The 284,541-nt window shown below is 48.2% G+C and overlaps 5 protein-coding genes and 3 long non-coding RNA genes across 10 annotated transcripts; 2 read left to right on the top strand and 6 right to left on the bottom strand.

Moving 5' to 3' along the window:
• Positions 1 to 34,896: 34,896 nt before the first annotated feature.
• On the bottom strand, positions 34,897 to 36,264 carry PURB (purine rich element binding protein B). The gene is given in 2 exon segments (XM_078379677.1): positions 34,897 to 35,367; positions 35,369 to 36,264. Coding segments are annotated over 2 exon segments (1,092 nt in total). The 5' UTR covers positions 36,122 to 36,264; the 3' UTR covers positions 34,897 to 35,028.
• Positions 36,265 to 52,996: 16,732 nt separating this feature from the next.
• Positions 52,997 to 58,993, bottom strand: LOC110072141 (neuropeptide Y receptor type 1). The gene is made up of 2 exons (XM_020780226.3): positions 58,858 to 58,993; positions 52,997 to 56,672 (listed from the first exon to the last, which is right to left on the bottom strand). The coding sequence occupies exon 2, from the start codon at positions 56,575 to 56,577 to the stop codon at positions 55,471 to 55,473; it is 1,107 nt and encodes a 368-aa protein (XP_020635885.3). The 5' UTR covers positions 56,578 to 56,672; positions 58,858 to 58,993; the 3' UTR covers positions 52,997 to 55,470.
• A 16,704-nt stretch (positions 58,994 to 75,697) lies between these two features.
• Positions 75,698 to 85,954, bottom strand: LOC110072140 (E3 ubiquitin-protein ligase MARCHF5). Its single transcript, XM_020780224.3, has 6 exons — positions 85,386 to 85,954; positions 81,308 to 81,510; positions 80,552 to 80,682; positions 78,655 to 78,838; positions 77,572 to 77,741; positions 75,698 to 76,623 (listed from the first exon to the last, which is right to left on the bottom strand). Exons 1-6 carry the CDS (start codon positions 85,937 to 85,939, stop codon positions 76,453 to 76,455), a joined length of 1,413 nt encoding a protein of 470 aa, XP_020635883.2. The 5' UTR covers positions 85,940 to 85,954; the 3' UTR covers positions 75,698 to 76,452.
• Positions 85,955 to 87,237: 1,283 nt separating this feature from the next.
• ACTR1B (actin related protein 1B) lies at positions 87,238 to 110,174 on the top strand. Its single transcript, XM_072978878.2, has 11 exons — positions 87,238 to 87,469; positions 94,495 to 94,559; positions 94,736 to 94,811; positions 95,607 to 95,732; positions 97,154 to 97,278; positions 97,932 to 98,148; positions 99,414 to 99,506; positions 99,952 to 100,126; positions 100,661 to 100,722; positions 101,625 to 101,665; positions 107,596 to 110,174. Exons 1-11 carry the CDS (start codon positions 87,422 to 87,424, stop codon positions 107,696 to 107,698), a joined length of 1,131 nt encoding a protein of 376 aa, XP_072834979.1. The 5' UTR covers positions 87,238 to 87,421; the 3' UTR covers positions 107,699 to 110,174.
• Positions 110,175 to 112,926: 2,752 nt separating this feature from the next.
• FAM178B (family with sequence similarity 178 member B) lies at positions 112,927 to 266,508 on the top strand. 3 transcript variants are annotated; one of them, XM_072979194.2, is made up of 18 exons: positions 112,927 to 115,071; positions 120,739 to 121,348; positions 122,095 to 122,164; positions 123,485 to 124,539; positions 125,967 to 126,028; positions 126,609 to 126,731; positions 130,607 to 130,765; positions 140,110 to 140,215; positions 147,394 to 147,475; positions 162,167 to 162,299; positions 171,337 to 171,442; positions 175,292 to 175,468; positions 177,112 to 177,209; positions 202,071 to 202,161; positions 213,486 to 213,620; positions 258,008 to 258,085; positions 260,805 to 260,972; positions 263,974 to 266,508. In XM_072979194.2, the coding sequence occupies exons 2-17, from the start codon at positions 120,959 to 120,961 to the stop codon at positions 260,949 to 260,951; spliced, it is 3,012 nt and encodes a 1,003-aa protein (XP_072835295.2). In that variant the 5' UTR covers positions 112,927 to 115,071; positions 120,739 to 120,958; the 3' UTR covers positions 260,952 to 260,972; positions 263,974 to 266,508. The 3 variants fall into 3 exon arrangements, with proteins under 3 accessions (XP_072835295.2, XP_072835296.2, XP_072835293.2); XM_072979192.2 differs by having other exon boundaries at positions 114,478 to 115,071; positions 260,805 to 260,968; XM_072979195.2 differs by lacking the exon at positions 258,008 to 258,085 and having other exon boundaries at positions 260,805 to 260,968.
• LOC144584161 (uncharacterized) lies at positions 149,432 to 154,910 on the bottom strand. The gene is made up of 3 exons (XR_013538255.1): positions 152,476 to 154,910; positions 152,233 to 152,280; positions 149,432 to 150,030 (listed from the first exon to the last, which is right to left on the bottom strand). It is a non-coding gene; the product is annotated as an uncharacterized LOC144584161 (long non-coding RNA).
• On the bottom strand, positions 230,343 to 236,798 carry LOC110072139 (uncharacterized). Its single transcript, XR_012080827.2, has 4 exons — positions 235,722 to 236,798; positions 234,691 to 234,805; positions 232,747 to 232,832; positions 230,343 to 231,843 (listed from the first exon to the last, which is right to left on the bottom strand). It is a non-coding gene; the product is annotated as an uncharacterized LOC110072139 (long non-coding RNA).
• LOC144584162 (uncharacterized) lies at positions 248,344 to 251,940 on the bottom strand. The gene is made up of 2 exons (XR_013538256.1): positions 251,760 to 251,940; positions 248,344 to 248,447 (listed from the first exon to the last, which is right to left on the bottom strand). It is a non-coding gene; the product is annotated as an uncharacterized LOC144584162 (long non-coding RNA).
• Positions 266,509 to 284,541: the final 18,033 nt, after the last annotated feature.

Here is a 284,541-nt window from a genome sequence, read left to right as displayed (position 1 = left end):
CAAATCATTTTTTATCATTGTTCCTCTCCCATAAGAGTGTGGACACTATGACTTTGGATGCAACAACTCTGAATGGTGATGGAGAGCTGCTTCCAAGACAGTCGCAATGCATCTTTGGGCCACAAATTCTTCCCCTTCCTACAATTCTCCTATTTATTTTACCTTGTACTTTTTTCATTATATCAGGCAAAATCCAATGAATGCTTTACAAAATATTAATTCTACAATTGAGGATTTGGTACAGAGTTAGTGACGCGGAGGCAGAGCTACCTATAGAATGGCCAAAATCTTGTTGCTTAGTATAGTAAATCACACTGAAGTAGGCTAATTTGAATTAATAGAATTTATGGAGGAGTTGGCCCACTATATCCCCATTGATTCAGTGGGCCTCCTATAGTGCAATTTATTATGTTAAGTAACAGGGTTTTGGCCAATGGCTTAAATTTATTTGATTTGATGAATTCTTTGATAATGGGATATATTCACATAATGAGACAAGTGCCTTTCACAGTTGTAGTTTTGGAAGAGGTAGCCATGCCAGTCTGTGCAAGCATATCTGGCAAAATCCAAAGAAACAAAACAAAAACAAAAACATGTGACACCTTAAAGACTAACTATTATATTTTAATGTGAGCTTTTGTAACCATATCCATTTCAACAGACATGTGGAAACAGAATGAAATGCTGAATGGAATTGCCTCTTGGATGTGTGTTACATTTACATGCAGTCATTTATGGCTTATGTTGTTTTCGGGCTCTGTTATAAAAATTCCTCAAGAGACAGAAAACAGACACTAGGCCTGGACAAAGATGGGTGGGGGGAGAGAAGGAAGGAAGGGAAGCCAACTGATATACCCACCTGCAGTCTTCCAGTTTTCATCCTGAACACACAACAAAACCATCATATACAGCCAAGCCCTAAGATATGATCCCATCTGCTCCGACCCACAAGATAGAGACTCCAAACTCGCAGATCTACAAAATGCATTCCTCAGACTACAGTACTCACCTCATATGATTAAGGAATAAACCAACAAAGCAAGAGGCATACCCAGAAGTAAGACAGACCCAGAGGACAAAATGACAGAACGCTGCTGTTTGTCACTTACAGTCCACAACTGAGACCACTCACATGCACCTTAAGCAGTCTCCAGCCCATCCTTGACAAGAACACCTCACTCTCTGAAGCCTTTGGTAGGAGACCCATAGTTGCCTACAGACAACCCTCCCCCCCCAACCTCAAGCAAATACTTGCACACAATGGACCACAAGACAGCAACACGGACAAGGGAAACTAAACCCTGCCACAGACCCAGAGGCCAACTCTGCCCACACATCTACTCTGGCAACACAATTATGGGATCTAACAATGCCACACACAACATCAAAGACAGCTTCACTTGCTCCTTGGCTAATGTGTTCTATGCCATCTTTTGCCATAGTACTCCTCTGCACAGGACAAACAGGACTATCTCTATGAAAATGGGTCAAGGGTAACAAATCTGAGATCAGAAACCACAATACACAGAAGCCTGTCTCCAACCATCTCAGTCTACCAGGACACTCCATGGAAGATTTGAAAGTCACTGTTTTAGAACATAATCATTACAAATCAAGAATACAGAGAGAAACAGCTGAGATAAAATGTACTGTATACACATGATGGACATCCATATACGTGGATTAAATATAAGCCTAAGTTTCTTAAGTCAGTAGCAAATGTAATACTTCTGCTGTTATTTACTGCCCTTTATTTTCATCACAACTACCAAGCCCATCTCTCACCACAAAGCTCAAAGGTAAAAACTGTCAATATTTCCTACATTAACACGTGTGATTCCTGTGCCATCTTCTTTCACCTTTATATTCAATATTCTCTTTTTCCCCTCCCTCTTGAGTTTTAAGTGAATCCCCAATCTTCAACCGCTACTCCACCCCTCTTCCCTCTTCCCCCTCATCTTTGCTCAGGCCTGGCGTCTGTTTTCTAGAGTAGGCCCACTGAATCAATGAAATGTACCGAGGAACCAAGCCAATGTGGGGAATTTATTGGCATAGTGTTACCCAAAAAGCAGGAAGATCTGGTTTCATGTTCTCAGCTAGGAAGCTCTGCGAATGGGCCCTCAGTCTCAAGTTATCTCAAAGAGTTCCTTATGATGATAAAAAGAGCAGAGAGAATTTCATAAACTGTGGCCCCTGCTATTTGCAGAATATTATTTTTGGACCATGAATTCTAGGATCTCTCAGCCAGAAGGAGTGACTATGTTGTCTGGGGGATTCTCCTCCACTAGAATTCTTCTCCAGATTTCATCTTCTGCCTGTGAGTTCCTTGGTAAGCAGGGTACACATCTCATAAAGTCAAAGATGGGCAATGTTCTAAAACCTCTGGAAATTGTTGCCAAGTTCTGGCAAAAGCAAAATTGCCAGGTTCTGGTTAAAATGCACGGCAGTGGCGGCAGCAGGCAACCACAACATTGGCAGCCTCCACAGGTGCCCTCAAGCTGGTTCCAACCTAGAATGACCTTCGACAGGGTTTCCTATGCATGAAGTACAGTACTCAGAAGTGGTTTACCTTTTTTTTTTTTCAAAGAGGAGGGAAGAGGCTGCATGCTAACCACAAGAGGGAGCAGGTTTCACACTGTTTCAACCAAAGTTGCTCCATTGGCATTCGAGATAACGGTCAAATGCCAAGGCCGGGGGGCGGGGGGGGGAGGAAGATAGTAGCTTTCCAGGATGTTGATAGCACTGGATCCAAGCGTGGTAGGGTGTTTTTTCCCCCCAGAAGTACTGCTGGTTCCCACCCTGAAGGAATACACTTCTGTACATAATGGATTATTTTATATTTTAGATTAAGTTAGGTTTTGGTTGAAACATGTCCTTTTAAAAATTACTATGCTCCAAAAAGATGTGGAAAATCCTCAGCTTTGTCACTACTGTCTTGTTTGTCCTCCTGCTGTTGAAGATTTAATTAAAATTCTCCAAGTAAGTCAGTGAAAAACAATTTCTTTCTTTCTTTCTTTCTTTCTTTCTTTCTTTCTTTCTTTCTTTCTTTCTTTCTTTCTTATGTGCTTTTCAGGTTAACTAGTCACTAACCTGGCTGAGGGTGGGAATGTGAGTTTTTGTTTGCTCAGCCAGACTGGAGCATTTTAAGCTTAGCCTCAAGGCTCAGAAATTGGTTTGTTTTCTCCTTATATATATATTTAACCAACATATGCATGCAAATAACCAGTTAATGCATGCAAATAAGTTATATATATAACTGGACTACTGTAACACACTCTATGTGGGGTTGCCGATGGAAAGTGTCAAGAAACTTAAGTGGGTCCAAAACGCAGAAGCCTGATTGCTGGCGGGGGCTGGATACAGGGAGCACATGACCCTCCTGTAACGGCAGTTTCTGGGCACAATTCAAAGGGCTGGTTTTAACCTATAAAGCCCTAAATGGCCTGGGTCCCAGCTGTCTCAAAGATCGCATCTCCTATTATGAGCCGGCTCAGATGTTAAGATATGCAGGAGAGGCCTTTCTCATGGTCCCACCACCTTCACAGACATGTTTGGTGGGGATACAGGAGAGGGCCTTCTCTGTTGCTGCTCCCAGGCACTGGAACTCCTTCCCACTGGAGGCCATCTACTGTCCTTCTGCAAGCAGGACAAATCTTTCTTTTCAGGCAAGCCTTCCCACAGTAACTACCTGTGTGAAATGTTTAGACTGATTGTTATGCATTACTTTGACTGGATTTTAGTACTACTCGTGTTTTCCATTTTTATGTTTTCCATTTCTCAGACTGGAATTTGTTTTTTCTTTTTAATATGTGTATACTTTTGTTCTTAGCCTGTCAGGACTGAACTCGGGTCCTGAGCGGAGTCTTGACTACAGTACTGCAGTTTAACCCCTGTGCCATGAAGCTAGTTTTTAACATTAAATTTCCAGGGGTAAAACTTGGCATCCACACATAGACATACTCATAAATATGCACAGAGGCAGGCAGGAGGGACATGGCATTCACATATATACAAATATACGGAGGTTTCCTGCCTCTGGGAAGGAGGCAGGCAGGCAGGAAATGGCAATGGGATGGCACAGTATTTCTATTGCCCCCATCAATGAGCCACCGTTGGGTGAACTCCACCTAGTATTGGGTTGACATTGCCAGCTTTCCTCTGCATTTCAAAAGAGATGTGGCAGCTTTCTGCTCCCTCTGAGACTCTATGAGCTCCTGTCACCCAACCCAGACATCCAGTTTTTGCTGTTCCAGCAGAGCCTAAGGCAATCACTTAGGACTCCATAGATTGAGTTGTCACGTCGGAACTCCCTCTGGGTCAAAGCTCTCCTTCCTGCAGCTGACACAGGCCTGTTCTGCAGAGCCCGCCTGCAGGATGGGTGGCTCATTCCCTTGGCGCATACCGTCAGGCCTTGCTTTCATGCCAAACTCCCCACTCACAATAGATGGCATTCAGGGGGTTGCGTTGCACCTGCCCCTCTGGGAGAGTGGCCAGCTTGTGTGGCAAACCCAGGAAGATATCAAAGCTCAGGGTGGGGATTAGAACAACTGAAGATGCCCCCCTCCCACCGACCCCCAGAGGATTCTGTGGAATGAGATGGATGGGGAAGAGAACACCACTTGTTCCACAGCCTCCCGCCCCCCACAACACACACACACACCTGTTAAATTGACTCAGTTATTTTTTGCTGTGGTATCTAGAGGCTGTAAAATAGCCAGTGGGGCATTGAGAGAAGAAAACAGGGAAAGATAACTTCAAGAGTGGGGCAGGCAGGAGAAAGCAGTTGCTGTTGGGCTCCTTGTGAGTCGCCTCACTCCATTTTGATCTGAACTCTTAAGAGCTCTCCATGGGCACTCAGAATTTGATTGCAACTCTGACTCAGTGAGATGTGGCTCAGAAACTCTTTCCCAGGCTGGCACGAAGCCTTGAAATAGCTGAATAACAAGGTCTCCCTTTGAGCATGTCCAGAGAAACTGTCACTTGTTTTGACTGAGCATCCTAACTGACTCTAGTCTCTTTGCCAAAGTTTTTTTAAAAAGATGCAATAAACGGATGTCCATCTTTGGCATCATGGCTGATTTCCTGATGGGACAACATCCCACAATACCTCAAACCTGTCACCAAGATGTCAGCACAAGGAATGCCCTCACCCACGATGACATGGCTGTTCATTTACAATCAAAAACAGGTCAAAGCTCAGTGCGCTCTAGAATTATTTGAAAAATAAATAATTCCTTAAAGAGAAGTGTGTTTCCCCAGCACTTATAATAACACCATGGAGCTAGGAAATATTGAATCAATTTGCAGCACTCAAGAGTACCTGGAGGAGTAATACTGCAGTGTAGTCACACTCTTAGTTTCCTTGGACAGTTGAGTCTTCTCTACTTGTCACCAGTTTCTCATGGCTCAGTGAGAAAGGAATGCAACAGAGATGGGCTGGTTTTCCATTCTTTAATCTTAGGGAGTTTGTTGCTGCAAGGGTGCAGTTTAAAGGCCTGGAAAAATCCTTTGCTCATTCTTCATCGTCGTTGTTTAGTCGTTTAGTTGTGTCTGACTCTTCGTGACCCCATGGACCAGAGCACGCCAGGCCTTCCTATCTTCCACTGCCTCCCGGAGTTGGGTCAAATTCATGCTGGTCACTTCAATGACACTGTCCATCCATCTCATCCTCTGTCATCCCCTTCTCCTTTTGCCTTCACACTTTCCCAACATCAGGGGCTTTTCCAAGGAGTCTTCTCTTCTCATGAGATGGCCAAAGTATCGGAGCCTCAGCTTCAGAATCTGTCCTTCCAGTGAGCACTCAGGGTTGATTTCCTTCTGAATTGATAGGTTTGTTCTCCTTGCAGACCAAGGGACTCTCAAGAGTCTCTTCCAGCACCACAATTCAAAGGCATCAATTCTTCGGCAGTCAGCTTTCTTTATGGTCCGGCTCTCACTTCCATACATCACTACAGGAAAAACCATAGCTTTGACTATGCGGACTTTTGTTGGCAAGGTGATGTCTCTGCTTTTTAAGATGCTGTCTAGGTTTCTCATTGCTTTCCTCCCAAGAAGCAGGGATCTTTTAATTTCATGGCTGCTGTCACCATCTGCTGTGATCATGAAGCCCAAGAAGGTAAAATCTGTCACTGCCTCCATACAGTATCTTCCCCTTCTATTTCCTAGGAGGTGATGGGGTCAGTGGCCATGATCTTAGTTTTTTTTTTTTTTTTGATGTTGAGTTTCAGACCGTCTTTTGCACTCTCCTCTTTCATCCTCATTATGAGGTTCTTTAATTCCCCCTCACTCCTCATTCTTCACCCCAATGCAAATGGAAGCGGGGAAGCAGTAGAAATAAATCCCAAGTGGAGGATAGAAAATGGGATTGATTATTATTAAGAAGCAAGAGAAAGGAAAATATAGATAAGGCTGTTAAGGCCACATTTGATCCTGTTCCCCTTCATGGGAAGCTTTATAGGATTAAGTGGGTGATACACAATATATATCCTTCGCTGGAGACAATTTGATGTTGTTTCAGAATCAAGGGAGATGTAGCATTTTTGGAACAGTGAAGCCAGTTCGATAACTTCTTCCCATGGTCAGAACAGAGGTACCCCTTTTGTGTTTGTTCCAGGGGAGAAAAATGTTGCAGACGATTTGAAACAAGGGAAAGCCCGTTGAGGAGGGTATGGGTTGGAAAGCCGCTGTGGCCATAGATTCTCCAGTGTCCTCTGCAGCTGTCTTTTCCCTGTCTCAGATGTCATAGACGATTTCCCACCCACTGCCTCTGTAAAATCACCAGAACAGTTGTGAAGCTGCCTTCAGTTTTCACTCCAATAGCAGAAGAAGTATGAGAGAAGGGGTGCTTTTGCACTCTGATTCTCCTTTGGAGAGACAGCTGGTTGGTTGACCATTGTGGGGGGGGGGGAGGGATACTGGATTAGACAGAACTCTGCCCGGATCCCACAGCTCCTCTTGTGTTTGTCTGTTTGATGTTTGCAATCTGGGCTGAAAGACCGCCTCCCCCCTGCATGCGCTTTCTGTGGAATCTGAAGATCTTCAACAGAAGGTCCCCCCCCCCCCAAAAGGCTAGGTTGACAAATGTGGAAGTCCAGGTCTTCTCTGTAGCAACTCTGAAATGGCCGGGGGGGGGGGGGGAGAGAAAGCTTGCTCCCACCTTGTTCAGTTTCCAGTCCCTGCTATTATTTCTTCTAGCTTTGGGTTTTGATTTTAAAAAAACACACATTTTAAAAGTTGTTTTCAAGAATCTTTTTTAATATCTTTTTCTGGATTTCTTAATAGTTATTTTAAATAATTTATTTATATATCTTCTTGCATATTACTTTAAGGGGCCTAGTGGACAGAAAACAGTTAATGAATCATTTTAATAAATAATAATAAAAGAAGCAATATACTTTTAATGCATCCATACACATTCCATTTGGGGTAAAGCTATGCATTCTAGACAATAATAGAGGCACATTATATGGTTTCAAAACTAGAAATTGGAAAGGACATGTTTTGAGTGACCGCTCCCAGAATCCATGGCACCTAGGGGATTATGAGTGTTGTAGTCCTCCAAAAGTGACTTTCTAAACTCTATTTGAAAGAAAGCAAATGGATGAATCAGCACACAAGGAAAGGAACAAGCCCGACATATGATCCCAAGAGTTTACTTTTTTGTATCTTAGGAAAATTTGTAATGCAAGATGTGACCTTAGAGTAGACTGATCTAGGGAGCAAAACCTTCACTGCATCAACTCTTTTAAATTCTTTAACCTCTTCATTCTCCACTCAGTCAAACATTTCCAAATATCACTTTGGAACACAGCTTTGGGAATATAACTTAAAAAAAAAAAAGACGATTCCCAGAATCTTCAACTGTCTACGTTCAGTTATGCTTTATTTTATGCTTCCTCCCTGGTAATGAGGGAAGGGGGCTAGAATTTGCCTAACTGGGTTCTTATTAGCTATTTGGATTGGCCACCATGTGGCAGGCTTTCTCAAGTTATGAGAACTTGGGGAGTGGGAGACGAAAATTGATCCCGGATCCAAGCATAGCAACAAAGGTCCTGGAGTGACCGAGCTCATTTAAACAGGATTCCATAACATTTCTAACACTTTTTTTAAAAGGGTTTTTTTTCTTCCTAAGTTGGAACATGCTGTTAGGAGACTAATGACAAGCACACAAACAATTTTATCGACAGGCAGAGTAGAATTCAAGGAAGCCTCTAACATAGCAGGGAAAGAAGAGGCAAAGGAAAATGCCAGGTAGGGCTTTCCTTGCAAAAGCCCTACCTTGCATTACCTGGAAATGGAAGATTTCTCAATGTTTGGGTCCCGATGGTCTCATAGTATCTTAACAATGGTTCCTCTCTTCCCTAATACATTCTCACAGTTCTGCGGGGTAGGCTTTATTATTGAAAGAGAGTGGGGGGGAGTGCTCAAGTGTCATTAACCAGTCTTTCCTTCATCCTCATCCAACAGGGGAGAGTCTATGTAACACTGACTTCCTGCCAGGTTTTAATTCAGAATCGTTATCCCAGATTCTTAGCACTCTGGGGTTTTGTTTAGAATTCCTGTCCAGGGTTTCCCAAGATGGAGTTGCATGTTCCCTCTGCAGCAGGACTGTACTCCCCTTTGCAGCTGTTGGGTTCGCCACCAGTTAGAAAGTCTAGATTCAAGGGATGAATGCTTCTCCTTCTTTAACTTCCTTCAGTCTCCATCTCTCCCCAGACTGCTCTCTTCCAAGAAAAATCTTGTCCTTCTCAGCCAGCTTTAGAAGGGGGTCTATGATCTAACAAGACCAGGTGTGGAGGACATTTCTTCTGTTCAGGACAGGATTCTTGATTGCTCAGGGCCGTATGCTAGCTCTTGCATGGAGTGGCATGGAGCGGCATCCGAGACAGCTGGGCCACTTTCTCTCTCTTCCTGCCCCATGGGCTTGCCAGCTTAGTACTTACCAACTGCTTTTGCCAAGGGATCGGATTGGTTCAGATTAAAGTTCAGAATGAATCTGAAGGCACATTACTCTTTTAGTTCATTTGTGTTTTAATATTATCATTTGCTTTTGCATTAAAAATAAAATCTTCTCTTTTTATCTTTGAACCTTTTTTATTAGTACAAGAAAGTTACTTTTCCCTAGTTCTCTCTGGGTGCACTCCACAGACCACTCACCCAGATTTTTCCCCAGACCTCTCAGATCCATTACAAAACTAGGGTTTCAGATAATCCCTTCTATTTACTGAGGCTTCCCTTTGACAAGACAGGAAGACATATTTTGCAGTAATCAGGTGGAAGCTCTTGTATATGTATTGTTCTATCCCTTGTGTGAAAACCCAGGGATATTCTCTCATATGTTCTTACACAGATTTTTGCGCAGAAAAATTTTCCACAGGATACAGTGATACAACATTCGGAAGGTAATCAACCTTACATCATTAGCTGTCTATGCCAGGAAATTACACACTTATTTTACTGGCAGTTTTAAAGTTACTTATTAGTACATTTTAAAAGACTGTCACTTTATCTGCTGTTATGAACAGTTTGTTTCAGCTCCAAAGTGTTTTAAGAGTAGATAGTACTTCATTTTATTATAGCTTTTTAAAAATAGATTATTTTCCTTACACCATCTGTCAAATCATACTAGCCTTTCACTACGTGCAGTAAAGACTGGCTTGCTAGGTTTTCCCCATGAATCAAAATCTCTGAACACAGAACACATAGGGTGTCAGGGAAAGGGCTCTGCTGCATTCTTCTCTGTGAATGGCTAGGTTTCTACAAGCAGGGATTTTTGTGAGAGGGCCATCAAACTTGCAGCATAACCTGCCCAGTAGAGGGTGACCCCACCATTGTCAGGAGGGCAGTGCTCTAGGTCTTAGGTTGTGAACCCTGTGTCCAACATAGGTTTAGGACCTTGAGTTTCTGTTTCAAAGTTCGGAGTAAAACCCTGATAGGATTCAGCCTCCCTTGGACCTAGCTGTAGCTGAATGCTACAGTCCTAAAACAGCTTGCTATCCTGTCTGTATAGACATTTGTCAGTGTCTTCTAGTATAGAAAAAGAATCTCTTTTGTTCAGCCAATTCAGAGAGATTCTGAGACAAAGGTTTGGCAGAGCTTGTCATAGCTCAGAGATTTCTAGCGCCAGGGATGTTCTGTGAGATATAGCAGTGTCCTCCTGAACCACAGGATTGCATGTAGGGTAATGCATGACATGGGGCACAAGCTTTTAGCGGCACTCAAGCTCTTATAAAGTGCCTTTTATCTGTGGTCTAATTTGATTTGGGTTTTCCCCATGCTGGTTCTGCTGTTTTATCAAGCCATTCCATATTCTTTCTCTGTTATTATTGTATGTGATTACCTTTTAGTGTACTACATCATAATCAGCCTTGAGGCTTGTTCTACCAAAAGGTAAGGTTTGACTGCTGCAAATAAAGAAATAAAATCAGTGCCTACCTGAAGCTGACATATATATTTGAACTTTGGCTAGTGAGAAATCCACAAATATAAATAAGCCAGCTGCAGGTAGGCACTGATTTTATTTCTTTATTTGCATCAGTCAGACCTTACCTTTTGGTAGAACAAGCCTCAAGGCTGATTATGATGTAGTCCATATATATACACACATATAAAATGTTTTAAAGCATGCACAGTACAAAAGAACAATGAAACAGCAGACTGCCTCTGCCATTGGTAGGAAGCAGCATCTTACAAAGGGGATAAAAGCAGCAGTATCTCACAATAAAGGGATATAATTAGAACACCCACCAGCAGTGAAGCAGTGCAAAGATCTGGAGGCATTAAAATTATTGCTAATTTTCCTGGGAAAATAATACAATCTCCTAGTGCTAGGTTAAAAAAAATGATAATTGTAAGTTCTGGTGAACTTTTCTTCAGACAGTACTCTACAGATGCCACCACTGAGAAGTCACTGTCTTGTGTCACCTCCTGAAAGAGCTTAGAAATGTTGCTTTCTGGGTTGGGGAAAAAATGCCCTCGAATCCGTCAGCTGGCCTGATCTGCCACCCCATACAGGATTGTGTGCAAACTGGCCATGCCACCGAGGAGATGTTTTTCAAAAATTTAACCCCCCCCCCAAAAAAAATCAGATGAATGCAGGCATTTTCAGTAGTCAGAGGCAATGGCAGAAATTAGGGCAACTTCTGCAGTCAGACTTTATGCTTTTCTGCCTGGATTTGGATGGCCAGTTTTTGACTGCAGAGAACTGGGGGAGAAAAGTTGAGAACTGTGATGATGGAGCTAAACTGCTTTGCAAGGGGGGGGGCTTGGATGTTGATGGAAAAACTTACACACCAAGGCTTCAGACATTAAAAAACCCATTAAGCCAGATTCTGCTTCTTTTCACATTTCCTGTCTAGTCTCTTCTTTAAACAATAATAACCCCCCAGTCCCCAATGCCTCATTTTGAAAAAGTCAGTGGGGAGGGCAAAGTTCCTTCAGGTGAGGAGAACATTTGCTCATGACCATGGCTTGAGCAACAATAATAATTTGAAAATAAATTAAACAGCTGGAAAAATAAACCACTACAGGGACAGCACCTGAGAAATATGGATGGAAAGCATGATCTTAATTTAACATGGGCATGGCTAAAACTGGGGACCCTTAAGAAAGAAACCGAAGGCTTGATCTTTGCTGCACAAGAACAAGCACTCCAAACCAACAAGATAAAAGCTCAGATCCAAGGAATTAGTGCTACCAGCAAATGTTGACTCTGCCAAGAAAAAGATGAAACTGTGTCACACCTGATCTGCGAATGTCCGAAGATTGCACAAACAGATTACAAAGTTAGACATGACAGAGTGGCAAAGTTAGTGCATTGGTCATTATGCAAAAAGTATAATTTGCTGGCCTCCAAAAACCTGTGGGAACATCAGGTAGAGAAGGTGTCAGAAAATGAGGAAGTCAAGATCTTGTGGGATTTCCTGATCCAAACCGATAGACACCTTGAACATAACAAAACAGACATAGTACTAGAACAAAGAAATGCCTGGATCATTGACATTGCAATTCCAGGGGATGCCAGAGTTGAAGATAAAGAATTGGAAATACCAACAAAATACTGTACAGAGACCTGGCAACTGGAAGGAACACATTTAAGTGGTTCCCACTCTCGTTAGGGCTTTGCGAACAATATCAAGAAATTTCACACAATATTATATAAACAGTAGCAGATCTAAGAAATTGGGAATATACTGCTCCAATATTTAACAGATACTTAGGACTTATGTTGAAACTTGTGTCAGTTATATAATACCAGTCAATGTTTTTATAATTTTGATGGGCTGTATTTGATATTTTTTAATAATAATAACAATAACCTTAGAAGTGAGCTGGAAGGGAAGAAGTAACAGTGGGGAATCGAACTCCCAGCCATGCTGAGCTCTCCAGCATAGGGGCTTCTCTACCGACTGCTGTCAAGTTGTTACGATTGTATCTGAGGGTCTCCAGTTCACATGAATGATGCGATGCTCCTGAGAATCTCTGTATTTTGTAAAAGAGGAAAATCGAAGGAAGGAAGGAAGGAAGGAAGGAAGGAAGGAAGGAAGGAAGGAAGGAAGGAAGGAAGGAAGGAAGGAAGGAAGGAAGGAAGGAAGGAAGGAAAATTTTAAAAAGGGGAGATGCCTACTAAGGCAATGCCATGGAATTTGTTTTTTGTTTGTTTGTTTGTTTGTTTGTTTGTTTTCTGGTCACGCAAGGCTACCAGAGGCAGCCTCTCCCTCGCCTTTGCTGATTCCATTTGCCACCTGGCTACCGTTCCTGGAGGCTTTGCAAGGCCTCGGAAACCGCGGGGGCGATCCAGCCTCCCAGGCTCGTATCGATCAAGCCCATTAATCTTTTTCCTTCGGCCGCGCTCATTCATGGGAAAAGCTCGGAACAGATGGAAGCGCATCGGCGGCGAGGGCAACTGAGGACACGGCGGGCTGCGAAGGAGGCAGGCTGCCTCTGCCGTCGGTAAGCAGCAGCGCATCGCACGGAGGAGGAGGAGGACGCGCGCTGAGCGGGTGCTGGGCATGCTCCGTGCGCTCGTTGCTGCTGCCGTTGAAGGACACCGTGTGTGTGTGTGTGTGTGTTGGGGGGGGAGCAATGGGGAGGGCTTCTTCCCAGTAAGTCCCACCTGGACTTCAAACTGCAGCAACCATGGGGGGGGGGGGAAGCAGAGTTTATTTTTAGGGAAAGGGGTGGCAAGGAATCTGGAGGCACATGGATCTTGGGCATAGGAGTCCATGATCATCCTGCACGAGCCCCGAAGGGCCCTATCCACCAGTCCCCCTTCTGTGCACTGAACCGCTCCGTCGTTCGTGGGGTGTAAATAAAATCAAACGATTCATTTTAAAAAATGGATGGCAGGATCCATGCTGGCAGAGTTTTTCTGGGAGTTGTAGATACCCCCCCCCCCGAAAAAGGAACCTTGCCAAAACTCTGCCCTGTTCTGCTCAAAGGAAGGCAAATCATCATTTACATTTTCTGCTTTGCCTTCAAATCTCGCTGGAGCCAACGCTTTCTTGTGTTGGAAGGCATTAAAGCCTCTGGACAAACGTGATTCCAGCTTGCAATTCTTGCTTTTTTAGCAGTGAGAACCAGCCTTGGTGCGCAGCGACCTTGAACGGGGCTGGCGGCGGCTGCTGATGGGTGCACAGTCTCCTTCTTCCAGGGATCTCTGGGAAGGCGGGGTGGGGAAAGAGAACACGGCCTCCATCTCCAGCAGGTGAGCTCCCTGGGGAACTGGTGCGGATCACCTGCAGGGATCTATTTCTTTCTCAGATAACTGCCAAAAATTTAAGGTGACCGGGAAGGTCAAGAAAAGGGCAGGACAAGACTAAAAGGCAGACACTGGAGTAATGAGGTGTTTTTAAAGGACTCTGAGAAAGATGGTTGTCAAACAATTTTTCCAAGCTGTGCTAGAAAATAATATGTTATGCTGAAAATAATGCTAAGCGAGTATACACTTCCTTGTCCGAAGAAGTGGATTTGTCCACGAAAGCTCACATTAAAACAGAGCAGTTACTTTTTAAGGTGCCACCATTTTTTTTGTCTTCTTTGATTTTTCTTTTGTTTTTGCCTCATGCATACAAAAATGCACACACAGAGTTTGCAGTAAAACAGAAGATGCAAGGTTTCCGCGGATGCTAATCTGACCTTTCTGTGCTGTGACTTCGTGTCAACCGCCTGGGAAGCTGTTCTGCACGTCTCCAGGGTGAGCTCACAGAAACGGAAGGAGAAGGATCTTTTTAAACCCCAGGGCTCCAAAAACAAGGGCTCTGAGGACACTCTGCTGGAGTTCACGACATATTCATTGTGCCAGTGTTTTGTTCTCACCCCTCCCCAGAAACAAACGAAGGCCTGCCCTTTAGCGGCCGCGCAGATGCTTTGCCCGACAGCTGTGCAGACTCGAGGACTTTTTTGGACTACAGCTCCCACAATCCCCCAGGCATAAAGATACTTGAAAGCAGGGGGAACTAAGTGAGGAATTCCAGGGGAGCCTTAACCCAAAGGGCGGCCAGTCTGAATAGCTCTGTTTTGCAGGCCTTCACTCTGGAAAAATACAGCTGTTAAGGAGACGTTGTGTTGCTTGGTGTTTTAGGGCCCTCTTTGCGAAGCTTCATTCACAGGAAGACGGTGGAAGAAGGGGAGAGAACATCTGGATTTGAGGTTGCAGTGGCCCTATGCTTTATTATCACTTTAGAAGTGCAGAGCTGGAAGGGACCCGATGGAGCATAGGGTCCAGCTCCTGCCAAAGAGGCCGGGGGGGGGGGAATCGAACCCGATCCAGCTGTTCTCTGGGGTCTGCGCTGTCTGCTTTGTGCTTCTTTCTGCCCATAGTGGAGTGACTGAAGGGGGTAGCAGTGCTCAGAACATGTGGGTCCATTCCCCTCCACCTGTCCCGTTCCCCCAGATTCTGACACCCTGGTCAAACACACACACACACACACACCGACCTCCCTGCCCTAGGTAGGCCCCTGCTGGGAGAGAAGTCCCTCTGAGAGCCTGAAAGGCGGCTGCCAATCCACCCTGGAGAATGGTGGTGTGTAGACTGATGGGGGGGGGGGACAGACACCGTTTCCCAGAGGGGTTGGATTCCTGCTCCCAGCAAGAGGCTGGGTGACGGCTGTACTTACTGGTTCAACACGTTTGGAATGCACCAGGTTTGGTGAATCGCCGGATAAAGGCTATTGTCTTGAGAGGTGTTGACTTTCTATGGCCTAAAGAACAAGAGTGCCACAGGCACTCTTGGCTAGCTTTGCTGCATCAGAGATAGACTGCCCCTGAAGAGGAAGTTCCATTTTGCTCTCTCAGCTCACGGACCACCACAGCGCCCTGTCCTCTTTGAGGCAGTTCATTCTTCTTTCCTTCCTGGTTCGGGCCATGGTCAGATTCTGAGGGGTGGACACAGGTAGACCTAAGCCCATGCAAACTGGCCATATTGCCTGGAGGGGGACTATGGGAGGTGTAGTCCCAAGTTTGCTTCCCCTCCCTCGCCGTCATCGGAAGCAGACGCGGTCATCCCAGGGCAGGAGAGACTGCTGATAGAAAACTCCAGGGTAGAGCCGGCCCTACCGGGAGGCGAAAGAAAACGGCTCCCTCCTGCTACAGGATCGATTCCCTTCCTCCCACGTGTATGTGTGAACTGCGCCTATGCCGCCTTCTGCGCCTGCACAGGCCAGTCTGCGAGTGGAGGGGCATTCGCGTTTGCCCTCCCTCCGGCTTTCTCTCCCTCTTAGCTCGCCCCTGCCCCTCCGCGGGCCTTTTATCCCGCCCCCAACCTCTAAAGGGCCACGCGACGCCCCCGCCTGCGCGCCTTGATTTGAGTTGGGACGCGCTGGGGGGGGGGAGGGGACGCCGTTTGTTGCTCAGCCTCGGGCGGCCAAATCTCTTGGGCTGGGCCGGGCCGGGCCGGCTACAGCGCCTCTCCCACGGCAGCCGCCGCAGCGCCGGCCGACCCCTCCAGGCCCCGCGCCGTCCTCAGCGCGCAGGAAGAGCGGCGACGCTGCAGCCTCTGCTCAGCCGGGCGGGTCTTACGTGCGTGCCGAGTGTACTGGCGAGCTGGCATTGTTCATTTGGCTCCCTCGGCGGGGGAGGGAACGAGGGAGGGGGGGATCGGGGGAGGGGAGGGAGGGGGCGCGGGAGGAGCAGCTTGCCTGGCTGGCAGGCGGTCGCCGTCCTTTGTCATCGCCGCGCGATCGCGCGAGAAGGAAACCCACGTCCGCAAGGCGAGCCGAGGCCGCGGGCCAGAAGCTGCTGCAGGAGAGGAAGCGGGGCCGGGAGGGGGGGGGGGAAGAGGAAGAGAAGCAGGGAGGGGCTCCTGGGCCAAGCGAGTCCTCCCCTCGGCCGAGGAACGTGCTCGAGCGACAGAAGAGACGGGGACGCCTCTCTGGGGCGGAGATCGCCCCCCACCTACACCGCATCGCTTGGCCCCCTCCCTCTCGCCAATTCTCCCCCCCCCGCTCCCCGATCGCAAAGGCGAGAGTTGCCAAGGCTGGAGGGACACCCGGTGAGGCGGTGGGGTGGGTGGGTGGGGGCGGCAGAGCCTCGCCCGATCGGATCCCAAGCGGTGCCTGCCGGGCTGAAGGAATTGCTGCTGGCGGGCCCGTGGGGGTCTCGTCCTCCCGGCGTTTAGGATCGAAAGGGGCGCCCCTACTTCTAGCGGGTTCTTAGACACCATTTATGTCCCGAGATCAAAGCGACGCAGAAGCCACCTTTCTGAGGCTGAGCCGGAGCCCTTGAGCCAAAGTCACCCCGGGGAGTTTTCTGGCTCCTGAAGAATTTAGGGCCAGGAATTTCCAAAGTCCCAGGCCCACGCGCTAACCAGCCCACCGCGGTGCCTCTCCAGGCCACCTGATGACCCTCACGCCACTTTATTCCCACTGGTCACCCTGCTTCAGTTGCTCTGGTCTCCAAAGAGCTGAACTCGTAAACAGGTCTCCCTCTCTCGACCCTACCTGATACTGTGCCTCAGTCCTTTCGGTTTCAGTGGCTTTTAAGTGGATTCTGTGCAATAGGCGGGCGCTGCTTAAAAACCACAGACAGCTCTATTGAGAAAACCACGGTTATCTAGTACAAGATTTTACTACTCGGCCCATGGTGAGGAGGGCCACGCGCAGGGGAGCAATGGATACCCAAGGCTGAGACGAGAACAAGCAGGGAAGGTTAATGAGCGAACACCCCTTCTGGCTTCACGACTTCGGGTTCGCTCATCCTTCCTTCACCTGAAAATCTCTAGCTGCGTTGATGGACTACAGTTCTCACATTCCCCCGATGGCCCGCAACACCGTGTCCCTGGCTGTGTTGCTGGGGTGTGCCCCCGAGTCACTTCCAGCTGATGGTGGCCTGGCTTATGCATCCGTGCCCTTGGAAAACATTCACAACCCTGGTTCGGTCTTGCCCGCTGAAGGGCGCGCGGCGTATTTTTACTGAGTCAATCCATCCCCTATTGGGCCTTCCTCTCTTCCTGCTGTCTTCTACATTATGGCTTTTTTCTAGCCACTCTTGGCTTCTCCTGATGTGCCGAGATAACCTCCCTTTAATCATTTAGCCGTTCTAGAGAGAGTTCAGGCTGGGTTTGACCTTGCACCCCCTTATTTGTCTTTCTGGCAGTCCCACCATTAAACCTCTGCTCCAGCACTACATTTCACACCAGCCGATCCCACCCCCACCCAGCCTTGTTCACTGCCCATCTTTTGCACCCCGACCCAGTAATCAGGACCACCGTCCTTAGGGACGACCTTGGTCTTGGTCTCCGGCAACCCATCTTCTTCCTTAAGGCTCTTTCCGAGCTCCTTCGTGGCTGTCCTGCCAGATCTCAGTCCCCTTCTCATTTCTGGGCTGCCGGCTCCCTTCGGACTGAGGACGGAGCCAAAGGAGAGGACGGAGCGTGGGCGTTGGGGGGGGGACGACACTCTGCCGGAGATCGCCGGGTTTGGCTTCCTCGTGGCTGGGGACACTGGCCTGCGATCCTCCATGGAGCTACTTGGCTGGCGGAGGGGACACCCCGAAGGCACACCCGCCCGCCCCCGATGATTCTCCCCGGCGCAGGGGGGGGGAATAGCCTTCCAGGAGAGGGCGAGCCCGAGCCTGACCGTGTCAAGGCCGTTCCTCCTCGCCCACCGGCCCATCCATCTCACGCCGGCTGCGTCCTCTCCATCCACCCGTGGCCGAGGCCCCGCAGCCAACCGCCGGCGCCGTTGGAGTCGCGCTGGCTTGGAAAGAGAGCGAGCCAGCCAGCCAGCCAGCCAGCGAGCGAGCAGGCCGGCCGGGTGGGTTCATCTAAGGTAAAGCGAGGAGTGGGAGGGGGGGAGAGCGGGGAGGGATGCGCGCAAAGCTCGCTCCCGGGAGGGATGTGCCCGTGCCGGCGTGTGTACTTTTGCAAGGGGGAAAGGAGGGAGGGCTCTGCGTAGCCCTGGCACGGCAGCTCCCCGCGGATGCGCGCCGCCGCTGGGCTGGGAAGCTGAATGGAGCTCGCTTCCTCCCTCCCTCCCCCTCCCTTCCCTTCCCTTCCCTTCCCTGCGCTGAGAACCTCGCCTAGGAACAGCAGCGCGGAGTCCCGGGTGGCGCAGCCCCCCTCACCCTCCCTCCCTCTCTGGTGTGACACCGCATCACAGCCTTGCGCGAAGGAAAACGGGGCCACACTCTTGTAACACCCGGTTCTCACGTCCAGCAGGAGACGTGACTCAGATTCCCTCCGCCCTCCCTTCCTCCTCTTCCTCTGCCTGCGATACGTTGTGTTCGCCAGCCTTAGCCACCGACCTGGCCGGCCTTTTTCCTCGGCTTCCAAGCTGGAGGGACGGCCGCAGGCCTCCAACCCGGCCGCCCTACCAGGAGGTGGAGGGAGCAGGCGGCCTTGGGCGGGCGGATAGGGGCCTCGATCCGACGGAGGCAGTCCTGGCTGGAGGAACCCCGCTGAATCTGCTGCTCTCTCCTGTTGATTCATCAGGTGTGGAAGAATAAGATCATCATCATCGGCATCATGTGCCTCTCAAGTCTATCTTGACTTCGGGTGATAAGGCTGTTTAAAAAAGCCTCTTTCATGGATTAAATCCATGCCTCACCGGCAGAGAACTGATATTCCTTGCAAGCAACACACAGAGGCTGGCCCAGTGCCTTTTGCTGCCCGACACAGAGCTATTTAATGTGATACAAGAGTTCAGTATGCTGTACCTATACACATGTCAAATGCACAGGTGTGGTGCCCTGGTTAAACTGCAATGCTGCAGTCAAGACTCTGCTCACGACCAGAGTTTGATCCCAACAGTTTTAGGTAGCCAGCTGGAGGCTGACTGAGCCTTCCATTTTTCTGAGGTCGATAAACTGAGTACCCAGCTCATGTGCTGGGTGTGTGTGTGTGTGTGGCACAATGTGTAGCCTGCATAATTACACTGTAAATCACCAGAGAGTGCTTTAAGTACTATAATATGGTATATAAGCCACACACTTGGCTTGGTTTTGCAATGGTGTGTGCGATGCAGACAGATTATACTCACCACCTACTATGTTGCTTCTCCCTGCCCTGAAAAAGACTCTTGCAGACTGTATTACCTAATGGGTAGGGCTGTTTTCACACTGGAGGATTCGCAACAGTAAGTTGTGGATAGACTCCTAGAACTGGCCCTACCATTAAGCACCCACTCAGGGAGCAAATGGTAAGTGAAAGTAGTATTGTTGTTGTGTTATTATTGGCAAGACATTGGGTTTAGGGCTGTCACAGATGCTAAATAATTTGGGTAGCCCTGGGAATAAAACATCCTTAAAAGTAAGAGTTGTGTCACAAGAGACCAAGGCCAAGTTCCTCCATATGATGGTATTTCTGTCCACCATGTGCCAATGTGAATGTGGGCAAGGAAGGGAGATGGCAGAGGACGAGGGAGGAGGGATTCATTCAAAATGTGGTGTTGGGAGGAGAGCTTTATAGGTACCCTGGACCATCAGGAAGACAAATGATCAGGTAGGAAAGCAAGCCTGAACTCTCCCTGGAAGGAGAGGGGGAAAATCATGAAATTGAGGCTAAGATTTCTTTAGCCACATAATAAGACAAAGCTCATTGGAAAAGACAATAATGTAGGGAAAGGTTGATGGCAGCAGGAAAAGAGGAAGACGGGGATGAGATGAGTTGATTCCATAATGGAAGCCATGGCCTTGAGTTAATGTTAATGACAGGATCTTTTGGAGGCCCCTATTGCACACAGGGTTGCCACCAGCTGGAAGCAACATAACAAGTTTGGGGTGCTAGTTTGGACATGGGGGGAGGTTGTCATTTGTTGTTCCACCTCTGGCAGGAAATCCTCCATGGCCTCCAATGCCTTCTCTACCTCTAACAGCCAGGGCTCGTCTTTAGAGCCCCTATCTTCCCCTTGCCCCCACCCCGCCTTGCATGATATTCCTTCTCACCCCTCCTTCAGCAAAAAAAAAGGGGGGGAGGAAAGGGCAGAAGCCCCTCGCGCGCCTTAGGCCCTGCTGGCCGGGGACGATGGGCGTTGTAGTCCGAAATAGAACCTTTCCAGGCTCCGACCCTTTTCGTTTCTCCTCCTCTTCCACCTCCGCCTCTCGGACCTTCCCCTTCCCCCCCCCCTCCCCGCCACCTCTCCCTACGTCAAAAGAGAGCAGCGATCAGATGCATCATTAAATCCTGAGTGGCGGAGGAGGCCCGGCAGGAAGCGTGAGACGCAGCCCCCCCCCCCCCAGCCCAGCAACGCCGGGGAAGATCAGCCGCTGACGCAGCCCGGGCTTGCGGCAGGCGAGCGGGGAGCGCGCAAGCAGGCAGCCCGGACGCCCTGCTATATATATGTATGCGCGCTTCCCTGGGTGGGAAGGGTGTGCGTGTTGGGGGGGGGGGGGAGAGAAAAAACCGGCTCAAATGAGGACAAGCGGCCGGGCGCGCCTCCTCCCGTGCAGGCTTTCCGCGGCCCCGATCGAGCTCGCCCTCCTCCCCCACCCCCACCCGGCCCTGGGCCTTTTTTGGCCCTCGGCAGCCAAGTTGCGCACCGCCAGCCGAGGAAGGCTGTGGTGTGGTTGTGTGGACGCGCCTCTGTGCGCGCGCGCCCCAGGCCCTCCCTGCCCGGGCAAAGTACGCACCACGAAACTGGGCGGCTTCAGCGGAGGGGGGCAGATGCCACACAACCAGCCTTGGCCCGCCGTCTGAGGTGCGCAGGGGCGACTTAACGGCTTGGGATGGTCCCTCGGATTCATCATCCTCAGGGGCCGGCGGGGGTGGGGGAAGAAAGGCCTGCGTCTCCCCAAAGAATGTGAAAACTGTGGACTCAGTTGGGTGCCTTGCTGGGTGGGTGGGTGGACCTCGGTCCTCGTCATCTATGATCGTCTTGTAGATTATGATCGTCATGTTTGTACCTTAAGAACAGAATCACCTTGTTGTTGTCATTTGATTATGACTGATCTTCTAGAGAGCCAGTCTCCTATAGGAGGGACAGCGCTGGACTCGAGTCATGAGACTTGGGTTCAAATCCCTGCTGGACCTGGGTACTTACTAGGGGATAGCACTTGTAAACCACACCCGGAACATCTTGCAGCCCCTCCAGCGGTCCAGGTTGCCAAAAGGCAGGAGTAGGAGGGACAACCCAGGACAGGCATCAGTTGATGTCCTCCTCCATGTCCGTGGTCTTGTCTACAGAGTCTCTCCTGCTGCATCTCCACTACATTGCAGGTATTAACAGCTCTCTGCTGAGCACAACGGGCCTTGAAGGTGCCTCACGGAACAGATGATGGCTTCTCCTCTTGAGCTCCCCCCCCCCCCTTGATGCCCAAGTACTGTAGTCACACAACCTGCTTTGAGCCACTTAAACCAGAGGGTGGCCTTGAGCGCTGGAGAAGGCGTGGCCCAACCTCAGTGTTCAAGGAAAGGATGACTGCCAGCCTGCTCAGATTCTCCATATGGACTAGCAGGATGTCATTTTCCTTCTTGTGGCCTCAGGCAGCAAAATGTTTGGGGTCAGCCCTGAGAAGGAGTATGAGATTACACTCCACCCACCTTGAAGGATTCGGCTGCTGTCCACCAAGCCTTATTATGTTCAATAATAAGTTAGCCTTAAAGGCGCACAAGACTCATTATTTTGTTAAATCTATACTCTAAACATCTATGATTTCCTCTGATTTTGGAAGCCGAGTTGGGCTTGGCAATCATTACCAGTGGTGGCTGAGCACAGATCTGAAGGAAAGCCACAGATCTCCAGGTCTGAAAGATTTCCCCCCCCCTGAAATCCTGAGGAAATTGATGGTGTTGTGCAAGATGGATCCATAGTCTGCCCCACAGAAGGCAACTCCTGGTATTGCTCAAAGCAAGTGTGCACCATTTTCTTCCTTGCTTGTTTATTTTCACAACAACCCGATAAGGTAGTCTAGGCAGTGTGTGTGTGGGGGGGGAGGTAATACAGCTGGCCCAAGTTTCCAATATTGAAGTATTTAATTTCATGGCTCAATGGCAACTTGAATGTCGTTCTGCCAAGTTTCAGTCCCAAATCTTAACATTACATTGTGTTCTCAGGACAAACCATTCCCACACTGGCATGCTGTGATAAATTAGTTAATTAAATCAGGACCGGCCAGCCTGGCCCCCTTCTTCCTTCTGGCAGGAGAAGGGAGACTTGACTCCTTTCAGAGCATATTGGGTTGTGGGGGAAATGGGATCATCGAGGCGGGGGGTGCAAGGACAGTCCCCCATCACCTTCTGCTTCAAATACCCCATCACATTTCAAAATAGTTTCCCCCCACCCACCCACTGTGGAACAGCTTTTGTCTTTAGGGAATTTCCCCCCTAACATTTAACTCAAATCTGCTTCCTGACAACTGACGCTTCTCCTATGACAGGGACCCAGTGAAACCGCCCCTCTTTGGGAGGCAAAGCAGCTCAGGACTGGCTTTTGCTTCTCTGGATCTCTTGTTTCTGGGCTGGCCTTGCCTTCTTCCAACAAGATGCAAGGAACTGTGACTTGACACCTGGCCTGGGTTCCTGGCACACAGGAATAATCTCACATTTCCTCCACCTGCAAATGTGAAGCATGCTTCCAGTTTCAGGCGAAGAGGAAGGAATCTCCCTTTTTAGGGTTGGACATGCAAATCGGGATAAAGTTCTTGTTATGCTTACCCCCCCCCCCCTTTCTCATTGAGCTTAGCTGCCATCCTCTCAGTAGTCAGGAGAGGAGTGGATTTTTCCAGAAACAGTATACTGTTTTGCTGTTGGAATGTAATGGATCTGAATGTGGTTGGGTTTTGAATGGACCATCAAGAGTTATTAACTTTACAAAAGACCTGTTGCCTATTTGGTGACATGAACTGATCTAGCTGCCTGCATTTTGGGACTCTCCTTATGGAAGGAAGGGCTGGCTATTGGAATGGTTGTGATAAGCAACTGCACGTCCAAATTTCCCATGCCCCACTGTTTCTGTGGAAGACAGCATTTCCCCAGGTACAGCTTGTGTGTCTAGTAATGCTTACTGAAGTGACCTCTTGCACTCCCCACTCAGTCATGAGGCTCATGGGTGTCCACAGGCTACTGTAATTATTCTTTTTTATTTATTTATCCTGAAGGAGAGCCCTGTATAGTGTCATAGGGTTACTGGAAGGGAGCTATAACTGTAACTAATCAGCAAATCCCCTTTCTCAACCGGTGTCTCATTCAGTTTGGGACGGAGAGGTATCTTTGCAGCATCATTTGGCACGTCGACAAAGGAACAGAAAATCCAATGATGTGCTATATTTATATTCCACCTTTTCTCCAGGTGGTATATGTGGCTCTTTTCTGCCACTTCGTACTCACAGCAGCCCTGTGAGGTAGGTCTGGCCAAGAGGTAGACGGTCCGGCTTGAGGTCAGCCCATGAATTTGACAGCTCAGCAGAGAGCTGTGGGAATCTTCCAGGTCTTCTTCCGTCACAGGGGAGAGAAAAGGCAATTAAGAAAACAAGGGAGGCAGGATTATGAGAGGCCAAGAGGCGACCTAGAAAAACTGAGAACAATACAGAGGCAATACGGGTTGCAGGTGCGAGAGCCAGCCATGGCACCGGACCAGCTGTGATTTGAGAGCAGGAAGCCCATCTGGGACCCCCAGGGCGGCGGCTCCTCCTCCCCCTGGCCTGCTAGGCCATCAGAAATGTCCAAAGTGGAATGTTAGGAACGCGGAACACAGATAAAGCTTTGGGAGCAGAGGGGTGGGGGTGGGGAGTGGGGTCAGAATGACAAAAGGCGGAGGGCAGAGGAGACAACCAAAGAGGAGGGCTAGGACCAGCGGATGCTGCGCGGTAACCCAGAGGGAGCTGCTCTGGCAAAACTCCACAGGGGGAGCCCATGCGGGAACTAGGTACGTGCAGCACACCCTGTTCGAGCCATCTCTTAATAGCCTTTTTACAAGTACAGTAGCAGAGATTTTGCTGAGATTCCCCCCCCCCCTTTTTTCCCCTTTTGAGCTGAGGATCAGTAGCACTGGAGCCGAACTGCCAGAAAAGGCTGGGCACTCCTGCAATGCACCTACCGGCACCGCTCCCGTCTAAGCAGGCAGGTGAACAGGAGGGCTGCCATGACATTGCTCGCTCTTCCTCTCTCCTACTGCAGGACAGACATCATCCTGTTTCAACCTACGACGCAGCCTCTCTCTTATTTTGCACTGCATCCAAATCAGTCGCTCAGGCCCTTCACGCAAGGCCTTCTCCCTTTTTCTGCCTTTCTTTTCCCATTCACACTACACCGAATGATCAGCTGCAACAGTCTATTGTTCTCATCACATAACCAACAGTTAAAGACAACGGATAAAGATCATTAAATCATGAATCTTGTAAAATGAAGGAAACAAGATACACAATTCCTTGATCTTTATTCATTCTCTCTAACTCATCTTTTTAAAGTCACGCTTTTGTCCCAAGAAATTCTTAGCAGTAGCAGCTGGTGGCAGGGCTGCAGAATTTCATTGACACAAATTCTGCACTGAAAAATCAAAGCCTGTCAAATTTGAGGTACTTGCATGCATTTATTATCCATGGCTTCCTGGGGCCATTTGTTTGTTGAGGGATGTGGGATTCTTGGCTGGAGAACTCTAGCTAGTGGTCCCTGCTGCCCATTTCAGTTGGGGGTGTTGGTGGTGGCAAGCCCTGTAGCCAAAGGCGGACAGGGAAGAGTGTCAGAGGCAAGCCCGGTGATTCATCCATGCCAGAGAATGCAAGTCTGGGAGTTCATCAGGATAAGCTTAGGCAGGACTCTGCCCCCTCGCCTTTGATAAGAGGGCAAGAAGGAATGAGTTGGCTGAGGGCAGCCTGAGGACCACCCCCTAATGACTCAAGTGCATCTCATGGCCTTACAGCAGAGTTCTGAGCAACTCACCGACAGATCCCAATATCTTGTTAGCTACACCATGACCGTTAAAGAGCACCAAACTGCTATAAGCATGCAGGATAAATACACTCATAAATCCAATAAATAGACTAAAATGATCTACTATTCCATCATCTTTAATGCCTCAAAATAATAACTTTTGCCACCCCAAGGGCCCCGGGCCACTTCATATTCCATCTGCCAACTTGGATGGCTCTCTACCCTCCAAGTTTAAACAGGCAATCACTGGAATCCTATTGCACTTGTTGCAGCGCAAGTTAAACCTGTGGAAGTTCACAAGAGGTTATGCCCAGACTGTGTCTGACTGTGCAGAATTACTGCCTAGATACAACTTCTGCCTTGGTGCAAGCTGCAACACCTTGTGCAACTTTTGAGTTACACAGGCATAGCTACGCAACAGGATTTCAACTAAGTTATAGCTGGTGGCCTATTAAACCTAGAGCAGACCCAATAAAAGATGGTAATGTTTAACCTTCAATGGCATCACACAAAACATCCCCTTCCCGCATAACAAAAACACTGAGGCTGCGGTACATGGTTCATTCACTTTTCCGCATACTTTTATTTGTTACAAACATACAATTTTTAAATATAGACTGTAAAACTCCATTTGCAAAAACCTGCTATTGTAAGGAGTGCTCAACTAGCATGAGGAGTTCTTTACGTCATTTGGACTTGTTGCTAGTTAGCTAGTGGTAAATCCAGGACCTGCCTATTTGAGAACAGCCTGCACTGTCTGGCTGTATCGACTTTGCTCTTTAAAAAGCAGGCCTGCAAGCCCCTCTCCCACCCCTGCCCCCAAAAGGGAAATCAGAATCTAAGCTTCAGCCAAAGGGCAGCAAGACAAACCGCAGCTCAGACCCTGGGATTTCAAATCATTTCCAACACTCTGCTTGACAGGTGAGAAAGAACGTATATATATATATATATATATTTTGAATGGGTGCTGCACTTTAAAAATTTCCTTATGTTTGAAACTGCACCATGCAGCGCTCTGTGTGTGTGTGTGTGTTGCCAGTTAAAGTGCATTTAATTTTTCATAAAAAAATAAACAAGAGGAATAAACTTTATTCTTTAATTAAGGTACTTAAAAGTGAACTTTTTGGTCTCTCAGCAGATATTCCTGAAATCCTATTTTACTACAAATTAACTTCTAGCATTTATATAATATATTCATAGTGGGGAGCTTTTTATATATGTATTTATATATAAAATTAGAGCTACTTTTGCATTTACTATCTAGCAGAGAAACAATTTTATAAATACATACACATGTACACAGACATCTTTCTATGTATACAATGTACAAACATGTGTATATTTACATATGGGTTGATTGGTTACATCCATATACGATCAAGTATATCACTTGCACATTTTTTCCCCAACTCTATACCAAATTAAATTATTTGCTCACTACTGAAATTATACATTCAGCCCAGCAAAACCTCCACTCCCTGAGGGCACTGTTCTCTCCACCAACTCACCCGTTCTTAGTAACTTTGCACTTCGCTTTTGATAAATCCGTAATCATAAGACTCGAGAGACGGTGAGTTCTGCAACAAGCAAAACCTGTAATGAAGAGCGGCAGCCAATTGTGCTACCCTCCTCTGGAAAAGGACTTTGGTGTCCACGCCAACAAAAGCACAGCTGAGGTGCACCCTCTAGCCACTCCAGTGGACGATCCATACTCACGAGGTCGACCCAGCCGCCATGTAAATGGAATTTCACTAAGCAGCAAGAGAAACAAGAGACCTCAAATCCTGCTCATGAGCAGATAGTCCATGGATCTTGGCAAAACATGGAAGACAGCCAGCAATTCAGCACTGGCAATATTAGCAAAAATAACCTGCCTCCCACAGAAAGGGCTACCACTCAACGTCTGCCTCTTTTTTAAACCCCCCAATATCTGAAAAGCTGTTTTACAACACTCTTTGCCTGCCTTGAGCTCTGGCTGCAGAAGGTATGCATTGCACAGAATTTTAAGGTGGATGCTAGGGAAAATTCTCGGTTCAAACAGGGCACCGATAAGCCTAGTCGCTATTTCTCAATACCCAAAACTCTCCTCTGTGGTTGCCGAGTGGACAAGCGGCCTTCTCACTGAGGATAAACTTCTGAGGAACTTCAGAATCCCTAGGAGCTGAGTCTGGAAACCACTATTCCACACTAATACAAAAAAAAACCCCACTCTTTCTATATAGATTTTATACCTGTAACTAAGTAAAGAGCAACGTGAATCCAGATTTAGCAACGCGTTTGGGAACAGATCAAAAGGGATGACTTGAAACACTGGGAGAAAATGCAAGCAGCAGCTCATGCAACCTGTGGCATGCAGAAAATACCTACTCTCTCTCTCTCTTCACCATCTATCTACCTTGTAAAAACAGTGGGAAGGCCAGAGTGTCCACCCAGGTGAAATAAGCCTGGAGACCCTTTGCGAACCCATATATCTGGGCACTTAAAAGTTGAAACAAGCCTTAGCCAACAGCTCCAATTCTGAAGACAGGGCACTGGAAAGAAACAAAGAGATTAAGCTATATTCTTCTTATAAATCCCACATGAACTCAAATATGGGATTTTCTAACCAGATGGGCCTTTCCGCATAGAAGAGCAGGGCAAGAAATTAAACATCTAGCCTTGAAAATTTGCCTGGCTTAAAATGCTGCACAGTGACTTAAATTAAGTTTTCGCTGAAAGTTCTGAACTGTCCACCTACCTGAACAGAGTGGCAGTAAAATGGGGGGGGGGGCAAAGGGGCACAGAGGGACAGCAGCAGCAAACCTTCCTTGCGTTTTCACAATAGCTTTATGGACGTTCTGCTTAATTATGGGCCGCTTACTTTGTATGTAAGTGTATATGTACACATACACATACACAAATACATTACGAAATTAAGGCTACATAGCAGCATATTACAAAACAGCTTTGACAAAGCACACTACACCTTCCCTACACGGAATTTAAGATAGAATTTTGTCAGAATTTCCAAGAGACCTTGAAACCTTGAGCATTATTCCTTTGTCAGATTAGAAATAAAAGGGCTGGAGAAAGGTGACAAGCCATCTATTAGCAAAATATAAAAATTGTCATGATAACTGATTGGAACTTCAATTAGCCAACATTCTAGACTCTGTCTTTGAAGAGACTAAGAGGCGACTGAAAATTGAGCAAGTATAGAATGGTAACCCTCCAGAGATCTTCAGGTATACTTCTCTCAACTCTAGTTCTCCTCTTCAAAACCAGATATGAATAAATTTATACCACTGGCCTTAACATTCCCCACTCCAGTAGTGGATTACTGGCCAGGAAAGAACAAGCTACTTTGGGTGTATGCAAAAGAATGGCATGCGTGCACCCAGGGAGATCCTGCAACTATTCCTCTTTCTCCACTACAAACTCCTTTTGAAACTTTTCTGTTTTCAAAGGGCCTTGCCATAATAAGGGCTGGGTTACTATATTAAAAAAACACAAGTCTAACCCCAGGTCAAGCGCACAAAACTAGTTGTTCAGTTTTTTTTTAAAGGTCTCAGACACTGTGCTGCTCCTCAAAACTATGCAAGGTAATTTTTGATTCTTTAAAAAACAGAACTCCAACCATGATAGCTTAGCTATAGGCCACCATATATTAAAACAGAGAAGCAATCCGATTAATTTTAAGATGACATTAGTCTAGCACCATTGCAGAGAACTGTCATTCTACAGGTACGAGAGGTAGTAGTTCGTGGCCACATTCTGATGTTTGATTTTTTTATATATATTAAACTTCTCTGGGCTGGAAGTCCTGTGAGAAAGCTGGTGGGTTTAAACCACTACATATTTTCTTCCCCAGCATCAAGATACCTTAAAAAAAAACAACCCTCAAACAATCTGTCCCAGTCCTTTTTCGTTTTTATTCTTTCTGGGATTTGCTGAAACCCACAAAAGTGCAAAATGTGAACCTCTTTAGAGCCTTCATGGGAGAGCGGAAGGATTCTCTTCTACTACGAGGAAGCTTCCCCTGGTCATCATTCGTAAACCTAACAAATCATCTTGAAGCAAGCACATTTTAATAAACCCCGTCTGACAACTGAGATGATTTGGCTCAAGAACATTTAACCAGTGCAATTCTGCTGACACTAAATTACTGTAAGTAGCAGGACTGGACAAGAGACAAAGGTTTCTAACATCCCAAATGTGTCTGGGGTGTATCGAGAAGTACACGACGGAAGGAAGCTACCATGAAGAAGATAACGTATTTACACCACAATTCTATCAGAGTGAAACAGGTAACCAAGAAAGAAACACAAGATCTGTTGCTATCAGTTTGGCATTCATGCCAGCTTTGAGAAGTCTGAGCATCCAGGTACAGAATAGTCTGAATGCACCGGTTTGGAACACATCAACACAACCGGTTTTATTTAACAGTCATTTTCTCTCTCTCTCTCCAGAAATACTCAATTTACTGAGGGAGGGCAATGGATCCCCTGGCAGTGGATCTCCATACCAAGCTATGACTCAAGATTCTTTAGAGAATGTTGTAACAGTTCTTCCGCCATAAAACCATTAGATCTGTAACACAGACATACCCTAAGGTTCTGCTCATAAAACTAAAATGGCTTGCACATGATGCTTTCAGAAATTATTTTAAAAATTTCTTAGAAAAGGAAAAAAAACACCAAAATATCAAGGTGCTTTAAGTTTTAAATGTTTAAATTGGCGGTCCTGTCCCTTTTACAAAACTAAATGCACTTCATAGCAAACATTTTTCAATACATTTTCCATTTTACTTGCTTTAAAAAGGAAGCATATCAATGACATGTTTACTAACTATGTAGAATTAGAATAATTCTGAAGCCAAAAAGTGCCACTTTCATATAGGGAAAAACTAGATCCTTCTCCCTTCCACTAAGAGTCAAGGCCACAAGTTTAAAAAAAAAAAAAGAATATCTGCTGAGAGATTAAATTGTGCATCAGATAAAGTACCATAATCTTTCTGTTAAAACTTTGAGAGGTCAATTCTTGTCTGTGCACTGAACAGTTTTCCACCAAAATCACAAGACTGCCACCCTCATAAGAGAAAAGCAAGCTGAGTAAAGTCACTTTCCCAATGTCCTGTGTAGTCAAATATATTACAACCCCCTCCCGCTTTTGATGATGGGAGCACATCACAAGCCATCCTCATCTGTTCCAATACCTGAAATCTGCAGTCAACAATGGGACCACTCAATATGAGAGGCCTATTGTAACCTGCATCTTGCGCCCATTATCCCAAAAACAAAGGTAGGAGAGGATAATAAAATGAATTTTGGCGGAGAGAAATTGGAGCAGAATTTTTAAAAAAGAGATCTGGGGTTTGTTGCAAAGAGGATTCTAGAGTAAACAGCAGTGGGTGCTCGCCTTTTGTTGTTGTTGAGAAAAAGCAAGAATCAAGCCTTCACTGTTACCTCTGTAACCGCTCTGCAACAAACCACCATGGAAAGTACATAAGCCTGTAACTAGATCGGATCTAGAGCTACAGGTGTTGATACCAGTATGCCTCAAATATTTACATTTTTTGATGCTATACAAGATTTACATTTCATTTTGTACAGCAGATGACAGGATGATAGAAATCTAGAAATGTCAGATATGCAGGAAAACTCTCCAGGGAGGTTACCTATTTTTTTTCTCTCTCTCTCCAGAATCTACATTTCAAGAAGCCAGTGTGATCCATAAGCAGTTGGAATCAACACCCCCTAACATGTGGCATCTTAAATCCAGTAACTGGATTTTTAAAGAAAGTTTAATGGGATTGAGCTAGCTTAATCATAGGTATGCTGTATGCAGCAGCTTGTAAACTGCACTGAGGTATTGTCAACATTGCTGCAGGGGGGAAAAATCAAGGATATGAGTTAACTGCAGCACCAAGAATGGGAAAACTCTTACCCAAATTGACATTTACAGACAAGAACATGAACAAGAATAAGAAGGTTCACTCCTCTGACATGTAATCTGAGTAATACGTTTTCCCAATGTGGCTGAATATACCCATCACATATACAGCAGCGATTCTAAACAGGCATAAGCGTGCCTACCTAGAATGTGCTGAGACCAATCACAGACAAATTACCAGGCTTAGAGAGCAGCGTGATTTTTTTGAAGATGTACTCTGTGCAAGGTGTGTCATTGGGATGGGGAAAATTTACAATCGCCCAATGCAGATGACAATTCCCATTGTGTTATGAGGCCAATTGAAATGACTTTGAAACAACACTTGCAGCTTCTGTTGTCTTAAGCACAAACGTTCCAAGCTCTTGTGGGGAAGGGGGTGGTCCAAAACTGTCCAGACTTCAAGCAACCCCCTCATGTCCATCGCCCTCCCCCCCATGTTCCAACAACTGCAAGCAACCATTTCCTCAGTGAATCCCTGCACCTAACAAGCTCTTGCGCCACCAGGACTAATTTTCCCACAGCAAAGAAATCTAGCTATTAGCCCACTATGGTAAGATAACATCAGTATTAGTTAAAAATTTGAAAGCCCACCATTTATACTTAGTGGGGCCCAAAAAAGCCTAATACTTTTAGAGCTTTTAGCTGACACACTGCATTGTCACCACCTCGAAGGTTCGTGTGTCCATCTGTATACTCAAAATATGTTGGTTTAACTGGTTTAATGACTCCAGGACACTCTATGTGGTTGCCAAAGCCAACACCATATATGGCAGCGTTCTTGGCATACAACTGATATATGCTTCTGTCCACTTCCACATACTTCTTAGGCAGCTAATTATAGTCACTGGCCCAGGGACAGTCAAAACCCTGTCACTACCACATAATACAAAGGTAAGGCTAGTTACTGCAATTCAGCCAAAAAAGAAAAAAGAAAAAAAATCTCCTGACAAGGAGGGGTACTGCATCTTTGCAAGAACTTAATCGGCTCACAGCAGCAGAGCAACAGAAGGGAAAAATCCAAAAAAACCCAAATACCACTGAAGCAACAAAACATTGTTGGTCTATACAAGTATTGTACACTGTTTTAAAACGAGTGAAGAGTTATAGCAATATACACCAAGCTTCTGCAGCCTCAATTTTCATTGCTGCCTAAATCTCTAATTAGTGAAGCAGAGTTTTCCCGCAGTCCTAGAGGGCTGCGGCTATCCCAGTTAATCTGCACGCTGAAACTTTTGTTGGTGAAAATTGTTCTCCGAAGCAAAGAACTACATACATTTGAACAAAAATACATAGGTAAATACAGCAGGACATTATTGAAAACAGCTGCCTTAGAGAGTACAAAAATACAGTACAAGTATACAGATGTAATTAAAACATCAAGAAATACTATTGCTCCCATTACAATTCAGGAAACAAGTTCTTTGCAACGGAGAAAAATGGAAATAAAGTTTCTTCAAGGATATCATAAAAAGATCTACCACGGTCACTGGGAGTAAAGAACGAGCTTTAAAATAGACAATCATGTGTGTGCTGAACATTTTGTGGTAAACTATTCTGATGTTATTTGCTGATCTTTATAACAGCTAAAGAGAAATCAATTTCATTTTTTAAAAAATTCTAGCCAATTTCTCCACCACAGTCACTACTGAGTGAGAAAATGGTTTTTACGTCTCCTTGCTTTCTAATAAATACAAAACAAAGACAGCATAGATAAGATTAATACCAAAATAAGGTAATATGGGTATGCAATAAATTAAAAAGGCAGCTCAAATAAAGGACAGGCATGCACAATTAAAAAGAAAGAAAGACTGTAGAGGAAGGTTTACTTGCCTCTAAAATGTTGCACAAATAATACCCGAAACTTTGTAATGAACAGCGTAATTCCCATTCAATTCAAAGTTGCTAGTATATAATGTATCTAAAAACTCCTTTCAGAGGGAATAGGACTGAATTCATTCAATTTAAAAAAATATCGTTTTAGGTAAGAAACCGTTTAAAATATAGATGAGGAAATTCTTTGGGCAGGGAGACCCAACTTTGTTTGGGCAAGACAGCTAGAGAAGTTGGCAGTAGCCAGTCTTTAATAAAATCTGCAGGTGGTCAACTGCTGCTAGGGTAATGTTCATTGTCACAGAACTTTGTCGGTTTGATTCTGCTCTGTATTAGCGATGACTATTAAGCTCCCACAGGGCATGCATTGCTCTGAGCGACCCATCCCATCAAACCATTCTTGCCAGCTTTGCCATTAACAGAATGTGAGGTACGAAGAAAATGGACTGGGTTCACTTTTCGTTTGGAAAAAAAAATTGTTAAAAGAATAACTGATGCTGGACTTCTGAACCTGAGCCATCTGTTTTCATAAAACATGTCCCGCTTATTTGCACGATGAAAGAAGTCTTCAGTTTCCTTCTTAACCTTTTCACAGATCCAGAGCCAGGTTTCCTTGGCCGAATTACCAATTTAAGTGTCTTTTTTTTCCAAAAAACCCAGCCTACAAGCCAGATTCCACTCATTTGACAAGATCATCTTTTGAAGCTTGCAGAAAAGCAGCTCCCATTTCCACCAACTACTAAAGCCATTTGCTCTTTCACCTTATTTGGAGAGAAGGGGAAGAACTTCAGTGAGTAGCCACCAATACACTCTGCATTCCTTGTGCTTTATGCCTGTTTCTCTTTAACCTGCCTGACTGCAACCCCCATTTCTTCTTCTTCTTCTTTTAAAAAAGGGATCTTCAGAACCTGCCAGCTAATTTGCTTATCAATTCCAGTCCAGGCAACTGGAGCTTAGCAATTTTCACCCCAAAATTAAGACAAACAATTCTGGAAAGGGGAAACTACAATGATGGACGTTGGTCCAGATAGTTTCCACCTTCCCTGCTTTCTTGTTGAAAACTCTGTGTTCACCCACCCTTTATGTCCCCCCTCCTTACCCCCAACCCCACTTCTGCTGGGCTATGTCTATGACGACTGATCTTTAGAAGTGGCCCCCTTGGGCTTTGCATTCCCCCCCCAACCCTCACCCACTGATGTGGAAAGTTGTGGCGGCTTCTCCCCTTCCTTCGAAATGTGCTCAGTGGCCATATAGTCTCCAGAATGCTGGTTTCAAGAGTGGAGAGATGCCAACTGGGGGGAAAAACATGCTGGAGTGAAGGGAAGAGGAAAGAGAGAAGGAGATGCGATCCAAGTACCTTCTCTTCTTCTTCCAAAAATATATAAATATATATATTTCAGTCCTTAGGCAGATGAGGAGCCTTGGAAGGCTTGGGTAGATTTAGATGGAAGGGATCCATATTCTCCACGGTGGGCAAGGGTGGAGGTCAACTGAGGTCATGAGCATTCCTCTATGTAGGGCAGGACCTGGTTGATGTCAGAAACAGGTCTTGAAGGATGGGCCAACTGGCCGGCAGATGCTGTATCCCGGGGGGAAAATAAGGATGTCAGGGGCGGTAGAAATTTGGAGGGCAAATCTGGATCTGTGTGAAGTGGTGCAGGTCGGTGGGTCTAACGAGGCAATCTTCTTGTAGCAGCTCGCTCTCCTCTTCTCCTCGATGCCAGGGAAAGAGGAAGAGGAGGGAAGAAAGCTGGAGGAGGAAGGGGGAGCCGGGTGCCGCTCCCGTTTCCATCCGGTTCCTCCTCTCTCCCTCCTGTGGGGTGGCAAGTCTCCTGGAAGGGCCGGGGGGCCGCTGGGGCGGGAATGGGGTGGGGTGGAGGGCGAAGGTGGTGGGACGAGGAGGAGGAAGAAGAAGAAGAAGCAGGAGAAGCAAAAGCCGCCGCCGCCGCCACCGCGGGGGCCGAGGCTCAGTCGTCGTCCACGTCGTCGCCGTCGGAGTCGTCCCCGGCGCCGCTGCCGCTGCCCGGCCCGGCGGGTCCGGCTCGTCGGTCGTAGAGCTTGTCCCGCTGGCGCTCCTGGATGTCTCGCATCTCGTCGGCGTAGCGGCAGAAAGCGCCGCCGAACTTGGCCCAGGCCTTGTAGGGCACCGTGATGGCGTTGCGGTACGAGGGCTTCACCTCGCTGACGCGCAGGAAGACGCCGTACTTGTTGCAGCCGACGTCGAAGAAGAAGCGCTTCGAGTCCACCGTGATGGAGGTGCCCTCGGGGAGCTCCCCGTAAGGGCCTCCGCCGCCGCCGCCGGGACCCCCCTCCGCCGCCTCCTCCGCCGCCCAGCTCGTCCTCGTCGGCGCCGTAGTCGTCGATCAGCTTGGCCAAGGCGTCGCGGAACTCGATGAGGCCCTGGGCGGGCAGCGCGATGGTCTGGCCGCTCTGCAGGCCCGGCGGGCCTCCCGGGAAGCCCGGCCCGCCGCCGCCGCCGCCTCCGCCGCCGCCCGGGCCGCGGTTGATGGTCTGCCGGATGCGGAGGAAGCGGCCGCGCTGGTTCTCCTTGAGGTCCAGGTAGTACTTGCGGTTCTCCCGCACCAGGAACTCGCTCTTCAGGGCCCGCCGGGGGCCCCCCACCCCGCCGCCGCCGCCTCCGCTGCCGTCCTCCCCTCCTCCGCCGGGCGAGGCCTGGGCCAGCTGCTCGGGGCTACTGGGCCCCAGCTGGGCGTAGTGCTCGATGAAGTCGCCCAGGTAGTCGCGGAACTCGGCGGCCACGGCCATGGAGAGGGTGAGGCGGCTCTTGGAGCCCCCCGCGCCCACCTCGGCGATCTTCAGGAAGCGGCCCTTGGCGTTCTGCTTCACGTCCAGGTAGAAGCGCTTGTTCTGGATGTCCAGGCGCTTCGAGGCCAGCTCCTGCGTCTCTTGCTCCGGGCCCGGGCCGCCGCTTCCCCCGCCGCCGCCGCCGCGGTGTCCCTGGAAGCCCCCGCCGCCGCCGCCGCCTCCGGGCCCGCCGCCACCGCCGCCGCCGCCGCTCCCGCTGCCCCCTCGCTCGCTCCCGCTGTCCCCGTCCGCCATCTTCTCCGTCTTCCTCCTCCTCCTCCGATGCCTTCAGCCACCGTCGTCAGGCCCAGCCTGCCCGCGCCCCCGTCCGTCCGTCCGCCCGCCCGTCCGCTCCGGCTCTCCTCCTCCTTCTCCTCACACGCTCGCTCTCTCTCGCTCTCTTTCCCTCTCTCCACACACACACACGCTCGCGCTCTCCCTTGCACGCACGCGCACGCAGAGAGAGCGGGGCGGGCGAGCGCGCACGCGCAGACACCCTCCCTCCCCTACGCGCCCCCGCGCGCCTGCCTCTTCCCTTTCCGTGCCGCCTGGCGCGTCCCCGTGTACGCACGCGCGCGCTTTCTCCGCTCCCCCCCCCCCCGCTCGCTGGCGCCCTCTCCCTCCTCCTCCTCCTCCTCTTCTCGCGGGCAGGACCCACTTCCGGTGGCCGGCTGAGGTGCCAGCCTTGCTGGCCAGTATGGCGACAGCCCCCCCCCGTTCCTTCTTCTCTCCTCCCCCCCCTGAACCGGAAGCGAGCGCCAGCTTCCAACTTAAAAGCCCCGCCTCTTCTACTTTGGCCTCACAAAAGGCGGGCGGGAGAAGGTTGGGAGTCAGGCGCGCGGGGGGGGGGAGGGGCGGTTTTGAGGGGGGGAAGGTGGGACGTGAGCGCGAGGCGCTTCCCTTCCGTGTTTTTGCCTCAGCGTGCGTGCGTGCGTGCGTACGGGCGCGCGCTCGCTCGCTCGCGTCCGCCCTCCTGCCGGCCGTTCCCTTCCCTCTTCGCCGCCTCTACGTCTTGATTCCCCGCTTCCTTCCCTTCCCTTCCTCCCTTCCCCTTCTGCGACAAGAGGGGAGTCCGTCCAGTCCGTCCGTCCCTTCGCCCTCGCTCTCCCTCGGGGGCGCGCTTTCGCCTCAGCTTGCGCGTCATCGTCGTCGTCGTCGTCGTCGTTCTTGCCTCAGGAGAATCCGCCGCCTCAGCGCCCGTGGCCTCTCGCGCTCTCACTCTCACTCTCTCTCTTCCCTCCCGCCTTGCGTTCGCCTCACAGGTTCTCTCACCCTCATCAACCCCCTTTCTCTGCCTTAGGAACACACAAAGGGGAATCCGGCCTCTCCTCACGACCCCAAAAGCCCCAGAGTTCTGTCAGAACTCTTGACGAAGCAGTCAAGACGGAATGTCGGAGTAGAGCGACACGCGAGAAGGGCCGGGTGGGTTTCTTCTTCAACTCCCCACCTCACTTAACTCTGCCCAAGAAACGGGCTGAGTTGGGGCCCCAAGGAGAGGCTGGACTACAGCTCCCATCAGCCCCAGACACTGGAGACCGTGATAAAGGGGATTATGGGACCTGGTATTGTTAACGTCTGAAGGAGCAAAAAGCCCCCAGTTCCCACTCCAGATGTAGGAAGGCCAAAAGAAATGAAGTCAAACTAATCCACTTAGCCTGTATTTAGAAGAGGTGCTCCTCCAAGTGGAGAAAGTCTTCCGTTTGTCGGGGCATGTGATTTCCTTCAGCTTCCTATCTTGCATGTAGCATGCTTTGTCTTCTGACTGGTCACTGAAAAATAAACATGGGCCTGATGTCCAAGTTTGGATTCTGCAGCATGTATCTTTGAAAGTGGCATTGTGGAAGGGAAAACGGAGGAAGGGGCATTCGCCTTAATGTGTGCTTTGGTCTTAAGTGAAGGAAGCAAGGGATTGGGAAAACAGCAGGTGGTGCAACCGTGGAAATTGCGGAAGGGGCCAACCGAGAAGAACATTTGAGAAGCGTACTGTATTGCATACTGTCATCCAGGAACAGGAAGAACTTTTGGCAAGAAGGGGAGCAGACAGTTAAGGGAACTCTGGAAGTGTAGATGATGTAGACATGCCAGCCACACCATCGTAATATGGTTCCAAACATGGCAGCACAGGAACCACAAAGACTCATAAGTTAAAATAAAAGTCTGCCAGGTGTAGCTTTTTCTGCCACTTCAGGACTAGACTAGGGGAAAATCACACGGGCTGAAATTTCCCATCCATAACCCATGAAGCTACATGCTCCTCAGGATTTGGAACTGGCAACTTGAAGGAGATAGACTTCACCAAACAAATGTGAACTGACTAGTCAAACTGATTACATATAGTACCAAACTTAAAATAAGTGCCTTTGCTTTGAGTCTCCTGGTGGAGAAGAGGAAGAAGAAAAAGCCTCAACTGGACCTTGTGTGCATGTGTGCGAACATATACTGTATATGTGTGTCAGCAAATTTACAGAATGGTTGGGTGTTCATACTTCCTGTATTAGTTCAGGAAGCCACTTCAGGCACTCAGATCTCCTTTTCAGAGATAACCATCTACACTTTTTAAAGATTTGCAGAACCAGTATCAAGCAAGGGCTTCTCCACTGCGGAAACAAAAACTTCCTGGCAAGAATGCCTTCTGCTGAAGCCTTATTTCATTTGTGTCCCATCCTGTGAGCAGGACTGAAGTGTGCTCTGTGACCATTTGTGCCCTCAAAGTCATTTTCACCAGCTGCAGAAGGCAAAGGAGGTCAGCGAGATCCAGAAGGTCTTTTTATTGGGGGGGGCATTGCTTTCCTGCCCCTTCCCACCTTTCAAGAGCTGCCTGGGTAGTACCTAATGCTGAAAAAGGAATACGGTCTGGAGTGGCTGCCAGGCGCCTTGTCTGGGAATCCTAACCATGCTCCTTCTCTCAGTTAGCTGACTTGTGTTTGAAGGGGAGCTAATCTATTACTGAGGCTTGCTTGTTTTTTTAAGGGATGGACTTGGGAGGCCTCTGGCGGTAGAACATCACCATGATCGGTTGGGTTTTAAGACCGCCTCCCCCCCGCCTCCCAAAACCCAAGTTTAAATGCCATGATTTCTCAATGGAAATATCAATAACGGAGAGCAATGTTTTCTGAGGGATAGGTTTTCTCTCCTGCACATCTTTTCTGCTGCATCACTCCGGGTAAGTTTCAGGTGTGCTCTGGAGCTCAGCTTTGCTCTTCCATGGTGCAGGAGCAGCCATGACTGCTTCCCCGGCTGGCACCTGAAGACAGGTTCTTACTTAATAAAAAAATAAACATGTATTGAATGAATAATTGATAATATTAATTATATTAATGGTAATATAATCACCAATAAGTAATAATAATATTAACTATATAATTAATAATGATAAATAAATAAAGTTAATAATGATAAATAAATAAAGTAAATACTTAGTAGTTAAACAAACCTCAGAGGCGGCATTACTGAGTAGTCAATAGTAAGAGAAACAACAGAAGATTACTGACTGCTTTAAGGCCTATATATCATACTCCCAGAACTGCTTCTTTATTGCTTTTGAATGCAGAAGACTGAACAAGAGAGACCCAGGAAGGAAGCTCTTATAAAAACTTTTCCCATCCCCACCTTCTGTGTTCGCTTTAGGGGTGCAACAAATAGGTCTGAAATTATGTGTTCTTAATGAGACAAGGCTGTCTCAACACACTGAGATAGCCAATCAAAACAAAAAACAACCCAGTCATCTATATGTTTTTGCCTTTTCCCCCCCTTTGAGGTGTCAGTAATTTGAGCACAATATCTCTGCGAAGCTAAAATCTTTTGCCCTAGTGGAACTAGGCAAGACAGAGGGAGCGCAGGAGGACTAGCTGATCAGGTAACAAAAGAGAAACAATACCTCTGTTGCTTCTAATGTTAAGTTTACACAGCAAACCATCAGTTACTGTAGTTTTGTGCAGTTTATGAAAACTGCAAAACCTGTTCCAGCGTCTTCCTCTGATTGATGCCGTCAGAAAATATATGTCCTGTTTCAGAGAGAAACATGGCAGTTTCTCATGCTCACACACAAGTGCTAGACAAGGGGAGATATGTTCTTCTAGTTTGACTCCAACTCCTACCATCCCCTTATTGTAGTTAGGATGGGAGTTGTAACCCAACCCATCTGAAGGCCTCAGGCTGAAGGAAAACCTGGCCATGCGTTCTTTGTACTTCCATATGCTTTAAAGTGGAACCAGATCTTAATGGGATCATGTTTTTGGACAACAACACCCAGAATCCTCCACTCAACTGGACATCCTGGCTGGGACATTCTTTCTATTCTAATCCTTTCCAGGCTCTGGCTTGGAGGCATAACAGTGGAACAAATAAATATCTTTTAATGAAGGGTGTGTGAGAGTGTGTTTGAAGGAGGGTTCTTGAGCTGCATGGTGAACTCTGCTCTCATCTCGTGGTGGCATCATCACATGGAATCAAAACTGCCATTTGGGATGATTCCAATGTCAGTACTGTAGAATGTTGACTTATTTCATGGTATTTCCCTGGACAGGTTTTACTCACTTTAGAGGCTTGTTTTTCTTTCTGGAACCTTTGCTTAGTTTTTCTTTTTTTAAAAAATTGGAAATTGAATATAAACTGGTGTGCTAACCAATGCATTTGTCTTACAGTGCTGCGGAAGTTTATGGTATTTCTGTTTAATGCTTTTTTTAAATCCACCCTGCCCCCTCCGCTTTGCTGCTTAACTTTTATTCTGTGCCTGCTATGGGCACATACCTCAAACGCCCCCAGCTGCTGCTGTCTGCATAGACCGGCCTATAAGTGGATCCTGGAGGTATTAGCCTTACAAGAGCTAACTGATCCTGGGGGCCAGAAGAAGGGTGCAGGGGGACAGATGTCGACAGCTCTCTAAAGATAGATTCTTCTTTTGGAGGTTCCAAGGAAAGTGATAGGAACAGGAGAAAATATCTTTCTTTGCTTGGCTGCCTGGAGATTTAGCCCAGATCATAGAAATGCTGCCTTTCTGGATGGTGATGGTTTCTGCGCTACATGGCGACACCCATCTGATACCACATTCCCTTACTTGTTCCCATTGAATCCTGGTTTGGTGTGGGACTTCTCTGCTAAAGACCTTGTTTGCGCCTTCTGGAACTACAGCAAAGAATCGAACTGAAACAATGGCTCTTGTCTCCTTTCCGGGGGACATGGAATGTGCCTTCCCAAAGAATGGGAGAACTGTGAACACATTCAGGTATTCCCTGGGCAACGACAGCCTCCTGCTGGCAGATCCTTTACTTCAGAAGCCGCTGTGGATTGCTTCAGACATGATTGAAGAAGACTGCCTTCCCAAAAAGAGCCAGCAGGGTATAATGGTTAGTGTATTGGACTGAGGCTTGGAAGACATGGGTTCTGCCCCTGGTGAACTGTAAAACTTACTAGAATGCCTTGACTCCAGCAGTGTAGTAATAAATTCGGAAGTGCAGGGGACCATGGCAGTTCTGATAGGCACCCTGCTCCATAAAAATGCCAGCAGGTGGTTTAGTACGACTGAGCCAGACTTCTCTAAGGCTAATGGCTCTTAATTGCCCATCAAAGGCCAACTTCTCTCAAATTCTGTGCTTTACAACAAGGATAGTAGTATAAAGGGGTAGCCTTCATCAAACTCATTACTACTAAGGATAGCTTGCACCAACATCACAGGAAAATCTATTTCCCTTCCAACTGCTGTGAAGATGGCAGGTGAGCTCAGAGGGAAATCTGAAAGACTGAGAGGGGTAGTCTATAATGTCTAGGGCGTTGGCCCTGTGAGCCCTCTTTCCACTACACCACTGCCTAAACCCCTCGCTCTCGCTCCGCTCCTGACTCACCTCACAGTGCTGTGGTGAGGAGGCGAACCTTGAGCTCACTGGAGAAAAGGGAGACTCTAAATGTAACCAGTAAATAAAGATGAATGATCAGAGACCAGTCTTGACTCTAAAGGGAGAACGATCCACCATTTCGAAGGAATACAGGATAAAGTCATTTCACACATGCTTAACAACCTCTGTTATACTGTACTAGTTTTAAGACTTTAAGCAGTGACAGATTTTTGCCACAAGATGGTGGCATTGGATCAATGGTGACGGTGGCACCCGACCCAACCTAAGAGGTGATACTGCCTAATAGGTACGTGAACTGCAACTGCAAGACGATCTTATTTGCATCTCAGCAATTCCACACTAATAAGGCATTAGGCCATGGCAAAAAAAAAAAAAGATTTATTTCAGGGACCACAGTACTTAAATCAGTTCTGGATTCCTCTGCCTCCCTCCAGTTAGCCTTGGTGCAACAGTGGAGAGAATTCTGCTGTTCTTAGCACCCAGCTCCAAAATCGGTTTGATTGCCAGGTTTGCAAGAGGTTTAGGTTTTACTCGTGAGCAGCTTCTTGGGATCGCGGATGTGTGCTGTTAGCTATGCAAGAAGTTAAGAAATGCTTCAGCGCAAGCATATACAGTACGTATGATGGAGGGAGCATCATAATCCTCAGATTTACAGGAAAACCTCACTAATCTGCTATTCCAGAATTAGAATAAGTCTCCCTGCCAAGCACAGAGCAGTACTTGATGTACTTGAGGGTGTTTTCACACACGAGGCTTGACACTGTCTACAGCCCATAGTTAGTGCAAAAATATGAACAGCCTGTTTTGACTCCAATTTGGTGCCATTGTGTTAACAGAACAGGGTGTGAAGAACTCAAGGGCCATTCGTAGAGTGATTGGAGGGGGTGGGGGAAGAAGTCTGCATCTTCAGAAGTTGGAAAAGTTACTTTTCTGGACAACAGCTTCTAGAATTCTGTGGCTGGCATGACTAGTGGCTATAACAGCAATACTGTAGTATAGGTATATTGAGACTTGATTGTCTTTGAAATAAGATGATGCTTAAAAACAGGACATTTCTTGTCCTGAAAGGGCCACATGATGACCAACAAACAGTCTTTGGAGGGGTCATCTGAGAAACAGGAGGTTTGTTTGGCAGGGCTCGATCCCTGGGACATGCTTATTCATTCTGTTGTAGCTTGCATATGAGAGCTTGCTAGAGAACTGGGTTTCCCGTTTAAATATCTCAAGAGTGTTGCTGTTTGAATTCTCAGGTTTTAGCACAAAGGTGTCTTGCACAAGTCTCAAATACACTTGCCTCTCTTACGGAGGAAGATCCGAGGGCTTTGCTGGCTGCTGAATCCCCAGTAGTTGCCCCAGGAAATTGCAGTGCTGAAGGCCCTTTCCTGGGGGCCCCTGCCACTGGCCATGAGACGGAGAGACCGATGGGATGGGGCATCCAGTGGCTTCAGAGGAGAACATCTTGGCATGGAAGAGGGCCAGGACAGAAAGCAGCAGGGCCTGGCCCTCTCCTTTGGCACATGGAAGCAGGTGCCTCAGGTGGCAAATGGTGGGAGGCAGCAGGAAGGTGCTGGAGGAGAAATCTCCGAGTCACAACTTTTGCCTTTTCACCCTCTCTCCTTCAGCTCGGCTACCTCCTCTGGCAACCAGGTTGGCTGCTGTATAAAGAACAGAAAGGGAGACCACCTTGTTCTTTGCCTCAGGCAGCAAAAGAACTTGGGCTACTGCTGGAGAGCAGCTGCAAGGGGTCGGCTTCCCCTTTTCTCTCTCCCTCTCTTAATGACAAAGGGCACTCAGATCCTGCAGCCAGATGCTATGGGGACAGCTTGGAAAACTTACTTTTTAAAATCACAAGTACCATAATTCCCAGCTGTGCTGGTTGGGGGACTTGAGGGGCTGTAATTCAAAAAAGTAACTTGCCCAATGTCTGCCCTAGGAAGCACTTGCTGCCTGTTGCTACTGACGCAGGGGTGTGGACAAATGGCTATTAGGGTTTGTATATACTGTGTCTTACTTTTGTAAGTTGCCTTGAGGGTTATTCAATGGAGAAGCACCTTCTGACAAATGTATGTATATACTGTACATCATTTAGTACTAGCTGAACGATAAACTCTCTTGTGTGCATCAGCTTCTTACAGACATGCCCTCTCCAGTAGACTGGAAAAGTTACTTTTTGGACTATGATTCTCATGCCGATAAAGACATTCTGGGAGTGTTTTTCGCTCAAATTAGCTGTACTGAAACTGCTGGCATCATCTCTGCCCTGTGGTGTAGGCCAGTGAAGTCCACCCAAGACCTACGCCATTCTCACCCCTTCGTGATTCTTCTATACACAGGCTTTCCACACAGATCGTTTGAACACAGTCCAGTTGGACGGGGCGATAAACGAAATACAGTTGCCATACAAACCATACAAGCCGTTTCTATGACAACCTCTTCTTTGGAAAAGAGACTTCTCAGGGCCCTATGGCAACCAGGCTGGGAGGGAGGGTCAAGCACCTCCAGGTAAGCTGATATTTATGCACCCATCCTTAACACAGGTAATGACCACATCTAGTGGGCTCAAAAGGTGTGTTACTATGGCTACCTGGCCACAAACCATGGTGACTCTTGTTGCTACTCTCACATAGGATGATAGAACTGGCCGCCAAGCCCCAGGGAGTGACTAAGAAGGCTTGGGTGAGATGAGCACATTTTTCCCATAGCTTTCCTCTGATGGCATGGTGGTGGTGGTGGGGAAGGTGCTTTTCATTCCCTTCTGCCATGACTGTGCTGCTGAGCCCTTGATTCATCACCTTCCATTTTGACAGAGCTTGCCAGTGCTGCTGTTTCTGGACTAGCACCCATCCCCAAGCTGTGCTGCCTTTGGATGGCTCTAACCAGTTCAGAGTCGCGCAAAGAAACCTACAAAACGGAATGACTCACCGTCGATGGAGCTTTCATAGCCGCCTGGGTCCCTGCGGCCCAACATTGTCCATTTTTAACACCCTGCACTTAAGTGGCTGCCTGCCTTCAGCTTAATAACAACCCAGAAACAAAACCAGGAGGATCAACGAATGATTTGCAGTAACGAGACCCCATGCGTCTGTGCTGCTAGAGTGGTGAGCTCATAGGCAGGTAGTTCGTAAGTACAGTTATTGCATCTGTTCAATAACGGCACCCTTGAGCTTGGGTAAAATTAATGCCTCGGAAGCAGAAAACGTTGATGCAAGGAACAACACACAGCCCAACGGCCGTTTATATTTGGCTATTCTGGATATATTAGCTCCGTGCACACTCTGATAACACCAAGGCAAAAGAACTATGCGCATTAAGCTGGAAAACAGCTTTCCTCCATGGCTCTCCATGGAGGGATGCTTATTTAGAGCCTGATCCTAAGCAGGTTTGGAGTGGTTTTAGAAAACAGCCCTTTTCTTGAGCCCCTGGCCGTCATCACTCAGCAAAAGGGCACTCTGGAATTTGCTGTTTTTCCTTCTCCCCGCACACCCAGCCCTGCAGCTGTTCTAAGGAATGTTGAGCTTCCCTGCTTCCTTCATCTGGGTCACGTTCCTGAGCCTGCCTTAAGAACCAGCTGCATCCCAGCAAAACAGGGAAGGAAGGAGGCCAGAGGTGTCCCGAGGATTTATCGGCTAAGGAGAAAGCGGAAGGAAGGAAATGAATTGCGCTTCTTCTTCGTCCCCAAGGACCCTCAAAGGGAAGGGTCGAAAGCCGTTGAGTTGCTACAGCTCGGCGGTTCCAGGACCATGTGGGGAAAATGTACCAACAGGCCTGTGTGTGATGGGACCTTTTGGGAATCACTAATTTCATAGAGTCACCATAAGTCAGAAGGGAGTTAACAGATGGCATGTAAGGTCAAAAAACCTCACATTTCCTAAACACCATCCCACCACCCCTCCCTAGTTTCTCGCCCCTATATGCCAGACAGCCTGCTTCAAAATTCAAGAAGCATCTGCAGAAAATTCTTGAGAGCCACATAAGTATTTTATATGAACATGCATTTGCCTCTCAGCAGCTCTGGTGTGCTTTTCCATTCTATAGCAAAGGTGGGCAAGCTCAGAGGATTGGAGGGCAAATTCTTTCCCCCTGTTCCCCCCCCCAAAAAAAACCCTCTGTGTCATTTTCTCAAAATACTATGATTTTGTGATTTTCAAAAACTAGATGTTTCTAAAAACTGGAAAACTCCTAGAGGAGAATTATTATCCATAGGGGCCTTCCAGGACAAATAATCATTCTCCCTTTTTTGGGGGGTGGGTGGGTGTCAAAACCTTTCCAGAAAGAGCACCCATTCTGTTTCCTTCCCTTTTTATTTGGATTTTTCACCCGGTCTGGAATTGTCTGGTGCAAAATTTAATGTCAGACTAGACAACACATATAATTCATGATTGCATTTGACGCATGTGGATATTTTTCTTGTTAAACAACAGCTGCAGAGTGGCTGACTGGTCTAGCAACCTGTGTAGGAATTGTTTTCTTTAAACGAATCCTTTTTCATGTCCACCGTTCAGCAAAAATCCTGAGCTGGTTTTGGTACAACCTTCCCCATCTCCCGACATAAGGAGCAGCCTTTTCTGGGGGCCAGAATGCCTTTGGATGGCAGCATAGACGATGGAACCCTCTTGGCCTACCCATCAATTTAAAGGTTTATAACCAGGATGGTTTATGGTAAAAAAAAAAACCATCATAATAAAAAAAACATAATAAAATGTAACAGAAAACAAGAAGTAAAACAGCAGAACAGAAGTAGCAATAAAGCCAAATAACAACATTCCTTTAAACAGTAAATGTTTTGGGAAAACAAACAGATCTTCTCCTGGCATTAGAAATATCCTGGTCTACTCCAGCAGCTGCCTTTTATACTGACTGCTATTTCTAGACTTTTTTCAAAGGCAGCTCCATGTTTATTGCCCTGCTGAAGTCTAGTCTCAAGGTTACAAGATAGGGGATCACTAGGTAAACAGAAGGTCTCTCTTTTTGTTTGTTTGTTTGGTTTGGTTTCTGTCTTTTCCACATGGAGCATTTCTATATGAAGTCCTTTCCCAGAAGACATTTCCAAGACATTCTGATTAACAGGCACGGTGCACTGTTCTGAAAATAGCTCGGTCTCAGAAAAATTCAGAATGCCATGAAAAATGATCCAACTTGGTCAGAATTTGGGAATTGGTGTATTGAGGTTTTCTCCCCCCCCCCATTCAAAAGACCTCCTTGGCTGATGTGTGGGCCATCCGTTCTTGAAGGAACCATTTCCCTCCCTCATGCCTCCCCCCCTTGCTCTCCTTCCTTCTTCCTTGTCAGCTGCAGACTTTGAAGAATAACAGATCTCTGTGAGGTGACACAGCTGAGCAGGCTCAAGCGCCCCTCTGACGTCAACCACCAGATCTTTTGCCTCATCAGCTCCGGGATCTGTGGCGGTGGTAGTCAAAAACAAAGCTGCCCCCCCCTTCACTAAGGCACCTGCACCCCCCTTCCTGTGAGCTTCAAGGCCATAGTAGCTTGGCTGGGGGGGGCACCTAAGTCAGTCCAGAGTCATGGACTGCACCACATGATTCGGTATGAGAGATGTGACTCATTAGCCACATATTGTCCCTCACACTAAACTAACTTCTGAGTATTCTCCACCTGGAAAACTCCGATGGAGCATCTCCGATGGTGCACTGGCTCTCCTGGGCCATCCAGACCCCAAATGCGGGCTTCCTCTGTTCTTTCCTCAAAGCCACCTGAAGAAAGTTTCTTCTGCCTGGCAGGGCCATTTTGCCCCATTTTTATCCACCCGATGTAGCCGCAGCTCACCGTGATGTTTGGGGAAGCAAGAATCCATTTCAAGCATTAACAGAAAACCGAGGCAAACTCTTGCAGTGTCTTTTCTTCGATGCAAAGTGTTGTGGACATGATCCACGTCTTCAATCCAACCTTTTACTGGCTTTCCCGGGGCCAAACATACAATAGTATGATTCATATAGGTTGCCTGAAGAGAGCCGTACTTGATCATAACCGAGAAGGAAAGAAGAGATAGATTTGCAAAATGTTTGCTTGTGATAATTTACACGTCTAGGCACACATTTAGAAATTAGACCGAAATGCCTCAGTCTAATTTAAATACAGTAGATGCATGGTATTTCCCGTTCAAATGTCCAGGGAACCTATGTGCTGGCCATTGAGTCGGCTGTACAGATGTTTAATAATAATATTTGCTCTTGCTAACAAGCTATTTTTGAGGATCCGTCTTTCTGTTCTTATGGTTCTCTGGCCACAAACCTATTAAAATATCCTGAAATACATGCAATAGTTAACTAAACAGACCGTATCCCTTCAATAATTGTGTATGATGGATTTCTGACCACCATGTGTGGTTGTGAAATCTGGACAGTTAAGAAAGCTAACAGGAAAAAAAAAGAGATCCATTTGAAACATGGTGCTGGAAGAGAGTTTTGACAATACCTTGGACTGTCAGAAAGACAAATGGGTTCTACGTAGATCAAGCCAAGCCTGAACTATCTCTGAAGGCAAAAATGTTGTATTTGAGGCTGCCCTTCTTTGAGCACATCATGAGAAGGCAGGGTTCTTTAGAAAAGACAATAATGCTGGGAAAAGTGAAAGGCAGCAGGACAAGAGGAAGTCCAAATGTGAGACGGACTGCCTGCCTAAAGGAAGCCATAGGCATGTTTGCAACTACTGAACACGGCTGTTCAGAACAGGAAATTTTGGATGTTGCTCATTCATGGGGTCACCATAACTCAAAGGCAACTTGACAGCTCCTAACAACAACAGCTTATGATGTCGGTGTTACTAGAGGATTCTGGCCTTTACTTCTAAATGGACCTCGGGCTGGGTTGGTACAAGAATCAGACTAAGGCATCTCTCAAGCAGAAGACCGTCTGCTGCCAGGCTTCTATAGAAAGACCAGTCTTCTCTAAAGCAAGACAGGGAGCCATCCTAGTTCTAAAACTGGGGAAAAGACAAAACACAGCACAAAAGCTTCAACATTGTAAAAGTGCAACAAAAGCACAGATTATTAGAATCCATAGGAGTCCTTTGAAAAGGAGCCCTCCCTCTGACTCTCCCTCCCCACCAAGACTGCAATGGGTTAAATATTCTTTGAATAAACAAAATGGTTATCTATTTATTTTTTGCAACAGTGACCCTCCCCTCTTTGGAAGGCCCTTTGAGGCTTTTTCTATGAAAATGGATTTCTAAAGACAAAATGGGGATAATGTCTTCTCTTTCACAAATAGCCTGGATTTTGACACAGAAATTGTATGTTCCTGCTGGTGCGATCAACTCAGCAAGGAGAAGGACAGCTGGCGTTCCCTTTGGAGCGCTCTAATTACGATCTTTGGAACTCAGTTTGAACAAATGCCAGACTGGAAGCAAGCGGCATTATGTCCCTCCGTTTCAGCTCTTGCAAGGTTGCCCCTTGGCTTCTCCTGCAGCGAGCAGCATTTGGGTGCCCACATCCGTTGCACCAAAAATGAGGATATTCATCCCAAAGGAGGGGATAATAGAACACAGTGATTTGCATACAATTGCACAAGCTAGTTGATATGGGAAGATGCAAAATGAGATGTGATGTTTGTCATTTAAGCATAACTGCTGTGCATGAATGACCACCTTTGAAAGAGACAGCGTTGCTTCCTGGCAGCCTTTCAAATGGAGGATTGCTCCTTTTAAAACAGGGCTTGTGGCCACCCTACACAAGCCCCTGTATAAGAAGGCCTTCCTGAAGGGTAATCTTTAGATCAGTGGCTCTTTATTATGTCTGTGAGCTCCAGGATCAAACCCCTAATCTTCCCCAGTCTGGAGCTGGCACGTACCTTCCTATCCCCTTGTTTTAATAGGAGGAGAAATAACAACAACAATAACAACAACAACAGTGTGCAACATCTAGTGGAGGGGAAGAAACATCCTTCTTCCATCTTAGGCCAAGGCTCATTGATAAAGTTTGGGAAGTTGCCTGTTTCACAAATATTGGCAAAAAAAAATTTGGACTACAAGATGTGGCATGGGGATTCTGGGAACTGTAGTCCAAAAAAGGAACTCCCCTCCCCCCCAAGCTCTGTAGAAGTGGCTGCCTTGGAAAGTTCAGACATTTCATTTGGGTCAAAAACAGGATAGCCATCATATTTGCAGGGTCTGAAGAGTGCAGGAAAGGATGAGTCAACTTTCCCCCAGTTGTCTAGATCGGTTGGATGTATCACCATGCTGGCTGGGGTTGATGGGAGTTGTAGTGCAACAGGTCGAGAGAGCACATGGTCTGATCCAGGGGAAGCTGGTGACTTCCATGTCACAGGGATAGTGAATCCACTCCAGGTTTTAATCCAAACTTGAAAGGTTTGGGGGGGATAGGTTCAGCATCTTGGGTTGCTCATGCAACCTTGCAAGCAATGACCCCAGCAGGTACCAGGCTTCATAGAAAGCCTCTGCTCTTGTGACCACTTGGGTTGTCCAAAGAACTGAGGATGGATGCAAGAAGCAGGGCCTTTTCGGTGAAAGCACCAAGCCAGGGAAACACCTTGCTAAAATGTAATTTTCTGTGTGTGTGTTGGAGTGGAGCTTTTGTTGACTTCAGTCCTTTGTACTACTTGCTGATTTTAAAATGCTGGTGTCTTACTCATATTTCAACTTAATAGCCACGTTCAGACAATCAGAGTATCTCAATAAGCAAGATACCAAGGTTGCGAACCACTGACCTAAAGAGAGGGCTTTTCTATATTAGACCAACAAGTTAGACCCCATCTCCTGAAATATCTCATTGGAATCCTTTTTGACAGGTCTCTGCCCCACGAGGTATGTACAGTAGTGTAGACCAAGGGTTAGCAACCTTGGGTCTCTGGATGCTCTTGGATTAAAACTCCCAGAAGCCCTTCACCACCAGCTGTGCTAGCCAGGATTTCTGGGAGTTGCAGTCCAAGAACATCCAGGGACCCAAGACTGGGAGCCACTGGTCTAGACAACAATGCAGGACAGACATGGAAGGGAGGAAAGGAAGATAGGAGCAGCCCAAGGAGAAAAAAAATATGCAGTTATTCCACATCAAAGAAGAGCCACACCAAAGCACAAAATTGCCACTTATTTTATTCTTTCTTAGCAGGATTTAGACAGAAACATATAATAAACCCTATTGAACAACAGAAACCCTTTCTCCCCAGAATATACTTTGATTATTACAATTCAAGAAATGATGATGGAGAAGTAAAGCCTGCTTTTTCTGTCTCTGCAGAGTTAACGGGTAAATGTCCAAAACACCGGAGAATAAAACGGCTTAAAAAACCATGACTTTGCCTCAGGGAAATCCTGAGAATTATAATTCTGTAGTGGGAGCTAGGAAATTCTCAGCTGCCTCACTGAACTACAAATAACTGGAGGATTATTAATAATATCAACAATATTTCCATGTAATAATACCATTTGCATGAGAGTTGCGTGACAGACATCGATGTAACATCCCCAAGTTACTCCCTGGGAACAATACAATTGTTTTCTTTTTCTTTTACAAAAGACGGCTAACGTTTTCAAGCCCTTCTGTTGCAATTTTTTTAAAAGCCCATATTGAAACAGCTAAATTTCATAGCGTTGACCAGTGCTATCCCAAGCTAACCAACATGGGGTCAGGCAGGCAAAGTGTAATGGAAAGCACTTATTAGGTACCTTCACCAAAATAATAATTCTCACGACGCCGTGACTGAATACAACCTTTTAGTGTAGCTACTTTATGCCTGAGGATTTCTGGGTGAGAACATTCAGAATTGAAGCTGAATTTGTGCTTAGAGATATACCTCTTCACCTCTCACCTAGGTAAAACTGGAGCTTGTGTTGGTCTACATGAATTCACTCTAGATCCAGAAGGGAGATAGTTTGGCTGTTCAGGTGTTTTGAACTTTAGAAGAACCAAAGGTTCTTGAAAAATATCACAGATACATTCTGTGCACGGGTAGTAAAGCAGATGACAATATTTCTTCTTTTGCTCACCACAAAACAGACCCATGCTTAGTCAGTTAAAGAGAGGACACATTTAAAAATGGATTCAAAGCACTATTTCCCAGAAATCTCCTATCTGCTCCTACCTAGATTTAGGTATCACTGGATTGAGGGTTTCGACATTAGATACATTCAGCTGATGTTCAAAAACTGGAAGCACATTCTTAACAGAGACCAATAACCCAGCATGCTTGCTTTGGGTTTATCAATATGACGACTTGCTTGTAAATGTTCGTGAACATAGTCATCATTGCTGGGATGCAAAAACTCTGATTTGCTTTTAGCGTCCCAAACATTGCAGCATTTTTTTTTGCCAGGGCGTGAGAACCAGTTAAGAAACAGATCAGAAATGGATCAGACATGGAAGTGAAATAGTGCTATGCAACTTCTGTCAAGGAAGGATAGGGAACCCTCCAAAAGCTGATGGCCAACAAATCCCATTTTCCCTTAACATTAGCCATGTTGGCCAGGGCTGATAGAAGTTGGTGTGGCATGTTCCTCACCCCCTCATCTTTGTAATGCATTTGCTTCTGAATTTTGCTAAGCTGCCTTCCTAAGCCTTAGGTTTTGAGCTCCACATTTAAACAAACAAAACAATAACACAATTTTGGTGGAATTACACTTCCTTTCTCATCATGGATTCTTTGCCCAGAGTGAAAAGTTGAGAAACTCAAACAGCCTACATGAAGTGTGTGTGTGTGTGCGCGTGTGTGTTTAAAGCCATAAACCAAATGGAAAGATGACATGATTAAAAATGCAACTGTTAAAGGAAACATAGCAGAAGGAACAACCTTGAGAACAACAAGAGAGTGATGATGGCAGTGTGGGCAGGAAAACTCAAGCTGAACGAACAAGTGGTTATTTCAAGGAAAGGAAAAATATCTTGAGGACAATTCATGAAGCACTAACTCCGACAACATCCTTTTGAGATCGATGGGCAGTGAGTCACCACCCATAGACTTCCAATGCTGGGGTCTCTGCCAGTGACGTGCATGCAGGTGAATGCATTCCGGCCCTTCTTCAGCCAAATCAGAGGGGTAATTCACAAAAGCGACTTCTCTGTAACATCAACTATTTGTTCATGTTGATCAGAGTTGATAAAATGTGCTTCTTCTTGCACTAAAACTTGCTGAATCCTCCAGCTAACTGGGCCACTAAATTATGAAGACTGCAGTCCAGAGGGAGAAGGAGAAAGAGGAGGAGGAAGAAGGGGAAGAGAGAGAGAGAGAGAGGTTTATGTATCTGGCTGCAGAGCCAGAGGTTGGGAGTTTGATTCCCTGGAACAACTCCATGATAGGGAATGGACTTGGTGATCCATAGAGTTCCTTTCCAGCTCTGCAGTTCTAAGGTTTATTCATTATTTATTTATTTATTAATAAAGAAAGAAAATGCCCAAGCGTTTCATGAAAAGTCTCCAGAAGAAAGTGAGTCATGCTGTTTTCGAGCGTTTGATCTCAGTGGTGCGTTTAGAAGGCATTCTTGCTGAAAACCGGTGATGTTTTTGTATGTGCCAAATTCATAAGCAAGTAAGACAGCTAATATGCCATCTATGCTATTTCTAGCCTTAAAAGATTTCCTGGGCTGACAGAAACCTTATTGTCACTTGTACGATCTGCTCTTTAAATGCACCAGCAGGGAGGAACTGTACTTACCCTCATGACTTATGCATCTAGCTGCTTTTTGCAATTTCAATTACTTGGCCGGTACAGACAACCAGAATTTCCATTCAGTTTTCCCAGTGTCTCCATTTGCTTCACCCAGCATTGCCTTCTTGCCGGGCCCTGCTCGCTTTCATATTCCTGATGTATTTGAAATGATCTGCAGAGACTGGTGGTTATGTCCCAGAGTCAGTAGGGGAGGTCGCTTTGCTCAAGCTTCACAGGAGCTACCCAAGAAGCTGAGTTCTACTCCTCGAAATAGGTTCAGCACCTTAGATAAAATTCAGACCAGAAGCTGGAGTGGATTCAACAACCCACCCCACCGACATCAGATCGCTGAACCTCCCCTAGTCTCCGGACCGGTGTGCAAACTACAGCATGCAGACGCTCGTGTAGTACTGGGCAAACCAATTCCCTCTTGATTAAGGAATATTCAGAGGTCTTAATCAAGCTTTGCAGAAACGACTGAACTCAACATATGTACTTGCATATTTACGTAATATGTACTCTTTGCCTACGGATAGAAGAGAGCAGCGTAATATTGGAGAGTGGATTTTCTCTTTTCAGGAGAGCCCAAGACATTTTGCTGCCTGAGGACTCTCCCTCTCCCCCAACAAAGGTCAACATGTAGCATCCTAGGCTAGTAAAATATTAGCACCTTTCTTAGAGGGGCATCTTTCAGTGAGACCCATTGTCCTCAAATGGATTACAATCATCAAATAATCCTTTTTGTGTAGCATCTGCTGGCTGGAAAGAGTTTTATTAATCTTTCCCAGCAAAAAGGGCAATGAAAATGAATTGCGATGCATATTGTTCCGACTGGGAAATTAAGGCAGGGGTCTTGCAGCCCAAACCTCAATGATGGGGCAAAGGCAGGGTGTTACCTGCTTTCTCGTCCCCGTAGAGAAGCTGACTTGATGGGCAAACTAATCTTCCTTCACCTCCAGCCATGAGATCATTGTCCTCTAATACTGCAGTTCTCTCTTTGTTCCTCCAGATGTGTTTCACATCTGCTTCCAGAATCCCCAGCCTGTATAGCCAACTAGTGGGGATTTGGGAGTGGACGCCCAAAAACATCTGGAGGACCGAGCCATGGCTCTATGTCACCTAAAGTAGCTGACTAATTTTTGAAATGAGGCAGGGCAGGTTGTGTGTCTGTCTGTTACAGAGGAGAACAGCCGGGGCGTTCAGGAGGAATAGCTAGAAAGCCACCATGGCTGCTGTCAGCATCTCCTGGCTAACCCCATTGACTCACTATGCCAAATGTTAGGGCTGGCTCTGGCCAAAAACCTCCTCCACGTCTATCATGGATCCCTGCTGCATTGCAAAAAGTTCTCTCTATGGAGGGCAGCAACCAAGACACTTAGACCCCACTAGAGTTGACTTCACTGAATGGAAACCATGTAAAAATCCCCTACTATGTCCTCCATCTGCATCTAGCAAGGAGAGATCAGGCACACTGGGCAAGCCACCTTTCGGAAAAAAATGTGCCTGCCGGTATTGATTTGAGCTCTCTTTCTAAGGAATCATTTGTGCAGATCGGCTTCTTAAGTAACCCCATGGGAATCTAAAAACCCATGGCTTAAACCGGTGAAGCATCTCAATGACTTTGGATCTGAGGCTAAGCTGCTTTCATGAATCTCATTTTCCACTTCCATTCATTTTAGTGCCTAAATTATCTCCGAAGCTCCAGAAGGGAAAGTTGGCCAAACACTTTCACTCATGGGCAAATTTAGGAACAGATAGCTAAATCAGCAGTGACCAAATTCCGGGAGGCCATGGAAGACAGGGGGGCCTGGCATGCTCTGGTCCATGGGGTCACGAAGAGTCAGACATGACTTAACAACAAAACAACAACAAAGCTAAATCAGGATTACAGCCTGCAACACACTCTGCTGTCTGGTCATCTGTGTGATTCTCTCTGCACTGCAACTCACGTAATTTGGATGCTGCGCACAGTTTCAGATGATCCCTGATACAAGTTTGGTTTGCAAAAGGAAGGCAGAGTTCCGAAGGATTCAGAAAGAGGCCAAGAAGGGAGATACTCCCAGTCTTCTCACACCATGATGCAGAGGAAGGAATGTCCTGGCAAGCTGTCGGGAGGCACTGCACGAGAGCCTGGCCATCACACGTGGAGGCTGGTGCCCCCTCCACTACGGAGCGAGGCTTTTGAGATCTCCGTGCTGACCGTAGAAAGGGGAAAGCTCTCGTACTTGTCCTTCTCGTTGCTGCAACTGCAGCGGTAGAGCAAAGCCTTGACTTCCTTCTGGAAGTTGCTGTTGAGGAAGCCGTAGATGATGGGGTTGATGCACGTCGAGGCCATGGCCGTCAGGTGGCAGAGGGAGAAGATGAAGTTGTGGTAGCACACGGAGATTTTTTCGTGGTCCCAGTCATAGAGGGCGTTGAAGACCGTGAGGGGGAACCAGCAGGCAGCAAAAGCCACCACGATACAAGCCAACATGATGTTGACCTTCCTGTGGCTGACGGCTCTGGAGCCATCTTTGGACCGCTCCAACATGTCCTTGCGGCGCTGGAGGCGCAGGAAGATGCGGAAGTAGCACGCCATGATGAAGAACAAGGGGAGGCAGTACTGGAACAGCAAGAGGAAGGTGGTGAAGGTGAGACGGTGGTGGTCCGACGGCCAGTGCTCGATGCAGGCCAGGTGGTTGACAAAAGGGTCGAAAGGGAGGCTTAAGTTCTGGAAAGGCTCGTTGGTCAGGATGGTGAAGGAGAGGAAAGGCAAGGAGATGAAGCCGGCCACCACCCAGGTGAGGGCAACAGCCAGGTAGGCGTGGTTGGCCGCCGGCTTCCATCCCGTCGGGTTGATGATGAGCTGATGCCTTTCCAGGGCGATCCAGACCAGAGAGAGGATGGAGACCGTGACAGATACACACTGAACGAAAGGGCTGGCCTTGCACAGAGCTTCTCCCAAAATCCAGCGGTCCATTAAGGTGTAAATGACGGTGACGGGCATGCAGACGAGGGACATGAGGATGTCGGAGCAGGAGAGGTTGGCGATGAAGATATTGGTAACGTTCCTCATCTCCTTTTGCTGAACGATGACGCACACCAGGCAGAGGTTGCCAATCAGCCCAACGGCAATGATGGCACTGTAAGCTACGATCAGGAAGGTGCCGTTGCCCACTGAATCGCTGCAGGACATATCGCTTTCCTCCAACAGGCTCAGCTGCTCCGAGAAATTCAGGTAGAGGAGATTCATCAGGTGGTCCATCACCCTTTCCTTCCTGCTGAGTTTCTTTGACTGGTGAACAGTGGTAGAAACTGGACCACCTCCCTACGAAACTCTGCCCTTGACTGGGAATTATCCTGCGCAAAGGAAGAAGACATATGTTGATCACATGCATATCCTGCTCGTCCTCCGGGAAACCTCAGGGATTACATACTGGGGATGCACATGTGATTCCTCCTGGACAGACTCCAGGTATTGATCAGTGTTGCCTATCTGCCTAGCTTCGGGCCGCATCAGCTGCTTCCAACCAGCAGATCGGAGGGTTTGCTCTTCCAGCTACTTTGAAGCCGCAGCCAACATTAAGCGGAAGCCCAGAACATCTGGAGCTGAAACCCAGAACATCTGGAGCCCCAAATGTAGGGGGCTATTGCTTCAGACCTTCTCCTGGCTCTCCCCCCCCCCCAGTCATAGATTTCAGTCCAATCCTCTCTGATCCCTTCTTATCCAAGAATATTAGAGTGGTGGGGGGGGGAGTATTTATTAGAAGCAGCAAAAATACCATTCCATGTTTTGAAGCAGCATTTCTTTGGGGGATGGTTGCTATTTCTGTTTAGCCAGAGTGGTCAAACAGACCAGATGGGCGGGATACAAATAAAATAAAATAAATAAAATAAATAAATATTTAGGCATCAGATCTTACAAGCTGCCCATGATTGCTGTAGGGCACTGGGGGGGGGGGAAGAGAATTTCTCAGCACTTTTTGGGTCTGTGAACTGGCATTCTCTGCCATTTTTGGTGTGTGTGTGTGTGTTACTGCTTCACTCCTGCTTGTGCACAATAAGTGCATATTACTTGTTTGTTGACGTGAACCCTGCAAAAATGGCTGCAGTCGCGTTTTATGGCACACCACCCTTTTCCAGCACTCAAACATTGCTTCTCCTTCTCCCTCTCTCTGTCCCGCCTTGCAAAGAGAGCCCACCAACGTTGCGCACCTATAGTCATGTTCACAAGCCCCTTGTCTCTCCCTCAGACCTGGTACCCCATCAAAAAGAAACACCAAGAGAAAGGGCATCGGTCCTTTTCTTGGCTGATCGCCTAAGGCAGTTATCGCTCACCACAGGTGAGTAGCTGTTTAGCAAACCTGTGATAGCCACTGCTTTGTACAGTGTGGTTGCCATTAACAAATACCTGTAGTGCATAGAGCCTGAAGCAACAAGCAAGAAGGCATCCTCATATTTATTTATCCTCTTTGGGCAGCATCTCTACTGCTTTCTTTCCAGGTTGAAATCTGACCCGAATCTGCACCAGTGCCTTTGTTAGTAGTATGGTGGAGCCTGTGCTCACGGGGTCAACATCCCTGAGGGCCTTCAGATTAGCAGGGAGTGCGGCATCCTCCGCCACCCCTTCAGAGTTTAGCTGTTTCTTCTGCACTTAGGTGCTACCCTCTCCGTAGGGGAGATAGAAATCCTCCCAGGAACAGTCTATTTCTTCCAGTCTATCACTCTTTTAAGCTAAGAATTGGAGGGCAGTTTTGTCTTAGACAGGCCGTTAAGAGCCATTAACGTTACAAAAGCCCTGCTCCGTTCTTTCTATAGGGACCAATCCAGCTGGCTGCATGTTTGGACTCTTCTCCTCTGTGGCTGTGTTACCATTACCACCACCACCACCCCCGCCTGGCCATGCTTGCCACTCCTTCCCTGGCCAGAAGGACTGGACGGACCTTCAGGCCAGGGGGAGCCCACCTCCCTCCTGCTGGTCCTGCCCAACCCACCCAAGGCTTGAAGGAAAACGCTGGGAAAAGGGTCGTTCTCGCATCCTTATTCTTAAGTGCCCTCAATCTGTCTAAAAACAGGGATGGGCAGAGGGGTTGAAGCCCGCAGGAGCCCCTTGGGAGGCTCCCACCCGGGAGGGCAGGTGCCCCCTTCCTCTCTCCCCCCTCCCACCTGCCCACACCTGCAACCCCGCCAGGCCACCTGCCTGGGTCTCTGTGGGAGAGGGATCCCCGGAGCTCCTTTTCCCAGCCACGGTGGAAAGGCAGCGAGAGCGGCCGAGGGCGAGGGGGGGGGGCTTCCCAGGGCCGGCCAGGAGGATTCCTCCCTGACCCACTTGGGGCGGCCGGGGACCCGGGATCACCAAAGCCGGCGGCCGGAGGGGGGGCGGTGACGTCACTTGGAGGGGAGACGCTGCGGGGGGGGAGTCCCAAGCGAGGGGCGGGATCGGGGCCGGTCATGGAACGGGACAGGTGGAGGGAAAGGTGAGGCGGACCCGGGCGCCCCCCCACCCGACCCCACCCCGCATGCTCGCAAGCCGCCGCGGACTCACCTGATGCTGAACTAGTGCATGGCCCGGAGCGCAGCCCCGCAGCTCCCTCTCGCTCGCTCTCCCTCCGTCTCCTCCACCGGCTCTGCGGGGAAGGATGCCGCGCGAGAGTCCGCACCCCCTCCTCTGCCACACGTGCCTGCGCCTTCCTCCTCCTCCTCCTCCTCCTTCTCCTTAAACACGAGATGCTCCAGATTTGGGGATGCGGAGAGAGGAAGCACCGGCGGCCGGCTTAAGAAGACGCCCCCATCCCAGCACATTCCCAGACCCCCCTCCCAACTCCACCCTTGGGGGAGGAAAGCGTTGGTGCCGCCTCTCCCTCCCTCCCCCTCTCCCCACCCCCACCCCACCATCCAGTCTGGCCCACGGAGCTGCCTCCCCCACGTGGGGGCCACTCCCCTGCCCCTCCCTCCTCTTCCGCGGCCTCCCCATCCTCTCTGGGCCCCGAAAGCGAATCCTGCCTCTCCCCCCCCCGGGGGGGGAAAGACACGTGAAAGGGAAGGAAGGAGGCAGGCGAGGGAGGGAGGTTGGTGCATGCGGGGGCGGTTGTTCCCCCCCCCCGGCGAGTTTCCCTGCTCCGGGCCAAAGATGCTGGTCCCTGGCACACGGCCAAGGAGGATGAGGCGCCGATGCTGGGGGGGGGACACGGACGGACGGACGGACGCGGGATCCAGCCAGATTCGCTCCCCTCGCCCCCTTTTTTGGACGTCCCAGGTCCTGACGGGGGAGTCGGGACGAGGCACAACTGCTAGAGCTAGGGGCAAGAGGCCGGGGCCAACAGGGGTATTTGGCATCCACAGGCACACAGGCAGTCCCCGGGGCTTCTGTCAGACCCCCCTCCCTCCATCCCATCATTTCGCTGCGAAGCTGAAGAAAATGTTAGTTAAGGAACAGAACATTCACCACCCCCTAAAATTGCAAAAATTTGTTCCTCCCTTGCTTCTTTCTCTGCCTGGTTTCAGAGCTAGGCAGGTGACTGGTTCTGAGTCATGAACTACCAGTTTTGGTCCCCAGGACTTTGCTACCTAGTGGTTAAACTTGGCCTGTGAGATTGGCATATGGGGAGGCGGAAAGGGCAGAGGACTGAAGGAAAATGCAACAGCCTCCTAGCGACTCCAGCTACAGTATTTGGTGTTGAGAGACAGTGGCTATTATGGTGGTGCTGGGAGGGAAGGAACTATAAAGGGAGACAAAAGGGGGAGACATCAGAAGCAGGCTACATACATAAATTCTGGTGTATTCTAAAGGCTTAAATAAGGACTAGAGCTTGTTGGTGCACTGTATAAACAATTTCTGTGTAACATGTGTATACAGAATAGTTGGTTATCTCTCTTGACAAACTTTGCCCTGTGTCCTGAAACAACTCTACATTTCTGTGACCCTGACTGGAAGACAACTTAATAAGCATGGCTATAGCCTGCAGTTTTAAGTAAATAACATTTCAGTAGTCCTAGTCCAACATTAAGAATATGTTTTCACCATGTCTTTTGTCTGTATTATCTTCAGCTGGTGGTGATCCCCATCTCTATGAAGGTATATGTATAAATGCAGAGGTTGTCATTTGAACATTCAGTGTGTCTGCGGAATTCGATTATGATCCATGAGATGTTGCATTGAAAGAAACCTGCTGGTTTTTAAGAGGTGACAATGTGCTGTTCCTATGCTTTCTCTCTCATTCTTTTTCACATTTCCCCCTTTAATTTGGACATTTATGGCCTGCAGACCAGTCTCAAAACAAAGCGAACTAATCTGGAAAGTACAGGAGTCCAGAAAAACTTCTGTTGTGGTAATCACACTGTCTCAGCCCTTAAGGAATGCCCTGTTCTAGTGATGGGTTGTCTATAATGTAAACCTTGATTGCTCAAAGAGAAAACTAAGAGAGTGGCTGGAGCCCTAATGGGCTTTTGTCCTCTAATTATGTCTTTTTCTTCTTCTTCTTTCAACAACATGTTAACATCCCAATGAACCATGGCACTCACTGGGTGGCCTTGAGCCAACTAGCCCTTCTCAGCCTGAGCTAATTTGGAGGGCTGTTTTGGGAATAAAGTACACAAAACAAGAGCCGTGACCACTGTCTTAAGCTCCTCGGAGGAGAGGTGGCCTATAGGTGCAATGAATAAAAGAACACAATAAACACCTCGGCCGTAAGGGTTGATGGAATTTTGGCAGTCGAAAACGGCGAATTTTCCAGACTCTGAGATTTCCAAGTGTGTGTCTGTTATATTCTCACTTTGTACATGCCCCGATGAAAAACAGCGCACGGCTCGAGCAGTAATGAGCGAAGCCGCTCAGTTATAACAGGCTTGATCTCCCTTGCAGAGCGTCCTTGGCAGTGGAAGCCTGTCCATGACGAAGCAGCATCCGGCCGACGGTTTCCCTGGGAGATAATGAGAAACGATGGTGCCCGGGATACAAATGTGGTCCCTGTTCATCCTGGGGGGTCAATCTATATGATGTTCACTGTAGCGGAAGACAGGATCTGGAGTTGATTTAATTTTCTAAAGCAGGAAACCCATAGACTCGGAGGGAAAAGGCAAGTCTTTCAAGAGCCCATTGGCTGGGCTTTCTCTTATTACCCACCCAGGCTCAGCCCATCTCTTGCTGCCGGGGGGGGGGGGGGTCATCAGGATGGGACCAGCTTATGACAGCCTAGTGAATTCAGGACCTCGGAAAGATCCCTTCCTTAACAGTTCTGCTCTGGTCTTGCAAACTCAAGCCCACAACTTCCCTTGTTGAGTATACCCATTTCCTGTTGTGCCTTGCCTTCTCTCTCCACCCCCACTTCAAATTTATTAGCCTTTCTAATCCGTCTTGTCTACTCATGATGTACCTAAAGTAGGACCACCTGTTGGGTCCTTTTGGCCTCTAGAGAGAGTGTTCAGTCTGGATTTGATCTAGGAACCACTTTCTGATGGTCTGTGGCATCCAGAAATCTCTCTTTCAACACCACCTTTTTGAATGAATTGATTTTTTCCCCCCTGTTAGTTTTCTTCATTGCCCCCTTTGGTACACAATCATCAGGAATAGCATAGTCTGGATTATCTTCGCTTCGGTCTCCAACAATACATTCTTGCCTTTCAGGATTTTTCTGAATTCCATTGTAGCCTTCAGGTTTTGACCTTCTTCTCAGTTTTGGGGTGCCACCTCAGTTTGGACTGAAGAGTGAATGAGGGCACAGAAAATCTTTACCAGGTTCAGTTTTATTGGTCGTCAGCATTAAAGTTATGCAATTTAAGGTAAAGGCAAAGGTTCCCCTTGACAATTTGTCCAGTCATGTCCGACTCTAGAGGGTGGTGCTCATCTCCGTTTCCAACTCATAGAGCGAGTGTTTTTTTGTCCAAAGACAATCCTCCATGGTCACATGGCCAGCACGACTAGACATGGAACACCATTGCCTTCCCACCATGGTGGTTCCTGTTTATCTATTTGCATTTTTGCATTTTGCATGCTTTTGAACCACTAGGTTGGCAGGAGCTGGGACAAGCGACAGGGGCTCAGTCTGTCATGTCGATTTGATCTTACAACTGCAGGTCTTCTGACCTTGCAGCCCAGAGGCTTCTGTGGTTTAACTGCAGAAAAACCACAAAACTTGTTTTAATGCAATTTATCTCTAGCCAATCTTGAAAAGAGGTTTGGCTGGCTGGGTTATAACATTTGCCCTGTTCTCTATAGTTGAGGAGATTCACCAAAAGCAGATATATGCATAAAAGATACAAGGCAGGCCTTTGCTTACAACCTAAAAAGTCCGATACGAAAGGGAAAAGCGCTGAGGAGGGAAAAGGAAAAACAACAAACAATGGAAAAGAACAGACCCCCTTTTGCATTACACCTGAGAACGGAGTGGCTTTCTGAAGACTGTTTGTGTGCATTTTTAGCAGAGGTGGTAAACTTTGAAGTGGGTCACAGTGTTTTCACAGAACTTGGCCCCCCCCATCCTTGAGAACGCCCCAAATTGGAGGACAGGCAGGCGGCTTGAGACGGAGTCAATGTGCCAGCCACCTGAAGGCCCAGTGATGTCAAATGAACTTCCGTCCATTCTCTGAATCGCAGGAGAACCCAGCAGGTGAAGGAAGCAGCTTGAGCAGGAAATGTCTCGCTATCTGAGGGCTCTTGGTGGCAGGAAGATTCTTGCGTGGGTGAGGGAAGGCTCCAGGCTTCCAGGAACTCTGATAGGATGCGAGAGGAAGCATAAACAGGATGCAGATCAAACATCACAACACTCCCTGTTGTGTTACCAGAGAGAAGAGCTCTCATGAGGTTTGAAAACTCTGGAGGCTGAAACGCAAGCAAGAATTTAACATTGCCCCAAGAGAGCCATTCTAAAAAATGTCGTTGGCTCCTATTGCAATATCTGCATAAGACGGACTGCATTTAATTGGCACATTTATCAAGCCTGGCTCTAGTTTATTAACCAGCAGGGAACAAGTGGGCTTGTTTTAATAATTGAGGCCAAACATTAAAGGCTCTATCATTCATTTTCAGAAGCTTTCTTTTGTTGTTGTTGTTTAGTCGTTAAGTCTAAATTCTTATATAATTCTTGTGTTTCAGGGGCCCACAGAGCCTGAAGTGCCTAAATCTAGCCACGATCCTTCCCCTTTGTGGTTGTTTGGTCGTTAAGTCGTGTCGGACTCTTCGTGACCCCACGGACCAGAGCACGCCAGGCCCTCCGGTCTTCATCCTTCCCCTACCTGGGAAAATAGGATGTTGTCGTGGATGTTTGCCCGGCTTCATTTTGAACTCCAAGGCCAAACTTACCTGTTGTTCCTTTTATGTCTTGACTCCCTACTTTAGCTAACTTCTACCACTAGCCTAAGTTATTTGGCTGCCTGAGGCAAATCCAAAAACAAACCCCCAACTATGCCCTGCACCCCCACCCCCAGAGGAGCTGATCTGGCTGGCTGTTCAATCTCCTAATTTCACGGCAGGTGATGGATCTGTATTCTGCACTACTCAGAAAGGAGCTGGCCCACCTTTGGGGTGCTTGGTATGTTCATTTTTCTCCTCCAACCCATAAAGATCTCTGGATGTGTCTCCTCATCCTCCAGCTGAGCCGCCCAGTTTCTGCTGCCTGAGGCAGAAACCTCACTCTGCCTCATGATAGGGCCGGCACTGCTAAATTATACAGGCGAGGAGCTGCAGGTCTGTGGCAGAGCAGACGTTCTCCCCACCAGCTTTTGTGAGCTTGGATACGGTGGGTCTCAACAATGCATCCAAACCTAACTGCAAGGTTGTTTGGCAAATATGTTCTCCTCCTGGTTGTGCTGCTTTTCCTATTTGTTTTATCTTGAATAATCAGCTGTAACCACCTGTATCTTTCGTTTCTCATGATGGAGAGTGGTGTATTCTTGTTATCGTTATGTACCGTCAAATTGCCTCCGACTTATGGCAGCCCCATGAGTGAGCCACCTCCAAAAGGCCCTGGCCTCAGCCGTCCTGCTCAGCTCTTGCAAACTCAAGGCTGTGGCTTCCTTTAGGGAGCCAGTCCATCTTGTGTTATTGGGTCTTCCTCTTTTCCTGCTGCCTTCCTTTTGCCCAGCATGATTATCTTTCCCAGAAGATTCTGCCGTCTCATGATGTGCCCAAAATAGGACAGTCTGTTCCAACATTTTTGCCTCTAGAGTATTCTAGTTTTCTTCATTTCACAAGTTTTCTGATCTCTTGGTCCTTAGTCATTCATTGGCTGTCTTCTCAGCCCAAGGGGTTTTTAGCCTTCTGCAATAAACCCACAGTTTAGATGCTTGTATCTTCGTTACAGCAGCCTGTGCAAGATCCATAATTCTGTCCTGTACATGAGAACTGAAAATACTCATCACCAGATGGTATGCCTTCTCATTGCCAGGTTTAAGTTTCTGTTGCCTGCTGCATTCTTTATCTTAAGTGAGTAGCTCCCGGCCACCTCTGCTTTGACTTTCACGATGGTCCCGTTGTTCATTCATTATGTAACTCACAACGCTCCCTGTCTCTATATAACTCATTGTCATTAATATTGCAAAAAAAAGCACGCTGGGTGTCTTGTTGCATTGCTGAATACTTCTTAATTACTTTTATTTCCATTTTAGAAGGGGAAATTGTCCAAACGAATAGAAGAGAAAGTAAGAAAATGACCTAACATTAGAAGGGGAATCCATTCACCTCAGAATTCTTTTAAATGTTATTTTTCGTTCCGCCAAAATAAAAGTTGAAGGAAAAAAAACCCTGGTGTTATTCACTAAATGAAAAAGCAAATATGTTACCAATGATTATTTTGTCTGAAAACTGACTGTGCTTACACCTTTGCTCCAGAAGTCAAACAAACAAGATAATATCCCCGATAGAGATACTTATTATCAATAATAGTTTGAAAAACTGCAGAAGAATATAAGTCACAACTGATCTTGAAAAGTGATGCTAACATAATATAATGACGACCGCCCATAATCATGGTGGTACATATTCTAAATGTTCTAAGACTGACTGTCTCCATTTATTGCTAAATCATATGTGCCTGGTTCCACCTTTATAAGCTTATATATATATACACCTTTTTACATGTTTTGATTAAGCATACATTTAACATTTTAATTTTAATTGTACATTATTGGTGGGTCATAATATTGGTTCACTGATTTTTAAGAAAGACCCTGGCCTTTTACTTTTGTAACCCTTCTTACCTTTGGAAGTAATGTTGTTATTTACCATCTCTTTGGGGGGAAAGAAAAAGGAAAAACAGACACTCATATTTTTGTAAGATCATTGTCATCTTAGAACTGCAGAGCTGGAAAGGGACCCTCTGGATCATCAAGTCCAGCCCCGTCAAGGAGACCAAGTGAGGAATTGAACTCCAGATACCTAAACCACTGAACTATCCAGTAGTGTATATGGATACCCAGTGTGGATAGAGTGATGGACTAGGACCCAGGAGGCCTGAGTTCGAATTCACTCATAGACATTTTCCAGAAACTGGAAAAGCCACTCCTTAAATATCTCAGTTCATTGAAAACTTAGGATCTCTGACTTGACAGCACATAACATAACACTGGATATGGAAGGAGTGTTTCTAAAAAAAGGAAATCACTGCCATGCTAGAAAGAAAGATGTTAATGCGTTTGGAGCAAGAAACGATGGACTTCTGCTCCCATATTCATGATGAGCAAACAACTGAAAGACACAGGCCGGATGAATTCGTTGCGGAGAAATGTCATTTCCAGATGCTGATGCAGAGAGATCCTTGGCTAATCTGGCGTGTAAAAGGTTCTTTTTTTTAATTATGCTTTCTAATTGAACAAAATTGATATGTTTTCTCCCCTTGATAGAATGAGTCACACTGGATTGATTTGATTTTCTTTCTTTTCTGTTGTTGATGCTGACCTCGTTACAGTGACAAATACTTGTTTGCAGAGAGACCGGACCAGATAGGATCTATGATTCAGACCAGACCAAATCAATAATCTGACAGCCTTTCTTCTCCGCTAGCCAGCTACGGGGAAGAAAATGAGGTGGTCTTCAGTTCCCAAATCTCAGCTACTAGAGTACAATTCCCAAAAAACCCTCACATACTGGAGCATTGTCCTTCAGGACACACGAGAGAGCTACCCCACGCCACTTCAGTGTCCAGCTACTCTTGGGCAGCCCATTCCTGCCTGCTTCCTTATTAGAGGTGGAGAATCAGGGCTCTGCCTGACTTTTCTTCCTGCTCGGTACTGTATATGTTTCAACACTGCTGGCTTGCCTGCCTAATCATGGGGTTATGAATAAGACCCATTTTTTGCCTAGTCCCCTTCTTCACACATACCTGAGCTTGTGTCTTCTGCCCCACCAGCCACAGCGGGCAACAGCCACCGGTGCTTTCTCTGCTGTAAATGCAACTGAGGTCTTGGCTAGTTTTCTCGGACAGAAGCTTCCGCTGAGTAGAGCAGAGGCGTTTCTGCTCTCCTGCATCCCACTCCCACCCAGGAAGGCACAGAAGTCTCAGAGCTACTCATGTGATGCTCCAGGCATCTGATGTCACAGACAGACACAAAAATATTTGCCCCCACCTCCAAAAAACAAAACAAAACAAAACAAACCCACAACCAGTGGTTTTTAAGGTGCAATATAAACCAACACAAAATGTGGAACCCAGAACAGGAAGAATCCTTCCTCTCCCGAAGAAGATTCCATGGGAATACACCGAGAAGACGATTTGGCCACACCAGAAATCATGAGACGTCCATGAGGCACCCTTTCCCATCTTTCAGGGTCAGGGTGGGTGGTTCTGGAGCTTCCAGATGGCTCTGGGGAGCCCCCAGGGAAAGACGGAGGTAGCGCCAAGGACAGCTCCTGATAAAGGTGTTGTTCCTTCGATGGCTGGTGCAGAACGGAGGCCTCTCCCCCTGCTAGCCCAGGTGGGCCCTCTCCAGCCTCCACCTCCCTCCTGCCCAAAGGGATGGCACCTTTGCTCCTTGGCCTACACAGCCTGGTGCTTTATTACCTTTCCAGCAGCTCTGGCTGCACGCACCGCTGGTGTTGGCGCACCAGTTCAAGAAATGATGAAGCTCCTGAGAGCGGTCGAAGTCTCCCAGGGCAGGGGCAGGCACTCGTGATGCCCTGGTTATTGCAGGCATGAAGCCTCGGGCTCAGGAATGCTGGGTTGGGATGTTTGTGGAGTCTCAGGCCTGGCGGGACATGGGGGGGGGGTACGTGCGTGCCTTCTCTTTTTTCGGCTGTTCATCTTCTTGAGTCCAGACAGGTGCAGGGCACCGGACGCACCTGCCTAATCTTGCGTCATTAGATGGGCATCAAACGATCATGGCATGGAGTTAGAAGGGGGTCTACGATACAATTGAATTTGACCCCTTGCTCACTGCAGGAATCCAAGTTAAAGTATATCTGGCAGGTGGCCGTCTAGCGATTCCTTGGAGTGCCTCCAGCTTTTCTGCCACCTCCGGAGGTAACTTGGTTCCACTGTCGTCCTGCTCTAACTGGGTTTTTTTCCCCCTGATATCCAGCTGAGATCTTGGGGCCTATAATTTGAATGTCCACCCTTGGTGGCAGCTTGGGCTGCTTACTTTCACACATGAGGTTTAGTGGTTAGAATGTCATAGTTAGTTCAATGAGTCCTGGATTCAAATCCCGACCTCCACAAATGTCATTTGCTGCCGCTCTTCAGCCATCCATCATCTCTCGGCCTGACCTATCCACAGGATTGCTTTGGGTCTTACAAGGGAAGGAGAACCACTTATTCTCCCTTTGTCGTGGCACAGCAGGAGACAAAGCAAGCAAGCCTGGAAATGTTCCTTTTTAGAGCAAAACTTCCAGAGTGTCCCAGCAAGCATGGGGATTCTGTGGGTGGCTATTTTTAAGAAGTAACTTTTCCAAGTTCTTTCTAAGGGCAAGACAGTTTGACCTCCGCCATTGGCCAAAGAAGGTTCATCTGAAGGGAGCTTGCTTATGCCTGTTGTTTATTGGATACTGTCAGCCAGTTAATACAGATGCGTTTCCTTTTAATATAACATCACCATTGCACCTTTTTTACTGTTTGAGGGAGCACTTCTTCTAGGCATGGATTTCTCTATGTTTTAATCCTAAAGGCTAGAGATCCATGAGCATTGTTGTTTACACTTAGCCAGAGTTTGGAACAGTTGGACTGTCATCCAGATCACTGAGTTGGCATGGCTATTAGCTAAATTGAGTGGGGATACTGGGAATCTTAGTCTGAAGGAGTTTACTTTTTAAATTCTATGCTTAGTAGCCTTGTGAAGAGCCACTTGCCTTCTTTTGCCTCTAGTAATTAAGAATGCTCAGGTTTCCAGAACAAATAGGTAAGGGAAGTTGTTGCAAATTGAATCAGGATGCGGCCTTTGCTGCTTCCCCCCCACCGCTCCTCCTTTGATGTGCTGCAAATAACTTTAAATGGCAGGCAGTGGCAGGTGCACTAATATTATGCATGCAAATCTGGTGACTAATTTTATACACGTTAAAGATCACAAAAGGCTGATGATGAGAAATGGGGACATCACTTTAAATTTGGATGCATGGCATGAGTCAACAGAACTATGGATCCTGAAATCATGAATAATTAGGGGGCCCCCCAAGGAACCTGAAACACTAGAACTGCGTCTATAACGTTCACTGAGCCAACACTACTGCGAGGCAGTGAAGCAGCAAACGTTTGATATCATGAAAATGGTTAATTAACATGATTACTTTTATTGCCAGATGGTGGATTGAGCGGGGGAGAGATGGTTTGGATTTTTTTTAAAAAAAAATTTATATGCCAACATTTCTTGGCTACTTTTGGAGACCATGCGCTTTAATTTGTCTGGGTGGGGAGCATCCTTTCCTGCCCTGCTTTAGGAAGCAATTCTTATCCTGAGCTTTACTATACAAGTCCAAAATCTGGAATTTGCACTGAAATGTTGCAGAATTATGAGTCATTCAGTTTTTTCCCCGATGCTTTGATTCTTTAGCTTTCATTTTCTTCTCTTTCGACACTGATGGGCCACATGTTTTTTCAAAGCGAGGGTACATGCCATTTATCTGACCTAGTAGTCTTCAGATTATGAAGGCTTCCATACAGTGGATGTGCTGCCCATTAACTGAGGTCTTAGCATGAAGCAGTGTTTGTATGTCTGTTTCAGAGCTCCTTTCAAAAACTAAATCCTTAGAAGCTGGACGTATATGAGGGATTCAGTCAAAACATTAATCTTTCCAAACAATGGTCTTTTTCTGTACCTCTCTGCTCATATCATCATCAATCATCATCAATCATCATCATCATCATCATAGAATCAAAGAGCTGGAAGGGACCCTTCTGTGTTTAATAAATCTGATTTTGGGTGTGTGTTCTGCCTTCAAAAATGATTGCAATGCCAGCTTATCAGCGTATGGACTGACAAAACATTACTGTAGCCTCTTAGGACTACTGTCCCTGTATTTAATAGCTTCCTCTCTGCCCCATTCTTTTACAGTGGCTCATACTCTGCCGTTAAACCCTTTCTGTTCAGTCTGCAGCATTCCAGACCTGTCCACAAATGAAAGGTCAATTCCCCTTCCTCCCAGGCAATAATTTAAAACACACACACTTACGTTATTATTACTTATTAAAAACATTTAAACTTGCACTTCAGTCTGGAGACCCCTGCAATTGCATAATTGCTCTCCTTCAAATTAAAATAAGTCAAATAAATGAGAAACCATGAGCAACATAGAGGAAACCAGTAATTAAAGTCTTACTCCCTTCTGGAGAAGAGAAATGGACTAATTAAGGAGCTGTTCAGGCATGGGATGTCTATGCAAATGAACAAGAAGAAACTAATTGGGGGGGGCAGAGGTTATTTTAAAGGAAGGGAATAAGTTTTTATTGAGACAACAGCCAGAATCAATGAGCCTATCGATGAATGGGACTTCCTTCTGAGTATGCATTGCAGCAGGATCATGGCCATGGTTATGTCAAATAAGCTACTCGTGGGCAGTGCAATCCTAACTCCAAAATCCTACCAGCCGGGCTGGGAGTTTAAAGAGAACACAGACTCTTTAACTGGGACAGCTTGTTTTGGTTCTTATTGGATTTGACTTGAGTATATCAGCTGTTTTGGGTTTCTTTTTTAAAAGAGAGGCACTGATAAGGAAGAAAGGACAAGGCCTTCTGGACGTCATTCATTCCCCAGGTTGGAATAAGTCAGAAATGGCAGCATGTTAACAATACCGCTGCCCCTCCAACGGAGTCACTGGTCCTCATGGTTCTGCTCTGTCTGCTCAGATCTGCATTTTGCTAAGGAACTAGTTCCTAGCAGGTGAAAAAGCAGAGATTCCCATATTCTGCAACACTTCACCCACCACTCCTTAGATCCTGCCATGGACTCCCCCCCCCCCCCGGCCAGCTTGACAGGCGCAGCCTTAGCTCTGCCCCATTGTACTTGCAAAGGCAGGTTTCATTGAGAGCTGGGATCGTTCCTTTTTTTAGACAACATTTCTCAGAATCCTTGGCCATGCTGGCTGGGGGAGTCTGGGAGTTGCAGCTAAAAACACACACACACACACACACACCAGTTTCCCCCGACCCTGGTTCTGTTACAATGCTTTTTGAATTCCCATTCCCAGGATTTGGGGCTTCACCACAGCAACTTCAAAAGGCGGAACTACTGCTGGGACAGAACTACTTATGGGTGAAAGTATTCTTACTCCAACAGCCAGAGGTCCATATATTCACCTACAGAGAGGCTTTGCTTCTCACAGTGTGCTTTTCTGTTCTGGGCCTCTTTCACACCCGAGGCATTCAGCATACACAGCATGTATGCAGAAGAAAGGCTCTCTTAGAAACCCAGTGGTTCTATTTTATGCTCTATAACTAAGCCTTTCCCCCTCTCCCTCTTCTGTGGGATGGATAAAAGGGTCTCTTCAGGAGGTCAAACAACCAAGAGGTTTCGAGAACACTGCCTTACAGGAGGAGGAAGAAATGTATCGGTCTCTGCCCTGAGGATCTTACAGTCTTACATGGATAAGTGAATGGTTGGGATGTGGCGGGGTGGGGGGGAAGGAGGGAAGCTCATTCTGTTGTGTTGGCTTTGTCTGCAGCAGTTTTGCTTTCTGTGTGTGTGTGAGAGCAAGAGAGAGAGAGAGAGAGTGAGAGAGAGAGAGAGACAGAGAGAGAGGTGTTTATGTAATATTTCCTTCTGCAGCCAGTGAGAACAAAACAGTATAATTGTGGTGTGAAGATTCCCCTCAGCTCTCTTTCAGCAGTGGAAAAAAAAAACACCCCACTTTGTCCCCTCGCAATTCCTCTGTTTGCTTTCTAAAGTCTTATTAAACAGAAAAGTCTCACTCCTTCTTTCCCCCATGTACTCTGCTTGCCAAATTTGCAACCCACCCACCAGCTTTTCAAGAATTAGGGGTGGGGGTAAAGCTGTGACATTTCGGGGCACCAGTCAGAAAATCCCGATGGCTGTTGTCACGTCTCACTCTTGAATGCCACACACACACACCACCCCATGAGGAGCGTTCTCCTGCCCAAACCTCGCTGACATTGCAGGAGCAGGAGAAGGATGGTATGGAGGAGAGAGTGTTGACATGATGATGGGTCTGAAACGGGGTGGGGGGGCAGCTGTGGAGAAAAACAGGGAATGTGTGTGTCCAGAATGATGGGGTGGGGTGAAGGGAGATGATTCACCCCTGAGCTGAATTGCAGAGACGTGTCACTTAGCAACCAGGCAGAAGTAGGGTGCCAAATGTGGGTTGCATTGCTGAAAGCATCTAAATTAAGCACAAATCAAAGCAAATTTGGGGGTTAGCTGGCACAGAACTCCAGGGACCTCCCTGACAAGCCATTAGGGTGGATCGTGGCCTCCTAAACCAGTTATTACGGGCACTGAGAAAAGCAATCATAGGCAGCATGAACCCCATCCTGCCTTAGACTCGGGTCTTGGGCAACAAGGACCTTCCGTATTTTGTCGGACGACAACTCCCACCTAGTGGTGTGGGTGGATGGAGGAATCTGGGAGATGTAGTCCAAAAATAAGTAATCTTTCCAAGATGAAGGACTGAGTGCCTGGATTTGGAAATGCAGACATTCATTCCCCATAACTTACTTCCTTTGGGAGGGCTCCAAAATGCTGGCTGCTAGATTGAGACATAGGAATAAATGAGGAGCAGGTCTTTTCTGGAGTTAATGGCTCTTGTTTTTCCATTCAGGACAAGACTACTCCCAAATGCTTTAGGTTACAGCTGGGAGAGTTTGCAACAGTACGCTGCTCCTGGGAAAATCCATTTTTTCCTCCTACCTACTGAGAGGGCGGCAGCCAAGCACAGAGGGAACAGGTAAGTCTGGAAAAGGTGGCGGATGATGCTGTTATCCCTGATGACCCAAAACGTGTCTGGGCTTCAACACTGCAAGCTGTGGATCCACCACACCATCGTCCCCATTCTCCCTCACCACCAGCTCCTCTGGCTATAGACCATCAGATCAGTTGGGCTGGCTGGCTAGTTTCGGAATGATGGCTCCCGCCTTCACAAGTTGTGATAAGGACTCAAGCTGAGCTTTATGAAAAGAAAATCAGAGAAGTGAAGAACTTTAGAAATGAGACATTGGATCTAAGCAAAGCTCTGTCTCATTCGGCATTCTGTGCCCTTTCAGCGGTCAAGCAGTGGGCTATGGACAGCCAACCAGTAGGATGTGAGGGTGATGGCATTGATCCCTTCCTGACAGCTCCCCTGGTCACCATTCTGCCTAGTAGGTGCTGATGACCCTAATCTCCAAAAGAGAGAGAATCAAACCCTTTCTTTAAACCATCCACATGGGGAGCCATCTTGTGGCAGTGAGTTCCACAGTTCAGCTCTGTACTGTGGAAAGGAGTACTTCAGCACAGAATGCCGAACTAGATGGAGCTCTGCTCTGATCTCATCCTGAATTTCCCACCATTCCGCTTCATTGGAAGACCACATCGGGTTCTTGTGTTCTGGGAAACGGGGCCAACCTCCAGTTTATCCCTTTCCTCCCCAATATTTTGCCTAATTTTGTTCACCTCTGTATTCTCCATTACTTTTCTTACTTCTAGGACGGACAACTCTAAATATTGTAGCCTTTCATTAGAGGCAGTCTGACTCCTGATCATCTTCATATTTTTGTTCAGTTTCCCTCATGTGCAGATATTTTAAATCTCAAATCCTCTCCACCCTTAAGACAAACAGATTGGTGAGTTTTAGGAAGTTCTTACAAAAAAAGTGTGCAGCAAAATGACATTTTCACTCACTCCTAAAAGACAAGCCATCTTTGCCATCTTGTGGCCGAATTACAAATGACACCAGAAAGCAAATAAAATAAAATAAAGATTCAAAATCATTTAGTTCAGTGGTTCCCAACCTCCGGTCCCCAGATGTTCTTGGACTAAAACTCCCAGAAGCCTTTGCCACTCTCTGTGCTGGCTAGGATTTCTGGGAGTTGCAGTCTAAGAACATCTGGGGAACCAAGACTGAGAACCACGGCTTTTGTAGCTCTCCGCTGTCAAGGTTGGGGCAGAATTGATCAGATCCGCAGTCGCTACAATCAGGAGCTTGGTACCTTTCAGTTGTTTGAGATGACACTTTCCAGAACTCCATACCATTGGTCATGCTGACTGATGCACGGAAACACAGTGGGCCAAAATGCCATGCATGGAACGCCATGGTGCCGGAGAGCATCTCTGCTGATTTGGGAAATACTGGAAATTGTAATCCTACAATGTAAAGTTTCCGGGTTCTGACATCTGGCTGGGAGCAGGAACCCCAGCAAACGACAGCATAGACTGCAGAACCAGCTGTGAGGCCTTCTCTCGGCTTTTTCCCATCAAGGAAAAAGGTCCAAAGGAGGAGTAGATGGGCATCACAAGGTCAGAGGAGAACACGCGTGTCTTGACCCACACACCCGGAGACTGAATGTGCTCTTTGCACATGGTTTAATTCCATTTGCTTCTGCTGTTTGTTTGCCGTGAGAGAGAAAAAGCATTCAATCTTGCAATTTCCTTTATTCTTTCTTATTCGCATCAGAGTGTTGCACAATTTAAAATTATGGACAGATAGGAAATATAGGTATAAATTAAAAACAAATTAACATGTTGAGAGGTTCGTTCACATGGTTCAAAGTGCTGGCTTTAACTTAAAATATTTTAAATATATATATATTTTAAAAAAGAATAATTAGACTATTTTTAATCAGAAGCAGGCGACCTCAATAGCGTTATCTCAGCCATTGGCTAGATCTCCTTTTGTACATATTTTGGGGCATAAATTGCCTGCACAGAAGTGCTGCATGGATTGAATTTCCCCACAGTCACAGAAAACGTGTCCTGTATCCAAGTAGCCCCATTTTACTGGGTTATTCTTTGATCTTCTTGCTTCAAAGACTTCCAGAGACAGAGGCTGTGTGTGTTTGGCAGCTGCTCAGCCAGGGCAAATATCATACATACGACCAGCCTTTGCACTGTAGAGAAATTGCCAGCCTGGTGTATGTTCCATGGGAGGGGCTGGCATACCTGGGGAAAATCAGTGCAATGAAGGGAGAGACTCAGATCGCTGGCAGAATCGATAGGTGTGGCATCTGCCGCCCAGAGTAGACCTTTGGTCTAGATGGGTGGGGTACAAATCTAATAAAATAAATAAATAAATAAATAATCCCCATCTCTGTTTTATTATATTTCTGCTCCACCTTTCTCCCAGAACCAGGACGTGGCATCTCCGGTGTGTTCTACGACAATTGCTTCGTTCTGTAGCAGCTTGGGGCATAATAACAAATATTATGCTTCATCCAAGCTTAAAAATGTTTTCTTTGGACTACATGTCCCAGAATCCCCCACTCACTACTTGGGAGGCTACTTTATGGTCTGTGAGGGGAAGGGAAGGAAACCTCTAAGAGCTCATATCCCTCTGTATCCTTCCTGGTTTCTTACAAAGAGTGGATAAGGAGCCCCGTGGCAGAGTGGTTAAACTGCAGTCCTGCAGCTAAAACTGTGCTCACAACCTGGGTTCAATCCTAAGCAGCTGGCTCGAGGTTCACTCAGCTTTCCATCCTTCCAAGGTCAGTAAATTGAGTACCCAGTTTGTTGGTGGAGGGAGGCAATGTGTAGCCTGCAAAATTAAAAAAATGTAAACTGCTTTATGGACTATGGGGTGGCATATACGCAGCACACTTTTCTTTTGCCCTGGGTTCAAATCCCTGGGCAGAGTTAAAGCTCAGTTTGGTAATTTTGGGGCCATCACCTTTAAGCCTTACTTCCTCTATGGGGTGAATATTAGGGTTAAGAAAGGAATTGCTTTCTCGTTGCAACATCCTGATTTCCATTGTGAGGGGGGGAGGCACATAGATTTGAAACCCACACGGTTTGTAAATAAGCAAGTAAAACAGAACCATTCGCACTCAGGTGGTGAAAAGGATGTTTATGATGGAATTCTTTCCTTTTTATTTCAACCACAACTGGTGACAAAATCAGCGAACAAGCTCCTGTGTAGGATTCAAAATGAAGATGGAAGAGAAATTAGTAAGACCGAGGAGGTGACATCAATGGGTCAAGCTGCAAAGAAGCGACCAGCTTTAACAATAATATTATGCTCTTCCAAGCAGTGGCGCAGTGGAGCCGAAACTCACAGGGTGCTCGGGGCATCGGAATACCAGGGACTATGACACCCTTTGGGCTGTCGTGCTCTGGCTCAATTTAGCTCCAATGACTAGAACAGGACTTTACTTCAGGTGGTCCCTGTTGTAATCCAGAATTGTTGAGGACTGTGTGGTTGTGAAAGGTCATTAAGAGCCGTTAACTTCGTAAAAGACCTGCTCCCCATGTGTTGGTACAGACCAATCCGGCTCCCTGCATTTGTGGCCTCTGCTTTTGGGAAGGGAGGTTGACTAAAGGGATTTTTCTGATGGGCACTTGCCCTCCCAAATGTAGGACTGTGCCACTGCTTAGAAGAGCTCGTAGTAATGCCCCTTGTGGAGTCTGACCCTTCCCAGTCCAGGCTCTTGCCCAAACACACAACAGAGAAGCCCCTCCTGGCCATCCATGTCTTCCTTTCAGAGTGGAAGCAGCCAGCCGAATATCCGTCTTGGAGAGAAAACGGTTTTCTCTGCTGAACCTGGAAGCATCCGGACCCCTTTCCCCCAGCACAGTCTACAGGCTAGCTCAGTCCGGCTTCGCTCCCGCTGTCCTCCTCAAGCTGTGCCGAATCCTTCTCCGTTTCCTCTTTCTCCACAAAGTTGAGGATGCGCCGATTCGCTTGGATCAAGTATTGCTGCTGGCGGAAGTAGACTTTCAGTGCTCCCTTGATGGCGACAAAGGCAATTCCACCCTGCCAGGAAAACAAAAATAAAGAAGGAAGTTATAAGATTAGAAACCTTTTTTGGAGGTGTGTGTGTGGGGGTCTGTATGTTTGTTTTGTTTGTTTGAATTCTGGGAGTCATCGTTCAAAAAAACTAAAACAAGCATATTAAAAAACATGTCGTCTTTTCAAAAACAAAATCTCTCATGGTTCCCTTTTCACTCCTGCCTCCTTCGATAATTTCTTATGATGTCTGGAACATAGCAACTAAAAACGATACAAGGCATTTGTAAACCCAGAAAGCAAGCATGGCAACAGATGCCACGGGAGGATGCAATAAGGTGCATACAAAACAAGCAAGAGGTCCAATTATTTTCCAAATGCAAACACTGCATTGTAATGGGGTGGGGGGACTGTTCTCCGTCATCCCAGAGTGCAGGACACATAATAATGGGCTCAAGCTGCAGGAAGCCAGATTTCAACTGAATATCACGAAAAAACTTCCTAACTGTTCGAGCAGGACGACAAAGGAACCCATGACCTTAGGAGGGGGGGAGCGCTCGAATGCTGGAGACCTTCAAGAGAAAATGGGACAACCAATTTGTTGGACACCTCTTGATTTGGATTCCTGTCTTGAGCAGGGGGTTGGACTCAATGGCCTTAGAGGCTTCTTCCAAATCCATCATCCTATGATTCTATAATATTGCACTTGCTTTTTCAAAGTAAACCCAGTTCCCTTGAAATCCTGATCTACTCTCTAGCGGGGAGGGCATGATCCACTGGTCCAGAATCGCCATCGTACGGCAAGCAGACAGATAGACATGCTCTGCCACGCAACTCAACTACCGTTCTCCCAGAGGCGCCGCTGGGAAGACTGTTGAGCCATGTCATGGCACGATGGCAGAGAAGCTGCCTCCACCCCCTATTGATCCCCCGGAGTTTGGCTGAGCTGCGTCCTCTCTCAAGCTTCTCACTCACCAGGACGGTGCGCTGCAGGCTGGAATTCACTCTGCGGAACATGACCCTGCCCACGAGGTTGGCGATGGAGGGGAAGACCAAGGCCCCGCAAAGGGTGCGCGAGATGGAGAGGTGGTCGCTCGGGTAGCGCGACTCCGGCAGCGGGACGTGCAGACCTGGGCGGCTGACCCCTGGGAGGAGGAGGAAGCAGAAGGAGAGGGGAAAACCCCAAGGGCAGGGATGAAGGGGAAGGGGGTACTGAATCCGGCCTCCTGGGAATCTCCGCTCTCATGGATAGACGGTGGCTAGTCCTTAGGGTTGCAAAGGTCCCTCTGAAGCTAAGGAACCGATGCCAGGGAAAAGCTCAGAGGCAGGATCAGAGAGAGGTTCAGGAGCCTGAACACAAAGTCCCTTTTATACTGAAACACTTTTATCCCTTTTGACAGATACCAGGTGGGCCACCAGCACTGCAAAACTGATGCTATACAGTAAGTGCAGAACTGTTGTTGGTCTTGTTTCGTGTCCACCGAGTCCCGCGACCCCAGGGATTGGGGTCTTGCAAACTCCACCCTGGGGTTTCCATCTCGCACAGAAGAGGCAAAATGAGCGACGTTGCGCGAATCTCCTGCTTTCCAGTCCCCAGCCAAGGACTCTGCAGGTCACCGCCTTCTGCTTCTCCTGCATAAAGGGCAAGGTGCCCTTCCGGGTGATGCTCGGCCATAATGCCCTTCGGCCCTAGGCAGCATCGGCAAGGGTGCGGCATCGTGGGAGGTGCAGTCTGGCAGCCTCTGGGGGCCCGCATGCTTCTCCCCCCAACCTCCCCCAAAAATGGTACGTGCCCACGTGCAGAGACAAACACCCAAGCATGGTGTCCCAAAGCTGGCTTCCTCTGCCAATGTCCAGACAGTGAGAGACAAGCTTCATGGCAGCCTCTTTGCTTCCATCAGAGGTCACAGAGGTTTCTTCCTTGGATTACAGCTCCCAGAATCCCCCACTCAGGACTGTTTCCAAGCTCTGGCTTCCACGCCCATCTGCCCAGCACAAATGCCCAGGCAAAGCAAAGCAGGCAGAAAGAGAGAGAGAGAGAAAGGGAGAGAGGCTCACCAGGGACCAAGGTCTGCAGCGCCTGCAGCTTGCTGGAGTATTTCCGCCAGACACGGAGCACGTAATCTTCCCACCGGATCATCTTGCCCAGGACCAGCATGACGGGGATGGTGGGAAGCCCCATGAGCAGGAAAAGCGGGTCTGCCCTCTCCATGATGTCCAAGCCTTTCTTATGGCCAACGACCTGCAAAAAAAGAAAAAAGGTTAAGGTCGTGGAATCCCATGATGCAGGGGAGAGAGCTGGGGAAGGGGTGCAAAAGGAAGGCTGGAGGTGTTAAGATCAATGGGGGAGGCCTTTCTCTTGGTCACACCCATTTGGTGGGGACACTAGAGAGGGTCTTCTCCGTGGCTGCTCCCAGACTGTGGAACTCCCTCCCACTGGAGGCCAACGCCATGCCCTGAGGAGCGATAAAGAGGAAGAGAAAACACACCACCTGCCTGGCTCAGTGGAAGGCCCTCTGCAGCGTTTCCTGCCCCTGAGCCCCTTCCACCTTCTTCAGGGGATGGCTCCCCCATGCATAAAAAAGGGAACTTTATCCTCCCTGCACTGTAAAAGCCAGCAGTTGCAGGAGGAGGTGGAGCCCCCCCCCAAGGCATCATGGCTTCCCCCAGGAAGTATGACCAACCGCAAGGTAGGTTGGCCAGAATATGCAAGCAAGCGTCTGTGGTAGAGCAGCTAGGGTGTTGCTTGGGAGGGGCAGAGGACTGGGGAAACCAGCTAGGGACGCGCCGCTAGAAGGTCCCAAGAGCCGGATAACACTGGTTGGTCTTGGAAGGTGCCGGAAGCCCCTCTTCATGGCCAGAAGCCCCTCCAAGGCTTAGCTCGCGGGCTGAAGACCCAGGGCGCTGTCCGAGGTCCTGACTCCTGTTTTGAGGGATCTTCCTGGATTGAAGGCTTGGCCTGATTTAATCTGACCTGGCTTTGCTTCTGACCACCTGCCAGCAAGACTCTCCTACTGCTTCCCCTGGAAGTCCAAGCCTTAGTAGAAAAAGATAGAATGGGAAAGGTAAGATTCCTCCAGCTTTGTGGCTGAGCGGCAATTTCTAACCCATCGTTCTCCTTGAAACCTTCCTCCAGATCTCTCTCACACAGTGGCCAGTTCTTGCTGTAAGCCTTCCCTCCTTCTCTGTGGTTAAAAACCAACCGACTCGGCCCTATTAGCATCAGCCCAGTGTTGGTCTGGAAGCCCCACGGCTTTGCAGAAACATTTCTGTGGAATGTAAGACTCGGAACCCTCCATCCAGGAGTGACTGCTGGCCTGAGGATTTTATTTCATTTCATTTCACTCCTACCTTTGTCTCATGTATTACAGGGACCCAAGACCATTTGCAAAAGGGTTTAAAAAAACCCCAGATATAACTAAAAAGACATTAAATTAGAATAATACAAAAGCTCAGCTAAACATACCATCCTATTAAAACAACCACTGAATGAAGTTACTCGAGGATTGTTTAAAGACACATCATGCAACTAAATGGAAGAGAGTACCACGTACGCCATTAAAGCCCCTGCCCAAGCTGCCCAATCAGAGTCCAAAATCTTTTTTGAAGACAAAGGCCCTCGTCTGCCAGCGGAAGGACAGTTGGCAGGGTGCCAAAAGAACATCTTGTGGAAAGGAGTTCCACAGTCCGGAAACAGCCACTGCAAATACCCGTCCAGAGTTGTAGCCCAGAAAAGGTAACTTTTCCAAGCTCTGGGAAACTTAACCCAATGAAAACGTTGCCATTCAACCCTTTTAACCCCCCCCCCCCAGATAAAACCAATGTTGTTACCAATTGCAAATAAGCTCTGCAACCCCCATGAAGCTTTAGGTCCTCTGATCTGAGTGCAGACCCTCTGGGTGGTCAAGGGCATCCTTTGCCCTGCTCCCCCCCCAATCTCCCACACAGCTGTTACCTGCATTACAGTCACAGCGCCATAGGTGACCGCAGACCAGTACAGGGTCCCCACCACAATCCCAGCCGCAGCAAAAGGGCTGACTTTGGACAGAACCCGGTCCACCTGCTGCAGGAAATACACCAAAGGTCCTAGAAAAAGGAAAGAAGGCCAATAAATAGGAGAAGAATCCACGGAAGGCTGCAGGAATTGCTGGCAGCTTGGCTCTTAACAATCCCCCAGCTCTGTGACCTGGCCAGGCTCTTGGATCGGGGGGGGGGGGGGAGAGAGAATGGGGAGATACCTGACCCTGAAATGCACCCCATCATCCTAGACCTCTATTATCACCCTCTGGAAACAGGAGGCAATGAGTCCAGGCTGAAGTCCAAACTAGAAGGCGAAACCAGTGTGTCACTGGCTGAGCAAATCCTCCCATCTCCAAACCCTATACTGAAGGAAGAAGCATGGAGCACTAGGTATTCTGGATCAGGCCCTCCTAAAGCTCCAAGAACTAAAGGGGCAGCTATAAAATGGCTCCAGTTGCTGGCTGGATGTTACTAGCCCAACGTCTCCTTGCACTTGGCTGCGTCAGACACCCCAGCTGCCCCCAAACATGGCATCAGACAGCTTCCCAGCTGCCCCCACATCCCCTGCCTTGGACCCAGGCCTTTGCTGGACCTCAGTGGACAGATCCAGTACCTCGCCAGTATGACTGGGAGTTTGCCCAACGTGACCTGATCAGAAGCTGGGAACATCTGGGCCGGCTGTGTTACTTACCCAGATTGGGGAAGATGATGTGATACTCCGTGCCACACTGAGGGCAGCTCACACTGCCTGTGCTGTTGCCTTTTTGCTTCTCGTCGAGCCAACGCTGGAGGCAGGCCTGGTGGATCCACTTGGTGGAGCCCTTGCAACGGCAGGGGCAGACCCACTCCGCCGACCGGTCATCGCTCTCGGTGGCGAAGCAGACCCAGCAGTGCCTGGGAGGGGTAAGGCGAAACAGGTGGAGGGAGAGGGGGGAAAAATAACCAACCGACCCAACTACCCAACCAACCAACCAACGACCCAACCAACCAACCAATGACCCAACCAACAACCCAATGACCCAGCCAGCCAACCAATGACCCAACCAACAACCCAACGACCCAACCAACCAACCAATGACCCAACCAACCAACCAATGACCCAACCAACCAACTGACCCAACCAACCAATGACCCAACCAATGACCCAACCAACCAATGACCCAACGGCCCAACCAACCAATGACCCAACGGCCCAACCAACCAACCAATGACCCAACCAACCAACGACCCAACCAACCAACCAACGACCCAACGGCCCAACCAGCCAATCAATGACCCAACCAACCAACTGACCCAACCAACCAATGACCCAACCAATGGCCCAACCAACCAATGACCCAACAGTCCAACCAACCAACCAATGACCCAACCAACCAACCAACGACCCAACCAACCAACCCTACAGGTTGTCATGATAAAGCATGGAAAAAGAGAAGTATGGGTACTGCCTTGAATTAGGCAAGAAAAGGCGGGCTAGGTATTTAAATAAAATAAGAGCAGAAAGAAAGATGCAGCTACTGTTTGCCCACAAATCACGAGGAGAGCGGACCAAGCTTCTATGACTATGCATGAATAACGGGAGAGCTATATGAAAGGCCATGAGAGCCTCGTCACAGTCCAAGAGGAAAGGCAGATGAATGGAAAACGGGGGAGTGACTAAGCCCAGGATCTGTCATTACTTTATTCATTTCAAAAGCCCTGAAAGGAAGAAAACAGGGCTGCAAATAACATGCTGCAAAACCTCTGTGAGTTTCACAGCTCCCACGAAAGGCAAGGAGCACATGTCGCTTTTTGCCTTGTTAATAACAACTGCCTGCCACCAAGTCAATTCTTACTTATAGTGACCCTTTCCAGGGTTTTCCAGGTGGAGAGTACTCAAAAGTGGTTTACCCTCCCCTTCTGCGGTCACTTTAGGACTGAGCAGCTTGCCCAAGGCTCCACAGGCTGGCTCCACTTGCAGGAGGCACCGAGGGGAATGAAACTCCCAACCAGACCCATAAACGGCTGAGCTACCTAGCCAGCTTACCTCGCTATGTTGTTAAAGATAAGCACCTCTCCTGGAAATTACCTGGATGGGACCCTGTAGCTTCTGATGGTTCTCTTGGACAGTTTGTTTGTTTGTTTGCTTGTTTGGAGATGTTTTGCATACTATCGGGAAAGATTACCTTCAGGATTAGCTGGCTGAGTCAGGCTGGGAAGCCCTGTTTTGCAGTCTGTTGGGTAACTTTGCACCCCAGTAAAGCAGGAGAGTGGAGTCACTGGCCTCCAGAGGTTTTGAAAATAAAATACATTGAAGCTCTAGCCAGCTTGGCCCAGTGGAAAGGGATTCTGGGATGCCAATCCTGCATTTAAGGAAAGCCTCCAGCTCTTAACAGCTACAAGGTCCTGGATTTAATGATGACGCAAAGATCCATCAGATTCCTGGGAGGAAGACCTACATCCAAGACCAGGGAATCTCTAAAGCTTCCTTTCAGGATAGGAGAAAAAGGGTGCCGCTCAACAACAGAGCAATCATCTTCCGTTGTTGCTGCAAATGAGCGTCAACCACATCGAACTAGGACCAACGGTCTAGCTCAGTAGAAGGCAATTTGCTGTGGGTGTGGACTAGCCATTCCAAGGTGGAGTGGGAGTCGGAAAGAATTAATCTTTCCCAAGTCCTGTTATTGTCAGTGTTGCCCGTTCTGGAAAATCCAGGTACCATGTGCTGAAATATGCCTGAAGCAAAGGTGTAATTCAGATATGGTGTGGGCACACCCAGAATGTTTCAGTTATACCACATGTAGCATGAGTGTTTGAAGTACTGTATTTCACATACAACATTTCCAGCACACCTAAAAAGGAGGCCAGTTTTATAGTCCTGTGTTGCACATGGGCTTCAGATGCTGAAAGAGAGGGAGGGAAAAAAGCCAACCTGCCATAATCATATGAGTTAACTTTTTAAACTGGAGAGTTTTCCCATTTAATATGCTCAAGAGAGTGTTCTCTCTCTCTCTCTCTCATTAACAGTGCAATCTTATTTTATTTATTAGTTGCTACACTTTCCTCTGTTTCTCCAGTGGCAGGCATGACTCTCCTTCCTTCCCTTTTACCTTCAAAACACCCCTGCAAGGTAGGTCACACTGAGAGAGAACAAGGTTCAGGGCTCACTGGAGACTTGAATCAGGGCCTCCCAAGTCCAACACGCCAGCCGCTATGTCTCACTGGATCTCAGTTGTACATATTAATACTCAGAAGAGTTCGTTCGAAGGGGCTTCCTTCTTGCCAAGCACCTTAACAACCAACAAATTTTGCTGGGTATAAACTTTAGTATAGCTGGACTGCACCCACTTCCTCGCCTGACAGCTTCTACCTAAGTGTGTAAAGCTGGCTTCCTTAATTTTGTGCCCTCTCCAGAGGCAGAGAACACAACCCCTGCCCTTCTTGTGTCTATACTAATGTTTTTTTTTCCAGCACTGAGAAAGGCCCATTTTGATTTTTAAAAAGCCCAGAGTTTTAACATCACTGAGATTTAATATTTGACTGTTTTTTTGCTGAATCCTAGGTTTTTTTTTAAACCACTCTTACTCATCATTTTATTCATTTGCTTGGCTTTGTTTATTTCATTGCAAACTGTTTACAAAGTCAGCTCCTGGGAAGTGACACCAAGAACCTTTCGGGGTGGCAAAATAACATCATTTTGATGCTTGTTGAAAGTGGGAGAGGGAGGGAAGCCGAGCTGTCTGGGGTGCCCAAGTCTTGATGATTATTCGTGACCACTGCAATTTAAAGGGTTTCTTCCCACAGGGCGGGGTTTCAGACCTACCAAACCGGTTTGATTAGAGGGGAAAGTATGTAAGGCAATACCTGGCCGCTGTAGACATACGGATCTCTCCTGCAAAGGACCTGCCTTTCCTTGAGAAATAAAGGATCTTTAAGGCACCCCATGAATGTACAAAAAAGGTTGTTTCTACACTCTGTTTGCAGCTTTCAACTCCTAATGTCTTTGAAACCACCCCAGCCTGTCCTTGCAACCATTCAATCATCCACCTCTACAAGGGAAAACCAAACAAGAAGGTCGAATAGGGAGATACCGATTTGTGTGTAAACACAGATGCACAAACAAATACAATGTTTTATAAGGTGTGTCTATACATACCATACCCACACAGGCAGACCTGTACCTATTTGCAAGGTATACATAATATACTGTAAATGGATACCCCTTGTGGGATAGAGTAACAGACTAGGACTTAGCGAGGCTTGGGTTCCAATCTCTTCTCGGGCATGGGAAGCTCAGTGGGGGAGAGGAACAGGTAAAACCACTCCGTAAAGTCCCCACTCTTGAAAGCCCTATTTGGGCACCTCCTAAGTTCCGGCTTGGCGGCACATGACAATACAGTATACACACAGATACACACATCTGTGCAGACCTATAGGCATATTTTAAACCCGCACACTTTTCCCAGGTCCCCTGGACGCGGAAGGGGGCTTCCCAGCTCTGTGGCTTAGTGGTTACAGCCTCGGGCTGGGGCTTGCGAGACCCACCTTCTCGCCTCGACTCAGCCCCGAAACTCTCGGGGGGGGGGTGACCCCTCTCCTGGCCCCGCCGGGGGTCTCCCCTCCACCTGACCTGCCTCTCAGAGGTGGGTTTCGGGGGGGGGGGAGAATCAGCTGTAGAGGAGGAAGCCCCCTCCGCCGCGGAAAAGGAAGACGGGCGGAAAGGCGCGAGGTCCGTCGCCCGAACCCACGTTCCCACGTGCGCAAAAGAGCCCCCCCCCCGACCCCCGTACCTCTCCGCGGCGTCTTCTCCGGCCGCCTCGGCCGCCGCCATCCCTGCCAGGGCCGCCACGACGCGGGATCCGCCACCCCGAGAGTCCCGCTCAGCGGCCGCGCTCCGGCATCCTGCGGGTTTTCCCCCCCAAACCCCAAGGAACGTGTGAACGCGCCGGGATTCCGGACCGGGCGCCACGAAAGCGAAGGCGACCTTCCTGCTCAGCGGCCGGGCGAAGCTACGCAGGAAGAAAGGCCCTCCCAAGGCAGGGCGGGCGGGATCCGGCACGGGGCTTGCTTCCGGGTGCCTGACCCGCGCCTCGTGGGAACCCCCGCGCTCACGGGCCGGGAGCGAGTCCCGGGTCCTGGTCCGCCCGCGGGTCACGCGCTCCACTTCCCCGCTCCTGAAGGGGGTGCAAAGAGGGGGGGGGGGTGGAAACACGCGGGTGGCTCGCGGGGGTTGGCCGGACTCGAACTCGCATCGTCGGCCCTCCCTGGGGAAAGGTGGCGAAGGCTGGCGGGGGGGGGGGGAAGTCGCAGTCCCGGGAACGTCCGGAGGGCCGCACCCGGACATCCCTTGGAACCCTCGGCCCACGGAGCCTTCCCCCCCCCCCGCACCCGCTCTCTGCTCTCCCGGAGAGAAAATCGGGACGGGTCCCTGCCCCGAAGAGCTTGCCCAACCAAGGGGGGGGAGGGAATCCCTGAAAGCCAGGAACATCTGGAGGGCCTGAATTCCAGATGTTCTCGAGATTCATTTTCGGGTCCAGGGCACATATTGCAAGCCAGGGCCCGTTTCCGTTCGGGGTCCCTGGTGCAGAGGGGCTGGGGGCACAGAAATCTTTAGGGATCCTGCCCACCAGGACCCCAGGGTTGGGATCCAGCATCCGTGTTGTAGCCCCGCTTTCCTTCAATAACCTTAAGTCCTCCTCCTCAGCCCGCTCTTCTGGGAGATTACTCGGGCGGAGCAAGGACTTACTGGCCAAAATCCTGTTGCTTAAGAGTAGCAAAGCACGCAAGAGGGCAGGAGGCGTTGACCCCCCCCCCCACCGGTTCAAGGCACGCACAGTACTCGAGTGACATTTCCTCTGCGGAGCAACAGGATTTGGGCACCCGCAAAGCCTTTGAATCCGCCCTAATGGGCTTCTTTCCTAATTTTTAGGCAGGGGTGGAGAGTCCCTGGACATGGCAGCAGCAGGGACTGACAGGAACCTCGAGTTAAAACTTCTAAGGGGCCAAAGTTTGCCCCCCCCCCGAAAGGCTACCCTCAAGTTTGTTGCAAATAATCATTTCCTCTCTGCTACTTCTACTTTATTTCATGGGAGGACCTGCGGAAGAGATTGTTCTCCGTTCTCAGCAGCATGACGAATTGCACTCCTCTGCTTTAACGCGCACCGCTTTCCCAACGCTGACACGTAACGTGTGAATGGAGAACCTTGAGCCACCAGTTTCTCATAGACAGTGCCATTCACAACCCTGACTCAGTCATACACCCGTAGCACCAAGCGTCGTTGTTCTGACCGAGACTTTTTTCCCAAAGCCCCTGCCGGAGAGCGAACACCCGAGAGACACGCGTCAAGCCCCCTTTCCCCCCCTCCCGTTTGTCCTTACAAGGGAGACCAAAACAAGGCCTCGGCGCCTTTAAGAGCCGAGCCATGACGTCACTCCTCTTCCCCCCTCCCTCCCCTAATTCCCCGAGTGTCCGCTCCACCAAGCTTGAGGCGGAAGACCCGCCCTTTGGCGCTTAACGGACCAATGGCCGGCCAGCTGTCCAACAAGGCGCCGCATCTTCGGCGGCGCTTCCGCGGTTGTCACTCCGGGGGCGGCCTCCGATTCGTCGGAGGCGGCGGCCAATCCGGGCTCGGGCCCGCCTTCCTGGCCGCGGGGAAGGAGGGCGGGTTGCGTTGCGCCGCGTCGGGGTGGTGGTGGTGAGGCTGGTGAGGGTGAGCGGGCCGGCCGGCGCCTCAGACCCGCCAACCAGCCTCAGCAGCAGCAGCAGCCGCGGGGAGCGGCGGCCTGCCTGCTCCGAGTCCTCGGCCCCACCGGGCCCGGCCCAGCTATGGAGTCCTACGACATTATCGCCAACCAGCCCGTGGTCATTGACAACGTAAGCGCGGCGCCGGCCTGAGGGAGGGAGGAAGGGATGGAGGGGAGGGAAGGGGAGGAAGGAAGGAAGGAGCCGCGCCCGACGGTGGCTGCTGCTGCTGCTGCAGCGCCCGGAGGAGGAGGAGGAGGAGGAGCGCGGTCAGGGTGGGGCCCTAAGCCGGCCTGGTCCCTCCGATGGCGGGAGGAGAAGCAACAGCAGGAAGGAGGCCCCCCCTTTCCCCCTCCCCCGCCTAGCCTCGTTAATTAACAATTAATAAGATATTTTCTCCCACCCACCAAAGCCAAAAAGCCCAGTTTTGCCCCTTGGCCAGGAGGGCCATTTGGGGGCCTTTTGTGTCTCTCCCCATCTCTCTATCTCTCCCCCCCCCCCGGCCAGGCTCTCTGCGGTGCCCAGGCGGATGGAAAGGCCTGCAAAGCCTGAAGGCGAGTCGGGCCTCCAGCCCCCCCAATCATCCTCCCCAGATTGGAGGGGGTCTCTCGCCGAACGGATGTGGCCCTATTTTCTTTCAGCCCAACGGGCACAAAAGTCTTGCGGGCGATTCTGCTTGGCTTTTTTCCCCCCGGGTGGCGGCTCTGGAAAGCAAGCCGGAGGGGTTCTCAAGGCGCTGCAAGAGTTTCTTTTTGGTAGAAGGAATGGTTAATAATTTAATTTTAATAGCATTTGGTTCTGAAGCAGCTGCTAGGGCGCCCAGGTTAGTACTGTCGTGCAGCTGATCGCTGTTTTATATATGAGACGGCATCGTTCTGAAAAAAAACAACTCAGAGAAGGCGATTGAGGCTCATCAAAAAAAGCTCCTCAATTGGTAATTAGCATGGAGTTATATGCTAGTGAAAAGGATCAGGAATGATGGGGGATGCCCTATCACGGGGGGGGGGGGAGCATCCCCTTTGCATCACGAGACGACAGCTGGGATCACAGGTTGCAAGGAAGGAGAAGGATCCTCTTTGTTTTGAAACCCTGGAAAGAGGATGCTGGGCGCCGTGAAGGATGATGGGCCAAGAGTAAAAACCCAGAGGGGTGGCAGCGAAGGCCTTCCTAGTCCAGCACCCTGTTCTCACAGGGGCCAAGGAGAGGCTTTTGGAAAAAATGAAATCAGGGCATGAGTGTTTTCACACACATACACACACCCCAAATATTCCAAGGCAATTGTTCATTTTGAGTCAGCATGTGGCCCTCGGGTTTATCATGTGGCGCTCTTTGATGGCTTTATTTTGCATGGGGTTGTCTCCTCCCCTTTAACACAGGTCTGGTAACTGGATGGACAAACCTCCAGATTAGTACAAAACAAACTATTACATTTACACTGAATTGCATTGTGAGATAATTGTTACCATAGTGCATTTTTTAAACGTGATTTTTTTATTTGCCTTGTTTCTTGAAAGTTGTATTTTAGACCTTCTGCTGCTACTGCTCAGGCAAGCCTCACAAACCTACTAAAGCAGTAGTAGGCTAGGTTTGTTGTGCTAAGGCAGGGGTTGCCCAATCTGGGGTCCCCAGGTGTACAAAAGATCTTGGAAGCCTCCACCACTCGCTGTGCTGGCCACGATTTTTGGGATTTGTAGTCCAGGAAACCACTGTTCTATTGCCAGAGATAGCGTACTTGCTTGTATGCAAAAGATCCTGTCTCCAGTGTTTGCTCTCTCAGGATCAAGTAGCAGATAATGGGAAAGGCTATTGTTTACCTGAGATTCTTGAAGTTAGGGTGGTAATAATAGTCCATGTTAGTTTAGTGCTCACCAGTATTCAGCACGTTCTGCAATGCCTGATCTAGTTATGATTTTCACAGCTGTCTTGTAGGCCTGCTGAAATCTCAACAGTGTTTATCCTTCTTGTTCCTATCACAGGGCATGTTGCATTATGAATTAACAGGAGCATTTAAGACTACACAGTATTTTTAAGTGGCGGAACGTCTTCTTAAAATTCAAATTGGCTTTTGGGATCAGGGCAGTCGGGGATGCCAATAGCTTGTGCTAGACAGTGTCCCTTGTTTACTGAGGATGCAGAGATATAATTGCCAAAATCCTATTGCCAGTGTAGCAGAAATGGCTTTATTTGTCTGTTTGTTTATTAAACTTTTATACTGTTCAATTAGTGCAGGGGACTACCCTGTTTTCCCGAAAATAAGACCTAACCTGAAAATAAGCCCTAGTATGATTTTTCAGGATGCTCTTAATCTAAGCCGTTCCCCAAATATAAGCCCTAGTTAAGTGAAACCCCACCCTCCATCCTTGTGCAGCAACCAGGAGATGACTGACTGTAAAATAAAACATCCCCTGAAAATAAGCCCTGATGTGTTTTTGGAGCAAAAATGAATATAAGACCCTGTCTTATTTTGGGGGAAACACGGTATTCTTGGCAGTGAACGGTCGTACGAAAGCAAACACAGGTGTTGTGTAACCTCCCTGTTACAGCAGTTCTACTGGCTGCTGATCCATTTCCAGGCGCAATTCAAAGTGCTGGTTTTAACCTAAAAAACCCTAAATGGCTTGGGTCCAAGCTGTCTAAAAGACCACCTTCTCCCTCTCCATAAGTCTGCCTGGGCTTTAAGATCACCAGGGGAGGACTTTCTCTCCGTCCTGCCACCCTCACAGCTGCGCTTGGTGGGGACACAGAAGAGAGTGTTTTCTGTGGCTACTCCCAGACTCTGGAACTCCCTGCCACAGGAAGCTAGGCTGGCCCCATCAAGCCAGCAAAGACCTTTCTCTTCAGGCAGGCTTTTCTTTAATGACTGGCTTCCTGAGTGGGATTTTTAAATAGATTGTTGTGTCTTGTTGCTTATGAATTTTCTGTATTGATTTTATTTACTGTTTCTAATAGGATAATTGTTCAGTTCTTTTTAAAATCTTTGTATACTTTTTTTTAGCTTTTAGATATTTTCTTTTTAATGGCGTATGCTGCCTTGGGTTCTTTTTAAGGAGAAAGGCGGGGTAACAGTATTTTAGATAAATAAATGTAACTATTGCAGTAAACAAGAAAGGATACAGTAATAAATCAAAGTGAATCAAAACATCAGAAAACAAACCAAGAGCATCAAACTGTTAACTGGATGGGCAGCACAAATTGGCTAATCTATGTGAGGATGCCATTAAAAACCATTGCCTTTAGAAGTCTCTTAAATGTTGGGCCAGCCGGCGGGAGGGGATCAGGAATAGCCCAGCCAGAAAGAAACCCCTTTCCAAGGGCTGGTGCCACAGCTGAAAAGGCTCAATTTCTGTCAGATGTTTTTCTGGCCTCCTTCAGGGTGGCATTTTTTGGTTCAGTTTTTCCTGCAAGTTATAAAATCAGAGTAGGTATTTTCTATTGCATATTGAGATGTGTAGGTCCGTGTGCCACAAATAATGCTCCCACTGACTTTGTAACTTGTGGCAGTTTGCTGTCCAAAATTATGCCATTTACATTATGCCAGCAATAAAATTTTGGCCAACATAAATGGCAACCCTTACTCTTACTTAGGGCAGCTCAGTTTTGTCCTCTCTGTTTTCTCTCCCTCTTCCTGCTGCTGCTGCTTTGAACATCCAGTCTGTGGATGTTCAAGGGGCCTTGCATTCATTGCCTCAGTAATGCTTATAGAAGTGCTTTAAGATAGATCAATATTATTAACCTGATTTTGCAGATGGGAAGCACGTAAGACTGTGATCCTAACCATGTTCGCTATGGGGAAAAAATCCCACTGGGACAGCAGCAACATTTACTCTGCGTAGCTCTGCTTAGGATTGTGATGTTAATACATTTGAGGCAGAGGTGAAATTAGAACTGGGTCCCCTCCGTAATTTATATTTCTATTGCTTGGGCCTAGAACATGGAGAAGTTCCTCTTTTTGGACTACATCTCCCAGAATCCCTTTGCCTACAAGACCTTTGTAGTCCAAAAAACTGCTGAATTCTCAGTGGTTTAAAGCAGTGGTCCCCAACCTTGAGCCTCCAGATGATCTTAGACTTCAGCTCCCAGAAATCCTAGCCAGCAGAGGTGGCGGTGAAAGCTTCTGGGAGTTGTAGTCCACGAACATCTGGAGGCCCAATGTAGGGGACCACTGGTAAGGCATCTGGCTGCAGAGCCAGTGGTTGGGACTTCAATCCCCCCCCCCGGCCTCCTTGACAAGGACTGGACTCAGGGACGCATAGGGTCCCTTCCAGCTCTGCAGTTCTAGGATTATTATTTAAAAAGCAAGGTTTGCAAAACCGAGACAATCCTGTTTGCCTGATTGTCTAGTGATTGTCACCACAGTGAAGGATGATTTGATTCCTGAAAGTGTCCTCATGCAGAGGTGCTCTGGGTTTTCCAAAGCACTGCCATCTGGAGCCCATTCTAAAGCTTGTAACAGCCGGTGTTAGCTCTCTGGTAAAAAGCAAAGGGGAGAGGAATTCACAGGGACTCTCTAGCTATCGTTGCTATATTTTTGGTAATCTTTGTCGAGGAATTCTAATGAGTTGCTTCAAATGAGGAAGCATCGTGCTTCATTTGAGGTTTTCTCCGCCCCCTGTGCTTCGGAACCAGAACTCGGATCCCTGTGTAACTCTTTTGTAGTTGGCCTCTCGTGCATTGAGGAGAGGTCTGGTACTTCTCTTCTGGAGTGCCGTTAATGAACTAAAGGAAAACATGTAAGAAAGGAGGGAGTTAATTTCTATTTATTTATTTATTTAAATGTTTTTACCCCATCGTTCTCCATGAAAAGGACCCAAGGTGCCTCACAGCAGTGAAAGACAATACAGTATTTAAAGTTGAAAACAATGAGCATGCCACTTTAAAGACAATATTTAAACTCTGAACAATGAATAAGGAGCCATCTTACATCAATTAACAGGCAATATTAAGAGAAAGATCAATAAGTATACAAAGAAAGGTCACTCTAAGAAAGGAAAAAGACAAAAATTGAAAACATAAGGAGTACTCAAGAGTTTGGAATCTTTATCTAGCTGATTCACGTCTCGCAGGTTGATCACTACATAACCGTAGTGATTGGCTGCCAAAAGCCATTGCAAGAGTGGAGCAGGGCTGCCTGAAATCCTGAAAGCCCTTACTTGTCCCCAAATATTTTGAATGCCGTTCAGGAGACATGTGCCCCTAGTTCCGTGATTTGCCTTTCGAAGAGTTGTCACCGACTGAAATAAATTCACTGTCTGTAAAACTGGAATGAATGTTCCACACATGCAGGAATGGAGACACAGAAGAAGTGTGTCTGGATTGTACCACTAGCCCTTGTATGTACTGAGATGTTTAGTGCTTGACTGCTCTAGGCCCAAAGGGATCTGACATGTTCCTATCTGTTGCTGGGGTGTGGCCGTGAAATAGATTTGCTTATTCATGCTGTAAAAGAGTTCGTGGCAAACGGGACAAAGAGAAACAGCCCAGCCTCTTAGTGAGGGATGGAGAATAGTCGTACTAGCTGCTCTGTGATCCTCCAGGAAAATATCCTAGAGTCAGGATATTTTTTGCTGGTTTCTAGCCGTTGATTGTCACTTGATCTCTCTTCTCTCTCTGCCTAGAGAGGGCGGGATGATTTTGGGATGTCCCTGAATGCTGAATCATGGCCCCTCTTGCCAGGTCAGGGAGGCGAGCTATTCCTCTTTCTCCTCAACAGTAGGGAATCTTTGTCCTTGGCCCGGGGAGCTAGGAGGAGCCGTGATCTTGTGACTGAGCGAGAATCAGTCAGGGATTCTATTCTCAGTGTAGCTTCTGGCGCTGTGTGTGGGGCCCCCTTTTGCCTCCACTGACTCTTGTCTCGGCTCCCATGTTTCTGAGAGGTAGTCATGGTTTCAGTTCTTAACCTTTGTTACTTGGATGTTTTTGAACTGCAACTCCCAGAAACCCCAGCCAGCACAGTTGGTGGTGAAGGCTTCTGGGAGTTGCAGTCCAAAACTCCTGAGTAACCCAAGGTTAAGAACCAGTGTTCTAGAGCATGGCACAAGGAGCTGGGCTAGAGTTCAAGTAAATCTAGAATTTGGAAAACTTTCTTTTTCGACTGCAGCTCCGAAAACCCTCTACCAGGGACGGCAGACTAGGAGATGCGAGGAGCTGCACCCAGAAACTTTTCCAAACTTTTTTCTAATTGGGTCCAAGCTTGCAGATAGTCTCCTAGAGCCAGTTTCCCCTTGTCTTTTAGAGAGAAATGGCTCATCCACAGTTCCTCAATGTAGCCCACATCCCTCCAGATTTCCCCTTCGTGCCTCTGATTAGTATCGTTTTTTTTTCCACTGCTGTGAATGCTCCAGAGTTTGGGTTGATTAGCAGGAGGCTGATAGAGTTACAGAGTTATGTCCGGATATTTGTATCCCACACTCCCTGGGGTGGCAGTCAGAACGTGCCTCAGTTTCACAGAGCAGATGTGGTGTTGCCACCAGGTTTGCAGTGGCGTTAATAAGCCACATAGGCTACTTCGACTTGCGCCAGACTAATGGAATTATCTAGTCTCATACCATTTGGGGGGGGGGGGTTTAACCAGGAGCACTTCTCTGGGGCCACAGGAGCAGACCCTGCCCAGCTCTGGTACCTAATGTCCCTACCTCTGGGAACAGCATGAGATGCAAGGCATGTATTCTGCCATTCAGTTCTGGGTTTTTCCACCACTAATGTGATGGCAGAACAAAAGTAAAGCTGCATCAGGCAGCAAAGGGAACTTGGTGGTGTATTTGTGCATCTAGCTTGCTTTTTGTGAGAGCGAGCATGGGGTAGTAGAAGCAGCATCGGATTAGGACTCAGGAGATCTGGCTTTGAACCCTGGCGGCGGCGGTGGTGGTGGTTGATACAAGTGACACCCACTCCTCAATCATCTCTCAGACCTTGGAAACCCTACCTTGGCAATTAACACACTCAGAACATGCTTTGCAGTGATGAGTGGGTCACTCTTCAAACTGCAAAGACTCATGATCAAACTAGAAGCAGGAGCACAACTTAATCTGAAAGGTGGCTTGCCAGAAAAGGAGAAGAAAAATCCAGAGCGCCAAAGTTAAAGCACCAGCTGAAATGAGAGATAGTATGTATTCGCCCTCTCTCTTAATAGCTTCTCTTTTTTTTTTTTTTTCGTTCAGGGCTCAGGTGTGGTCAAGGCTGGTTTTGCTGGAGATCAGATCCCAAAATACTGCTTCCCGAATTAGTAAGTATTGCTGGAAAATTGTTAATTTGCTTTGGGGTCAGTTAGGTGTGGAAAGTTTGGACATTTAAGTGTACTGAGTTAGATTTTAAACTAATTTAAAAGGGAGATTTTATCTATAGAATTCCCAAACGGCCCTGCCTTGTAGAGAGACGACTTTGCTCTCTTTGTCCTTCTAGTGTGGGCCGCCCAAAGCACGTGCGCGTCATGGCCGGGGCGCTTGAAGGCGACCTCTTCATTGGACCTAAAGCAGAGGTAAGTGGCTCTCTGCCTTTGTTGGTAGCTAACATCTGCTCCTTACCTGGGTTGCCTTGGAGAAGGGCACGGCCCTTCAGAGGCTGTTTGTCACTGAGCGGAGTCCGTTAAAGGGGGAGGATTTCCACCTGCACCCATGAGAACTAGAGCCAGTGCGAGGAGCCTCTGGCCCATCCTCTGGATGGGTTACTCTTCTGGCTGCAGTTTTGTCTGCTGTTCTCTCTCCTCTGCTTCTTTGAGCTCTGGTTTGTGGCTTGGAAAGCTGTTGCACTGGGACTCTTCCTCTTGGAAGAAAATGGAGCCGTGCTTTGTTTGTTTGTTTGTTGGGGGAATGCCTTTTTCTGAAAGGGTAACAGTAATATCTTGCTCCCTTGTGCTTTGCCTGAGCCCCATCCCATGGCTTTATCTTTACCCATTGCTAAAATGTAGCCCTGAGATCCTTCTGAAAATGTTTTCTGTCCCAGACCTAGAGGGACCTATTGTGCTTTCTGTCTGTCAAACCTGCCCCCCATTATTGGTTCACACTGAGTTAGTAGTTCTCCGTGTTGATTGTGCTGCAAGAATGATACAGCGGATAAGAACTAGAAGACAGCAAGTGTCTAAAAGGACTTGGGCATCTTTATTTTAATCCAAATGCTGTATTAAGAGTGCAGGAGAACACAGGGGTGATAGTAGGGTGCATCTTCCATTCCCTGCCATAAAGAGGACGGCCCTTTGTTGGACTTTTTTGGGGGGGGGCATGCATTGCTGGTTGCTGAGCCCCCTGCAACAGACTTCCTGCCCTGTCTCACGTAGGAGCACAGAGGATTGTTATCCATCCGGTACCCCATGGAACATGGCATTGTCCGCGACTGGAATGACATGGAGAGAATCTGGCAGTATGTCTATTCAAAAGATCAGCTGCAGACGTTCTCAGAAGAGGTAATTTTTTTTAAAATTGCAAGAGCAATGTTTATGATATACCTTTGAATATTCAAATATAAAAAGGGTGGAAGGAAAAGAGGGGGGCTGTCCTTTTCTGTTTTGTTACATCTCCTTTGCTGGGTAGCTTTTTGGGGGTACGATTTCACTGTAATTTTCCAGGTTGGGACTCAGAGGGAGGGTCTGGTGGATTCCATTCTGCTTTTCCACCATTTCCTCTTGATCACTTTGGTTTTTCATCTTATTTCTTGTTTGTTCCAAAACTCTGAGCCTGGCCAGACAGTCAATGGCAAGAGGCTGAGGAAACTGTGTTCTGGAAGGTAGTTCCTCATCCATGGGTTATTTGTTCCTCCATGACAGTGCGCTAGAAGAATGTCTCTTTGGCCATCATGAGCCTGAAAGAGATGACCTGCCTGGCTCTTGGAAGTCCGGTCCCCACGTGTGCCTTTGAGGGAACCTGTTCCTCTGACGAACATCTCAGAGTGTTCTTGAGGTCATTAGGAGAAGCCTCACTGAGGCCGTCTCGCCTATGGGACCTTCGTTTGCTGAGCACCCAGGGTCCAGCCTTCTGTTACTGTGGCCTCAGAACTGTACGATGTGTTCTCCTCCTTCATTGCGAAGCCTGGCAGGCACGGTCGTGTTGTGTTTTTAAGAAGCTGTCGGAGCATTCTTAGTCCATCGGGGCACTGGCATTACCACTTTCCAGGAAAAAGATTTGATGTACTTTTGTTTGTGGCGGCTGCATCCTAGGAGCAGGACTTGGGTGGCTTTTCTGAATGTCCGTTTCATACACTTCAGGGTTTGGTCCTCTAGAAATCTTGCTTTTAAGGGGTGTGCGGGAAAATTTGCGGATGCCTATCTGAAACAAACCTTCAGCAAAGCCCAAGAAGGCTGCCCTGGACTGACTGTGTGAAGGAGAATTCACAGGAGGAAACCTGAAATGACCTGCTTAAATACCCAGACAAAGGAGATGGTGTAGCATGGATGTGGAAGGAAAGCAGCCTGGGCACAACATGAGATGGATGAGAAGAATGCGGGGGCTTGAGGTGACTCTCGTTTGCAAAAGCAACGTGGATCTCCTCTGTCACTGAGGAGTCCTTGAGGAACACAACACTTCATCCTCTTTTCTCTGTGGTTAAACAGAGAATGGCAGGAAAGGTCAAGAGAAATTTCAGGGATCTGCTTCATTTAACTTTCCAGTATGTGTGGGTGGGTGGGTGTTGCCCTGTATGCTTATGCGAATTAGTAAAGCAAGTCACATTTTTATAGGTCATAAATGTTGACTCAGTGGCATGTTTTTGCAAAGTGGCTTCCACAGCAGGGATGTGGCAGAGTCTGGAATCGGAAAGGTTGCCTATGGCTTCTCAGGCACTCATCCTGCCAGCATGGAACATGATGTGGGTTTCTTTCTTTCTTCCCAGCACCCAGTTCTCCTGACGGAAGCCCCTTTAAACCCCAGCAAAAACCGGGAGAAGGCCGCTGAGGTTTTCTTCGAGACCTTCAACGTTCCTGCGCTCTTCATCTCCATGCAAGCTGTCCTCAGCCTGTGAGTTTCCAGCCGCCGGCAAATAGACAGATAGGGCAGCCAAGTTCATTCTCTTTCTCTTTGTTACCCAGTTATGGCTGCTTTTGACCAGCTGGCTTTGCGTGCTTGCGGAACAACATTTCAGAGGCGCTCTCAGGCACTTCCGAATGTGTCAGGGGCTCAGTAGCAAACATTCCCAATTGCTGAGAGTTGCCTCTCTCTGTTTGCAAAGGAGTGTGATTTGTGGGCAATCCCAGCCTGTTCCTTGTTCCTAGCTCTTTCTAGGGAAACATGGTTGGGCTTCCGTGTCTCTTCCCTTGTCCATCCTTATCGCTGCTGCAATCAGGAGGTCATGGCTTAGTTAGACACCAGGCTTTGCCTTCACCCCCATCTTCCTTCCGTTTTAAAAGCATGGAGGGTGCCAGGGAATGAATCCAGAACCTCCTGCCTGTGAAGCAGATGCTGCAGTACAGATTATAATGCCTTGTCCCATCAGATTAAGATCCCTTGATTAAAGGTGGCTCCGAAAGCAGTGAATGTGTAAAGTGTGTTTGGGAGGCATTTCTTTTGCCACTTTGCAGGGGCTTAAGTGATGGGGGTCTGCTAGGTGGGGAAAGCAGGGAGCTTGAGCTAACCAGTCACTTCCTTGTCTTCTGCTGCTCTCTCTCTTCTAGTTATGCCACGGGTCGCACGACAGGCGTGGTGCTGGATGCAGGGGATGGAGTGACACACGCCGTACCCATCTACGAGGGCTTTGCCATGCCACACTCAATCATGCGGGTAGACATTGCTGGACGGGACGTCTCCCGCTACCTCCGCCTGTTGCTACGAAAAGAGGGTTATGACTTCCACACTTCGGCTGAGTTTGAGGTGGTGAAGACAATAAAGGAGGTGAGGACGGGGCTGACGGAAGCCCCTCGGTGGGGAGGGAGAACGGGAATCCTTCCCTTGGCCCAGAACCACCTGGCTCTTCCTGGAGGAGGGTTTTATTGGCTCCTTTGGGCTAATGATAGTTTACTGGGTCAAGGTGTTGAACCACTAGAATCCTGATTCCCGATTCCCACTGTCCTGAAAAATTCCAGTGAGCCAGTTGTTTCTTCAGAGTTGCCTTAGGAGCTTAAAAAGCAAGCAGTTGCTGGATTTAGTCATTGAAGATGGCTTTGCTTCTTCAGCGACGGAACACCGGCAGTGGATATTTCATAAAATGCTGCCATGGAGTTCATTGTGTTTTCCCCCATGAGTATTATATGGGTGCTTGCATGTACATGAGGTGGGCAGTTGTGGAGGACCTGGGGACGGTATCCTCCACTGCACCTCACCCTTATTTACAAAACCAGAAGTAGAAGCGTGGTTTGAAGTCAACAAAAAGATGCCAGAATTGTAGCACAAAATAGGGGAATCACATCTCTGCAGATATAATGCTCCGTTTACTGCTAAAAGTTTTTCCGTGGCAATGGGGAGGGCTCTGGGAGCCCCTGGTGCCACATAAAAGGTATCGGAGGAGCACACAGGTCTCATCCGGGTGTAGACCATTGCAGTTGTGGGAGACAAAGATTAGGAGCAGAGTTTTAAGTTGAAAAGGTTAGAGCAGTTCGACAATGGAACCCCTGACCTCGGGAGGTGGTGAGCGCTCCAGCGCTGGAGGTGTTCAAGAGGAAATGGGACCACTCTCTGGCATAATCTGTTTTGATTTGGATCCCTGCCCTGAGCAGGCGGTCAGGCTCTAGGCCCCTTCCAACTCCCATGATTCTATGATGGAACAACATTGACACATTTATTTATTTATTTATTTTTAAAAAATTTCACCCAGCTTTGCTCCTTAATACTTTCCATGAAGCAAGAGGATGGTGGTAATCTCAGAGACCAAGCAGGTCTGGATTACAATTCTCAGTGTAGTGCAGTTCAAGAACATTCATGCCAAGCAAAGAGTCCTGGGTGGGCTTTTGGTACGGCCTGGTCCAACTATCTTGTACCGTTTCATGGCAGGATGCGTGAGGCGTGAGGATCCTAGACCAAGGGGAGGTTTAACGGTAGCTGATGGTTTCCTTCATTATTCTTGGGGGCCTGAGCAAGATGGATGGCTGGGGATCTCCAGCAGTGGCTGGTTTCCAGGACCCTGGACTACCTACCTCACCAGGCTGCTTTCCTTCCTGCAGAGAGCGTGCTATTTGTCTATCAACCCTCAGAAGGATGAGGCTCTGGAGACAGAGAAGGTGCAGTACACCCTGCCAGATGGAAGCAGTTTAGATGTAAGTTGCTCACTTTGACAGTGGGCCTTTTTCCTGGGGTTGGGAGTGGGTGGTAAGAGGTGCCGTTGCACTGCCGTTGCAAGAAAGATCGCTGCAGAGTCTAAGCAACCTCAGTTCATGGGCCACAATGCTCAGAATTCCCCCAGCCAGCACAGGTGGTGGTCATGCTTCACAGAGAGATGCTGCAAAGGTGTAGCCCATGCCTCGGCCAGATCTGTAACTGCTTCCAGAAGCATACTGGCTTTTTCTTGTTGTGTGCAAGAACATTATTCACTTTGACTTCTTGGAGCCATGAAGAGTTATTCGCAGCTCCCGAGCAGCAGAAAAGCCCCACTGGCTTGTTATCGCTATAGCTGTTAAGTGGTTTTGAAAGCCCCCTGGAACAAAATGGAAGTGAAGTATCCCCCCCAGACCCTCTTCATTGCTTCTGGGTCTTTCTTGGCAGGTTGGTCCATCACGATTCCGTGCCCCGGAACTGCTCTTCCAGCCGGACCTAATAGGGGACGAAAGTGAAGGGATCCATGAAGTGCTGGCCTTTGCCATTCAGAAATCAGACATGGACCTGAGGCGGACACTTTTTGCAAATATCGTCCTGTCTGGGGGATCTACACTGTTTAAAGGTACCGTGTTCCCTGGGGGAGGTAACTTCATGCCATGCCCTGGCCAGCGTCTGTCCAGCTTCCTTGGGGTTGCGGCTGGATTCTCACTGCTGACGGATGAACTCTGGTTGATTGTACTAAACTTTTGACTTTTGATCTTATCTACATTATAGCACTGAAGCTGTGCCTCCCTCTGGTAATCAGTCATTTCCATACTTCTGAGAAAAAGAAGTGGCATTACAGGCTGATTTTCTGAACCTCCTGTGTCCTTCCTTGCTTTGTGGGGTAACTTGGAAAAGCTGCAGCCTTTAATGTTCCTAATCAGGTTCCCCTTGAACTTGGGAAGAATCTCTTCCTGGAGACCTCATTTCCGCAGGATCCTCTGGGAAGCTGTCCTTGCTCTGAAAAGGCAGAGTTGTAAATTGCAGACTTCAGGCTGTGGTCTGCAACAGCAATGATGGGATACCTTTTAGGTCTTCTATCGGGGAAAAATAGCAGTCTCCTGACTGATGAGCAGTCTGATGGCTTGAACCGCCTTGTCTCTCCACTCTTAAGGTTTTGGGGACCGGTTGCTCAGTGAGGTGAAGAAACTTGCTCCAAAGGACGTCAAGATTAAGGTAAGGAAAGAATTGTAAAGCCCCAGCCCTAATTTAAAACTTGTCTGCCGTTCAAACTGTTTGGAGTAGCAACGCCCTGGGCAGCGTAGAATGCTGGGAGGTGTCGTTCAAAAACAGAACTCAGATGATGGCATGCAGAAGCCTGACATGTTTCGGACGGGACCTCTCTGATAAAGCCAAAGGACACATTACCTTCGTCTGAGCACTGCTCTGGGCACTAAGTACTGACAGGCAATCAAGGCACCATTTTTAAAAATATGCGGGCCACACTGATGCCTGCCAACATTTGTTGAGGATCTAGTTGCAGGCAAGAACCAAGGGAAGACATTGTGTGTCGCCCCTGTAGTCCGTAAAAGCAGAAACATCCCTTGGCTTGCTGTGTCCTTCTGTCTTTCTGTGTGTTCTCCTTGTGTATTGAAGGGTCAAGCATGGTCAAGACTTTGCTTCTCATAATTGTTTTGGATGCTGCTTTTTTTTAAATACCCAGAAATTGCAGATATGGTCTGAAGGGCAGGGCAGATTATATGTTGTGACCATTGAGACTGAGAGAGAGAGAGAAATTGTGTGAGAACCCATCTCATGACCACTGAAAGTCTGCAGTTGATCTGATGCTGTTTGTGATAATGAAGGTTAGAAATTTGCTAGTTAAAATGAAGCAGACCATTTGGGGATTCTCTCTAGAAGCTACCAAATCTGTCAGAAGATGCATTTCCTAACGTGGAGGCTTGGAACTCTGAGCATGAAGGAAGTAACAAAAGGCCCTCTTCCAGCCAGAGGCAGGGGAAATAGTTGCTTTGTCTAATGCTAAATGGTCCTCCAGGCTCGGTGTGTGAGTCTGTGTGCACATGCCCCCAGCTGCATGTGCACACCATGTGTCTTGACCTCTGTGTTTCTCTTTGCAGATCTCTGCTCCTCAGGAGAGGTTGTACTCCACGTGGATTGGGTAAGAACATTCTGCCAAAAAAAAAAAAAAATTTAAGTACACCCTGTGACAACCCCAGACCTACTGGGATATGCCACACTTTCACTAAGCTGCCACCAACCATTCCCTGTAAGGAGTCACACAGACCAGGAATGGATTTTTAACAAACAAAAGAATAAGGTTTATTTAAATAACACACAGGGAAAAATAAAATGATCAAGTGAATAAGATACAGTAACGTGGCTTAGTCTCAATCATACATACACCAGTTTGGTTCACACAGAACACCTTTAGATAAAGCCCAGACCCTGAACCTATCAGTTCTGGCTTCCCACACAGACACCTGAACCTATCAGGTTGGTACTGACTGACACACAGTAGTACCCTGTCTGACACACAGACTCCCACACCAGCTTCTTCTTCACACAGGCTTCACATATATATACAGTACAGCCCCTCCTCCTGATGTCCCGCCTTCCACTCCCCATAGGATGGAACTTTCCCTCCAAACCCATGACAGACAGGTAACATCAGTGCTGTATGTAACACCTCCCCTCTTTATAAGTTGTTTTGTAGGGGGAAAGCTAAAGTGCTTTTCTCCAAAAAAAACAACCTGGATCCAAAACATACAAAAACAGTTATACAATAACATACAATACCATACTTACTCTAGGATAAACATATCAATTAGGCATTTACACATTTACCATTTACAATACATCAAGTTACCTTTATTCATACAAACCAGGCATGTTTAATAAACAAGTACATTTAACCTTTGGTCACCAAAATATATACATAGTCCATGTTTCTTTCGCCGTCTTCATTCTTCGGGTCTTCTTGACAAGGCGTCAGCAACACAGTTCACTGACCCTCTGACTACCTTCACTTCAAAGTCATAGTCTTGCAGGTTTAAAGCCCACCTCATAAGTTTACTATTGTGGGTTTTCATTATCTTTAACCATTGCAATGGTGAGTGGTCAGTGCACAGAACAAAATGTCTTCCCCAGATGTAAGGCTTGGCCTTCTGGATCGCGTTGACTATGGCCAGGCACTCCTTTTCCACGGTTGCCAAATGTCTCTCACCTTTCTGGAGTTTCCTACTCAGGTAGGACACTGGATGCTGGTCACCATTCTCATCCTCCTGGCAAAGAACTGCTCCTACCCCGCTGTTAGACGCATCGGTGTAGATGATGAACTCCCGGTCGAAGTCTGGAGCATGCAGCACTGGATAGTTGATGAGGGCCTCCTTCAACCTCTGGAACGCCTCCTCACAGTCGCTGGACCACGGGATGCGGTCATCAGTCTTCTTCCGCGTCAGATCGGTCAGCGGAGCCGCAATCTCGCTACACCTCGGGATGAACTTTCTGTAGTAGCCCACCAACCCAAGAAATGATTTGACCTTTTTCTTGGTGTTGGGTCTAGGCCAATCACGAACTGCTTCTATCTTGGCCTCTAGGGGTTTGATCACTCCTCCCCCTACCATGTGACCCAAGTATTTTATTTCTGGGCTACCCAGCTGCAGTTTGTTCTCTTTGCAGAGCCTAGGCCAAAGCACTTCCTCCCCTGGGTCAAAGTGCCTCTCCCTGGCTTTCTGGTCATCCCAAGCTTTCTTTCTGACCTCTTGAGCTTGCAGGGTCTCTGCTGCTAGCTCTAGGTTTCTCTTTAGGTCGTTCATTAAAGAGTCTATATATGTCACAACGTCTTGTGGGTCATCCTGGGTGATCTGCTCCCAATTTTGTTTGATCAAATCAAGTGGCCCTTTCACCCTTCTCCCAAACAAAAGTTCAAACGGACTGAACCCGGTACTGGCTTGTGGCACTGATCGATAAGCAAACAAAAGGGATTGCAGCTTCTGGTCCCAATTGTTTGGATTCTCTGCCAAGTAAGCTCTAATCATGCGCATCAGAGTCCCATTGAACTTCTCCGTTAACCCATTACTTTCAGGGTGATAGGCAGTGGTTTCCTTGTGTTTAATTCCACAGATTTGCCATAACCGTTTCATGAGCTTCGATGTAAACGATGCGCCCAAATCTGTGATTATTTCTGAGGCAAATCCCATCCTGGACATATACCCCACCAAGGCATCTGCCACTGTGTTAGTTTCAATGTTAGTCAAGGGAATGGCTTCAGGGTACCTCGTGGCATGGTCCACAATGTTGAGAATGAACCGGTTCCCCCTCTTTGTGGCCTTGGGCAAAGGTCCCACAATATCCACCCCTATACATTTGAACGGAGTGTCAATCACAGGCAAAGGGCACAACTTTGCTTTGGTCCTGTCACGGTTATTCCCCTGCTTCTGACACACATCACATTGTTTACAGAACTCCTTGATCTGCTTCCCTATTTCAGGCCAGTAAAAATTCTGTGTGATTCTCTGCTGTGTTTTGTTCACCCCTAAGTGCGCAGCAAACATGTCAGAGTGCCCCCTTTGTAAGATCATGGGGCGATACTTTTCAGGTACCACTAGCTGACTTCTGATCCCATCTCCCCCTTTTGAGATATTCCTCAGGGTCTCCCTATATAAAATTCCTTTTTTCTCTCGAAATCTCACTGGGGTTTCAGGTGTTAGCTGGGCGTCTGTCACCTGTTCAAAACACTTTTGGAGAGTGGCGTCTGCCTTTTGCTCTTGGCCAAATCGGCTGTCTGTGGTTAAGGTTTCCACCACAGCTTCGGAACTCCCCTCTGCTTCCGTCTCGGGCTCATCAGTACCCCCCTGAACTGCCCCCCTGGTAGCTTGTGAACGTGTAATCACTAGCACCCGTTTCACATGTTCAGCCAGGTCATTTCCCACGAGCACGGCTGCTGGCAGAGTCGATGAAATTGCTAGCCGCCAAACTCCCCTCCAGCCTTGAAAGTTCACAGGTACCTCAGCTACTGGCAGCGAGATCGCTTGTCCCTCAATCCCTGCCACCTTTAGGCTCTCATTCGGGATTATATACTCCCTAGGAATAATATCTGGATGGCACAGGGTCACCTGGGAACAAGTATCCCTTAGCCCCCTATACTGATGGTCAAGTATTCCTACGTCCACCCCTGCGGTTTCAAACAACTGCGAATCTGTTCTCACTAGTAAGCAGCGCTTGACCTCCACAAGAGGACCATTTTCCTCAGCCTGATCAGCAGATGTAACTGTTCCAGATTGAGTAGCCATGGCAACAGGCTCCCTCAGTGACAAGGAGCTTTGCTCTTTCTGGACACAGAACACAGCTTTTGGCTTGGTTCCACTCAAATCATGAGGCACATTTCCTTTTATCTGCTTCCATTTCTCACACCCTGAGATTAGATGGCCCTTTCCCTGACAGAAATAACATTTTCTGCTGTACTTGGAGTCTTTCTCCTCTTGTTTTGGTTTTCCCTCCAAAATCTGAGGTCTTGGTTTCGTGTCTGAGGGCTTCCCTTCACCATGGGCCCCTCCCACTTGCTGGTTTTTTCCTGGTCCCTGAGAGTACTTGCTGTAGGTTTCTTTAGGTTTACCTACAGATTTCCCCTCACCTAAGGGCTTTCTTATTTGGGAAATAAAATCTGCGATCTCGGCCGCCTCTGCCACAGATTTCGGTTTCCTTTCCCTCACCTGGAACTTCAGTTCCCCATGCAGGACTGAATAAAACTGTTCCAGCGCTATCAGGTCTTTGAGCTGCTGAAAGGTCTCTGTTCCCTCCTGAGATAGCCATTTCTCTAGCAGCCTCACCAGTTGGGCCCCCACTTGGGTAAAAGTCTGCTCTGTTTTCTTGGTGAGTGACCTGAATCTCTGCCTCAGCTGTTCCGCATTTATCCCATGTCTGGCAAACACCAGTTTTTTAAACTCTGCAAAATCTTTTAACAGCTCCTCTGGCATCTCTGCATAGACTTCTGCCAGGCTGCCACTGATTAAAGATCGCATGATGGTCATCTTCTCAGTTTCCCTTACTGAGAAGTCCACAAACGCTCTTTCCACGAGGGAAAAGAACACCTCAGGGCAATCTCCCTTGTGGTACACAGGGAATTTCTTCAGGTCAGTTTTAGACAATTGGCCCCCCTCAGAATCTCTATTGTTATTATTGTTCTGGTTCATCATTTCCAATTTTCTTAACTCATACGCCATCCTTTCTTTTTCCAGAGCAATTTTCTCTCTCTCTAATCTTTCTTCTCTTTCCAATTGCCTCATCCTCAGTTCATGCTGTTGGGCTATGAGCATTTTTCTGAGTTCTGGGTTCTGTTCTCCCGTGCTGTCCTCCTGCACTGAGCCAAATTCATCCTCAGAACCTTGATCTACCTGGGGTTCCCTCGCTTCACCCATTTCTGCCATTTGGCTTCGAGTCAAGGGCATAATCCCCCCCCCAGAACAAGCTGCTTTCAAAAGTCAAGCCTCAAAATAAAGCGACCACTTTTTTTTTCTCTCTTTTGCCTCAGAACCAGCCTTCTATAGATTGCTGCTGTTCTTCAGCACTAACTTGCAACTGTTGCCAGCCAGAGTCCACCCCCCTCTGCTAGGCCTCTCAGCAGACAGGCTAGATCACTGCTACTTCCCTCAGCTTTGCCTCAGCCTTTTCCCGCCAAAACGGGTTGCCTCAGAGCTCCCTAATCTAGTCCCCAATCTGAGGTGGCACGTTCTTCCACTAGCATACCTCCCCGTGAGGTAAGCCTAGAAGATTACCTACGCGCTCTCAGATTGTCCCTGACTAGACCCCCCTTGCTCTGGGCACACTTGCCAAGGCTTGCTGGACCACTGGACAACTGGACCAGTCGTATCCCACACGCTGGACACCAATCAATGTGACAACCCCAGACCTACTGGGATATGCCACACTTTCACTAAGCTGCCACCAACCATTCCCTGTAAGGAGTCACACAGACCAGGAATGGATTTTTAACAAACAAAAGAATAAGGTTTATTTAAATAACACACAGGGAAAAATAAAAGGATCAAGTGAATAAGATACAGTAACGTGGCTTAGTCTCAATCATACATACACCAGTTTGGTTCACACAGAACACCTTTAGATAAAGCCCAGACCCTGAACCTATCAGTTCTGGCTTCCCACACAGACACCTGAACCTATCAGGTTGGTACTGACTGACACACAGTAGTACCCTGTCTGACACACAGACTCCCACACCAGCTTCTTCTTCACACAGGCTTCACATATATATACAGTACAGCCCCTCCTCCTGATGTCCCGCCTTCCACTCCCCATAGGATGGAACTTTCCCTCCAAACCCATGACAGACAGGTAACATCAGTGCTGTATGTAACACACCCCCACCCCCCAGGCTGGTAGGCATCCAGGCAAAAGCTCCAGCAGAGCAGAGCTGGGGCCTTCCCCCCTTCTCTGTGGAAACCTAGGGTTGATAGCAGTGTGGCTGTGGAATGGTGGCTTCTCTCATCAAGAGATGGCGCTCAGCATTCCATTAAAAACAATAACAAAAAGAATTCAGCTGGGTGGCTCTTTTCCGGTAGCAGAAAAGTCTCCCGTGCTAAAGTTGGCTCCAGACTGTTTCAATCTTTGCCCCTTACTGTTGGGATCATGTGCCCTGAAGTCCAGTGGTTGGAGGGGACTCTGTGGCAGACCCCTGGGCTCCCTGAGTTGTGCCCAGATGGCAGTTAGACAAAACCTGTAGTAGGAACAGCATCTGCGTTTGCCCAGGAGCTAGGTTGTAGCTCAGTGCCATAACACCCGCTGTGCATGCAGGACCTCCCAAGTTCAACTCCAGGCCTCTCCAAGCAGGACCAGGAGAGCAATCTACGAGAAAGCCTGGAGTTGCTGCCAGTTAGAGGGGGCAGCATGGAGCTAGTGGGGCCAAGGACGTGAGATCCAGCGTGAAACGGCTCCCTGTGTGTGTTGAGAACGAACAAGGACCACCCTCAGCCTTCTTTCTTTGTTTCCTAGGCTGGGTCTCCTCCGTTTGTTGTTTGGGCTGTGCTGCCCCTTCCGCCTTCCCTAACGGTTCTGTTTCTTTCCCCCCCACAGTGGCTCCATTTTGGCCTCGTTGGACACGTTCAAGAAGATGTGGGTGTCCAAGAAGGAGTACGAGGAAGATGGCTCCCGGGCCATTCATCGGAAGACATTCTAGGGCAGGGGAGGGGGGCGGCAGCAGCAGCAGTGGCAAAGCAACTGGTGTCTGTGGGCGACTCATCCAGGTTGTGTCTTTTCTCTCTTAACCCTTTCTTGTCCAGGGCTGCTCCTTCCCTGCCGGCTGGGGCTGCTTCCTGCCTTCCTCCGGGGCCTCACGCTTTCCTGTCTTAGTGCCCTGTCCCATGCATGTTGTTAGCACGCACCCACCCCAGGGGAGAGAGGGGCAGCCTATGTTTTTGAGGCCTTGGCCGCGGCGGAGGGCCATGGCCCCAGCCGGGAAGGGGACTGGAAGCTCCGTTTGGTACCTCCTGATCCGTTCCATAGCATCACTGTTGCTCTTTTGATCTGGTGCGTGCTGTGTGCCTACAGGGGAATCGGAAACCTGCCTGCCCTGGCGAAGGGTGCGGGTGCCTCCCGTCCCTCCTCCCCCGTGACGCAGGATGGAGGCCCTGCATGCTCTGTGGTTTGTGGAAGACATCTTGGATGTTGACAAGTCCCTTGCTGTGCCCCCCCCCCCCAATATCCCCAGGAAACAAACTCATCTATTAGCTGGGCTGCCTGGGTCAGCTGCAGTGCTTGCTTGAAGCAGAGGGAAGGCACTGGCCAGGGGCTGCCTTCATCCTCTTCCCCCTGGTCAGATCCTAAACAATCCCCTGCTTGGTGGTGGAGGCCAGAGGAGAACAGTGGGCCTTCTCCAGCTTGTATTTTGGGGGATGGGGGCGGTTTAAAGTCAGGGGGGGCTCTCTAGCCATCAGTGCCAAGGTAGTAGCTCATCCAATAGCCTGCCCACTGTCTGTCTTCTCTCACACACCTCTCCTTGTGAGTTGGATTTTAAAAATCGGGTTATAGTGAGGGGGTGGGTATCTTTGGGCAGAAAGAGGTGGGCTTTTGCTCCAGCTGGGAAACAGGGCAAGGCTGTTCCTTATCTTTACGCTGGGCTGTTCCATTTAAAGGGAGCAGGGTCTGTTAGATAGAAGCCTTGTAAGGCTTTACCGAGGGGAGGAGGGCTCTGGGGATGTGTGGTGTTTTTAAGCCAATGGCTCCTGCAGTCAGTGCTGGCCAGAGCTTGAACATATGAGCAAATTTTTTGTTGCTAAGAAATCATTTTTTTCCCTGAGCTCTAGGTCTGGCTAATTATAAAGACAGAAACGCCTGTTAGCTATAGAAGCTGTTGCTGCAGTGGAGTTAAGGGAGAGAGGTAGAATCACAGCCACTAAGCTCCCGTCCTTTTTGAGAGCTTCAGGCAATGCGGGGGGTGTTAGAGGGTCTGGAGAACTGGATATTAAACAGTTGGGGCTACAGAGAGAGAAAGGATCACCCTTAGGTGGCATTTTGGGGAGAGGAGCTGTCCCTTTGCCTTCCTGCAGTCTTTGCCCTGAGGTCCCGCTCCAGACCAGCTCTTCTTGTCTAGAGTGTGGTCAGCAAGAACCAAGGAAGTTCAGGATGACCATTTGTTGTGAGAGGAGGAGATTGTGGGTCCAACTCCCATTATCTCCCTACTCTTTTGATTGAGAAATGAGACATGCATACCACAAACTCTTACTTTTTTGAGAACAACAGGCAGGGCAGTCCGTAATGTCTACTTTGGCTTTTGGTTACTTGTTTGGAATGGCGTTTTCACGCATTGATTTATCTTTGGGAATGGCTACCCTTCCCATCAGGTTAGTTTTCTGTCTGTGTAGAATTTCACTTCCTTTATCTCACCATTTTCTCCACGTAGGGCAGGGCCGAACAAAATGCAGCCTTCCAGCTCTTGTTGAACCACAGCTCCCAGCATTCCTCACTGTTGGCTGTGCTGGCTAGAGCTGCGGTCTTGGCAACACCTGGAAGGGCCACCAGTTTCCCCTCCCTGACCTAAGTCCAAGGCTAGTTTGGGTGATCCCTTTTTTGCACCTGGTGAATGGCATCATGCCAGTATCCAGACTGTGCATCTCAAGAGACAAATATCCACAACGGTTCCACAGGTGTAAACACTTGTCATGCTTTTCAAGGCAGCTAGAATATCAAGCAGGATGGGACTGCAGGCCCCTGGCGTTCCCATGCCAGCCAAAGAAAATAGCAGCTGAGAGGTTGGGAAAGTATCTACCAGTCTTCTCGCTCCTGGTGCACTGCAGAGATGGTCTTTAGCCTTGGATCAGAAAGGGTTAAATCTTTTATTTTTTTATTTTTAAATAAATGGATTAATTTAAAAAAGAAAACCCCTGCTGTGGAGGGGTGAGGCTGTATCCCTCAAGGGCCAGTGGCTCTTGTCCCTCTAAGCCAAGCGTGTATGTGTGTTGGCTTCTCCATCTTCTCCACCTACAATGATCTATATCAAATGGAGGCACGGTCACCTTCCCCCCCCCCCCCCAAAAAAAAGAAACCACCTCTCTGGGCTGCAATGTACAATAATTTAACACAGTTGCCTGTATTTTTATTTTGTAAATTCATTATAGTAATAATTATAAATTAACAGCCAGTGGCGTTTGCATGTGTCTGAGACTGCTCTGTTGGTGTTCAAGGCCGGTGTTATGTCTTTACTGTGCCAAATTCTAGCCACAGATCCAGGGACGGTGCAGCCAAAGAGGCTTTGCGCTTCAGGTCACACTCTGTGCTCCACTAACCCCCTATGAAGCAAATTAATGACATGGCTGGAATTTTTACACAAAGCATCATTCTAAATTTTATTAGACACAGTATGGTTCTATCAAAATGTGTGTTTTTGTAACATGAAGTCTTTGGGGTAAGGTCTGAGATGATGAGAACGGGCAGGAAAAGGTGGGCAGTAGTAGCTGTTGTGAGGTAGTTTCCATTGTTTAAGTCCAGAATGTAATAAGAATCCTATAGGATCAAGACAATGAGCTATGGAGTTCAGCATATCCTGTTTCTCTTCATGGCAAATTAAACGCATGAACAGGGGTGACATTTATGTATGTGGCCACAGTCGTTCTAAGTGCGCTTGTCCCCTTGCATCCATTTAAGCAAAACAAGCACGGCCAGCGGTTCGGCTGCAACTCTTGGTTTTATGAAGCATAACCTATGGCGGGGACCACCCAGAGTTTCAGTGCCAGCAAAATCTGGATGGCTGAACTTTTCCCACTTGATTTGGACATACGCTCTGTCTCTCCTCTTGCAAATAACCCATCGCTATGATGAGCAGTCGCCAACTAAGGCAGATTCCCAGAGGAAGGGGCTAATTCCTCTTCAGGTGGTTGGTCATCCCGTCTTCAAGTAACCCCTTCTAGCCTTTAACACTGTCCTACATGAGAGGCTGTTGCTGTCCCTGCATCTCCCTCTGTTCAGCTCCATGAAATCATTTTGGGTTCAGACGTTAAGAGGGATGAAAACTGGAGTGTCCCCCAAGTTTTTAAGAACATGTGGAACCCACCCCTACGTCAGAGGAACAGCAGCTGCAGGGGAGTTTGCTTTCCTCTTTGGAGGCTGGAAGAACACTCAGCGGCCAGCTTGGAGGGAAGCACACTTTATCCCCAAACACAAAGGCGGGCTGAGGTGTGTGGCTACAACCGACTGCAAGCCACTTTGAAGGGTCACTCTGAACAAGGTTGGTGCAGCAACGCAGCCCTGGGGGCCCAGTCGCCACGAGAAGCTCGGCGTCCTTTGCCAGAACCATGGGAGGCACGGACGGTTGCCATCAAGGGGTCCACTGAACGAGGTGGTGGTTGAGGATCCACCCTCCGCCTACTGCTTGCTCTAGCAGCCTGTGCCAGTCGGGTGCCTTCCCATTCTGCAGTACTACCACTCCCATCCTCAGAGGAAGAACTGGGCTTTTTTGGGGGGGGGGGTGGCACTGGTGGGGAGTCCCACAGGGTCACTGGCTGGAGAACAAGAAGTTCCCAATTCAAGCATTAGATTTTGTAAATACTGTAGTATTTCCTTGCACCAGAACTCCCAGAATCCCCCAACAGATTTGTGCACTCTGGGAGTCATAGTCCAAGGAGGCATTTTTTTCCAAGTTCTGGTTTGAATGGACCCTCAACGGATTTTGGAAGTGCCCCCACCCCATGGAGAGAGAAAGAGACCCTTTCCCATCAAATTCAGCAGCCCCAAACCAAAGGAACGGTTACTCGGGCGGACTTCCCCAGCTGCCATGACAACACCTCGAGAGAGCAGCCGCTCTACAAGCCAATTTCCTGTCACCTGACCGCCTCTGTAGCTTAGACTTCCGGTGTTTACCATCGTAGCCTACCGCGGCGCGCGCCACCTTATGGGCGTGGCCATCGTAGGCCCCGCCCCTACGAGGTTCTGCCCTCGAAGAGGCTGGGGACGTTACATCGCGGAGTTGGGGGAGAACGGCCAGAAAGTAACGCTTCCATGCCTTCGTCCCCGGGGCAGCTTCGCTTCGCGGGAAGCGCCATTTTAAGAAAAGGGAAAAGAGAACCGCGTCCCCTTTTAACTCTTCCCCCCCTTTTACCCTTTTGGACTTGGATCGTCGGTTCTTAGGAAAATAAAATAAAATAAAAAGTCTCTGCAACGGAATTCCGCTCCAAATGCTTAACCAGGCTGCAACAGGCCGCTTTCTGTGCTGGAGTTGGCACCTCAAGTCCCATTTTCCATGCCTGTCCGCGTCCTCTGGATGGCCAACGATCTTGCTCCTCCGTCGTTTACTTCGTCCTGTGGGGGCCTTTCAGGAGGAAAAGCGCCCCCTTTGCAGTTCCCACCTCTTCGAGTGCAGAAAAGAGCCCTCTTTCGTGGTCTGCGGCAATAACAACACATCCTTTGTGGGGATCAAGCGTGCCTCCCTGCAACTCTTTATTCCCATTTAGGAGCGAGGCCGGTAAAATGAGTACCCAGCTTGCTGGGGGGGGGGGCAATATGTAGCCTGCATAATCAACTTGTAAACCGCCCAGAGAGTGCTTGAAGCGTTATGGGGCGGTATATAAGCAGCACGCTTTTGCTTTTTATCTCAAATGCAAAAAGGTTGGGTCTTCAAGGTGCCACGGATGGCTCTCCTCCTCCAGCAAGCTCCAAGTACTATCCAGGGCTTCCCCCCCCCGTCTGCTTCGTACTTCACAACACCCCTGCGAGGCAGGCCGAGCCTTCAGAGATTGTCCTTTGGTTGCGTTGCACCAACGTCCCCCTCACCAACCTTGCACCGCCCAACCCTCCAAACCAGTGAGTGGTTCTCAACCTTGGGGGGTCCCCACGAGGTTCTTGGGCTGCAACCCCCCAGAAAGAAGCCTTCCCCACTCGCTGTTCTCGGAGCTGCAGCCCAAGAACCTCTGGGACCCCAGGTGGGGAAACGACTACATAACCCCTGCTGTCCCCGAGGAGGAGGAGGAGGAGGAGGAGTCCACGGGGGGCGCCACGTGCAGGGCAGGCGTCGGCACGCGGCCCCCGCGCGTCTCCCAGGCGCGCCTTCTGAATCCAGGCCAGGGATTGGCCGAAGAGCCCAGCCTTTGCCCCGCCCCCCACTCGCCTCCGGTTTTTTTTTTCAACCCAGCGCGAGGAGGACGCGGCCGGATTGGTTCTCGTGTTGCCAGGCTCCCTCCTCGGCTGCTCATTGGCTCTCTCGGGAGCGGAACGTCTCTGCATCAGTAACTGATCGGGGTTATTTTTTGAAAGCGCCCCGAGAGCGAGCAGGAGGTGGGGGCTCTGGAGCGGCGGGGCTGGAGGCGCCCCCTGGTGGGGGAGAGAGAGGCTGAGGCCGAGGCCAGAGAGGGCAGGGGCTGCTCCCTGTGGCCTCCCCTTTCTCTTTTTTTCTTGGGTGGGGGTTGGCGCCCCCAATTCTTCTTCTCCGCCTCTTGGGTTCCAAATGGAAGCCCTTGAACCGGCCAGCGGCCACCCAAAAACCAGGCTGCAGGCCCTCTGGGTGAGAGACCCTGGGTTCCCCCCCCCCTGGCTCCCCTCCAGGGACCAACCAGTTAAACCAGTGGGACGCCCACAAGCCAGCCATGAGCGTAACAGCATCCCTACCCCTGCAAACTGGTGGCTCTCAGCTGCTCTGGGTGGTGGGGGAAGAGGATGATTCCGTGCCCGTTCGGACCACGAGGACTGGAAGGATTTCAGCCGGCTGGGGGGATACTGGGAATTGTAGTGCAAAGAGAGTATGGCTTGTGCAATTCTTTTTTTTTCTGTAAAAGAGGTAGCTATCTTAATCTGCTCCAGAAAAAAACAGCAAAGTATTTTTTTAAGGCTTATGCGTATTAAGCATAGGTTTTTGTGGACTTTCGGTGCATAGTGTGCAGGAGCAGTAGAGAGGCCTGTGCACCAGGGACAGAGGAGTGAAGAGGATGGGGTGGCCTGTGATGGAAATGCAAGAGGCCCAACCTTGTGGCGGCTACAGGGGTTTCCCCACCTCAGGTCCCCAGAGGACTGCAAGTCCCAAAAATCGTGGCCAGAGCAGCAAGTGGTGAAGTTTTAGTCCAAGAACTTCTGGGGATCCAAAGCAGGGAACCACTGAGTTAAGGGACATCGACAGACTTTTGGGGGTGACAGGTAGAAATCTCAGTGGCGGTGATTAAAAGAGTCATTTAAAGGTTGTCGAGTGCATTCAAGCATAGAAAAAAATTAGTCCCTGTGGAATAGTGAGAGGGGCAAGTATTTCAGCAATATTCTGTTTAAAAACACAGCATGCAAACGCTTGGCCCTTGGAGACCTCGGTGTTTGTTCTGGACATTTCCAGCTTGAAGTTGTGTAAGGAAGAGACCACTTCACGAGCAACCAGGTCTTTATGCTTGCTCAAGGGGTTAATGGATTCCCCCTTGCATGAGGAGGTTTAGAAGGGTTCCCCATATAACGGAAGGCTATGGCCCACAGTTTGATAGATTTATATGCAGAATGGTTAAAGGGTGTGGGGTGGAGTGAAATGAAATGCTGAAAATGATACAGTACGTGTATATGTATATAGTCAACACTATAACAACAAATCAATGAAACATCACTAAAATAACAACAATAAAGAAATGTATATTTAACACTAGTTATAAACTATCGAAAGGCAGGTTAAAATAAACATACTGGCACGGTCTGGTCAGTTACACAAGACGTAGCTTTAATATTGCCTTTTAGTGACCTAAGATTCCTCTCTACACTCATTGTTCTTGGCTGTAAACATTGCCTTTCAATGTTGTAAGCTGCCTTGGGTCCTTTTCAAGGAGAAAAGGCAGGGCAAAATATTTTAAATCAATACAGAACATAAATAAATAAATTTGGAGATGCTAAAGCAATGGTTTCTGCTCACCAGACTGTTTTAGTTGAAAGCAGAGTTTCACAGCCCTCTGTGAACCCTGATTTTGTGGGTAGCATTTTTAGTTTTTTTAATGGTGTTTCTTGCGTTGATACAGGGACCAAGTTGACATCTGGGTTTGCAACAGGATCTGGATTCGTTATCTCTGTTCCAAGGCCTGTGGTGCTGGAGAGTTTTCTTTTCAGGTGGGTCTCTGTAAGTATAAGCCCCCCCCCGAGGAAAGAGAACTGTGATGGTGCAAAACGGGCCACAGATTGCTAACAGCACTGCATTTATACGGTTATAGGTGGGAGCAATAAGTTCAAAGCTATAGGGTTTCTGTTGTCTATTTCTATTTCTGGGTTTCTCCTGTGGAAGTTTGCTTCTAGGTTCCAGTCTGTCCTTGCTGATCTGCTTTTTCACTTCGTTAGGAGCCGGGTGGAAGTGCTAGATTAATAGCTAGGTTTTGGAAAGACAAAAATGCTATTAAATTAGAAGATTGTTATGGCAAAGTATGGGACATTGCATTAAATGATAAATTGAGTATTGAACTCAAGATGAAAAGAGGGGAAATAAGTTCTAATTTTTTTAATGCTATTTGGGGTAGATTTGGTGAATTTGTATTAGTGAAAGGAAGGGGGAAAGCCTCTAAGCAACAATCTATTCAATTTTGGAAAGGAAGTTTGTAATAAAAATATTGTTCAATGGTGTTCCGTGGGTATGGGGTGCACGGCAGAATTTAGTGTGTAGCAAGCACGATCATTTGTATTTTTGTTTATTTTTTGTTGTTGTATCTGTTTATAAAAATAAATAAAAAAATAGGAGCAGGGTGGATTTGATTTTAATCAAATTGATTTAGTCATGGTTTAGATCAAATTGATATAGTCATGGTTTAAATCAAATGCATTTAATCAGGATTTAAATCAGGATGAAAATTTAAAAATCAGATTATTTGTTTGACCATTTCAATTTAAAATCAAGTTTTTGATTTAAGTCATAATTTAAATTAGTTTGCTTTTTTAACACCATTTATTTTTATCATCCCTGGTTAGTGGAGTACTGTAGTCTGAAAAACGTATTTCATTATTATTAGACCTTCTTTATCTGACAGGGCTGATAAATATGAATAGCTCTCTGTTAGTTTCCATATTGTGTGGTTTCACAGACGTTGGGTGCACTGGTCTAGAAAGAGACTGTTGGAGGAAGTTGTTTAAATCGTGGTGGAACCTCATTTTCCTGTAGCCACCCCAAAGGAGGTGGAATTTTGTGGAACCGGTTCCTGGTAGAGTGACACCTGTTCCCCTCCCAGAACTTTTAGAAGGCAGCGGAAAACTCTGCTTTTAAGGGAGGCCCTCCACATTTACCCTTCTGGACTTTATGCCTCTTCTCCTGCTGTTTTATTGTGAACCTACCATTAGTGCAATGTGTCTTACTGCTGTCTGTTTTTAACGTTCTACTTGCATATTTGGGAATTTGTAGTTTAACTGTATTTGTTTTATTGTTATAAACCACCCAGAATAGTGCATTGCACTAATGGAGTGGTATATAAATCTAAGAAATAAAATAAAATAAATTTAGGGCCTTGACGGGGTGATGGTTAAGACTGGGTATTCTGCAAATGCCCTGTAGAGGCCCGTTTCTGCCCAAAATTTGACATAGGGTCTCTGTATTGAATTCATGATACTAAATTAAACCAAGATTTCTTTTTTTTTCCTGCCTTAAGTGTGCTAATCTGCTTATCTATGATTCAGTGAGCCAGCATGGTGGAGTAGATAGTCACAGACTGGGACGCAGGACGCCTGGGTTCAAATCCCTCCTTGGCCACAGAAACTCACTGGGTTGTGGCATCCAAAAAACTACTCCTTGGAACATTTCACATACTTTGAAAGTCCTGTTACGGTCATCCCAAGTCAGGCGTGAGTTAATGGCATATAATAACAGCAAATGGTTCTGATTTTTTTTGCTAAATAACAGGTAAGAAAATTTCAGATAGGTGCTTCTTAGTCTTTAGTCCTGTGGTGGAGCGTTTTAACACCTCTCTGGTTGTGGGAGCAGGATTTGAGAGGATCCTGAGGAAACAATAAACAAGCTCCAGGTTTATTTCCGAGGAGATGAGTTTACTGGGTAGCTTTACACCTTTACTCAGGTGTACCCAATAAGGTGGAATAGATGACAGTGTGACTCACAAGTCGTGAGAAGAAGTCTCATTGTCCATTGGGTGAAAAAAAATATCTGTATATATTTTTGCAGTTTACAACAATAAGTTGCAGCTGGGTAATCTATTATTGGTTTACATTCTTTGAAGAGCGATGCATGCATGTGAACTGCTTCCATTTCAGTGTCCCACCACGATCAGGTATGCATAATTAAATTTGTTAGCAGCGTTTGATAAGCACATCTGCTATCTTCATCTCCCTTCATTTCCCAAAACACCCTGAATTCAGCTCGACTGACTTTGCTGCATCTCGAAACTATGGGAACACTGCTTGACCAGACAAAATGAAGGACAGCAGATCAAAATGGAAGACAGACTGCTCCTCTAAACCTCTGGCCTTACCTTTCTTCTTCCCTTCCCTTTTCTGGGCTCAGGAAAGCGAGCAGTTAAAGGAGAGTTCTGTTTGGCAGAGAGAGAGAGAGAGAGAGAGAGTGCACAAGTGGATTAGTGGACAAAAGAAAAAAAGCGCCAAAACAGAACTGCAGTTGAATGTTAAGAAGAGAAAAATCATGACTACAGAAGTACAGTACTGTACAAATTTAGCATTGACAATGAAGTCACTGAAATAGTTGGAGGCTTTGTATACTTCGGTTCAATCCTCAATGCAGTTAGCAACTTCAGCCAAGAAATCAGAAGAAGACTGAGACTCAGAAGGACAGCAATAAAGGAACTAGAAAAGATCATTATGTGTCAGTGGAGATCAAGAAAGACCCAGATCATTCACCCTCTTCTATTTCCAGTCACCATGTATGGGTATAAAGGCTGGACAGATAAGAAAGCTGGCATGTGTATGTGTGTAATGATTCATTTGAAAAGTGGTGCCGGAGGAGAGTTCTGAAGACCCCCTGGACTGCCGGAAAGATTAGCAACTGGATCCGAGATCAAATGAAGCCAGAACTCTCTCTGAAAGCAAAAATTAGGTGGTGGAGGCTGTCCTCCTTTGGGCCCATCATGAGAAAGCAGGATTTTTTGGAAAAGACAATCATGCTGAGCAAGGTGGAAGGTGGCAGGAAAAGAAGAAGACCAATAATGAGATGGGCTGACTCTCTAAAGGAAGCCACAGGCTTATTTATTTATTCCATTTATATCCCGCCTATCTGGTCAATTATAACCACTCTAGGCGGCTTTGCAAGAGCTGAGCAGGGCCGTTGACGAGAGGGCATTGTGGAGATCACTCGCTCGTGGCATCGCCATTGGTCAGTGGCAACTTGGTGGCATGCTACAGAAGCATCAATCAAAACAGCCCCTCTTCCTTCCTTACAAGCAGGGCCAAGCAACTTCAGAGGCAGGGAATTTTACTCCTGTGGATGGCAGCTCTGAGAATCCTGCCGCCCGCTGAAATAAATAAGGAACTTATGTGAAATTCAACAGTGTAAACGTTCCATGGAAGAGAAGGAGTCTGGCTTGGTGCCGTCTTGACGCAGATTATCTGAGAGACCTTGAAGTTGTTGGCCAGAAGCAAATCAAGCCGTGGTGTTTTATGTGCCCAGATAACCCTCCCTGCTAGAACTGGCTTCCCAGTTCAAAAATTTCCAAATGGTTTTTAAAAAACGTTTTCTGCTGTGCTGCTGTGACAGGTCCCTTTCAGGACTATGCCAGACAGTTTCCCCCTAAAATTCCAGTTGTTTGTTCTCTGTCCCATGAAAGCCCCATGATTGAGCCTGCGGAGGGCTTTGTGTCTTCTTGCCTGCTGTAGCTCTGCAAAACCTAATGAGCCGTATCCTGGAACATGAGATGGAGCGGCAGGCAATTCAGAAACCTGAATTCATTGATGGATGGTCTGTTTTGCTGCATGGAAGTGATGCCTTTCACGGGCAGGGTGGGAATAATAAATCCTGGCACATAATGGGGAAATGCCATTTGGGTAGCTTTATGCTGGTCTATCCCAGGTAAAGTGCCAGAAAAGTTGGATTTCAACTCATTGAAAGTTTCTTGTCCCACCCCTTCAGGTTCTCAGGCTCCCGAGAGATCCCCTTTGCCCTGGGGAAGTATCTGGGAGACTCAGGACACTGGTGGTGAGCCTTAATCATCATCATCATCATCACCATCATCATCACTGTCAAATCACTGCTGCTGGGTTTGGGGTTCTGTGGCTATTTTTTCCTATTAAAGTCTTGCCTCCTACCCCCATCTTGAGGCTCCAGAAAGCTACCCAAGGGGGAAACGGGAGCCGTGGGGAGCCTTCAAACAGGAAACTAGGTAGTGGTGGAATAGGAACCTTTCCATAGCTTGAAATGAAACATTTCCCATTTTCAGTCCGGTTTCCGTCGGTGTAAAGCTACACAATGGGGTTTTGCTCAATACTTTTTTTGCTTCACTTCTGTGCCTTCCAGTCTTGTGTGACTTTTATAGCAACCCTAATAGGGTTTTCAAAGTCTATGTGGTTTTGAAGGAGGGGTTTTACCATTGTCACACACATGCCTTTCAGTGAGTTTCCATGGCGGAGCGGAGATTCGAACCCAGGTCTCCTTAGTCCATCACTCTGCCCCCTAGACCACACTGGCACCCTCAGAATGTCTAAAATGATGCACAATGTAGGTATGGTGCCAATTGAGTTTCCAAGCATATTGCATACCATTGTATCCCCTTCTCCTGTGGCCCTTGAGGTGGCCTTCATGGGGATTGGATTTGTCCAGATTTTTGGTTCCGCACCTCTTTCGTTGAGGTGGTGCATGCTGAGCGAGGCAATACTTAACCCTAAACAACTAGAATCAGCCAGAAGCCAACTGCTTGTGATCTTTTGAGCTACTGTACTGCAGGGCCCATCCTCTATCACCACGGCTTGCCATTGGTAGGGTTGATGGGAGCTGTAATCCAGCAACCTTTGGGAGCCTGAAATTGCTCTTCTAAGACAGCAGTTCTTGGCCCTTTTGCATCTTACATCCAAGCAAGCAATCCATTAAAGAACCTGCTCCCTACAGCAATAGGAGAAAAGCATGCACATATATCTTCACAGGTGTTCTGTTCTTTTAAAAAATAGATCATTTTGATGCTAAGTTGATAGGTGAAGAGAGCAGATTAACAGTGATGGAAACTTGAGTCGTGGGACATCCTGTCAAATTGGATTTAAGTTGTCCTGGTGACGCTGGGTTTATTTTCTAGTGACTCTGACTTGACTCGTAACCCACCCACTGCTCCCTCTTTTTTGGGGGGTGGGGGTGGGGGAGGCTTCTTTTTAATAGGGATTCAAGACTTGGACTCAAAGACCTCCAAAATGTCCCGACATCCCAGGAGAGATTTGCTGAAACACTGCGTCCCTTATTGCATGCCAGCCTGCCACATGTTCAAAGGTGCATAACTCGTGGCAAGTAAAATCAGGAGGAGATGGCAGACTATGCTGGCAGGTAGAATATAGGGATCGAGCAACAATACTTGTGGGTTTTTTTTTTACCACTAATGGGAAAACATTTTATATGTCGTTGCCCTTTCAGGTGTCTCATGCCCCCAAGATCGTGTCTTCTTGCTTTTTCTGCCTGCCTCCCTTTTTATTTTCCTCCACCGCCAGGAGACATGCCCGCTCCTGAAGAGACAATGCAAAACCTGATGGTTGTTGCAAGCCCAAAAGAGATATACATCCAAATTAGGGAGTGTGTTCTCTGTATAAAGAAAGACTTTCCATTGATTTCTGTCTTTTTTTCCCCCCCCTCCTCCTTGCCAGGTGGCTGGAGGAGTCTTCCAGTGAGCTTCCTAAGGGTTCCTCCCTTAAGATAAAAGCTGCTGTTGCTCGGACCTCTGTCCCGTTGTCTTAGGCAGAGGGAGAGGGCCAGGGAGCGAGGAGAAGAGCAGGACTTCCCAGCTCCTTCAAGCCAACTTGAAGCAAAAGAGGCTAAGCTGTCCCTGCTCTCTGTAGCAAAGCGGAAGGACTCTTTGAGGCGCCTATGAAGAACACCGGGAAACCAGAGTCGGGGGGCTCCTCTCTGTCCGGCAATGAACGGGGGGCCTCGGAGGAGGTTGTGGAAGAGATGTGCCTGGACCTCCCCACCCGCGAAGCCAGCAGCATCCCTCCGGTGCGTCCACCGAAGAAGACATCCTACAGCCTGGAGCTCTTCCGCACCAGGAGGAATATCCGCTGGTTCCAGATCCCCTTGTCCTCTTTAAGGAAGCCCAAAGCCGGTCTGTTCAGCTTCACCTTTCAGTCCAGCCTGCAAGAGTACCAGCAGCTTCGGAAGGCCAAGAGGCTGAAGGTCGGCCAGCCGTTTTCCATCCTACCTCTCCCCAGATTGCCTGCATTGCTCATGGACAGCTCTCAGAGAGCATCCCACAAGCGGGTGAGCATTCAGCGTGAAGCACAAGCGCTCCCCAGATAGAGGTGGGCAAAAGGAGAAAGCAGGTTCTTTGCACTGGCTGGGGGGAGGGTGCTTTTCCAGAGCAGCAGCTGGCCAAGCAGCTCTTGGGCCTCTGACTGGTAAATAAATCAAGTTGCCAGTGTTGCAGTACGACCTTGTCATTCCTGCAGGCACGTGATGTTCAAAAGTAAATCAAGCATCTGGCCCTCTTGATTGCAGAGGGAAAGCTGTGCACATTCAGGCAGTTAAAGGCTTTCAAGCTGGAAGGGGGTGTTTTGTAGAGTGAAGGGTATGAAGAGAGTGTCTGCAATGAGGCAGTTGTGCCATGCAGGACGCAATGCAGAAGCAGCCTGAGGCTGGATGGGGTGGGATTCGTGCCTCCAGTGGCAGAGCTCTAAATTTATTTATTGATTTGATTTATATCCTGCCCATATAGTTCCTAGACCCCCCCCCCACAACCCCAGCAGGAAAATCATATTTCTGGGGTGCAATTCTCTTCTAAAACAATTTGTCAAAAAAGTGAGGGATGTCCTCTAAAGTAGAGCCAGGGTTCCCTTCCTCCAAATCATGTCCAGTTTCACTTGGAAGGGTTGATGCCCCCCCCCCCCCCGGAAGGTCCCGTGGCCAGAAAATTGGTCCCCTGCCCTCTGGAGCTTGGCTACCCCTCCGCCCAGTTAACAGCAATGACTAAATCCTTTTTTTTCCTTGATACCAAATCTGTCCCACAGCGTGACAATCGCAGACCCTCGGGAGCTGGAGAAGCAAAAGGCAGCAAAAGGCTTTCATCTCATAGAGAAGGTAAAGATCTAAACTATGTTGTGTGGCTTCAGCAATCCAAAATGGGAAGGAAATGCTTATAAAAGTTACAGCATTTGGGTCTGTTTTGTTGTTATTATTACATGCTGTCAAGTCACCTCCAATTTATGGCGACCCTATGAATGGAGCCATCTCCCAAAGGTCCATGTCCTCAACAGCCCTGCTCGGCTCTCGTAAACTCAACCCTGTGGCTTTCTTTAGGCAGTCAGTCCATCTTGTGTTGGGTCTCCCTCTTTTCCTGCTGCCTTCCCCCTTTCCCAGCATGATGGTCTTTTCCAGAGAATCCTGCCTTCTCAAAATGTGCCCCAAGTAAGACAGCCTCAATGTCATCATTTTTGCCTCCAGAGCAAGTTCAGGCTTGATTTGATCTAGGACTCACTTATTGGTCTTTCTGGCAGTCTAGGGCATCCACAAAGCTCTCCTCCAGCATTACATTTCAAACAAATCAATTGGTCCCGTTTAGTTTTGGGAAAAGAGAAAACACAAGTAAAAGAAGACACTGTGGCAGTGTATAAAATTATAGTATGCGTGATGTAGAAAAATCAGAGATGGGTTTTTCTCCCCCTCTCATAAGGCTAGATTCCCTTGAAGTGAATGGTGGGGGTTATCCAGGACAGGGTGTTACTAGCAAATATTGCAGTTTGTTCAGAATTGGAGTTTTGACTTCCCAAAGCAGAATGTCCTGGGAATGGATGAGGATCCAGCAGGGGGCGCTGTGCCCACTGAAATGTTACCTAACTACAGCTTTCACTTAAAAAAAAAATTCTGGTTTAAATTTCCTTCTCTAAATACCCTTCTGACTCTAGAAAGACAGCAATCCTGGAATTAAACCATATGAACTGTTCTATACAATTTTTAAACATTGATACTTAAACGGGATGGAGGGCCCTCTGGTCAGAGATGTTTTAGGTATGGATGGGAACATCAGAAAAGGCTCTATACGGACTCAATCCGTTTCTGTAAGTCTGTCTTGTCCAGAATGGTCAGCCCTGATTTATAGGGTCTTTTCAGGGTTTCAGGTAGGTCTTCTCCTCGTCCTCACTGGAGATCCCTTGTTTTCTGCAGCCTTAAAGATAGTATCCACCTCCCACACAACCACCAGTGGCCTCTAAGGTTGTACATATACTTTCAATCCCATCTTTCCAACCTTAAAGGCTAGAAACTTGCTGATTAAAAAAACAACGATCAGGATGAAAGCCATGATTCTTAGCACTGCGGCACTTTGTCCCCACAGTTTGCAACTTTTTTGAGGTCCTGTTGAATTGGAGTCTCAGCAGTAACTCCTCCCTGTCTCTTCTCCAGAACCTCAGACATTTTCTCAACGAATGCACAAGAGGCGTCGGACATGCAGTTCATCCGCTCGCTCTTCACAGAGGCATGTCTCCGATCCCAAAACCCTTGGTCAGCTGCATGGCGAGGAACCTGGTAGCAGCTGCAGCAAGAAGCAGGAGCAGGTAGACCCTGGACACTTTGAGCAGGACCTGCATTTCGATGCTCCTGGCCCCTCTCGTTCCTCGTCCTGCAGCAGCTGGCCCCTAGCAGAGGCCGCCGGAGGCAACAGTGGCTTCGGGAGGTGGGTCGGTGCCTCCTCTCCGCTGGAAGAAGAGGACTACGAATTTCCTCCAGACTGGAGCCCACCACGGATAGAATTCCTGTATGATAGGGGTCCACCTCCTCTGAGCCCTGCCCCAGGGCCTGACCCCGAGTCTCCAAGCTCCGGAGAGATGGCAGAGGCCTCCACCTGGCCAGCTGAACCTCCAGTGCTGGAGCTCACCGCCGAAGCTTCCTCACCATCAGGAGGAGGGCACGTGCATTCCTGGGGAGGACCCTTCATCCAGCCACGCAAGGAGTGTGAAAGTAGAGGGCGGGCAGGTCTGGAACATCCTGTGTCAGTCTTTTGTCAAGCGGTAAATGAGGAGCCAGAAGGAGCCACCCTGGGGAATGAAATCCAAATGGAGGACAGGAAGGCCTTTGGTGTTGGAGAACATCCACCGTTACTGTCTCCCATTCATCCACGGGCAGCGTCGTCCCCCGTCTGCCTTAGAAGAGGCCTCTCAACGGTCTCTGTTGAGTTTTCTAGAGATCTGGAGAGCCCAAACTCTGAGTCAGAGGAGGAAGGAGACCAGGGGCCAGAGTCTCCCGCTTCATCGACCCCCACCCATCTCCTGATAGCATCGTCCAGGACGTCCTCCAGATGCAGCCTCTCGGCATCCTCCAACGAGCTCTCTGAGGGCCCCGAGGGGCTGACCCAGGATGCGGCCATGGAAGAGGGTCCTGATGACAGCGGCCTCCTGCCCCTCAAACAGCTCCTGCAGATGAGCAGCACGGATCTCGGGGCTGTGGAACCCCACACCAGGGTAAGAAGGATGGGAACCACACGCCGCCTAAGGGAGAAGGGCGTGCAGTTTGGGGTGCAGTTGCATAGCTTTGGCTTTGAAGGGTATCTCCATGCACCGCACAGTTGGAACAGTTTGACTCCGCTTGAATCGTCCTAAGGAGTTCTGGGATTTGCGGATGGAATTTTAAGTTGTGGTTCGTCAGGTGGTATTGGAACCCTTGGAAAGAGAATGAGATGTTTCTCAACCAAGGACGCATCTCAGGATTCTGTCTAAAGAGCCAGGGGCAGTTCAAGTAGAATCAAACCACGGTAACGAGTTGGGATACGTCCTTAGTTAGTATGCCGGCGTTATTCCCGGTCTCGTAATACACCTCCCTTGTGCTCACTTGGCCCAGGGGGTCCTGTGAGGGCAGAGCTTAAAAATAACAAGTTACGTTTAGTGCAGGTAGTTATCTGCAATGACTAACAAGATTTTTTTATACAGAAATTATAGCAATCGTGTAAGGAAGTTGCATTTCAAGAGTAGTGCAATAAGGGGAAAAGTTACTCTTCTAAAGGTTAATTTAAAGAGCACTTTAAGGCATTTTAGGGTCTCGTGATGGCATTCCCCCCCTCCCCCCAATTTTATGCTCTTCTGTAATCAATCCTAAGTGGTTGGTTTTCTCAAAGAGAGAATGGAAAAAATAATGAGCCATCCTGCCATTCACCTTTTGACATTTGTAAAGGGCACCACCACCTAATTGCTTTGGGAATGCCATAGTAAGCAACAGGAGCAAATTATGTTTTAAAAAATGACCTTGCCCATTCTGGTTAGGAGCAGCAGGTTTGCAGGGCACCGGGGCATTCTCTCCTGAACAAGCCTCCGTAGAAAAGTTCAGGTCCTGCAAGAGCAGGTTTGCCAGGGGATGGGTGGAGAACGACCAGGAGGTGGATTGAACTGGCCGATGGGCTGCCGTTAGTGGCCGGCGGGTTGTGTTTGGCTCTGTGTTGGTTGTGCCGGGTCTGTCCTTAAGCCTGCTTCCTTGAGCTGAACTCTGGTCAACTCCCACTTAATGATCAGATCTTGGAAAAGTTATTCTTTGAGCTAAGCCTGGCTGGGAGATTCTGGGAGTTCTAGTCCATCAAATCACATTTGTTTTGATGAGAACCCCCCACCCCACCCTGCCTGTGCATTTCTGTGACAGTGGGCACCTTGCGCCGTTGGAAGCTACTCTCCCCTTTCTTTATTGCCTGCAGGGCCTCTTCGGTGGTGGCCTTTGGGGCATGGGGAGAAATTGAAAGGGTGCCCTCCCCTTCGGCACCTAACCCAGACCCTCCATTTGGTGGAATTTTTGGGGGGAGGTGGTGGGAGGTGATGGGCTGCCAGCCCTGCGTGGTGGTCAAGGGTCATGCAGGCCTGCCTTGGGTCAAGCTGCTGAAACGATCCTTTTCCTCTTTTGTCTCCAGTTCCTCCCTTCACGTTCCGATGGTTATCTCCGCAGCCTCGATCAGCTCCTGGAGGAGAGAAGGTAAGGTCTGTGGAGAGCTGGACAGCTCCGTTGGTATCTGTGATGTGAAAGGAAATGGCTGAGTGGGACGACCCCCCTCCTGCAGGCTGGTTGTCCGGGGGGTGGCAGAAGAGGGAGGGAAGACCACTGGATTGATGTCTTCCCCAACCTTTGACCCCTTTGGGACTCCAAAAGGCTCCCTCGGAAGGCTCATGGTCTCTACCAGCCTTTGCATTAGATTCCACATCAATTTCAAGGTTCTAATGGTAACATATAAAGCCCTAAACGGTTTAGAAACTTGATAACCTGTCAGAGCACATTTTTCCACCTAGTTCTACCCATGTCACCCATTCTAGTCAGGCTGGGCAGCTGAAGGGCTTAACTCCAAGAAAGGTCTGGAACGAAAAAACTAGAAACCAGGCCTTCTCGGCGGTGGCCCCTCGCCTTTGGAACATCTTGCCCCCTGAGAACCGCCTGGCTCCCTCGCTGGGAGCTTTTAAAAATAAACTTGCCTTCTCCCCTCCCCCCAAATGCCCGATCACCAGCATTCAGGCCCATGCCCTCCTTCTCCCATGGCTGTTGTGTCTTTTCCAACCCATAGGAAGCAAACCTGGGAGGACGAACAGCTGGAGAGAAACCTGGGGGAGAAGCTGTCGCTCCTCAGCCCACTCAGTTCAGGGGAAGTGCCTGGACAAGGGGAAGCGCCCCTTCCTGAAGCTCACAGGTAACCTGGTCTGGCGGAGGGGTGTGTGTGTATATTTACAGTATCTCCATCCGGGCAATCCTTTCCTTCTCCCTTCGGAACCACCCTGGACCAGCTAGAATTTTAAGGATCATGTGGGCTTTTGGGCTAAAGCAGGGTGGTTGGGTATTTAAGAGAAGAATCGCATAGCCCTTGGAGGCATCGGGAGGGGGATTTGCCCCAGGCAGGGCGGACTGGGGATTTGAACCCTTGATACGGGGGGGGGGCTTCTCTCCGGCGTAACTGGCTTCTCTTCGGCCACCTCCAGGAGTCTTTTGGTGCCGCTTTGTAGCTTCTCAAATAGTTGGCTTTTTCTTTAATTTTTCCCCCCTTCTTTCCAGCCTCATGCAGCTCCCCACCACCACATCTCCAGCCCCCTTTTGTCAGCAATGCCTCTTTGACAGAGCCTTGAGAGAGAGAGGGAGGGAGGGAGAACAATGGCTTAAAAGCCACTTCAGGGGCAGGTGTGGCGACTTCCTGCCCGGCTCTTGACATCGCCATGGTCCAATCTCCCTGTCGTTTGGAGCAAGCGGAAAGGCTCCGCATCAATTGTCACCCATTATCTCAGCACGGGAGTGAGCAATTATCTGCAGACCTGCGGGAAGAGTTATTACGATGTCAAGAAGGGGAGGAAAAAGTGCAGGGAAGGGAGCAGGAGGGGAGGGGGGACAGGAGGAGCTGGCGTTCTTGAGACCAGAAAGGTTTAACCCCTGGAAGGTGAGCCGTTTCCACTCCAGAAGAATGTGGAGTATGATGTTTAGCTTTCAGGGATTTTTAAAAATAAAACCTCTCTTTCATTGAATGAGATGCAAGTTTGGGGGTATTTTCTGACCCTGTGAGACTTTCAATTTATTGGAATGGGGATCTGTGGGTTTAAACTTTTCAGGATCTGTGGGCCATTCCAGGGTGCCCCCCCCACCAGGACCAACCTACCGACACCCAGCATTTGGCACTTCTGGTTCTCATCATCATGACTTGCAGGAAAATGACATACAAGGCATTTTTCTGTCTCAATGCATTACAGGAGCTGAGATAATTGCTAAGGCAAAATGTAGTAGATGCGATTTTTCCCCTGTTTGGGCGGTGGGGGGGGGGGAAGCTGGGATTTTGCCTGTAGAGAAAAAAAATACGTATATGGCAAGTGCTTTAAACCCAGGGATACTGTTTACAATGATTCAAATGACCGTGTCATAAAATATCCCCCTTGTGGGTCTAGTTGTGTGCAAATTTCGTTGCAAATGTTTTTGGACCTCGTCTTGACATTTTCCCCCCTTGCAGTTTGGGAAGGAGAGGCTGAGGAGGCCCCACAGGCTGCAAAATGGCCTTAGGGGGCAGCATGCTCTCCACAAGTTGCACCTTATCCACCCCTGAGCTAGGAGGAAAAAGAAGTAGAAAGTTACCTTGGAAGAGCATGAAAGAAGTTTGCCTTGAGTAAGGAATCTGAACCTAGATCTGGAAAAGACGAAGAGTGTCTGTCTCACATCTATAGATGCCCAGGCTGTCTGTCTCACATTGTCTCTCTCTTCCCCTCTGTGTTCATAGCACATGGGCTTCTAACAGGGCCCTTTTGCCATTAAAGCCATCAGAGGGGACCACTTTGCTTTGTATCCTCTTCCCTCCACCAGCCCCTCCTCAACCTGGTGAACAACCCCCTCCCTGTCCCTTCCTTTCTGGCCCTGTGAAGGACTGCATGCAGAGAGATGTTAGGAGCAGCACCTTCCGTCCATGGGTTTTCTTTCCACTCCGGTCTCCCTCTATTGAATGGTCCACTCGATCGATCAATCGACAGTATGTGAGCTCATAGGCTCAACACGTAGCCCGTGTCGCTTTCAGTGTAAGGCCCTTGCGCCGCTGCTTCTCCGGCAAGGGTTGTTTAAAAGCCCATCCGTCTGAGCGTTCGGGAGCCCCACTGGGAGCAGAGATTAAGGAAGAAATCGATCCAGCCATTTGCTCTTAATCTTCCCCTCTTGCTCCAGCCTCTGAAATGCCAGAGCAGCGCTTTTTTTGGAATTGTGCAAAGACCGACCTGCCAGACGTGTCGTTTTTCTCTGTGTGATTTTGTTCATCAGTTCATTTCGACCCTTTCTTTGCTCACCTGGAAATAAGTCCCGTTGTTTTCAGTGGGATTTCCTTCCAAGTAAATTGGTTCCATGGATTACCCCTGGTTTTAGAGAAATAGTTCTGGGTGTTGAAGGACTGCTGAAAGCCACTTAGAACAGGCAGCCAGTGTCATGATTGTTGTTATTATGGGGATGCTTTTATTTTTTAAAAATAATTATTTATGTAGTTTATGTGCCACCTTTCTCCCCATGGTTGGACCCAAGGTGGCTCACAACAACTGGACATCAATGACAAACGTTAAAAAAACAACACCCTATATTTAAAAATAGTTGAGCCTTTATCAATATTAAAACCACAGTTAAAAGCATTTAAAAGTTTCTAAACTCCATGCAGATAGGGTTTATGAAATGTTCACTGATCGTAGCCAAGCCTGCCTGGAAAAGAAGGTCTTTGCCTGGGGATGGAGGAGAAAGAGGGAGGAGGACCAACGTGGCTTGTTGGGGGCAGCTCATTCCAAAGCCTGGGAGCCACAAGGCAAGAAGGCCCTCTCTTGTGTCCTCACCAAACGAGCTTGGGAAAGCGGTGGGAACAAGAGAAGAACCTCTTTAAAACAAGCCCATGGAAGGTGGAGGCCCCCTGTTATGGTCATAGTAGTGGTGGCATACATTTCACCTTCTAGAGCAGTGGTTCCCAACCTTGGGTCCCCAGATGTTCGTGATCTGCAACTCCTGGAAATGTGCTTCCCAACCTTGGGTCCACAGATGTTTTTGGACTGCCACTCCCAGAAACCCTGACCAGCACAGCTGGTGTTGAAGACTTCTGGGAGTGGCAGTCCAAGAACCTCTGGGGACCCAAGGTGGAGAACCACTGCAAATCTAGATGGTTTCGCCTATAACTCCCATCAGCCTCACCTGGCGTGGACAGCAGTTGCCAATTGTGTGTGATGCTGACCAAAGTATCTGAACAGCCAGTGGATTTTCTAGCTTTAGGCTACAGGTTGCTGCTGCACCCTGAGATGCTTTGTCCCTTGTGGAGCTTGCAACGACAACTCCCATAACGCCTCAACTAGCACAGCGGTGTTTCCAGGCTGTCCTCCTGCGGCAGATGGAACTGAGCTAGTCTTTATCTTCATTTATCTTCCTTTGCACCCGCTCTGCAAACTCTGTCCCACAGGTCCACTGGAGGTAGATAGATCTAGCCCAGTTAAGGCTGGCCCAGAGGTCCACATGGGCCCCTTCCTTTTGCAGACGCCTCCTTGCAGCTTGGCCAGAGCGGGCCGAGGCGCCGAGAGCATGACAAAGGACAGCCCACAGTAACAGCTGAACACATTTCGGGGTGGGGTTTGGGGTTGGAGTTGGGGGTGTAACCAGTAGATGTGGTGCTTTTGAGTTTTGCTGCCCTGTGGGTTATCCATGGGGAGCCTGTGAGGTTGGCCTCTCGGGGAGAGGATGGAGGAAAGTGGAACAAGGGGTGGCTCTGAGCCCGCAGCAACCTGCCCGTTCCGTATGCCCCGCTGCGTGGGGAGAAGTGGCTGGAGGTGGCCTTTCTTGGTGGGGTCCACAGGGTGGTGCTCTTCCGGTAGTCGTTTTTGAAGCCATCTAAATTCAGGTGTTCTGTGTCAAAGCCCAGGTGGGTCCATCTTAGATATGGCTCTCCCTCCCCCCCCCCATAAAGAAGGAGTGCTCCAGGAACGATGATTTATTCTCTGTCCTCTGCCTCCCTTGGTTTGTCTGTCTGTCTCTCTCTTCTTCTCGGAAGAGCTGTTTTTAAAAGACTACTATTTTTTCCCCTCCCAGATTGATCCTTGAACAGTTTTCCATCCCTCGTGACACAATCCCAGCGGTGCACCCTGGTGAAAACATTTTTGGGCCGCCCGGCTACGACCCGAGGACTCCCGTGGCCCTGGACGCTTCTGGATTGAAGCCACGGAATCAGCTGGAGCACCTTTTCTTCAGGTGAGTTTCCTGTGTTAGCTGTTGGGTATAGTGTAACCTGAGCTGGCTGGATAGGTTTGGGTCTCCGGCTGCAGAGCCAGAAGTTGGGAGTTCAATTCCCTCACTGGGAAGGGCCAGCCTGGGTCCCCTTGGGCCAGCTGCACGGTCCCAGATGTGCCACCAGAAAAAGGGAATGGTAAACCCCTTCTGTGTACTGTCTCCCTTGGAAACCATGAAAAAAAATTGCCTTTAAGTCCGAATTGACTTGACAGCACATGATGATGGTGGCATAACCCACCTTGGGTCCTTTCACAGAGAAAGGCTGGGGTAAAATTATTTTATGTAAAGAAATAAAATAGCAATCCACGGGCCTGAAGCTACCTGTGGCTTCTCCCTATAGAGAGGCAGGGACCAAATGCTGCATTTGGTGGTTGCTGACTGAGCCATGCAATGTTTAGGTGGCGCATGGCGCCCCCTCCGTGCTCCTCTGTGTGGAAAAGATACCTTCACATGAAAACAACAACAACAACACTGTGTCAGAGCAAAGGGATCCTAATTCAGCTTCTTCCTGAGCTTTTCTCCAGGTAGGGTGTTGTTGCTGTTGTTGTTAATATGAAGGGAGGTCCATCTTGTGATATCCCCATGTGCAGTCGGAGGTCATACAGCCTAGGTAAGGGATTATTACCCAGGCAGTCTTTTTAGCGGATATAAATCTAACTACATTGAGAGGACGGAGTGTAGCATCTGCCTTACGTCCCATGAGAAAGAAGTAGATTCAAGAGCAAGAACAGAGGGGCTGGACTTGATGATCTGTCGCTCTGCAGTTCCAGGGTTATTCTTATTATTAACAGCTGCCTATATTTTGATCCTGATCTTAAGATCTCCTTGATCAAAAGCCTTTAGCCCCTGGACCACAGTCTCTCATTAACTGGGTCACTTAAAGGTCGGCAACAGGTAGCCCGCAGGCCTCATGCAGCCCTTCCTGGCCCTTTCAGGGCCCACTTGGGGGGGGGGTTCGCTCTTGATGCTGCTGTCGCTACTACTATCCGGTGCTTTTCCTGGGATGTATGATGCAGGACTCAGTTTTGTAGCAATGTGGGCAGACTTTCTGAAGCACTTTCTGAAACCGTGGGGAAAAGGGTGCAACCCCCTGCAGAGCTTCAGGGAGACGGCTCCCCCCAAGCCCCACCTGCCCCAACCTTCTCCTTGGTATAGCTGGATTTTTGGGCCCTCTAGGTTCTGCCGGGTCAAAATGTGCTCTCGGCTGCTCTGAGGCAGCCCTGCAGTGCCCTTGCGGCTACCCCCACCACCCCGTTCAAGCAGCCTTCCACTTGCCGAGCGTTTAGCTTCACTCCAGTCGGTGATCTGAATTCTGTGGACACAGCCAATCGTCTCGACTCTATATTGCTTTCTCCGTCGCTGGAAAACGGAGGGCCTGCGGGCATTGTGATAATTGGCTTAAAACCAGCTTAGGTTTGCTTCCACTCCTGCCGTCGCCCTGTCCCCTGCCGGCACATTATTTAATAATAAGAATTAATAATTAATGGCTCTTTGCTTTTGCTGGAACGGCGTTGGATCGTGGATCCCTGCGAACATGGTGAAGGCTGATTAATTAAGTCTCAGCAAAATAGGGAAGCGGCAGCGATGGGGATGAAAGTGCATGGGTATAAGTCTGAGAGCCGCCAGGGGAGTGGAATGCAGATTCACACTTCTAGTTTAAGAATAATACGGTGGAAGGTTTAATTTGGTTTTATTTTTTTGACGCTTCTTTTTCCTACGGAGAAGCTAAGCCACAATACCTTGATTATTAAACTAGGGGTGAAGGATAACCCGGAGTTCCTTGTCCACTTTCAGGTAACTTGACCAACCATGATAAAAAGAAGAGGGAGATGTTGAAGGACTAAAATGTAGGGGTTGATTTTTGAAGGGCGAGGGTTTCTTGCCCATGCGCTGAAGAGGCAACCCGCTTTTTGAGAACAGCTTGCCTCTTCAGCCCACGTGAAGGTAGTAGGGTCATTTGCAAATGTGCGTTCCTCCAGGGCCTCATTGAAGCTGTCGAAGTCAAAGAAATCTTCGACGCCGGATTCAACGTCAGTATCGAAAGCGCCTGTTAAGGATCCTAAGAAGAAGAGGGAAGTGGTTAAGCAGAAATCTTAGATGATCATCACCATCTTAGAACGGCAGAGCTGGAAGGGACCCTCTAGATCATCCAGTCCAGCTCCTGTCAAGGAGGCCCAAATGGGGAATCGAACCTCCAACCTCTGGCTCCACAGCCGGGTGCCTTAAACCCCTGAGCTATCTGGCAGTTCTTGAGACCAAGCGCTGGCCTGACCATAGCCAGAGCCCTGACAGTTGCATTTTCACCCCTGTGCTTGGCTGGGGTGCTCCTCATTTGCATGGGCGTTGGCAGCACACGGCAGAACCTTGTGAATATTCTTGCAGTGCCGGGGAAAGTAGGTTACCTGTCATGTGCCCCATCCCTGTGATAAATGGCAACCCGAGTGCCAAGCTTCGCAGGAGGGTGGTGGAGACCGCTTTGGAATAACAATGAACCCACAGCTTTGCTGGGCTCCAACCAATCAGGGCAGGGAGAAAGCGCTTAAGCCAGTGGGCTGCACCAGTTCCTGACAGTCACTAGCCCGCCTCATCTTCTTTCCTTGGAGGAGAGGATGCTGTTGCAGGAATGGATGTTACACAAGGGGAAGACGGTAGAGCCAGAGGATGGAGGAGGCTTTTGCAGCTTCAAGGGGACCCTGTTTATCAGATCGGGACCATCTACCGGGCGCTGACTTTGCTTCTGTCCGCAACAGCAAGGCGAGGAAACACTCGCCCCTTTGCCTGAATAATCCTTCTCGAAAGATGGAGAAACATCTGACAGTCCCCAAGGTGGGAGTCGCTAAAACTCTGAATTGACTCAATGGCTCGTAATTATAAACGAAGTTGTTCAGAGTTCTAACTCCTGTCCTCTGGAGATGCCGGCCGCAGACATGGGCAAAAAGTTAGGAAGAGAAACCTCCAGAACGCGGCCAAACAGCCCAAAAAACCTACAACGACCAAAGCTGTTCATCACCCTCTTAGAGCTGCAGAGCTGGCAAGGACCTTAAAGATCAAGTGAGTCCAGCCGCTTTCAGGGAGGCACAGTAGGGAACTGGATCCCAGCTGTACCTTAATCACCAAGCTCTCCAGCTGTTCTGTTCCTTTCTGGACTCTGATTTCCACTTTGCTGGGAGATTCCTGGAATTTTAGTCCAGAAAAGAACCACAAAACCTTTTCCCTGCTCTTCATAGAATTAAGCAAGACTTCCTTGCATAATCAAGTTGCAAACTGCCCAGACGGTGTTTAGCACTATGGGGAGGTATATAAGTCCACGTAGCAGCAGCAGCAACAACAATGCTGACTACAGTTCCTTGCACAGTAAGGTGGTGGTTCTGATTTCTAAGGTTATCTGGGCTGTTTTGTTGTTTGCATTAGAGAGCCCCAGGAGGGCTTTGCAAAGCAGAGAGAATGGATTCTTGCCCCACCAAGTTGTGGGAAACAGGGGAGGTGATGGGGGGGGGGGAGGACAGAAGGAAGCAGAGATAGAGGAAGAAGAAACAAGGAGTTCAGTGGCAAAAGTTTAGGCTTCATGACTGTAGCAGGATGGGTAGGAAGGGAGAGGTGGGCTGACGGTTGGATTTGAACTGGGGAGTCCCAAGTGGGAACCTCCACTTAATTGGGAAGTTCACCAGGTGACAACAGGCAGCTCACTCTCCTACAGGTAGCAGAACAAAAACAACAGCAACAATCCATCATAGCTTGGTTCCTTTTTGAGAAGAGGACTGCCGGATTCTCAGGTGATGCTGGCCGAGGGTTTTTGTGAGTTGCGATCTAAAGAAGCCACTTTTCCAAGTGGTGTGGGGGGGGAAACAGCCTGGTGGAGACAGCAGGGACTATAAATGTCTTGCATAAAAAAATAGGTCTTCCTTTCCTTTCCAATCCTTTCCTTGATTACAAGATTGTTTTGAGAACAAAATGGGAAGTTGGAAAAGCATCTGAGCCCATTGGAACTCGCTGGGGAGAAAGCTGGGGTAGAAACACAAGAAATAAAAAGATACTGTACGTTGATGTTGAGGTAAAAGAGATAGGTTGATGTTGTGGGCCTTAGGACGCACACGTTCCTGGAGGAACGTCAGAGGTTTTTCTGTTCCTAAGGTAGTGATCTACCTGTTGCCACAGTTGTTACGGACCTGCAGGACCTTCTGTTGTGAGTCTTGCCAACATGAGGATCTGGAGAAGAAGAAGAAGAAAAGGGGGGGGGAAGCAAGAAGTGGGGAGAAGGCACTGTTTGGAGGAGGACCTTATCTGGACATCCTAATAAGGGCCTGTGAGGAACGGAGGGCAACTGGAAGACAAAACCTTGAATCCAATGGACTATTGCTTATTCTCCTGAGCACCATGCTTTTCCCAGCATGCCCCACTTTGCCATCGCTTCCCTCAACCTCAAGTGGTTGTCCAGAGTTTTGCTTTCTGAAATTGCATTTCCTTCAAATAAAATTTCCACCTCTTTTGGTGCTGTTGGCCTTGAATAGATCGTTCCTTGGGGACTCAACCGCCGCATTTGTTTTCTGACCTGGCCTATATTTAAGTGACCCTCTTCATTATCGGACAAAGACTCCTTGGTTTCCAATGATACAAGGCCAGTCTGCACTTCATCAATCCCATATCTGTCTGGATCCAACCTCGTTTCCCCCTAAGGGCCTGGAACCAGGGGCCGGATGGGAGCCAGGCAGGCAGCGCGACAAGGCAGCCTGGCTCAGGCTGGATGGTGGCCCTTGAAGAAAGACAGCATGAATGAATCCCCTGCAGCAAGAATCCGGGATGAGCCACTCCGCCGACTGAGAAGCCGGCAGCCGGGCAGGAAGTGGAGCACAAGGAGACCCTGTTCAGGGGATCCGTTCATCTCCCTTTGGGCCATGAAATGCAAGGTTGCAGCTGGCTGACCCCATCCAAGGAGCGACTCTCTTTGGTTGAGAATAGATGCGATATTTTGAGAGTCTGGAATTGCTCTTCATCACTTCCAGTGCCATGGTGCTGTTTTCTTCTCAGAGCTAAGCTCTGAACAGCCCGTCGGGCACATTTCTGATTTCAGAGAGAGAGCATGGTTACACTAGAGGAAACAACATATTTGAATCGGGTATTTGAAGTAGGGTATTTTACTTTTCTGCCAGAGGGTTGTTTATTTTAACCTTGATGTCAAATTGCTTTATTCTGCATCGTTTGGCAATACATGAACACTTCTGTTGGTGTAAATTGTGTCTCTCTGGGTTGCTACTTCCGGGTGTGCCTTCCGTGCTCCTTCTCCTTCTCCACACTCTCTGTGTGTATGGGTGTGTGTGTCCTTCCTTTGCAAATCTAGAAGTACAGATCTAGTCAAAATGTTTGGTCAGTTTCAACCTCACCCAGGTATGTCACAAACCTAGTCAGTTTCAGCCCCATTTTCATTTTCCTCCCATCTGTCATTCTGTTGCAACACTATTTCAGATTGCAAGAAACAACCACAACCACAACCACAACCACAACCACAATAATAATAATAATAATAATAATAATAATAATAATAATAATAATAATAATAATAATAATAATAATAATAATAATAATAATAATAATAATAATAATAATAATAATAATAATAATAATAATAATAATTCCTTAGCAGCCGTGGCTAGTGGCCGTGAGAGGCAGCCAGCTGGATGCAGGAGAAAGCCTCAAATGCCATGATTCTCAAAGCCCACGTACCCCTTCAGCCCATATACAACACAGTTTAAAAACGGGGGTGCACACGCCGATGAGGATGCACATGCCGATGACCTCAAAACCACATGACTTTGAACCTAGTTCAAAAATCCCGACCCCTCACCAGATTTATTTCGATAGTGTGACTGCGCTCAAAGAGTCGTGGAATTATTGACCTGCACCATGTCCTAAAGGTGACCTTGCCGAACCCCTGCTCCCTGCGGGACACCTAATGCATCTCTGACAGATGCTCATCCCGCCCTGGCTTAAAAATCTCCAGCAAAGAGATGGGAGCTCTTTGAGAGTGTCGGTTCCATGGTCAAACACCTCTTATTGTCAGAACTTCCTTTTTGATGTCCAGACCGTTCCTCCAGCTTTTCTGAGCTTTGAATCCACCGGTTTGGGTCCTTGCCTCTGGAACAACCAAAGGCAATCTTCCATGGGGCGGCCCCTCGGATCTCTCACTGGGGTTTGTCCTTCCACCTCTTGAACGAAGAAGAACGTCTCTTTTCCCAGGCTAAACAGGCCTCCCTCCCTCCCCTGTTCCTTGTACGGCTGTTTCCCAGACCATTTGCTCTCTGGATTGGCCTCCTCTTGACATCTTTCCATTTTGTTGATATTCTCCTTAAACGGTGGCACCCAGAATTGGACTCAGGATTCCAGCTGAGATCTGATTGAAGCGGAATAGAGTAAACGATCCACTTGCTTTGATCTGGGCGCTCCAGTGGATGTTGACCTAAAGGCAGAACCCGGGAGCTCATTTCTCTTCCAAATCTGCAACCCGTCCCACTGAGGAGAAATTCGTCAGATTGCCCAAACTGCAGCCAAGGAGCAGAGTGACAGCCGCACAGCCCAGGGGGGGGAACTGTCGGATCATTATGTTCTGAGCAGCTTAAATATATTTTGCCCCAGAAAAAATATATATATATATATGGGGCATGAAGTGCTCAAGAAAGGTTTATTTGAAAAACAGTTGCTTTCAGCAGGGCTGCTGGGCGTCTTTCTAAATTGCGTTTTCTCTTTCATGCCCAGGACTTCTCCCTGCATCTTTTATTTTCACTTACACAGCTTGTGCAGAAATAATGAATGCTCTGAAGAAGTCCTGGGCTTACTATTTCTACGGCTCTGCTGCTTTTATATTTTGTTTACCTATAACCTAATTGAGGCAGATGCATCCTTCAGCATCAGGAGAGCTAAACAGAGAGCCTCATGGATCTGCTTTAGCAAAATCATAATAATCATAATAATCATAATAATTATAATCATAATAATAATAATACCACCCCCAAAGGAAAGGTTTTCACTGAAGTCCAAGGGGTTTCTTCCCCCCCCCCTTCCTGTTGCTCTGCACAGAACAACAGGGTCCTCTGACAAGTGAGCAAAACCTCTTGACATTTTCATCATCATCATCATCATCATCATCAGAGAACTGCAAAGCTGGAGGGTACCCTGTGGGTCATCCAGTCCAGCCCCTGTCAAGGAGGTCCAGTGGGGAATCGCATTCCCAACCTCTGGCTCTGCAGCCAGAGACCTACACGACGGGAGTTTTATTGGATGGCCACTCAGGCCTGGAGTTCTACTCACCAACAACCCAGAGAGGTAGCACTAGGGATGATGTGGCCTGGAACCGACAGATTGCTTCCAACGGTCCCTCCCACCCTCTGCTGCCAGACGGGGAGGCTTCTTGTAAAAGATGGGGAACTCCTTCCAGCCCAAGGGCCAAATTAAGACATGCTCTGGGGGGGGGGACTACAGTTCAATGGTAGGCGGTGGGGCCAGAGGCAAAGAGGCTGGTCTGTCATACATGTGTTTCCATCTTAGCGCAAAGCTGTCCTTGCAAGACACTCTCAGCCAAGGCAGTTCAAACTTTGAGAGGGGTGGAGGATGCCAAACGAAGGGGCCCTTTGAAGAACCCCAGCAGCCAAATTCTGTCGGAGAGAGAAAAAGGCCTATTGAAAAAGGCCCTTGATTAAGCGTTAAGATAGAAGAACGATGTGCTTCCTAGCCTTCATGGTGGAGGATATAAGAAAGCTGAATTGTCTGGCTGCAGCGAATAATGACTGTCTGGCAACCTAGGCCAGCCAGTTTTTAAATGATGTTTTTTTTAAGCAAGTTTCATGTGGGTTTGGGTGTGAGGATTGTACCGTGATGGGCCTGTTTTCAGCCCTGCCCTTTCCAAGTCTAAATCCAAGCTTGGTTCAATGCGTCGGGCTGTCAAAGCCCTCCACAGCTTGTGACTAGGAGGAGAAAGGGCCCTTTTGTTGATCGGGAGATGGTGTTTGAGCTCCAGCTCCCTTAAGTCCCGTCGCCAGTTGCCTTTTTATTTATTTATTCATTGCATTACCACTCCTAGAACTCTCCCATCTCCATGGCCATGATCATCAAAAAAGAAACTTTTCCAAGTTCCCGTTTCATTGTGTAATTTAGAAAGTGAAGAGGTGAAACCGCGGAAGAAGGCTGTTTCCAGACCTGCCCACCCTCTCAATGGGAAGGGCCTTTCGATGAAATGACTCACATCTTTCTACTTAGGGAGATAACTTTTCCCTTGCGGGATTGGGTCAAAGACACGTTTGATCTCATGGTTCTGCTCTCAACTGGGAACAGCTAAGGTTGCCCAAAAGCTACCTCCCAAGGAGTGCACAAAGAGGATGTTATTCTGCTTCACTGCTCCTTGTATCCTGGCCTGATCATGGAGATACGTCTAAGTAGGCAAGACCTGTATTTGCACTTCTGTCTTGAAGCCTCTGTGCTGCAAGGTCGAATCAACGCGACAGAGTGAGCTCCCATCGCTTTGTCCCAGCAGTTTGAAAGCATGCAAATGCAAGTAGATAAATAGGTACCACCTCGGTGGGAAGGTAACAGCGTTCAGTGTCTAGTCATGCTGGCCATGTGACCACAGAAACTGTCTTTGGACAAACGCTGGCTCTACAGCTCAGAGACGGGGATGAGCACCACCCCCTAGAGTCGGACACGACTGGACTAAATGTCAAGGGGAACCTTTACCTTTGAGAAAGAGGATGTTGATTCACAAAAGCTCACATCGAAATAAGATGGTGAGTCTTTAAAGTGCTGCAGTAGCTTGCCACCCTCTCCCCTCCTCCCCGCCTATTTCCCCATCTTCTGTCTCATCAGGGTCCAACTCTGACCTCGTTCACCTTGCTCTGCGGGTGTGCAGATCAGTTTTGTCCGTACTGTCTGGAGTTGGATGTACGTTCAGGGAACATTTGGCCCTCCAGTTGTTTGGGGCATACCTTCTGTAATCCCTCACCAAAGGGCACATCAGCTGGGGCTTCTGGAAACACACATCTGGAGGGCCAGATTTCCACACCCCTATTGTATTTAGAAGGTTTATGTAGCTTTGCCGGTCTCTGCTTCCATGCATCCTTTCTTTTTTTGTACTTCACAATCACCTCTATACACACGTCTTCTGCACAGTCATTGTCTGATGCAGCTGGACTGAGATCCAAACCCTGCTTTGCAGGTCGGAACCTACACGGTGTGCTCATTAGAGTCTTGGCCGGTTGCAGGGATGGTGTAACCATATCATACACACCCCAATACTTAAATCACCTTTGCGTTTGTGTCTGCAGCTCCCAGTTTGCCCGCCAGGTGAAGCTCCTCCAGGATGGCTTCCTTCGTACCCTCTATTGTGGCTCCTTCTGCTGCCCTCGCCCCGTCCTGTCTTGGCTCTTCCAGGTAAGCCGCGTTACTTGCTTGCAGGTCGCAGGACTCACCACTAGGTGGCAACCGTACACAGAGCATGAGCCGGGAAGTGGCATTGGTCAACCACCCCCTGGGCTCACAAGTGGGGGGGGGACTCTTTCCTCCTTTGCATGTCGGCACCCCTCGGCTCTGTGGGCACTAATCAGTTGGTGTGATTAATCCACTGAAAGGTTAATCACTGAGTTTTAAGAAGCCTGTTTGGTCACTTGCGCAAGCCCTTCGCTTTTGGAGAACAGCCTCTCCCTTGTTCTACGAAAGCAGATTTGCTGGCGCAAAGGATGGGGTGGGTTGTGCATGCCAGGGAAGGAGAAGATTCTGCTCCTGCCAAGCACTTCGACACGGAGTGAGGAAGAAGGCCTGTTGCTGCCAGTGGGGCCAACCCACTGACTGTCTCTCTCTCTTTCAGCTTGCCCCAACTGCACCTGTGCTTGGGGAAGTTCCTTCTTGGGCAGGAATTCCATATACCCCATAGCCAGCGTGGCCCGTGGGAGGCCGTCCTCCCTAGCTATTGTCCAAAGTGCAAACGGGTCGGTCTCGTGGTTGTCCCTTTCTGGCTTCTGGCGCTCCAGCCAGAAACGTGGCATAGCACGAGGAGAGCCATGCGGGCGTTTTTACTGCTGTCACGTAGAATGGCCGGTGTTCTCCCCCATCCGTGATTTCTTCAGCTGCGCAAGAAACAGAAATTTAGGGGGGGAATATTTTCCAGCTCTGTTCATGTAACATGAGCAGAAAGCTTCACCTGCACCGTTTCTGTTTGCTGTTTAATCATTAAGTGCTTAAAATCACCTAAGAACCCTTAAGGACCAGGCTGTTTGAAGGATCGTATCGCCCCTTGTGAGCCTTCTCGGCTTTTAAGGTCTTCTGAGGAGGCCCTCCTCTCGGTTTCTTCACCTTCCCAAGCGGGCTTGGTGAGGACGCGAGACGGGGCCTTCTCGGTGGTGGCTCCCAGGCTGGCAGTGCTCTGACCCAAGAAGCCAGGTGGCCCCGCCTCTCTTGTCCTTCTGTCGTCTGCCAAAGACCTTCCTCTTCAAGCAGGCCTTGCAGCAGTAAGTCATCTCACGAATGCTTCCTCTCTTAAACTCGAGAGATTTCAAAACACTTTTTAAAATAGGTTGAAATTGTTTTGCTACTTTTTAAATATATTTATACAGTATAGTATTTTTAAAGCATGTTGTCTGTTTTATAGCTTTAGTTGTGAGCCGCCTCGGATCTCCTATGGGGATGGAGAGGGTTGGTGGACAAACAAACAGACAGACAAACAAACAAACAAATGCACACACAGGTGACAAAACCTTTGAGATATGGAGAGCACGTCATGTACTGAGGCAGGCTGTCATCCTAAACCAGCTCTTACCACTTCCCTGCTGTTTTCTCTTTTGCAAATTTGATGAACAGTAACAGAGGCGGAGAAGGCTGGTGCATCTCTTAAGAGCTGGGAGGCTGTTTTGAAGCTCCCCGTGCTGTGTTCAAAGCCTACCCCCTTTCTCTCCAGGATGGAGGCCATGCAAAGAAATGCAAATATTTTTGGGGGGGTGGGGGAGAAGGCTGTTTTTTTATTATTATTTTATTTGCAGATTGACTAATATGGGTGACATCACTGAGAAGTCTCCCCCCCCCAGTCCTCCAGATGGTTCCCTCCCCTTTTTTTGAAACCTCTTTTAAACACTTCCTCCCTGTGCCAGAGTGTGTTCTTTCCGTGCTTCGCCTGCCTGCATTGCAAAACCGAAAGCAGATAAGCTTATCTGGGAGAGCTCTCTTAAAACAGTGACAGCCCTGGTTTTATATATCTGCCATCACCCAGAGTTCGATTTCCTTCCCATGCAAGGAGGAAGGATCCTGAGAGTGTTCCCTTGGAAATAAATAACTTTTCCAAGCTCTGGGGGAGATCCCACATCCAACAACAGGACCAGCAGGAGAGTTGTGTTGTGTCTAGCCACAGAATGGGTTTACACCAGCCTTCTCTTTCCAGCCATGGCTAGTAGCCAGATTTTCTACGAATGCCGCATGCAAGCCTTGAGGGCAAGAGCCCTTGGCTTGTTCTGTGTGCCCCACGGTGGCCAGTACTGAGAGGGTAGACTTCCTCTGAGCTTGGAGGCTCCATTTAGCATGGAGTGGTTAAGTGTGTTGGGAATGGGGGAGAGAGGAGATCAATCCATGTTTTCATCCCAAGGAGGCCATGAAATGAACATGGTGGACTGGACCTCTCGTGGCCTGACCTATTTCACTGGGTTAGACTAAAGTGAAGAGAACCTGAGTGATGTACTGGATGAAAGGCTGACTATTTTCAGTGTTAGAGGTGGTACCAGCCCCACCGGCTCCCTCCAGCTTCTGTCTCCAACTCAGAAGCAGAAAGCGAGATCAGCTTGCTATCCCTGTGGCCTTCTCGATTTGCCTCTTGGAAGGGAATATACAAGAGGATAAATACCTAACAAACAAGTAACACATCGGTCACCATTGAGGAAGGCTCTTCTCCCCCATAACTTTCTAATCCTCTTTGAAAGCTTCTCTAGGCAAGCAGGGAGCCATCATCTTGTCATCTTGTGTCAGTGAGTTCTGCAGGTTCCATGGAAGGGAAAAGACTCTTTTTTATCTGTCCTGAATCTGTTCATTTCACAGATACTTATGATAAAGAAACGTATCTTCTGTCGTTTTGAGAAAAGGAGACAAACCATCTCCACCCTCCCGGTAGAGGCCATTAATAAGGTCCTTCTAACTCTCTGTTTTTCCCCTCTTTGTTCTCTTTCTTCCCCCCCTAAACTAAAAATGAAATTGAAATACTCTTACTCTTCCTAGTTAGGAAGGGGTTCACCCTTCTTAAGAGTTTCCCTTTTCATCATCATCATCATCCTCTTAGAGCTGCAGAGCTGGATCATCGAATCCAGTCCCTCTCCAGGAGGCAACACCACAGGGGAAACTCAGTAGACCTTAACTACTGTGCTGTCCATTTATTATATATATCTATAGTCTCTCTGCCCGGTCATTGCTCCTTAAACCCTGCTGCCCACTCACGAACCCCTGGCTGCCCTCCAATGTTCTGCCTGGCTAGAGAGTGCCTTTTTAAAAATAAGTAGAAAGCTTGCAACACCTCCCTTTTCCTTCCCGGCTTGTATCCTGCCTGGTACTATATAATGATGTGCTTTTACAGGACAGGCTTCCTTCCCCTCTCCGCCCATTTGGCAAGCTGCCATGTCTTCCAGCATCCCTGGGAAGTGGTGGCCACGCTCCACGCAAGAGGGCTGCTCCCCTATCAGCGTGGGATGCTGAGGCATGCGAAACGGTTGCGTGGAGGAAATAACACCCACCCACCCATCCCCGGTGAACATCAGCCTTCACTTCCGGCCATGTATTTCTTTTTGACTTTCCCGGTCCAGCCTTCCATCCCCCTCTTTTTCCTGCATGTTTGAAGTTGTTTTTTTTTTTTAAACCATTCACCACCTTGGCCAGAGCCTAGGGAAAGATCCCATTGTTTTGATTGCAATTCCCAGGATCCTGAGGGGAGAAAGGGGGTCTCGTGCAGGCAGGATCTGCAAGGCTGAAGCCCCAGCACTGTCTGCGTAGCAGGGACTGAGCCACCGTTTGCCCCCCCCCACCTCCTCCGGCTTCCCTCTGAACTTCGCTGCCATCCTCAAAGCAACCATGAGAGAAACGGATTTTCCCAGGCACTATATATTTGAGGAGCATTTGGTCTTGAACGAGCAATTCTTTTGTTTGCACAGAGGCATACAGTATGATAGTCAAACGGCAGGTTTATATGCACACTGTTTCTGGCTTCTCAGGGGAGAGAGAGTGAAATAATCATAATGATAATAATCATCCTGTGAGTGAACTGCAGTTCAGAAAATGTCAGTTCTGTTTTTAACCCTAGTAAGTTACAAAAAAAGTCAATAATTGGAAGAGCCACAATGGGTCATAGACTTGGATAAACATTCTGGCCTGGGCAGGTCAATTACTTTAGTCAATTACCCTTTGAAGTTATGGTGCCACTTCCTTGAGAGGGTCTGTTTCAGCTGGAGGTGAAAGTATATTTATTTTTTATTTATTTAAATATTTTTACCCCACCTTCCTCCTTAAGAAAGGCCTAAGGTCACTTACCTCATTAAAAACAACAACACTATTTAAAGGTAACAACAGTGAGCATACAAATACTTTGAAATATCAAACAATTGCCACACTAAAAAACGGTAAACCGAAGCAATGTTACAGACACATTCAAAATCAACAAGGCACGACAATCCATTTTAAAAAACCCACTCAGGGAAAGCCTGCCTGGAGAGAAAGGTCTTTGCCTGCTTGCGGAAGGACAACAAAGAGGGGGCCAGCCTGAACCTCCAGTGGTGGGGAGTTCCACAGTCTGGGAGCCACAATAAACATCACGAAAGGCTGACTCGCCATTTGTTTTGACTCTCTCGTTCTGTTGACAAGCCTGCCCCTGGAAGCATCCAAAAGTACTCATGCAAAACCAAAAATGCCTCCCTACCCCCACCCTGACAAAAATAAACACCATCTTTGTATGTAACAACCCTGGAAGAGAAATTGAGCTTGACACGTGCAGGGGGGTTGTGACACAGAAGGCTGGCCTTGAACAAATAACCCCCATGCCCTTGGAGGTAATATATATATATATATACAGTATATACAGATCTGAGAGAGCTGTACCACGTGCGTTTCCTCAGTATTTGGCTGAGCTCTGAGACACTACCGGTGCCTTTCTTTCTCATATTCCGCTTCTTGCAGTTAGAAGTAATAATTCCTGTAATACATTTGGTGGGCAAGGAGCTTTTTAAGTTCCGTGCGTAGGAGTAATTTATATGGTCGCTTGTGGGTTCATACATCTTAATCCAGAAGGGGTAGCAACAATAGGCTTGTTTCACCTACACAGCTCCAGGCAGGAAAAAAAATTCCCCCGCTGTTCCTTGGATTGAGACTATTAAACTTTAATGACTCAAGAGGTGAACCACTGCGCACGAGAGCATTTTGCTGCTCAGGTCGATGGATGGCACCCGTCAGGGAGGCCTGAGGTTGGGTAGGGGAGTTTTGACAAAAGGCAGCTGACAGCTCACTTTTGCGTGGTGCAAGCAGTGTCGAAAAGGGGGTATATGAATCCGTAGGTTTGCCCACTCACTTTTTCATGGTTTGGGGTGTCAGGTTGGGTGTGTGTGTGGAAGGGCCAGGCAGGGCATTGGGTTACTGAAGAAAAGAAAAGAAGAATATAATCAATATTTGCAGCTTGCCTAAAATGGGGTTCAGGGCAGCCTCCCAATAATGTTGCACAAAATAAAAACAAAACTTTGCTCAAAAGCAAGATTAACCGTGCAATTAAATTTGCAATTTTCAGAAAGTTATTTTAATGAAGCAAAGTGTGCTGCCTGTATACCACCCTTGTCTTACCCATTCATCAACCGAGTTGACAGCCTACCTGGATCTGTGCTGCTGAGGGTTTGGCCACTTCAGTGCTAAGAGGGGGAGGGGGAGGGTCTCTGGAACGGCTGCTGCTGCTCCAAGACACACACACACCCACTCCATATAACGGGGCATAAAGGCAGGGGACACACACACCCCAAAAAATCTGGTGCTTCTCTCCATCTTCCCCTTTGCAGAGTGTTGAAATGGAGGCGCCTAATAGTTTCAGCCGCAAAGAAAGAGGCACCCAAGTACTAAATTGCAGGGTTAAAGCTGTGCTGGCGGCCGCACAGCAGGCCCACTAGAAAAGCACCATTAAGTGGGTCTAATGAGCTCAGCCAGATGTGTTTCATCCCAGCAGTGAGAAACTGTGGCGCAAGGATGAGCGAGAGAAGGCGATGGGGAAAGGAGACCCCCTGAGGCTAGGCAGCCCAAGTTTAAATGGTGTTTTGACACTTACAGGTTGGAAAAAAATAAAGACCCCCAGGTAGAGAGTCAGGAGGTAGATAAACGAGAGGTCAGTAAGGCCGAACTTAGCTGAAATCAAAAGATGCCGGGGTGGGCGGAGGAGGAGGAGAAGGCCTTTTACAGTCTCAAACAGGATCAGGCGATGTCCATGCTCCTTCATTCTCTCAGCCACCGCTTGGAAAAGTTCCCTTTTAAGGCCACAACTGTGTGCCCCTCCAGATGTTGCTGGACTACGAGGAACGCAGGGAGCGGGAGCCCAGCAACATCTAGGGAATGACACCAGGCCCACCCCTGGAGGGCAGTTCCTACCCTCCTGGAGGGAGCCTCCATTCTAGCTGGGAGATAACTGGGAAAGGTAGCCTTTAAATGGGGACTTTCTCATCTCCTCCTCGTGGTGGAGATCTAGGAAAAAGATGGAGGCGCAGGGTGGGAAGAGGGTCCTGGTTCCTGCGCATGCTTGTAAGGGCGACAGGTCTAGCCTGCACCATGTTCTTGGGGAGGTTCTGTGCAAGCCCTGTCGAAGTGGAGCAGGCGCTGCACGGCTGCATGAGGAAGAGCAGCATCCATGCGCTGATCCGGAAATCGCATGCTCAGAGCTGCTACTAGAAATGGTGGCGTCTGGGGGCACATGGAACCGCCTCGCCCAGTCCTGAGGACTGGGAATAAGTCCCCACCCAGGGGAAGAAAAAGGAACAGAATGTGTCGGAGTGAAAAGAAAGTCTCTGCTTTCCCAAAAAAAGGGGGGGATGGGTAGGAAAGGAGGGCATGAATAGGGCCAGGAGGTGTTGCCATTCATTTCCAGAAGGCTCCCTGGTAGATTCACTTTTCATATCCATGGCCTCTAAACTGGGGTGCCCCAAGGGCCGTGTGTCCCAGGTGTGCTGGCCTTCGCCTGGCTCATCTTGTGTGTTGAAGCGCCCATCTGTGCCTTGGCAGGGCGCTTGATCGGAGAAGGGAGGACGGGAACTGTCTCCCTGGGGCAGCTCCCTCTGCTCTTTTTCAAAAGCTAGTTTTTCTGTTTCTATAGGACTGTGGTGTCCGTTCAGGAGGGAAAGGGCTGCAGAAAACGCAGTTCCCGAACCCTGCCTGCTTGAGCTGTATTCTGACTTTTCCTCCCAGCCGGCTGGTTGCATAGGCAGCCAGCAATTCCTTTTCTTTTCCTGGGCTGCAGTTCCTCGGCTGTGCTCCCTGTCGGATCCTCCGAGCGGTAGCCCAAAACCAGTCACTTTTCCAAGCCACTGGTGTCCTTTGGTGCTGATGGCATTGTTCTGTTTCATTTACAGCTGATGTCTCTGAGCCCGGATATTTCGGCAGATGCTTTCCAAGCCCTCTGGGAAATCAGCGTTCATCAGCTCACTTCACCGGGTCAGTATGTGTGCACGTGGAAAGGTATTCGGAAGAAGCAGAGCTGGGAAATCGTCCTCTTTCTTTCTTTCTTTCTTTCTTTTTTTGGCCCACTGTTCCCAGAATGCCCCAGCCAGCTCACTGACTGGCTGAAGGATTCTGGGAGCTGTAGGCCAAAAGAGATAAAGTTCCCATGCCCTAGGAAGATAAAGTTGTAACTTGCATTGGAAAGAGTGAAGATTGCAAAAAAAGGGAGCACAGAAGCTCCTGATCGTCGTAGGCGGCATCTTTTATTTTACCCAGGAATAGGAAAAAATACAATTAGATTTGGCAGTTTTTGCAGTCTTCTCATTTCCACCCCTCCTGAGACTCCTTGTGAAAAGAGGACAGTGGGTTTTAAAGAAATGCAGCAGAATGGAGACAAACCGATTTTTCACGTCTCTAGGTTTATGCTGTTCCAGTTTTTGCAGGCTCTTAAGGACAGCCTCACACTTTTGCGTACCAGTGGATCAGGGCTTCTTCTGCAACTTACTGACCATGAGAGTCAGTGTGATAGAGATCCATGGTTCCCGACCTTGGGGCCCCAGATGTTCTTGGACTGCAATTCCCAGAAGCCTGCACCACTAGCTGGCCTGGCCAGGCTTTCTGGGCGTTGTAGTCCAAGAACACCTGGGCTACTTAAGGCTGGAAGCATTTAGGGGTGGAGGAGAATATTGTGCAAGAGTTTATGCACCGGAAAGCTGACCTTGCAGGGCATTGTGAGTTGGCTTTTTGGTGCCCATTGGCAACCACACGTGTCTAAGAGAGCTTTAGATGTTCTGTGTTTGTGTGTTGTTTCTATGGAATTTGCTTACTTGAGTGAGCATCTCATTTACACCCTGCACTTCTTCTTTCTAAGCTTTGAGCTTTGAGGGGGAGAGACTTCAAACAGAAAGAGATATCTAAGCTGGCACCAGAGATGAGGGAATCTTAATATTTTGTTTGCTTCCTCCTCCTCCTCCTCTTCATCTGGGCAATTAACTGTGGTGCCACAAACAAAGAGGAGAAGAATCAAGGTGGGGGGAAAAACAGCAGGCGCCCAACGAGGTTCTAAATACCTGAGATTTTGATGTTGTGCAGTTGTCAGTGCTGACGGTGTGTGTGTGTGTGTGTGTGTGTGTGTGTGTGTGTGTGTGTGAATGGGGGGTGAATGGGAAAGATGGAAGAGATGACAAAGTGTTCAGTGCCAGCTTTTAAGGAGTCAGACATTTAATATTGCAAAACCTTTTCCTTGGAGGAGGTGGGCTCTGTTGCATGACGGCTCAGGCTGTAAATGGATTCTTGCAGAGCAGGACACCACCACCACCCCCAGCAGACATCCACCCTGCCAGGGACTTCATAACCAGACACTTCTGACCCCAGAGATGGAAAACATTTGTGAACTACAATTTGCAGAATCTCTGCACCTAATACAAACCACGACTGGAGCAACTGTTCACGTCCCTGCATGCATGGCCTTCCCCTGCAGCAGAGGCAGGACTGGTTTGGCCCTGTGGTTTCTATCTGCTGATCCTTGCAACAGGTGGACTTCAGCCTTCCTCACTCACACAGCTCCTGGCAGGACACGGCCCTCTTCTCTTTCACCCCAGCTTTCCTTTTCCCCCCTCAGGCTTATTTCTGAGGTCATCCCCGCCTCCTTTTCTCTCAGGCTCCACCCATCCATTTCCCAGTGATATTTAATCAGGGGAGAAATTGCACGACTGGAAGGGACTTCCTTTCTGACATGGGTGAAGCAGGAACATTAGGCTCAAACTGTATTTTGCAGATAGCTTGTCATTCTTCATCGTGGTCTTCTGTGAATACACACATAAAGGGTTAATCAGCGCCAGCGATGATCCTCTCGGAACGTTCTAGAGCTTAATAAAAAGAAACAAAGTTGTAGGACACTCATATCGCGCATGCTCCTCCCACCCCCTCCTCAGTTCCATTTCTCCGCCGTGCGAACTGGTTCTTTCGGCTAGAGCTCCTAATATTCTACACTTTTTGGATTCTTTCGGCTTTTTTGGACTTCTGCAAGGCTATTTCGACTACGCTACTCTCTCCTGCCCTGACTTGGCGTGTTTCTGGACTTTGGCACTGTTTTCCCCTGTGTTTCGGTGATTTCGGATTTTTCCCGCCTAAACCAACAGTTCCCGTTTGCGGCCGTTTGGCTCCCCTGCGGCTTATGTCCCCCTCCGGTCCGTTCAGCAGGTGCATAAGTTGTGATCGAAAGCTCCCGTTTCAGGGCCACCACGATAAGTGCCTTTTTTGTCTCGGGGAGACCCATTCGCCCCAAGATTGCAGGCATTGTAGGGCTTTTACTAAGCCGGCCCTACGCGCGCGCCAGCAGCGCCTGAAATTCCACCTCTGGAGCGCTGCGTTGGCCTCTTCTGAGCCGTCCCCCATGGAGCTTCCTGCTCTTACTACTATGTCATCTGCTTCTACTAGCCTGGCTCAACCACCTCCTGCCAAGGCTCCTAAAAAATCAACGGACAAACCTCCTAAGAAGCCGACTTCCTCTAAGGGATCGTCCGCTTCTAAATCCGCAGCGGCCAAACCTGCAAAACAAGCAAAAAAGAGATCGGCTAAGGACCTGGCAGCTATAGAGGAACTACCATCAGCCTCTGCCTCCCTCCCCCCCTCTTCCTTAGAGGAACCTTCACGGGACATGGACGTTTTGTCGGAGGTACCGGCTTCTCTACCTCCAAGACAATCTGAGCTGCCTCTTGTCTCGGGGATTGCATCCCCTACACCGAATCAGCTCGTCACTGCAACCGCGAGCTTGGTGTCTTTGCCCAATAGCCCTGAATCCATCGGGCGGGCGTCCTCAGCTCATTCCTCTTCCTCTGTACAATCGAGGCCGGCATCGCCGCCGAGGAAGAAGTCTCGCAAAACCAAGCACCTTTCCAAGCACCGACATCGGTCGCTGCATCGTCGCTCCCGGCGCCGATATCGATCTTCGTCAGAGGATTCTTCCTCGTCTTCCCCTGTGTCGAGGAAGCACCGCCGCCGCCGCCACAGGAGGTACACCTCCTCCTCGTCTTCGACCTCGCAAGACAGACGTCGACGCCGATGGAAGGCGAAGCATATCTATGCCTCTTCCTCCTCTTCGCCTTCGCCCCCACCAAAGAGGCAGCGGTGCCGTCACCGTTTCGACGTCGACGACCCGAGACCTGTCCAGCTTGGTGACCAACCTAAGGGATTTTCGGCACCGACGTCATCACTTACCTCTTCCAAGCTTGCTCAGCAGCCTGTTGCGGCTGCATCGAGCCCGGAGACTAGACCTCACAAGAGAGGGCACCCCCCCTCATCGGACGAGAATGCTCCCTTTTCGGACAGTTTTTCTGAGTCGGCAGAAGACCCACCTCCTTCGGAGGGTAAGGAGGATTTACCCATGGGCGATGTTGTTGAATCTGACACGGGAGATCCTCATGCTGCTTCACCATCAGAGGACTTCTCCTCGTACTCTCAGATGTTGGCAAGGCTTGCTAAAGTTCTCAAGTTGCAGATGGATACTCCGGCTCCTCCAGAGGAGGATCTTATTTTTGGTGATATTACTAGCGAGAGATCACCACCCCCCAACCTTGCATACCTTTCTGTTTTGACTAACATTATTAAGGACTTCTGGAATCAGCCTTCTACGACGCCTTCCTTGTCTAGGCGTACAGAAAACCTTTATCGTGTCTCTGGGGACGATGCTAAATTCTTGCTTAAGCATCCAATACCAAACTCCTTGATCGTGGAGACAAGCTGTACCAGACCATCCGGAAAATCGCATGTCACTCCCACGAACAAGGAGGGGAAGAAGATGGAGATACTAGGTAGAAAAATTTATTCTCTCATCGCTTTTATCCTTAGAGTGGCCAACTATCAGACTGCCTTTGGGGCATACCAAAAACAGTTATTGCTGAAGGTCTTGCCGGGGCTTCGTATGATACCTGAGGATGTCAGACAAGGCTTTCTGAATACATATGAGGAAGCGCAAACGGTCTCAAAACACCTTCGTATAGCTACCCGCCATTCTGTTGAAGCGGCTGCTAGGATCTTAATGTCTGCGGTCACTCTTCGACGCCATGCTTGGTTAAGAGCGGCCAATATTCTTGATGATGTCAAAGCAAAGATAGAAAACTTGCCGTTTGATGCCTCCGGTCTTTTCAGCGAAAAAACCGATTCTCATCTTGAGGAGCTCCATAAGGCGAAGAAGACTGCTAAGTCTTATTATATTCAGCCCCAACCGAAATATAACAGATACCAGTGGAAAAAGCCTTACAACCAGTATGTTCAGAGCTCCCAATTCAAGCAGTTCAAGACGCAATCTCAGCCTAGATCGTCCAACGCTGCTTCTTCTTCCAATACTTACCGTCCCCAGCATTCTCAACGTCGCCAGGGATTCAAGCAGCTTACCAAAAAACCAAAACAGTACCTTTGACCCGATCAGCTTGGTCCCTACGCATCATCTGACAAGGCTATCACCTTACCTCAAAAATTGGTCCGTTATTACAAGAGACTCTTGGGTTCTAAGCATCGTACAATGCGGATATCATCTGGAGTTTATCGAATATCCTCCTCTAGGGCAGGTTCGCTCTACATCATCCGATCCTGCCCTAGAGGAAGAAGTTCGTTCTCTTCTACAGAAGCAGGCCATACAAAGGGTACCGCTACGGGACATAAAAAACGGCTTTTATTCAAGGTATTTTGCCGTACCCAAAAAAGACAAAGGCATTCGACCAATTTTGGACTTAAGAAAGCTAAATACTTACCTGTCAACGCGGAAATTCCGGATGGTCACTCTGGAGACGATAATCCACCTGTTAAAAAAGGGCAATTGGTTCTTGGTCATCGACTTGAAGGACGCCTATTTTCATATTACAGTCCACCCTTCCCACCGCAGATATCTCAGGTTCATCTTCCAAGGGGTCATTTACCAATTTCTCGCCCTTCCGTTTGGTTTAGCCACAGCCCCCAGGACTTTCACGAAATGTATGGCTCCAGTGGCGGCTTACCTTCGTCTGAACGGCGTCCAGGTGTTTCCGTACATAGACGATTGGTTAGTGGTCTCTCCATCCCGCCGTCGTGCCCTACAAGACAAAAAATACGTCCTTCATGTTCTAAGTCATCTGGGCCTCTCGGTCAACCTAAAAAAATCTCATCTGACTCCATCTCGGTCAGTCCACTACATTGGAGCCAAGATAGATGCAATCAAGGGGCGCATCTTCCTACCAGCGGAAAGAATAAGAAAAATACGCAAAGCGGTAGAAAAGTTTCGGCCAGGTGCGAGCGTAACAGCGAGGCATGCCCAACACCTCCTAGGGCTCATGGCATCAACAACACCAGGCCTGGCCCACGCTCGGCTGAAGCTCAGATCCCTGCAAGTTTGGTTTCTCTCTCTATTCAACACAGAGTTAGATCATCAGCACAAGAGACTACCTGTCACTCCGGAGCTGGTGTCGCAGCTCCAGTGGTGGACTCACTCCCCGAATCTGAAAATAGGCAGACCATTTCGTCAACTTCAGCTGACGTCACAAGTTACCACAGATGCGAGTCCCGTGGGCTGGGGGGCGCACTGTGGTCAACACGAGATCCATGCTCTTTGGACGGTGGACGAGAAGGTGCTTCACATCAATCACTTAGAAATTCTTGCCATTGTCAAGGCTCTCAAGGCGTTTTTACCTCTGGTACAGGGCCGTGGTGTCCAGATAGTCACAGACAACACCACGGCCATGTACTATGTGAACAAACAAGGCGGCACACGTTCGAAGTCTCTCCTCCTGTTGACCGTGATGCTATGGGAATGGTGCTACAGGCATCATGTTTTTCCGGTAGCGGTGCATATCGCGACAGAGGACAATACAGTAGCGGACGAGCTGAGTCGTCGCACCGCACAAACGCACGAATGGCAGCTCGACGACAAGACTTTTCAGTCCCTGTGTCACCGCTGGGGCACCCCGATCATGGACGTCTTTGCCACCTACCACAACAGGAAATGCCCCCGTTATGCTTCCAGAGCGGGGACAGGCATCGGGTCCTCAGGGGATGCTTTTATGATAAGTTGGACAATAGGTCTACTGTATCTGTTCCCGCCGTTTCCCTTGATACAGAGGACCTTGCTGAAAATTCGATCCGAGACGGTAGAGGCGATTCTAATAGCGCCCTTTTGGCCTCGGCAGCCGTGGTTCCACCTGTTAATGAGAATGTCCACCGATGTTGTCAGGCTGCCTCTTCTTCCGCAGCTTTTGACGCAGGATGCCGGCAACATATTCCACCCAGATCTGGACACTCTACAACTGACTGCGTGGAGGATCTCCCGCAGATCAAAGAGGTTTTAGCTATGTCTAAGAAGCCGTCTACCACAAGGCTGTATAGATATAAGTGGCAAAGTTTTTTGAAATTTACAGATTCTAAAGGACTGATCTCGTACCCGGTCACTTTATCTACACTGTTGCAGTTTCTGCGTTATCTTTTCGATTTTGGCCTCTCTGTTTCTACGTTAAAGGTTTATGTGGCGGCTATTGTTTCCTTTCAGCCGCCAGGTTCGTCGGCCTCTAGACTTTTCTCACACCCGACTGTTAAAAACTTTTTGAAGGGTTTGACAAATCTTCGACCTCCAATCAAGTCACCTATGCCGCAGTGGTCTTTACAGTTAGTGTTACACGCCCTTATGAAGCCCCCCTTTGAACCTATGGCTACGTGTGACCTAAAGTTCTTGTCCCTCAAGTCCCTCTTTTTGGTAGCCATCACCTCGGCCCGTAGGGTCAGTGAATTAGCAGCTCTCAGAGCTGACCAACCTTTTCTGCAGTTTTTCAAAGAGAAGGTGGTGCTCCATACTGATTTATCCTTTCTACCCAAAGTAGTTTCTGATTTCCATCTGAATCAGCCTCTTATTTTGCCCACTTTATTTTCAAATCCTACTAATGACACGGAGCGCATGCTTCATATGCTAGACGTCAGGAGGGCCCTTGCCTTTTACGTTTCAAGAACAAAGCAATTCCGCTTGTCCAATAAACTTTTTCTGTGTTATTTTGGCGCTAAAAAAGGGTTACCAGCGTCACCGTCTTCCTTATCGAGGTGGCTTGTATCCACTATTTTGCTAACTTATGAACTGTTACACAAGGATCCTCCCGAAGGACTTAGAGCTCACTCTACAAGGGCAGTAGCCTCGTCCACAGCTCTGTTACGTGGCATCGACGTTCCTGATATCTGCCGGACTGCCACATGGTCTAACGCCTCGACATTCATTACCCATTACAGACTGGATCTGAGGGCTCGGAAAGAGGCGTCCTTCGGGAGGGCGGTGTTATCTTCTGTTCTCCAGTGACTTCCCTCCATCCGGTGAGTCAGCTAGCTAATCACCCTTTATGTGTGTATTCACAGAAGACCACGATGAAGAAAGACGGGTTACTTACCTGTAACTATGGTTCTTCAAGTGGTCATTCTGTGAATTCACACATGCCCACCCTGCCTCCCCACTATCCGTCACTGATTGTATTAAATCCTTACATTTTTCACCCTAAGTGGCTGTTCTGGTGGCGGATAAATGGAACTGAGGAGGGGGTGGGAGGAGCATGCGCGATATGAGTGTCCTACAACTTTGTTTCTTTTTATTAAGCTCTAGAACGTTCCGAGAGGATCATCGCTGGCGCTGATTAACCCTTTATGTGTGAATTCACAGAATGACCACTTGAAGAACCATAGTTACAGGTAAGTAACCCGTCTTTTTCCTCCTTGATCCTTGACTTTGGATGCTGCAGCTGTAAATGCTGCTGCTGCGTTATATCCAATTGTTATACCCAATTACCAAAATAGTCTGGGAGGTGTGTGTGTGTGAAGAGCTTGTGTTTTGACAATCTGATGCTTTCAGCATTTAAGGAATTTCCTCTTCTAAAGATGGGCCATCTCTAATGTCTAGTTGACCCTAAGTCTCCAGCGCATATGTAAACACTGGTTTTGTGTGGGGGCTCAGCACTCTGAAGTCAGCAGTAGAGTGCACACTTTCTGGCATGCAGGAGGGAAGAGGGATCGGCAAGCCAGATCCAGGGAAACAGGAGGAGGAAATGGTCAGGCTGCTTGCTGCTCAGCAGAGGAAAGAGAACATCTGGCATGAATCAGCACGAGGGAGGCAGTAAAGCAAAGAATATGAATGGGTTTGGGAGAAGAGTGGACAAGGTCAGAGGCTTAGATGTGTTGGGGGAGGCGCAGGGAAGGGGGAGGAAGGGTGAGGACTGGGGATCAGGACAAATCCTTATTGTGTGTAGGCCTGGCGCTGTCCGGATGGCCGGCATGAATTGTGAGATCTTTCAGGGTGGAGTTGAAGGGAGAGGCTCTTCCTGGATGTTTGCACCCCAGGGGGACCTGCTTCATTTTCAGACCATTTGAAGAATGAGAACTGCAGAAAACAAGAAGAGCAAAATTGCTGCTTTTCACTCACAGATGACATGAAGCCTCCAACTTGCCTCTGTGCTGCTTCCAGATTTTTTTTGTGATCCCTGGAAGCACCAGGGACGTTGTCCTGTGTGAGCCCCACTGGAAAAAAAGTGGGCATGGTCCCTGGCCGTCCTTCCAAGTCAGATTTGAAGCTGTTCTTGTAGGCAACAGGCCTAGAAGCCTCCTGTTCCAAAATGAAGTTGCATCCTCTGGTGAGGAGTGTGTGGGCAGGCCCTGCGTGCACGGTTTCGCCCAGCAGATGCAAAAGCAGCTAAGAGGCATTGGGCTTATTTAATGGCTTTATCAGAAAGAGAAGGCACTCTCTTCCTTCCCTGCTGGTTTCAGGAAAGCAGCTTTTTCCTTCTGCGCATAGGGAAGAGGGAGCATGTTTACCAGGCTCGGCTTTTCTGGCTTCCATAAGCTTCACCGTGGGGCGATCCGTCTTGCGCAGAACGAGGAACACTGGCAAGAAACATTTGGAAAGTAATGGCTGAGCCCAGCTGGGGAAGCTATTAGATCCAGCCAGGCAGCTTCGGCTCAGAACCACCCATGTGGAGAGCGGGCTAGGTTGCATGCGGACACAAAGGCTTTAGGCAATTCTGAGACGTCATGTCAGGGGCAGCACATCCAGGGGATGCATCATCCCAGATTTTCTACTTCTGGGCTTTTGTTCCGCCAAAGCCTGGCCTCTTTCAGCGGAGGAGAAAAGCTCCATAAGGATGGGCCTGGGAAAGTGTATTGCTTTTTCTTGCCGTAGCCATTTTGGAAGGGGAACCGTCTTAACTGTAATAAAGGTAAAGGTTCCCCTTGACATTGAGTCCAGTCGTGTCCGACTCTAGGGTGCAGTGCTCATCCCCGTTTCCAAGCCGTAGAGCCAGCACTTATCCATAGACAGTTTCCAGGGTCACGTGGCCGGCGCAACTAGACACGGAACGCCGTGACCTTCCCACCAAGGTGGTACCTATTTATCTACTCACATTTTTACATGCTTTCAAACGGCTAGGTGGGCAGGAGCTGGGACAAGCGATGGGAGCTCACTCAGTCACGTGGATTCGATCTTATGACTGCCTGACCTTGCAGCACAGAGGCTTCTGCGGTTTAACCCGCAGAGCCACCACATCCCTTTTCTTAACTGTCATAGTGCCCCTTTAAAAGATCACGGCTCCAGGGAGACTGGAGAGATGATAGGGCATGTAAACCCATCAGGCACACACACACTCTGGATTATCTCAGCTGGCTCCTCTCCAGGCCCCTGGCGCTCCAGCCCATGCCTCTCCCTTCTGATAGCCTATTATAGACCAGTTTTTCTTCTTTTTCTTTTTCATCCTTTATTTTTGCCCCAAAGAACAAGTGGTGTTTTTTTTTCCCCACTACAAACAAAGGACCAGGTGAATAAGTAAAGTATGGAACGGGGAGATTATAGCTTTCTGCAGGGTTCAATAATGAGCGGCCGCGGCCGTGGCACAGCACTCAAGAGGCGACCCTTGCTACCGAAATAAGAACATTACTAAAGTGTTGCTATTCTTCTTAAAAAATCCCCAATCCTGTTGGAAGTCATGGAAGGTGGCTCTAGCTTGGAGGCGATAACATCAGCCCGGCGTTATTCACTGCAAGCTGCGACTGTAATAACGTGAGCTATCAAGGCTTCCCTGCAGGAATCTAAGTTATTGCAGCCAGATGAGGCGCTGAGGATGGCCTTTTCTATGCTCAGATAGTCTCTCCCCGAGCTAAGATTCCCTTGAGAAGAAAGAACGCACACCCCCAACAGTGAACCAGCTGAAAGCTGTGTTGCAGATTTGCTCCGTGTCTTATCTCCAGGTCTCCCCCTAAATCCCCCACAACCGAAAAGAGCTTCAAGCCCGTCCCTGATATAATGGTTCGCCGGCTTTGCAAGGGAGCTGCACTGGAGAGAGGCAGGGAGACCATCCTTCATTAGTTTCCCTGCCAGGTGGTTCTGTGTCTCCTTCCCTCTGGCGGAGTCCCTCTTTTATCTCTACCCAGATGTTGGGAACCTTATTCCCCCATGCCGGGAGGTATATTCAACTCCCAGGTCCTGATGCTCACCTATAAAGCCCTCTGCAGTTTGGGACCACATTCCTTGTCAGAGCATCTCTCCCCCCCGGTGTCCTCTGCCCGGCCCATCAGATTCTTCCAGGCCATGCTCTCCTTGGATAGCCACTCCAAAGGAGAGACCTGGGAGTCCTCTCTTGGGAGGTCAGGCCTTCTTCGGGGTGGCACCGACTCTGCGCCAGCCGCTCCCGGCGGGGCTACGCCGGACTCCCTCCCTGCTCAGGTTCAGAAGGCCGCTCGAAACGCTGCTTTTCAGGGAGGCTTTGCTTGCGGATCCTGCAGGGCTCCGTGCCCGTTTGTCTCCGGCATGGAGGACAAGAAGCTTGCTCCTTCCTTTTGCCCTCGTCGGGCTGCCGGATTTTGGAAACGGGGGTCACCAAGGGTAACTCTGCACGCCTCTCATCCTGCTGTGACACAGATAAATACGCTGTTGGTTTGCGTGGCTTTGACTGTTTTTATTTCTTCTACCGTTAGTTTACCATTACAGGTTTGCTTATTTTTTTATGTTGTGTAAACTGCTCAGAACAATATTGTAGATTGAACTAATGGTATACAGAATGAATGAATGATCAAATAAATAAAATATTCGGGGGGGGGGTTAATGTCCTGGAACCAAAACTTTGGAAGTCCTGAACCCATTTCTTAGCTTGCGCCCAGCCTCCCACTCGTGCCAGGGCCCACGAGGGGTCTTTCGTGGTCGGGTTGTCGTCTCCCCACCTTCCCCCCTTGGCCACTAGCTTGGAGCTGCTGCTACCGCAACCTTGTCATTACCACACACCCCTGTGCATGCGCCCCTCACACCGAAGCACCCGCCCATCTCCCCACAGCCAAAAGGGCTTTGCACTGGGAACACGGCCCAGCCAGGCATCAGGTAATGGTGAGGTGAGGAGGGAACCCTGGGGCAGGAAAGGTGCCACCTTTCTCCTGAATGCGGAGATTCCCCCTTCTGCCTTCCAAGAAGTAATCATTAGGGGAGCTGCTAAGCTTTAAAGAAAGAAAGAAAAAGATAAAACATAACAGCTGCAGATGGCTAACAAAGAAAGCAGTGGTTTGGCTGATGGTAAAGATATGTTTTCCCTCAGACAATTAGGTGCCAGGAGGACCTGACTCACTCTGAACAGCTGACTAGCTTATCGGCTTCAGCCCCCACCCCCAAGGGCAAGATATGGCTTCTCCGATCTCCATCCTTTCTTTTTCTTTTCCTTCTTGAAATTGAGACAGGTTATGGTGTCATGTCGTTAGCTGAGGTCATTAAAGTGACACGGGAGCGTCAGCCAGTGGCTAATACAGATACCAATTCTTGCTTCTGTTCGGTTCCTTCACATTTATTTTTATTTGCGTTCATTTGCATTTGTTTGTTTGCTTACGTGAATGCCTACCTTTTCCTCCAGGGAGCAAAACATGGCTTATACCGTTCTCCTGCTCCCTCCTTTAGCTTCAAAACATCCTTGTGAAGTAAGTCAGGCTGATATTGTGTGCCTGATCATGCGTCATCGCCTAGCGCATGCTTCCTCTACATGTTCCCTAACTCCTAGACCAGCATCTGCATTCTTATCTCCATCCTTCATCCCTATCAGGTGGCAAGAGTTTGAAACCTGAGATGCATTTTCTGTAGGCATTTTTTTCTATTGTGCTTCTTCTTTTTCCTCTTCTTCTTACTCATCAACATTTTTTAGCCATACATGATTTTGTGCCTCTTTGATTTGTCTGATCAGCACAGCAGCCATCACAAAGGTCCAAATTTCTCGAGGCAAGTTGTGCTTCATCTTGGAACCATCCTCCTGCGGTACAGAATTGATCTTTGGATTGGAATAACTGCTCCAGGGAGTGCTTTCTTTTCCCTTTTTCAGCTGACACCCGGGGCCTTCAGGACAAAGCTGAAAAACATTCTTTTTTTTTCCATAAAAGAGAGAGCCGTGTTAGTCTGTGCAAGCATTAAAGGTAAAAGCGAAACAAAAATAAAAAATAAAAGAACAAATCAAAAAGTGATCGTAACTTTTTATTCTTTCTTTTACTTTTGTTTTGTTTTTATCTAAAATTCTATTTTTTTGACTACGGCTTCCGGACTTTGGATTCTTGGAATCGTAGCCCGAAAAGTAACTTTTGCAAACTGTCAGGAAAAGCGTATATATTCTGCCAAACTCCTACCTCTGAAGAGGCAGGGTTGTTACTCCAATAAAATAATAATTTCTAAACTCTGCTTTAAGCAGGGAGACTTCTTGTGTTGAGATTGTTCCCCACGCCTTGGGCAAGTGACAACCTGTCCCTCTTGCCTTCTCAGCTAACAGAGGAACAATCAAGAGTTTTTTCTGGTTTTCTTGGTGGTAAGGATCTCAGTTCTCCATAAGCGAAGCCACAGAAAGAGTGGGAGAGAGAGTAATTGCACAAACATGCCATAATGCAAAAAGTGCAGAAACCTGTCTGGCCACTTATGGTTGATAAAGCTTAATTCCTAAATCTCAGTTCTTTTTTAAAAAAAACGTATAAGAGACCAAGCTAAGCAGCAGAGGTACAAAGGGTCACCCCTGTGAAAAAAAATACTGGAAAATCTTTGCCTGAAACGGAACCTTTACGGCGGCCGCAGCTAGATTTTATTTATAAATGTATAACTACAGTAAACTCTGTTATTCCAAAAGGAGTACCGCCATCGTAGTTTCCGTGATACAGAGATGAAGTGTACAGAATTGGGCGCTGAGCCATTACTCCCTGTTGACATTTAACTCATGGTGTGGGTGGGCTGTGCACCATGTCTTAGCTTTTCAAGGGAAAATATAACCGTAAGGACGCTTAAAATGAGTGCTAGTGCAAATTCAGATATAGCTTATTTCTTTTTTTTTTTTAAGGTATTGACCTGGAAGTGTTTCCTTTGCCAGGCTGATTATAGACTTGAGGTTGAAAACAGAAAAGGGACAAGAGATTCCCTAGGATCGTATATTATTTTATCCGTTTATGTAAAATACTTAATAGCCAGTCTAATATCACAGGATCCCAGGATAGGTTCCAGTGCTGTATCAAATTATTTTAAGACATAACATCTTGTGTGGGTTTTGGTGTGCTTTTAGACAGCGGTAGGCAGCAGCTGCAAGCCCTTGGCCGAAGCACATAGAATGAGCTGGTTTTGTTCAATAACCCACATGCAAAGAAGCCACGTGCAGTTCTAGACTTCTAGAACTGGGAAAAACTCTGTCGGAGATACACTGAGAGGAGCAGCCTGTTGGAATAGTAGCCAATAACACAACGAATGTACGTAGGGGAGGTTGTTAGTGGAACACAAGCTTTCCCGTGTTCAGTCTCCGGTATCATCAGAATCCTACCCGAATCTCTGGATAGTCACTTCTGGCAGCCGGTACTGGGGCTAACTACTGTAGTTGACTCAGCAGAAGGTCAGCTCATTGGGGTCCCTCAATGGCCCTATGTTGGTATAATTGTACCTTTGTATGCCCAGAAGCACAAAACCAAGAAAGGTTTTGACATGCCAATTTTGCTAGCGGTCCCCAGTGGGTTTGCAGATGTTGGCTGCCTTACGCAGCTCTTGGAGGGGTGTGTGTGTGATTTATTTGTGTCCCTGTTTCCAGGATTCCCCAGCTTTCTTAATTCTAGATGCTCCTACAAAAAAAAACAAGGGTTGTTTTTTTTTAAATGTCCAGGTTCTGGTGTATTCTGTCACCTCTCCTAAAAGCATAAGCTTTCTAGCCTAGAACGCATCATCTACACCAGCTGTTTTCTCCTCAGACATGATCAGAGACAGTTGGTGTCATCTATGCTCGGTCCAATGTGATATCCTTCCTTGGAGACACACATCCCAGTTTCTTCTGGGGGAGTGTTTCCCTCTGAGGAAGCTGGGAGGCTGTTATTTCTGTATGAAGGGCCAAAATCTGTAAACCAGAACTACCCTATCAGGCAAAAATAAAATAAAATAAAATAAATTTTCGCCCCTTAAAGACGGACTGCTATGTTTCGATGCGAGCTTTCATGGACGCGCCTGCTTCCTCAGACAGCATGATCAGTCCACTCCATAAAGACCATTTAATGAGATACGTGAGTGAAGCTATGCCATTTAAACTAGAACAACACCGATAGAAATGTGTCTCTCCTTCAAAGCGTTCCCTATAATACTTGGTACTCCTTTAGCGATTAATAAAAAGATCCCCCCCTCCATGTGCTGAAACTGGTAATATCAAACTATCGTTCTCTTGTTTGCAGATAAGAGCAACACAGATTTTTGGTGCCCGGACCTGAAAGACATCATCCAAGCCTTCTATCATTTCGGAGCCTGTTCCTCCACTTTGTTTCCCGCTGGGCTGGTTCAGCCAGAATTTAGATCTGAAGAACTGGAGTGAGTGTCGTTTTACTTCTGTGGAGCAAATTTGAACTGATTTCTCTTCTGCCTTTTTTCTTTAAGAACAGGTTGTGGTCATGCATAAATTCTTCCTGATCTGCAGTAAGTAGGATGGTAGGTTAACATGATGGGGCAGCCCCCCCCACACCAGATTTTGGGGATGAGGTGCTCCCAAGAATTCATGAGCCATCACTGAAGGGGGCCTGCCTGGGTTTTGGACTTGGCAGGAGACATGTCTTTTACTCAAGAGTAAATAAGGTCCCAGGGGATGACCTGAAGGAATTGAGGTGATACTTTTCTTCTTTCACTTTCACCAAAACTTGTTTCAAGTCCTTGCTGCTTTCTGCCAGTAAGAGGGTGTTATCTGCAGGTCTTAAATTATTAGTGTTTCTTCCACTAATTTTCACTCCTCCTTCGGCTGAGTCTAGTCTGGCTTTCTGCAGGATATATTCTGCATGCAGACTTAACAGGTAAGGGGATAAAGTTCACCTTTGTCTGACACCTCTGCTTATAGGAAACCATTCTCTCTCTCTCTCTCTCTCTCTCTCTGTCTTTCTCTCTCTCTCTGTTCTGTCCTAACAGTAGCTTATTGTTCAGAATATAATAACAATAACAGTAGCTTATTGTTCATAATATAAGTCACACACCAGGAGGATTAAGTGTTGAGACACATCCATTTCGTTTGGAACAGCCCATCGTTCCTTATGATTCGCACTGTTGTGCGCTGCGACACAATGGTTTCTTGCGAGTAAGAAAAGTAAAAATAAGTTATGCACATCAACCCAAGAAATCCACATTGAAATGTGTTGAGTTTTACCGCAAAGATGATACATTATGCAGATCGCCTGCATTATGCAAAGATGATTTGATTAGATGATTGTGAGCACTTAACACCACGCGGAAATGATAACAGTTTATGTGGGGCTGTGCTCCCCCCACTCCTCCATGAGCAACTCTGGCCTAATTAAACCGCACAAAAAAGGCCTGGTGGTGCTTCTGCAGAATCCCAAAAGGTGGGTAGATGGTGCCTTTGTTGTTGCTTGTTGTTTAGTCATTTAGTCGTGTCCGACTCTTCGTGACCCCATGAACCAGAGCACGCCAGGCCCTCCTGTCTTCCACGGCCTCCTGGATTTGGGTCACATTCATGTTGGTCACTTCGATGACACTATCCAACCATCTCGTCCTCTGTCATCCCCTTCTCCTCTTGCCTTCACACTTTCCCAACATCAGAGTCTTTTCCAAAGAGTCTTCTCTTCTCACGAGATGGCCGAAGTATCGGAGCCTCAGCTTCAGGATCTGTCCTTCCAGTGAGCACTCAGGGTTGATTTCCTTCAGAATAGATAGGTTTGTTCTCCTTGCAGTCCAGGGGACTCTCAAGAGTCTCCTCCAGCACCAAAAGCATCAATTCTTTGGTGGTCAGCCTTCTTTAGGGTCCAGCTGTCACTTCCATACATCGCTGCTGGAAAAACCATAGCTTTGACTACGCGGACCTTTGTCGGCAAGGTGATGTCTCTGCTTTTTAAGATGCTGTCTACGGTGTCTTTACCGGAATGCTAACGGGTGGAAAACAGGCAGGCTTTCAAGTGGCGCAGGACTTTTCATCAGGCTGGGTCTTGCAGAGCTTGGGGTGGTGAGGGCTAGAGACGGAGAAGCCCTGTCTAAATGCCGAAGGTTTAGGAGCGAGGCTGGAAATGTAAGGAATCAGCCTGCGTTGCTCATATCAGATTCTACCTCGGGTTTGAGAGACAATTGCCTTTCTCCATTTCTGTGGAGGAAAGGATGCCAGTAATTGAGTGAATCTCCCACTGCCTGGGGTTGAAGATTCTCAGGTAAGGGAATTGCCTTTGCGTATACGTTCTCCCAGCCCAAGCTGGAGCCGGGTGCTTGAGCAGAAGGCCATGCAAAATTCACTGGCTCACTGGTACCTTTTTTAGGTACTGTAGAAATGGACGAAAGACCATTGATGGAGAAGAATTGCCCCCTGAGATAATGAAATTAAAAAAGATTAATCTTCAAGGACTCTTGGCTTAGCTTTTTAAAAAAATCCCAGAAAGTGGAATGTTCTGTGGCATCATTTATCTGCTATAGATCGGAAAAGGCTGCTGTGTTGCCCAGGACTCCGGCAAGCAGGTGGCCACAGGCCCAAATAGAAGGCCATGCCTGCAGGGTGGTTGAGAGGGGATCTCCCCCCCCCCCCCGCTCTGCCTCCATCTGGCACCTTTCATTTCCCCCCCCCCCTTTTATGAGCCGCTGATTCCCAAACATTCTTTGAACCAGAGCTGGCTGTAAATCCTGACGGTGAGCTGCAACCCGCCGGGAGAAGATCACAGAATAAATCTTCTCCCTTTTAACTCACCTCTTCCAGCTTCCAGAGCCCAGCGAGAGAAAAGAAAACAAAACCAGTTACCCAGCTGCATCATCCCTCCCCTCTCCTTTCCTTCTGCTCACCAACATCAGGGCCCTAATTAAACCAGCCGGAGAAGCAAAGGAGCAAGAGAGAGGCCGTTGCAGGAGGCTGGCGGGAGAGGAGAACCCGGTTCATGCAGCGTGCCACAAAGCGGAGGTGGGAGAGGGAGTGGGGTGTGTGTGCACGTGTGTCAAAGGGCTTGGATGCGCTGGAGAGCCACTGCAGAGAGTGTGCGCCTCTTGTGAGAGGGCCGGGCGTCCCTGGCCTTGTTGCATGAAACCGCCAGAGAATGAGAGCCTCTGTAGTGCCAGGACCCTCGCCGTGGAGGGATGTGGCTCATGGCACGTGGTCAGTAAGCCTGGGCCACTTTATAGAAGACTGCAGGAAAAACAGCCTTTTAAAAAAAGAAGGATACGAAAAACTGTTGGAAGTGGCCTGAAAGCGAGAAGATTTTCACTTTTGGTGGGATCCATTATTTTTCTAATCTTCGTCCTGGAAAATCGCTATGATGGCATTTAACTGTGAAGGAGCCCTATGGCTTCAGAGGATTCCAGATCATTGCCTGTCACGGGATTCGAATTCAGTCCTCTTTCGCTGATTGCCTTCTTCCACTGATGATATTTCCAAGCGCCCCCAGCCACCCGCCCACCCCAGTTCCTGTTGCATCAAAACCAATCAAGAGAGTTGTGGGTTTTTTTTTTTTTGGGTGGCCCCTTGAAAGCAAAAGACTTTTTATTTGGCATAAGCCTTTGTAGCTCGTAGCAAGATCCACACCCTACAAAAGTTTGGGCCGAACAAAACATGTTGGTTTTATTTTTTTAAAGGGCCACAACACTATGTTGGAGAGGTAATCTCTTGGAAGCAAAACTTGGAAAAGTTGCTGGTCGTGTGGGCTGGGAGAATCCAGAAAAGTAACGTCTCCAAGCTTGGCCTGAAATCAACATGCTGGCAGTGGTGTGAGATGTGTGTACGTCCCTCGTCTCTTTCTCTCTCTTTCCGATTCTGCTGTTTTCCTCACTCAGTCACATGCTCCTGACTTGCTCCAGGGCAGCAGAGAAATAGCAGGGCAGTGTGAAGTAGAAGGGCCTCTCTGTATGGCTTCCCTCATCCCCTAGTGTCACTATATTTAGTTGGGGGTTGGCATGTTTTTTGGCTTTTTTAGAAGAAGTGGCCGTGTTAAGTCTGCGGGAGCGTATCAGACCAAACACAAAAGGAAAATAGGCAGAAGAAAGAAAGAACAAAAGAATGAACATTATGGCACCTGAAACACCAACTGCTGGGGTTTTTACGTCGGTTTTCATGGGTCCAGTCCACTTCCTCAGATATACAAGTGAGAGTACGTAGAAAGTATTTCTGCAGCTATACGTGACCTTGTTTCTGTTTAGTCCTTGGTAATTGTGTCCTCTCTTTCGCGCTGGGCACGGAACTGGCTACCGAGCCCTTCCTTTTGAACTCTCGACCTTGGCCCCAGCGGTCTGTGATCCAGCTAGAGATTTTGTGCTGGCAGCAGCTCAGGGTTTCCAAATTTTCCCAGCTGGGAAGGTCTAAATCGTCCTCCACTGAGATCCAGGTGTCAGTTGCCCCTACCTGGCAGCCGAGAGGCTTCACACCCACAGGATGAACTGGCAGGTTGGCTTTGTTTAAGCCTTCCTTGTTCCCAGTGGCCGGGGCAGGCTGCCAGCTCCCCCCCCCACGCCCTCTCCATTTGCCCTTTGTGATTTGCCCTCTGCTGGTTCCCGTCCATCCCCACCTGCTCACATACCTGAGCAAGAAAGAATTGAGCTGTTTCTGCGTATCAGGGAAATGCTAGTGATGTCTCTCTCTCTCTCTCTCTCTCTCTCTGTGGGTGTATATACATGGCTGTCTCTCCTTCCCTTGGTGCTGCTTTTACCTCTTGGTAGCCCTCAGCAGCTGTTGTAGGGCTCTTAGCTAAGCTTCAGAGAAAGGCTGTCCCATGGTTGACCGAACAGAACACACATGGGGTCACATTACATCCTCACCTTTTGTCTTCATATACCAGAGGTACTATTATCCGAGCCCTTTCAAAGCAACAAAACACATTTTTCTGTTCTGTGGGAATACGCTTAAAAAAAAAACAACAACACTAGACTCAACAAAGAACACAATGGGAGCACAGGATTCACGTGGAACATAAAATCCAGCTGTACAGAAAACAATCACGACCGTAGCACACTTACTATATTATTTGTACCGCTGTATTTGATAAGACTTGCTTAGTTGTTAAATGCTTTGGACTTTCAGCCAGGAGGAAAAGCACAATATAAATATTACAGTGAAATGAAAAATGCAAGCCCGTGGATAGTTGGAATGGGCAGAAGCGAGTCTTGTCAACAAACCAAACAAAAGGTGCTGTTTCTGCAAAAATAAACCGAAAAAAATCATCATCTTGCAAAATCATAATCTTCTGCAAAAAGAAACAAACAAAAAAATCATCATCTTGAGTTGCCAGTGTTTCCACGCTGGCCAGAAAGAGGGGAACCCTTGAAAATGGGCCAGAGTTTCTACTAAGTGGCTTGCCCAGCCTTTTCAGTGTTGATTGTCTTTTCTTCCCTCGGCAGCTAGCATGGCAAGTGAGTAAGCATCCTCCAGGGCGTTGAAAAGGGAGAGCTGGAGTGACCCCGTCTCTCCTCCCTGATGTCCCTCCATTACCACCAACAGTAAATCCCATGCATTCACCTGTGTCTAATTGCTGCTCACCTGTGGCTACCCTCCCTTTGTGATGAACATAAGCCTCCTTTTCAAACATTGTGAGGATCTCCCACTGCTGGACGAGTTGTGTTTTAGTTCCTCAAGAACTCCAGAGTGGAGTTACATCATCTATAGCCCATCACTTCTTCTCCAATCAACTGTACCCCCATGGGAGCTGGATGGTGTTTTTCTGGATGGTTTTCACAAGCCCAATGAAGTGTTTCATTGATTGCTCTTTGCTGGAGGCTGGAATCCTCTAGTTGGCTGGAAGGTTGGTGACGTTTCCAGCCCCTCAACGCACCAGAGAACCGGGTGAAACTTGTGTGAGTGTCCAGTCAGGCTTGCCAACGACGACGACCGTAGGAGTCCTCCAGATTCTCCTGAATTGCTGAGGCCTGCCTAAGATTGTATCTCAAAACCTGTGTGGAAATTTGGGTGAAATATGAGGGCCCAACCGCCTAGGTGTTTGCCCTGCAGAAGATCCCAGGTTCAAACCCCCGGTATTCCTGGATAAAAGGATTAAATGATGGGAAAAGGTGATACTGGAAGGCCCTTTCTGCTTGAGTTCTGGAAAGCCATCATCAGTCACAGGAGATAAAACTAAACATGATGGACAAATGAATAACCTTCCTAATTAATACCTCCAGAGGAGGAGTTGCCTGACCAAGCAAAACCCACCACAATAAAATAAGATAAAACAAAACAACCGCTCCCAGAATCCCCCAGCCAACCCTCGGTTCGGGACTCGTCTAAAGAAGATCCTTCTCAAGCTTGGCACGACTAACAGGTCTAAAAAGGTACCACAACTGGCATGAAGACAGTTGCCCCCATTTTAGATTAGAGTTGAATACATTTGTCAGCCTCAGTTTTCACCGTTTTCAGCTCATTCCATGCTTTTTCCGCATCACGGTGTGTTTATTCTTAAAAATGTCTTCACAAAACACCTTATGTGCCTTTTCTGTGCATTTCCCCGGTTTTATCTGTTTCTATGCATTTCTGCAAGTTTCACTAACTTAAGTTCTGTTTGACACATTTTGCCCAAATAAAACTCATTTTTGTTTGTATTTTTCTCTAAGATACATTTTTGTGTACATTCCTAGTTTGGAGAGCTGTGTTGCAAAATTCTTAGAAATGTGAAGGCCCAGGAGTAAGTGAATGTCTGAATCCCATACTGATTTGGAATATGTAAAAAGGTTTTGATTAAAAGATGAACCAAATTAAACTGTCCCCCTTATGCTGCACTTCATTAAAAACTCCACGGAGCCTTTTTTTTACACTGTTTATGTAATGGCTGAATGTTGTTGATGTGGGAAAGAAGTGTGAGAGAGAGAGCCAGAGTCAATGGTTTGCTTTAGTGGCAGCTTTCTGTGTTCTTGTGTGGCTGTTTATTCTTTGCCTACTGGTCACACCAACTTTACAGGTGTGTTTGATGGAAACATGGCTTGAGGGCCTTCTCCATGGCTGTACCAAGACTCTGGAACTCCCTTCCACTGGAGCCCAGACCGGCCCCATCTTTGCTGTCTTTCCACAAGCAGGCAAAGACTTTTCTCTTCCGGCAAGATTTCACCGAGTGATTGGCTTTCTGAGAGAAGTTTTTAAAATGGATTGTTGTGCCTTACTGCTTTGACTTTGTTATTGGTGTTGACTTTATTTACCCTTTTTACTGTGGTGTTTGATTGATTCCTTTAAAATATTTCTATGCATACTATTTTTAGTTGATAAACATTGTCCTATAATATTTACCTAAGCCTCCTCGGGTTCTTCCTAAGGAGAAAGGTGAGGTTAAAAATATATATTTTAAATAAATAAATACATGCATAAAAAGATAACTGCAAGCTTTTCCCAGTGTAAATTGCAAATGTAATTTTGCACGTAGTTTTAGTCCTTTTGAGGGAACATTTGGGGCTAGCTACCACTGTGATTGTGCTCCCAGTGAATCTGGAATGGAAGATGTTATACCACCCCTCCCCACCTCATACTTTGTTCTGACGGGCTTGGGAGCCCAGCAAGTTCTTATCTGTATAATCCCATTCCGATTTTTGTTCCTTGGTCACGCTAAAGTGTGATAAGGAATTCTGAGACAGAGAGCCTGGGTATTGGGAGCTGGCTTACATGGACAGATAAGGAACACATGCTAACCAGAGTAGGGTTGAGATTCCTATTACACGCTTATTTAAACTTCATGTGTGAAAATGCCTCTGCTCTGGTATAAATCAAAGTTGAAAGTCAGGCTGGTGTGTGTGTGTATGTGTGTGTTTGTGAGTTATTTCCAAGAGGATAACAAAACCCGCCCTTGTTTGGATCCGAATTTTCACCAACAGGATGGCAAGAGTTAAAAATGTGGTATTAAGAAATGAGAGAACTTTTCTTTCATCCTGATTAAATTATACAGTCTTCAATGTAGGTCAGATTTTTGAGCTGAAAGCCTTTTAATAAAAGAGAGCGGGAGAGCGAGCGGGAGAGGGGCCTTTTTAAAAATCACTTTTACTGACTTACGAAGAAGGGAGAAATAAATAAAAGAGGAGAAGGGCGGGAGTCGAAGTCCCATGTGATCCCGCGGGTTCGGTTTCAGCCCAGAGCCATTTCAGACGGCTGAGAAAGGGAGCCTTGAAATTGAAGGTTTCTAATGGGAACAAGGGCGGGGGGGGGAGAAGAGCTCAGAAGTAAGTTGCTTCCCCCCATCCCTCCTCCGATTAGCTGAGCAGAATCTGGAGCAGAGGCATGAAATCACCTTTTGCTCCACGCCGCCATGATGAAAAGCGGGGTGCTGGACGTTTTCTCTCCCTCCTCTCCGCCCCTTGGGACAGGATGAAGTTATTTCTCAAAATAGCAGCTGGCAACGGGCCAGGCTTAAGCGGTTCTGGGGAGGAGATAGCGGTGGTGGTGGTGGTGGGGGTTTAAGACAAGTCCCAAAAGCTCAGTTATGGTGAGTTTGCTCAGCTGGATTCCCTTCATCTCCCGAGGAGAGAAAAAGTTGTGGTATTACCGTGGTGGTCCTGGTTTTTTGACTGGTGACAGCCAGGGCAGGCCATGGGGTTTCCGTGTGCAACAGGTTTACGTTTAGACAAAGCTTGCTTTGCAGGAGCTGAGCCTGCGATAAAACAAGAGCGAAGTGCTGGGATCTGTTTTCATCGTTCCGCCATAGCACACATCAAGGGCAAAGTGTTTGAACACAGCCCTCATCAGAGCGTGGCCAGCTGCTTTTGGAAAACACAGGAATTAGTTATCCTTATTGTTCTGTCAAAGTAATCAGTTGCCTTTAGAGTTACAATTTGTTAAAACAAACTTCTTTATTTCCTGTTATGCAAAGGTAATTAAAATGGTTGCAATTAAGTTACTTATGAAAACAGCATCTGCATGCACAAGTCAGTGCTTCAGCTCTGTAACATTTTTCCTGTACCATTTTAGTAAGGTCATCCCTCCATGACTGCGAAAGTACCTAAAAAGTTATGGTTTAATGCAAATATATATATAAAACATTTTCCCTTGTTAAGTTACAACAGCAGTGCAGCTTAGTTGTAGTTCTGTTGCTGGGGAAAGGGAATTAATTACAGCACTACCAAGCTCTGATCATCACAGCCATCCTCTGAACCGCAAAGGTCACACACACCCCCGTTCAGGAGAAGCCTACATAACCCCAGATTTTTCTTTTTTTAATAATTGGTCATTATTAATCAGACTATCCAGTCTTTGTCTTCTCTTCCTCCTATTCATTTATTCACCGATGATGCACTGCTTTTGCCTAACAAAGACCATTGTAACCAGAACATAACCAGCTGCCAGGCAGGACCTGTGTCCCATATCCTTGCACAGGAGAAGAGCTGTTTAGATGTTCTGCCTCGGGGACCAGCAAATGTGAATGACTGCCCTTGGTGTTCCTTTGCTGACTGCTTCCTCCCTCTGTCCCTCTGCTTCCAGGTTTCAGGAGCACCCTTTTCGATCTGCCGGCATCGACCAAGAGGGTCCCCTTCAAAACACTCCTTGCCGGCTCATCTTGGCAGTGATGTTGAGACGTATATTTAAGGTAGGCGTCTGGCAACATCCAGTTCCATAAAGGAGAGCTCAGTTTGGAAACACGCTCCCTGCTTTGGCAGCACGTGGACCATCATCCCCTCCAGGATCAAGCTCAAAGCAATGATGTTTTCCCACATTTCAGCGGAAGCTGGGTGTGTCCAGTGTGTGCTTTTCATGTTCTGACGGTCTACTGAGATAGGGCTCATGAGAAAAGAGCTTTGATGATTCAAAGCTAGAAACCAGCATGATGCAAGAAGCGTGGCTAGCCGGTCAATTCAGAGAGCTTGTGTTCTGCCCCTTAGGCCAGCCGTGGTCTCCTACGTGGCCAACCCAATGCCTAAAACTCCGCTTTCTGGGAAGTGAAACATGACGGCTGTGAGGAACAATCGGGTTCAAGGCAAGAAAGCGTACGGAGGCCAGCTTGCTTTTCATAATTTATTGGGCTTTCGGCACCCGAGGTCTTCGATGGTGCGAGAGTGGTACCAAGGACATTCCCACAGGAGCACTTCCTTAAAGGAGGAGCTCCCCCTGAGCTAATGTGAAGGTTCCTCCAGCTCTAGCTGTGAAACCTCCATGTCTTTTCTTCTGGAACAACCTGATCTGGGCCCTGCAACCAAAGTTTGACTAATGGCGTGTAGCAGGCACTCCGGTCGTGGTTTCATAGCGACAATCAAAACATTATGCCCACCAAACCCAGCCCTTCTCCACGCAGCTCCTCTCTCTTAAGTTTTAACCAAGTTCTGCCTCTGCCCCACAAACACCCTGGACCATTGGTCCTTGTGACATTTTTCTTGGCACGTTCAGATCTCTGGCTTTCGCACCGCGGGTGTTAACTGTACAAGAGGTAGCGCCGACACTTTCGGGCAGTGCCGATTTCAGCTGCGCTTTCCCTTCTTGAAAATCCTAATCCCCTGGTTAGCGGCATTACAATGATCTGCCACGGAGATGAGTATGTGTATGACAAAACAGAGGATTAGGAAGATGGAAAGCAGAGGTAGTAAGTGGCAGTGGAGCGGCAGAAACAGCCGATCTCTGCTCGACAACATGTAGGTGCTATTCAGGGAACCTGGCCTCGGGGAAACCACGCTGAGATTGTACACCCAGGGCCTATCTTTGGTAGACCTTTGGCTCTGGAACTATTTGGGTCCAGCTACATCTGGAACATGGCTTCCCGTTGGGAAAGGATGATTTCCAGAACTTGACACCTGGACATGCTGGGCTTGGGGTTCTGAGATCCGTAGGCCGAAAGGGTAACTTTTCCGAACTAGGGCGCAGAACTGGTAGTTTTCTTCATGTTTACGTTTGGGAGCAGCCGTGCAGGGGTGTGAAAAGCCTGCCTCTTTTAAAGGGCTCAGTCACATATTAAGGCATAACTGTTCCCTCCCCTTGGAAAGTTCATCCCTTTGGGCAGTATAGATCTTTCGGTGCTGCTACACCTGAGACACTCCATATGCAAAAAAAAAAAAAAAAAGAAGAAGAAGAAGAAGAAGAAGAAGAAGAAGAAGAAGAAAGCATGCTATCTCCCAGCTGTCCAGCTGCAAAGCAAAAGCAAACTGATTTGCCAAACACAGACAGAAGGAAGCTTGTATTAGAATAAACAGAGCATGTTTTCCTTTTCAGGGTGCACCCCTTCTAGTTGGGGAAGCAGTTATCTTGGATAGTGGGGCCCTGAAAACCAGAAAAGAAGAGCTGTGCAGTGCCTTCCATTTCCCTTTAAAGACAGCTTGATGGAGTGGGAATGAGGCACATAATTGATGTAGGCAAATACTGGAACTTAGTAGAGTTGGTCAGCAGCTTACGGCCCCTGGATATTTGCACGAGGTCTCCTAGTCCCTCCTAGCTTGAGGGTTGGAGCAGTATAGTCCTCTTGATGGGAGTGTGCACAACAGGTGCCTCTCGCCAGCTTGGGAAACTGAAATCCCATTTACGGCTTGGCAGCGTTCCATTGTTGGGCTGCAGCTGCCAGAATTGATTTATAGTTTGCAAACAGAACCTCGCTAAGCTCTGTCCAGGTTGTAGGTCAGGACACGCTGCAACATCATGTGCAGAGAGCACCAAGTGAGAAACTCCTGTTCTTCCCTTCCTTACATTACATGTTAATTGTTTTTCAAGCTCCATATATTTTGAACAGCTGGCTGGATAGCTCAGTGAGTTAGGTCTCTGGCAGCAGAGCCAGAGGTTGGGAGTTTGATTCCACACTGGGCCTCCTTGATAACGGGCTGGACGAAGGGGCAAGAAGCAGGCTAAAGAAGTAGGGTTTGGGAACCCGAGATCTACGGGCAAAATAACTGGGAAGGAAAGCCTTAGCAAAGTGGGCAAAGAGAGCCAGGAATGTTCAGGTGGATCAAGCAATGGGGGGCTGTTGCTACTCTACTGTTTTTCACTCCTATTGATACAGGCTCTGCCGGGTCCTATACTCACCGCATGGGGAGGTGACTGGGAGGAATAACAACGATACATCGCCATTGCAGTTTGTTGCTGGGCTCTTATGGCTCCACCTCAGTGAATCCTGAGATTTGTTGTGTTTAATTTAGGCTTCCCTGCTGGTGCGCACTCTGCTGAACTGCAGTGCTGGAGCTTTCTAGCAGAAAATTGTAAGCAGCACGGTAAATCGGCCATCCTCAGATTCGTTAGGATGGAGCCGTGACTGTCGAAGTGGTGTCCAAATGCCGTAATGATCTGATGTGGCTACACTCTGGGTTCTCAAAGACCGAACCGGCAGAGTAGAAGCTCCACCAGGTTCTTCTACCAGGCCGATAACAGTTTTGAGTATGGCACTGGGTGGGGGGGGGGTGGACAGAAAGGGGAATTTTGGCACATCCTCCTGAGGCTGTTTGGGTTTCTCCTTTCCTTCCTAGTTCCTGACATGGTGTGTCTGCTGCCTGAGCACAGGCCTCCCTCTCCTGACTTGTCACCAGAAGGACGACTGCTGAGTGACAAATCGGCCGGACACCTTTCCATAAAACAGTTTCCAGTTTCCAGTGGAGAGGGAACTACAGTACCAGCATTGACGAGATGACAGATCTTGTCTCTTTTAATTGGCAACGGGCATTTGCCATATTTCATGATGCACAGGGCTATTATTTCTACTGTCCTGAATGCAACTAAGAGAGAAAATCATGGGTCGAAAGCATGCCATAGGGACTTGGTTCTTAACAAGGATGAGGACTTGAGTTGCTGTCAAGTTGGACTTAAGTTGGCTTCAACTCAGGTTTTTTTTCCCAGTGACTTTGACTCAACTCGCAACTGAGAACCCACCCTCCCTATTTCCTGGGGGCAGAAAGCTTGTTTTTAATAGGGACTTGGTTCTTGGGGCTGGACCTGGTCCTTGGAACCAAAGACTTGCCAGCTTCCCTGGTTCTTAGGCATGGATCCCATTGGGTGCTGGGCCAGGCTCTTCTGGGTCTGATTTTGGGGTTTGTGTATGAAGCTATTGTTGGAAGTAGAGTCATGGTGGGGGTGAGTTACTTTTCCGGGACTGGAGCTCCCAGGAGACCCCCACTTGAAATGCCCACTAGGGCTTTATGGGAGCTGTAGTCCCAGAAACTATGATTTCTGGGCTGCGATAAGAAGTCGGGTTGATTAGGGAGCCTGGATTGCTGCTTGCCCAATTGCTAGTGCTCAGTCCTACATGAACCTGTATTTTTTTTTCCCAACAGGAGTGTGATAGGAAACAGGTTCTCCTTCCTAGGAAGCAGCTGCCCTGTCGCTGATTGTTCCAGACCTGGCTGAGCCATGGCAGCTGTCTTTCCAGGAAGCATTCAGATGCGAAAGTCAAGGGCTGGTACGAAAGCGCCCCCGAAGGGGACGTTCTGGCACATCCTCCTGACACTGTTTGGGTTTCGCCTTTCCTTCCTAGTTCCTGACATTGTGCCTGATCGCCCATCCGCCCTGCTACCCCGACCGGCAGCGCTTGGCTCTTGCGGCTCTCCTCTGCCGGATCAGCCTGGACCGGAAACTGCGGAAACAGCCCCAGGTGGAGTGCCAGCTGCTGCTGCTGATCCTGATTGAAGGCATCCAGGACTGGCAGGAAAAGGTAGCCCCTTCTCTCGTCAGGACACCCAGAAACTGGGTCGCCACCTTTTCGTACAATTCACTTTATTTCTCTGCCTTTAAGCCGTTAGCAGAAAGAGAGTGGAGATGGAGCCATCGTCAATGGATCCAGCCCTCTGAAATCTCAAGATCTCTTAACCCTGGACACCAATCCCATTGAGGCGCTGGGCTTAGCAAAATAAGAAAGCTACTCTTCCTTATTAGACAGGCGCTAGAAGAGGCCGTGGACTCACTGTAAGCCACAAAAGCTCTCACTCCAGCACATCTGCTCGTATTAAAGAGAGTGCAAGATGTGGGTCCCCCCCCCCTTGTTTCTGCTTTGTTCTACACACCAGAACACGTTCTTATTTTTGTAGTTGCGGCTACGCTGTTGGAAATGGTTTATCGTGATCTCCTCTGAGATTTCTTCACTCATTTTGAGGTTTGCGATTTACCCATTACCCTGGTTACATAATCGTCATCACTGTGAGCAACACCATATATTGATGACAGTACTTTAGAATCAGGTTAAATGAGGTGAACTCTGGCCTGCAAGCTTAGACTCCATTTTGCCCTTACTCTGTAGCTCCAGAAAACTCCACCATCAAAATCATGCAAACTCTCCCGACCTGCCATCATGCCAAAGATGCCGAGATACGGTGCCCCACCTGCTTTGTATCTTTCTCCCCATCCCAGTCCTCAACTCATCATCGCAGCCGTGGTACCACACGCTTGTGTCCCGTTTCCCTGTGCATCTCAGCCTTTTAACAGTTTAATTAATTGCAAGGCTTAATGAAGCTCTGGCTCATGTTCTGAGCCTGCAGTTCTCTGCAGAGTGTGACTTACTCTGCATGATTTTGGCTGCAGCTGCCTTGCCTGACTTGGCTGGGGCCGTTGCAGCCTGCTGGGTAGAAGCCGCCGCTGTGTTTTGACAGTTCTGGAGCGGCCTTGCGTCCCTGCTCCAGCCAGGCTTTGAATGGGCTCCAAAGGAGGAAAGAGTCACTCTTATTTTAGTCCATGGCTTGGCGTTAGAGGATAGAATATTCACTTCCGCGATGGTGCAACTTCTACTTGTGCAACCATGTGTGAGCTTCACAGGAACGTGCAAAACACACGAGCAGGACACAGCAGCTTGGTGGTCGACTGCGATCTCATCCATGTGTGGAATCCACGCTGAAGATCCCACATGCAATTGATTCCACGATCATAATGCCAATATTCATTCTTGATCGCTTGCTTATTCCAAATGGTTCCCATATTTTAAATGTCAATTCACCCTGCCACCTTTGATTTTCTTATCTCCGATTTGAGAATTTAATCAGGGCTGGTCTCTCTGTGTATGTATTTGTGTGTAGTTGGTAATAATGGTACACAAGCCACTACCAACCATTTTTAAGGGTTACGATTAAACCCGTTAGTATCCTTGGAATGTTGCAAACAGACACACACAGACATACATGTATAAAGCCATTAACTTTAGCAGTATGCAAAATGAACCCGATTCTGTATGTAGCGCAGACTATAGAAGGGTAATGCTTGCACAGCTGTAGCAGCTGCAGAGCTGGCACCGAATTCTCACAGGTAGCCTTTTGGCTGAGTATCTCACCTTGAATACATTCGCAACAGGCATGTCTTTTTCTTTGACAGCTGCCAGGATTCTGCAGGTCCCTTTGCCACGTCTCTCAGCATCATCACAACTTGGTCGCTGTTGTGCGCTCCTTTCCTGACACCACAGCCAGAGGACGGTGAGTTTGACTTTGTCTAAGGAGAACTTTGTCTTAACAGATAAAAAGAGGAGAGACCCCAGGGATCCAAACCTTAATGTGGCTGAGTTTTTCTACCATTTTGACATGTGAGCCGTTAATTACTGCAGCTATAAATCCCTGCTTGTTTTATCTTAATATGTGAGTGTTGGGAATCACGATTCCACGCCACCCCCCATTCTACAAGGCAGTGGAGTATTTTGTAACAATCTTGAAAAGAAGTTTTTTGGAGGACATTTGGCAGAATTGTGCAAACAATGCCTGCTGGCTTGTTGCATGGAATTTTTTAGGCTTAGAAGCAAGGGATGAGTTATATGCATCTTTTTGGAAGCGTTCACCCATTCCTTACTGTGCCTGCACAGACTTTGCTTCTCCAAGTCAAAGGATATCAGCTTTGCACAGAGATAATTTGCGCAATTCCTCTTGTAGACTTTCAGGACGAAAAACAGCACTCCTTGTCTCACTTTCACAGTGGAGGCGAGACGTTTTGCAGGATTTGTGTCTGAAGCAGCCTGAGCTCTCAAACTGGCCCTCTGGAGCTGTTGGGAGAGACAGCCTCTCCTAAGGGGAGTGAAAAATTCTGGGAGATTTCACCCCATTCAAGTGTACATCTGGCAGCCCACTTAACGATGGCGTGTTCCCTTTTGTGAGTGCAGTGGCGGAAATTTCCCACGCTTCCTTTTTCCTCTGCACATGGCTTGAGAGAGGAAAAGCCTCCAGCCCGCCAAGAGTTCAAGTCCTGGGAAAGCAAAGTGGAAGCAGAGATTGCTTGACAGGGGGTGGGAGGAACGCCCATGTCTTCCACCCCCACATGGGCCACTTCCACCCCATCCTGTTCCCTCCCACTGGACCTGATAAGAGAGATCGCCAGAGCCTCAGGATCAGATCAAGGCCAGACTTAGCTGTTGGCTGAACAAGAAATGGGGATGCCGGCTGACTACAAAAGGAACTGATTTGTAGAAGTCCCTTGAGGTTCAGTGGGACTTTCCTTCCCCACCCCCCCACCCCCCCGGGCCAGCATAAATAGCTTCCTCAACCAAGTCTGCTGGATTACTATACCCATCATCTTCCGCCTTTTTGACTAGGAGGAGTACGGGTTGTATTTGGCGTTATCAGATTCCAACCAGAGAGTTATAACGTCTTCTCCGAATCTGGAAGTTGAGTCATGGCAACTGGACTTCTTTCTTGTTAGGTTGAAAAGTTCCACTCCTCATCCAGATAGCTTCTTCAGTCTTGGGAGAGTTGGTAGGAGACACACATACACACACACACACACACCGATATCCCCTCCACATTGATTTCCCCTGGTCTGAATAGGCCTGTTACAAGGAGCCTGTCTCCAGAAAGACCAGACCCACCAGAAAGACCACTGTTAACGACTGTTGAGGACCGATGACAATGGGTAGAGAAGAATTGCAGAGGTGGGATTTTCACTCATCCCCCCCAGTCTTTTGTCCATCTAAGGAGCCTGTTCAGACGAGGGGGAAGTGAAGCCAAGGTGGGGGAGATGTCGGGGGTCTCCTACCAACTCTCCTCAGACTGAAGAAGCTGCTTGGATGAGCAGCAGAACGTTTTAACCTAATAAGAAAGAAGTCCAGTTGCCAGGACTCAACTTCCAGAGAACCTCACCTGGATGGCTGAGCATCTTCACAGTCTTCTCCAAATATACATTGCTTCCTTGCAGATGTAACCTTACCTAATATCAGCCTGGATTTTTTTAAAAAAACAGATTCTTGTTCATCTTGTTGTCTTCCAGAAAAAATGGCTCTTCCCGCCTATGGTTTAGCTTCCCTCCTTTTCTCCTCCTTCATAGCCCACACAATAAAATTTCAGTCCACTTCTGCAGTGTCCACTCATGTTTTGACTTAGACTGATCCATCCCACCCCCTTTTAGAGCGGTCCTGCTCCTTTTTGGCACAGCAGTAGAGCTACAATTTTGTGTGTGTGCAATTTGGACCACTTCTAATTAGCCTGTTCTGTAGCCTGTGCAGATGGTTAGTTTGCACCAAAATAGAACTCTGGGCATTGTTATCTGTGGTGACAACGCTGTGATGTATTTGGTGGGTTGTGGCTTTGACAGGGACGATGGAGAATCCTCCCTCCTCTATTTTCATTTACTCGACTATTTTAAATTTTTAAAATAGATTTTCCTACTGATGCAGCGCTATTCTAGATAAACAAGAAACATTTGCAGTATGATGTCTACCATGCTACATAGATACAGTGCTGTTTCACTATGTCGCTTACTTTATGTAACAACAACAAAAACAGAAGTCTCTGCAGCCTGCTGTATGACGTGTGGGGTGGAGGGGAGAAAGAAAGCAAAAAGCAAAGTGTGGTGCTTATACACCACCCCATAGGGCTTAAAGCACTCTCTGGGCAATTTACAGTTTTAAAATTTTACAGGCTACACATTTCACTACACAGCTGGGTACTCATTTTACCAGCCTCAGAAGGATAGAAGGCTGCGTCAGCCTTGAGCTGGTTGTTGGAACCCTGGGTATCGAACACGGACTGTGAGCAGAGTTTTGGCTGCAATACAGCAGTTCAGCCCTTGCAACGCAGGGCAGGGAGAAGGGAGGGGAGTGTCATCAAAAGGGGAACAAATCAGGCTAAAACTGGAGACCTGTCTGGACCCTTCTTATGGGAAGAAAAATATTGCTCCATGTGAACCGAAGGATTGATCAAGTGAGGGATGTAACAGATGGCAGTAAGGATGATCACCTTTAAAGCATAAACCGGACCCGTCTGGATGTGCCCTTACTCTGGCGTCAGTGCTCTCTCAGGGCATCATGGCCGTGCTGTAGCTAAGTTAGAGCCTCTGTGGCTTTTGCCAAAGGCCCCCAAAACCTAGAGGTGAAAATACAGATGGATATTAGGAAAATATACTGCCAAATTTCTGGCTCTATTCACTTTATTTAAACACACTCATAAACGTTCTTCTGCGGGGGAGAAAAGCACCTTCTCCTCTTCCTTTTTCCTAAAGGGGTCTCATGCCCATAACAAGAGGTTGGAGGGGGGCCAGAGGCGGTGCTGATGGCCCTGGGTGCTTTGTTACAGCCATGCAAAATGATCTCAGTGACCTCACCTTCCTGGCGTAAAATGGAGAAGGGAGGGAAACCACCCTCCTCTACACGACACAAAGCAGTGCCGGACCAATCCACTCTTACGTAACCGCATTAATGCAGTGAACCTGCCCTCTGCCACTTAACTAAAGATCCACTACCTGCCTTTAGTCACTCTCTGCTCTTAATGCACACCTGCTGCGTCTTTCTCCTTCTTTTGTATAAAAATGCTATTAACCGCCATATGCTTTGCCTCGGGGTATTCTGGGACTTCTGCCGAGCAGGGTTTAGTTCTATTACTGTGGAGGAAAAGGCTTCTGAGTGATCCCAGAGGGCAGGGGAACTCTTTTGTCTGGGATGGAAAGGACGCGAAGAATGAACGGCGCGTTTCTGCAACAGCCCCGGCAGTAGTCGCTTTATACCAGGATTCACTCCTGCTCCGTAGGTCAGACGATGTGATGAGGAGGTGGAGATGTGTTGTGTCAAGCACAGGGAATGATCAGCCTTGCCTCCATAACAGTAGAGGCAATGTGGCCTAGTGGATAGAGCATTCAAGTGGGACTCAGGAGACAGGGATTCAAGCCCCTTCTAGCCCATGGAAACTCGGAGGGGGGGGCAGCAAGGATAAACTCTTCCTTGAGCATCTCACCTCGAAAACCTTATTCTAGTTGCTGTAAGTCGGAAGCAGCTTGATGGCATGTGGCAACAAGTCCTGAAAGGTACTAAAAAACAGAGACTCCAGACTCCTCTTCGCTGTGTATTTTTGTCCTTTCCTTTTCCAAACTTGGTACTTCCCCCTGTGTCTCGGAGAAAGGCTTCCGTCGTTTCCAGATAGCACAGCCAAGGAACTTTTGACGGGGATAATGGGAGCTAGACACTCTGGAGAGCACCCGTTTTTGGGGAGGCTAACGGGGTGACTCCCTGGTGGAGGCAACATTAAGAGCTGCCCCAAAGCATCGGGTGGATCCAGCCAGGAGTTGCCTCAACTTCAGGAGAATGGGGTGCTCCACCTGGGATTGAGAGATTCAAATGATGCAGGATTTGCCCTGAAATATTCTGTGCAGTTCTAGATGGCAAGCAGTGGTTTCTCATATCGGTACAAATGCGGCCAGTAAGGATCTCCTGGTTCATTTCCCATTCTTTGGATTTCACCCCCAGCGATGCTGGATTGCAGTGATGGGCAGGTTTTTGTGATGTGATACTGTATAAGATGAAGCTACCTCAACATCTCCATCTATTGCAAGCTTATTGTTCCTGTACTCTTAAAACGGCAGAGCCGGAAGGGACCCTGTGGGTCATCCAGTCCACCCCCTGTCAAGGAGGCCCATATGGGGGAATCGAACCCCCAACTTCTGGCTCCGCAGCTGAGCCACCCAGCAGGCCAGTCTTCTCATTTCTGTTCTTTTTTTTTTTTTAACTTCTGGTGTGCCTCTTGCAGTTTGATCTCTTGTCCTTAGGATATAGTCAGCCTCTTCCATTGATTGCAGAAGGGGAAGGGGGTGCCTCTGCTACCGATCACAGATATCCTAAGAAGTGTCTCGCCCTTGTTTAATTTGTGACGTCTTTTCCCTCTACCACCATTCCTCCTTTAGGAACTCAGCATTTCAGTTGCACCCTGGTGTCACAGAGAGGGAAGTAGGATGTTACTCTGCTGATTAAGTTTCCTGTCCACCGAGAAACCAGAAAAATTGGATCCCTTCCCTTCGAGATACCTCCCCAGGGGAGGGGGTAGATCACAACTGTTGCAACACCAGCTTTGTCCTGTTGCTGCTGTATGCAAACTTCATGGTGCTACTGTGTTATGCCATTCCATTTTACAGACAGTGCGAAAAGCTCCTGCGGTGACAAACACGTGTCCCCTAGCACTTAATAACTTCAGTTTCTAATGATGGGCTGTCTGTAACGTCTAGTATGGCTCCCAGTGTAGATTCAGGGGTCAAAGTGGGACAATCCATCAGCATCGACTTTGCTTGACGCTGTCGCTCGGACCAGCTTGTCGTGTTTGAGTGCACGAGAGGGCAACTCAGCAGCCCAGTGACCAGGAATAGAATACAGAGCAATGTTAGGGCTTAGATAAGCTAGTTTTGGGACTACATATCTCAGAATTTCCCAGCGTGTATGGCCAGTGAGGAACTTTCGCCGACTTTCTGAACAATCCAAAGAGAGTATAAGGAAATCTGAAAAGTAACTTTATTCCTTTAGAGTCACAGGGTCTCGATTTTTCTCGAGCCCAGAAAGTTCTCTTGGGCAAACACGATTAAAGCGATCCTGAAGCCCCCAAGAGTGTCATTTGATCGTTTCTGCTCATTTCAGTGCCTCCTTTTGCCATTTGTGTGGCGGTTGGGGGGGCCCCCCCACCTCTGGGTGGATTTTGGTCCCTGGGGGGGATCAGATCTGTTTGTCTCCCGCTCTGCCATGTTTGAAGTGCCGTCATGCCGCTCTGCTCACTCACCCACTCACGTTAAATGCCAGGGCGAGCTGTCCTCTCCATAGAGGCCTTGGAGCGACTATCTGTTACATACAGCACTGATGTTACCTGTCTGTCATGGGTTTGGAGGGAAAGTTCCATCCTATGGGGAGTGGAAGGCGGGACATCAGGAGGAGGGGCTGTACTGTATAAATATGTGATGCCTGTGTGGTGAGAGAACACACACTGAGGAGATGCTGAGAGACACTGGGTTGTGACGAAGCAGCAGCTGGGAAGAAGAAGCTGTTGTGGGAGTCTGTGTGTCAGACAGGGTACTACTGTGTGTCAGAGTACCAACCTGATAGGTTCAGGTGTCTGTTGGTTAGCCAGAACTGATAGGTTCAGGGTCTGTGCTTCAAGTTAAGGGTTCTGGGTGAACCAAACTGTATGCTTGTATGAGTGAGAATAAGCCACGTTACTTTATTTTATTCACCTGATTGTTTTATTTTCCCTGTGTGTATTTAAAATAAACCTTATTCTTTTTATTGTTTAAAAATCCATCCCTGGTCTGTGTGACTTCTTAAAGGGAATGGTTGGTGGCAGCTTAGTGTAACTGTGTGACATATCCCGGTAGGTCTGGGTTTGTCACATTGATTGGTGTCCAGCGTGTGGGATACGACTGGTCCAGTTGTCCAGTGGTCCAGCAAAGCCTTGGCAGGTGTGCCCAGAGCAAGGGGGGTCTAGTCAGGGACAGTCTGAGGCGCGTAGGTAATCTTCTAGGTGTACCTCACGGGGAGGTGCACTAGTGGAAGAACGTGCCAACTGGGGAGACTTAGATTAAGGTGCTCTGAGGCAGCCTAGTTTTGGCGGGAAAAAGCTGAGGCAAAACTGCGTAGCAACAGTGAGCTAGCTTGCCAGCTGAGAGGCCCAGCAGAGGGGGGTAGGCTCTGACTCGATACTGTTGCAACTTTAGTGCTGAAGAACAGCAGCAATCTCTAGGGAAAGCTGGTTCTGAGGCAAGAGGAAAAAAGTGGTCGTTTTATTTTGAGGCTTGACTTTTTAAAGCAACCTGTTCTGAGGGGGGATTATGCCCTTGACTCGAAGCCAGATGGCCGACATGAGTGAAGTGAAAGACCCCCAGATTGAACAAGGTTCTGAGGATGAATGTGGCTCAGTGCAGGGTGACAGCACAGGAGAGCAGGACCCAGAACTCAGAAAAATACTCCTAGCCCAACAGCATGAACTGAGGGTGAGGGAAATGGAGGAAAGATTAGAGAGAGAAAGAATGGAAAAGGAAGAAAGATTAGAGAGACAGAGAATTGAATTGGAATTGCAGAGAGAGAAAATGGCGTTTGAATTGAAAAAACTGGAACTGATGAACCAGAACAATAATAATAATAGGGATTCTGAGGGAGGCCAATTGTCTAAGGCTGACCTGAAGAAATTCCCTGTGTACCACAAGGGAGATTGTCCCGAGGTGTTCTTTTCCTTAGTGGAAAGAGCGTTTGTGGACTTCTCAGTGAGGGAAACTGAGAAGATGACCATCATGCGGTCTTTAATCAGTGGTAGCCTGGCTGAGGTTTATGCCGAGATGCCTGAGGAACTGATGAAAGATTTTGCAGAGTTTAAAAAACTGGTGTTTGCCAGACATGGGATAAATGCAGAGCAGCTGAGACAACGATTCAGGTCCCTCACCAAGAAGCCAGAGCAGACTTTTACCCAAGTGGGGGCCCAATTGGTGAGGCTGCTTGAGAAATGGCTATCGCAGGAGGGGACAGAGACCTATGAGCAGCTTAAAGATTTGATAGCACTGGAACAGTTCTATTCAGTCCTGCATGGGGAATTGAAATTCCAGGTGAGGGAAAGGAAACCGAAATCTGTGGCAGCAGCCGCAGAGATCGCAGATTTTATTTCCCAAATAAGAAAGCCCTTGGGTGAGGGGAAATCTGTAGGTAAACCCAAAGAAACCTACAGCAAGTACTCTCAGGGACCAGGGAAAAGCCAGCAAGGGGGAGGGGCCCATGGTGAAGGGAAGCCCTCAGACATGAAACCAAGACCTCAGATTTTGGAGGGAAAACCAAAACAAGATGAGAGAGAATCAAAATACACCAGAAAATGTTATTTCTGTCAGGGAAAGGGTCATCTAATCTCAGAGTGTCAGAAATTAAAGCAGCTAAAAGGAATGGTGCCTCAGGAGTCTAGTGGGACCAAGCCAAAAGCTGTGTTCTGTGTCCAGAAAGAGCAAAGCTCAGTGTCACTGAGGGAGCCTGTTGCCATGGCTACTCAGTCTGGAACAGCTACCTCTGCTGATCAGGCTGAGGAAAATGGTCCTCTTATAGAGGTAAAGCGCTGCTTGCTGGTGAAAACAGATTCTCAGTTGTTTGAGACAGCAGGGGTGGACGTAGGAATACTTGACCGTCAGTATAGGGGGCTGCGGGACACTTGTTCCCAGGTAACCCTGTGCCATCCAGATATTATTCCTCGGGAGTTTATAATCCCAAATGAGAGCATGAAGGTGGCAGGGATTGAGGGGCAGGTAATCTCTCTGCCAGTAGCAGAGGTACCTGTCAACTTTCAAGGCTGGAGGGGAGATTGGCGGATAGCGATTTCATCGACTCTGCCAGCAGCCGTGCTCGTGGGAAATGACCTGGCTGAACATGTGAAACGGGTGCTAGTGATTACACGCTCACAAGCCACCACAGGGACAGTTCAGGGGGGTAATGATGAGCCAGAGACGGAAGCAGAGGGGAGTTCAGAAGCTGTGGTGGAAACCTTAACCACAGACAGCAGATTTGGACAGGAGCAAAAGGCAGACGCCACTCTCCAAAAGTGTTTTGAACAGGTGACTGACGCCCAGCTAACACCTGAAACCCCAGTGGGATTTCTGGAGAAAAAGGGGATTTTATATAGAGAGACCCTGAGGAATATCTCAAAAGGGGGAGATGGGATCAGAAGTCAGCTGGTGGTACCTGAAAAGTATCGCCCCTTGATCTTACAAAGGGGTCACTCTGACATGTTTGCTGCCCACTTAGGAGTGAACAAAACACAGCAGAGAATCACACAGAATTTCTACTGGCCTGACATAGGGAAGCAGATCAGGGAGTTCTGTAAACAATGTGATGTGTGTCAAAGGCAGGGGAATAACCGCGACAGGACCAAAGCAAAGTTGTGCCCTTTGCCTGTGATTGACACTCCGTTCAAATGCATAGGGGTGGATATTGTGGGACCTTTGCCCAAGGCCACAAAGAGGGGGAATAGGTTCATTCTAACAATTGTGGACCATGCCACAAGGTATCCTGAAGCCATACCCTTGACTAACATCGAAACTAACACAGTGGCCGATGCTTTGGTGGGGTATATGTCCAGGATGGGATTTGCCTCAGAGATAATCACAGATTTGGGCGCATCGTTCACGTCAAAGCTCATGAAACGCTTATGGCAAATCTGTGGTATTAAGCACAAAGAAACCACTGCTTATCATCCGGAAAGTAATGGGTTAACTGAGAAGTTCAATGGGACTCTAATGCGCATGATTAGGGCTTACTTGGCAGAGAATCCAAACAATTGGGACCAGAAGCTGCAATCCCTTTTGTTTGCTTATCGATCAGTGCCACAAGCCAGTACCGGGTTCAGTCCATTTGAACTTTTATTTGGAAGAAGGGTGAAAGGGCCCCTTGATTTGATCAAACAAAATTGGGAGCAGATCACCCAGGATGACCCACAAGACGTTGTGACTTACATAGACACCTTGATGAATGACCTAAGGAGAAATCTAGAGCTGGCAGCAGAAAACCTGCAAGCTCAGAAGGTCAGACAGAAAACATGGTATGACCGCAAAGCTAGAGAGAGGCACTTTGACCCAGGGGAGGAAGTGCTTTGGCTTAAGCCCTGCAGAGAGAATAAACTGCAGCTCAAATGGGCAGGACCATATAGGGTCATTTCCAAGATGTCAGACCTGAACTACCTTATAGAGCAGGAGGAGAACCAAGCAAGGAGGGTGGTTCATGTGAATGCCCTAAAACCCTACTACAGAGGGGAACAGAGGGTTTTATTTGCTATAAAAGCAGCTGAGAGTGAGGAAGCTGAATTACCCTTCTGGGAGGGTAGAGGGGAAGTAAAATACAACCCAGAGGAGGTAAAGATCAGTCCTGCACTCACCCAAGACCAGCAGCAAGAACTAAAAATGCTGCTTAGTAAATATCAACAGGTGTTTTCCAACAAGCCGGGGATAGTGAAGGGAGTGATGCATCGGATCCACACAGGGGATGCACCCCCGCAGGCAGTATCCCCATACCGAGTAACGGGACCCTATAGGGACAAGGTGCGGAAGGAGCTGGACGAAATGCTGAGGGAGAACATAATCGTCCCCTCTTCTAGTCCTTGGTCCTCTCCGATAGTCCTTGTGGACAAGCCTGATGGGAGCATTAGGTTTTGTGTTGATTACAGGAAATTAAACCGTGTAACCACTCCTGATGCCTACCCAATGCCCAGGCTAGACAACCTGATTGAAACCATAGGGGGTTGTCGGTTCATCTCATCATTGGACCTGGTAAAGGGATATTGGCAATTAAGAATTGATCCCAGGGATCAAGAAAAGACTGCCTTTTGCAGCCCTTTTGGTCTCTATGAGTTTCGAGTCCTGAGCTTTGGTCTCAGAAATGCACCAGCCACATTCCAAAGGCTGATGGACCAGACCTTGGCAGGGCTCAGTGACTTTACAGTGGCCTACATTGACGACATAGGGATCTTCAGTAATACCTGGGAAGATCACCTGATACACCTGGAGTTAGTGCTGCAGAGGTTAAGTGCAGCAGGGCTAACAGTAAAGGCCAGCAAGTGTCAGCTGGGTAGCCCAGAAATCAAATACTTGGGTCACATGGTAGGGGGAGGAGTGATAAAACCCCTGGAGGCCAAAATAGAAGCTGTTCGTGATTGGCCTAGACCCAACACCAAGAAAAAAGTCAAATCATTTCTTGGGTTGGTGGGCTACTACAGAAAGTTCATCCCGAGGTTTAGCGAGATTGCGGCTCCGCTGACCGATCTGACGAGGAAGAAGGCTGATGACCGCATCCCGTGGACCAGCGACTGTGAGGCGGCGTTCCAGAGGTTGAAGGAGGCGTTAATCAACTATCCTGTCCTGCGTGCTCCAGACTTCGACCGGGAGTTCATCATCTACACCGATGCGTCTAACAGCGGGGTAGGAGCAGTTTTGTGCCAGGAGGATGAGAATGGTGACCAACATCCAGTGTCCTACCTGAGTAGGAAACTTCAAAAAGGTGAGAGACATTTGGCAACCGTGGAGAAGGAGTGTTTGGCCATAGTCTACGCGATCCAGAAGGCCAAGCCTTACATCTGGGGAAGACATTTTATTCTGTGTACTGACCATTCACCATTGCAATGGTTAAAGACAATGAAAACCCACAATAGCAAACTTATGAGGTGGGCTTTAAACCTACAGGACTATGACTTTGAAGTGAAGGTGGTCAGAGGGTCAGTGAACTGTGTTGCTGACGCCTTATCAAGGAGACCTGAAGAATGAAGACGGCGAAAGAACATGGACTATGTGTATATAATGATAACAAAAAGGTTAAATGTACCTGGTTTTGAATTTGGTTTGTATGAATAAAGGTAAATGGATGTATTGTATATGGTAAATGTTTAAATGCTTATTTGATATGGTTAACTTGGAGTGTAAGGATAAGTATGTATTATATGGTATGTATAACTGTTATTGTGTATTTTACCCAGGTTGTTTTTTGGTGAAAAGCACGTTTAGCTTTCCCCCTACAAAACAACTTTTAAAGAGGGGAGGTGTTACATACAGCACTGATGTTACCTGTCTGTCATGGGTTTGGAGGGAAAGTTCCATCCTATGGGGAGTGGAAGGCGGGACATCAGGAGGAGGGGCTGTACTGTATAAATATGTGATGCCTGTGTGGTGAGAGAACACACACTGAGGAGATGCTGAGAGACACTGGGTTGTGACGAAGCAGCAGCTGGGAAGAAGAAGCTGTTGTGGGAGTCTGTGTGTCAGACAGGGTACTACTGTGTGTCAGAGTACCAACCTGATAGGTTCAGGTGTCTGTTGGTTAGCCAGAACTGATAGGTTCAGGGTCTGTGCTTCAAGTTAAGGGTTCTGGGTGAACCAAACTGTATGCTTGTATGAGTGAGAATAAGCCACGTTACTTTATTTTATTCACCTGATTGTTTTATTTTCCCTGTGTGTATTTAAAATAAACCTTATTCTTTTTATTGTTTAAAAATCCATCCCTGGTCTGTGTGACTTCTTAAAGGGAATGGTTGGTGGCAGCTTAGTGTAACTGTGTGACATATCCCGGTAGGTCTGGGTTTGTCACACTATCCAGACAAGTCACCAAGTTTCCTATCTCTCTTTTTTGGAAACTTAGGACAGATTCAGAGGTTAAGGCAGGATAATAACTCTACTTAGCTTGGTATAATCCTTGACAGCTCTGAACGGGCATTAAGTATTTTATCTCCTTTTTACAGGCACATAAGGGATGAAGTGACTTCCTTATATAATGAGATAATAGTCTGAAAAAGGGACTTGACACCTTCTGGCTCTCAACAATTGGCACTGATTCCTTTGGACTGTGGGGAAGGGCCAGGACACCCTCCCCCCGATTCTGTTCCTAGTTTAAGTGAATTGCAGGCCTGAAGCTGTAAGTCTCTGTGAATTTAATTGGAGCAGCAGTAATGCTGCAAGGAGGATGCTAGACCCTTTCTCCTTGACCCTTTCCCCTTGGGCTGTTCTCTCCTTCCACATCAGCCATCCAAGGAAATGAGAGAGAGAGAGAGAGAGAGACGCAGGGTCAAAACTAGCCATTTTGGCACCCAGGGCAACCTGGTCCTCTGGTGTGCATCTGCCCTCCTGGCCCCCCACCACTATCACCACTGCAGGGCTCTGCCCACCTTCACCAGGTGTCCTTGCAATCCAGCGCAAGACCCACGCAGGAAACAGGCAGGAAGGGTGCTCAAGCAACCACACCTCCTCCTCCTCCTCCGCTTAACTGGGAGGTCATGGGGTGACACCATCCTCCTCCACTCCACTGCCAGACCCTTTGTCTCCCACTGTGTGGCTTCATAAGCATGCAGGGATGAAAGAGGGGGAGGCACGGGGTGCGACCCTGGGTCTTGGGGAGCGAGAGACCTAGACCGAGGGTACACGGCCACAGGACTCCCTTGGAAAGCATTGCGGATGCATGACTTGTACATGGAGGAAGACGACCCGCATCAAGAAATAAATAAGGATCCGGCCAAGGATCTTGGCTCTCTTCTAATTTCAGTGCTTGAGGTCAAAGCTCCAGCTGCCTGGTCCCCGGTGGCCACTCTGGAGGGACCCCATGGGATGGGAAGGCAGCAAGGAAGAGAATAGACAAGGGAAACGCTGGTCTCTCTTGTTTTGGACAATAGAAGTGAGCTGTCGTCCCCTGAACAAACTTTTCCACGTTCTAGACGAGTGCCATCCCCCCCCAACCAGGGAATTGCCTGCAGGGGAAGGTTTCATGTAGGGTTTGGGAGGGGAGTGTTCCAGACATTGTTGGACTCTGATTCCCATCAGCCCCAGCCAGCGTGGTCCGTAATCGGAGGTTATATGAGCTGTAGTCTGTTAACATCTGGAGAGCCACGGCTTCTGCAGTGTTGGTTTAAACATCCTGCTCCATTTTGGGTTTGCTGCTGTTGCTTCTCTGCCTCGCTGAAGCTATACTTCGGTTATAACAAATGCTAGGAGACCGCTCGTCTCCCCTGGTTTAGCCCTGGTCATTTCTTATAAGCATCTAGATAGGGTTGCTTCCTGCAAACAAGTGTGAAAGGCAGAAATCCATTTGCTAAAAAGAAAGAAAGAAAAGGTCAAGAAGGAAGATCTTTCGACCTGCCCTGATAATGACGGCCTAGTTATAATGAGGTATAGCAAAAATTCCCACAGCAAATGCTCTCGGAAAAATGCCCTTCTTATCGATTTAAACTTGAAGACCGGACCTTTTAAACCTTGATTAGAATCTGACCCCCCCCCCTGTTTTGAAATATTGTTACTTTTCTGAAAATTCGGGATGGTGCCCCAGATGTCCTGATTTCTTTAAATCCCTCCTCCTTCTCATCCTCAAGAGAGTTTCATGCTCTGCCAAATCAGGAATACATGATTTCAGAGGCAAAGCTTTTGAGGGTTAAACAATTGCTGATAAAAAAAAAAAAAAGAGAGAGTGTGAGAGAGAGAAAGCCCCCCCCCCAAGATGCCTTCTGTGCTGCATGATGCCAGAAGCTGCAGTGTGTGCGTGTTCTTTCCATTTGAAAGCTCGCTGTTATGATTATCATTCCAGTTCTGGCTTCATGTGCACACATTTTTAAAGAGAAAAAACCATCTTCTTATTCCTCCCAAGGTTAGAGAATCTTCCGTGCTCAATCCCCCGTCGAAGAGCTCTCTCTCCAGGCATCCGTATTTATAGAAAGGCGGTGGGAGGGAGGGTTCCAATTAGCATTTTTTAAAATGCCAAATGGAGGCAATAGGAGACCATTATAGCTCAGTGAAAACATTTTGCCTCTTTCCAAGGCTAGCCCGTGACATTTTGAAAGCAGAAAACCCAAATACCTGCGAATGAACGCAGGGCGCCGCGCAGGAGGCCACAGTCTTGTGTGAACCCCGCTGCTCTGAACAGGAGATGCTCAAGGACCCCTCCGGTTCATTTCAGGGCGAAGGAGACACTCGATCCTGCCTCCTCGAGGTGGGAGATCCTCCCTCTTGCCATTCTGCTTCCTACAAAGAGAAGAAACTGTGGCTCGGTGGCAGAGGACATGCTTTGCAAGCATAACATCAGTGTCTTCAAGTAGGTCTGAAAAGACTCCGTCTTGAGATCCTGGAGGCCTTCCTGTTAATTTAAAAAGAACCAGCTCCCAATGACAGATAACCTGAATCCATTTGGGTGAGTGGATAGGTAGGCAGGTAGGCAGGCAGGCAGGCAGACAGAAGGCTTTCACGGCTGGGATCTAATGGTTGTTGTGGGTTTTTCGGGCTCTTTGGCCGTGTTCTGAAGGTTGTTCTTCCTAACGTTTGCCAGTCTCTGTGGCCATGGGCATCTTCAGAGGACAGCAACCTGTGTTCTGGTGCCCTCTGAAGATGCCGGCCACAGAGACTGGCGAAACGTTCGGAAGAACAACCTTCAGAACATGGCCAGAGAGCCCGAAAAACCCACAACAACCATTCTCTAGTTTTCCCTGAATCTGTGTTTCAGAGTAGTTAATTCTGTTTAACAGCTGTCGGCTTGGCACTAGCATGCTTTATTCTGCTAGGATGAATAGCAAGTATTCTTTACTGGGCTAGATGGACCATTGGTAGGATGGAAGTTAATGCAGCTTTCTGTATTCCCGTGTTGCTCTAAATATACACAACATCTATTCTGTGAAACAGCCTCTCCTGTTGCTTCTTTTTTTGGGGGGGGGCTGCACGCTTCTTTTAGGCACCCTAAAATCGGATGCTCCCCCTTTTCCCATGGCAGAGCTGGACGTCTCTCTCGCCACCATAGGCTGCTCTGCTCTGAAAGCCCCCCCCTTTGCTCTCCCTTCCCTCTGCTTTCTACTGGGGATCTACTGGGGATCCTGTGGGACTACAGCTGCGCTGAGCTTCATTTTCCCCTTGGTTTCGTTGGGATGAGCCCACAAGCAAGGGGCAGACAGCCAGGCACACAGAAGCGCAGGGGAAGGGAAGGTTTAAGAGCAAGGCTCCCTCAAAAGCTGGCTGCATGCTCACAACGACGCTGCCTCCCCCCCCCCCCCGTTTGCTATCACTTCTGACTCTCGTTTCAGCAAACGGTGCCGATCTTTGGATCTGTCGTTTAGCGAGGGACTTGGAGTGCTCTGCCGTCCCTCAGGGGAATCATTTGGAGCTTTCTCCATGTCTCACTGAAATGTTCCGCACCTGTCATGTGTGTCACCCTAAAGCTACCCGCTGCAAGAAGCCTCCTGAGTGATTGAGAACACTCTTGGAAACGGCGCCCTGCCCTTGGCGGGGAAAGTGATTGGGTTTGTTTGCTTCCATTGCCAGTAAGATTTAGACAACCCAAGCATCTGGTCAGGAGCAGCCGCCTGGCTTTTACTGAGAGGGTTGGCACCACCGTCTGCTTCAGATGAGCCAGGAAGTCAAGGGCTGGCGAACAAAAAGATGGAAGAGGAGTGTTGAGGGCTCGACGCAGGCAGTCAAGTAGCCCTTCCTCTGAATGTGCAAGAATAGAGAAGTGGAGAGACTTTAAAAGGAGGGCTTGGGAGATGAGGCTGATAGGCGGCTTTGCTGGGGCCAGAACGCTCCGTGGAGGGGTCTGTGGAAGGTTTGCAGCACTGGGAAGAAAAGGACCTTTTGCTGGTTTTAGATCAGGAGCACCATCTTTAATGCAAAGTGGTGAACCATGCACCATCTACACAACATAGCGAGGGCAGCTTGACACCTCTCAATAGCCCGTGGCTGCATCTTGCGGCATCCTGGGATTTGTAGTTTCACGATGTGCTCAGGATGTTGCCCCGTCGTTCAGGCCAGCACATTAGAGTTCTCTGGCAGAGAATTCTGACTCCCTTAGCAAATGGGAAATCCACAGAAGGTAGCCCACCGGTATAACCGGTTGGTGGGGTGGCTGTTCTCTCTGCCGGTCTAGCCCGGAGCAGCCAGTGTGATCCCTGCAGGGCTCGGAAGCCTAGGTTGCCCATTTCACCATGGCCAAAAATGAAGAAATCTATCATGAAAAGGAGGGGGAAACGGACATAAACATGCATAAAATGTGTGCATTGTTACATAAATTTAGTAATAATGGTTATAATTTCAACGCAGGACAGGACTAAGATGCACCCTGGTCAATAGTCACAATTAGATGTGTCAAGTTGCTCAGAGCTTACACAAACACCAATAGGATTTAGACCACTGGGTCTACTCGTAACTGGATTTAGGTTAAAGACACCTTAAGATTTAAATTTCAACCTCCTTGTGTGTTAAGCTTTGAACAAGTCCCTCTCTTTGTGCCTCCAGTGGACTATTTGTAACGACTACCTCTCTGGCTTGTGGTGATGATGATGATGGATGGGATACAGAGTGATTTGCTACAGCTTTGGCTGTAAATCTCAAGTCCCACCTGATCCATTAGATATTGGAGCACTCTCTTCAATTTATTTCCTGGGGCTTTTCCAAAGAGGAGCACTGAAGAACATCATAAAATATTGTTTGTATGGGCCAAATTTCTCAGCAGGATGTGGGCCTCTTTAAGGAGATGCCCTCTGCTACTCAGGCTTTCACACGGCTGTCACAGGGTGGGGGGGTGGACCTTGGTCCGAGGGTACCAGAATTTAGAGGATACTGAAATTGAAATGTGTCAGTCTACTGATGGATGTTAGGAAAATAAATGGCCATATTCCCCAGCCTTACTTGCTCTTCTCTCTTGGAAACTTTGAACTTTTTCTTTCTTTTTTTTGTGTGTGTGTGTGTGTGTGTGTGTGTGTGTGTGTGTGTGTGTGTGTGTGTGTGTGTGTGTGTGTGTGTGTGTGTGTGTGTGTGTGTGTGTGTGTGTGTGTGTGTGTGTGTGTGTGTGTGTGTGTATATATATATATATATATATATATATATATATATATATATATATATATATATATATATATATATATATATGGGGAGGTGGCAGCACCTTACTTTCTCCTCCTTTTCCTTATGGGGGTCTCACACCCATGCCTCCATTTGGCGTGGGTGGGAGATGCTGTGACTCATCCCAGATGCCAGAATGGTTAAGTTATGGCTCTGATCCTTTGCAGATGTTTTGGGGGAAACAACATCCTCCCAGACCCTCTTCTCCGTTTCCCGGATGTCCCGAGGGAAGCAGAGGCTGGCTCTCCTTAGAGAGCCAGCACGTTTTGAGGGTTGTCCTGAGACTTTTGCCACCTGTCCGCGTTGATTTTACTCCTGGAGCAAGCCCAGGCACCTCTCAAAGGAACTGGCAGAGAATTGTAGGTTTTCAGGTTCAGATGCGAGGCAGGAGGCTTTAGGAGATGTTCGTATTTATCCGGGAAAGGTTTGTGCGATGGCAAGGTGTGAGACACGGACACGCTGTGAGGTCAGGCGGGTGAGACAGTCTTCAGGCAGTGACTGTGGAAGCAGATTTATTGGACCTTTTCGGAGGTTTCTTTTATACTTCCCCTCACTTCTCTTTAAAGTGCAAAAACGACGCAATAAATGAAAGCCATTAAAACCCCAGTCTCCTAATTACCAAATACAAGCACAAAATAACAATAAAAACTGGGATTTAAAAAAAAGCACAGCCAAAAAAAAAAAAACCCTCCGAACCCAAAATAAAATTGCTAGCCAATATCTACCAGTTCTTGCTCGGAAGAACCCAGCAGAGGCGACGCAGAGCTGCTCACCCTCCTAAAAACCACGTCTCAGCTTGGCATGAGAGTTTTGGGTCGGAGAGGTGTGTGTGTGTGTGTGTGTTTTGGGCTCCAGTTCCTATCAGCCCTTGCCAGCTCGGGTGGCCCAAGGTTGGGAGCCTCCGTCCTACAAGCATCGGCAGATAAAAAGAGTAACAGGGAATTCGCTCTTTGCTTCCCTTTTGTAAGGCCCAGAATCTCCTGCCTGGGGGCAGGTGCCTCACTGTGTTGGCATGACAGGGCTGGCCCAGAGGGCATCTCTCTCGGCTGATTCAACAAAGGGGCAGAACTTTACATCCCAGCGTCATCCAAATGGTCCAGGAGTCAACCCATCTACCCACATCCCCTGTTTTGGTTTCCTTTACCAGGACGGCTGTGAGATGGGGAAGAGGTAGAGTATCAGGATATGATCTGAGCAATTGCTTTCATTCTGCACCACGCCTTCCGTTCCTTCCTGTGAATCTTGCACAGGAAGACTTCTTTGTGGATTGAGCCCGGGGGGGGGGGGTGTTACTCTTTGTCCAAAGCAGAATTAATCTTAAAGAGCACCCAAAACCTCTGGCTGAGCTGAGGAGAAATGAGGCTGCCATGGAAACCTGGAGACACTCCCTTGATTTTTCCCTAGTATTTTTGCCTCCTTAAGCAGGATTCGTCTCAGGCCCCTCAGAAAATCTGCCAGCTTTGCACAGCTTTGGGCCTGAAGACGAGAGAGAGAGGCAGAAACTGCACGTTGAGGGGGGAGACGTGGGACACCGCGAGCTGCCAATGTGAGCTTTCCAGGCCATGTTGCTGGAAAAAAAGACATCATTGCTTACAGCGTTTTCTGTCTCTCCTTGCTTCGTTGGCTGCTGGTGGCAGCAGAAAAGAGGCAGGAAAACACCAAGGCAGTGATGTCATTTGTGGGCTTGGTGTCTTCCTTCCTCTCCCAAGGAGATGCTACCAGCCACACACACCCGTGGAGGGTGTGTGTGTGTGTGTGCCCATGTGTTTCCCCTGAAGGTGCTGCTGGGGGTGTGTGAGAGAGACCCGCTCATCCAAACCATTTCTCTTCCCCCAAACCCGTCGCTCTCGCCATCTCGCAGAACTCAAAATGGCTTTCCCCTTCCAAAGGAGCCCTCCCTCTGGCCCTCTCCTAACCCCACGCTGGCCTCCCCTGCCAAAATTGTCTCCTGCAACTTTTCTCCAGGCGGCTGAAGGAGCACTCCGAACTCCCACTCCCACGTCTTCTCTGCTGCCTTGGCAGAAGACGCCACTGCCTTGGCCCAGCCCTGCCTTACAGCTGGAAAATATTTCTGTATTCTTGCCCCAGGCTGCCCCTCACTTCTTCGGCGCACATACATACATACATACATACATACATACATACATACATACATACATACATACATACATACATACATACATACATACATACATACATACATACATACATACATACATACATACATACACTCTCTCTCTCTCTCTCTCTCTCTCTCTCTCTCTCTCTCTCTCTCTCTCTCTCTCCCTGTCCCATAATTCTTCTGCCTGGGCCACGCACCCTTAGAAATCTCCACAAAAGAGTTCTCCAGCCTGCTGTTAAGCGTGTGCCCAGCCAACCTCTCTCTCTCTCCCCATCTCTTCCTGCCGGAGCTGCCCCTCCTATGAATTCACCTTGTTTTGCTTTCCAGCAAAAGGCTTTGAAAGACAGCTGTTGAGGAACGAAGCCCAGCACCGCTGCCTTCCGCTTGCGGTTGTCAGGCGACGGTGATGGGCAGGAGCGGCCGCTTCGGCATTGCCCCCGTGTAGCAGCAATTTCCACATCTAAGGAGTCCTTCCTTATTGCGCTTGACAGTGTGCGTGGAGCGCATTGAGCTTTTTTTTTTCCCTGCGTGGCAGCTCTTTCCCCTGCAGCCAGAAATAAAAGTGGTGTGAAGTTTGATCGCCCCAGATAAACACCTTGGATGGAGTGAGAGCATGACTGGCATGAATTGGTGCGTTTTCAGGTACAGTACGTGACCGAGGCAGACGCAAATGTTCGCGTGCACACCGGTGGGGTTGGTTTGCGGGATGTCCTGGCCAGCCCTCCGGATCAGCCCATGGGAATAAACAACAGGACCTGCCTCATTCTGGATCGGCCACCTTAGGAACATTAGCGGAATAAAAAGTATATCTTTTGTATGCTCCCTGTCGAGGCACTGCGGCTGTCACGAAACTGAAGAAATGGGGAAGAGTAGGGCTCCAAGCTCCCGGCGGTGTTGCCACCTCAGAGACCAGCCGTCGCTTAGACACAAAGACCCAGAAGTTGAAGGAACCTCTGGTGGCATGAGAGGAGACACCAGGCGCGAGCGCCACTGGCGGACCTGAGAGGGGTGTGAAATGCTGAAGCCCCTGAGCATGAGACCTCTGTGCCCGAGGACTCTGGGGGTCTAGATCCGCCATGGGAGGCCTGGCGTTTTGCTTTAGCACTGGGACAGCTTTCCTTGCGGAAGCTTCTGGGTCCTGGCGGCTGTGCCTGGGCATCAGCTCCAGGTTGGAGGGGGGGGGTAGGCTTCATCCTATGATGCCACCAGGAAAGAGATCACCACCACCACCTTGGACGGCTCCACTTAGTAGTCCAGGTTGCACTCTTTGTTTGCCCTGGGTGATCATGCTCTTGAGTTATGCATCGGGTTCCACTCGGTCCATCTTTTTAGCACGATGCCCTGTTTGGAGGCATGCTGCCTTGTCGATGTTGCATGGAGCCGTCGTGATTAATATCCATTACCTCCTTGCATAGATTTGCCTAATCCCATTTCAAAGCGAGCAACCTTCAGTGACATCTTGTGGCAGCAAATTCCATAAATTAATTAGGTACTGAGTGATGAAGTACTTTCTATTGTCTGCCCTGAAATTACCTCCAGTTGCTTTCATCTAGTGTGGGCACTCTAATGAATAGGAAATAAAGAGTCTTATTACAGCTTTATGGCTCCTGGGTCATCAAGAGTTGTCCTATACTGTATCTCGCAGGCCGATCTTTCCACCAGTTCCACGTACGGCATTGAGAAATTTCTCATCCTGCGGAGAAGAAGAGCTGGAGAACCAAACGCTAATTCTTAACTCCCAAGAGTTTTCCAGGGATGTACACATAGATGGACGGATGCCTACTTCCGGGTTAAGTGTGTAGGAGTGCATCCTTAAAGCCTTGGATTGGAACATTGCATAGCAGAGGGTCATGGGTTGCCAGGGATAAAATAAAAGTATTGCTGCCGTAGACTCTTCTTTGGCTGTCTCTCTCTCTTGATCTGACTAATAAAAGAGTAAGAGCCCCGCGCGTTGGCAGGGATCCAGAGAGTCTAAAACACCAAGATCAGCACGCCCTCGGTGGCATTCTCTTGAGTGGACAGTTAATCTGGATTCCCTCGGGGCTCCTATTTCTTAGGTCTGCCTCGAGAATCAGGGATCTTGGTACAGTATACTTTGAGAGGAATTGTTTTTCAGGTGACTAGATGAGCACGCCAGACAGCCGCTAAGGAGTCTTTGAAAGCAGAGAGAGAGAGAGGAAATTATCCGTAGTAGGGAAACAGAGAGAGTGAGTGGCTTGCTGAGTAGCTTCTGACTGATGTCCCCTATGGGGGCAAGGTCATCTAAATTTTGTGCTGGGGAAAATGGATTCTGAGATCTGTAAATAAAGACCCTTAACGTCACTGATTCTGCTTTTCTACCGTGCACCATTCTGCACTGTGCGATTAGTACGTCAGTAGTTTGGCCGGCACTTAGAATTCTCTGTGAGGAAGCTCTCCCGCCGTCTTCTCTGAACCCCAGGATGCCAGAGCAGGTAATTCCAGCTATCTTACAAAACTGCTATAACTGCGTCGCATAGACGCGCTCTTAGTCTGCGTAAAATCTTACTGCAGCAAGGAGCACGAGATTATGTTGTAGAGCATTAAACCATGAACTTTGGAAATCTGTGAGCATTTTGGCAATGGGCTAGGATGGGAGGCATCGTCTCTTGCCCATTCGTTTTCCAAGAAAGGGCTGAACACGTGCTTTTTCAGGATGCTTTATGACCAGGAAATCCTCTCTCTGAGAAGAGGATGCTGGCTTAGTCTTAGATGCTTCCCAGGCTTCCTTCCCCATCCTTAGGATTCTTCATGGCTCAGCAGAAGTTCTGCAAGCCTGAAGGATCTCATCTCTCTCAACATCAGATCCGTAGCCTGTGTTGTCTTCAGTCTGTTAGAAAACCAGTGGGAGCAGTACTGTTCTGCTGGGGGAACACACTCTTTAGAAGACGGGCCCTTAATTAAAGAGAGCAGTGTAACTAGTGGATGACACTGGTGTCCTGCTGAGAATGTGATGATTCTTCCAGCACCTAGCTCATCTAGTAAAGATAGGCGTGCAAAACACAAGTTTTTCCAAGGCAAATGCTTAAGGCTACATGGCAGTTGTCCCTCTCCTCCTCTCTCTCTCTCTTTCTCAGACCATCCTTTGTTTTGTCCAGCTGCTCCTTTGTTCGTTAAAACCAAGGTTGTGCAAACATTTGTGTTTGCAAGCAAAGCTTCTCTTTCCCCCCCCCCCCCCCTCTTTCCTGTCCCAGTAGGGCTGGCTGGAAAGCTCAGTGATAGCCCAGCCTGTGTGGCCTTGGGCAAGCTGCCCTAAGCCTAATCTAAGAAGGGACTGGCAAACCTGAGTATTTTTTAACCTACAAAATCCTGAAAAGGATTGCCATAAGTCAGAAGCAACTGGACAACACGCAATTACTCAGGAAGACGAAGTGTATGGTCTGAGCAGGACTTCCAGCTACCCTAATAACCTGCCCCAGCACTCACCTCCTTTGCCGAAGCCTCCTCCCCCACATCAATAGAAACGGGAACCTGGAAAAGTCACTGGTTTGAACTACAACTCTCAGAAAATCCCAGACTGGGACTACATCTCCCAGTGTCCATGCTGGCTGCAGGATTGTGGTAAGTGTTGTTCAAATAAGTACCTTTTCCACGTTCTGGAAGTAAGGCAGGTACCGACTGAAGAGCCGGCCTTTTCATTGGTGGCAAGGTCCTGATGGAAACACTCCCACAAAAAGCATGCCTTCTGCCTATATTACGATCTCAGGTGAAGATATTCTTATTCCCTCTGGCATCTTAATGAGTTTATACTTCATTAAGCACCAGCCGTTTTAATGAGCATTCCACTCTGCCGCTTTAATGTGTCTTCATTTGTTTTACTGTTCTACTGTGGTCGTTTTTTCCTCCCTTTTTTAATATTTTAAAAATGTCTTAATCTTACAAATGGTCCTAGGATGCATTTCATGAAGGGTGATACACGCATACCCTGAACGAATAAATGAATAAAACTGGGACTTCACACATTGCAAAACGCCGTTAGTGTTTTGTGTGTGTGTGTGTTTTTAAACGAACCAGCTGGGAAAGCTAGAAGTTGTGTGAAACTTCCACGCCAACTGCTGACATGTGATGCGTTCAGCAAATAACCTGCCTGTAGTAAGAATCCTGTTCCTGTAGTAAATGACGCATTGCCAAGTTGAAGGGTTGCACACGATGCTGTTAAACATTTACACATTGCTCAGAAAGACAGGTGGTGTGAACACGCCCTCAGCAGAAAAGCTGCCCCTTCTGAAGGCGAGGAACACATGAAGAATACGAGCAGCGAGAGCTTTTCCTCACGCGGGAAACGTTGCTTTTTTGGGGATTGTAATTCCCAGTGTCGTTTGCACCCCTGCCCCCACGTCTCCTGGCCTATTCAGGAATTAAGCATCAAAAATATTTTTTATTTATTACCCTCAAAGATCTGCCACAAAAGTCTTCTTTATTTAAAAAGGGGGAGGAATTCCTGAACATTGGGCACGTAGGGGAGTTGGAGGATGACTGAGAGCTGGGAAAAATTACTCTTAGAATCTTCCATTCTGCTTGGAGGATTCTGGGAGCGGTCGTCCAAACGCACACATTTCCCCACCCCTGCCCACAGCTGCATTTCCATCCTGTACAGCTTGGTCTTCAGGCAGATGAAGATGGCTTCTGCATCTGCTCCAGGGATCTTAGATGTTCAGCTTTAGATGCCAACCATGCCACTAATGGACCAAGGGGGAACGGGCGCCACTCTGTGCCGTTCGGAGCACAGAGCGCTGTTTTAATTAAACTGGTCTCCTGCTTGATGGTTGAATGTAGAACATGCAGCTCACCACTCTGGTTTTAAGTCAAGTCGGGAAGTCTCGAAGATGCCAGGCTTATCCTGGAGATAGGAAAGAGCAACCTGTTGACCCAGAAGTTGTTGGTCCACATGTTGCTGCTTCCAGAGGTTCTTCACCACGCAGAAGCAGGATGCACCCGGGGTGCGGATACAGTCATGGGGCAGAATCTGAAGCCGAGAGCAGGTGAGGGTTTGAATGTTGGCCAACAGATTAGCAGCGGTTTTGCTGCAAGCTATTAACTTTTGCCATGTGTGGCACAATCTGCCCAAGACGGCTTTGACGCCTGGGAGGAAAAACTAAATGCTTCTTTTCTCTCCCTTGCTTATTAATGTGAAGCAAAATCTGGGCCATATTAAGATGTGCTAGAGACCTGCATTGTGTCAAGTTTAGGGGGATTCATACCATTCACAAGGGATGGGTATTACCCTAGCCGTTAAGTATTGCTTTAAACGTGGCCATTCTTTTGGTGTTTAGCGGCATTTCATAATGCACAAGATGGTCAACTGTTGCTTTTACTCATGTGTAAATCTGGCCATGGGGACAAGCCGATGCTTCGAGAAGCTGGGAATCTGATAACAGATGGCAGAAGAGGGACAGGTGGGCTTGTGGCGTTTTGGCACCTGAAACCAGCCAACAAATCTTGTGCGTTAAAAAGAAAACACATCGTTGAAACAATCCATGATGTTCGCGGTCCTAAGACTCTGCCAGCTTCCCAGCAGAGCAGGCCACAGGCAGTTGGTGAAGCGGGAGAGGGACAAGACAGGTCTTGGGAGGCTAATGCTCTCTTTCTCCCTTTCCCCCAGGCAGCTGCGGAAAAACCTGAGCCTGTGTTTCATTGCAAAGCTCTTGGGAAAGACACAAATGGCCGCGAGGCGCTGGCAAGAAGAAACCCAGGTTCGTGGACAAGGGGGAACATGGGAGGAAGGGGAAACTGGTTTCAATCCCATTGGGATCAAGGGACGTTTTGGGGCTGTGGTGTGTGCACAAGAAACATTGGGGGGGCTACATGCATTTTGGAGGATACCCCTCCCAATCAAGCGCTGGAATACAGCTTCCAGTATCAGGATGGCTCTGGGTCCTCCTTTAGAGAGGACAGTCCTCTACCTGTAGGCCTGCCAGAGGACAGCCCCCTTTGTAAAGGTGTCTTCTGTTCCAAGGACTCTCCAGTCCACCTCTGATTTGAAGGTGAACAGCAATATCCCGTTAATGCCAAGTGCAGCTTAAGACTCTGCCAGTAAGCCGTCCTGCCGGCACCATTCTGCAAGCCAGACGTACTTCCAGGGAAACAGACATGGGCTGGCAGGGGAGGTTATTGGAAAGAGCCCAGCCACTTGTGTAACGGGTTGTTGCACAAGCAGAGCAAACAAAAGGATTCTGAGCCAAAGGATGATAAGGAAGGAAGATCAGGGACTTTAAAGCAATCCATCCACACTTAGGACCCCGACAGCAGACTCTGCCTGGGCTCAGCTCCAGTGGGTACCCATAAAATCGTTTCTACTTTTGCATATAAATTGCCAGATGTGATATTATGCAAAAGCTGTCTTCTTTTCTTTTTCTTTTTTTTTGTGATCTCCTGGAGGCTGTTCCACCTGATATGTTTGTCTCCTGCATTAGAAAAAAGCGACTCCTTCAGGAATTCCCACAAGGGTTCCCCTGAGATATTTGGCAAATGTCCTTTCCTCCGATAGTGTTTCCATCTCTATCTGGGTTCTTCTGTCCTTTTCCGGAGTAGAAGAAGAGGAGAGAGAGAAGAAAGTCCCCTCGCACAGCGGCTTCTTCCATGGGGGACATGCCATGTGCGACCGAATTCATCTTCTTCCTGGCTTTGATTTCCCCCCCTTTGATCATGGTGCCAAAAACCTTGCTCATGCTATTTGCATCTGGGGCTAAGGCTGGTGGGGAGCCTGCAGAGGAAAGCTGGTGGATGGCCAAACCAAGCCTCCACAAGATGGTGGGTCTCTGAAAAGGCTCGCTGGAAACGAGCTTCTGCCAGCCTTGACGTGCCACCAGCGTTCCTGCATGGATGGACGCCTTCATTGGAGTGGGAAAGTTCATTTTTCAAACTACAACTCTGTACTGGCTGGGAGGCTCTGGGAGTTGTAGCCGAAAACAACACACCCGTTTCTAAGCACTCCATACGGGCAAGAACGCACAATGGTGTGACTTGAGCAGAAAGAGCTATCAGGGACTTCCTCCCTTAATGGGTGGAGAGATTCCGCTTGCAACAACAACATGCCGTCAAGTCAGTTCTGACTTATGGTGACCCTTTTCAGGGTTTTTCTTCTTCTGGGGGCTGCAAATATTTAGTGAAGATATTCCAATGAAATTTGGAATTGACAAATTTGCAGCTCTGTCTATACATCATGGTAAGATCCCAAAATTAGATGGAATAGAGTTAAAAATTGCAATATTATTACATTACTCTCAAGTGATGAAAATTATAAATACAGTGGTGCCTTGCTTAACGACGATAATCCTTTCCAGGAAAATCGCCGTTAAGCGAAAACATCGTAAAGCAAAAATTAAAAACCCTGTTGAAATGCATTGAAACCCGTTCAATGCGTTCCAATGGGGTAAAAACTCACCATCCAGCAAAAATCCTCCATACGGCGGCCATTTTCGCTGCCTGTATAGCGAGGAATCCGTCCCTAAACATAGCGGGGAGCCACTTTAATCACCCAGCGGCCATTTTTAAACCACCGATCAGCTGTTCGAAAAACATCATTTTGCAAAGAATCGGTTCCCGAAGCAGGCTGTGAACACAGCCAAACAGCCCAAAAAACCTACAACCACCATTTAACAGATACTTAGGTTTTTGGTTGAAACTTGTATCTGTTATATAATACTAGTCAATGTTTTTATAATTTTGATTGACTGTGTCTAGTATTTTTGAATAGTAATAATGAGCCTTTTAATTAAGCCCACACATTAATTAAGTCCTCACATTGGATGCAGAAAGGTCAAAGGCTACTTACGGTGTTCACAAGCCCTGATCCTTCCAGGCTTGTTAAAATCACAGGGGAGAATGTCTTATTCCCCAGAGATAGTGGTGCAGCCCAGTAATTAAATCGGACTTAAGAGTCTTAACAGGGTCACACCATTCACTCTCCATGTGTATCGGAATTTGGAAAAGTTCCTTTTTTGTGTGTGTGGTCTATAAGTTCTGCATGTGGGCAAAAATGCATAATGCATAATTCATGCATGCACGGAGAGGATCTGGATGTGATCTGTTACATTATGTGGCAGGGTTATTAGCAGCAATCAAAGCCAGGGGTTGGCATTCCTTTCCCCTTCATTAATTTATTTATGAAAATAGCACTGCTTGGCCCTTGTAGAGTTACTTTAGGTTTTCAAAGTGCTTCACAGACTTTATCTCGCTCATTTTTGCGACAGATTCTTATCCCTTATCTAGCAGATACAAGATAGTGGTGGAATATTGGGTTGCTTAAGGCAACCTCTTGTGTTATCGTGGCAGAGAGACAAGGAACGATCTTAGCATCAAACTAGACAATACAGATAGCACGTCATTAGACTCTGGAAGAAGGTTAGTGTTCCACCCAACACGATTTTCTCAGAGCTTTGTGCCTGAGCCATTTGACTTGCAAAGGAAGCTTTTGTTTGCCCTTCCATGGCCAATCACAAAGCAAGCCAAGCTGTGGTGCAAAATACAGAAGCCGATGACAGACATCTTTCAGCACTTTTGGAATTGCCGCTTCTAGTGACATGCTACCGGTATCGTGTAGCTTGACTCTCGTGTGCAGCTCAGTCTCTTCCTCGCTGCTCTACATTGTGGAGTCAAATGTCGGATTTGCCCCAGATGACTAGTTAGTTTTCCAGAATAAATTAAGGAGGAGTTATGGTCTGCCTCCAGAATAAACTGCTGGGAAGTACGTACTCCGTTGCCCAAGACTTCATTTTCCCCCCCACTCTTCTTCACTTATTGGTTACGTATCCTGACTTTCTCCCACTGAGATCCTCACATTGGCCCCGTGTGGTAAGCAGGCTAAGAGAGAAGGTAGGGCTCACAACCGCTAAGTAAGCTTTGTGGGTTTTCCAGATGTGTTCCTGATGCTTAAGGAGGGAGGTTTTTATTTTATTTTATTGAAACCACCACGCGTCACCCGTTCCCACGTTTCAGCCCATCTCTGTATCTTAGGGAAGGGCAGCCGGCAGCCCAGCCGCTCCGTCCTGCCCCTGGACCCTTCCTTCCCTTCCCATTTGCCTCATCATCACCCCACCCCAACCAGATCGGTATCTCAGAGGCGTAGACGTCGGGCGTCTCCTACCCATGCCTCTTCCCGGTTGGGTGGGTAGCGAGAAGCTCCACCAGAGTCTCCCACCTCTTAGGGTTACCGGTTGTCCATTCTGTCGTCGTGGCTCCTGGGGAGGAAGGAGAAGAAGAGATGTCTCAGATGGATGGGCGGGGATGGTGGATGGCCACCAATACTTCTGTTGCTGGACACCAGAGCAAAGAAATATTTTGGAGGTCAAAGGAGATCTCTTAGCTGCCAGATATGGGGGGGGGGAGAGGGGCACAAGCTGGAAATTGCTGCTGGAGCTAAAAGCCTGAGGTGGGCAGAACCAGCGCCGGGAACAGGACACCCATTTTTCACTTCTCACCACAGTGTCACCTCCCTTCCTTCTTCCTTCCCTCAGTCCTTAGTTGTAGAACTGGGCAAATGACACTTTCTCCCTAACACTATGCGGGACTGTGATTTTGGGATGCACTGGTAGCACACAGACAAGATGAATCCTCCCACTATCCTCCTCTAATATGAGGTGTCTGGGATTCCACCCCCACCCACCCCCAAATTTCATTGCACACCCCAGAAGGATGGGCCCAAGAAGGAGACAGCAGGCATTAAACGCTATGTATTTTAATTAGACATGGGGATGAATATAAAAACGAATGATGATATTCGATGAATATCGCTGATTCGTCAGATATTCGTTGCTTCGTAGTCTTAAGGGGTCCAGAGACCCCGAGGGATATGAAGCAACGAATATAACCCTTTTATGTTTGTCCCTTGGTCTATCGGGCTTTCCCGTCTTCCTATGCCCAAGTGGGCATAGAAAGAGAAGGGAAAGGAGACCCCAGTGATCCCCCCACCTCTGCTGCCTTTGCAAAGTCAGTGGGGCTGGGGGATGGCTTTGGTCCTCCTTCCCTCCTCTTCCTGTGCCCACGCAGCCTAGGAAGGCTGTGGGGGCTGGGGCTTCTTCTTCTTCTTTTTTTAAAAGATAACTCCATGGGTTTTCTTTAAAAAAAAAAAAAAAGACCCGACAAGCCAATGAAATACCGTATTTTTCGCACCATAAGACGCACTTTTCCCCCACAAAACAGGGGGGTGGAAAGTCTGTGCGTCTTATGGAGCGAAGAAAACAGATTATATTTTCCTGTTTTCTTCTCCTAAAAAATTGGTGCGTCTTATGGAAAGGTGCGTCTTATGGAGTGAAAAATACGGGTAATTTGTGGTTTGTTGGGCCATCGAAGGGGGCAATTTGTGGGTTGTCAGCTTTGACGACCTACGAACCAATGGTGCTTCATCCCCATCTCTAATTTTAATCCTTCTAATAGTAATTGTTTTTCCAGCGTATAAGTTATTGTCTTCTCAATTCTATTCTTTTTCAATACTGTGAGTCGCCTTGGGTCCCCTTATTGGGAAAAAGGTGGCCAAGAAATAAACAAACAAACAAACATCCCAGGACTGGAGTCCCCCCCCCCCCTCACCTCCTGCTGCAAGCCAGAGACTTCAAAGACCCATCTTCCACTGCAAGGGAATGAGTGGTGGGAGAGCTCAGTGGTTTAAGTGTCTGGCTGCGGAGTCGGAATTTGGGAGCTCAATCCCCCCACTACGCTTTGTGGGCAGGGGTTGGACTTGATGATCCATAGGGTCCCTTCTGGCTCTGCCGTTTGATGGTGATGATGATGATGATGGCGGCCATGGCTATCCCCAGTCTCACTCAGTTCAAAATCATCCCAGTCCCCTCCCCCACCCCTCCAGCAAAGCCCTGGTGGAAAAAAAAATTAGTAGTCGACTGGAGCTGTATATTTTGTTTTCAGTTCCAGCAATTGAGTGCAATTTTTGAAATTGCAGACTTGGCTTCTTCCAAAGCCCATCACAGCAGAAAACTCCTCTCTGGCTTCTGCACTTTTGCGCCTGAGAAAAAAAACGTGCAGGTGGGCGGCTTTTTTTTTTTTTTTTTTGTATATTCAGATAGAAATATATATATATATATGTTTAGTGATTCATCCAGGCAACTCTTGGCTATTGTTTAAATCTTCTCCCTGGCTTCTTTTTAAAGAGGAAGAATAAGCAATCAGCAGGCACAATGGAGAGTGATGGGAATGGACGTGAGCCGGGAGGGGATCTGACAGATTGCTTTCTCTCCCCCGCCCCCCCCCACTCCTTCTCTGCTCCCCCGCCAGGGCTCTGTTGAAACGGAATTTCTGCTGATTTGTTAACATTCAAACCCACAACGGGGTTACGCAGAGTTGGAAAGCGCTTCGGAGGCGGGAAAGGAGTGTCTGTCGACAGCACAAGGAAGTTTTGTGAGGGTGTGATTTTTTAAAAAAAACAGGGCAAATCGAAGCAGGATTTTTGGCGGGAGTTGCCACCTCAGGCACTGCAATCACACAGCGAGTCACGCCATGTCGAAGGCAAACGGGGCAGGCCAGGAGGCAGCCCCAGAACTGTCGCCTGCTAATTCATGGTTGTTGCATCAGGTTTCTGCCTGGTGTGGCCAGTCCAGTCCAACCGTCTTATATTTCTCTGACGGTCACAGAAGCCGCTGTGGCCCAATCCTGTTCCTAAGAGAATGGCTGTTACGTCAAACATGCACCGTTGTGTGCAGATCTTCACACTGTAGGGGCGCCCTGCAACTGTCTGGTTCTCAGCTCAAGGCCTAGATTCTCTGAGGTTCAAACTAAGCAAGGCAGCAGCTTCGCAATTAAAAGTGAAAGGGCCTTAAGAAGTAAAGGACCTTGGATGATCTTCCCACAAGGTTCCACAACTCCACATACTGACTAGACTCCTTAATTTCGGCGATTGGTCTTTGGGAAGTAAAACCACAGGCTTTTATTTGCATCACAGTAAGAATTCATCCTCGGAGAGATCAATTTTATTACCGTCTAATTTCAAAGCTACCGTCTTGTCTCATCACCTAATTCAGCCCCGATGCAAGTGTTCCTTGCAGTAGCCTTAGGCTTCCCTTCTGCAAGCTGTGGGTTTAGCAAGAACTATGTCGGGCACTTCAAATAAAACTGCAAAATCTGAGTTGAGCAGGATACACTTCCTACCCTTTAGATTAGCAGAGGCCACAGCCCTGGGACGGCCACAGTTTGTGGCACTCGGTCTGCTTTGTGACCGGGCTCAAACCATTCCTTCCAAGTTCTGCATTTTTTTTCCAGCTTCTTTGCTGATTAGAGAGAACTGTGTGGTCTGACTGAGCCATCTCACATAGAAACTTGAGATGGAGAAATTCAAGTTAGGCTTTGCAAGGAAAAATGTGAAAGGAGAGCGTTGCTGGTTAGTGGAGTCTGGGGTTGGCTAATACAGAAGCAAATGCTGGGAGTGGCGGGAGGCGTAAGTGGAGAGTTAAGACTACAGCTCAGGAGATCTGAGTTCAGATCCTCGCTTGGCCATGGAAAAGTCATAGGGATATGTTCATGGTCACGATAAAACAATCACTGAACACCTCTCGTATATCTGAGGGTGCCTCAGGGTCCCCTTAAATTGGAAGTGACTTGACAGCACATATTAAAGATATTCAGAAGCAAGCACAGAGGGATTTTTTTTCCAGGGAGCAGGTGAAAAAAACACTCCTTAGCATGCTTAACACTCCTTGCAATGTTCAGATTCTTCCTCCTTGTCCTGAGAAATGCAGCAAAGCTGGGGATCTGGCAACAGCCCTGAGACACAGCTTGGTGTCATAAAAAAGCAGGATGGAAGAGCCAACTTTCCCAGTGGGGCCAGAGAGAGCGAGGGGGGGTGTCTCATGGACTCCTGCAGGGCAGGGCTCTCCACCTCCCATGTCCATCAAAGCCCCAGCAAAAGACATTGTGTCTTAAACAGCAGGCATTTCCCCCCCCCCCTTTAGAATCTGGGTCCGACGCCCACCACCCCGCCTGCCCTCTCTCGTGCCATTTTGCTGGGAAACAAAGAAGTGGTCAAGCACTCGCGGCTGTGGGTCAGCGACATGTGAATCGGCCCCTTTCAGCAGCAACCCACATCCTCTCCTCCAGAAGGTCAGGCCTGGCTGGGAACAGAGGCTGCCTTTCTGATGGCCTTTTTGGCTCTGCTTGGGGGCTGGGACTGGCCCGGTTCCATTTCGCTCGCTGTGCTATTTCCTTTTTAGGCTTGAAAAACCCCGGCGGAAAGAGAGCAGAGCATCAGTGGCACCGAGTTACAGATACGTTGTTTGGGAGGCCCAAGTATACAGTGCACTGTTGGGGAGAGAGGAGGAGGCCGGCGTCACAGCTCCCTGCCAGGCCCTTATAGGGTTGTGGCGCTGTCTACATCTACACAAAGGAGACGGAGCACTCGCCACTCCCGCTAAAGTTGGAGCGTGTTTCCTCTTCTCCCACTGCCCGTCTCTAAATGAGGAAAAGCAGAGTATGGCGATTCCAGGAATTGCATTCCCCCCCCCCCCAAAAAAGTAACTTTCCCAGGCTCTGTAAGAAAAGTGCTTGTTAGCGCAAGTTGTTGTCTCTTGTGAGTTCGCCGTTGTACTTTGATAGAGTCCAATAAGTCTCTGGGCTGTGCCCCGGATGAGACGTGAACACCCTTCAACTCCTCCTTCTTGGGACAAGGGGTGGTTTTTCTCTCTCTCTCTTTCTCTCTGCTTGCAGGTGGGTTGGTGGGTGCTGAAGATCCAGGGGTACTTAACTGCCTAGTAAAACGTGGGCGACCCAATTCCACAGCGTCTGCCCAAAGACAGATGCCCAGGTAGAAAGGATGCTTTCAAAACAAATGCTCAGTGGTTCCAGAAGGACCAGCCACGTCAGTTCTGAAAACCGACACAGAGCCTTAATGGCATCTTAAAGGCTAAGGTCTTGGATTGGGCATAAGCCTTTCTGGACCGTGGCCCACAAAACCTTTTGTTGCTTTTGCTCTGTGAAATGATGAGACCGGATGCCTGAAGCAAAGGCCAAGACTGACGGGCCTTGATTCTCTGGTGATGCGCATCTGTCCTTTCAGCTGCGATGCTGGGAGGACGCCAGGTGGAAGTATTTGCTGCGAGCTCTTTTTTACGTTACTTCTGTTTACCGTCTCCCTTCCTCTCCTCATTCACCCCATGTAACCCTCCTCTCTTGGGCTCTTACCAGCTTTACGTCCTGACTAGAGTTGAGTAGGTGAAGAAAGGATGATGCTGGTGATGAATCCAATTATTTTAAATGCCTGTATCGCTCAATCAGCTTTCTGTTTGCTTGTTTTTTGCTTGTGTCTCTTAGCTTCTTTGAGTGCTCTTTCTTAGTAAGAAGGCAGGATAAAAATGGGGCGATGATAGTCATGATGTTGGCAACGGCTTTGGCTCCATCCGCTGTCTGAGTTTCTACAGCTCCCAGGAAGTGCAATCTGCAAGCCGGCTAGGTGACTGACTGGATCCCCGGTTTGGCTTGATCCTGACACGTCTTGTTCCGTTCCCTTCCTCCCCGGAGGACTGAGCCCCTCCTGGATCCTCAGGGCTGGGTGCTTGCCCCAGGTCTCCCTGTTATGCCGCCACATAAGTGCCACAAGGTCGCGCCTCCCTCCGTAGAGTTAACACTGTTGAGCTCCATTAGCAGAGCGGTAAGAGGACGAGCTAGAAATTCAGACAGGAGCCGGCAACCTGAGGTTTGGAACCAGCTGTTTCAGAACGACCAGTCCCGCAGCCCCCAGGGTTTGGAAGAACGACTACAGTTCTCAGTGTTACTCCAACCTGCTCAACCACCGACCCTGCTGGCTACTCTTTTGGAGAGGGATGCTCAAAAAAATAAATAAAGTGTTTTTTTTACAAATTCCAACCAATACTTAACAGTTGGCTTTGCCGGCAGGCCTTTATGAGAGACATATCCCAAAATATCCGAAGGGTAATAACAGTTTGCTTCCTTCTCAGCTCCGTAGAGTCCTAGTTGAAATCTCACCCACAAAAGCAGCCCTAAAGGCAACATCAACTCCTGTGTGTGTGTGGTGCGTTGGCCATGCTTCAGCTTTCATGTCTTCTGCTTTTCTGCTTTGATCTCTTGAGGGCCCAGCATGGCCTGGACCAGACATACGACCTCCAGCCTGTTTCCACTGGGAAGCTGAGGTGCTCTTTGCTGGCAGAAGGGGTTAGGCTTGCTGTCTCAGACAGGAGCGCTGCTGTCTCCTTGAGCCCCCAGCTTCCCGCCACCGTCTGGCTGGGAAGGGTGCTGAGGTGCGACAGGCTTGCAAGCCCCAGCCTGAGCCGTCTCCTTGGCTCAGGCTCAGCTGCCTTGCTGGAGGGCCTCGGGTTCCACAAGTCGCCTGGAAGGAGCCCAGCGCCCCTCCCTGGCGTGCTGCTAAACCTTCCACATGAGACAAAGGTGTCTTACCGAGAGCCCCGCGCCACCTGGAACACACCCAGTCTCGTCGGAGTTCAGAAGCTAAGCAGGGCCAGGCCTGGGTAATGTTTGGAATAGAGACCGCCATGGAGTGCTTGGCATCTCCGAGGTAGGCTAGGGAAGAATCCTGTGTGCAGTTCCAGAGAGCTGCTGCCAGCCAGAGTTTGCAGTGCTAGTCTAATTGAACCGATGCTCTGGCTCAGTGTAAAGGCAAAACCAACAGCTTTGTAGCAAGTTTTACTTGCCATTGGCAAGCTTTTGATGATTGTGACCCATTTTTCCCCAATGTATGGGTGTAGCCTTAGCAGACAAATATTTACAGAACCTGGAGAGGGAGGGAGGGTGAAATGGAAAGACATCCTTCTCATGCTTATGCTACTCTTCCTCCTGCTGCCCAGTCAGTAGGTAACATGCCAATTGGAGGTGCATTCAGGGGTCCAGAAATGGATGCTTCTAGCGCTAAGAACTATCCCTGCTATGTAGAAGAACTGTACAACCTAGCAATCCCTCTCCAAACACCAGTGTGGTGTTCCGTCTTTTCATTTTCAATCATCCTTTCCGTAAAACCGTGGTGCCTGAAGACTCCTGTTCCAGGAGTGCTGTAAATCTACTCTGGGTTTTAGTTTCCACTTCACAAGAGCTACCCCAAGTGTTGGACCTTTTTTGGACCTTCAGCACCTTGGGCAGCTCCTGTGGAGTGCAGGCTTAAAACCTGGAATGGATTCACAGCTCCCTTGAAATTGGAGCTGGTTTTCACCATCACAAATTCATCTCTCATCTGAAGGCTAGGTCAGTCTATCTGCATGTCCTTGCCTTCGTCATTCCTCCCTTAATTTTTCTTGCCTAGGTGATGTCACAGAGCCCGTGAGCAATTTGCAATATATAGTCCAAGCAGTGGTGTGGGTGATGGCCTAGGTGTATTTCTGGTCTGCTTCAGAAACAAGGTGGAAGATTCAAGGTGGCTGAATGCAGAAATGGGACATTTTGCATGTTTTCTTTTTTGGACTCTAGCTCTCCGGAGGCCTGGCGGACCATCCAGTGGGAGCCGTGGCTGAAAAAAAAAAGCAATGTCTCCTCTCCCTGGCAGAATGTTTTTTCAGCGCGTAGGTTTCTTTGTACACATAGAGAAGGAAGAATCCGGATAAGGGTGCCATCTCCACGACATCTAGTTTTCTTCTCACAATTATGCTGAAAGTTATTTTTAACAGAGAAATGTTCATTCATGCGAGCACCTACCTGCATTCATCTGTGTGGCAAACAAGTGCGGTTTCCAAGAACCAAGCAGAAGGATGAGTGTTGGAGCCCCATGAGTTTAGTGTCTAATTCAGAGCTGAAATGTGGCTTTGGTATCTTTAGAGGGCCCTTAGCAATGCCGTGGACAGTAGCGCGTGGCACAGAGGGTGGGGAGTCTCATCCGTTACCTATTCTTCGGTTACAGCGAAGGAGACGGATGATAGCTCTGCTCTGTGTCCCTGAGACAAACCAGGAGGTCCATTTTCCCCTTGTGAACCTTTTGCTCCCATTCCATTAACTGAGGCGGAGGAGAGGGGTCGGGTCAGGAAGAGCATGTGGGTTCCCTACAAAATGCCATTTCCCATGAAAGCCAAAGGCCTGCAGCCGCCACTAACCACGCGTTCCTCTCTTCCTTCCTATACAGTTGCAACAGCTGAGCTGTCTCCTTCCTCTGATGAAGCCCAGCTCTTTGAAGCGATTCCTGCTGTGCGAAGGGGGGCTCCAGAAGCCTCCTGGGGGAAACCATCAGGAAGCACCACCCACTGAACCAGACCTGGAGGTGAGGAAGATGTTAGAGGCTAGGAAGGTTTCTATCCATCCAGTAGAAGTGGTGTCGTGGAGCCAGAGTTCCCAGGGTTGTAGCACTAGGCTTTTTGATGAACGGAGACCATGGCATCGTTTGCCATCCCCTCCAGACTTTCCTCCCTCCTCTGAGCTTGATTTAGTTCTTACGAAGCGAGTTGCCCCCCCCCACAACAATAAGTTGTCAATAGGCAGAGTCTGGCAGTACTTTTCTTGAGCCACCAAGATATTGGGGTGGGTGGGAAAAGAGGATGGAGAGCAAAATAGGTGGGGGGGATTTATGCTTTTTGTAATGCAAAGTGTTTAAGATGAGCTTGGTCTGGAATAGAATATTAATGATCATTCGCTTTACAAAAGATCCACCCCTGTTGAAGAGGAAAACAATTGCTGCTAGTATTGGTTTGCCCATGGTGAATTTTTAGTCACACAAATGTTGATGGTAAAAGAAGAAGCTTTCAGCAGCTGGTGAAACATTTTCTTTCTCTCTTTTCTTTACCTTCCCCCCTGTGACAAACCCAGACCTACTGGGATCTATCACACAGTTACTAAGCTGCCACCAACCATTCCCTATAATAAGTCACACAGACCAGGGATGGATTTTTAAACAACAAAAGAATAAGGTTTATTTTAAATACAAACAGGGTAAATAAAACAATCAGGTGAATAAAATAAAGTAACGTGGCTTATTCTCACACACACAAGCATACAGTTTGGTTCACCTAGAACCTTTAACTTAAAGCACAGACCCTGAACCCATCAGTTCTGGCTAACCCACAGATACCTGAACTTATCAGGTTGGTACTCTGACACACAGTAGTACCCTGTCAGACACCCAGACTCCCACAACAGCTTCTTCTTCCCCAGCTGCTGCTTCGTCCCAACCCAGTGTCTCACAGTCTGTCTCAGCATCTCTTCACCACACAGGCATCACATATTTATACAGTACAGCCCCTCCTCCTGATGTCCCGCCTTCCACTCCCCATAGGATGGAACTTTCCCTCCAAACCCATGACAGACAGGTAACATCAGTGCTGTTATGTAACACCTCCCCTCTTTAAAAGTTGTTTTGTAGGGGGAAAGCTAAAAGTGCTTTTCACCAAAAAAACAACCTGCATAAAATACACAACAACATTTATACATACCATATAATACTTACATATACTTACACTCCAAGTTAACCATAGCAAATATGCATTTAAACATTTTACCATATACAGTACATCAATTTACCTTTATTAATACCAACCAAATTCAAAACCAGGTACATTTTAACTTTTTGTTTTCATTAGATACATATAGTCCATGTTCTTTCGCCGTCTTCAGTCTTCAGGTCTTCTTGATAAGGCGTCAGCAACACAGTTCACTGACCCTCTGACCACCTTCACTTCAAAGTCATAGTCCTGTAAGTTCAAAGCCCACCTCATAAGTTTGCTATTGTGGGTTTTCATTGTCTTTAACCATTGCAATGGTGAATGGTCAGTACACAGAATAAAATGTCTTCCCCAGATGTAAGGCTTGGCCTTCTGGATCGCGTAGACTATGGCCAAACACTCCTTCTCCACGGTTGCCAAATGTCTCTCACCTTTTTGGAGTTTCCTACTCAGGTAGGACACTGGATGCTGGTCACCATTCTCATCCTCCTGGCACAGAACTGCTCCTACCCCGCTGTTAGACGCATCGGTGTAGATGATGAACTCCCGGTCGAAGTCTGGAGCACGCAGGACAGGATAGTTGATCAACGCCTCCTTCAACCTCTGGAACGCCGCCTCACAGTCGCCGGTCCACGGGATGCGGTCATCAGCCTTCTTCCTCGTCAGATCGGTCAGCGGAGCCGCAATCTCGCTAAACCTCGGGATGAACTTTCTGTAGTAGCCCACCAACCCAAGAAATGATTTGACTTTTTTCTTGGTGTTGGGTCTAGGCCAATCACGAACAGCTTCTATTTTGGCCTTCAGGGGTTTTATCATTCCTCCCCCTACCATGTGACCCAAGTATTTTATTTCTGGGCTACCCAGCTGACACTTGCTGGCCTTTACTGTTAGCCCTGCTGCACTTAACCTCTGCAGCACTAACTCCAGGTGTATCAGGTGATCTTCCCAGGTATTACTGAAGATCCCTATGTCGTCAATGTAGGCCACTGTAAAGTCACTGAGCCCTACCAAGGTCTGGTCCATCAGCCTTTGGAATGTGGCTGGTGCATTTCTGAGACCAAAGCTCAGGACTCGAAACTCATAGAGACCCAAAAGGGCTGCAAAAGGCAGTTTTTTCTTGATCCCTGGGATCAATTCTTAATTGCCAATATCCCTTTACCAGGTCCAATGATGAGATGAACCGACAACCCCCTATGGTTTCAATCAGGTTGTCTAGCCTGGGCATTGGGTAGGCATCAGGAGTGGTTACACGGTTTAATTTCCTGTAATCAACACAAAACCTAATGCTCCCATCAGGCTTGTCCACAAGGACTATCGGAGAGGACCAAGGACTAGAAGAGGGGACGATTATGTTCTCCCTCAGCATCTCGTCCAGCTCCTTCCGCACCTTGTCCCTATAGGGTCCCGTTACTCGGTATGGGGATACTGCCTGCGGGGGTGCATCCCCTGTGTGGATCCGATGCATCACTCCCTTCACTATCCCCGGCTTGTTGGAAAACACCTGCTGATATTTACTAAGCAGCATTTTTAGTTCTTGCTGCTGGTCTTGGGTGAGTGCAGGACTGATCTTTACCTCCTCTGGGTTGTATTTTACTTCCCCTCTACCCTCCCAGAAGGGTAATTCAGCTTCCTCACTCTCAGCTGCTTTTATCGCGAATAAAACCCTCTGTTCCCCTCTGTAGTAGGGTTTTAGGGCATTCACGTGAACCACCCTCCTTGCTTGGTTCTCCTCTTGCTCTATTAGGTAGTTCAGGTCTGACATCTTGGAAATGACCCTATATGGTCCTGCCCATTTGAGCTGCAGCTTATTCTCTCTGCAGGGCCTAAGCCAAAGCACCTCCTCCCCTGGGTCAAAGTGCCTCTCTCTAGCTTTGCGGTCATACCATGTTTTCTGTTTGATCTTCTGCGCTTGCAGGTTTTCTGCTGCCAGCTCTAGATTTCGCTTTAGGTCATTCATCAAGGTGTCTATGTAAGTCACAACGTCTTGTGGGTCATCCTGGGTGATCTGCTCCCAATTTTGTTTGATCAAATCAAGGGGCCCTTTCACCCTTCTCCCAAATAAAAGTTCAAATGGACTGAACCCGGTGCTGGCTTGTGGCACTGATCGATAAGCAAACAAAAGGGATTGCAGCTTCTGGTCCCAATTGTTTGGATTCTCTGCCAAGTAAGCCCTAATCATGCGCATTAGAGTCCCATTGAACTTCTCAGTTAACCCATTACTTTCAGGATGATAGGCAGTGGTTTCCTTGTGCTTTATTCCACAGATTTGCCATAAGCGTTTCATGAGCTTTGATGTGAACGATGCGCCCAAATCTGTGATTATCTCTGAGGCAAATCCCATCCTGGACATATACCCCACCAAAGCATCGGCCACTGTGTTAGTTTCGATGTTTGTCAAGGGTATGGCTTCAGGATACCTTGTGGCATGGTCCACAATTGTTAGTATGAACCTATTCCCCCTCTTTGTGGCCTTGGGCAAAGGTCCCACAATATCCACCCCTATGCATTTGAACGGAGTGTCAATCACAGGCAAAGGGCACAACTTTGCTTTGGTCCTGTCGCGGTTATTCCCCTGCCTTTGACACACATCACATTGTTTACAGAACTCCCTGATCTGCTTCCCTATGTCAGGCCAGTAGAAATTCTGTGTGATTCTCTGTTGTGTTTTGTTCACTCCTAAGTGTGCAGCAAACATGTCAGAGTGACCCCTTTGTAAGATCATGGGGCGATACTTTTCAGGTACCACTAGCTGACTCCTGATCCCATCTCCCCCTTTTGAGATATTCCTCAGGGTCTCTCTATACAGAATCCCCTTTTTCTCCAGAAATCTCACTGGGGTTTCAGGTGTTAGCTGGGCGTCAGTCACCTGTTCAAAACACTTTTGGAGAGTGGCGTCTGCCTTCTGCTCCTGTCCAAATCTGCTGTCTGTGGTTAAGGTTTCCACCACAGCTTCTGAACTCCCCTCTGCTTCCGTCTCTGGCTCATCATTACCCCCCTGAACTGTCCCTGTGGTGGCTTGTGAACGTGTAATCACTAGCACCCGTTTCACATGTTCAGCCAGGTCATTTCCTACGAGCACGGCTGCTGGCAGAGTCGATGAAATTGCTAGGCGCCAAGCTCCCCTCCAGCCTTGAAAGTTGACAGGTACCTCAGCTACTGGCAGAGAGATTACCTGCCCCTCAATCCCTGCCACCTTCATGCTCTCATTTGGGATTATAAACTCCCTAGGGATGATATCTGGATGGCACAGGGTTACCTGGGAACAAGTGTCCCGCAGCCCCCTATACTGACGGTCAAGTATTCCTACGTCCACCCCTGCTGTCTCAAACAACTGAGAATCTGTTTTTATCAGCAAGCAGCGCTTTACCTCCACCAGAGGACCATTTTCCTCAGCCTGATCAGCAGAGGTAGCTGTTCCAGACTGAGTAGCTATGGCAACAGGCTCCCTCTGTGACACTGAGCCTTGCTCTTTCTGGACACAGAACACAGCTTTTGGCTTGGTCCCACTAGAATTCTGAGGCACCATTCCTTTTAGCTGCTTCAATTTCTCACACTCTGAGATCAGATGACCCTTTCCCTGACAGAAATAGCATTTTCTGGTGTATTTTGATTCTCTCTCCTCTTGTTTGGGTTTTCCCTCCAAATTCTGAGGGCTTGGTTTCATGCCTGAGGGCTTCCCTTCACCATGGGCCCCTCCCCCTTGCTGGCTTTTCCCTGGTCCCTGAGAGTACTTGCTGTAGGTTTCTTTGGGTTTACCTACAGATTTCCCCTCACCCAAGGGCTTTCTTATTTGGGAGATAAAATCCGCGATCTCTGCGGCTGCTGCCACAGATTTCGGTTTCCTTTCCCTCACCTGGAATTTCAATTCCCCATGCAGGACTGAATAGAACTGTTCCAGGGCTATCAAGTCTTTAAGCTGTTCATAGGTCTCTGTTCCCTCCTGCGACAGCCATTTCTCAAGCAGCCTCACCAATTGGGCCCCCACTTGGGTAAAAGTCTGTTCTGGCTTCTTGGTGAGGGACCTGAACCTTTGTCTCAGCTGCTCTGCATTTATCCCATGTCTTGCGAACACCAGTTTTTTAAACTCTGCAAAATCTTTCATCCGTTCCTCAGGCATCTCGGCATAAACCTCAGCCAGGCTACCACTGATTAAAGAACGCATGATGGTCATCTTCTCAGTTTCCCTCACTGAGAAGTCCACAAACGCTCTTTCCACTAAGGAAAAGAACACCTCAGGACAATCTCCCTTGTGGTACACAGGGAATTTCTTCAGGTCAGCTTTAGACAGTTGGCCTCCCTCAGAATCCCTATTGTTATTATTGTTCTGGTTCATCAGTTCCAGTTTTCTTAATTCAAACGCCATTTTCTCTCTCTCCAATCTTTCTTCTCTTTCCAATCTCTCTATTTCAAATTGCCTTTGTTTCTCTCTTTCCCTTTGCTCCATTTCAAATTGCCTTTCCCTTTCCTCCCTTCTTTCTCTCTCTAATCTTTCCTCCATTTCCCTCACCCTCAGCTCATGCTGTTGGGCTAGGAGTATTTTTCTGAGTTCTGGGTCCTGCTCTCCTGTGCTGTCACCTTGCACTGAGCCAAATTCCTCCTCAGAACCTTGGTCAATCTGGGGGTCTTTCACTTCACTCATTTCTGCTACTTGGCTTCGAGTCAAGGGCATAACCCCCCCCTCAGAACAGGCTGCTTTAAAAAGTCAAGCCTCAAAATAAAACGACCACTTTTTTCCTTTTTGCCTCAGAACCAGCTCTCCCCAGAGATTGCTGCTGTTCTTCAGCACTAAATTTGCAACAGTATCGAGTCAGAGCCTACCCCCCTCTGCTGGGCCTCTCAGCTGGCAAGCTAGCTCACTGTTGCTACGCAGTTTTGCCTCAGCGTTTTCCCGCCAAAATCAGGCTGCCTCAGAGCACCTTAATCTAAGTCTCCCCAGTTGGCACGTTCTTCTACTAGTGCACCTCCCCGTGAGGTACACCTAGAAGATTACCTACGCGCCTCAGACTGCCCCTGACTAGACCCCCCTTGCTCTGGGCACACCTGCCAAGGCTTTGCTGGACCACTGGACAACTGGACCAGTCGTATCCCACCGCTGCCACCAATCAATGTGACAAACCCAGACCTACTGGGATCTATCACACAGTTACTAAGCTGCCACCAACCATTCCCTATAATAAGTCACACAGACCAGGGATGGATTTTTAAACAACAAAAGAATAAGGTTTATTTTAAATACAAACAGGGTAAATAAAACAATCAGGTGAATAAAATAAAGTAACGTGGCTTATTCTCACACACACAAGCATACAGTTTGGTTCACCTAGAACCTTTAACTTAAAGCACAGACCCTGAACCCATCAGTTCTGGCTAACCCACAGATACCTGAACTTATCAGGTTGGTACTCTGACACACAGTAGTACCCTGTCAGACACCCAGACTCCCACAACAGCTTCTTCTTCCCCAGCTGCTGCTTCGTCCCAACCCAGTGTCTCACAGTCTGTCTCAGCATCTCTTCACCACACAGGCATCACATATTTATACAGTACAGCCCCTCCTCCTGATGTCCCGCCTTCCACTCCCCATAGGATGGAACTTTCCCTCCAAACCCATGACAGACAGGTAACATCAGTGCTGTTATGTAACACCCCCCCCCTTGCATACTGCTTGCTGCTTTCATGATTTTTAAGAAACAGGAGATTCTCCCCAAACTAACTCAAACCAATCAGGGAACACACAGGGAGCATCACACAACCAACCAAACATTCTTCTCACTTGGAATTGACTTTCTGGTGCCTTATCACCCATCAGTTTTGCTTGGGGAGCTATATCATGGAAGTTCTACGACCTGGAAATTTTATTTGCTGATGGCAGGTTCCTGATATTCCACCAGCCAGCTTGTTTAGTACCCGTAACTATCAGAGGGGGATTTGGGGAATTTTACTTTAAAAGAAAAAGAAACTAAGAATTCTTGGGGCGCGTTTAAGAATAAGAGAAGGGCCCTTGTTTTCTTTCTGTTTCACTAAAAAAACAACACCAACACTAACACAGCTACCTCTGTCTGTGTAACTTCTCATAGCTCTGCACACACACACATACACAAAATAATGTGACGGCACTGCTTTGAGTTGGCTTTTCAATCAAATTTCAATAGTCTCCTGACAATTCATTGAAAGAGAGATGCTTATTGGGAGAAGCTCTGTGTGTGTGAGGGTGTGAAATGCATCCCCTTCTCTATTTCGGGAAACAAAAGCCTGCTCCAGTGGGTTTGACTAGCCCCCATTAGCCTGGCTCCTCCATCACATGTTTTGCCAAGCTTATCGAGAAAGGCCAGGGCTGTTCTAGGGTGGATGGGGTGGAGACTCATCCAGCTGTGAGAGGCTTGTTGTTTTTACAGGCTTACAAATGATCCTTTTCTTTCTCGCCAGCATCAGACATTTGTAGTGCCCGTCCACGTGGCTTGGGAGCCCGGGGACTCTGGCAGGAGGCATCAAAGGAGGGAAAGGATGGGATCAGAGGAGTCGGAGAAAGTGCCTTTTTATTGCCAACCACTGGGGCTTGTTTGCAAAAGGAAGCGGGGAAAGAAGGGAACAGAGCAGCTCTTTAATGTATGGCTTTAATTGCAAGCTGAAGGCCGAAGGGAAACCAGGAGGAAGCATTCTAAGGCTTCCAGCTTAGACCAATTGCAGGAAGATGAGCGGTCAAAGGGAAACATAGGGCAGGGGAGCAGCCAGTATCGCGGTGGGAGAAGTTATCCCTTTTTTTTCCCTTTCAGTTTTGGGTTACCACTTGCAGAATACCCCAGCTAGCCCTGGCAGGCAGTGGCTGTGGTAAGCAGGGGGTCCCGGGAGATGTAGGCCAACAAAGGAACGTCCCCCATCTTGCGCAGACACATGGTTTGTGATGCGTTTGGGGGCACCTACATACTAAGGACCATTGCGTTTAACTGCATTCACACATAACTTTTTATGCAGAATGGAGACGTGTTGAATCGAATCCCATGCCATCTTGCACATGAAGCGTTCACTCTGTGGTTGCTGCAATTCTCAAGGAAGTGATTTATTCTCATTTCCCCTTTCTTTCCTCTGTAGCCCAACTGAAGGCTGAGAGCCTATCATGTCTTCTCCTTCATCTTACTAATCCTGTCTCCCAAAGACTTCATTAATTGATCTCTGGTGTATACCCACCTCACTGGGTTTTTTTTGCTGAAGCTCCAGGCACTTTTATACCAAAACAAGACATTGCTACATGATGTGTTGGTTTTAAATGTGGGATCCTCCTTCCCTTTCTTAAAAACTTTGCCAATACATTTCATGAATGTTGAAAGTGCTTTTTGAAAATTCCTCTGCCACCCCCACCCCTCCCAACTTTCTGTAGGTCTCACTTCACGTCCTTTCAAGGAAAAATAATCTCAGTTTATTGAGAGAGGGTTTTTGGCTGCACAAAGATCCCTAAACCCAGAGCATGCTGACAGTTGACAAATCATTCCTCGTGTGTAAATTGTTCCATAACCTCACACTGAATGTCAGCAGTTCCATGGCCCAGCCTGCAACAGAGGAACGGGGCAGGGGCAGAAGGGTTTGGAAGGGAGGTGTGTGCCAGATGCAGTGGCGGGCAAAGCGGTGGTTGTGCTGTGAGACACACATACAAGCGTGTTCAAACCTACAGCTTTGAAACCTCCTACAGCGACTAGAATGAGCAGCCATGTTGGCTGAAGGACCCTGGAAGCAATCGTCTGGAAAAAGTAAAATTTGCAAACTTTGCACGTCTAAGAGGGTTCTTGCTTTTTTCTCCCTGGGAACACCCAGATTTTGTTGTTATTGTTGCTTGTCTGCCTCTTTAATTGGAGGCACCTAAACCTTTGAAGGATGCGGGTGGCGCTGCAGGTTAAACGGCTGAGCCACTGGGCTTGCCCGTTGGAAAGTCAGCCACTTGAATCCACACTACGGGGTGAGTGCCCGTGGCTTGTCCCAGCTCCTGCCCACCTAGCCATTTGAAAACATGCCAGGGTGAGTTGCGGAATAGGTACCACCACCTCGGTGGGAAGGTCATGGCATTCCACGTCAAGTCATGCCGGCCGCGTGACCACGGAGAGTGTCTACGGAGAAACGCCGGCTCTTCAGTCTGGTCCAGTAGCCCACATGTATTTCTCGTTGGTGCTTCTCTGCAGATCCTGAAGAGATCAGAGAACTGGGTCCGTGACGTGAGGTTGGAGGAAGGGAGTCTGATAGAACTAGCAGCTGAGGAGAGAGAGCGCCTTCTCTGAGCTCCAGCAGTTGTTTTTCCGACTCTGGGAAGCTCATCATTTCGTCCTACCTCGGCAGCAGCCCTGGCATGCATTCAAAGCCCAAAGAGTCCCTGCCTTGGATTCGCCGGAGGACAGCTGTGGGATTGGGCCCTGGGCCTTTGCAGGTTGAAAAGGGCCGGAGTGCAGAATGCTTCTTGGCTGCAGCCCGATAGCTCAAGGACAGCCGTTCCTGGGGCTGATATTTGAGATTCGCTTTAGCAAAAGAAAGGCTTTTTACTGTGAGAGTCCCTTGCAGAACAGGAGTCAGGTTTCAGTTTGCAGGAGAGAAGATCTAAGATGGTCTCCAGATGAGCTGTTTGGACTTCCGTAAGAGATTAGAGGGTGACTATCCTGCTTTGGAACTGTTGGGGCTGATTCAAAACAAAGGAAATATGGTAGGCAATGAAAATGATTCATCTCCAGCTGGGATTTCCAACCTCCCCACTCCGTATGCTTCAGAGGCATGCAGTCGATCCCCTGATTCAACTTGCAGAAGATCTCACCGAATAGGTTTTCCATCCGTCGGAAGTGGACCTTCTGCTCTCAGCGGCTCCTCCCTTTGAGTAGCCAGAGCGGAGGAAAATCCATGCAGCTTTTTCTCAGGATTCAGAATTCCCCTGTCCCAGATGTCAGAAGTTGGAGGAGTTAAGCCGCCTTAGGTCCTTTAAAGCGGAAAGGTGGGGGTCACAGATATTTCAAATAAATGAAATAAATAAGACTTTGCCTGGGCTCTCAGAGTCCTCCTGGCAGCGTCAGCACACAGAGGTTGTCTCCGTTTGTTGTGGTGAGGAAAGGTTCTAGCAAGATCCGAAATGGGAGAGGGCACCTGTCGTTTTCAGAGTGGATAGTGGCCCAGAGCAGAGCAAGCGTGCTTGGCTCTCCTGAACATGTCCTGAAACCATCCTTTCTGTCAGGCCTCCTGGGAAAGCCACTTCCGCTTTAGGTGTGAGGTGGATGAGGAGAAAATGCCAGCTTTCACTGGAAGAAAAACAGGGGGGTTCCACCCACCCACTGTTTTAATTTGTGTGGAAATAATCTTTGCCTCTCGTGGCCTTCGTCTCACGAAGCCTTGGCGGCTGCAAATTCCCCCACAGAACTGAAAGGAGATTATTTGTTTCTTAATGGAAGAGCCTCAGCAGAGTCGCATGTCTATGGGAGCAAACACACTTCGCCCTCCAAGGAGGGGGGAGAACCACCAGAGAAGCAGCTTGTGGAGAGCAGGGTAGTGAACCCCGTACTGCTCAGAAAAATTACCTTTCCAATGAGGACTTCCAGGATTCCCCAGCCAGCATGGGGCACAGGCTTTGTGTGTGTTTTTTTTTTTTTAGCTCAAAGCGTAGTCAAAGCTATGGTTTTTCCAGTAGCAAAGTATGGAAGTGAGAGCTGGACCATAAAGAAGACTGAATTTTGAATTGTGGTGCTGGAGGAGACTCTTGGGAGTCCCCTGGACTGCAAGGAGAACAAGCCTATCCGTTCTGAAGGAAATCAACCCCGAGTGCTCACTCAAGGACAGATCCTGAAGCTGAGGCTTTGGCCATCTCATGAGAAGAGAAGACTCCCTGGAAAAGCCCTTGATGTTGGGAAAGCGTGAAGGCAAGAGGAGAAGGGGACGACAGAGGACGAGATGGATGGACAGGGTCATAGAAGCGACCAACATGAATTTGACCCAACTCCAGGAGGTAGTGGAAGACAGGAGGGCCTGGCGTGCTCTGGTCCATGGGGTCACGAAGAGTCAGACACAACCAAACAACAACAAACAATGTCCAGAAATTTCTGCACCTGCATACTGGGAGAAGAGCAGGTGCCCCTCCAAGGGTAGAGGCTGTCCTGTGTAGAGATGTAACATTTCCAAAAAATTCCAATTTTATTTTTTCTAGGGGGGGAATAACAGCACATTTTTTCCTAAAAATTTCCAATTTTCCCCTAGAAAAAGACAGGGGAAAACCCAGTTTTTTTCCCCCTGAGAAAATGGACATTTTTGGAAATTCTATCTCTCTAGTCCTGTGCCCTTCCTCCCCCTTTCCCTGTCTGTGGACCTCCCCGGTAGAACCAGTAAGGGAGAATAGTGGGGGGGGGCGCTCTTTCATATTCTCCACAGGGATGCGCATTAAAAAGACTAGGCGAGAGATCCCATTAGCCATGAATGTCATTAGACTTCCTAAGATCTAGAGAGCTTAAATGAGCTCTTCTTAATCATCTATCTACATTTGCATACAAACAAACAGAAAAGCAGTGTGTTGGGGCGAGAGAAAGGGAAATCACAGTGACTGCTTTCTGTGTAGTGTGTGGATGGAGCCACTCCCCAATTGAAATCCCTTGGATTGTTGTGGGTTTTCCTGGCTCTTTGGCCGTGTTCTGAAGGTTTTTCTTTCTAACATTTCACCAATCTCTGTGGCCGGCATCTTCAGAGGACAGGAGTAGGAACTCTGTCTGTGCTCTGGTGACTCAGTTCTGACTGCAGTCCTCTGAAGATGCCCATGGCCACAGGGACAGGCGAAACATTAGGAAGAAAAACCTCCAGAACACAGCCAAACAGCCTGGAAAACCTACAAACAACCATCGGATCCCGGCCGTGAACGCCTTCGAGAATACATTGAAATCCCATTATTTGACAACATGAGAATTGTCATTTTGTTGGGTTGTTTTGCTTTGATCGCTTTAATGTTGTCAAATGGTGACCTCCGTTTTAAATGCAAATAATTTTACCCAGCCTTCTGAACAGGGTCTTATCATCCAAAGGGCCGGACAGATTAAATTTCTTGAGTTTCCACGGCCTTGTGTCTGTGCGACAGATTAGCCCGGGCTCCTGGTTTCCATCTGAACTAACTCAGGAAAGGAGGTCAGCAAAAAGAGGCCAGCCGCAATAGATCCATCATTATTTCAGAAGGGGAATGGCTTCTCCGCTTTGGTTTTGTTCTCCTAAATTATCACCAGATTAGACTTCCGCTGGTGTTTTCAAACAGCTAATTGTGGGAGTTGCATTATGTTTATGTTAGTTTCAAGGTTTTAATGGAGAGGGACAAAGGAACTAGTTTTCCCCCACATGCTGTTGCTGGGTTGTAGGAAGTTGTTGGCTCCAAAAAGCTATTGAGGAGTTTTCTGCCTCAGGCGTTTTATTAACTGCTGTACTCATTCAGTTTCTGCCATTCCTGCAGCTAAAGAGATGGTGAATACTCACAGATCTTCCCCTCCTCAATGAAAGGGATGCCTTAACACATTGGAATGTCCCATTTTAAAATCGGTCAACTGCTATGAGATTTTAAATCAGTACTATAGGGAGTGGAAAAGTGTTTTTCCTACCAAAAATGTATTTTACATAGAAAGCTTTGTATTTTGCACAAAATACAAGATTTTTTTGCAAGGAATAAAAGATTTTTACATCTTAATTAAAATGGAAGATTTTTTTTGCTTTGCTTTGCTTCACCTAAATAAAAGACTAGTTTTCTGGTTTGCAAGACAGTGGCTGAAATTTTGTTGCTTGATCTAGTGTTACTCTAGAGTAGGCCCATTGGATCAGTGGGGGTTTGGTGAGTCGACTCCGCCATACAATCCCTGGATTCAGATGAGCCTACCTCTAGTTGCAACTGGAAGTTCAGTTTCAGCCGGTGCCACAGTTTGATTGGGTTTTGCAAAATAAATAAATTAAAAAGTGCCGAAATTTGCAATGCAAAAAACCTATGAGCTGTTGCCCAGTGGAGAGAAAGCCTGAAATTCTGCCATTCTTAATTGTGAGAATGAAACCCATGAAGATTTGCAACCCTGCTCACAAGCCATCTGCATCTTAAGTTGAGCTCTCAACAGGGATACCCTGCTGTTAGGAGGGGAGGGAGGGGGGAAGGTGTTTTGGTCCGGCATGTGTTATTATTTAGCTTCCTGGGAATCTCCACTGCCTTTGGGGAGTGGGGAAAACCCATGGGTCTAGTCTCTGTTAAATGTGGATGTGTGGGGAAAGATGGGAGCACTTTGAAAGGATGTGAAAACAGTAGCTGCAGGAAGCTCAGAAGCCCTGAAAGCCGACCACATAGTGCCTTACAATCCCCCAATGCTTGCAAAAAGTGAAATACTTCTGCAAACCAATAAATGTTGCCGGATACATGGTGCAAAATGAGCATCATCGCCATCTTGTCACCAGGATTTTCTGCGGACCACCTAGTGGGGCTGAGAGGTTGAAGGAGACCCCAAGGGATGCAGAAGGGCACCTGATATCTAGGAGGAGGAGGAGGAGGACAGGAGGGGAACCTAAAGAGGACGATGAAGACTCAGCATGTTCCCCTTGACAGACTGTCTCTGTGCAAGGTCCCTCTTTTGTGTCCTAAGAAAGGACTTGGGCACCCACTCTGTGTGTGTGTGTGTGTCTGTGTGTCTGTGTGTCTGTGTGTCTGTGTGTGTGTTTCCAAAACCGAGTGGCTGAGGAACCGGAAGGAACCCAGACTGGGTGGGGGACCTCAAAGCTTGTTGGGGTAGGAGCTTCTTTGTTGTTGTTGGTGGGGCCATCAGGACAACCCCACCTCGCAGACCACTTAAAACAGTCCCTGCTGTGCAAATACCTGATAAAACTCAGGTATTGTAAACAGGTAACAACTGCAAAGATTAAAATATTGTGAAGAATAATAGTAATATTATGATAACCTTTGAACTGCAGAGCTGGAAGGGAGCCTCTTGATCATCATGTCGAGCCCCCCCCCCCCCCCGATGAAGGAGGCACAGTGGGGGAATCGAACTCCCAACCTCTGGCTCCGCAGCCAGAGACCTAAGCCACTGAATACTGGAAACGTGTTGGATAGTATTGGCTTTCACTACGCACACTTCCTGCATTTAGTATATCCTCGAACAGCCCCCGCCCGCCACCAGCCTTCTGTGACTAATCAGTGTGCATCTTTTAAAAACTCACCTAGCAATGACTCAGAGGGTCTATTTCCCTCCACATCACCCTTGAGATGCTGCTCGGTTGGTTACCCAACTGTAGTGGAATTAGCATCTTCTCTCCCCTCCCTCCTCTTCCCACCCGGAATCTCTGGTCTTTATTTATTTTCCTTCTTTCTCACCTGGGCATCACAGTCTTAGGTAATCTGTGGGTCCCCACTGGTGCTAATGAGGCTTCCCCTCCTACCGGTGCTTTGAGGATTGGACGGAGTGGTCTCATCAGTTAAAAAGCCGGCTAGTTCCTGGGCTGGATGCATCTGAGGAGCCATGCTGGGAATCAAACGTCCACAAAACAAACAGGCCCAGGTCAGGTGATGGTGGGAGGGGCAGGATAACAGGTCTTGTAGGGAAGCGCATGGCCAGGATTGCAGTGCAGATATTAAAATTTCTGTCCAGGGAATACGTTCAAATGCATGGAGAAGCTAGAGAAACTTCTAGCCATCCATCGGTCAGGTAGACTTAGATTCCTGCATTGAGCAGGGGGTTGGACTTGATAGCCAACTATGTGGTTCTATGATCCTATTTTAAGTCGCCCTTCACACAACAGCCGGAATCCTGTTGGTGTCTGCATATTTGGGAATGGACTCTGGTTAATGTATCATTTAGGATTTCGTGGTTTGTGACGGTTCGTTTCTCGGCCGAATAGGTGTTTGGCGGTTCCCAGCCCCGCCTCCTCCGGTGGGCGCCCACTCAGAGGCAAGCGCCTGAAGGAGGCGGGGCAGGAAAACCAGGGTGCCGCCTCTGAGTGGATGCCCACCGGAGGAGGCGGGGCTGGGAACCGCCAAACACCTATTCGGCTGAGAAACGAACCCACACAAACTGCCAAATTGGCAGTTCGTGTCCATCTCGAATCGTAATATTAAAAACATGAACAATTAGCCATTTGCTGCTCTTCTGTTAGCACCAAAAATCTGCTGTTTGAGGCAACTCACTCAGCTTGATGGTTGAGCCATTCCTGGCAGTTCAGATTGGGGGGGGGGGGGGTTGTAGAAGTTGGCTGTGGTGGCAGAATCCACGCGTCCTTCGATGAGGAAAAGTTTACGGAATGTTTAAGGAACCCGAAGATTTCGGTCTAGCCTTTACCAGTCAACATGCTTGCTTTGGGGGGGGGGGGTCTTTATCCCATTTCCATCTAGCTGAAAGCTTAATAGAGAACAGTAGCAAAAGGAGGAAACCATTTTTTCCCCTTCTCCTGCCATTGGAAAGGGCAGAGGGGCTGGAAGTCCAGCTTTTCCTTTTGGACCAGAGGTTGCTTTCTTCATGCTGGCTCAGAGAATGTATAGAACATAAATACAATGGAAGCTGGGGGGTGGGGGTGGAGGGAAGGCATGTCATCTTTTACTCACCCTGATGAACACATTTCCTTCCCTGTGTTTCCACAAACGGGAGCTCAAACATGTTTAGTGGACGTGTTGTGGGGGGTGGGTGGGTCGGTTCTCTGTTTTCTTGCATAGTACACTGATATCAGGGTTTCTGACTGACACCCCATACGCAGCCAAATAATATGTGCAAGAGCGAGTGTCTCCAGCGAGCATTTCTTCCCTTGCTCTGAGCTTGGAGGGCTAGACACCCCTGACACATAAAAATGTGACTCCAGAATCGCAAGTCCCAAAGACCCAGGAGGGAGGAATAGTTTTGTAGCATTAAGTAAATGAACATCCTTCAGCACTTCATAGGGGCAAGTGGGAGAGCACGCAAGCCGTTGAGCAGTCCGTTGGGATGCCGTGCACTGGAAAATGTAGAGTACATTTAAAAAATATATCAGGGGCTTTGGGTATGACTGGGGTTCTCGAGGCCACACTGGGGCTGCTTGGTGCCCCCGGACCGCACGTGGCCCACCCCTGGCCTAAGAAAACAGGGAGCCAAGAATCTACCGCCTGTTGTCTTATGGGAAAAGAGCCAGAACTAAGGTAATGGGGGAGAGGATTTGAATTGTAAAGACGGTTTGTTCCTACTGGGAATGGAAGAGAGTCTCCTTGTTGTCTGCATTGCTGAGCCTTGAACTTTGCAGAAGAGAAGGGTGGAAGTCACAAACTAGCGTTTAAGTTTCCAGGAACTCTTCTTGACAGGAGACACTAGTGGGGATCCACTAATAATATTAATAGTAGTGGGGAGCCCACATGCCCTGACAACTTACTTGGTGGACACTGCTATAGAGCTAAAGTAAGCTTGGCTTGTTTTTGTTTTTGTTTTTTAACTGCAACTCCCAGATTTCGGGAACTGCAGTCTCCCGCTGTGCATTTGCCCAGCTCTGAGGCCGAGATAAAACTCTGAGGATTGAAGAAAGAAAAGGGTTGTTGCTGAGCATGGTGTAAAAGCCTCAGGCTGTGGTTTCCAGGATGGAATACCCGAGGTATTGTGCAGACTTAATTAGGTTTACTTGTACTAAAATCTAATTTTAAAACCTTAATTAGGTTTTATTTTTATTTTTATTGCACCATGTTGTCGAAGCACGTGGAAGGGTTTCATAGCATTGTAAGCAAAATGGAAAGGTCTTCACCCCAAGGAGCTTGCGATCTAAATTTTGACAAAGGCGGTGGGAGGCAGAGGATGCAACAGAACGGGAGGAGGGGTGCATTATGAGCAGACGGAGGCGCGCAAACTCCAACTCTGCTCCTGTTGTGTGCCATATTTACAGATGTGTATCTGCCTTTTAAAAAAAACTTTATAAATTTTGGGAGGCTCAGCTCCTGCACAAGAGAAGGATCAAGACAGTTTAATTAGAATGCAATTATAACAATTTGCAAAGCCAGGTTTACACTGCTGGCATAGAACCTACTGTGCTTTTCCTTGAAGCTTAAAGGCATAAGAGCCCTGTCTGCCTTTGCATCTGGGCAAACTTTCTTCCAAGTCTTGGGGAAATACTGTGCTAGCCGCCCACAAGAGCTTTGGGATTCTTTACTCCTTTCCAGAGTGTCTTATGTAGTGGGGAAAGGGGTCTGCGTAGCATTTGCTCAGAGGCACATTCCATCTTTGGAGATCATTCAGTATATATCCAATCCTTCCTGTGCACAATCCCTTCCCCTATTGCCATACCCACCAGTGTGGCAGACGGACCAGCTATGCAGCCAGTGAAATCCGCACAGAGTAGCATTATTGCCCCGTAACTGTCCAAGGACATCCAGTGGTTCCAGTCTCCTATCTGAAGCTGAAGACAGGACCTTCCATTCTTGCAAACAGGCGCAGAAGGTGGTGTCACTCACTGGACAGATCTTCTCATTAAGCAGAACTGTTGATGGGCCAAAAGATCCCACAGCAATCAACGCAGGCACCCAGGAAGGCTTCGTGATGTGCGCATGTGGATCCTGCAGTGGTTCTGCGGGCTCAGTTCATTTGTCCCTCCAGCATGAAGGGCTATGGAAACGCAGAAGAAACCAGCAAGAAATCTGGATCTTGAGTGGACAAAAAAACGCTAGCAAACAGAACAAATATTCTTATTGCACCTTAAAGACGAACAGGTTTGATTTGACACCAGCTTCTGTGGAGTGTAGCCCATTTGTCATATATTCCTGGAATGAAGCCTCTGCAGGCAGGTTTTTACACACAGATGTTTGTGTGCACAAAGCAGAGAGGCACTGGGCTTCTCTAGCATTTCTTGCGGGCCTTTTTTTCCTCCTTAAAAATGGTCACTTTCCCCAGCAAATACTCAGGGCATAACGTATGCATTTTAAACCACTGATAATTAAAATAACACACAGTGCCGAAGTCGCCATGCAGAGAAACACTGAAAGGGCCCACTTAAAATGAAGAAAAATTAGCACAATGCCCGACTCGAAGAAATAAGATCAGCAGGCTTCTCCTCCTGTTGCCAGATTTCCTTTTCCCCTGGCAGCCTCTGAGTCTGAAAAGGAAAGGAAAAAAAAGGAACAGGATGTGTTGGCCTTCCTTTGTCACTGGGCCTTGCATGCACTCATCCAGATGTTTGCCAGGCTGCTCAGCTCCAGCCTTGGTGGATCTCTTTCTCTGTTTGGAACTCTGAGCCAACTTAAAAAAAAAAAAAACACACACATCCTTCAGCACTTCATAGGGGCAAGTGGGAGAGCACGCAAGCCATTGAGCAGTCCGTTGGGACGCCATGCACCGGAAAAGGAGCCGCAGAAGGTGCTGAGCCTTGCGGATTCATGTTCCGCCTCCAGGGAGATGGGCCCCAACCCGAAAATGGAAACCTTCCTCAAACAGAAAACTTGGAGAGTTCTGTCTCTGCCCTGCTCTCCTTTTACTTCCCTTGCAAAGAGTTGGAACTGGGACAGCAAGCTGGTTCTTGGGTCATGTTCTTCTACAAGACTTGCAGAACTTCAGCAGAAGTCAGGGGGTGTTAACTTTGTGATCCTGCCCCCCCCCCCCCCCCCCGCTTGAGCCTACAGGCAAAGAGCACCGAGAACTTGACTCAGCAGGTTGTTTGATCCTGGGAATTTTTTTTTCTCTGACTGCACCTGGGGAAATAACACAGGCAGAAAGCAGGCAGGATTCTGGGTCACCCAGATGCTGTAAGCAAAATCTAAATAAAAGAGAAAGCTAATACTGTACAAGAGATCAGAATACAGCACCAGCACTGGAAGAGTCTGCTGTGGCATTCCTGTGTATCTAGAGCTTGGGAAAGTTTCTTTTTCAACTATAGCTACTCCCGATCCAGTATGAACCAGCTGCCATGTTCACTGGGGGGTTCCCAGACTTGAGATTAAAAAAAGCCTCTCTTTTTTTCCTGAATTCTGAACACAATCTGTACCTGCAATATTTGTCTTACCTTTCAACGTATTTTCATGAAATGTATGCGGTCACAATAAGCATGGACTGAGTTGTGGATTTCCTTCCAAAATAGCTAAGAGTCCCCTGAAAAGGATACCAACGGAGCTGTAATGGTGCCATACTGTCACAGAGTCAGCAATATGGGATGCGCACCAAATGTGTGAAGCAGTTGTCCCTTAAGATAAGGAAACAGCCGCCGAAGCTGTTTTGCCCATTAATTAGGCTGTTTTGGGCTGGCCACCTGATGTTCTCTCTGTTCTGGCAGGAAATGGTCCCATCAGTCCTTGTGAACCGCTGAACAACACGCTGCGTTGGCAGTTCCTTGGGACCGGTCAGAAAGTTAAAGAAAATGCTTTCTTTTGCCCATGACCTTAAGGCGCTGTCAAGTAGACCCAACATTTCCACAGCAAGTTCATAACAGGCAGGAATTTGCAGCTAGAAAATGGTTCAGTGCCATATACATGCTCTGGCTTCCTGCCCTGCTAGCTAAAGTCAGTCCACTTAAGAAAGACTACCTATGATCTGAATAAGCAATAACAGTGCAAAACATTACTTATATATAAGTAAATGTTCACAGTTCTTTTAAAAACACCTCCATCTTTTTTTTAAAAGGGTGTCTCATAAGATCTATTATGTACACGTCGCTTTGGAGAGCTGCTGTATCTATGGTGCTGTGCATTCTGGCAAAACCCTGGGGCTGAGCATTTATATGTGTGTGTTTTTAAAAGAACTGTGAAATGGTTTCTTGCAGCTGAGATAGTTTTCGGGAGTTGTGGTAGTTCAATACTGTTGATTGATTGGACTTCTGGCCCTGCTCTCTCTCTCTCTCTCTCTCTGGGCTTATGGGATGGATAAAAGAACACTAATTGTTCCAGTTTATCCCTGGCCGGCTTGATCTAGCTTGATTAAAAGGATCTTGTAGAGTCTCTGGAAGATGTACCTGCTCTGTCTTTTGTATGCCTTAAGGAGAAGGAATGTCCAAAGGGAAGACAAGTTAATTGATCTAGTGGGCCATAGGGGTGGGGGAAGTCCCACAATTATGCAGACCCAAAATATTTAGGCCTGGTTGTTGACCACTACCTGAACTGGGCAAAACAATAGGTCATCTCGCACAATGTGGTCTGCCACATGTATCTCCGTCAGAAATCAAGCACCAGGGTTTGGCAGGATTTGAAACCTTTGAAATGTAATAAAGGGTGGCCCCATATATAGCATATCGCAGTAGTCTAGCTTGGCCGTGCAAGCGGAATCTGCATCTGTGAGAAATGGCTGCATTCTTCACACCAACAGGCAGGCTGCTGGTAATGTGCACTGCTAGCCACTACCTCGCAACATGGGTGAGAACCTAAAAGCACTGCTGGATCACCCCCAAAGTTTCGTCTGTCCCCATAGCTTGATTCCTACAGTGTGTTCAGAGCCAACCAAGGGTCTCCTGGTGCCTTAAAAGACCAACAGGGGTTTATCTGGCATAAGCTTTTATGGACTTTAGACCACTTCTTCTGTTGCACGTGGGCTGGAATCTGTGAAAGCTGAGGCTAAATACACTTTGTTGTTTTTGCTCCAGTAGAATAACACATCTAGAGACATATCCAGTTTCAGTAAGGAATCCAGGAACTGCTGAAAAATCCAGTGGAACTGACCTTGACTACATAAATAACTGATGCACCTGTTTTTAAAAAGCCTGGTGGTTACTATTGGTTCTTGTTTGTAATCTACCATCAGTGCCAGAATATATTCCTGGACTCCTGGACAAACAGCAGATTTAGTTTGGAGGAAACATTAAGGATCGGTTCTGCCTCAAATCCACATATACCTTGCATGGGGCAGAGCAGCCAAATACCCTTTTGTCACCTGTATATCAGGTGTGCTGACTGAACAAAATTAAATATGTAACTTGGTCATCATCACCCCACAGCCCCAAGATGACTTGTAAGTTACTCACCCTGATCTCATGTACCCATTGAGCTGGAAAGAGCAGGGAGATAATGACGGAGCATCTCTTGAGCCAGAAAATGGGACCCGAGGCGTTTTCAGCCGCTAGATTTCCGAAAGGGCTACTTTTGTGGAAGGAGAAAGGGGAGGAATGGTTAGCTGTAAATGCCGCTTACGCCTGCACCCTGGACAGGTCGGCATCTCGTAAGGGAGGCACCTTCTGTCCGAGAGCCTGATTATGCAGAGGAGGTTTTCTAGTCATCAAAAACCACAGTGGACTTTCAGAGAGACCATGTGTAGTCTGCATAAAAACACTTTAAGCTCGATGCCCAAATTACTAGCTGTATGGCTTATTCAGATAGAGAAATTGGCTATAACTGGCTGGTATAATTTATTCTGCCAATTTCGCTGTTCTGACTTGTTTATTATGGTTTTGCGGTCTATTGGGGGGGGGGAGAAAACAAGCTTCCAGCTTCCTCCCCAGAATACTATTTAATTGCTCTCTTTCCTGAGATTTCATGAGGTCTTACTCCAAGTATTCTCTGTAGCGACATGCTTGGCCTTAAACATGAAATACGAGATTCACAGGGAACTGTACCCATGAACAAGTCCAGCGCTCATGCAGAAATCAACTGCCCCCTGGCTGCATTAATTTTTGCTTCTTTGAAAAAAATAATTCTAAGCATCCCTTTGGTCTCCCCCAAATGCCCCTAAAACAGCTTTTGGCCAGATTTGGTGCAGAAAGAAAGGAACTTAATGTTGGAGTCATGGGGACAGAATTCCAGCAGATGTTGTGCGCAAATTCTTGAAGCAAAGGTTTAACCAATGCTTACCTGAGCGTAGGCACCCCTGTGTGCAAGGGGTACAAGGTACAAGGCTGCAAGGTTGACTTTGCTTCCCCGTCTCTCTAGTAGACCTGCCGTGAGCTGGCCTTGCTTTAAGATTGCTCCAGCTGCGGGAATAGCAGGCGGGGCAAGGGTCCCCTGTGCCAGCATTCCCTCAGCTCAATTCCGTTAATACTCTGTCGGCTTGACAACTTACCCGAGAGTTGCCAGCTTTGTAGGAGAACAAATCCTTAATTAAGGTCACTCCCAATAAGCAGCAGTCCAATCTATAACGTCTCCTGCAGTAGGTGTAGCAATTTCTCCAATGCAATTACTGGGGTGTATCGGAGGACAGATTGATGGCCGGGCGGCTGCATGAAAAGGAGGGCCAGCCTGGCGTCACTTGGGTAGCTGTGCAGAAGAGGACATTTCAGCAGGCATGGCCCAGCCCCTGATTAGATGTATAAACATACACCATCTAAACCTACCCCTTTCCTAAGGGCTGTGACCTGATAAAAGAAAAAAATAGGGATATTGAAAGTTGTTCTGCAGGTTTTCAGCATAAAAACAAGGGTGCCCTTAGAGAGACACCCAGGAACAATGGCACAACTGTTATTTAAAATGTGGCTTACGGAAGAGGGAGTGGGGAAAGGCTTTTGCTTTGTTTTCCTGCTCTAATTTGCAAAGGAATGCAGAAGCCCTTGTAAAGCACGGGGAGGTGGGTGGAGATAGAAGGATAAGATTAGCTGTTTGCTTCACATGAAAGCAAGATCTACCAAGCCTTGAAAAAGTTACTATTTTTCAGCTGCAGTTCCCAGAATCTGCAGTCAGCAACACTGGCTGGGGATCTCAGGGGGGAACCACCTGAAAAGTAACTTTTCCAGGCACAGAGGTCGACGGAGATATAAAGGAGTGGCCAGAGTGTGACCAGCAAGTTCTATTTAAATTATTTGACTGGATGGCCATCTGTGGGACGTAAGTCTGACACACCTTTCATTTCAACAGGATGTCCTCAAATATCACCAAAGGCATCCTTGGAACAAAGTATCAGGAATTCATTTTATTATATGACCTTTTTTCTCTCTCTCTTTTTAACATCTTCCATATAAGTTCCAATCACTCTCACCTGCTCTTGCCTGGGGTCGCGTGGCTTGATGGAATCCTGTCCTACTTCAGCTCATATAGGTTTAGAAGGGAGGGCTCCTTGTCACTGATTTCCATTAAGTTAGCTCCTCCAGGCCCAATCCTTTGCATAGACAAGGTTGGACAACCCGAGGGAGAAACACTGAAATGATCTCCTAATGTCTTCCATCAGAGTGAAGAGGTCAGCGAGGAACAGCTCCAGGGTGACATCCTCTCCTCCGCCTCCACCCGTCCAGAAGCAAAAGAAATGCCTGGACAGAAGAGGCTGCCCTGTCCTCTCCCGTCATCCACCCTGGAGCCAGCCGAAGCTCTGTCGCAGGGGTCAAGGCAGGGCTCTTTCTACAGAACCCACCCGCCACCCGCTTTGGCACTCTTGGGAAATGCCTGTCTAGTAGGACGGATGCAACCAACATGTGGCGTTTGCCTTTCTTTTGCAAAGGGCACCACATTGATGATTACAGCTGGTTTGCAACATGCTGGAATGTCTGGGTGCTTTGCCTGGCAGACTCCCGCACCCCCACCCCAAGGAATGACCATTGCAACAGGGGTGGCTGTTGACCCGAATGAGGGCTTGAGGGGAGGGGACTGTCTCCTTGCCTGCTCAAGGAAGCTGTGAGATTAAGGAAACAAGTTAGGGTTAGCAGTCAACACCAGGCCCTTTACCGATTTGCCAAGAACAGGTCCCGTGCATGTACATCTTGGAGAGTTTTGCTTCCTCTTGGGTGGGTGCACACCCTTCAGCGTGGGTGCTGATGACAGCAGAAGTACTCCATTGTAGAATTGCCCTGATAACAATCTATTGATTTGCCACGTACTTGTCTTATCATATACCTGTTGATATAGGATGATGTCCGGCTTTCTGCCTTTCTCCAGTAATATCACATCATTATGCACTGAGGCAAAAAAAAGGATGGCTTTGTTTGTACATTCTTAGATACAGCCAAAGAGGAGTGAAAGTGATCCTTCTAGTGAAGGGGGGGGAGAGTCCAACTTATTTTGTCCCTGAAAGTTAGGAAGGTAGGAAAGAAGCTGCTTTCTCTCAAGCTCAACCGTTGGTCCATCTGACTCAGTGCTGCCAATCCTTAGCCCTAATGTGAGATCCTTGGTGGTCTCCCATCCAAGCATTAACCAGTCCTAACCCTGCTTAGCTTTCAAAACCAGATAGGATCAATCAGCTTTTGCTAATTGTAAGGTCTCCCATTCCTTTGTCTTTCCTTCCTTCCTTCCTTCCTTCCTTCCTTCCTTCCTTCCTTCCTTCCTTCCTTCCTTCCTTCCTTCCTTCCTTCCTTCCTTCCTTTCTTTTTTTCTTTCTTTCTTTTTCGCAGTAGTGCTCATGAATTCCCAGTGTTGCACCTAACTCTAATCACTATACTGCAGAGTAACCAAACTTTATTCCTTGCAGCATTTCAGGCTGCATCTGCCATGGATGTCACAGCTGTAAAAAAAAAAAAAATCTTGGTTTACTGTTCTGGGGACTATTTGAAACAACCCCAATCATTGGTTCATTACTGCTTTGGTCTGTCCATGGTTTTATCCCATGAGAGCTGCAGAACAAGCGTCCGAAGAGGTAGCTAGCGTGTCAGATGTTCTGCTTCAGTGGCAGCTGGTGACTTCAGAATCGGGGTTACTGTGACTCCACTCCGGATTTAATTCTGCACTTTACAGGAGTTATCCAATATGCCTGATAGTTTCAGCACCTTGGAGAGCTCCTGTGAGGCCTAGATGAAGACCCAGAATAGATTCACTTTATGCCCCGCCACCCGAAATGGGAGTCTCACAGACACACATGTGCCTGCTCTTTTTCTCCCTTTGTGTGTGTGTGTGTGTGTGTGTGTGTGTAAAAACTCAAGCATCTTCAGGGATGGCCCTTCCATTAGGCTGAGTGAAGCTTGCGGCCTCAAGCTGTAAAGCCGAGACCTCATAAAGATGCAGCAAATGGCTTGCTCTTTACTTTGTTGTCATTGTGCTTTTAGCGCAAGGAATGGGGGAGAGATGCTTTTGGTATTTTCTTCCTCGTGTGCCAAAATAAGTTGGCTCACTTTTGAGTCATACACTCCTTCCCGTTGGGGATGGGAGGCTGAGCGCCATTTGCCGTTTGCAACCTCAGGCTGCAAAGCGTCTTAGACCGATGGTGATCATCTCGTGATTAAGAGGAATCTAATCAGGTTATTATTGCCCACTGTGCACCCTGAGGACGAATCCCTGCAGTTCCTCTGAGGGTTGATGTTCTGCATCATGCCCGCTACCACCAGAAGCGGTCGGCCCGTGTGCCGCTTCAGTTCAGCGATGTCAAGTGGCAGCCACTCCCTTGGGCCTTTCTAAATCTCCCCACCCAGAACAGAAGCAAGACAGTTGGAAATCGAAACAAACAGACCCTTTTGATGAAGCAGCTTTGGCTGTCTTCTCCAACAACATCACTGTCTTCCCGGATTAATCCTCAGTCTCTGTGCCCTTTGGCATGCAAGCACAAATTAGCCAAATACTTTTTTTTTCCTTTTTACCCTTGGCCTTCCCGATCACAGGGAGCCTAGAAATAGCTCTTATCAGCAGGATACTTGTGGACTCTGTCTTGCATGGGAAGACATTGTGTCTCTCTGAGCCACTTAATTTTGCTTCTGAAAAACTCTGTGGGACATTTTTCCCACCCCACTCCACCCCAATACTTCATGTTGTCCTGGAGGAGGGGAGAGAGCATGCTCCTAGCAAGGATCTATGGATTTTTTCCATCGATTTCTCCAGGTCCCCCACAGTTTTTTGTGGTTGCTTGCTGAAAGAAAACTCAAAATGTTAACTGGCCGACGTGCAGGGTCACTGTTTGTGACTGTGCAGGTGACAAAACCTTGAAAGGGTTGCAGTTGTACGACTCTTTCTGTGTCCATTTGGATGAGGATTAGGTATTTTCTCTCTGACTTTTCTCTTTTGCTGAAAAGCAGGTTGTAGGCTAAAGGAGAGGCAGAAAAGGAGAGTTATTTCACCCATCAACTTCTTGCCATTTCTTCTTCTCATTCCCCTCCTCACCGAAGCAGAACATCATGGTGGATGTTTTGAGTTCGGATGTGACTGGTCCGAACAATGATGCCGGTTGTGTCTCCCAGAGCCTTCTTTTTCCTATACGTCTTTTTGCATTTAGTTTGCCTTGAATGAGGAAAGGTAGAGAGTTCTTATTTCTCATGATGTGACAGGAGTATCCTCGTTTCCCGCATTCTGTGAGTCACCTGATTTCCTCATCGTCATGCATTCTCATTAGTACATCTTTGTTGGTCGCCCTCTTGACCCAAAAACGTGCCTGGAGTCTTGTGATAAATCCGTGTTTCAGATGCTTCTGTCTTTGTTGTAGGGGACAGTGTCAAAGTCCATGGGTCCATGCTATAAACCAGTAGTTCCCGAACTTGGGTCCCCAAAGATTCTTAGACGGCAACTCCCAGAAATTCTGGCCAGCAAGTGGTGAAGGCTTCTGGGAACTGTAGTCCAAGATCCTCTGGAGACCCCAGTTTGAGAGCCAAGGGCCACTGCACCCCTCTTTCTGTATTCCTCCCTATGGGAGAAAGGGGACGTAGGCCTGTGTCTTCCCCTTTGCAGCTGGGAAGGTTCTTGTTGGGGGCAGTGAGGTGAGGGAGCAGGATTCTGAGTGAAGCAGGAGATGGAAAGGCAGGTGGGTGAGCGGCACCTCCTTCTCATACATGTGCTGGCCTTCACTTGCTAGCTTCAAGACTGCTTTCCAACCGAAAGCCATCTTTCAAGGGGCAGAGACAGCCCGCAGACTGGCCCTTGGGTGGAGGAGAAGATCATAGAGCGCGTGGATTGGCTGGAAAACAGGGAGTGAACGAAAGGATGAATCGCTAATCCAGACTTAGGGCAGCCCCCATGGGCACCGTTCTTATCTTTCTTCCAAACCAGGAGTGTAGTTCCAGTCTGCGTTTTGCTCTTGTGGTGACTTCTTTTTTTTTTTTTAAGCTCAGTGCACCGCTCCTCTCCGGGTTCTGGGGTGGGGCAGGAATTCTGCCCCAAAGTGTCCTAACTTGCGCATTCTTCCTGCCCTAAAAGTTGCAAAGGTCCCTTTGCCTCCAGACCTGCCTGCCCTGGAGGATGTCTGTGGTCTTCTCCTTCTTCCCAACTCAATAAAGGGTAGCCAGGTGGTCCATGCAAAATAAAATGCAAAAAACAACAGGCAACACCTTTATAGGACACTAAAAAAATCATCATACAAGACGCACGCTTTCGTGAATTAAAAAAGCCACCTGGTCAGGTTTGTGCCAAGAACTTTTAAGTCCAAAAGTTCATGGCAAGATGGATTTGAGGTTTCTGCATGCATGGCCTGTAACTCCTTCATTTGGAGAACTGGGGGGTTACGCTCCATCCACAGCCACCTCGGCTGTAACCCTAAAACAGCAACCCTACTATTTCCTGACTGACATCGAAGAGCAGTGTACAAACCAGATGAAGTCATGTTTTGATCCACAAAAGCTTGTGTGTGGTATGATGGTTTTTTTGTGGTCTTTAAAGGTATTGCCTGTTTTGGCATGAGTATTTTATTCTTCCCATCCGTATGTCAAAAGACGATCAGTTTAGCCATCTTAAAGAAGGCCCTCTTGTTGCTGCGAGCCATTTTATGGCACGCCTCCACCTTCCCCTGAAGCTTACTACGCTGTGTGTCTTGAGGCGGGCTGTCTCCTGCCCTTTACGTAAAAGCTTTCCCTGTTGCACGGAGGCTTTTTACTTGGGAAGAAGCCTTAGTGCTTTCTTTTCGATCGGAGCTGCAGACAGAGGAGAGGCTGATGATGGGAGGTGTAAGTGGTTCGGCAGATGGATGGCTCTTTGTCGTGGTAAACTCCTTCCCGGTTTGCCGCTGACAAAGGGCGTTGCAGGTTTCTGTGTTGTTCCAAAGTCTTGTTAAGGCCAATTTGCCCAGAAATGACAAGCAGGGAAAATAAGTTAAGTGTGTGTGTGTGTAAGGGTGTAATATGTCATGAGGGTGAACCTTTTAAAAAAAACATTTGCAAGTCTTTTAATGACCACCCTGTCATGTGTCTCACAGCCAGAACTGTTCTTCCCAAAATGGGAATGCTTGTACTTCTATTTTATAGCTAGAAAAGCAATTCTGAAAGAAAACCAGATGTTCAAAGCACCAGTCAGGAGACGTGGTCACCAAGCCTGTTGGGTGCACCTTCATCCTCTTGGAATAAGGGGCTGATGCAAGGACCTGAAGGCCATACATAAAAAGAGGCTGTTCTCTTGTGCCAGACGGAAGCAGAGGTTGTTCCTTTGGGCCAAAATATGAGGGAACACTAGCTTTGCAATTAGAAGGTGATAAAAACACAATGCCCCCCCCCCAGAAGGCCATTCCTTCAAAGCTGCGGGACCTGGACAGTCAACTAACAAGTAAAAACGGCTGATTTCCCAATGCCTCGAACAGGGCAAAACAAAGATCCTTTCATTCTTAATCAAGTTCCTAATTAAAAAGACATTGCATGTTTTGCAATATGGCCCTGAAAGACTTCCTTTGTATCACTGAGGGCTTCCTGATGAATCCTGTTGTGCTGTCATGGCGTGGACTGCCCCTTCCATTTGCAGCCCTCCCCTGGTTTCCTTCTGTGTTTGCCATTCCCACATTCCTCCCTCCCCACAAGAAAAGCGATCAAGAAAGGGAAAACAGAAATGCCCGCCTAATACCTGCACCCACACCTCTTGGTCTGCACCTGATGACTCTGATTCCGAGATGACTCCTCTCTCTCTCTCTCTCTCTCTCTCTCTCTCTCTCTCTCTGTCTCTCTCGCCAAAGATCTTCCACCCCTCCTGCCCGCCTCCAGGCCACGGTGATTATCCCCCAGTGAGGCTGGCTAGATCATCTTCAAATGGTTTCAGTCTGCTTTGCAATCTAATAGCTAGAGGCCACAAAAACAGCTGGGAGCTGGCTCCAGTCTGCAAGGCTAGCTGAACATCTGTTTCCACACCTCCCTCCCTCCCTCCCTCCCTCCCCAAGTAACCTCATTGCCAAGGAGGAAGGCTAGGAAACCATGGGGCACAGAAGTGACTTTAACTCCCATTCTCTGATGAAAGCGTGTGGGTTTCTTTTTTTTCCTTTTCTTCCTTGTTCAAAGTTCTTAAGCAAAGGAGAATTTCCCCTCCTGAATTTCCTTGTCTGAAGAAAGTGAGGAAAGCAGCTGATGTGTGGCCAGCTGCCAGCCTCAGAAGTTCCAGTGAATTGTTTCGCTGTTTTACTGGTGTTTTGATGCCGGCAAAGTCTGAGTGCCCGCAGGCGTTGGGATCTATAGGTAGGCTTGCCCTGGGGGGGGGGGGTTTCTTTTGAGGGTGGGGAAGTATTGGGTGGGAGCAAGCCTTGTTCATTTATGAGACGAGCAAGACAAACAGATATTCAGTGGCCAAGATGTTTTTCCCATGGCAGCCCCCCTCAGGTCACAAAAACACCACCCATTCCTTTCTCCCTCTAGTGCTTTTACCTGGGGTACAAGTGGGGGAGGTTGTGGGGCGGGGGGGGGGGTCATCATGCATGGCAACCCTAACTTATTTCTGCTCCCTCGACCGGGAGGTGTGTTTGGAAATCAGGTGGGATCCCACAAGCAAAAGTTTGGATTCCACTCATGGTTGGATTAGGATTCAGGAGATAAAACGTAAAGGGTCCCCTTGACATTTTGTCCAGTCATGTCTGACTCTAGGGCGCGGTGCTCATCCCCGTTTCCAAGCCATAGAGCCAGCATTTTTCCGAAGAAAATCTTCCGTGGTCACGTGGCCAGCGGGGTTAGGCACGGAATGCCATGACCTTCCCACTGAGGTGGTCCCTATTTATTGACTCGCATTTTTACATGCTCACGAACGGCTAGGTTGGCAGGAGCTGGGATGAGCGACGGGAGCTCTCTCCCTAGTCTGGATTCGATCTTATGACTGCTGGTCTTCTGACCTTGCAGCACAGAGGCTTCTGCGGTTTAACCTGCAGCGCCACCACATCCCACTAGGATTCAGGCAACCTGGCTTCAAATCCCCGCTGAGCCATGGAAACGTGTGGGTGGGAGATTCAAAAACCATTTAGGCTTGCAACTGGAGGGCAGGTAAAAAGCACCTAAATCCAAGGGAAGGAGATTTTAAGAGGCACAACTCATCAGGTAAGGCACATGGGCACTGCCTTCATTCCCACCCCCACCCCCCATAGGGCCTGAATTACAGGACGTGAGTGGGAGAGCCAGAGGGGCGACCCTTTTCCTTTGGCGCTCAACCTCTTCTGTTGCATAAGGCTAGAAGGTTGTGTAGGATCCAGCTCAAACAAGAGGAATTCGGCTTGTGGGTTTTGTAGCCCCCTACACGTTACCCACCTATCTTCTCTTCCACCCTTTCAGTACCCACCCCACAGCCTTTTGCCTGCCGGGAGTCAAACGCAAGCTTCTGTCCCTGACCCACTTCCCTCAGCCGTGACCTCGGCACAGCTCCATTTAAAAAAAAGCCCTAATCCTGCCCGTAAGAGGATGAGCTGCTTGACGGTTGCCAAGCCCATCAGGCCGGCCTTGCTCTCTAGCCTGGGCCAGCCCCTGGGGGTACTTGGCTCTTTCTTTTACCCCTTGCCAAACCCCACCCCCTGGTAGAAGGATCAGGTTGCTTGAGTTCAAGGCAACTCCAACTCCCATGCAGAAAAAGGAGGCGTGTTAGATTTTATTTTAAAAAAGTCATCTTTTGTTCCAACTGTGGGGACTTCTCTGTTTCAAGGAAAAGACGGCGGGGGGGGAGGGGCAGCGGCAGGGGAAACGATGGTGATCTTGTGGGTCTGATGTATTTTTTTTTTAAATCAACTTGGCTTTGAATGTGCCAAGACGTTGCAAAAAAGAAAAGGAGGGGAAGCCAGGTGCCTTGTGCTCTTGTGTAGCACGTGAGACGGTTCGCTTATTTGGGAAAGGGAGACCGCGTGGCGTCATGGATTGAACGCCGGACTAAACGCTCCAGAGAGCATTGTTCCAGCTGCTAAAACATACTAAGGGTGAGGCAAGAATGGGAAAACCACTCCTTCGATTTCTCACCTACCTCTAAAAACTCTTGTCAGGGTCTCTGGAAGTTGGGGGTGACTTGACAGCACATCGGAAGAGGAGCAGATTTGGGAACGGTTCCCTTTATTTGGCAAAACAGGTGGAGGGAGACCTAAAGAAAACTTGAGATAAAGGCTTAAAAAGAGTAAAGACTGGTGCAATCTGCTTTTTGTCTTTCCTCCTGACTCCTTGGTCTGGAGCTGAGTTTTTGTTTTGTTTTGTTTTGTTTTGGCCAGGCTTCCACTATCTATTGGGAAGAAATAGATCTGTACTAAAAATGAAAAAGAAGGATAGGATTCCCAGGAGACCAGCAGATTTTCTGCAAATGGTGGGAATACGTATCCCATAGAGAGCAACTGACTGGGAACCTTGCTTTTAGGCTTGTCTCTGGCCGCCTTCTGTGTAACCAGGCCGCCTGCCTCTCCTCGGCTTAGCACAGAAGCCAGGATGTCGCTGTCCTAAGAAGGAGGCTTTCCAGATGGTCTGGGGAGAAAAAGGCCGGGTCTAATCGTTTGCCTTGACTTGCAGCTTGATCTGCAGAAGCAAGCAGGTGGAAAATGGTTCATTCAGGGCATGGAATTAAGTCCCGACTCCTAATCATGCTCCTTTTGACAGCACGAGTGGGTTAAACAAAATAAACCAGCAAAAAGAACCACATCAGTCGTTTCTTGGGCCTTTGTAAGGAGAAGTGGGGGGAAGGGGTTTAAAAATATTTTAAATGAATATATAAATTGGCTGCCCGTTTTGTTTTTGTGCCTATCAATGGCAGGGTTGCCAACTTTCCAGTTAGCTAGTGTTGTTCCACCTTTAGCTGCAGCTCCGTGCCTTTCTGTGCCATGTTTACGCAGCTTCACCTGCCAATTTGCCAGATCAAGATGTTTTGAGAGATGCAGCAGCCATGAGCTGGCCTGTTCTGTTCAGCAACGTTCCCGGGTGCACAGAGAGAGCACGGTCTAGCTAGTGTCTGCAGGTGCCGTGGTGACAGATGCAAGGGGCCGGCTTAAAAATTGGCCGTGCTAATTCGCACAAAGGGGTTTTGCCTTTGTGCCGCAAGGTTATCATCTTGGACCGCAAAGAGCAGGATTCCCCCTTTATCCTTCTCCTGTTTTGCCCTTGGGATTCAGTCCAGGGCTTCCAACTGGCCTGTCTTGAAGAGCCGCCTTGCACACAGAAAATGGACTGATGTTATGTTTTGTCTCCAGACCATAAAAAGCTCCCCTTTCTTAATTCCCGTGGTTTTTTGGGGGCTGCTGCTGAAAGAACAGCAGTGGCTAAAAGATAGTTGGTTCTAAGCGAGTGGTATGGTTCCTTTTTAAAACTCTTCCATGCGAGACCTTCCAGCTAGCCCGTTGAACGGCTGGATCGATAGCTCAGTGGTTTTAAGCAACCCACAGGGGCCTAAACAGCCCCCAACGGGCTGGACTCGGTGATCCTTGGGGTCCCTTCCAGCGGTGCAGTTCTAAGATTGGGGTTGCTGTTGCTGTGCTCTTTTAACACCAGTGGAATCCATACAAATAAGGAAGGGGTGCTTTCTACAGTCGGAAGGTGCTATCATGTGTTCATGCCTGCCCAGTGATAATGCTGTTAAGGAGATATATGGAAAAGCAGCTGACTTTTGAAGAGTCCTGTGACACCTGTAAGGCTAACCATTTTCATTCGGCGTAAGATTTTTCGGGCAATGCGCTTGACATTGTCAGATAAATGAGCCACCTCTGAAGAAGCGGGATGCAATGCTTCTGTCCTATGAAATGTGTTCGTCTTAAAGGCATCACAGAATTCTTTGTTGTTATTCCTGCTCCAGATTCACACCACTACCTTCCTGGGAGGGGGTGGGGGTGAGTGGGGAGGTTCCCGCTGATACATAGCTCATCGTACACACCTTTGAATTGAGTCCTTGCCTTTAAATAAAAAAGGATAAAAGCTCCACTTCTCAGGATGCTAAATGCGGCATCTCAAAAATGTGAAAAAGATAACCCCCCAGGCCAGGTTTTCAAATCTCCACGACTCCCTGCACAAGGGAATCTTCGTTTGCGGACAGGTGGTCAGCAAACTGCACTGGGAGACCAAAGGATGATGCTGTGCTCGCTTCTCCACCCCCTTTCCATTCCTAGCCCAAGTATCCAGCTCATTGCTTTAATTTGCCTTGGTTTTATATTTCCTTTCATGCTTAATTAGAGCCCGTTTAATTGCTCAGAGATTTTTGGCTTCAAGGCAACTGCGAAAAGTACAGGGTTAGGAAGAAAAAAAAGGTGGGGGAAAGATACATATTTATTAGTCATTTATTTCTGTTTAATAACACCACGAAAGGAAAAACAGGGAGCCTTCTAAATTCCATTATTGCAGATTTCAGTGTGGTCAATTAAGAATCCTTTTATCCCCAGTGGCCTAATTAATTGTACTTCAAATGACTGCACTTAACATTAATAATTATTGTGTGCCGTCAAGTCAATTCTGACATAGGGTGACCCCTTTTCAGGGTTTTCTAGGTAGTGAGTACTCAGAAGTGGTTTTCCCTTCCCTTCCTCTAGGGGGAGCCCTGGGACCGTGCAGCTTGCCCAAGGCCACCCAGGCTGGCTCTTCTCCCAGGAGCCACAGAGGAGAATTGTATTCTCAATTACTTCCATCAAATATGGATAATATGAATATTTTGCATGAGAAGGGGGCTGACTTGGGGCGTGCTGGACCTTTGAGACCTGAACAGTCTAGGAGTGCCCTCGGGGTGGTAGAGAAAGAAGTTATGGGACACCAGGTGCAGAAGGACTTTGGTTTTGTTTCACCCCACCCCACCCCCTGTGGGTCTTTTTGCTATTAGTTATGTATTGGTGAAACTGTGGTTTTCTGTGCATGACAATGATCTATGTATGTGTAATAATTACAGAGAGATCCAGTGTGGTCTAATGGATAGAGGGTCAGATTCAGACTCAGGAGTGTGTGTTATGTGCCTGTCAAGTAGGAATGGACTTAGATCAATCCTAATAGTTCTTTTGAGGTAAGTGAGATATTTAAGGCATGATTTCACCTGTGTCAACAGCTGGCTGGATAGCTCAGTGAGTTAGGTCTCTGGCTGCAGAGCCAGAGGTTGGGAGTTCGATTCCCCACTTGTGCCTTCTGGGAGAAGAGCCAGCCTGGGTGGCCCTGGGCAAGCTGCACACAGTCCCAAGGTTGCCCCTAGAGGAAGGGAAGGGTAATGCACATCTGTGCATTCTCTACTGGGAAAACCCTGAAAAGTCAGAAATGACTTGACAGCAGCTGATGATGATTTTCCTGTGATACACACATACGCCCAAGTGAATTTCAGTGGCTGACCCCATAAATTGAACCCAGGTCTCCTGAGTTCTAGTCTGTCACTCAATACCACACAGAGTATCCCAGACACTACATACACTACATACCTAGAAAGCCATATTAGGGATGCTGTACACTGGAAATCTCTTAATAGCACAGAAGAGCAATAGTTATTCAAACGGGCGGAGTAGTCTGCATGGCACACCTGGATCTATCACTGTTTTGGTCGGACTCCGCAAATGCTGGTTCTTCGGATGAGAATATGTATTCTGTGGAGGTTGAGAGCAGGTTCCCTTTTCAGTCTTAAGCAGTCCTTTGCTACTTCCTCGTCTTGCCCTTTCTTTCTTCTTGATCCTGTTGTCTCCCCTTTGTGTCTTTTAAGTGCTGAATTAGCAAAAATCCAAACTGGGTTACTTTCCTTGTAATTTCTTATTTATTTATTTTCAAAAATCTGCCTTTTGATCTGTTGTCAGCTTGCAAGGAAACTGCTGGAGGAAGAAGCCCACCCATAAAAATGTACAAAGTTAAAACCTTCAGGGATTTAAATGAAAATAGTAATAAAATCAGTCATGAAACAGCATTAAAGTCAACAAAACTGAGTTTTATAAAAAGCGGCAGAATGGACCTGACCCAAAAAAAGCAAGTTACTTAAAGACTCTTTGTAATGAAGGGTTTATAATTCCCTGTTTGTCTTAAATCCAGACATGGGCTGAACTGTCTGCCTTGCGCCCATCAAGGCTACCACTGTCTTCCCTCCCCCCCCCACTCATTTTCAGAATATCTCTGCGAACAGGAGGTCAGTGTGCCAGTGGCAAACACCGGCCCAAATCTTTACCCGTTTTAATTCAGATGCTGTAACTTTTAGCAGCAAATTCTTGCATTTCGGGGCCATTTCTTGTATTTTGGAGGAATAGTGAGGAGGGACACCCGACACACCAGAAGTGGTCAACTCTGGCCATCTATACAGTATTTCTATTGGACTCCGGCTCCCATAATCCCTCACCATTATCTCTACTGGCTAGGGTTCATGGGAGTTGTAGGCAGATGTGAAATGGGGGACCATATCTCATCCCTACCAGAAAAACAGAGAGAGAGAGGGTGTGTGTCCCTTCTGATTAGATTGCCTTAAACAATACAACAGCATCCCTTCTACCTGGAAATTCTCTCTTTGTGGTGCTAGTTACTTTTCCTGTTACTTTTTGAAATAAATTTCCTTGGGTTTTATAAAAGAATGATATAAATTGAGAAATTCAGTTTAAAATACGCACTGTACCTCTAAAATGCATTTTAAAAGCAAACATAGTAAAAAGTTTAAATTAACTCGGGGGGGGGGGAGATGTTATACTAGTAAAAGTCATTTTGATCCCATTCTTTGCCTTACTTCCGAAATGTAACTCTACTGACATCCTTGATACACAAAAATGGAGAGGCCGGCGAGGAATTAAGGCCTGAAAGTTAATTGAATGGTTTATAGCTCCTTCCCTAGAAGCCAGGGGTTCTCTCCTTCTCTCCTCCCCTCCAGTCTCGCCTACTGAGTCACAGGTCTGCCCCTTGTGATGACTTGCTGTCTTCCTGCCCCAGGCGCCCTCCACCCGTGCCCTCCAAAGATTCCCCTACTTGGACCAGCTCCAGGATCAGCTTGGAAGTCAACTCCCGACCTGCTCCCCTTTCCGGCTGTGGAGGCGGGAAGGCGGGCTTGAGCAGGGGATGATGACAGCGCTGCAGTAGACGTGCAGCTTAGCCTGGCTTTGCACAGACACTCTGATTCATGGAGCCTTCATGAATGATGTTCAGCTGACAAGCAAGGAAGGAGCTGAGCTTTGGGTTTGTTTTTTTTTAACTAGTTGTGTTTCGCAAACAAGCATCATGAGATCTGCCAACAGCCAGGTTGGCTTGTAGAAGAAATAGCCCCGGGATTCAAAGGTAAAGGTAAAGGTTCCCCTTGACATTTAGTCCAGTCGTGTCCGACTCTAGGGCGCGGTGCTCATCCCCGTCTCCAAGCCGTAGAGCCAGCGTTTGCCCGTAGACAGTTTCCGTGGTCACGTGGCCGGCGCGACTAGACACAGAATGCCGTGACCTTCCCACCGAGGTGGTACCTATTTATCTACTTGCATTTGCATGCTTTCGAACGGCTAGGTTGGCAGGAGCTGGGACAAGAGAGGGGAGCTCATTCCGTCATGTGGATTCGATCTTATGATGGCTGGTCTTCTGACCCTGTAGCACAGAGGCTTCTGCAGTAGAAGCTTTCCCTCCTCAGAGTTCAAAAAAACCTTCCTTCCCAGATAGGTCTGATTCCTTAGCGAAGAGGAAGATCATCCTTCCTGTCCTTATGACTTCGTCCCATGTCTCAAAGCTGAATTTAGACCTTGCAAAAGGGCTTCCGGGATCTTAAGCCCAGACAGGCAGCAAGGGTGCATGGCATTCTCACGGATAACAAATGAGAGATAGGAAAGGTTACTCTTCTTTTCGGACAACCCCTCCCACAATACTGCCGTCAGGGTGGCCAGTTTGTTCATCCAAGCGGCCACGGGGGAAACCCCTCTGGACCTTCCAAGGATGCACGTGAAAGCAGTTGTTAAAAATGTTCTTATCTCTGGAGCATGGTCCAATGGCCAGATGTGCTGCCAGATGTTTTGACCATGGCCACCAACCTAGATGGCTTTAGAACAGATTGGGCAGATTACCTTGGGAAGGAGGAGGCTTCCCATGGCCATTGGTGGAGGCCAGCATCCATTCTGTACATCCAGTACCAGGGACAGGTATCTGAGGCAGAGCTTGGAAAGTAACTTTCCGTGAACTCCTGTGTCCCAGAACTTCCCAACCAGCAGGACCTGGAGCAGAATTCTGCTGAGCCCAGGTCTTTTTTGTGATATTTTTTTTCTTCTTGAGGCATCCGGCGGGCCACTGTGAGAGCAGAACGCTGGATTGTATACGCTTTCAGTCTGGCCCAGTACAGCGCCATTTTGCATGGCGTTTCTTTCCCAAAATCAGCTTTTCTGTGTGCCCTCCCTCCCTGGCCAAGCAGAGACATATCGGTTTCGAATAAAGACTAACTTGGGAGAGATGTGTCTGCGCTTGGCCTGTGCCTCTTCGTTTGGAGAACTGAGGTGTGAGCGCCGATCCACCGGTGCCTCGGCTGTAACTTCAAAACAACAGCCCTAATGCAGCTTGCATCGATCCTGACTTGCATCTAAGAAAGACCTGCCTGGCGAATCCCATCTCCCCATGAACCTCTGGAAATTAGGTCTAAGAGCGACTTTCCTGGCAAAATCCATCCTGCTGTGAACTTTTGGACTTCTAAAGTTCTTCATACAAGTACATGCCTTATGAAGTGGATGGTCGTGCTTCACGAAAGCGTGCAGATTGTGTGATATGTTTTTTTTAGTGCTTTATAAAGGCGTCGCCCCCTCTTGCTTTTGTATGTCGGATTGACCACACGGCTCCCTTTTATTTCAGTGTGTAAGCAAGGATACCTAAACAGCCACCCACGGCATGTTGATAACTGGCTGGCTGGCTGCCTGCCTGCCTTCTTTGGCGGAAGAGGCAGGGGAGCAACATGGTACTGAGATCAACAAATGTGTGCTCTCGTTGTTTTTCCAGGAGAAAGAAGGCTGGCGCACGTTGCAGCCACATCCGGGGAGCTGATGGCAAGCGCCAGGCCAGGGGTTGGCCCAGCCCTTCCCGGGCGCCGGGGGAGCTGGCCGGAGAAGGGAGGAGAGCCTCCCACCTCTTAAGCTTAAGCTGTTTGTCTTGCAATCCCTTAATGCAATTTGCGAGCGTCCCCACCGCAAACGGCTTACCTGCAAACCCGTTTACCTGCTGACCTCCATTAAGCTTGTGCAAGACAGCATGTCCTGCCTCCCTTCCCGCTTCCCTTTTGGCGGCTGGATTACTCGGGCAGGAGGGGGAAAGATTGTCAGCGCAGGGCTAAATCTTCAAAGGGTTTAGCAAGAATTGGGACAGGGATCACCTGGCGGGATCAGGAAGTTCCAGGAAAAAGAACTGAGTCCCAGGTTTGGGCAGTGGTTAAAGCTGTATGACGCTGGAAGTAAGAGGGGGAGGACGGAGGTGGGCTGTCTTTCCAACATCCTGTGCCCCCTTTCACATTCTTTGGCACCCTCCCTCGCCATTGCTCACTCACAGCTCCCTGACATATATTCCCGGTCCTTCCCTGCTCGATTTCCCCACGGCCCTAATGATACCGGCTGCTCCAGCTGGATTTGCTGATCAGCCTCAATAATCACATTTATAAGTCTACCAAGACCGTTAGTGAGCCTTCAAAGATCCACAGCTATCTCGTGGTTGTGGTGGCAGACAGAAAGCGACCGGGAACAAAACTTCCCCTTGTCAGATGCATTAAAGGTGTCCTCAGTTGACAGATAAACAGGCAATGCGCGCGCGCGCACGTATGTATGTAGGAGGTGAAATTGTAAACACCGTGATCGTTGGCAGAGAGAAGGCAATTCTCGGCCATCTCTGATCTGTGCAAAGCTCATGTATGTGGAAGATAAGAACAGAAGCTGTGGAGATTGTGTTATCGCTCATTACACCTGGGGCCAAAAGGTCACTGCGCTTATCACACCGATGTTTGAGTTTTACACAGAAATGTATATTAGCTGAACCTCCTGCACCAAATCCCCTTTTGGCCCTCCTTGTTTACTTTCCATCTCCACCTTTGCCCTCCCCCACTCCATGTATCAGCTCCTCAAGGATAAGGCTCCTGGCCAAGGAAACATACACTGTAATACAGGTTGTTGTTGTTGTTTAGTCGTTAAGTTGTGTCCGACTCTTGGTGACCCCATGGACCAGATCACACCAGGCCCTCCTGTCTTCCACTACCTCCTCCAGAGTTGGGTCAAATTCATGTTGGTCGCTTCGATGACCCTGTCCAACCATCTCGTCCTCTGTCATCCCCTTCTCCTCTTGCCTTCACACTTTCCCAACATCAGGGTCTTTTCCAGGGAGTCCTCTCTTCTCATGAGATGGCCAAAGTATTGGAGCCTTAGCTTCAGGATCTGTCCTTCCAGTGAGCACTCAGGGTTGATTTCCTTCAGAATGGATAGGTTTGTTCTCTTTGCAGTCCAGGGGACTCTCAAGAGTCTCCTCCAGCACCACAATTCAGAGTAATACAGGTACCACCCTTTAAATTGCTGCAAGATATTTATGTTGTGGTGTAACAAAATAACATGGTTCCTTGTCTGGCGTTTGGAAAACAAAGGCGAAGTTTTAGCAAACAGAGAATCCAGAAGACTAAAATGAACGGCTAGTTAATTGCAATGCAAGACTCCAGGCAGCTGCTTGGATGTCTCTGTGTGTTAAGTGGGATTTGCTCCCAGGTGAGTGTGTGTGTGTGGCAGTGGTAAACTGCGCTTTGAGTCTCTTGTGTACCCTGTAACGATTTGGTCTTAAACTGGAACTTACATGAGCACACATAACAACAAGAAAAGCATGGGTGTGATGCCGTAGACATCTGGTGCAAGCTATTTCCCAGTGATCTCATGACATACGGCCGTCAGGGGTCCCTGGATGTTCTTGGACTACAATTCCCAGTGATCCTGGCCCACGTAGCTAGTGGTAAAGTCTTCTTGGAGGTTTAATCCAAGAGCATCTGGTTGGGAACTACTGATGTACGGGGAACAGCATGCCGGCCAAGAGTAGCCTTGGCTGCCAGATGGGGGGAATATTAAATAAATAAAATAAAATAAAATAAACTCCAGTCAGTTCCCAAGCTGGACCCTTTTGATCCAGGAGTAAGCCAGCTACTTTTGGGGGACTGGAAAGTGGCTCACACCGTTTGTCATGAAAGTCATAGGTTTGAAACAAAGCAGTCCCATCAAGAAGAGACACAGGCCCCTGGTGTACTCTTTGCCTGCATAAAAAATTGAAATGGAAATCGCAACCCTGTTCCAACCCTGATGTCTGAGACTGGGCACAGGGCGCTGCGTGATGCGCATGAAGAAGGCTGAGAGGCCTCCAAACTGTGTAGGGCTTTGGGCTGTCAACGGAGAGGAAAGGGGGTCAGAAGCTGGGGACCACCGAACTGACTCCAGCCCACAAAAGGCACCACGTCTCTGCCTCCCAGTGGGGTGCCCTTGCTCTGTGGGTCGCTATACCAGAGAGATGAGGAGAAGTTACTTTTGGGTGACTCCAGACCACAGACTTTTATTGGGCCATCGCTTGGACCTCCTTGACACGGAGTTTTTCAAGGGTGGTGATAGAGAGAGAAAAGGTCCTGTTCTATTTACAACCCTCCCTAGTTTTCCCACGGTTTCTTCTGTCCCTTTGTTTTTCTTTCCACCCACACACATCCCTAAAATGGTTAAAAGAGATTAAAAAAAAAAAAACAGAAGAGCTGGCCCATTTCTTTGGGCTGGTAACACGAGGAGCCATTCAACGAGAAGCACTCCTTGTTAAAGAGAAGGGACAGGAATCAGAGCCGCACTTTGATGTCCCATATAAGCCTTTGTTCTGCCACATAAATGATGCTTGTTGACTTTATTCCAGAGTTATGAGTGCAATAGACTTCTGGCAGTGGAGTGTGTGTGTGTGTGTGTGTGTGAGAGAGAGAGAGCAGAATACAGAAATGTTGTTTTAGACTACAACACCAAGTCCATCCACCCCTGGGCAGCCAGAGGCAGTGCCGTCTCCGGGACTCCGAGGGGTGTCATCCCAAAATATAACATGTCCAAAATCTTGAAGAATGTGCATTTGAATTTTTTAAAAAAGGTCTCTATCCCTGTTCGAATGTGCTGCAAGGGGACCTTGGTGGCTGGAATTCTGAACAGGAGAACTCTTAAAGGATGGAGAGATGCTGCAATGTACGGTGCAGATCCCGCTTCTCATCTTCCGTTAAGCCGCTGTTCTTCCTGGAAGCGTTGGCTTTCACCCCTGCTTACTGCCACAGACGTTACACTGCTGTGCACGGTTTGGTGTATCACCTTTGCAGTCCGTTGCTCATTTTATGCTTAATTAAGTATTATATTCACCTCTGCACTCCTCTGTAAACTGCATTTAAAGCTCTCGCCTGTAGCCTGTTTGCATTTTTCTTGATGAGGGGAAGAGACTAATGAAAAGCCACACTTCTTTTTTTTCAACATTAAAAATAACATCAAAATTAATGAAAGACATTAGAACATCATAAGTATGAAGCTCGTATCTCTGTATTCATTGTGGCAGCTAATTAGGTGAGCTGGGAAATTGCTGTTGAAATCTTACCTCACTTAGCAGTGGTGAAACCAGGAGGTGGCTTTAGGTGAGGCTGTGGTCCCGCTGGCAATCTGAATCGATTTCTTGTTCAGACTTTTAAAAAAAACCAGGTTCAAGTCACGTGGTATTTAAGCCGGTGGCCGCGTTCACATGCACTGAGTGGAAATCTATTTTATTTCTGATGATTAAAAACGGTGTTGGCGTCTACACTGCTGAAGTGGACTCATTTCCACCAAACGTGGGTGGTGAGTGGTGGCAGGACCTCCCCTTGGCCCTTTCAGGGTGAGTCACCCTCTTTACTCAGACCCCCAAGCAGCCCTTGCGGTGTCCCCAGGAGGCATTAGGCAACGGATGGGTGGAAAAGTAGAAAAGACACTAATTGCAATTAATCTAAAGAACAGTGTCTTGATTTTGCTTTGCAGGAGGTAAGTGGAAGAAGAAGAAAGCCAGAGACGCAGAAAGGAAGGTGCTGCTAAGATACATGCGTTTGGCACTGTGTAGAAATTAAATCATATTGGACCCTGCCTTTGCAGCTATGAATCAGAAAGAGGATTTGTTTTCTACTGTTATCTTTTAAAGCAGACGTATTTTGAGCTTCTGGCGGGCCATAATACGCATAGCAACCCCTTAAGGATGTTTTTGAGTGATTTATGAGGCTTTGTAGAAACGTCTGCTTTGCCGATGATCACCAGTTGGTTGACAGCAGCTCCAATTTCCGTTGTATCAATCCTGGAAGAAGGATGTTTTCATACTGTTACCTGATTAGATTTTTTTTTAGGAGTGGGGATGCTGCTCTTACAACAAAACTGACTCATGTAAAGGCAAAAGGGGGGAAATAATCAAAAGCTTGAAAAGAACTTGAGAGCGCTTGCCACATTGCAGAAGGATAAATGTCAATATGGTATTTGAGCGTATGCTTTATATACAGCTCTGTATTATCAGAAAGATTATTTGTTTTCTGCTGTTATCTTTTAACACACAAGATAGGCAGCCATCTGTTGAGAATGTGTTCATTCTGGATTCTTTGAATCATAGGCAAGATGATTAATCTAGATGGCATATACGGACCACTCCAACTCCTTAAAGGCATCTATACGGCGCAGTTACTTGTAGTGCGATACTGCTTTAAGTGTCATGGGTCCATACTAGATTTAATGCTTTTTATAATCTTAATCATCTTAGAACTGCAGAGCTGGAAGGGACCCTCTGAATCATCATGGAGTCCAGGCCTGGTCAAGGAGGCCCTGTGAGGAATCGAACCCCCAAACGCTGGTTCTGCAGCCAGAGACCTAAGCCAAGAGTTCTATTATGTGTCTCTAATGATTCTGTGTTTCAGTCTGTTTTTGCAGTTTATTGTTTTTCATGATTACAAGGCCACCTTGCATCCCCTGCCCTTCTGGAAAATCAGGGCACAAATAAAGTAATAATAGTACAGAAAGTTTAGCGAGGGGCGCAGGGCAGAAGCGGGAGGTGTGGGACTGCCAGTAACGAAAGCATGTGCGCGTCGGACAGATGTGATTCAAGCAGATGTTTGTGTTTTTAAAAATCTGCCGTTCAGACTGACTTTGCTTAAGTCCTGAATGCGTCAAGAAGATTTGCAGATGACACGAGACATGTTTTTGCTGTGCGTTCAGGTGCTTTCAGCAGTGAAGAAATTCCTTCTTCTGAAGACGATTCTCTTCAGTGATTCTCAGAAGCCCTGAGAATTCTCTGCTAGAGGAAGCGCCCGGAGGCTCACATGGGTCTCCGCTACATAACAGCATTTAACCTCAAACCCTCTTCTCAGAGTATCTTGGGAACTGTGGTTCGGAGGAGCGCTCTCGAGCTCTCTAGCAGAGCATTTTAAATCCCTTGCCAACCTACAAGTCCCAGCGCACTGAAGGACGGAGCGGTGACAGTTTAAAGCCACACCAGGCTCTTGCCACAGTTGTAGCATAGCTCCGGGGGGCACACAAATTATGAGGTCCACCAAATGTAGAAGAGGAAGCCTGCTCTCTTCCCTGTAGAACTGTAGTTGGGACCCAAATCCCACCTAGCCGGTCTCTGCCTCCCAACCAGATGTGGGTAGCTATGGCCTTCCAGATGTTCCTTGCCTGCAAACTCCCATAAACCTTGGCCGAGGCTGATGGGAGTTTGGACCCAAATCTGCTGGAAACATGCAGCCTTCCAAAGCCGCACTAAAAACCATCAGGGAGCCATGCGAGGGTGGTTATCTTGCTTTCTCTCTCAACCTTCCATAAGTGGTGGTGTAGATGAGGTGTGGATGGGACTCTGGGCTGGAGCAGGAGCAAGGATCGACCATGGTGGCTGGCTGGGTCTGATCCGAAGCCGCTGGAACTGGCACGCCCCCCCCTCTCTCTGTCTCTCTCTCTCTCTCTCTCTCTCTCTCCTTCTTTCTGATGCTGGGTGGGTCTCAGTCCCTGCTGGGGTCTGACTGTCCAGAAAAGGGAGGAAGGGAAGGAGACACACACCCCCTCAAGCAGAGGGCAAGTTTTCTTTCTTCTGCGAGCAGTACTGCTCAGTTGGGTTTTTTGAAAGACTCTTAGGTCAAAGGACGGGGCCATGAAATCCATCATACAGGAGTGGGGTTACCGTTTGGGTAGCTGGAGCTCCCGGCCACCCCCACCCCTAGCATCCCTCCCAACCCACAAGAGGAGGGTGCAATTTATACTCAGACAAGACGTTGCTGTGGAGGAGGGTGGGTGCATGGCAAAGCACATGTTGTGGCCTCCTGTCCTCCTTTCCACTAAGTGCAGTTGACGCCGCTCACCTCTAGCATCGCATCTAAGGAGCTCCCTTCCCATCTCGGAGATGACCCCCCCTCCTCCTTCTCTTCCTGCAGGCTTGCTACCTGTGCTACAGCCTCCTGCTATTGGCCAACGTGGTGGTGGGAACCAAGGCACTGCCTTCAAGAGAGCACGTGAGTTGAGATCCGGGGACAAGGAACGATAAGAAGGTGGTTTGAGGACAGGATCTCTTGCTTGGTGGGGGGAGGAGAGAGAAAGAACCTTCCTTGAACTTTTTAGGGGGTGGGAAGAGGAAGGGAAAGAAGGAAAAGGAAAAGGCTCTCTGTGCAGGACTTTTCGGTCAGCCTGGGGGAGGAAAGGGTTTTGGTCACCAGCCCCGTTCTGTGGGCCGCGTAAATGGCAGCTTCGCTGCTACACTGGAGCCAAGCGATTCGTGCAAAGCGGGGTTCGGTTGAGGAGCCCCCGTTTGAAATCGGCAAAAGGGAATGCCGGGGGGGGGGTGTGCCCTCAGGGACTGAAGAGGAACCGGTCCTTTGGAGGGAGGAACTCGAGAGCAGAAATGAGGACTTGGGCATTTCTATACCCAGAAAGGCAATTCCAAGCAGAAACAGGAGAAAAGGAAAAGAGATGTAATAAAAGAAGAAGGAAGGAAGGAAGGAAGGAAGGAAGAAATGAAAAGGGGGGGGGGAAGAGAGAAAATAAAAGAAAAGAAGTTACTCCAAATTACACATTGCACACAGAAATGGCTTCAGTATGGGAAAGGAACATTTTGGATGTCACTTTCCCCAGACGTTCTCCCACATTTAGGTGTAATGTGTCCCTTGGCTACTTTTCTGCCTTTCTCCTTGCTTTTTCACTTGCTTCCTCTTAGATTGTTTTTCATGGAGTCTATAACTTATATTTGAGTTTAAATAAAACAGAACATTTATGTAACAGGCAGAATCAAGAAGAAGACGTGCACTTGTCCAAGAAAGCTCACATTAAAATATAGCATTTAGTCTTGAAGGGGCCGCAACGTTTTCGTCTCTCTCTTTCTCCCTCTTCGTTTTGTTTTGTTTCTGTGTACTCCTTCAGTTTGCAGGTGGGGTGCAAGTAGCATTTCTTAATACTTCCACACTAAATAAATAAAAAACTTCCCTGCGTGCAGAAATCTAGCAGGTGAGGATGAAGGGATGGGCAGAGTACTTCCCCTCAGTACATTATCCACTGCTACGATTCCTTGCTAAGGGTCTGTCAAGTTTGACAACCTGGACCCAAGGGTACAGCCATCACTTCTCCAGTTCTACTCTCTTGCAGCTGCTGCCCATGAAGGAGGGCTCGGGTTCAAGCAGAGCAAGAGAAGAGAAGGGCTGGCTTTCTCAAAAGAATCTTTGGTACAGCCGTTCATTTCTGTTGCAGGGAGGGGTGGCTAGAGATAGCGTTAGGTTGGGCGTTAAATTCTGTGAGATGGATAAAGCTGTCCTTAGCTGCTAACCTTCCCCGTAACAAAGGGGGAGGACTAGAAACTTAAAAGACTTAAAGGACCTTTGGTCAAGGGGGAAAAGGACTCTTGGGAAGGATGGGCTGGTACAGTAGCTTTGAGATATTGCAAAAGGAGGTCAGCAGGAAGGGTGGTTAGGGCAAGATGTTTTGAAGAGGGAATCTTGCCATGAAGAAAGGAATTTGGCTGAATGGCCCACTGTTTCCCTTATGACTCTGTGCGGCCTTCTCGCTCTGGCTGGTTTCCTGGAATTGACATCATGCGCTTGCAGAGAAACCAGGCAAAGCTGCTGCCGAGCGATCCCATTCCAGTGTCGTGGTGGCTTTCTCTCCCCCCGCCCCCCGCGGCTGCCCTCCTGCCTTTTCCAAAGTCTTGGTTACTGACAAGAGTGGATGACTTCCGAGGCGGGTGGCGTGCCAGGCGTTCCACGTGGAGGCTGGCCGAAAATGCCGTTTGCCACACCTGTCGGGGAAGACAGCCTGACTCTCCGTTTGATTTAATTTGGATCTCCTGGCTGCTGGGATGGCACCGTGATTTCCTCTGCACCCCCCTGAGGCTTTGGGGAGAAGTTAAAAGTCCAGATTGAGGATCTGGGGGGAAAAACGCAAGAACTCACTCAGAAAATGAGGAAAGTTGCCTGTCTGGACGACATCTCTTAGGCAGTCGTTCCCAACCTTGGGTAACTCCGGTGTTCTTGGGCTGCAGCTCCCAGAAATCCTGGCCAGCACAGCGAGTGGTTGAAGGCTTCTGGGAGTTGTAGTACAAGAACATCTGGGTCACCCAAGGTGGGGAACCTCTGCCTTATGACGCCTCACACTGCCCTTTGCTGTGGGTACATGTGGAGAGCCTAGAATGGGTTTTTTCTTGTGTGATGCTGGTCCTGCTGGGATTCCCTCACATCTTCCACCGGCAGCCCTGGGATCTCCTCTCCATCCTCTTGGGATTATATTATGGTATGCATTTTTGGAGACTGTGTATCCTCTGTTTTGGAAAGAGGTGGAAGGGTTGGCATTACATACGCATCCCCAGACCCTTTTGTGGTTACTTTTGTGGCTCTGCAACCCCAGAATTCCTCAGCCAGGAAGACCAGTAGCCAAGCTCACTGGAGGATTATGGGAGTTGTAGTCCAATGAAAGGCTCTTTTCTAAGCCTATGGTGATCGATGCATCCAAGAAGTTTGGTTCTGTTTTTTCAAAGCTTCTTGTACCAGAAGTGGAAGGAATGATGCCACATCAGCCAAGAGACCTACGTAGATTTCCAGGACAGCAAAGTGCTCCACTTCTTCCCTCCGTTTATGCCTCATAAACCAGCAAAAGGGTCCTCTGCTGCCTTCAGCCCCCCCCTCAACCGATGTTCCTTTTTCCATCTTTCCATCCTCTTGACTCTTCCGTGTTCTTCTTTGCTCCCCACAGGGGTGCCTCCGTCAGCTCTGCGCCCAGCTGCAGCAGCACATTGGCGCCAACCTCCGGGAGGACCCCTGCCTCATGTACCGGACGAGGCTCAAGGATCTGGTGGCCCGGACCTACATCAAGTGGCTGGAACTGCCGTCCCAGGGCTAGCGGCAGACCCGTCCTTGGCAAGTAATAGCACTGGGAGGAGGAGGAGGAGCGTGTTTGGGGACAAACGCTTATTAAGTCATCATCCAAGGTGCTTTCCCATGTTTGATTCAGATATGGTGGGGAAGGAGGCATGGTCCTCATAACCCCGTATGGTGCCTTCAGGTGAGGGCGTGATGGAACCGATGCGCAGAGCAAGTGAAATGGTTTTGAGGAATAAAACAAGAGGGTTCTCCCTTCCTGCTGAATCTTCCATAAACCCTAAACCTTGGGGGAGATTCTTGTATGACTGCAGTTCCTAGAATCCTTCAGGGCCCCTGAAGAGAGGAGATGCCATGGTGGGCCCAGAGCAGGCCACATGGCACACAACTGTCTTCTCCTCTGCCTTGCTGCCCCCCGAGGCACCCGCCCTGCTGGCTTGAATGCCAAGGGCAGGAGCCTAGAAGCCGGCTAGGCAGAGGTTCATTCTCCCACGGAGGGAGCCTCTGTGCGTGCCTTCCGAGCATGTCCAATTACCCGCTAGAGAACTGTTGTGGTTTAGTTCAGGAGAGTCTTCGGCATCCCGAGGAATGCTAAACCCCAAACAGCTGTAACTGGACAACATAAAGACACTCCTGGGCACCCACAATGCTGGGAAGTGCGGGAGAGCAGGGAGAAGATTGAATGAAGCCGCTTGGGGTCAAGCCTTTCAATGACAGGGCCTCCCCTGGAGATAAGCCGCTTTGAGAAAGGAAATTTGGGGACAGGGGTTGCCGGCCAGGGATTTCCAGGTTTGACCAGCAGAATACTCCTCCTGTCCAGGGTGCACCATAGCACTACTGACGGGTAGCGCCAGATGCTGGATCCCTCCATCTGGGTCACGGCTTGATTTACAATCCCAGCCAGTGCTGACGTCCTTTTATGCAAACATGATGGAAAACAGAAGCCCCACTTCTGCTGCCCTCCAGCACCATTACACTCGGACTGAGTCATCCGAGAAGATTCTGCTGGCTGGATTTGTTCCTGAAGTTACAGGAAAGCCTAGGAGACCTATTGGAGCAGGCGGGTGCAGGGAAGGAAATGAGGGCCATTAGCAGGGCTAAAATCAAAGGGATCCTGCGCTGTTATTGTGTCGTTAATTAGTAACCCGAGTTTAATGAGTTGTCTTCCCTTCCTGATCCGGTGGTTGTGCTCTTTTAATCCGATCAGCCAGGGCTGGCTGGATAGAGTCAGAGGCAGCAGCGACTGGGGACACGTCATGGCAGGGCAGCGTGGCGCTTCTGGGGTTTTTCAGTGGGCACAAACAGAGATGCCACGTGGGAAAGGAACAAACTGAATCCTTTTGAACGCAGTGACCATGGCATGGAGGGAAGGGACACTTCCCACCAGCGAGTTCTTTGAAAAAGAATGAAAAACCAAAGAGGAGTTTGGTTTCTGAATTTCCAACAGCACTCTTTCACACTCCTCCTGCCCCCTTTTAAGGAGGTTTTCCGGTGGGGGGGTATTACGCCCTGTGTCCATTAGCAGAGGGTAGAGAAGTGCCACGATTGTTCTCTGCCATTGGTCCGGCAGTTCCTCCTGCATCTCGCCCGAGTGCCACTGAAGCACTGATTCCTGCGGATGCTCCCTAGGTGGCTGGATTTTGTTGGCATTTTCGGCTGCCCCAGGCCACAACCTCTGTATCCTTGAGCATCACATGCGGTACTGCAAAGGCCCACATGGCTGTGAACCCATCCCACCAGCCTTCTCCGCTGCAGGCGACCCAGAGCAGCTGCTGACTGCACGAGGAGAGTAGGGGACACCTTTCGTGTTAGATTTCGGGAAGGTTCTCAGGGGCGGCTGTTTTTGCAGTGGGAGGTGGGTCCAGAGGATGAAGGGTGGGGCTAAACATGCCATCATGTTTTAGCTTTTACTGTCTGCAGCAGAGAGCCGTTTCCCAGCCTTTCAAAAGAAGAAAGAAATGTGCCAAAATTGGGAGATCACAAAATAATGGCATTGTTGGGAGAAGGGTCTGGAGACCCCCTCAAGGCCCACATTGGGGCCCCCAGTGTTGCCCCGAACCCAGTTCCATAATACCCAAACGTGGACCACAATATTCTAACGGTCCCCGTTCTTCCTTTTTTGATTGTTTGCTGTTCTCTGGGTGTTGCTCTCGAATAAGGTGGGAATAGTGCTGGATTTTCCAAAACCAGAGAACTTGCCTCTCCCCCATGGAAGGAAGCCCTGTTCCTTAACGGGATGCGCATGAAACTGTGGAGCGAAGAGAGAAAGTTGCCTTGCGAATGGTCAGGGGTTAGGATCCTCGAATTAGATGTCTGAAGAAGGGCCAGCGCAGCTATAGATGGGACTAGTGTTACTGGAGGGGCATAATTAGAGAAGAAGGAGAAGAGAAAAGAAAAAAGATACTGCGCTCCATGCCAGAACCAATTATTCCAGCAAAAAGGTTTGCTGTTCCTGGAGAGCCGGCGTTGTGCTGAGTTTCAAAGAGGCAGATGTGGTGGCCCGTTTTCGGCATGTATAACAAAAATGATACAAAACAAACCCGGCAAGGTCTTAACAGCACTTTGAGACTCGCAGATCTGTTTCAGCGCAGGCTTTCCTGGATTACAGTCCCTTTTTTCAGACGGAAACGGAGGCGTGGGCTGCGAGCCACGGAAGCTGGCCGTGAAACGGATCTGTTTGCTTTCAAGAGGCCACACGGCTTTGTTCTTGTCGCTTCTCTTCTCCAGCGCTGTGTGCTGGTTAGACTGGTTGGTCTAAAAAACCTGCAAGAGGCAGGTTCGAGTCCCGACTGAGCCCTGAGATGCACTGGGTGGTCTCGGACCGGGCTTGCTCTTTGGGTCCGCTCTGCCTCGCAGAATTGTCGTTCAGGTTCACTAGCAGGGTGGAGAAAAGCCGTGTACTTCATCAGAAGAAGAAAGGCAGGAGATCAATGTGACTTAATAAATAAGCACGCACCTCGGTGCCTCCCTCCTGTTAAGAGTCCTCGTTTTGTTCTGCTGTCTGCTCTGAAGAACGTTATCATTCTGCTTTTCTCTCCTCTTAGGGTCAGAGTAAAAAACATCTGATCGGACATATCCTAGAACCCCTGGAGTGTGCCAGAAGGAAGAGCAGCGAGGAGACGAGGAAAGCAAGCGGTTTGGTGGAGTGAGGGGGGAAGGGGGGGCAGGAAAAAGCTCAGTCCTTCTACCCCTCCCGCCCTTCTTCTTTCATCCTTCATCTCTATAAGCAACAGCATTTCAACTTCAGCATTTTAACGTTGGGTTTCCAATTCTTCTGTTTTTGAAAGGAGCAAAGTTCTTCCAGGGGTTAAGCCAACAACGTTTGCCATTTATTTAGACAACCTTGTGCCTTTTAAGAAGCCTGCTTTCAAAGCAAACACTCCGGGAAGGGAATATCCACCCCTCCCTGCCCAGACCAAGCCAAAATAAATGTCATTTCTAATGGATTTCATTTCTCTCTTCTTGGCTGTTCCCCCAGGTTGTAACAGTAAGTGCTCTACTGTGTGCAGGCATGGGCCCTGCTCAAGGGTGCAGAATACGGCACCTTTTGAAATGGCCTGGGTTCTTAGTGGCGCAGAGAAGATGGGAAAAGGCTGCACCTCCCAAAGTGTTGGTGGGTGTAGGGAAGAACCCCTTAGGACCCCAGGGGCGTATTCTGTCAGCCAGTTCGTTTTCCCCGGGGGGGGAGGGGAATCCACACAAAGAGCCATGCATTGCTTGCAGAAAGTCCAGTCCCTGGTAGTTCCATCTGAAAAGGGTTTCAGATGGTCTGGGAGCTTCGGAGAGGTCTTTTAAGCTAAACTGAGGTGTGCAAAGGACACCTTCCAGGTATTGCCAGGTTGCAACAGCCACCATCCTTCTGCGCTGCTCTACGCTGGCTGGGGCTGGTCGGAGTTGCAGACCAGCCACCTCCGGAGACCTGCAGTTAATTTGCACACATCCCTGGGCTAACGGCCTGACATCATGAGGCTTCCCGGGGACTCGGCAGTTTTTCCAGATGTTCCACGGCTCCTCTCGTCCCTGCCTCTTGGCCACATTGGCCACAGCTGTAGGGCATTGCAGCCCAAAACCTCTGGAGGAATCCCATTGGGGTAAACCTAGTATAGGTGGAAGGCAGGGGTAAGTAGGTACATGCGTAGCTTCTGGCTGGAAGAGCCGCTGATCAGTATGTGAAACAAGATAACGGGGCCTAAACTGGGTTCCATCTTTTCATGGAGCAACCTTCTCGCAAGATAGCGTTGAGGTGAGAGCAACAAGATCTGTCTGGGGAGAAAACCAACAAACTGAAGGCTAGGAAAGACTTCTGTGGCCGCCAGAGACCATAGCTTTTAGGAAATCACCCAGATGTTCCTCCACTCAAAGGCCACTACATTTTGGAAAGGGAGAGAAAACACTTTTACAGAGGGGCCAAGACTTGACTCAGTTCAGTTCTGTTTCTGTTGACAATCAGACCTAGGACGAAAAATTCATACAGCAGCTTCCTCCTTCCTGTTTCCAAATTCATTGGCTCCCAACCTCAGGTCCTCAGATGTTCTTGGACTACAAGTCCCAGAAATCGTGGCCAGCCCAGCTGGGGGTGAAGCTTTCTGGGAGTTATAGTCCAAGAATCTTTGGGGACCCAAGATTGAGAACTATGTCCTAATTAATGTAGGGTCCAGTACACTGGAAAGCTCTCTGTAAGCATTATTGAAACGCAGAGGGATGGTGTGTGAGTCATCCATAGAAAAATGTCTTCTCCTGACTCGGGGCAACCTCTGGCTCCACAGCCAAATACCAGAAACACTGAGATATCCAGCCAGCTGGCAAAGCCCATAGGAGCATGCACAGTTGTGAGTGTAGGGTATGATTCCTCTGAATGCAGACACTCTGTGGGTAAGAAATCATGCAGGATCCGCTCAGCTGGGCCCGACCGAAGTCCACTCTTCTGTTTGCTAGTAATGACTAGCCAAATACTTCTAAGAAGGTCACAGCCTGGATGCAGGAAGAGAATGCTCCTTTTTCACCTGGTTCCATCTTCCCAGACATGTAAGATAAGGAGACTGCATTAGTTAGCCTGCAGATTGGCCAAGTAAGTTTCAGATTATTCTTATAGTTTGTCTTGTAGTGTTTGTCTGATAGTTTTATCTGTGGTGAACCACCTTGGGTCCCTTATGGGGAGAAAAGTGGCATATAAATAATATAAAGGTAGCGTGGATGTTTCAAAGTACACGGGCAGTGCATTCCGAAGCCTGGGAGCAGCCACGGAGAAGGTCCGCTCTCGTGTCCTCCCCGAATAAGTTGATGAAGCTGGAAATCAAAAGCCTGGCCCCTACAGTCACTTGAGAGGCTGCCGGTTCACCCCCTGATTCTCTCTCTCTCTCTCTCTCTCTCTCTCACTCACTCTCTCACTCTCTCTCTCTCTCTCTCTCTCTCTCTCTCTCTCTCTCTCTCTCTCTCTCTCTCTCTCTCTCTCTCTCTCTCACACACACACACACACACACACACACACACACACACACACACACACACACACACACACACACACACACACACACACACACACACACACACACACACACACACACACACACACACACACACACACACACACACACACACACACACACACACACACACACACACACACCATTTATCGTCCTGTGCTACCAGAAAAGAAAAAGTTTTACAACCTACACAATCAAGAAGGGAGCATGGCTGTTAATTCCATTCCTGGGATATTTATAATCTCTTGTTATCCAGTAAGGCCATTGTTGGGTTTCTCTTTATTGCAGGGAAAACTGATAAGGACCCTTTTGTTTGATTCATTGAAACAGCTGCCTTTTTAAACCCACAAAAACCCAACAGTGATCCCAAACTGAAACAACCAGTAATTCTAAAAGCACGTCTTTATTAAGAGCAGACGAGGAGAGTCATGATGGCTCAGGTCTGTTTATGAGGAAAAATGAATGAATGAACGAAGAGCAGTAACTTTGGATTCCTTCCAAAGAGCAGGAACGAGAGAGTCGGGTGGGTGGATTGGGGGGGGGGAGTCGCAGGGCCAAGGAGCCACAGCAAAGAAGATCCAGTCTTTACTGCAAGAGGTGGGAGGGACACTGAGCAGCCCCTCGGTGGTAAGCCGAGGGCCATTGCTTAGTGACAGAGCACATGCTTTGTGGGCAGGTGTCCCATGTTCCATCCCAGCATCTCCAGATAAGGGTGGAATGACTTGTGGCCTGCATTGTCAGACACCCATTGCTGCCGGTCAGTTTGGCCATCTTGAGCCAGGAGGGCTCCTGATTCAGCATCAAAGCGGTTTCTCATGTCCCTTGCCTCCAACCCCATCTCATCCTGCCCTTAAGGCTCAGGTAGTGCTCAGCTTTCTTGTGGAAAGCAGGGAGCGATTGACCTTTCTAAGGCTCCCTTTGCACAAGGATTTAAACTGACAAAAAGGAGAGCAACCTGGGGACGGACATTCCCGGGTGTGTGGAGCAGAGAGCCCTGGGTAATGCCTGTCCATTCCTGCTTGTCAGAGGTCTGCTGGAAAGGCGTGGGAGCAGGCCAGTCGGAAAAGCCAGCCGCCCTAATGCATGCCTGTGTGATTTCTTTGGCGGCTGAGCCCCCGCATGAGAGGAAAGACAGCTGGTGTGTGGTTTTGCAAATCAGCTTCATTAGGGGAGTCTTCTTTCTCGTTTTTTTTTTTTGGTCAGCCGATCTCACTGTTCCCCCTTGCCCCTTCCCCTCCTGCTATGCCGCGGCCTCCCATTCTGGCACATTCGGACTGTCCCAAATGAATGGCCCGAAGGATCTTCGTGCCGGCTGCCCCCCACCCCCAATTATCCTGCCATTCAACTCCACACAGTCGTGCCCTTTTGAGCGCATGCATGGGTCTGCGCAAGGAGAGCCTGCCTCTGGCTTGCCAGCGCTTCCAGCCGCTGAGTTTTCTGAGCAAAAGTGTCACCTGCAAGCAGCAAAGGCCGCTCCAGGCCATTCGACACACACACACACAACACACACACACGGGGCTGGGTGAGCAGAGCAGATGCAGGAGGGGAATCAGGCCTCCTCCGCATGGAGCAACAGATGATTCCGTTATCCATTTGTCACGGCAGCAAGCGGCTGTGCAACAGGTGGCCGTTCGATCGCGAGAGCCGCCATGGAGCTGCGGTTTCTGCTCAGATGGTGAAATCCAGGCCAATCCGGCGCTTTCTGGCAGGATGGAGGGGAACCACTTCCATCTGTTTCCTCCTCCTCGGCCGTGCGGCTCCATGTGGGATTTGGCTTTTTCATCTCGCAGCTTTGTGCTCTTCAGAACTGACAGCCAGAAGTCTTCATCCGGTGCGGCGTTGTGGCGAAGAGATGGAAGGACGGAGCCGGAATTCCCAGGACCCACCGTTGCCTCTGCTGCGAACTCTTCGGAGCGGCCGAAGGTGAAAGCGCGGCTGTCTTCAGCTCGGCCCGCACATCACTCCACGTTCCTTCCACTCCCACCATCACCGCTTGGGAAACGCACTGGAGAAAATAAAAGACTAGAAAGGGAATATTCGAGCAGGCAAGCTTCAGAACATAGGAGCCTGGCCAGAGTTTCATAGAATACTCTCTTGTAGCCCCTCCCTACAGCTGCCAAGATTCAAACTGCAGCAGGCAAGTGGCTTGCTATAGAGGTTGGACCCACCTGTGCAGCAGCTGGCATTCCTGGATGGTCTCCCATCCGTGTGCAAGCCAGGACCATGTCTGCTTAATAACCAAAATGTATTTCCAGTGTATGCTTTGGTTGTGGCTACAAGACAGACAAAAGCCAGCACGGTGTAGCGGATAGTGCTGCACTAGGATTTCAGGAACCTGGCTTCCTATCTCTGTTTGACCATGGAAATGAACCATGGCTGGCAATGACAAGCTGCTTCTTGAACATCTCACATACTTGGAAACTCAACCAGGATCACTTTGGAGTCAGAATCAGCTTGACAGCACATGGCAACCACTCCGCAGTACAGACTGAAAAGCATTTCGTCATCTTTCCCCACTCAAGAAGAACCTCGGGTTTACGAAATGGGTCAGGTTAAAGGTCTCTAATTAGAAGTTCTTGACACCCACACCCACCCGCAGGACCTCCATCCTCTATGGGGGAAAACCAGGATGATTTGTCTGGAATGGGAGCAATACTTATTCCCTGTGCAAAGAGGTGTTTCTGCAACATTTTGGTCAAGGGTGAGGAAAAAAAGGGCTGGGCCATGTTCAAATTTGCTTAGGCTTTTTCAGGTCAGGACTTGGATCGGTGAGAGACAATGGCCTCTGTCAATCTGTTTTCCAAATCGCTGAGAGGCAACAGGAAGAGGATGACTCAGAAGAAGGTCAGAGATACATTTCTCTGCTACCAGGAAGGCAGCTTCTTCCCGGTAAAATCCATGCCTGTGTGGGGCAACATGGTCAGGATAAAGCCCTTTGGAGCAGCTGCCTAGGTTAACCAGCAAGCATCTCTGTCTTTAACTCTGTGGGGGAAGGGGCTTGCTGGAACACAAAGCTGGCCTTGGGCTGTAGGAGCCGTTCCCTGTAACCTTCTGGTCAAGGACCACCCCTTGCATTGCCACCTGGTTCTCCAGCTGAAATGCGGAGGTTTTGGCCCCAGATCAGAAGCCTCCAAGAGCCGCAGGAGATGGCAAGAAAGGTGTCAGGATGAAAGATGGTGCGGGAGCAATTCTCAGGTCGCATTTCTCCAAAGCTGGCAATGAGTCGCTTTTTAAAAAACGACAAGCCCTATGATTCCCAGCCAGCATGGCCACACTGGGGGAACTTTAAGGGGAAAGTAAGTTTTCCAAGTTCTGCTTCTTTCCGTGAATCTGTTGCCACGATTACCAGGGCTGACCTTGCAGTGCTGCGAAGTGAAAGCAGGCAGCCTCTGCCAGTGGAAACCAATGATTTCAAGAGTATGTTTTCATTGTGTGGCACAATGAGAGAGAGAAACTCATTTGGATTTAGCAGGCTAGGCCTCTCCAAGCTTTTATAGACCAGCCAGAAAGAGGATGCCTTCGGGGAATGACCAGATAGGTCACACACACACCCTCCTCCCTTGGTGAATTCTTGCATGTGCATTTGCAGGAAAAGCTTGGGAAATGTTCCTTTTTGGGGCGAAAGAAACTAAGACGTAAGGTTTCTCGGCTTTCCAGGCCCAAATTCGGCTCTAGGTGATTGCTTGCAAATTCTCCTTTGCCCTTCACGAGCTGGGGAGAGGTTCATTGTACAGGAGGAGGAAGACGAAGGCGAAAGTGAACCAGGCCCCTGTTTTCAACACTGGTGGGAAAGTCCAGGGTGGAGCTAATTGTCCCACAAGTCGGAACAAGATCTACAGAGCTTTGTTTATGCGTTCTGGTAAGGCACCCGTGTACAAGCGGGTACAAAGAGGTAATTTTCCTTAGCTTAAGATTGAATGGGGTTAGCAGAGTCTGGGGCAGGTAGCAAGAAAGAGGCAAGAGCCATGTGGGGCTAAATGGCATCTCTGTAAAAGAAAGACACCCCCCCTTTTTTTTTTTCATCCTGGGAAGTACCAAAAGGTCTATATCCGTGATCTGAAACACATCAAGAGAACCAACAGTTAAAGGGTGACTTCCCTCGGGTTCATGGCTCGGGGTTTTCCAGGCATGGATTTTGTAATCTAGCAGCACAATTAGAAGCAGAGATGAGAAAAGTCATTTCTGGGATTGGAGCGTCCCAAGAATTTCCCCCTTGTGTGTCTCAATAGACAAAGAGCTGTCTTTCTGCCAGCAAGCTCTTGGTTGCATTTTGTTAAAGCACAGGGCTCCTCTTTTTCACAGGGAACAGAAGCACGGAGAGATTTGGCAACTCCCGCATCAGAAAAGCTGGACTTTAGTTTTCTGTGGCCCGAGAAGCAAAAACAACGGGGGCCAAATTATGAGCCGTGCCTAGTCGTTGGTTATTGCTTTCCGTGCTCATCACCCTGTTCCACCAAGAAAGTGGCATTGCCGTCCCATTTTAAATCTTGCAACAGCCCCGCGGAGTAAGTTGAGTCAAGAAATGATGAATGGATTCAGGATCCGTCAGGTGAGCTTCACGGCTCAAAGAAGATTCGAATCCGAACCGCCAGAGTTCTGCCCCTGCCATCTATCCACAAAAGCGAGGAAAAAAACGTGATTGACTGGAAGCTAATGTTAGGCACCAAATCAGGGGAAGAGAAAAGGAAGCTACAGATGGCAAGTGGGCAGGATCTTTCTCAGTGGATATTTGCACAGCGGGATTCCATGACACAGAGAAAGAAACTGTGGAGGTTCAGCCATATGTTAACACAGGCTCTTGTTAATTCTTGTCCACAAATAGACTTCGGTTTCCGAAGCCAGCTTGCTCCGACGCAGCTCCGCTATCTCTTCTGTGCAAACAAAGGGCCCTCTGAATGACTGTTAGATGCGTCTGTGGCTCCAGCTGCTTGGCCCCCCTCACGCTCTGGGGTGGGGCTGCCGGCCCTCCCTCCGGACAGCTGCAACTGCTGGCACCTCCCTCCTGCCACCAAGCCTGCTTCCTTCGGGCCATGTTTTCACCTCTGTGAAAAGATGCACAACCTTCTCTGCCTTCCCATGCACTCCTGGTTTGAGTTTCCAGTGTGCACATCACATCACTTCTCTCTCTCTCTCTCTCTCTGTGTGTGTGTGTGTGTGTGTGTGTTCTGTGCTGTGCTGTCAAGTCAGAATAAATTTATAGTGACCCTAATAGGGCTTTTAAATATCTCACTTGGCTTGAAAGTGAGGGGTGACTGGTTTTCCCAGTTCTGCTTCCTCCAGGGGGTTTCCGTGGCTGAGCAGGGATTCGAACCCTGTTCTCCGGAGTCCCAGTCCATCCCTCTATCCACTGGACCACACTAGGAATCACCTAGGTGTGTGCAACACCTGGCAGAGGTGAAATCACAGTCCGAATAGCCTGGGATTTGTCCTTTGGTCAGGATGCTTACCCAGTATGGTGTAGTAAGTAGAGTCACAGGCTAAGCATCAGGAGGCCTGGGTTCAAATCTCTGCCCGGCCCGGAAAACACACCAGAGGTGTGAAGCCCGTAAAGCCACTCCTCAAATATCTCACCTTTGAGGTTGCTGTAAGTTCATTCTGACTCGATGGCAGAAGACAAGCAAGAGAATTTATTTGTGACCTGTGCTGTGGTTCAGGGTTAGGGTTGTGATGCTGTTAACAAAGACTGAGCAGTCCATAGATCGGAATCGCCGATGGTTCAAGTCTCTCTGTCTGAAGAGGGAAACCCAACAAACTAGCTAACTAATGAATGAATGAACGAATAAATACATAAATAAAGCAATAAGTGGGTGCAGATGTGTAGCGTAAATGCTGTTGATGTCTTCTGTCCAAGGACGGCAATGAATCTGAAATGGACTGCTCCAGGAAATTGGCTTGTCCTTGTGGTCCTTTTCCTCCCAGAAGACTGTTTCCTTTTCTCGGTTGCAAATTAAGAGGTTCTGGCAAGCCCAAGATGCTAGAACCTCTTAATTTGCAACCAACAAAAGGAAATACAAGGAGCTGCTCTCGCCCTCTCTCCATGAGTCACGAAGGGATAACTCCACACATCTCTAGGCAGGCTGCAGTTGCCTGGTGCAAGCTTTTATTTATTTATTTTAAAAATTGTTCAGTCTCTAACATTTTAATAGACAAAGCGACATGAGCTTCCTGTTGCTTCTCGGGGAGAACCACTCTCCTGTCCTTATCTAGTTCTAGCCCGTTCCTTGACCCATGGAGGCATGCAGAGGAAGGAGCTGCCACGGAGGAGGAGAGCGGGCTATTCTGCCTCGTATTAGTTTATTTACGATTTCTTTCAGAAAACTGCTTTTCCGGAAAATTTATTTTTCTGGAAATGAAATCTCAAGGCAGCTTAATATTGTAAACCAACCAATTACACCAAAATCGATGAAACCGAAACTAAACCACAGCAGAGCAATAAAACATGTCATTACAATCTTCAGGGTTGTCTGGCCAGGTTAAAATCAGAAGAAGATTTGGCAATCAAATGAAGCTTTCGGCTGAGGAAAGATACTCAAAACTAGATAGACCCATTCAATCAGTTGGATTCATACCCTTTTTAGCCTTTCTAGTATTTGTATACTTACTGTATACTTTTTAGTATGCTTATTTTCTAATATTTCTATACTTGGTGTTTTTAGCATTCAGCATTGCCTGTTAATGGCGTAAGCTACCTTGTTAAAGAGAAAGGCGGGAAAGAAAGAAAGAAAGAAAGAAAGAAGTGTTGATTCACCATTTAGCAATTGACTGAGCGAGTCTTCTCTAGAGCTGGGACTAGCCATTGGATTTAAGAGAAGGATACCTCCTCGTTTCCACAGAGATTATTCCACATTGTTAGGGGGCCATAACAAAGAAGGCCCCACTCTGCCCTCCCCCAAGCAAAATGAATTCCGGCAGGCCATGAAATAATGATCAGGCCTCTGGTTTGTTCTAGAGGGAAATTGCTTTGGATGTCAAGAGTTAAGCATGCCTCTTTTTTTTTAATTCAGGAAAAAATGTATGCTCCATTTATCAGAGGTCATAGAGAACACTCTCATAGGTTAAGCCACAGTAGAAGCAGTCCTAGTTGGTGCTACAGTTCACATGGACAAACGGCCAAAGCAGAGACTGGGGAGTGGGTGCTAAGGGCAAAAAAACCCCAAGGCGCAGGGGATCGGCTTTGCCACACAGTCAAGCTATCTGGGCATCACATCCAGAATGGTCCATCTCACACTGTTATTCTCTGTATCTAAAGTGTGCTCCCTGCAACTGAAAAGGGTACTGCTGTGTCCCTTTAAGGCCTCTGTGCTTTGCCGGGACCAAACACATAACTGACAAAAAGTTCAGTTCTTCACCTGAAAGCCCTCTGCATGCAATGCTATGTTGTTCTATCCTTTATCCTCCCCACACACACACACCTCTTGATGCTTCAGATTTAGGACATGTCTACACCACGCACTCAAACTGGTTTAACAGCAATGGCTTCTCAACCCCCAGAAAACTGAGGATATTGCTCTCAAAAGATCACTCTTTCTGAAATGTGCAACACCGTCAGCAAAACGGTACCGACAAAGGTTCATGAGCAGAAACTAGGAAAATTAAACAGGTCTAGAGTTGGCCTAGTTAACTGGCATAAAATTAGCCATAATAGGATGAAGCCAAATAGCGACAGCAAAAGAAAAAAAAAGGTGGTGGTAAAATAAATGCATATTTAAACTTAGTGTTTACTACCAGTTCCTGGCTCAAATCCAAAGGTAAATCACATGTAGAGCAGGCTCACGGAATCAATGGAATGTACGTAGGTGTTGACTCACCCAAAACTCACTGATTCAATGGGCCTACTCTAAATGCAGCTTACTACTGAATTTCAGCCACCAAGTTTCAAAGTAAGTGTTTTAGCTTTTCAGAACAAGGAAGTGAAAAAAAAGACATACAAAAAGTGGAAAAGCTCCTAAACAATGGTATCGTTTTGAAGGAGAGGTAGCTATTTGGGGAAGCAGAACAAAGATGCATCTGGAAACCCAGGAGGTGGGGGTGCTGGTGGAGCAGATTTATCTCCTGGGATTGAGGTCCCGCATTCCCACATCTCATCCGAAGGGAGAGGAATCTTGTTGCTGGCCTGTGTTAAGAGCTCTACCTGAGAGCTGAATATAGAGCCATTCAAGGTGGGCCTGAACTGCTGGTTTAGCAGTTCGTGCCAGTTCATCTATCGGCCGAACAAGTACCCGGGGCTTCCCAGCCCCACCTCCGCTTGAGTGGGCGCCCACTGGGGAAGTGCTGAGCCCCTGTTCGGCCAACAAACGGAACCGGCACAAGCCACAAAGTTGACTGTTCATGCCCATCTCTAGTAGCCATGTAACTAAATTCAGTACGTTCCGCTCAAGCTGAGCTTAAATTATGCCATCAACATGCAACGAACAACCCATCAAGGGATGTGTTTGGAGGGTAGAAATGGGTAAAGGCTGAACTGTAGACAGGAAGGGAAAAGAGAAGTGAAGTGATGATGAAGGCGCATCATTTCTCGCCTCGCCGATCTGCAGCCTCCTCCGTCCGATGCCACGGCCCCCAAAAAACGATGGGGTGAAAAGCCGACCAGGAGAGGGGCTGTAGGAAAAGGTGATTAGCAAAGAAAAGTGTCTCATTACATCCCTTGTCAGGTGTGGGTCAGGTGTGACCTTCCAGGGGTGGTCAGGCAGCAGGTCCCATTTGGCCCAGGCCATGGGGCAGAACTCTGGGGAGTCACAGTCCAATGACATCCAGTGAGCCCTGCCCCACCCTGGAGGAGAGGATTGGCTTGGGGCTGTAGGGAGAACTTTGGACTCCAACTCCCAGCATCCCCCCCCCAATTCTGCTGGTAGGAGACTTCTGGGAACGGTAGTCTGAATGGTCAGCCCATGTGGACCCCACATAGCTTTTCCCGACTCGTCCCTCTCTCCCCTCTTGTGAGTGCCACCGAGGGCAGCAGCCTCCCTCTGCCTAACAGCAGAGCCGGGGAGGCCCTATTAATAGCTGCTAGTGGCGACACGTCCCGCGTCTAATGAACACTTTTGCAAGCCATCTTGTCTGTCCTTGTTCCGTCTCAGGTGTGATCCCACCGGAGGGTTCTCTCCAATTGCAGGTTTAAGCTAGGCCTGGACTAAGTTAATTATAGCTGGGGCTGTGCTCGGGTCAGCTGCTCCCTCCAGGGAGAGATGGCCCCCGGGGTCTCCAGATGGGAGTGCAAATTACTTTTAGAAAAGGAGCAGTGAGTAACCTGGGCAGCCCCAGGCAGCCGGCAGAGTCTCTCCTGCAGAGAAAAAGGGAGGGTATTTTGTATTATGTCGGCACTGCCATCCATACCGAGCGCATCGCTGGTGCCATCACCTGCCAAGGGGTGAACAGAGGTGAGCCGGTATCTCTGATTAGAACCACCTTTTTCCCTGAAAAAAAGGAAGTCTTAATGCTTTCACTAAAACCTTTAAGGTGATACTTATCTCCCTCCCTCTCGGCTGTGCTCCTGCACGTTTCATGGCAGCAGCTTGACAGACAGAAATAAATGATGCCGCTGAAGACGTTTTCCAGAGGGTGTGAGGTGTGAGCCGTCAAAGCCCCAGTTCGAATTGCGGCTTGCTGGGGAGACTGCCAACTTCTTCGCCCACCGTGGCTCTCGTGCCTTTCGCAGCAGCTCGTCCTTCAGAGCTTAGCCTGGGAGGAAGCTAGCAAAGGACGACAACCTCGGTTCCTAACCGCCACTCTCCAAGGCTGTTTCTCAGCTCTGCCCGGCTCCCCCAAAATGGGGTTCTCCAGGGGACGATGGGATCTGAACTCCAGCAATATGTGTGGGGCTGTCCCATTTGGAAATATAATCACGCTTCCCCCCCCCCACATCAAAAAAAAAAATCATAGAGATACTTTAGGGGAAAAAAACCTGAGTATATTTTGGAGACTAATTTTAGTAGTGCCACTTGTTTATTATTAATTTTGATTAATATAAAGCTGCCAAGATTTTTTTTAAATGCAAGCTGGAATAAATAAATTAGGAAATAAGTCATTCCTTCTGTCGCTGTTGCAGGCATGAGCGCTAGCTAGCAGGTTTTCAGCCAGAACAGAATGGCCTCTGTGCAACAGGGAGAGCTACCAGCTCATCTGGCGCCCAGAAGTTTACAGAAGGATGAAATAATCTGGTGGGAAAAGAACCCGTCAGGGTTGGGGAGGGGGGGTCCCATAACCAGATGAACGAGGACCAAGCATGGAATTCTGACCTGGGGGGGGAGAAAAAACAGGTAGGTGGTGAGGCAGATTGGAGCATCGTGGAAGCGGGCAGGGCCAGCCGAATGGAAAAGTATAGAGGAGCGTCTTCACTCTTGCAGGGCTGGTTGCAATAATACTTAGAACTCTCCTAACATTGATAAGAGAAAATGTCATGCTGAATTTTGGAGTGTGAAAAGCCGCTTCGGAGGGCTTCGACTCCCAGGCTGGCCAGGGGATACTGGGAGACGGAGTCCCCTAAAGGTAACTTGCCCGAGCTTTGTGCGGATTGGCAACCGCCCCTCCTCGCCTTTCAGCGGAAGACGGTTTGGCTCCTGCCTGGCAGTGCCAGATGGAGGGAGAGAAGCTGTGAAAGGCAGTGGAGGAGCGGAAGCCCCCACACTTTCCTGAGGGACCAAGGCGGGTGATGGATAAGTTCCTGTTCTGTGATCTTTGCAGACGGAAGCTGCCTGTGTGGGTGGGGTGAGCAGAGAGAAGGGGGGGCGGATTTCTTGCTCTCGTTGTGCATCTTCTGAGAGGGTGGGCCGGTGGGGAACAGATGAGGGCCGGCTTGATGAGTTTCCCTTTCATTGAGGAGGAAGCTGAGTGGGATGGGTTTGGTCCATTTCCCTCCCGGCCAGGAGGCCTAGAACTGGGCCTTGGGTGGGTGGGTGTGATCATCCTTGTCTGTCCTTGCTTCCCCCCCCCCCCAATTTGGGCTCAGTTGCCGGCCCGCCTGCATCCGCCCAAATGGCAGATGGAATGAGTAGGTAGGAAATGACCTTCCCCAAACATCAGGCTATCAGCTGTGACATCCTCAGCCAGCATGGGGATGATGGGATAGGTAGTCTGGCCAGGGGAACCTGCCGCAGAGGGAGTGAGGAGGAGCAGGTCAGCAGTGCCACTTCTTCTTCTCTCTGGGGTCCCCAGGCTGGTTAGCTCAGCGGCTTAAGTTTCTGGCTGCGGAGCCAGAGGTTGGGGGTTCGATTCCCCAGCGGTGCCTGGGTAGCCTTGGGCAAGCTGCACCATCCCAGGGCACCCCCAGAAGAAGAGAATGGGAAACAGCTCTCTACTTAGGGTTGTGAAAAGGGCCACTATAGATCGGAAATGACTTGATGGCAGAGGCTGCTGCTGCAGATGATGACGATGATTCTGTTGGTGTGAAGAAATGTATAAAGATCAACTCGTAATGCTAAGGTCTTCCTTCTCCCACGTATACAGAAGTCCAAAGCTCTGGCCAAATCTTTTTCCATCTTCTTGTCCTTGAAGCATTCTCGGACGGGTCCCTGGCAAACCGCTCCGTGACGTGTTCATTTTAAAACGTGTCCATTCACTTTAGAACTTCGCCTGTCGTTGACGCCGTTCGACACTCTGCCTGAGCAGAGGAACGTCATTCCCAGTTCTTTGTCTCCTGGGAGAGCAGCCGAGGCAGCGACCCAGGAAGGATCCATCGCTTGAAGGGATGGGGTTCCGAGAGCCAGACGTTCTCCAGATGCTGAAAAAGCACGGCTCTGAGTCAGTCAGCATCAACACACAGTCCCCTTCGCCAAGGCCAAGATTATACACTGCCAGCCACCCCGACGACTACGATGGTGGAGGAAGCTTCTGTTTATACATGCAAAGCTCTGTGATCGTCTCTGTTAGAGACGGCGGAAATGCTGAGGCAGCAGCACTGGAGGCTGTTTAACAGGGGCTGCACGGTGGAGGGGAAACACCCAACCAACCAAACTGGTTGGGCTGGAACCAAGAGGTGATGGGATCAAATTGAACCAGGAAGAAATGAAGAGTGCCGGAATCCCCAAATCTAACCTGATAAAAGACATCCAGACAGGATGTTCTTGTTGGTTAAATTCCTCTAGTTGTGCAGCGAGTTACAAAGCAGAATAACTTCCAAGTTCGCCTTTTCTCATTAACTGGCACTTACAGTCTCAATAACTCACTCTGAGACATTAGTAGTAGAAAGAGTAAAAGGTTTCATTACTTACGATTGAATAGATCAAACAGCAAGCTGAGGACACAACTGCTTTCAACAACAACGTTCAACAGATCCAAGAGAGGGCAAAAGCACAGACCAGAAAGGTGGGGGCTCTCTTTGATTTTAGAGGAGGGAAGGAAGGACGGGTTCGTGCTGGACAGATTGACACCCACCCCAGCCCTAAAAAGCCCCTCCCAGCTAAACCTGCTAAAGGTGACATACAAGGTTGCGAAAACTCCCAATAGTTCCTCAACCCGGAGTTTGGGAACCTTCTCTCTCATTTTGGACCACGGCTCCCAGACCACCCCCACCCCCACCCCCCGCCAGCAGCTTTTCCATGTTTCTTCCCTGTGTTTGAAGATGGCTGGCTACTGTATCACTTCTTAGTTTTCCCTTCTCTAGGCTAAACATTCCTCATAGGGCTTGATTGCTGGACCTTCTACCATCTTAAGGTTGCTTTATGCTTCTGAACGTTTTCCAGCTTGGCCATATCCTCCTTAAACTGTGCTGCCTAGAACTGGACACTTATCTGAAACATCCTCTGACCAACGCAAACTACTCTTTCTTCTCACAATCTGTCTGGTTTTCATCCTGACTTAAAACAGGTGTAGGGTTATATTTGTCGTTCGAAAGGCAGTAAAATGTCTTTGTCCAGATATGATGCTCTTCCCGAGTTCTTAAGGTTGCATGGGAGAATGTTCCAGTGGTAACAGAAAACAGAATCGCATCTTAATGGGGATCAAGAGAAGGAGACAGCTTCGAGCCACTTTGAGCCCCGATGGACACTTCTCGTCTTAAGAATTAAGCACTAGGCTTAGGAAGCTCTCCCGTGGCATCCCTGCAAGACAGCAGGAATTATGGCTTTGGTTAGCTGTGCGAGGTCACGACTAGAGCATAATAGAGCAGTTCAGAATTTGGTCTTTCTACTTTTGATCAGTACCCACCAGGAGGATTGGGACCATCCAAAGAGTAGGCTGTATGGAGCTGTCATCTCTGTCTTCCATCCCTTCACCACCGTTGCCTAACGGTAGGGCCGGGCCCATCTGCAGCTAAACTTCTTGAGAGGCTCCTTTTCACAAACACAGCCAGGTACCGAGGAGGGAGAATCTGCCTTCAGGTCCTTCTGAATGGCTTTCTACTGTTAATTCCTCTAGTCGCAAATGCCACTGTCTCTCCATCCCCTCTTTTCTAGCCTCCGTTTGATCTCTCGGTGGCCCACACAGTACCTTGCAGAGGACCGGATTTGGCCCTGGGCTTCCGGTTGCTGACACTGAGAGAGTGCTGCTCCCTGTATTTTGGCAGGGGGCTTTCAGTGTCCCCCCCTTCTCCTGGAAGAGGGTGCAAACTTGAGATTCTTCTCCTGCCCTTGTTGAGAAGATGTCTCGGGGGTCCTAAACAACGTAAAGACTGTCTTACAGAAAGTGGGCCAAGTGGGGAGTTTTTTGGGTTTCGCTGCTCATGAGGGCCGGCCATCTCCTGCAGCTGCCCAAGCTTGCCGTTCGCGTGCCGCTGTGGTTAGATGAAATTGCAGATTCTGCTCATCCCTCATTTTCCCTTGCCTCTTCAGCATATTGCTCTCTGAGTCTAATTCGGTGTGGCACTGACATAGCGCTCAACCGGATTTCTCTGATGCGAGGTGCTACGCCACATAAAACCTTGTCTGCCTGCTCTTAGACGTACATTGGAGCACGGCAACCGGCAGTGGCTTGTGGCTCAACCCACCCGCCCCTTGCTCCCGCTGCTGCAATTACACTCTCATCATCATATGTCAGGATCTCCCCACTCTGCAGCTTCTGCCGTCTCACTACCCGGCTTAGCCGTTGGCACAACCCAAAGGCTTGCCAGCAAGCCCCCTGGGTGGAACGGTATCTACAATGTGATGCGGGAAGGGGGAGGGAAGAGACTTGAAGGCGAGGCCCTGCAGACACAGTTGCCGGCAGGTCCCCGCGAGAAGTGGAAAAAGACAAAACTGACAAAGGCGAACGGAAATACCCGGAGGCTTTTCCCTCTTGCCCTGGAGCTTGGCCTTTGCTGGCAGCAGACAGCTTCTGTGCTACGTAGCGTTCTGTGGAAGAAAGGTGAGCAGAAAGAGAAGACGGCTTGATGAAGTCTGGGAGACGTCACCCAACCTGAGCAGGAACTCTCAGCCCATAGCAGCTGTGCGGCAGGCAGATGGTTCAACAGGTGATGATGCCTGTCCTGCACAGAGGCACACGGTTATGCAAGATTTTACCGGTGGGTTCCTTCTACCACTGGCCTCTGCTGTTGGAAGCTCAGGGCTCCTGTTCTCCCCAAAATGGAGGCATTTCCAAATGACTGCCTGCCCTGCAACCAGGAAAAGACACAGCGATACCCACGGCTGCCTGTTTTTGGTTTCTAGCTGCTCTAGGAGATGGAAAAGCCTGCAGAGATACAGCACAGATGGCCCGGTCGTAAGGATGTGGGTGCAGCTCATGTCTGAGTCTTGGCTTTTTTAAGAGCAACGTAACTGTCAAGGTTCTTCCCAAAGAGCCCTAAGAATTGTGTTTGGCGAGAGAATTGTGGATTCTCAACTCATGTATGCATGAGATATTTACATCCTGTTTTTCTCCCAAAGCAAGGACCCAAAAGGAGCTTACAGAAATGATGAGACGGAAAAAAACACATAATTTATAGCATTAAAATGCATTTGTATCTGGCATATAGAATACCTAAAGGGAGAGCATCTCTACTAGAATATTCTCGGCACTGTTTATGAGAACAGAGGAGAAGTCGGGTAAATGCCCAAATATAAGTCATCGAATCCATCATCCTTGCTTGATTTCAGAGTCAGGCACCCCCATATCCTTCAATCCTGGGTGCTCCGGTAAAGGGGGGACCCTTCACAGGTGTAAGAAACTTACAGAAAAGCAATTTAAATTAGACTCATGTAGCAGTGAGGGCTCCAGTTTCAGGAGTGCTACGGATCCACTCTGGGTTTTAGAATTCTTTTAGGGATAGGGTCCAGCAGCTTGGATAGCTCTTGTAAAGTTCAGACTAAAACCCAAAATGGATTCATGGCACTCGTGAAGTGGGAGTCACCACCAGCTGACACACTTCTGTAGAAAAATATACATGCTCTCCTGTTACTTAAGGAACTCAAGAGATTTTCGCTCTTAGGCACCAAAATCTCATCAGCCAGCCCCCAACAGGAGTCTTTGACACCCGGGAAGAAGGCTGGCACCCCTGTAAACATCCTCCTTTACTGCCAGTGTTTCTTGCATTAATGTGCTTTCTAACTATGTGTCCGTGTGTGTGTCCGTGTGTGTGTCCGTGTGTGTGTGTGTGTGTGTGTGTGTGTGTGTGTGTGTGTGTGTGTGTGTGAGAGAGAGAGAGAGAGAGAGAGAGAGAAATTCTTATGAACGGTCCAGACATCTAATGAAGTGGACTGTAATCCACAATAGCTCATGCGACAGGAACCAAGAATCCTGTTGGCACCCCAAAGATTGACAAATATTATTAAGCATATGATTCATGGATGGCAGCATCACACACCTGATGAAGTGGCGTCAAGCCCACAGACTCTCAAATAAACCATCGTTTTTCATCTTCACGGTCCGTGAGACTCTTGGTCAGTTCTGTTGCAATACAATGAAATGGCTTCCTCTCCCTCTGGAAAATTTCGGCTATTATGGCATTCTTTGTTTTTAAAGGGCCGCAGAATTCTTTCTTGTTTTTATTGAATCTGGATTTTTAGCTTCTTAAAGCAAGATTACTCGCCTGAGACAAGCAGTCTGGCTACGCAGGAATTCGGGTGTTTTGAATTCACTTTGCTGACCGGTCTTGAGTAACTCACAGGCCACCGCTTTCCGACAGAACTTTGAACTCCGCTGGCCAGAGATAAACGGCCTGGCTCCTGTTTCGTGTGGGCATCTCTCCTGGGTTTGAGGCATCCTGATTCAAAGGCCCCTGAGATTACCTGGAATTGATGCCATTCTTTCATCAAAGGATCCACCCAAGTTGGACCAAGATATATATATGTTTTTAAGTGTGGGAAATCTAACCCGGTCCCAGCAATAACAAGCACACCGAGAGAAAAACACTGTGCTTTATGGAAAGGGGCCTAGCTCAGCAGTGGAAAGTATGCGCAGTATGTCAAAAGTCCTGGGGTCGTTACAGCTTTACCCCATTTCACCCAGATTCTTGAGACCAAAAGGCTGTGGATCAGCTGTACAGTGGTGCCTCACTAGACGATGATAATCCATTCCATTGAAACCACTGTTTAGCGAAATCATCATCTAGCGAAAAACATTTCCCCATTGGAATGCATTAAAACCTGTTTAATGTGTTCCAATGGGGAAGAATCGTCGTTGTCTAGCGAAGATCGGCCATAGGAAAGCTGCTTTGCAAACCGCTGATCAGCTGTTTAAATAGCTGTTTTGCGAAGCTTAGGTCCCAAAAACACCTGTTTTGCGAGCGCGGAGGGAGCTGTCAAAATCGTCGTCTAGCAAAAATCGGTTTGCGAAGCAGGGACCAAACATTGTCCAGCGAAATTCCCCCATAGGAGTCACTGTTTTGTGAATCGCTATAGCGATCGCAAAAAGTCAATGTCTAGCGAAAAACCTGTCATGCAGGGCAACTGTCTAGCGAGGCACCACTGTATGTGGTCTCCTGCTAGCAGGAGATGAGGAAAAGGCTCGGGGGGGGGGCATTGAGCCCATTAGCCCTGTCTTGGATACCTTTGTTGTATGACAACAGTCAAGACGTGAGATCACCAAACAGAAATAATTCAGGCCTGAACCCTGTTAGCTGTTAGCCTTTGGACCTTTGCAGGATTGGTTTCCTTCGTCCCTGACCATTTGGCCACGTTGGCCGAGCTGGCTGGGATTTGGAGTCCCAGTACATCTGAGGGTCCACGGCCTGACCTCGGCTGCTCTGGGGTCCTGAGGATGCACTCTGGACTCTGTACATTTATGACACCGCAGTAGACCATGTGGATCGTAGGGGAGGGGAAATAAGCCCCGCGTGGCTAAAGGCAGCTCACCCCCAGCCCCGTCCTCCAGCATCTCAGGTGCAAGAGATCACCCTAAGATCAGAAGCAAGCCAAGTGATTGGGGGAGGTGCTTTGCTACACTTCCAGGTTGCTCCCCTTGGATTGGAGACCGGTTGGTTGAGGTGGGGAGGTATATTTTGGGCTGTCTTTGCGCCCCCTGAGCAGATGCAAAGAGAAACCTGGAGGAGGATAGCTAAGAGGAAAACGGTTGCTGCTTATTATAGCCTTTGCTTGTATGCTCACCCTGTCTGGTCAAACAGACCTGGCAGGTTTTTTGCATGACCTTTTCAGCTAAGATGACCATGGGACTACAAAACTGAACACCTGCACCATGGGAGGTGAGACTCAAACCACTCACAGCTTCAGTAAAAACAATTGTCCCTCTCCAGTTCTTTGGTGCCTTGGGGGGGGGCTCGTTGGATTGCATCTCGCCTTTGCCCTGAACCTTTTAGGACACCCACCTGGTTTTCTCCACTCCCTATCCGTCGGTTCCCCTCCTAGGAGGCTGGCAGTCCTTCCCGGCTCCAGCATGAGGGGAGACAAAGTCACCGTAAGGAAGAGAGAGCTCATATATGCAAAGTGCTTTGACTCCTTCGTGAAGCCTTGTTGTTGTCCTAACCATTTAGACAGGGCGGCAGTTTTAATCTTGTAATTGAAACCTTGGCTGAAATTACAGCCTAGCAATAAACAAATGAACCAGCTCATCGAAGGAATACCTGGAGAAGGTCCACGGAGGTAGCCGTGCGAGGTGGCGGCAGGAAAAAGCCACAGAGGCCCAAATCCTGTTGATAAGAACCGGGCACAAGAGGGCAACGCTCCAGCTTTCTCTCTGCTCCACCAGGCCATCCTTCGCTTGGCCCATTTGTGGGTGCCGTTTTTGCAGGTCATGTACAACCCGTTGCATACAGGAGAGGCTGCCAGA

Source organism: Pogona vitticeps, chromosome 8, assembly GCF_051106095.1.
Source record: "Pogona vitticeps strain Pit_001003342236 chromosome 8, PviZW2.1, whole genome shotgun sequence".
Classification (NCBI taxonomy): Eukaryota; Metazoa; Chordata; class Lepidosauria; order Squamata; family Agamidae; genus Pogona; species Pogona vitticeps.
This window is presented reverse-complemented; position numbering and strand designations above follow the sequence as displayed.

Coding starts and splice junctions, on each gene's coding strand:
- LOC110072141 (XM_020780226.3), bottom strand. CDS start 56,577: ATGGACCACCTGATGAATCTCCTCTACCTGAATTTCTCGGAGCAGCTG.
- FAM178B (XM_072979194.2), top strand. CDS start 120,959: ATGAAGAACACCGGGAAACCAGAGTCGGGGGGCTCCTCTCTGTCCGGC. Junction 130,766..140,109: donor CTGGAGCACCTTTTCTTCAG/GTGAGTTTCCTG, acceptor TTGTGTCTGCAG/CTCCCAGTTTGCCCGCCAGG. Junction 175,469..177,111: donor TCCAGGACTGGCAGGAAAAG/GTAGCCCCTTCT, acceptor TTTCTTTGACAG/CTGCCAGGATTCTGCAGGTC.
- LOC110072140 (XM_020780224.3), bottom strand. CDS start 85,939: ATGTCCGGGTGCGGCCCTCCGGACGTTCCCGGGACTGCGACTTCCCCC. Junction 78,839..80,551: donor GCGCTGTGACTGTAATGCAG/GTAACAGCTGTG, acceptor CTTTTTTTGCAG/GTCGTTGGCCATAAGAAAGG. Junction 76,624..77,571: donor GCCTGCAGCGCACCGTCCTG/GTGAGTGAGAAG, acceptor TTTTCCTGGCAG/GGTGGAATTGCCTTTGTCGC.
- ACTR1B (XM_072978878.2), top strand. CDS start 87,422: ATGGAGTCCTACGACATTATCGCCAACCAGCCCGTGGTCATTGACAAC. Junction 95,733..97,153: donor TGCAGACGTTCTCAGAAGAG/GTAATTTTTTTT, acceptor CTTTCTTCCCAG/CACCCAGTTCTCCTGACGGA. Junction 100,127..100,660: donor GGGATCTACACTGTTTAAAG/GTACCGTGTTCC, acceptor TCCACTCTTAAG/GTTTTGGGGACCGGTTGCTC.